The 243515-nt window shown below is 40.0% G+C and overlaps 5 protein-coding genes and 1 long non-coding RNA gene across 16 annotated transcripts; 3 read left to right on the top strand and 3 right to left on the bottom strand.

Annotated features, from left to right (window-relative positions):
- Positions 1-29832: 29832 nt before the first annotated feature.
- On the bottom strand, positions 29833-135526 carry SPAG9 (sperm associated antigen 9). Of its 4 annotated transcripts, none has more exons than XM_084647198.1 (30): positions 135082-135526; positions 125263-125383; positions 101570-101640; positions 88772-88866; positions 82942-83095; positions 71988-72198; positions 71098-71197; positions 69918-70039; positions 65682-65739; positions 63994-64146; positions 63860-63911; positions 63270-63400; positions 60461-60517; positions 59154-59327; positions 56106-56235; positions 55517-55609; positions 54899-55066; positions 53833-54004; positions 52199-52426; positions 51443-51638; positions 50432-50554; positions 49847-49927; positions 49244-49311; positions 46214-46362; positions 44430-44601; positions 43341-43454; positions 41264-41302; positions 40196-40372; positions 33768-33905; positions 29833-31861 (listed from the first exon to the last, which is right to left on the bottom strand). In XM_084647198.1, exons 1-30 carry the CDS (start codon positions 135385-135387, stop codon positions 31746-31748), a joined length of 3969 nt encoding a protein of 1322 aa, XP_084503324.1. In that variant the 5' UTR covers positions 135388-135526; the 3' UTR covers positions 29833-31745. The 4 variants fall into 4 exon arrangements, with proteins under 4 accessions (XP_084503324.1, XP_084503325.1, XP_084503326.1 ...); XM_084647199.1 differs by having other exon boundaries at positions 50432-50551; XM_084647200.1 differs by lacking the exon at positions 41264-41302.
- A 2434-nt stretch (positions 135527-137960) lies between these two features.
- Positions 137961-142562, bottom strand: LOC311531320. Its single transcript, XR_014714191.1, has 3 exons — positions 142427-142562; positions 139642-139864; positions 137961-139261 (listed from the first exon to the last, which is right to left on the bottom strand). It is a non-coding gene; the product is annotated as an uncharacterized lncRNA (long non-coding RNA).
- Positions 142440-146588, top strand: LOC311531319 (nucleoside diphosphate kinase A-like). The gene is given in 7 exon segments (XM_084648585.1): positions 142440-142582; positions 142584-142757; positions 142760-142785; positions 143672-143804; positions 144346-144447; positions 145157-145269; positions 146024-146588. Coding segments are annotated over 7 exon segments (798 nt in total). The 5' UTR covers positions 142440-142444; the 3' UTR covers positions 146136-146588.
- A 7187-nt stretch (positions 146589-153775) lies between these two features.
- On the top strand, positions 153776-158279 carry LOC311531318 (nucleoside diphosphate kinase). Of its 2 annotated transcripts, none has more exons than XM_084648583.1 (5): positions 153776-153914; positions 154596-154728; positions 155935-156036; positions 157253-157365; positions 158031-158279. In XM_084648583.1, exons 2-5 carry the CDS (start codon positions 154600-154602, stop codon positions 158146-158148), a joined length of 462 nt encoding a protein of 153 aa, XP_084504709.1. In that variant the 5' UTR covers positions 153776-153914; positions 154596-154599; the 3' UTR covers positions 158149-158279. The 2 variants fall into 2 exon arrangements, with proteins under 2 accessions (XP_084504709.1, XP_084504710.1); XM_084648584.1 differs by lacking the exon at positions 153776-153914 and adding an exon at positions 154389-154409.
- Positions 158280-160718: 2439 nt separating this feature from the next.
- MBTD1 (mbt domain containing 1) lies at positions 160719-216675 on the bottom strand. 7 transcript variants are annotated; one of them, XM_084648202.1, is made up of 16 exons: positions 216470-216675; positions 205703-205904; positions 204321-204460; positions 202709-202823; positions 202526-202611; positions 195481-195598; positions 194162-194296; positions 193557-193645; positions 192029-192263; positions 190465-190520; positions 190051-190155; positions 189006-189153; positions 186009-186091; positions 185283-185517; positions 183699-183776; positions 160719-165031 (listed from the first exon to the last, which is right to left on the bottom strand). In XM_084648202.1, the coding sequence occupies exons 2-16, from the start codon at positions 205854-205856 to the stop codon at positions 164913-164915; spliced, it is 1896 nt and encodes a 631-aa protein (XP_084504328.1). In that variant the 5' UTR covers positions 205857-205904; positions 216470-216675; the 3' UTR covers positions 160719-164912. The 7 variants fall into 7 exon arrangements, with proteins under 7 accessions (XP_084504328.1, XP_084504327.1, XP_084504329.1 ...); XM_084648201.1 differs by lacking the exon at positions 216470-216675 and adding an exon at positions 216100-216159; XM_084648203.1 differs by lacking the exon at positions 216470-216675 and adding an exon at positions 215737-215793.
- Positions 216347-242678, top strand: UTP18 (UTP18 small subunit processome component). The gene is made up of 15 exons (XM_084648205.1): positions 216347-216509; positions 216714-217022; positions 223515-223645; positions 223828-223923; positions 224979-225055; positions 225312-225397; positions 226626-226751; positions 227241-227415; positions 227959-228059; positions 230126-230216; positions 231870-231993; positions 236123-236297; positions 239881-240023; positions 240865-240932; positions 242520-242678. Exons 2-14 carry the CDS (start codon positions 216753-216755, stop codon positions 240887-240889), a joined length of 1620 nt encoding a protein of 539 aa, XP_084504331.1. The 5' UTR covers positions 216347-216509; positions 216714-216752; the 3' UTR covers positions 240890-240932; positions 242520-242678.
- Positions 242679-243515: the final 837 nt, after the last annotated feature.

The following is a 243515-nucleotide window of genomic DNA, read 5'->3' as shown; positions in this document are numbered from 1 at the left end:
CTTTCTTTCTGCAAATAGTAACTGTGCTTTAAGAAAGCAGCACTCTGCATGGGTAGCAAAGATGGAAGAGCACTAGTAGATTTTCTAGTCCGTATCAAGTTTCTGTTGGGACCTATATAATGCAACTTATTTCTTCTACTTTCTTTGTGCAGTGGAATATTCCAGGGGTTCTCAACCTTCTTCTTTCTGTGGCTTCCCCAACATGCTATAAAAACTCCACCGCCCACCTGTGTCACAACTGATTTTCTGCATATAAAATCCAGGGCCAGTGTTAAGGGGTAGCAAGCTGGGCAATTGCCCAGGGCCCCATGCCACAGGAGCCCCCTCAAAGCTATATTGATCAGGCCTCAATATCAGGCCTCAGGTGGCAGGGCTCAGGGCCCCAGGCTTCAACCTCATACAGTGGGGCTTCAGCTTTCTGCCCTGGGCCCTAGCGAGTCTAATACTGGCCTGGCTTGGCGGCCCCCCTGAGACCTGCTCACAGCCCCCCAGGGGGACCTGAACCCCTGGTTAAGAACCACTGGAATAGTCTATCCAATAGGTCATGCATGCTATGCTGGGTTTTATATTTTATTCCTTGGCACATAAGAACAAAAAGATAAGCTTTTCAAAACTCCTTTTGACAACTTCAAATTTTGTTTTAGCAAATACGTTAGTAGTCCATTTTGACAGGGAGTTTTCCGATACATACTTTGTGAATGAAGGTAGATTGGGAGACCAAGGAAGGAACTATCTGTTTACTTTGTGTTGTAGAAGACCTAGGAGAATCCACTGAGCTAGAGTTCAGTACCTCTGGAAAAACATCTCACTCTTTGGGTCATAACTTTAGGTGCCTACCTTTGAACAGTTTTGGCCTAATCATATCTCTGAAAGCAGGTTTTGCTGACCAGGAACAAAACAGGTATTCTAATATTTACATAAAAAGAAAAGGAGTACTTGTGGCACCTTAGAGACTAACCAATTTATTTGAGCATGAGCTTTCGTGAGCTCACGAAAGCTCATGCTCAAATAAATTGGTTAGTCTCTAAGGTGCCACAAGTCCTCCTGTTCTTTTTGCGAATACAGACTAACACGGCTGTTACTCTGAAACCTGTCTAATATTTACGTACTGACTTTTGCCAAGTTACTGTCCAGATGTACTTTCAATTCCAGAAAATAAAAGGTCACCTCTGTACTTCAGCTGCTAATTTGAGAACTTTAGGTTTTTGCTTTTTATTGAAAGACTGTTGGTCTCAGCACTGTTTGTCCATAATACAGTGCTACGAGATGATGGCAGCTCTCTAGAAGCAATAGTAAACTAGGCTAAAAATTAATTTAGGCCAAGATTTTCAAGAGTGACTAGTGATTTTGGGTGCCAGCTTGACACCTTAGAGGACCTGTTTTTTCCCAAATGGGCAAGATCTCAGCACCTTCTAAGAGTCAGATCCCCTTTAAGATGTTTAAGATACCCCAAAATCATTCATTATTTTTGAAAAGCTTAGTTTTTAGCACATTCAGTCAGCTATGTTAATGCATATTTACCTCTTATAGAGTGATTAGGCTGGAATAACCTGCCCTATTTATGGCTATTCCCCTGATAAGTGAAGTAACACACCTCCTATCTCAGTAAATGCTCTTCATTAGCATTTTGGAGAAGAATAACTCCTCCATATGGCCTGTTAAGAAGCTTGACATGGCTCTAGTTGAACATGTGGTTGAGATTATGGAAGGTAGCATTGGTTATTCCATATGGCTTGCCTGTCACTGAACCACAGCACTTCACAATGAATAAATGTATAGGTCTCAGTATTTCTCCCTCTATAAGTCCCTTTGGGAAGGAATACTGCTTCACCACATTTCACAACAGGTATACATGATTATATCTGCTCTAGGAATCAATCTGGGGAAGTCCTATCACCTGTAGGTGGTCAGACTAGATGATCACAAGGTCCCTTCTGGCCTTGGAGTCTGGGATTCCAGTTTCTAGTTTGAATGGCTTTATAAAAGTTCTCTATTCAGGTTTGTTGACTCTGCAGCCAGAATCATCTCACTATGGAACACATTCCAGGAAATGATTTTCTTTTTAGACAAATGTATCCTAAACATTGTCAACTAGACACTACAGATGTTCTGAACCAACCTAAACTGGACAGCCTTCTATTGTTATCAGGTTCAGCGGCAGAAGAGTTAGATCAATAGATTGGTATTCAGGATTCCTGTCTTTGCAACTGATTCACTGTTGCCTTGGGCAAGTTACTTCACCTTTCTCTTCCTCATATTCCCCATCTGGAAAATAATGGTGACTCTAATCTGCCTCCTATGGATGCTGTGAGAAGGTGTTCAGAGCTCTTTTTGTGAGAGCTCTGAACATATTATAGAAACAAAGTGTTAAAATAGGATATACATCATAGGCTCTGACTCTGTGAGTGCTCCAGGGCTGGAGCACCCATTTTTTCCCCTGTGGATGCTGAGTACTCATCAACAGCCCCCCCGCCCGATCAGCACCTCCCCCTCCCTCCCACCTGCTGCAATCTGCTGTTCCGCGGCATGCAGGAGGTGCAGGAGCGAGGGGAAGGAGGAGGTGCGCTTGGTGGAGGGGGTGGGGCAAGGGCAGGAAGAAGTGCCTGGTGCAGAGCCAGGGTCAAGCATCCCCCAGCACATTGGAAAGTTGGCACCTCTGATATACGTTTAATAATACTTTCTCAGTACAGGAAACAGGCACTGCACAGTAGATTGATAACATCCTTGTACTTGCTGTCACTCTCCTTACACACTGTGCATCTACTCGTATGTGGTCTACTTCATTTGGGTATCACTACCTGCTTGATGCACGCTTACAAGTTACAACCTGCAGTGCCTTATGTTCGTCAGCGCATGCAATGAGAGATTGGCGCAGGACATGCAGCGCCGTCCAGAACTCTAACGGTCAGTTCCTGTTCTACAGCAAATTGTCTCCTAGTATCAAGACTGGTATTCTAAATAAAGAATACAGGAGAAAATTGTAGAGTAGATGAAAGCAGACTCATCTGCTGTGAAATGAGAAAGCCATCAGTTGTAAATAAATGTCAAACTGAAAAAAGCAGATAGATAAGAGTGATTAGAAAAAACAAGACACCCCCCCCCCAAAAAAAAGTTTTTAGGTTTAAAATTGCCATTGCTGTACTCATCCTCCTGTCCTGGATGAAAGAGAAATCCCCACTTCCAAGATTGATGCCCATGCTACTCTGAATCAGCCAACAAATTGTATTCTTAGATCAAACCTTACCTCCCCTTTTCTCTCATGTGTCCCTGTGCTGAAGCTTGATGAATTAAGCCTGGTTCTGCAAACACTTAAAGCGCACACTTAACTTTAACCACAAAGAGTCCCACTGAAGTCAAGTGCTTAAACTTTAAGTGTGTCCTCAAGTGTTTTCAGGATTGAGGCTGAAAAGTCCAGAGAGGTCTACTGACCTTGGGTCACTTTCGTGGGAGCGCATCTGCTGCCCTTCAGCACAAGGTTGAAAAGCTTCTATCTAGAAGTTACACGTGTGTTGGAACCCCCTGTGGGATACTTTGAGAACTGCAATGTTGGTGGTCTCAACTGGAAGCAACCATCCTGGGTTTCTAGTCAGATCTCCCACTCCCCCTCACCCAAAACCAACAGATTTCACTGTTCAAATTTTGACTAATTTTCACTTGACTCCTGTAACAGCAAAAGCCATTGTTTATAACATATACCTCTTCACTGTTTACCTTCTTTGCTTCCAATCCTTTGCTATTGGTATCTCTCAGTTTACAGGAAGTGCCTGCTTATAGGGAAAATCCATTATACATATTTATATGTTAGCAGTTTGGGTGGACAACAGAGGTTTTTATAGAATGGAATTTGTATCTATAAACAAGAGTACAGACTTTGAGGCTTATTCCAGTCACGTAGTATCTTTTTTTAACAGAAGCTATAAAATCCAGGAAATAAATGTGGATTTATGGCCCATAAAAGGCTTAGTTAGAGCTATGACCTACTAGGTTATGTAACTTTATTTATTATTGGCCTTGGATGAAGTTCCTTTTCAAGTAACCCCACTAAGCCTATTTTATAGCATTCTTTTTATATAGGCTATGTTAAAAATGCAACAGTGTTAATCATTCAGTTATTTCAAAGACCTTGTTGTGGGAGGGAATATAGACTTGCTTTCCAAGAGGCAGTTACAGCCAGAGAGATTCAAAGCTTTGAGCTTCGGGGGGGGGGGGGGGAGAGGAATAAATCCTTCTCCACTCAGTTTATTGTAAATATAGACTTGTTAAAGTTAGAGATGGGATGAACTATTTATCTCAATATTCCTGCAAGCCTTCAACGTGAACTTATTCATAGATTCATAGATTCATAGATATTTAGGTCAGAAGGGACCATTATGATCATCTAGTCTGACCTCCTGCACAATGCAGGCCACAGAATTTCACCCACCACTCCTAAAACAGAAAACTTGAAACAGATTTTCCTGAAGGGTTCAATAGGGGGATGGTTGGGTTCGAACCTCCACTGGTGCCCCTTCTCTGGCTCTTTAAGAGCTCACATACACTTTGAGACTCTGCGTAAGAGCACTCCAGGGAATTAGCTTCCTTGATCAGATCCTTCCTAAGAGATTAGGAGAACTGATGGACACTACACATGCACATCTTGGTTTATATAGGGCAGATCAATCCAGCATTGCTCAGTTGCCTACTCATCTATTCTCTGTTGGTAGCACATCACCTCACCCCCTAGGACAATCAGTTATGATGTGATTCTCTTTCACTCACAAGTGTTTGTAGTTGCATGTGAATGCTCTGAAAGTGTAATTGTCCCATCCATTTCAGGGCAGTCCCACAGAATCTGGGACTGGAGACAACCCTGTCCTAACCACATACAGGAGAGGGGTAGACTGGTCCTTAATTCATTACTGCTTTGGGTAGGATTTTTCAAAGAAGCTTAGGGGAGCTAGGGAGACTTCAAACAGCAAACTTTAGATTAGATCAAGATAAATTTGATACACAAGGTAGAGTGCCATCATGATGGATATATGATCAGTAGGTGAGGGATCTGCACCTTTGTGTTCTGTGAGCCAGATATAGCACAAAGGCCCGAAGTAGAGAACTTGAGAAAGTTAGTGGTGCAGAAAGCTTAAAGTGATCCTCCTGAAGGAAGGAGGACAACTAATTCCTTTAGCAGAAAGAAAGACAGCAATTTCTACAACCTCCCTCTGGGGTGGTGCATTTTGAATGCAAGTGCCCAACAACAGACTGTCCTAGACTTTGCAGTTTTGTCTTTGACCATGAAACATGGAGACCAATCTTAGCTGACTCCGCCTCCATATGCTGGAGTGCCTCACGAAACCTGTCGGGGCTCTGTACTAAAAGAACAACACCATCAGCATAGTCAAGGTCTGTGAGCGAGAGATCATCGATCTCAGTGCCTACAGACCTGACAGAATGCTGCATACTGGGTCAGACCAATGATCTATTTAGCCCAGTATCCTGTCTTCCAACAGAAGCTAGTGCTAGCTGCTTCAGAGGGAATGAACAGAACAGGGCAATGATCCATCCCCTGTTGTCCTCTCCCAGCTCTGGCAGTCAGAGGTTTAGTAACACCTGGAGCAGGGGGTTGCATCCCTGACCATCTTAGCTAACAGCCATTGATGAACCTATTCTTCATGAACTTCTGATTCTTTTTTTGAACCCAGTTATATTTTGCCTTCACAACATCCCCTGGCAATATGCTCCACAGGGTGACTTATGTTTGTTTTAAACCTCCTCCTATTAATTTCATCAGGTGACCTCTGGTTCTTGTGTTATGTGAAGGGGTAAACAACAACAACGTTTCCTTATTCACTGTCTCCACACCATTCGTGATTTTATAGACTATCCTCTTCCCCCTTTGTCGTCTCTTTTCTAAGCAAAAGAATTCCAGTCTTTTTGATCTCTCCTTTGCAGCTCTTAAGTAACATTCTGAAATCCTGGGCTACATGGTGCTAAGGTGATAGCCATACTTGCCAAAGAATGGAACACAAGGTGTAAAGTCAACACTATATATATTTTAAAAAACAAAACAAAAAAAAACCTTTCAGCTTTGAGCCTCATTGTCACTCCCTTCCCCTATCTATGGGTAATACTTGCCTACCTTTGTAAAGTGCTTTGAAGTCCTCTAGAAGGCTCTATACAACTGCAAAGCATTAGTTAGAGGTATATGACTATTGCAAAGAACAAAACACCCCCCCCAAAAAAAACCCCACCACCAAAAACCCCACCAACCCATGAATATGGAAATAGCAAATATTGTGGGTGAAATACATATCTGTGTAGGACTGGTGCCTGCTTAGTACCACTTGGTCCCATAGCAGGACTTGAGCTGGTTTTTGGCATGTAATGAAGATTGCAGAATTTTTGCAGAAAGTAGATATTGAATGGGTACCCGTAAGCATTTGCACTGAAGCCCTGATTCTAATACATACACTCATCCAGCTGGGGAACAGAAGAAATAAGACATGTGAGCTCTGTACCTCAGACAAAATAGACTTTGAATAATCAGAAACTGCTTCTTGAATGAGCAGCTGACCAAGATCTATTTACACAAAATTACGTGGCAAATAACTTCAAGCCAATGAATTTGAGAAAGTTGCCATCTTCTCAGATGATTCATGGCTGGGGAAAAAAGTTAAAATTCATTGGATAGATAATTTGTTAACCAACTTTATTTATTTGGATTTAAAAGTACAGCAAAGAGATGCCTCTCTCATGTGCATGTGGCACCCCTGAGAGTTATTTTAAAAATACAATCACTATAAAGAGAAAGGAACCTGCAGCAACCACAAAGTCTCACAATCAAAATCTCCTCCCTAAGCACTGGGGCATCTCCCGTAGAAAGGCAAACCCATAGAAAGGCAGGGCAGTGCCCTGAAGGTAAATAAACTTAGCATTCATAGAGGCAGAAATTATGGAACAGCTGAAAAGCTTAGGCTGAAGAACAGCATCTTTAAAAAAAACCCAAAATAGTTGATTTATGCACAGTGTGTGTAGTAATTATTTTGATTAGCTTTTTATCTCTGAATTTTCCTTTTTGAGCTCAGCCTGACTGTAGACCTATAATTTAGGACACCTACATACCAGCCTAAAGCAACGTTCTGTGCAAGCAGTAAAAAGTTCGTTCCTGCTTCTCATCTGAAAGCCCAGCCACTTTGGCACAGAGACCAAGCAAGTCTGTTTTAATCATGAGTAGCTGCTTGGAAGTGAAATACTGTTACATCAGCAATATAAGCTAAGCAATACCATTGGAATTCTTCTCAGGGCTGGAGATATTTTTTTATGAGCTATTCAGATTTAATTCCCTTTTTCCTTTATCTCATTTGAGATCACACCTTGCAGTGCTTAAAAAAAAAAAGTCACAAAACTAGAACGCTTTCTACATGGAAGTGTCACTGTGAGGCTGAAATATTACTCCCAGCTCAGGCTGAGGCTTATTAAAATCTCTTCCTTCCCCATAAATTTCTTCCTTGCTGCCTGTTTCAACATTTTAAAATCCTTTGTGTCATTTTTGAGCTGGATAACTAGCAAGGACATGCCCTGATCTCCTCTTTAAAGGAAATACTGCAAAGGCAGCCATGACAAGTTGTTTCTGGATTCTTTTATTGGCTAGAGCTGTGTGAACTCAGTATTTGCTGCTTATGGGTTTAGGACCTTCACGCTAAGACTTTAGGGTTGGAGACTTTGGAAGTTTGCAAAGGTGTAGCTACACCCATGTGTTTGTACTGGTGCAAATACCTAATGTAAACCTACTGCAGCAGAGTGTCTTAGCACTGTAAATTACCAGGTAACTTAGTAGTGCAAGGTAATGCAAAGACACTCAGTGTGGACAGGACCTTTCTGGGGGTGAGAGAGTTGGGTGAGAACATGTGCCAGCTAGGTAGGGTGAAGGCACACGGTCACCCTCCTGCAATGTTGTAGCAATTTGTGCACTTCCACAGCTGTGTTTGATCAGTCCCAATCTGGAAGTGGGACCCCATTGTGGTAGGCACTATACACAGATAATGAAAGGACAGTCCTTGGCCCAGGAGATCACGATCTGGGTAACGTTTACTTCTGCTTAAAACTGGGGAAAACTCTACTGGTGCAAATCATGGCTTTCCTTGACTATAGTTGAGGGCTGTTCTCGTGTAGGTACATTGAAGTCTGGTCATTGGTTACTGAACAAATTCCTAAAAGAGATGAGGCCTTTGTCTGGGACCTGAGCAGTGTTGAAAAGCTGATAGAAAGTGGTTTCTGGGGCCTGGTTACAACTCCTTACCACCACCAATGGATGTAGTCTTGTTAATGAAAGTAAAGCACTCTGCTAAGAATATTCTCGTGAGCACTTTGTGGACTCTTCACTACATAAGTCATTTGTCTCAGGAACAAAATGGGTGAGCGTATTACAAAGCAACAGGGCTGACTGGCTGTGCCTCCCTTCCATATCTGCATAACAGCAGGTGTCTAGCTTCCTCCTGAAAAAAGTTACAGTTTCTTTGAAGGAGTTCAATATGGGACTTCCGTTACCAGGCATTTGAACCAAAACTCATATGGATAGCAGATGAAATGGCAGACTCTTTATTCCCAGCCAGCACACTGCAGAGGTTAAACCATGACTTTAGCCAAAGTCAATGTATGTTTCTGGCTTTGTTACAGATCAAAGTTGCCATGGTGAACTGACCTTTTAAGCACCTTGAAAAGTTCAGAGATTTGGCTGAGAAGCAGCTAGCCTTCAATGCTGCTTGCAAAAGCCAGTCATCTGACTTGTTATTCTAGCAGAGAGCAGGGCACTTTGACAGAGTGTATTCACCCTGGAGGTAGCAAAACTATTTCCCTGCCCCCATTCCCAACTACAGAGTTTTTACTCTCTGCCCTAGTGTTTTATAGCGAAGTTATTGCTGATGGTCAGTGCAGGAGGCAAAGCTCATTGTTCTGATATCAACCACAGAGGCTACTAATTCCGTCTGATTCGAGCGTAATACAGCAACAGAAGAAGTGGAGTTGCAGCCATTTTATTTTTTTTATGGGGTTATGATTAACTTCAATCCGAATGCAAATCGTCCTTAATCCCCTTCATCCCCTACTGAGCTGTGTTTGTGTTAGGAAACAAAGAACAAAAACCCTTATGTTGTCTTTGAGGCATAACACATGGAGGCAACATGTCTAAAATTAGCTGCTTACTGCTCACCACTTAGACACCCACTTGTGTAATATTGCTGACCGCACAGCGGACACTTGGCTTTTTTCCTTAAAATCAGGAGTGTGGGGCCCACACAACAACATTAAGCTTTGGGGATCCAGACTTATCCAGAGTCCAGTGGTGGCCAGATATGGGGTTTGGGTGAGACCCATCTGTGTTATTTATATGAACAAAGGTTTATTTTTTCACCTCTTGATCAAAATCCTTTAGCAGTGTTACACTATATACTCATGAGCGGTGGCTTGTAGACCAGGCATCAGATGTATTTAGAAGATATTGAGGGAATCCTGTATGGGGGAGCAATTGCCCCCCTCTTTTCCAGATGGCTCCTGCCATCTTCATCCCTTCCATCACCTTCCTCCTGAGGGTAAACTCTGTTGCTGCCACTCCCAGTCCTAGCATGTAACATGTGGAGGGGCATCCAGGGCAAAAAGACACCACGTGACTGCATTGTGTGCACAGGCCTAGGACTAATTCTCCTTTCTGGCAGCAGCAAAACTGTGCAAAAGAGAAGTCCTAGGTAATTGTAATTCCCATACTTGGAGCAGTTGGGCTGCAGCCCCACTGGCTCACTCTGAGAGTCACGCTATTTTGCCCAGAAATCTAATAACCAAGATGTAAAAGGGATGGATGAGATGGGTCAGGGGACTAGTACTGGGTTATAGTCTGTCTCCAGATGAAATCCTGCCCAAGTCAATACATGATCCATGGCTACTACTGTCTGATGACTGGTGGTCTATGTGATTTTGGGAGATCTCAACCTAGTTCCACCACTACATTTGACAGTAACTGTCAGCTCTGTTGGCAAACTGAGAGGCCAAGAATGTGACATGGCATGTAGGAGCTTGGTCTCCAGGGCCATCAGTTCGGAGTTCTGTGTCCCCCCGCCCTTACCTGAAGGGACAGACCTTTGGTTGCATTGGTGGGCTCTGCCCACCAATCCTAGTTATCAGCTAGGCTGACACCTCCCTAGGGTGACCAGGTGTCCCGATTTTATAGGGACAGTCCTGATTTTTGGGTCTTTTTCTTATATAGGCTCCTATTACCCCTCACCCCCGTCCCATTTTTCACATTTGCGGTCTGGTCACCCGACCTCTGCCCAGTATTAATGCACTTTGATAGTCACCACTTACCGATGGAGCTGGTAGAATCTGATGCTTTAGAAGTTTGCATGGAAAATTACCCAATAAATGTGTATTTGGTTCTTTTGTAAAGTGGTGCTGGACTCTTCATTTTTGGCTTGTGCCGTTCTTGCCATCAGAAACAGAGCTGAAATCACCAGCAAATAGCCCCCTGCTTGCCACTTTGCAAATCAGCAAATAGTTCGGAGAGATGACATGTGCGAAGTTCACAAAAATAGGGGCCGGTAGGACAGAATAAGTGGGAGGAGTTGGAATTCTATGGGCCTGGTTCTCCTTGCATAAGTTTTACACTGGAGTAACCCCAGTGACTGCTACTGGGCTACTCCCGATTTATATCTAAATGACAGGATGATCTAGCCCTGGACCTCTACCGCAAAACCATATTGTAGTGTAGACTATTTTCAGTGTCTCCACCTAGATCAGAAGTTCAATTTTAAATTCTTAGCTTCACCATTCATTATTATGTTTCCACCAACATGCATAGTATAGTCATACTATGGTTGTGCTCCTTATTGCTCCAATTATTTGCATAGTGGCAGAACTGGGCAAGGTGTTCAAACTGCAAGTGACAGGTCACTGTCCCAAGGAACTTTAATTTAAACTAAGCGTTTACAACCTAAATCCTGAAAGTCTCCTGATTGGATGGAATCCTTAATGGGGAGTTAGTTGTGGGTCCCTTTTCATGAGCCTAGAGCAGAAGTTCACCCAACCACCGTTCACAGTACCCGTCTGCACTTTCACAGCCAGAGGTTTATGCCGATTCTGCGTGCCGCACAATTGCGTAGTAGTTCACCAGCTTTACAGCACGGATGGCACCTACACCATCCTGACAGAAATAGTAAGAATAGAAGTACAGCCACTGACACAAGAATTTAAAAAACAAAACAAAAAACAACCACCCCATGAACTGTGGATTTGTGCTACAGTTGAAATGAAATCTCTTTAAAACCAAAATCTTTCTTCATGGAGCAGGGGTGCGGAGAGCCATTGAACCAAACTATAAACCCCGTATATGATGGAAACCACTTCCAACCAGGGGGTGCAGCAGCACCCCCTGCACCCCTAGTCCCAGCACCTGTGTCATGAAGGATACCATAGTGTGTGTGTGTGCTTGTTCTCTCTCTCTCACACCCCCCCATCATGCTGACCAATATTGTCTCATTGTTCACTTGTACTCCGCCATCCGTTTACATCCCTCTGTTGTCTCTTACTTAGATTGTAAGCCCCTTGGGGCAGGGACCATCTAGTTGGTCTGTTTGTACAGCACCTAGCACAATGGGGGCATGGGCCACGACTTTAGGACTCTGAGGCCGTATGAACTTACAGGTTTCCGGTCAAAGTTCTCTAGTGCCTAGAACTGTAGCATTCCCCTTTTAATTGGGAAATTCAAGATTGACATCTCTTCAAAATGCACAAGAGATTTTTGCTGGTTGGCACCCACACAGGCCAAGTATTATTTGCCAGCTGAGTCATCCCTACTCTAACGGTTTTGTATGTGATGTTCAAGTCTCCTCTTCTATGTCTCAGGGGTTTTCGTTATTTATTGGGCAATTTTGACAAGAATTCTATTTTCCCTGCCCACACAGGCATGCTGCCATTCTCTCCCTGAACAATTCAATTTGAAGCCAAGAAAGCCCTTGCATCCTCTCTCCTCTGTATATTCAGTCCTCTTCAGATCAGTCTCTAAGAACATTTCCCCAGGCGGTTATCCGAGGGATCTACTAACATGCAACTGCTAATGGATTTGATTCCTTCCTCTCCCACTCCAAATGTAGCATCACAATCTCCAGGGCCATGACCTGGTAAGTCTGTAATAAACTGCTGCCCCTGAAGACTGGCTCAGCTTTGTATCTTCAGTAGCAACTGTCTCTCTGCAGGTTTTAGATTATTTGTTTCCCTTCCCACCCCCACAGGGAGTTTGTCTATCAGAACTAGAGCTCTTGCTACCAGCCAAAAGTGCCACTGAAGATTGTTGGGAGAGAAAGTAAATGGTGGTTTAAATAAAGCTCAGGGCCAGGGAGGCTGCAGAGTAACCCCGTCAGCAGCTTGGGCATTTCTGGCACCACATAGTCCCATTCCCAGGGCAAATCCTGCCCCCACTTTACTCCACAGGCATGGACGGACCTGCCTGCTGCAGAGGGTCTGCTGCACAGGGCAAAAAGAAAAGGAGTACTTGTGGCACCTTAGAGATGAACAAATTCGAAAGCTTATGCTCCAATAAATTTGTTAGTCTCTAAGGTGCCACGAGTACTCCTTTTCTTTTTACGGATACAGACTAACACGGCTGCTACTCTGAAACCCGTCATTATGCACAGGGCAAGAGGCTAGTAACTTGCATTCCAATAGGCCAGGGTACAGCTCCCAGTACAGGGGGAGAGATCTAGGGATGGTAGTGGAAGAGGAGCAGGGATAAGAGTAGATCCTCATCTATATATCTATTGGTCAACCCTCTCCCATTTTGGAGAATTGGGTGAAACAGACTGCTTAGGAATTCAGCAGGGTTAGAACTCGGGGCCTCTCGCACCAGAAACCACTGGTCCCTGCCACATGAACTGTAGCAATGTGGGGGCCCTTTGATACACTTAAGCAGGTGTGACGTTCCACTTGGAGGGTAGTGGCAATACTGTTGTAAATACAGCCCCTCTGTCTCTCTCAGGCGCACATGCTCTAGTAGAGACTAGCGTTCTCATGATTAACTCTGACCATTTGAGTTTTCATCCTGATTTGTACACTCTTTAGTGCCTAGTTTTTCCTCCCAACCCTCCCCCCTCAGTGTTTGTCATGCAGATGCCTCTTAGAGCTCTATGCAAACCTGTACTTCTGTTACTGCACCTAACTGCGGGCTGCCAGGGTTTGCTGCAAAGCTACCTCTTGCATTTTGCAGTCTGGGTGATGCAATGTATGGAATAGGCTTGTTTGAAAGGGGATTAGTAAATAAAAGCAGAGAAATAAAAGTGGTACAATTCAGGCCCTGGATGTGAGTGTACCCCAACATTCATTCTCCATCCCAAAATGCAAAGCATGCTGTAGAAATAGACTCAGTGCACACACCCTGACATTCCCCAGCCATTGGATTATCCTCAGCATGACAATGTCAGCAAAAGCTGTGAGATAGCTGGGAGGACGATTCCGGGCAACAACACAGAAATCCGCACACTAAGTACTCACCTGCCCCATGTTATGGGACCTGCTTACAGCATGGGTCAGTTCTGGCTACAGTAAATCATGAACCATGACAGAATTAAAAGCCATGTTGTAACCGACTCCCTCAAGAGTTGTTGGGTTTGTTTTTAAACCCAGCTGTGTTTGAGTTCCTGTAGTGAGTACTGCTACAAGAAGTAGCTTTCTGAAGTGCAGCAGGGTTTGTATGCCCACATGTGCAGTTATGTGTCTTATACAAAGATGTAGTTGCGAAAAAAGCTAATTTCATTCTGGGGTATATTAACAGGAGTGTCATATGTAAGACAAGGGAGGTACAGCATTAGGCAAAACTCTCACTGTAAGGGTGGTTAAGTACTGGCTTCTGAAGGAGGTTGTGGAATCCCCATTTACAAAAAAAAATTTTTTTTTTAAGAAGCAGGTCGGACAAACATCTGTCAGGGATGGTCTAGGTTCACTTGGTCCTGCCACAGCTCTGGGGGCTAGACTTGACCTCTGGAGAGCCCTTCCAGCCCTCCAGTTCTACGATTCTAAGGTTGTCAGTCATTTTTAAAAAGCTGTAGTAACAGTTTTAGTTCTGTTTAAAACCTAAACAGCAACTGTGCATGATCATCTCTGTCAGAGTCTAATTGTGTTACCTCATGGTAGATCACCCCACCTTTTGTTAATACAATTATCACAGCCTTGGTGCCTAGCAATGATTCAGAGGCATTAAATAGCATGCTGTGGAGATGGGCGGATACTGGGCTGCCAGCTGCAAACCCTGATTTTCCTATTAAAAACACCTTTACTGGGCTAGTGACAGACTTGCCACCCTGGTTGCACCCAATCTCATCTGATCTAAGAAGATAAGCAGGGATGGGCCTGGTTAATGCTTGGGTATGAGACCATGTGGGAAGACTGTGTGCTGTAGGTTAGGCACTTAGATACCAGGATATTGGAAAAAAATCTTCATAAAACCGAGAGAGGATGATTTTTCTCTTTCAAAGCAAAAAAACCAATCACAGTGGCAAGATCAGGAGTACTTCTGGCACCTTAGAGACTAACCAATTTATTTGAGCATAAACTTTCGTGAGCTACAGCTTGTGAGCTGTAGCTCACGAAAGTTTATGCTCAAATAAATTGGTTAGTCTCTAAGGTGCCAGAAGTACTCCTTTTCTTTTTGCGAATACAGACTAACACGGCTGTTACTCTGAAAAGTGGCAAGATCTTTATTCTCTTAAGCCTCTTCCTACCTACTTAGATAAACTAGGGCCCAAACCCTGCACCTCAAACTCAAAGGAAGCTTTTCCATTGACATAGCGGTTCAGAGCACAGTTCTGCATTGCTCTACCACACCAGAATTCCCACTGAAGTAAATGGATGCGAAGGAGCACGGCTCTTGCTGAGCATGCATCACCAGAGAGATTCTGTGTGGAAAGGGATTCTATAATTGTAAAAGCCACAAACCCAGACTGTAGCAGCAACTTACCTAGTCAGATGACAGGAGACTGGTGCCTCATCCGCTCCTCAGGTACTTGGCGAGTTAGTGCTTTGAGCCTGCTGCTGAGCCAAAAAGTGCCCCCTTTCTTGGGTAATTGGCTCAGAGTCCAACCAAAGTGGAGGGGCGGGGAGAAGACACCAACTCTTCCTCCAATCTCTGCTGGGTCTGCCCTACAGCCAGAGCCTCCCCACCTTCTCCTTTTTGCAGGGTGCAATAGCATTTGCCCTCCCTGGACCACAGCTTCCTTCCCCTAGTTTGTAGAAGTTCCCACGCCACCTGCAGATATCACTGCGGGGGGCCCAAGTGCAGGCCCTGCAAATTGTATACCACGATGGGTTGCTGCCCCCAAACTCCCAACCCTATCACACTTCTCACAAGGCCACTTTCTACATTATCTGTCTGTAGGCTTTCTCGCTGGCCTCATTCCCTGGGCCTCTGATACTTGGCTACTCTTCTCCCAGGTATCTCTGGACCCAAGTGAGATACCTTAAACACCGCTCTTACCTCAATTTTCATCTCACCTGGAATGAGTAAAAGAACTTACTTTATGTAGTCCTGCCCCCATTTTCCAGCAGGGATGCCAGCTTGGTCCCAAAATGCCTGTCCTTAAAGGGATATAGCCTTGGAACAGGGTTGGCTGGCCTCAGGTCTGCCCCGTCAAAAGGACCAATGGCATAGCTAAGACCCTTCTGCTCCTAATGAACTCTCCCTCTTCACCCAGCTGCACAGAAGATAGAAAAGGGAGCCTGACAGGAAGGATTTGTGAGCTCTGAAAATGGCTGTAGACTGAATATCCTTAGAGAGAGAGAGAGCATGCTCCAAAAAGGGGGCCTGACCAAGAAGACCCAGCTCTTTTGTTTCCAGTGGCCTTTGTCTTCACTGTGCTTTGATATGATAATCACTTTGTTTCCATATGGCATCACCAGATGCACATCTGTGACTCCGTCTCCCGAGTGTTTTGCCAAATCAACTACCCACTCCTTTCTGCAGACTAGCTCCTGTTACATTGCATCACCCAAGCTGTATTTAGGGTCAGCCAGATCCATTGGTAAGTGCTTTTGGGATTCTCCCTTCCAGGCCTCTTCAGAGATCTGCTTCAGTACTGCCAAATTAGGCGAGTTTTTTTTTTTCTAATAGCTCAACTATAATGTCAGTTACTCAGCCCAAGGTGTGTTTCTGTATTCCTCACCCCATCAGCAAGAAGGAGGCAGTTCAGTCAGCCTGCCCAGTGCTACCACAAGCAAGTTGTGTACTTGTTACCCATGAGAAATTGCCCAAAAAAGGGGGGGGGGGGAATCCAAATTCTGCACTGTTACACCAGTGAGTTGTGAACAATCCCATTGGAAATTGAGAACAGAACTTGGCTCTGAGTTGCTGGGATGTGCACTAAATTTTTTGTCCCTTCAGTGCTTAGTTCCCCTGCATAGAGATGGGGGGAAGAGACACAGACACCCAAAGGAGAGCACCTGTATACTGTGCTCTCTCTTCCTCTGCATCCTTCATCCCTTAGCTAACTCAGCCTAAGTGAAATGGAATATGGGCTATACTGCAGATGGCGTGACCGTATGTATCTATCTCGCATACAGGTGACTATGTCCTGGCCAAGTAGGTAGGGCGGGAGGCACAAATTGTTCCACAGAAATTGAGAGAGAGAAAGGGACCTCAGGACTGTTGTAAAAATTCCTTATTCTTCCCCCTGTACCTTCTTGTGCAGCCTTGTGCTGACAGGTGGAAGTGAAAAGCAGGTGTGGAATCTGGGAAGCTTTCTAAATTAATCTTTATTATAAAATAAATAAGTAATAATCCTCTGGGAGATAGTCTATCATCAGTAGAACAGGATGGGCAACTTGAGCAACGAAATGCAAGGCTTGCTAATGCCAGCCACCTGGCCTGGATCCCCGCCCGAGTCTTTCAACATGGAAAATACGGGTACGTTCGTAAGTTCTTGTCATGTATTAGTTCTTGCACCAGGCCCTGGAGTTTATTTTATGGTGGGGGAGGAATTGGAAAGGAGGATGGGGCCTGTGCTACTGCTGCTTGATAGCTTGACAGCCCTTTCCGTAGTCCTGGCTTCCTCAGCATCTCAACCAGAGTGGTCATTGTGCAGCCCTTCCTCCAGAGACATCCTTTACATGGCTGCTCTGAGTACAGTACTGAAGCCAAGCTGCCATGCGGTGCTCTTAGCGATCGTGGGAAAGCAAAAGAGCATGGCCATAGCATGTGCGGCTAGTTGACAGGATAAGGATGTTAGGGCAGGTCAAAAAATGTTCTGTCAAAACTGTGCTTCAAATTGAAAAATGAGGTTTCTGACTAAACAGATTTTTTTGGTGAGAATTATCAGCTTTTTCTGTGGAATACTTCAGCTTCTTGTTAGAAAAGTGAATGCCTAAACAGCGAAAAACATTGGCCAAAAAATTTTCTATGGTGCTGCAGTGCCTTCTGGGAGTTGTAGTTTGCCTGTTTCATGTCCCCATTCTCCTGTAGGGGCCAGGCTCACCAGACAGATTACATCTTCCTCATGCGCCAGGGCCAGGGACTCCCGTCTTGAAGAGGGGAGACAGTGCATCATGGCAGATGTAGGGCAACCAGAGAGCCCAGCGTATAAAGGAGAACGTTAACAGATGGTGCCCAAACAAACTCCCATGAGACACTGGGGCAGCATTTCTGAATTGAAAATTTTGGGTTTAGGATTAAATTTTTTGGCATTCAAACTTTTAACAAAAATAACAAATTTCCACAGGAATCCACTCCTCCCATTTTGTAGCTAGCTCTAGGTGGGCCACATTTTTCTCTTATATATGAATATAGGTTCAGTTCCTGCCAGGGAAAAAGATTTTTTTTCTTAAATTATCGTTTCCCACTTTTTTAAAAAGACACTATATTTTAGAGTGAGAACATACTGGGTGAGCCAGTTTGTAGTAAGGGTGGGTGTCATGCCATCCAGAGAACGGGAGACCCAGTAGGGGGATTTGCAGCATACAGCATGTTCAAGAGAGGCCTGGATGGAAGTTCCCCCTCTCCCCAACCCCAATGCCGGCACCGCTGTTATAGTCACTATTCTGCTTATATTCAGCTTCTTTGTGTGTTGGTCTGCAGAAGAAAGCTGTCATGGGGACCAGGGGAAGTTCACAGTGGAGAGGAAATTCCAAGCTAGCTTTGGCAGGCTTAACTAACATGTCCGTTTCTGAGAAAAGTGATAGTCTGGCCAATTATCCCACCCTCTCTAAGTAATCCAACCTCCACTCCTTTGAGGAGGCAGCGGCTCTAGACTTACACATGGTTTCCACAATACAAGAATCCAGGCGTATGATGCTTTAGACCAGAGATAATTTAAGTGCCCGCCTTGTGCAAACTACTGTGTAAACCTCCCTAAAAGGCCCTTGGCGTGGCACATGCAACCATTGGATGAAATGCTGCACTCCTCCCACTTGGCATAGTGTGTTGCTAACCTCCAGCCTTCCCAGCTGCAGTGCGGGTGTACCCACTAGGAAGGCAGCCAGGAGATGGGAGGAAGATACATTTTTCAAAGGGTGAAATTCATCTCTATGCATAAAGCCAGCCTGAGTATTACACCTCAATTTAAATCCCACTTAGGCCCTATTTCAGGAACTGAAGTGTTGCCAAGCCCTTTGGGTGGCCCTCTGCACGGGGGTGAATTCCTTTAATGGGAAAATATTAATCCTCAGAAAAGAGAGAGAGAACATAATCAAACCCTATTCATAGTTAGCCTAGTAAGAGATGGCATGGCAGCGTGACCTTTCTGGATACCTTCAATGTCCCGTTTCTCAGCAGCCAGTGCTCTAGGCCCAGTGAGATCTTGGCACAGAACTGTATCGACTCTGCATCTCTGATACTGCTCAGTAACTGCTAGACTGGATCAGATCACTGGTCCATGGAGTTTGGTGCCATGCCTGAAGTAGTGCTTTTGAAGCAGACAAACACCTATAATGTATCTAGCAAACTGCACGCTGCTGTATAGAGGGAGAATTCCTTCCTGACCCCCTGTGGCAAACAACAAAGACCCTGATGATGAGAGAGGATTCCCCTTCTCTTATGTAAAAAGAAAAGGAATACTTGTGGCACCTTAGAGACTAACACGAGTACACCTTTTCTTTTTGCAGATACAGACTAACACAGCTGCTACTCTGAAACCTTCTCTTATGTGTGATTAGTGAGCACAGGTTAGTTACAACTGTCTCACCTGGACCAGTACTTAGGAGAGGAAATCTGTAACCTGAGACGTTACAGAAGTAAATAGGAAGGTAGGGAGGGGAAACATGCAGCCCCATGATATATATTTTCCCCTTTATATCTTCATGTTGTCTCTGAAATTGTAATGGTGCCATCTTGTGTTCAAAATGCAAGTCAGCTCTTCGAACTGCACACTGTGGATTTTGTTTGATTTTTCCATTATGAATCTGGAACAGTCACCGAATATCATGATCAATAATTCACATGATCTGTTCCCTTTCTCATTGCTTCACTATAAATATTGCAAAAAACAGGAAGCCATGCCTTCCCAAATCTTAGTTTATTGGCTGAAAATAAAAGGTTTTTTTAATTAAAAATAATTATGTCCCCACATGGTTACAACAGGCCCAGACAGGCTGTCGAGTAAAGCTTCTGCATGTGCCAGGAATATGCTAAAATGCCATGAATTTCATGGGAATGCTTAGAAGAATTACGGTCACACCTAGAGGCCACAACCACAATCAGGGACCCACCCTAAGGTATTGTATATACTGTGGTAAGTATTGTATACATAAACCTTAGGAGAGACCTGCTGCCCCAAATCACTTACAATCCAAATAGATGAGCCAGACAAAGGTTAGGAGACAAAACAGAGGCACAGAGAGGTGAAGTGAGTTGCCCAAGGTCACACGAGAGATCAGTGGCAGAGCCAAGAATAGACCCCCCCCACACACTCTCTCCTGACTCTCTGGCCAGTATCCTGTCTGCACTGCCTCTCTCTCTACTAGCCCAACACTTAATTTCAATAATATCTATTTTAGCAATGTATTTTTTTAAAGTTATAAAGCTGCCACCATCAGCAAGGCAGCCAAGCTGCTCTATAACGTAATAAAATAAACAAATAGCCGCCACCCCCCCCCTTTAACACTCAATCAGATAAAACGGGGGATGATCTGGGCCCATGATGATGGCACCACTGTAAGTAGTACAGGGTGTGGAGGCCGCTACAAAAAGGCATGGGAGAAAATGAAGGCTCAAGGTAAGAAGTGACTTTTCCAACGTCCATACAGTAAGTTGGGGGGTGGCACTAGTTGTTTCTGGCTCCCATCCCATACTGAGGCCTTTCAAGTGTAGTAGGAGGGATCTTTACCATCAGCTCAGATGCTACAGTTATAGTCACCGTAGAAATGCCTATGAAAAGTATAATCTGTGGAGCCTCTCATGTTTTCCAAGTAAAGAAGATAATGTGCTTAGCTCCATCTGCTGCTAAGGGGAGTCCATTCTAGCAGTTAGTCCTAACTCGCATTCATTTTAAAATTGACCTAACCCCATAGTATAGACCAGGGCTCTGTCGCTTGCTCTCATAGGTTCTATTCCCAATTCTTCTCCTCACTGGAAAGGGAACACAGTAAGAAAATATAAACTATAAATAAAACCCAGTGAATTTATCCTAATGGTCACTTGCCTTGCAAGCAAAATTTATAATAAAATCATATGTACAGTGTATGGTAGCCACAGTCTAGAGACGTGCACAGGAATAAAAATTTGGCCACCTGGGAAGAGGCACGTTCTGTGTCCACCATGACCAGAGGAGCTGCCTTTCCCCCAACCCCCATGGCCAGAGGAGCTACCTCTCCCAGCCCCAGCCCTGGTGGAGTTGGCTTGCTCTCCCTCCTTCCCCGCGTGGCCCTGGGGCCAATGGAGCTCACTCTTCCCCAGCATCCAGAGGAGCTGACTCTCCCTCTGCAGCTCCGATGAAGTGAGCTGTAGCTCACAAAAGCTCATGCTCAAATAAATTGGTTAGTCTCTAAGGTGCCACGAGTACTCCTTTTCTTTTTGCGAATACAGACTAACACGGCTGTTACTCTAAAACACCTCAAATTTACTATCTCCAAAGAGACAGCATACACACCATCTTGTTTGATTTTCTAAGAATTCACACTTTACTTAATAGTACAGCTCTGAGGTCTACTTATGTTAAAACAAAGAGAAGTTCATTAACAAAGATAGACCTTTAAGTGGTATAAAACAAGGATAAGGGAAACAGAATTGGTTACAAAGGAAGCAAAGATGTAACACGCTTCCAAGAGACTACACATAACTTTAGCAGGCTACGCTCCTTTGGCTAAAGCAGTTTTCTTACCCTCTACTTTTTCTGTAGAGCTTGTTGATTTTCAGTCAAATCAGGATCCAGATTTTCATGATTCCCCATGCCCTGGCAGGGGGTCTCCTCAGTAAATAGATAACCAAGTGTCCTTTTCCTTCACTCTATGCTTCCAAGAGTTCATTGTCTTTGTTTCTAGAGTCAGGATGGGACTCCAGTGTCTTCCCATGCTGACTTCATATCTCCCTGTCCATTTGGTTTTTCCTGTTGAATTCTATGCAAATACAGCTCCCATTATACTTGGTTCCACATTAGCTCAATTTGCATTGGAGACATGGAAATAATTCCCTTCCTTCCCCCTGTCTGAAAGAAAACCTGTTTGTTCCTTTGGTTACAAACTTTAAAGCATAATATCAATCAGTAGCGATATTCCTCATTCTGTGTTAATACGTAAGTTTCACAATTATCTATCACCACTGGTACCAGCTTTCATTCAATACCTTACAAGACAATATAGATAAAGATAACAGCAATGCATTGGGAGTAGTGAGTTTGTCAGGCCTGGTAAGTGTTGTTGTCACAGGATAGTGAATCCTTTGCCAGTTGGCATCGAGGGGGGTCAGACTGTTAGATAGGTCGTATAAACAGGTTTCAGAGTAGCAGCCATGTTAGTCTGTATTCGCAAAAAGAAAAGGAGGACTTGTGGCACCTTAGAGACTAACTTCGTAGCTCACGAAAGCTCATGCTCAAATAAATTGGTTAGTCTCTAAGGTGCCACAAGTCCTCCTAGGTCCAATAAAGTCTACCTAATATATGAATATAGCCCAACATACACAGTGCAGTGGCTTCTGTGGGTCTAGGATTCTACTGTGTGGTTTGATTTGAAATGACGTACATTGTTTTATAAGACTATCGCAGCTAAAGAGCCTCTTTTGCGGGGTTTGACAGTCATTGCTGGCGATCGCTGCATCTCAGACTGTCATTATTGCCATCCTAGTCTTTCCCTTTTACAATATTCTTAATGGTTTAACAGCCCTGACGACAGTAGGTAATTATCCCCATTTTATCACTGTGGAAACTGAAAGATGAAGTGACTTGCCTAAAGTGATTCGTCACTGCCAGAGCTGGGAGAACTCATGCTCCTAGCGTCAAAGTCCAAGGTGGAACCTGGCATGCATTTGTGTACAGTGGACACCTGTGATTGTGCTTGCAGAGGGGTAAGTGCTCCAGGAAAAGGGAACTTTGGCAGCAAATCACAGTTTCAGAGATGAAAAGCTGAAAAATCTTTGTAAAACAAGCTGCAGGGAATGTTTCAACGCTGTAGCTCCAAAACTGTGATTTGCCCCAGATATTATGGGGGGAAATACATCAGTCTACCCTGCATTGAACGTGGCATGTGGAAGTTGCAGGGAGGAAGTAAAAATTAGGCTTGTAATGGGGAGGCTTCCTCTTAACCAGCATCTATTACAGCAAGAGTGGGCAAACTTTTTGGGTCAAGGGTCACATCTGGGTATGGAAATTGTATGGCGGGGCATGAATGCTCACAAAATTGGGGGTTGGGGTGAGGACTCTGGGGTGGGGCCAGAAATTAGGAGTTCAAGGTGCGGGAGGGTGCTCCAGGCTGGGCCAGGGTGTTGGGGTGTGTGCGTGGGGGGGGGGGTGAGGACTCTGGGGTGGGGCTGGGGATGAGGGGTTGGGGGTGCAGGAGGGGGCTTTGGATTGGGACCGAGGGGTTCAGAGGGGGGATCAGGGCTGGGACAGGGGTGCAGGCTCCAGGTGGCACTTACCTCAAGCAGCTCCCAGAAGCAGCAGCTTATCCCCTCTCCGGCTCCTATGTGGAGGCACAGCCAGGCAGCTCTGCCCTAGCCACAGATGCCACCCCTGCAGCTCCCATTGGCTGCGGTTCCTGGCCAATGGGAGCTGCAGGGGGCGGTGGCAGCATGTGGGAGCCTTTTGGCTCCCTCTAGACGTAGGAGCCAGAGAGGGGACATGCCCCTGCTTCTGGGGGCTGTGCGGAGTGGGGCAAGCCCCAGACCCAGATTAAAACATCTGGAGGACTGGATGTGGCCCCCAGGTCATAGTCTGCTCACCCCTGCTTTACATTGTGAAAGTGCTGTAATGAAAGATGACCAAGGGACCAGTTCTGAAAAAGCCACTCACAGCTTCAGCACTTGTTGCCCTCCTGTTATTTCCACATAGAGGCACTGCAGGAGGGAGTCTGAGTCCATGTAGCAAGTAACTCCACCTCGTAAGGGAGATTGCTATGACCCTCCATTGAATGCCTGGCAAAAAACCCAAACCAAACCAACTCTCCTCCCCGCCCCTCCCCAAAAAACAACAAAAACTAACCCTCCTCCCCCCAAAAAACAGGTAAGACAAAAGTTTAGAAACAAGAAGAGACGTGGCAGACCTACACATTGGCCGTTTTTGTTTGATCCCAATCCTCCCTTCCTGCTTTTTAACTATCCCTCTTTTAATCCTCTCTTTTGTCACAAAAGAATGTGTAAAAATTTATTAATAGTCTGCACTTCAGTAATCTTCCCTTGTAACTTGATCGATAAGATTTTTCTTTTCTTTGAGAACCCATTCTCGCTCCATCTATTTCTTTCTCGTTTCAAATACTCAGCACTGTCCTAAGGAGGCCAATTCTAAATGGATGTTCATTGGCAAGAGGCTGTTCCAAGAAACTTCCCAGTTTTTAAAAAGCTGGTGACTAAAGCCACACTGTGGAAATTTTCCAAGGCATGGACTGTTTTACGCCAGAACACACACTTCAGTTTAGGCATGGTGGTGTAGTCCTAACAATCCTTAGCACCTCGCTGCACTTCTCAGCTGTAGCTCAGTGTTATCCCAGATGGGGAAATGAGGCACAGATTACTTGCTTGTGCTCTAGCTGCTTTAGCATAGGCTCATTTATCTACCAGAGACAGGTAACAGTTGATAGAGGGGAGGGGGGAAGGCGGTGCACAATTTAAAGCTTCTGGGGGGGCACCTGACCACCCCATATGTCACCTCTGCTGCCCACCCATCAGTCGTTTGCATGCTTCCCTGGCCAGCACCCCAGGAAAGCCCAAGACCCTCCCGCACGGGGCACTGCCCAGGAGGAGCCAAGCCCTGTGCGTGCAAAAGCTGCCCAGAGCACCGCCAGCTTGGGGGAAGCCTCTCCCTCCCTCAGACAAGTGCTAGAGTGGGGTGAAGGAAGTGATTTCCAGCCTATTCCCACCCCAACCTTGCAGGCTCTACAGAAGCCCCCTGGGCAAGAACGTAGAGCCCTCTTCACCCCTCCACGCTCAGTATTGGGCTGCTCCGTTCCCTAGGCTTTGTGAGTGAGGCAGCAGCCACATGGTGGTGCTGCTCCTCCTGCTGGGGGTGCCCTCCCTTGCTGAGCCACCTCTGCCCGGGCTCCAGAGCCCAACATCTGCAGCTAGTTCACGGAAAGTGGGGATGGGATCTGCTAGTTCCCCGCACCAGCTCAGCTCCCCACTGCTGGGCACCAGCAGTAGCCCTGCCCTGCCTGCTCCAATGGCCCTCCTGGCCCCAGCATGCTGCCCAGCTAGATGGTCCCTCAATGGAGCACCCTGGGACTCAGCTGCTCCTCCTGAGCCCCAAGACTGCGATGGCTCTGACCCGCAAGCCCCCCCAAGTGCTGGTGGATGCTTGGCTAGAAATGGGAGGCAGAAAGCTTGGGGGGCACATGACCCCACGTCCCCCCACCTGTTATCTGCCATAAAATGTTTACAGGACCAGTGTATCTTTTAAATATGTATAGTCACTTTACGTAGGTTCTACAATGGATTGTGCTGAACTGCACTGTCCTTAGCTGTAGCCTTCATTGGCAGGGAAATGGACTAGATGATGTAACTAGTGTTAGAACTATAGCCACGTTGCCTTGTGTCCCATAATGCTTTGGGGTGTGTATTTTCACCTTTCTAGCAGGCCATAAAAAATATTAAATAGTTTTAAAAGACTTACAGAAAAGTAAACTGAGGTGACCATTTGCTAAAAAACAAACTAAGCCACACATCTAACAGACGGCTAAACAGGAGCAGGTAAGCTAGCAAAAGTTGGAAGCTGACTCTAGCTGAACATTGTGTCCACGCATGAAGAATGAATCTCTTGGCACTGTCTCTCTTCTCTTTCCTCCTACCTTTATAATTCACTAAGTATTTCCTTTGTGTCTGGGCTCAAATAGCTCCACTTGTGTTTTGGCTTGAACGAGTCAAGTCAGATACTTTGGCAAGGTGAAAAGGAAAATACAGTCCAGTGCCAGAAACTATTTCATCTGAGCTGCAATCATAAGTGGAAATCCTCTAGATTCTTAACATGAATTATAGGTTGATTTTTGCCTGTGACTAGAGCCAGCTTTTAAAAAACAAAACAAAAAACTATGATTAGGAAGTGAATAAGGCAGTAAAAAAGTCTCTTAAAAAGGAGGAAGAGTTAACCAGGGAAGTCAAACAATAAAGAACAAGAACTGGCTACAGCTAACAAAGTGAGCTAGTTTTCATCTGTGTTCCCAAGACCAGAAGGAAAATGCCAGGGAAAAAAAAAAGCAAGACTAAAAAAGTCTTTAAGCCACTCCATCTGAACAAGCTGTGGGTAAAAAAGTTCAATGAAAGAAACAGCCCTAGCATGGAGCAGCTACAATTTAAAATCCACCAAAACCAGCCAGACTACATTAACAGGCTCCCTGAAGAACTGAGTGGAAGGCGAGACCATACCTGTGTTATGTCATGTGCAACTTGCTCTACTTGAAAGTCACTTAGAACTTGTCTTCACTGCAGTTAACTTGTGTGTTGTCCCTAACTGTCCACACACAAAAACCCTTCATTTGAGCATGGTGATTGTCATAAATATAAAGGGAAGGGTAAACCCCTTTGAAATCCCTCCTGGCCAGGGGAAAGCTCCTCTCACCTGTAAAGGGTTAAGAAGCTAAAGGTAACCTCGCTGGCACCTGACCAAAATGACCAATGAGGAGACAAGATACTTTCAAAAGCTGGGAGGAGGGAGAGAAACAAAGGGTCTGGGTCTGTCTGTAGTCTTCTTGGCCGGGGACAGAACAGGAATGGAGTCTTAGAACTTTTAGTAAGTAATCTAGCTAGGTATGTGTTAGATTATGATTTCTTTAAATGGCTGAGAAAAGAATTGTGCTGAATAGAATAACTATTTCTGTCTGTGTATCTTTTTTGTAACTTAAGGTTTTGCCTAGAGGGGTTCTCTATGTTTTTGAATCTAATTACCCTGTAAGATATCTACCATCCTGATTTTACAGGGGGGATTTCTTTATTTCTATTTACTTCTATTTTTTATTAAAAGTCTTCTTGTAAAACACTGAATGCTTTTTCATTTTTCTCAGATCCAAGGGTTTGGGTCTGTGGTCACCTATGCAAATTGGTGAGGCTTTTTATCCAACATTTCCCAGGAAAGGGGGGGTGCAAGTGTTGGGAGGATTGTTCATTGTTCTTAAGATCCAAGGGTCTGGGTCTGTAGTCACCTAGGCAAATTGGTGAGGCTTTTTACCAAACCTTGTCCAGGAAGTGGGGTGCAAGGTTTTGGGAAGTATTTTGGGGGGAAGGACGCGTCCAAACAGCTCTTCCCCAGTAACCAGTATTAGTTTGGTGGTGGTAGCGGCCAGTCCAAGGTGTAATATTTTGTACCTTGGGGAAGTTTTGACCTAAGCTGGTAAAGATAAGCTTAGGAGGTTTTTCATGCAGGTCCCCACATCTGTACCCTAGAGTTCAGAGTGGGGGAGGAACCGTGACAGTGATGTTTTAAACTAGAGTTGACTGGCCTATCAGGTACTGCACTACAATCGGAGTCTGGGAGGGGGAGGTACTGAGACTTAGCGTAGGGGTGGGGAGAGATGGCTTCAGGCTGAAAAGGAAAGTCCTGGGGGTTCCTACCTGCTGTGCCCAGGCCCAGGCCCGATCCTGGACCTCACTGTGACAGGTCCAGCCTTGCTAGGGCTCACTCTTCCTCCCCTCCCCGCCCCTGGACATGAACAAGTTTAAATATTTCTATTGCAGGGGCACTAGCCCCCTTGGGTAGAATTGTAGTACAATGCTAAGTTAGCTGGTCATCCAGTCACCACTGCACCTGGAATTCTGTATTCCACTGTGGCTGCTCTCTTGAGCTAAGCTAATACCAGAGGAGTTGACTTGAATTAACTCTCCCGTGAAGACAACCTTAGAAGCTTAAACTACTGTAGAATAGGGATGGCTCTGTCAAATACAGCAGGGCAGTCATTACACTTGTGCTTGATACTCTGTACTAAATCTTTCTAGATGAAAATCAAGATCCTGGCTACTATCTACAAAACCCCAAAGGTCTAGTGCTCCGTAGGGACCAGTAGCCCCGTGAGAGTGGGGGGCAAGGCCACAAGGTTGCAATCTCCCAGCCAACCCAGAGAGATGCTTTTTGGAAAAGTGAATGATCAAGCCAAATTCTGAACCCCTTCCCAACACCCACCCTGAAGTGAAGAACTCCACATTTACGGAGCTGCTGAATATCTGTGGTCAGGAGAGGTACAGGGGCCATCAGGAAGCCAGAGCTGGTGTTGAAAGACCATGGCACTTGCAGTGTCATGAGGTTTGTGAATGGATTCAATTATTTTCACTGAGAGGTAAATGCGGTCTGTCTACCCACCATGCAGCAATCAATGAGAAACTCCATGAAGAGTTTCATTAGCCCCCTCTTGCTGGTTTTACCATGGGAGAATGCAGCCTGGCTCTTGGTTACAAATATTACACATTTACATCAATTACTTAAGATGAAGTTATTTGGCTGTTAAAACTATTTGACAATTGTCTTCTGGTACCAATTGTTACACACGTTTAGCATGAGTCTACAAAGAAAACACCAAATCCATTGCATGTTTCATATACATATTTATATATATTTCATGTACAAAGTTACATTCTGAACCCCAAGGATTCAATAGAAATAAATACTGAAATAACTACACTGCTATATGAGCTTTCTTGCTCACAGAAAAGCCTTGAGTTTTAACAGACAGCAAGTTGAACGCTGTAGTATCCATCTCAGATTACAGAGGCAAGTAAAATTCAGCGTAAAGTGTCTAACAGACAAAACTGTCAAATTACAGACCATAAAATGTTTAAAATAGGTTTAAAAGGTTGAGAAATGTGCAACAAAATTAATAAAGGAAACTTAATTTTTGTTAGAGGCTGGGAAAGACATTTAGTGTATAGAAAAATGCTCTGAGGTGCAACATATGTTGTTAGAATATGGCATAACCCTGTTAGAAAAAATATTTAACTTCCACATAGAGCTGTATTTTATTATTATTATTTTTTTTTTAACTGTGTCTCATTTTACAGACAAGGGTCACTTACAAGACCCCAGGTCAACAGGGTCACTTACAAGAGTGCTAAATCAAGTTTAATCCTTTGGTAACTTTTATAATACTCACATGGAAATAAATATTCAGTTACACACCATTTTAAAGACATATGTTCTTTAGAACAGTTAGTATAATAAAACAGTTTTAACATTTGTTTGTTACGAAGGCAGCCTATGATAAAGTGTCTACACTCTGCCAGCTCTATCTGATCCAACGCAGGAAGACCTTTACAAGAAATGAACAATACAGCAGCTTATATAAGTCATTTTACCTTTACCATGCAAACACACTTATCCAGACAAGTAATGTGCTGCATATTTTGTGCTCGAAATGTTTTCAAACTATTAACAAGCTGTAGCTATCAAGAAATTGATTCCTTTTTATAGGACGTTTAAACCACAAAGTCTGTGATGCATAAACACATTCTTGAGATTTAGGATTTTTAGGAGTTTGTCATCTTGATGCATGGGGTTTTACGTGCTTTACCCACCCTTCAAAGTGATCTGGAATTTATAAATCCCAGTGCATTGTGAGGAGAAGTATGCCCTTAACCTACTGTTCCTTAGAACAGGGGATAAATTTTAAAATGAATAATGCAGAGTAGTGTGCAACCCCCTCCTCTACACCCACAGTTGTACTGTAGTGACAGGCCATGTTTCCTTTAAAACCCCTCCACTATTGGACACAAACACTTCTGTCTCTGCAGCCATTTTTGCAAGAGCTGGTCCACTGAAGTGACTAGAATGGCACAGTGTACCAGACACATTTGATTTGGCAAAAAAGACTAGGGATGCACTTGCCAGACACATCTGCTCTATTTGACAGCAGTGAAGCAGTTCAGAGAAACTGTTAATAATTACAAATAAAATGCTATACAAGACTTAAGGAACAGAATTGTGCGTTCTTTCTGAGAATACATGAAAGTGAAAATCCACTGGCGCATAAAGCTCATAGAATGTTTTCCTAATAGCCAATAAGTTAAACTTAAAAGGAAAGATGGCAGGAGGAGCAATAAAACTAGTTGTAGTGATGGTTGCATTACTGTTAAAGTTTAGTCAGCATTTTTCTCAGACACCAGTTTCATGAGATATAACTCAAATGTGCTTGAAGTTCAGCATACAAATCCAAATATATATATATATATATTTATTTTTAAATAGGTCTTTCTTATAACAATGTTTAAGACCGTCTGATTTTATGTACTTGTATTTTTTTTTAAAGTTCCCAGATTTCATATTTAAGCCAAAGCAATTCAAGATTGATTGTAAAAATGAAAATTTGGAAAGTGATTTGTGAATAACACTCATCACATTTGGCATTCTGGAGAGAAAATACACTACCAAGATATTAGGCATTTTAATAAGGATTTTTACTACATAGCCTATGTCCTAAATACATATTTACGAGAGTGGAACAGTTGTGTACAAAATATGCTGTTTAAAAAGTATTTATACATATAAATCTAACCAATAGACCTGAATGGAGTTTTTCTGGTTTATCAGATATGATATGCCTTTGAAAAAAGCTGCCTAAATATATATTTACACAATAGACCTCAGCTAAATGTGTTTTTAAAAAATTAAGAAAAATATATAAACACGTTTGCCTGATACACCAGAACTGCTCCTATTGCATAAAAATGTTTAGGCAGTTTTAAAAAACGTTTGTCTATATTTATTCCTTTGAAACTGTTCCATTCTGTCACTTAAACAGATTGCTCAGACAGTCCCAGTCTTTTCGGGATACGTGCTGAATGTTCAGATTTTTAAAAATGTCTATTGTTCAGAGACTAAATTAAGGAACAAACTGGCTAAGTGTTATACATTTTACAGAAACTATATAGAAAGTGTTCAACTCAGTTTTGATACCAACTCAGGAAATTCAAAGCAAAAGGAAGACACTCAATCCTGAACTCACTCTATTGTGGTTAAAAAAATATATGGTGAGTAGACAGAATGTCCGCCTTGATATTGGACTCTCCTGGCTTCTGTCAGTTAACTCGATCTTAATGTTACTTAATCTGTTAATGTGTTTTTCTTTTCTCTAAATAACATAGTATTTCACTACCTAAAGAGGGGTATGAAACAATTATGTGTTTTTTGCCTAATTATAGAACTGAAAGTTCCTTTGCAATTTCATTTGGGCAGAATGTATTTTCTTTTTTGTCAGTCAGTTCTTTTGCTCTGTTTGAGGTCTTTAACCTCCATAACAGTTACTCATGAGTTTGACTAGCTAGGCAGAGAAGATTGCTCTAGGGTCTAAGAAAAGATATATGGATTTAAGTCATGAAGAAAATAAATGTATCCCCTGCTCAAGGATTTTACAACTTTTCAGTTTTATAATCATCCCAATGTCTAAGTGTCCTTTGGAAATTACTGAGACATTGCCAATTGACAAGGAAAAAGCGAGAAGACTGTTCTCCAAACTGTTCGTTATTGAGGGTAGCAGTTCTCAAACTTTAGAGTTCTTCAGCAGTCAAACATGAAATTTTATTTAAATATTTTATTTAAGTTCTTCTATACAATCCCCTCTTCCCCCAGAAGTTTTGATGAAAACCACAAACAAAACTGTATACACTATATAAACACGATTTGTCAGGTTTGAAAATAAAAGTTAAAATTTACAATTCACTTTAGCCCTCACTGAATGTATACATGAATCTTGATAATTCATCTGATATTAGTTTGTCAATGTTATAATACACTGGGAATAACTTTGCTGTTTCACTCAATATGTCGTGCAGATAAATTAATCTCAGCTGTAATGAAGTTTAACTCAATTAGTGATAGAGAGTGACACTAGCAAAAGAAGTGAACTACATAAGATTGTTGTGGTACAGTAAGCTCTCTGGATTGCTTACCAGTGGTCACCAGTCTTGAGAAAGGAAACACTTTGATTTCTTCATTATACTGATCTTACCTATGTAACACTGGTGCAGTAAAACAGCACAAGCTAATTCCTGTATTGTTAAGGTCTGACAGATTTGCGATATAAAGTTAAACAGCAAACAAATGCTTCAACACCATGTAGTGAAACAGATTCTGCAAAAATAAAAAACCAAAAAACATGCAGAAGCCTTTTCTCAGCCTCCAGCTGCTTTAGTGGGTTCACTCATTGCCATACATTACTTGCCACACTATTAGGTGACTCCTCTCAGCTTTGGCTACAGAAGGTTCAAGTTGCAGAGCTTCTCCAGGAAGTTCAGATTCCTCACCTTCATCACCTGAGAAACGACAACTTAGATTCAGCTGAACATACCAATGAAAATACATTGGTATTAGCACTATACACCAGGAAGGGTCAGTGTAGTAACGGGCAAGAATACGCAATAAAAGACAGCTGCCATCCGCCCCTAGAGCAGCAGCAGATTCAAAACCCTTAACAAAAAACTAAGTTAGCAAGCTGGAAACTTGCACTACAAATATTCCACAACATTGCATTTTAAAGACCATATTTATTAATACTAGCCCTAGCTTAAATTAATTGTAACTTATAAATGTTACATTTATTTTCTGAGAATCTAAGGTTTGATGCTAGGGTACATAAAGCAAAATAGAAAAGGGACACAATGTTTACCCTGCATATCATCCAAGTGGAAGTGTTGACATGAGTGGGATTGCAACAGGGAGGAAGAGCTTGCAGACATACTTTTATAATTTTGGCCGGAGGGGGCAAGGGATTGTACATTAACTGTTTTGTAATGGTTACACCTATTAACTCTTACGCTTCTCATTCATGTATTTCTTTCCTAAAGCAAAGGCTTTTTGATTAAGTAAACCCGTGTTTATATGGTCAGTTTGGATGAGCTATTACCAGCAGGAGAGTGAGTTTGTGTGTGTATGGGGGTGGGGGGGATGTGAGAAAACCTGGATTTGTGCAGGAAATAGCCCAACTTGATTGTCATGCACATTGTGTAAAGAGTTGTCACTTTGGATGGGCTATCACCAGCAGGAGAGTGAATTTGTGTGGGGGGGTGGAGGGTGAGAAAACCTGGATTTGTGCTGGAAATGGCCCACCTGATGATCACTTTAGATAAGCTATTACCAGCAGGACAGTGGGGTGGGAATAGGTATTGTTTCATATTCTCTGTGTATATATAAAGCCTGCTGCAGTTTCCACGATATGCATCTGAGGAAGTGAGCTGTAGCTCACGAAAGCTTATGCTCTAATAAATTGGTTAGTCTCTAAGTTGCCACAAGTACTCCTTTTCTATATGGTAAATGTATACCAAGTCCATACAGGTGGGATCAATGCAAGAGTGTTACCAGAACAGAAACCGTTACAAGCTTCTATATGAAAAAAGGGCAAGCATAGATCTGAACTGATTTTTTTTTTCTTATAAAAGGAAAATTTTAAGATTTCTGGACAAAGACTCATGTAATCTTTAAAAATCAGGTTTATTAAAAGGTAAATTAAGCCAAGGGCACATGCTCCAGCAATGTAAGATATTAACACAAAAGCACTTAATGCCTTCTTGTCAAAGTAGTCCAAGAAATACAGGAACATGGACTAGGGCTTGAAAAATGGGGATTGAATGAATATTTGTATGCAGATTGCATTAGTCTTGACAAAGATTTGACTAAAATCTTTTCACTTTATCTATCTCTTCTCCACAGCCCGATTTCAAATGTATCACTGACTTACTTGCCCATTAATGAAAATGAGAAGACTTCTGCCACTCCCCAAATAAAGTCCTGTTTGTCCTATCTTCGGTAGTGTAGATGTTAAACAGCTGTTGGGTTTTATCCCAAAGGTGGCTGCATTTCAGAAGTGGGTGAGTGAAGAGATTCCTGGATAGTTAATATATGAGCTACAGTGTATCTAAATGTATGAAAGCATTCTGAAATCCTTCTGGATGAAAGGCACTAAGACTAATATAACTCATTTTCAGAAAGAACATGGTTACAGTTACAGTTCAGTCTTCTATTAAATCCATACAGGGCTAATATTTATCCAAACATATTCAGATAACAGAAACTTTCCTAAATTACTGTCCCCTTCCTTAGAAGCATCATAACAGATTTAGCTTTTAAACAGAAAAACAGATCAAGCCATTAACTATCATAAAGCACCTTTACTGCATTATACAAAGGTAATGAAAACACATTTTGCAAGATCCAACTTCTTACCCATCCTGAAGTCAATATATCCCTCTCCTCCACTTATCACCAACATAGATTTTAAGGGAGTTTGGCTGAAGAATTCTTGGGCAGATTTATCACCTGATAGTTCTGCTCCACCACTGTTGGCTGGGCAAACAACTTGACCTGTATTTCAGAAAAAGACATGGTTTTTATTCAGCACCTTGAATATGAAATATCTTCAAAGTAACTGATTAGGGATGAATAGCGCTGTGGCTTTGCTAGACATATATTTTATGGCCAACCATACATTCAGCTACTCTAGGCCTTGATGCTAGACCCCATTAGCAAGAGACAGAATGCTGGCCATGCTAAGATTATCCCCTAACTCTTTAAAGAGATGTGAGATATACAGGTTACTTACCTGTAACTGGAGGCTCTTTGAGAGGAGTGGCCCCTATCTGTATTTCACATGTAGGTATGTGTGTGTACCATGTGCCTGAGATTGGAAAATCTTGCAAGTAGTGTCTTTTGATCCACACCTGTGCCCTGGAGCTCCTCATACTCAGCACTCAGGGTATAAAGGGAGGAGCGGATGGACCGCTTCTCCGGTAATTTCTCTACCATGAATCCTGTCATGATCTAAAGCAGAGAAGGAGGAGGGCAAGTAGTAGAATACAGATAGGGACCATACATCTCAAAGAACCTCCAGTTACAAATAAGTAACCCTCCATTTCTTCGAGTGCTGGTCTCTGTGTATTTCACACGTGCGACAGGTAAGAGGTAGTCAAATAGGAGGGGGATGCAAGGATGCACACAGTACAGATGTCTGTAATACTGCCATTCCAAAGGCTGCATCTTCAGAAGAGGCTTGGACTAAAGTGTAACGAAGGTGTCGCTGGAACTCCTAGTTGTTGCCTTACAAGTGTCCAGCATTGGCACTGCCTGAAGAGATACCACTGAGGTTGCCTGTGCTCTAAGGGAACGGGCCCTCACCTCATCCCAAGAAGGGAGATGCGCTGATATCAACGGAGTATAAACCAAAACCCACGTAGTCTCTGAGCAGATACCACTTGTTTGCATTCTTGCTCTGTTACAGCAAGTGTCTTGCCATTTTTCTAACTGGTTTCGTACTTTGAGGTAGAACGCTTTGCAAAGAATACTGGTAAGTGAATTGACTGATTTATACGTAACTCTGAAATTACCTTACCGATTAATTTTGAGTGGAGGCAAAGGAATAGCTTTTCTTTATGAAAAGTAGCGTATAGTGGGTCAGCCAGAAGTGCCCACAGTTTGCTCACCCTTTTGGCTGACATGATGGAGAGAAGGAGGACGACCTTCATGGACAGGTGGGACATCTACTACGTGTCCAGTGATTTGGTGAACTGGTCCCGGGATGGCATTCCCCATTGAGTGATGATTTCATTTAGCATTGAATTGTGTATCTCCCACTCATGGTCAGTGGAGAAGTGCTTGCTGAGATTGTCCACCTCTGAGTTTTGTGCACCCGGGACGCATGTGATTCCAGATACACCAGTTCCCTAAGAGGATTGACTCTACGCACAGAAGAGGAGATTTCATCCCTCCTTATTTGTTTATACAGAAGACAGTCATCAAGTTGTCCAACATTATCCGGTCAGGTTAGGATTGTATAAGTGGGAGGAATGCATTGCAGGCTTGTCTGGCTGCTCTTAGTTCCAAAAGACTGATGAGCATTCTGGCCTCTGAAGGTGTCAACGTACCTTGTGTTGTGTGGTCACCCGTGTGGGCTCCCTAGCCTATGAGGGATGCCTCTGTGATTATGATTGTGTCAGATGTGGGAGGAAGGAAAGGGACTTTAGCACACACTTGCCCTGGACTCATCCACCAGGCGAGGAAAGCCCCGACATTGGTGGGGACTGTTACTTCGGTATTCATACTGTCTGTCTAGTAAAAATACCAAAGCCAGGCCATTAGGCAATGGAGATGAAGCCTGCCAAACTGCATTATGCAAGTATAAGAGACCATGTTGCCTAGTAGGGAAAGACAGACCTTGACAGTAGTTGGAGGTCTGTGAGTGATGGCTTATCAGGCTGCTCATGGCCTCGAATCTGTCCATAAGGAGACATGCCCTTGCTGAGGTCAAGGCTAGGATCGCTCCTATTAAGTCTTTGAGAGGAGTCTTATGGTCTGAGAGTCAGTAAACTTCTCCATGTTCATGCAGATTCCCAAAGATGCCAGGAGGCAAAGCAAAGATGAACTTTGCAGCTGGATCTTCCTGTTTGGAGCAAGTCCACGTCTCGGAAGATGGTGTAGCAGTTTTGTCTCATCTGTGCCACCTCCACTGAGAAGACCTTTGTGAAGACCCTGAGTGCTGTTGCCAAACAGGAGTACCTGGAACTGGTTGTGTTCCTGTTCTCCTAGGAATCTAAGAAACCTTCTGTGCCATGGGTGAACATTCACATGAAATTAATCATCTTTCATGCTGAAAGCAACAAACCATCTGTCTTCTTCCAGAGATGAAATTATCAGTGCCAGCATAACTACGCCGAATTTGCAAATAAAAATATTTAGCTGATGCAAGTCAAGAATGGGCCTCCATCTTTTCTTGGGAACTACGAAATATGAAGAGAACTCTTTCCCTTGATGTTGAGGTGGCACTTGCTCTATAGCCCCTCACTCAAGAAAAAAGTGTCCACCTCTTGTCAGAGAATCTCCTCATGAGACTGATCCCTAAGAAAGGGCTGGGAAGGTGTTTTCTGGGGAGGCGGAGAAAGAATCTTGACAGTGTAACCAAAGTGGATCATATCTAGTATCCATTTGTCCATGATTATAGCCCTCCAGTTGTGGGTGGTGGGTGAATAATGCTGAGCAGGGGATAGCATCTGTGATGGTTCGCAACTCCTGAGTGTTCCATCAAAAGTAACCTTTACCGGGTGGCTGACGCTGAGGTGGATGGGGTTGCATATCTTGGTCTTTGCAACTTCTGCCACTTCATATGGGTCAATGACAGAAAGGCTGTGGAAGAAACCTTGGTTTATATACCTGTTTAGGGTAGGTCTTCTTCCAAGCCAGGGTATAAATGCACAGGAAGCACAGGCTTGTCCTGGAGTCTTAAGACATGTAGCAAGACTAGTCTGTCAGAGATTAGTTCGGTCAAACGACACCTTGATGGTGTTCTGGGCAACCCCAAAGAGGGAAGTCACAAATTTATGCCTCATTACTATTGCAGTGGCTATAGCTATAGATGCCACATCAACTGTGGCTTGAAGTGAAGTTTTTGCCATGAGTCTACCCGCATCGACAAAGGTTTGTAATTGGGCCCTTTTCTCCTGAGAAATTTATCTCTAAGCTCCAAGAACTTTATATAGTTCATAAAAAAAATCATACTTTAGAATCACTGTTTACCAGGCGCAGTTAGTAAGCTGGAGGCTGGTGGATCTGAACACCTTCCTCCTAAGGAGGTCAAGATGTTTAGTGCCTTTGTCCACAGGAGGCATCCTGTTGTTTGGATCTTTCCATAGCTGTTTGTACTACTGGGGAGTTTTGGGTGGTGGTGGTGGGGGGGTGAACACAAATTCTGCCCCTTTTGGAGGGACATATCTCTCAGCTACTTTGGGAGTAGGGGTGTATGATGCAGGTGTGCGCCATATCACCATGGCTCGTTCCACAACAGCCTCATTTACTAGGAAAGCTATGTGGTTTATAATATGTCCAAAAACTTATGCTCTGTGTCATGAGCTTCCTCAAGTGGGATCTAAAGTTCAGTTGCCACCCACTGTGAGAGATTTTGGTATTGCCTGTGGGCATTAGGTGGGGATGGGGTGATTGCTTCATCAGGGGAGGAGGAGGATATGCTTGTCAGTACCCTGGTACCAGTAGATCCAGCTCAATGTCCTCCTCCTCCTCCATATATGCTGGTGGAGTCAGTTGCTGTTGCCTAGGAGAAGAGGGCTGGTGAAACTCTTGCATGGATCCAGGGTGCTGTGTGTAGTGATCCATGGATGCCAACAGGGCCAGTATGATGGTTTGAAGGCTAGTTGAGGGAAGGTGGGGGGTGGCAAGACATCAGGTACCAGCAGTTCCTGGGAGGGTAATCATCTGGTCAAAGAATGGATTCAGGACAGTCTAGAAGCCCTGTCTGGTCCTTTGTGGAGGTAATGGTTTGTCCTGAATATCAGATTCAACTGATGAAATGGTGAGATCCAAGTTCCATCTGTGGTACTGTTGATGCTGGTGGATGGAGACACCAGCTTGTGGACAGAGCAGGAGTGCAGCTCTTGTTCCTCAAGGTGGATTCCTTTTCTGGTGTTGAAATGTCTCTCGGAAGGACCGGACCTGAAAGCAGAGCAAAATTTGGCTATGGGAGGGCGAAGATATCCTCCAGGGAGGTTAACTCTCAGTCCATTCCTGAGCATGAGGGGTCCCAGTAGTCGGTACTGTCGGAACAGGCACATCCGCAGGCTTAGTAGTTGGTGGGTCCTTATGAGATTGGGCTGGTACTGTTGGAGGAAAAGAATCCCATCTGGAGCTCTTGGCTAGTGCTGGTGATTTTTTGGCTTACTAGCTGGTACTGAATTGGTAATATTGGATCTTTGCGGTCAGGAGGATTTAGTGGATCTAAAGTCTTTAGGACCTGAGTACAAGGACTCACCCAATTTGGAAGGAGTCAGGCGGGATCCTTTCTCTTGGGAGCAGATCTGAAAGGGATCTGTTTCTGTGTCAGTATCCATTACTCTCATAAGACGACTGGTCTTTGGTTTTATCAGATCTGGTCTCTGCTTCGGAACTCATGCTTAGAGCAAAGATGCTTGAGGGCTGAGGCTCTCCCCAGCCTGTATCTGACTCAGGTCTCATGGCTTTCTACATAAGTTACTTGCTCTCATCTTACGTGGGCCTGGGGAGAGAAGGAGCAGCAGATACTGCACCTGGAGGAGACGTGGGCCTCCCCCAAGGCAGCAAAGACAGCACTGGTGGTCATCACTGGCAGAGAAGGAGCAAGGCACAGAAAACAATTCTTGAACCCCAGAACTCTGGGCATAGTCCTTCCCGGAAGGAGGGAAATGGAAAGGGTCCCTGAAGTGAGGAAAACTAATTTACACTAATTATAAAGAGATGACCAAAACCACTAAACTCTATAAGCCATTATGTTTACAAATAAAGACCCTGCAAAGTTAGCTTCAGACAGAGAATTCCGACTCAGGCTATGTGGCAATAAAAAGGAACTGGAGAGGCGGTCAGTCTGCACCTCCCTTTATACCCTCAGTACTGAGCCTGGGGAGCTCCAGGGTGCAGGTGTGGACCAAGAGACACTACTTGCAAGATTTTCTGGTCTTGGGTGCACGTGTACCCATCTGTGGAAAACACACAGGAACCAGTGCTCGTAGAATTTTAGCTTCCACCTGAACAGTTTGATTGGACAGACAGAAAAAGATCTCTTTTTAACCGCTCACTTGTCAAACCATGTCTGCTGCTTCCTGACTGGTAGAGCTAAAATGCTGATAGTAAACTTGTTGCTGAACAGGAAAAGAAACGGTTTAAGGCAAACTGGAATACCAGTGAACAAATAGTCTCTTTCTAAGGAACATCTAATCCAAACAGGTTCAGTTTCTCATGAAAGGCTTGAAGCAAAACATGGGTAAAGTATATTTGCATATATCTTGTGTTTTACTCCCCTCATGTTTTAGGGAGAGGAAAAATTGATGCAGGTTACTTGAATTTAGGTATGAATAATTTGTTCAATGTAAATTAAAGAATGCAACAAGTCTAGTTTGGTTACTTGATACTGAAATGTAAAGCTAATTCCTTTTCAGTACAACAGTTAAATCCACTTTCAACAGTGACTTTAGAAAAAGAGCAGAGCAATTGGAATTATTTACGTATCATTAAAGCACTGTCACCTTTTTAAGCAAATAATCTAACTCCTGCCTTCCTGGGGCCAACTCGTCTATGTATGCACATTCAATATGGGCATGCATCTGGCATTCTAGTTTCTAAAAAAAGCGTGCTTGGCTTTTTGAACCAATATTTTTACAATAGGGGCATTCTCTATCAATTGTGCTTCATTCATACAGAATGTCCCTTGAGGACAGGAACTGGGCTGGCTAGTGCCAAATTCTTACATCACAGCTGTAACCACCTACCAATTCATTTCACTACCTTTTTAATAGCCAACTGCTCAACTCCTCCCTTCTTCACCCCTGCATGGCATCTCCTCCCAGATGAAAGCAAAGCATTTTCTCCACTACCACGCAGACCATTCTCATACCATTAAACAGGATGGGGCTTTCTGAACTGAAATGCTGACCCACTATCTCAGAAGCAAGGTGGTCTCTCTCCAAATGCACTATGGTTTGAAGCCTAGAATCCTAACTCCATTTCTGAATATGGGGTTTTCCCCCTCACATTGGCTCTGCCTATCTCAACACTGCATCCACAGAGCAAAGATCTAAAAAAGGCAAAACCCCGCATTTTAAAAACAGGAATACAAAGCTTACCAGGTACTGCAACAAAAAACTTAACAGCATCACGGTGCCCATGAAAGCAAAGCTGTGCGTGTGCCATTGAACAATATGGTATGAATGTTCCAGGAGTCACTTTATCACTGTTTTCATCCCCATATACACGTATAACGCTCCCAGGACGGTTTCCAGAGCCTGCTGTTGTTTTATTAGCTGTAAAAGAAAAGAACAAAAATGTTTTCCACTTGAAAATTCAGTCTGTAGAAGTGGTTATTTGTTAAGTAACCTTATGGTACTATCTAAAAGCTAAAGCCAATTCAGATAAAATGGAACAGAAGGGCAGAAATGCCAATTCAGGACAGAGCTGGAAAGAAAAAATAAGACTGCATGCTTGGTTATTTGAAGTACATCACAAAATGGAGTAGGATTCTTATTCGTCTAGCATAATTGTCTTAAGATTTACTTTTTAAAAAACCCTAAATTCGTGAGAGAAAAATATCTTTAATATACAATACATCTAATTGATGTCTCAATGAACACAAATCCTAAATCATTCAAATATATAACTAAATTAAAATGTTAAAGGAAGATTTCCTTAGCATCTGTGATGATAGGGTATCCTATTGCCAGCACAAACCCCACTAAAAATAGTCAGCTGTGGGCATAAAGCAGCTACACCATTATAAACACTGTTTAGTTTTTGCTGGGATGATTTAAAATCTACTGACAGAAAAGTGCTTCTTATTCATGCTAGACAGACAAGCCATCTCCATTCCAAAGACTATCAAAGGGGTGAAAGAAATGTGATTTGTAATGAGACAGTCAACGATGTGGATTAATGACGAAGTTATGAGATATGGTATCAAATTATTTGCTGGAAGAAAAACAAAGTCTGTATGAAAGTTCAGCTGCAACACAGGATGATACACTAAACTGCTGAGCAGATTGGTGGCCATTTAAGCAAACATAAAACTGCTGCAATGCAGTAACTGAGTGGGAAAACATTGAGGAACATACAAAGGGTCAATCTATAGAAGTGGGAAACAGCCTCAAAGTGGCTATTAGAAGCCTGAAAATAGATTTTTGTTCAGGATCTGCACTTACCCCTCAGCCCCAGTAAACGTCCCTGGTGGAGGATTACAGCTAAAGTGAGAAAGGAGGAAAGGGGAAATGGATAGGTATGACAGTAGAGGAGAAGGATTAATGAGAACCTGACACTTTCATATTTGAGTATTTGATAAGACAGCGTTTTAGATTTTAGCTCCTAACATAAGTTAAAAACCTATTTAAAGAAGATTCAATAAAAGTAATCAAGAACAATATCTTGTTATATGGTTTCAGGATAAATGGTCAATGAAGTCCATGTCACTTTAATGTGATATTTTTATTATTGTTAAGTTACATCATTAAATAGTAAAGTTTCCCCTTTCTCTCTTTTCTTAAATGGACACGATCAAAACTGATGGGCAAAACAATGTATAATTAAACATTGTTTTAATATTTCTTCCTCACCCTGAAAAATCCATCAGCTCTAAAAAGTGACTACTATACGTGCGAGATAAGATGTCCAGCTCATCAACTCACCAACAAGACCAATGGGACTGAGTTTGTTTGTAGTTGTGTATGCACGCAAGCTATGTGGTCTGTTCTTGTAATCAGGAACATTTACAATGGCAGGGTACTGAAATTTACAAAATCCTGCCTACTCATAAGTACAAAGCATGGAGAGAAGCATCATTGTGATCATGAACCAGAACATTATTTAAGCCTAAAATTAAGCCTACCAGCGTTGACAGGATCCTTTTTTAGGTTCACAGTATTGAAAAAGGAAAATCTCCACCAAACTTTTAAAAAACTGACTTTGCTACAAGCTAAGTGCAACTATTTAGTTTTTGGAAGCCTGATTTAACTATTTCAAAACTCGTTATGATTTTAAGTGTTTATGTCTTTGCTCAATACACCCGTGCAATGCATAAAAACCCCAAACAATTACTTAATGGATGATCAATGTAATGGAACAGTATGAGAAACATAATGCATGTGCTCTCAACAAAGGAATTAAAACATGAAGATTTACCACCAGCAAATTTAAAAGAAAGGTCGTCCTCAGGATTATTTACAGTCAAACCTTAAAAACCTTACACAGTAGGATGTTTATCACCACAATTGATACTATATTTAAAGTTGCCAGCTTTTCCTTTCAGAAACCTTTCTTCAAGCATTTTCTGTTATTAAAAGCTTTGATCCAAATTGAATCAATGAAGTCTCTAGCAGGGAGCTTTTTTTTGTCAAAATTTTAGGGAATGAATTTAAATAGATGTTTGGGTTTCAAGACAATATTGTCATTCATAGCACTTGAATTAACAGTGGTTTATCTCTTGAGGGAGGGAGGGGAAGGGGGAAAAGGAGAGGAGGTTGGTAGTTCTATTAGCCTTTATAAAGGCTAACTGCTTTTCCTAGAATGCAAGTATTTCATTTTTAAATGTCCCACCAGCATATGGCAAAAGCTCAACTTTTTTTTTTTTTTTAAACGTACAGACTTTTTGAATAACCAGTGGCTGAATTTTACCCACCAACTATTTGAAGAATGTGGTTACAACTCATATACCTTTGTGCAACACCTTTAAAAGCAGCTCAGTTTCACCCTGTCTAGTCACAGACACCAAGGAGACATTATCCATTATGTGATGGATTCTGAGAAAACAAGGATATTTGACTTGTGCTCACTATACCCTTACTGCCAAAATAAGCTTTAAAATGTGAATTTAGAGCTCAAGGGATGTGCCAAATTGTCATGACTGAAGTTGAAATCCTCTTTTCGCAAGCGGTGCATCATAGGTAGCGCTGTCAAACTTACACAGATCACTGCCCACATTCTTTAAGGGTACAAGTCCCAGTGTCCATCCAATCCCTGGCATTCCAAGAGGGCCTTTGGGATGAAGTGTTTTATACGGAGAGATGTCTGCTAGGAGATGGACCAGATGGTACCAATCCATTTTATGCAAGCTAAAAAGCTCTCGGATATTTACTAACCTGGAGCAGATTCAAACCTGGAGATAAGTGTAGCTATATCCTTTACCAAACCCGTGGATAACACTTCCTATTTTAGTCTTATTTCTACAGTACTTTCACCGACTGTTTTTGGTATTCAGATACAGACATTCATTCACATTTTACTTACTTTCTGTTAATGGAATGGAGATGATGACACCATTTCCTGTCCCCACCCACAAACGATTACAAGACACCATAAGAGCTGTGATTCTCACAAATGAGAACCCTAGTTTTCCAGTACCTAAAAACAAACAAACGCTTTAGTAAAAATTCTGGGCACCAATAATAATCACCTGGATTTCTAGGGAGCTCAGAGCATTTCATAACTTCAACATCCATGTGAGATGAGGGGAATGTCCCCATTTTACACAGAACCAAGCATAATGGTTGTGTCCAAAGTCACACTGAATCTAGAGAGGGAACTCATGTGGGCCAATTTCCAGGCCTGTGCTCTAGTCTAATCTTGATTCTGTAAGGAATAAAATACTATACTGATAAACAGTTAATTTTAAAGAATGTTATGATTTTTTAATGCTGCACGTTACAGTAAAATGCTTCTGGGCTTACGAGGCAAATGCAATGACCTACCCAAAACAAGGGATTTAACTTAAAGACAAGTTCAAAGACCTCTGACACCGTATTTTTCCTGGCTAGCTAAAAAACAATACTGTTTTTTGAGGGGAGGGAGCGAAGGGGATGATAAAACAGAAGTAAATCTCAAAGACTAATATTAAGGGTACAAGTCCCAGTATCTGGGGAAAAAATGGTAGCAAAATCAGAAAACAGGTATTCAGTTTTATGAGACGCAAATATATATCTGAAGTTTTGTCTCAGTATTCTCCCCCATAAGTGCATGGCAACTTTTCTCCCACATTTACAGGCTGCAAAATCTCAGGGGCTTCATACACTTCTTCCCACTACCATCCTGTCTTCCTAAACAGTTCTAAATTCCCAATGGTTGTCCGCAGTGTCCTTAAGATCAGGAGATTGAACCAAAAGGACCACGATTCTCTATAGTCAGTATTAGACTGTTTGACTAGTGACAGCAGAATCAGATATGTTGGGGAAGTTAAATTCCATGCCACCATAGGCTTTTGATGTCCTGTTTTAAGTTTCTTCTTTGGTTGAGACAAGCTCCATGGTAGATAAAAAGAGATTCAAGTAGCAACAGGAATGAAAAAAACACTATGGTTAATTTTATTAGTCAGCAACTTACCTAGCATTTTGCTTACATAGGGTTCAATGTCCACATCTTGTAGGTGCTGATATGTGTGCGCGTGATAAAGTCGGAGCGTGGAATCCAAACGAATAGAGACCCACACCCCATCACCCACCCAGGCCAGCTGTCTCACTTGGCTCTCTTTCCTTGGGTGTGCATCAAATGATTTCTATGGAAGATTATACTTTGAATTAGATTGATCATGAAAAAGACAAGATAATTTCTTCTCAGCCAGATGTTATAAATATTGGTAACTTTTCCGATAAGCTACTAACCTTGCCTTGAGTGTGTTTTGTTAAGGCTTGGCATAGTGTTGCCTCACAACATACATCTCTACAGTCATTTGCTATTACATCCCTATTTATGAGCCACTATGATCTACCAACCCTTCTCGCTAGAGAGAGAGAGCGAGCACGCAAGACAGAGAGAGATCATATATATATTTATATTTTTGTAATTAGGTTCGCTAGTACAGTTTGAGACATTTGCCTAAAAATTATCTGGCTCTTTCCACTGCAATCCTGTCCTCTTGTGTACAATTAAATCAGGGGTAGGCAACCTATGGCACGCGAGCTGATTTTCAGTGGCACTCATACTGCCCGGGTCTGGGGGGACTCTGCATTTTAATTTAATTTTAAATGAAGCTTCTTAAACATTTTAAAAACCTGATTTACTTTACATACAACAATAGTTTAGTTATAGATTACAGACTTATAGAAAGAGACCTTCTAAAAACGCTCATGTATTACTGGCATACGAAACCTTAAATTAGAGTGAATAAATGAAGACTCGGCACACCACTTCTGAAAGGCTGCCGACCCCTGAATTAAATAAATATAACATCCCAAACAATCCTGGAACTACAAGATGCATGCCAAACCGCAACAATAAGCATTCAGATGAGGCTGCATCAATTCCTTCTGTCTTCACTTCCTTTTCCCATATATTGCCTAATAGATCGCAAGATGCTCTGAGCAAGGATCTTGGCCAAGATTTCCAGAGTGATTAGTGATTTTCGGAGCCCAACTTGAGACACTTTAAAGAAACCTGGTTTTCCAGAGGCGCTGAGCGCTCAGCCTCTAAAAATCAAGATCCTTTAGTGTGGTCTCAAGTTAGGCACCCAAAAACTAAAGCACCTAAAATCCCTAGTCACTTATGCTGGCTATTTCCTGTATAAGAAACATGCCATGTACATGTAGGGCACTGCAGAAACAGCAGCTTAGACCTCTAGATAAATTTTAACTTTGCTTGATCTGGATGCCAAACGCTCTCCTAACAACAACAAGTTAAAAAAAATCCATCCCCCAGAAATAAAGGTATGGAAAGCCAAATCCTAGAAGAGGCTGCTGATGGATGGGGGAAGACCACAAAACGCAGTGTATTGTGCACTCCCCCTCTAGGCACTGCAGAAGCTGGTTGGTTACCAGGTTTTATTTCATAGGATCTGTTCAGGAAGAGGAGGGGTTGATGCACAGATTCCACAAAAATTGATGTATTAATTTCAAATCACTTTTAAAAACAGATGTGGGGTAAGTTTGATACTCAAAGCAAAAAAGCTGCTTTTTAAAAACCACAATGTGAAATATTAACATTGAATTTTAGAAGATATTTGATTAATTTCTCTCCAAAAAGATAATTTGTTAATGATAGCTTGTTTCTGTGCTGATGAACAATGTCTTCTCAGGGTTCATGAATAAAACTGGAGGTGGGAGGAGGGTGTTTAGACAAAAAGACAATGGCAAAAATTAATTGTACTTTAACTAAAGACTGTTTTAACTTGCCTCTATTTTCATGGCCTTTGGTTGAACAACATAGATTTTGTTCCTGTAGCCACACCAGACTTTATCATGTACAACAGTCATGCATCGGATGGAGTGATGAGGTCGGCCAAGGTCTAAGAGGTGATAGTTTGTCAAGTCCCACTGACCATCTTTAAAACAAACAGGAATAATTCATAGAGGTTAATTTGCATGCATATTTGCTTTTAAAATGGTACATCTCTACTTTTAGAAGAGTAAAAACGAGGAGTCCTTGTGGGGTCTTAGAGACTAACAAATTTGTGCATAAGCTTTTGTGGGCTAAAACCTACTTCATCTGAAACCTTTTAGAAGAGTGTTATTCACATTAAGTTATGATAGACATGTATTTAAAAAGTCAATTCAAATTCAGAGTTATAATTTCCATTAAACTGAAACAATTAAGTGTGGGACTGTTATTGTCTAAGGAAATAAGTGCAATTTTTGTTCTTACAGAATGTGATTGTAGATAGTGACTCAGTCAAAGTATGCCAAAGCATTTTAAAAAGCAGTTAGATACTACTAAATGCATTGCTTGGATAGGCATACAACAGCTACAATGAGCACTGAAGTACACACAGCACTGAATATTAGCTGTTTGAGTATGGAAATGCTGGCCAGTACACTAAGGTTATCCCCTATGTTGTCTAAAGTGTGTTATGACTTCTTTAAATGCTGCCTACTATCTGTATGCCGCTTTTTTTTTTTTTTTTTAAATAGCACACACGACATCACTCACCATTAACTGGAGTTCTCCTCTAGGTTAATCTCCTCCAAAGATCATCATTCTTTGACATATACCTGAGATCCTTCAAGGACTCTGTAGCCATTGGAATTTTAGGTATCTAAAGTAAGAGTATCAGTATCAAGCCAGTTGAGCCTTTCCCTGTATTTGCGTCAGTGCTGCATGCCTGCTTAATTCTGTTAGAAGCTGATCACAAGGATCCAAAGCACCACAAAGAAGATAGCAAATAAGCAAGGAACCTGTGGTGATGATCCAACAGGAGAATTCCAATTACTGGTAAGTAACAACCCCCATCTCTCCTATTTGAGATCTCCCATACAGAACCTTACTCAGAAGATGGAGAAACAGTGCCTGTTGAGGAATGGTAGGGCTGAAAATATTGAATACAGATTTTCAGAATCAATATTATTAGAAAGAGGTTAATGCTGGCAGCCATGACCAACCACAAATGCTCACAAAGAGGCAGGGGTATATTGTGTATCTTGTAGACATGACTAGTTCTGCTTTGATAATTAAGTAGCTTGTGCTACACAGCTTGCATATAGAGACTTCCCCAGCTCTCCCATCTTCTGCCCAAAATATGAATGAGTTTTTAAGAACAACCAACCAGAAGGACAGTGGATTGGTTTCTGTAGAATTCAGAATAAGCCCTCACTTTCCTCAAATGCCAATAATAAGAACAATGTTATTTTTATGGAAAAATAATTGATGGGACAAGACTTTTCTGGCCAACATAATGGCCAGAAAAAAGAAAAAAAAAGGCTATCCTGCTAGAAGTAAGTCTCACAAATACGCAAAGAGCCTGGAAGACTATACTAAAGTTGTATGGAGGATATAAATCAATGCGAATGTTTTAAGGAAAAGAGTGGAGAACAAGAGGAAAAACCTGATCCCACCAAGGGCCTGCAACTAAAAATAGACCTCTATGACAGACAGACCAGTTATGAATTGTTATGGAGATTACTTACAGCTCTGGATTATGTATTTGAAACATTTGCAGCAATGTTAAACCTAGAGAGGAAGATACAAGCTTGATGAAATGAGACTGGATAATAAAAAGCCTCCAGAAATTCATGAGACAAGGACAACTTCCAGTTAGAAGACTTCTGATTTCTTTGATTTCAAAGGGAAATATATTAACTCCCAGAGTGTTTTTTTTTAGTGCTGATATGGTGCAAAAGTCTTCTGAACTGATGGATGGTTTCTACCATTTGAAGTTAACAGAAAAGGTATTGCAGAACAAGTCAGAATGCTGGCCTTTACATGGCTAAGGATTCAAGGCAGAAAATATATAACAACCTTCAAAAAGTCTTAACTTTGGACACAAGTGACAGTAAAAAACTATCCTATATTTATGACCTGATATATCAGCACTGACACAAGACAGAAATAAGCAACAATCTCACTGCTCAGAGGTGGGAAGAAGAGTGACAACATAAAATATGGATTATTGACAAGAACTAGATACAGCTACACAGTGTGGCCAGGATCAATAGATAAGCAAGATTTAATATATACAGTTCTCCAAAGTATAGTGGGGGCCTAAATATGACAAACCCTGTTTTCAAGAAAGGGCATTAAGCATTCTATGACAAACAAGTCTCCGAAGGCCAGCCTCAACACCACAATACCCAACTAAGGGAAAGCAAACCAAGCTAATGTTAAGTTTATCTTTTAAAAGCAAGCAGAACTTGAAGTAGAGACAGGCATGAGTGAAACTAACATGGAGTTCAGACGACCCAGCTGACTGAAAAAATCTGTACTGAAGGGGTGCGTAACAATGATGGAGATACAGGCAGAGGATCGACTGGCTTAATGCATGCACTTTACTTACTGTACCTATAATTCAAAATTTCAATTACTCCACAGTCCTGGAGGCAGCTCAAAAGAACTTCAGAGTGAGGATCCATGGTGGTGATTCCAAGTAGGAGAACTTCTTAGCTATCTACTAGAAAGAAAGGGAGAACAGGGAAATTCCTAATTACTGTAAAATAAGTTTGCCTGAACATATCTAATGCTACACTTCATCAACCAAAATGCTAACAGATTAGTTACACAAAACATTAAAGAGACTGGAAATGCTTGTTGTATTAACACTGTTTGCAAAAATCAGATAATTCAGTGCATTCATTTTCAAAGAAAAATATTTACTAATGATACATTTTATTTACTCAGTTTCTATCATGAGCTATTTCTGTATGGTCACTGATTCTGTTCAGTTCAGCAGATCGTTCAGCAGAATGTTCAAGATCGTTCAGCAGAATGCTTACCAACTCCTCTGTGAAATATGGCTAATGTTCCATCAGCTAGTGCAACTAACACTATTCCTTTTACATGTCTGGGAAAAGAAAGGAGGTAAAGGTATCTCATTAGCATTTAATTCATATTATCAATATAAAAATCTAAATAGGATATTTTACAGTAAATATAATTTCTTACAGTTCAGCATAATTTTATAAATGAAATTCACATTTGCTCCTAAATATATAGTTTTCTGATTTTTAGAAAATGGTTGATTGAACAAAAGGGGCTGTAATACACACAGGCTGAAAACTGAAAATTGATAGTAACAATACATTAGCTAAAAAATACGTAGGACACATCTCTAGGAAAATTATAGTTTCCTCTTTATACGAGTCCCCAAAACCTGGAAATACCCTTGATATTTCAGTATCCATAAAATCCCCTTTACTTCCCCTGCTCCCCACTATGCTGACTTAACCCACCTCTCCATCATCTTCCCCAAAAGAATAAATAAATTTAGTTTTTTTAACTACTGTCTCAATGAACTCAGAGTGGAAATTTAAGTAATCTATAATTACGGTTTACTTTAAATTAGCAAAATTTACAAAACATTATTTCAGGCAACTTACACAATACTGAGAATAGAATCTTTAAGTTTAATGGCATGAACACATTTCCTCCACTGGGCCACTGAAGAATGAACATACAAGCTGCAAGGACATAATCGGGATGAATTAAACATGAATACTTCAAGACCACGTTAATATCTCAGAGACAATACAATAGTTTTAATCAATTTTGGCCAGGGTAAAGCTTTAACTAGGGAAAAAAACCTCACTGATAACTGCAGCATTGCTAGGCTGCCCAAAACATTACTAAACATCTATCCACAGAGCCTGTAACTGGGATAGTAAATGATCCTAGTGATCTGACATTCAGCACTACAGAACCCTCAGATAGTACCATATTTCTTTCAATAAAAAAAGGCTTTTCTAGAGAGACATGTCAGAGATAACGGTTTAATTTTGTTCTGAAAAAGATATATTTGTTAAACTCCTACAATATATAGTACAGTATATTACACTGCAGAACAATACATTCCCTATGTTCTATAATGCCAAGGCACACTGAAAGGTACTACTGCAGCTTTGGTTCAGAATATTCTTCCTTGCTTTCTTCTTAATTTAGTAGTTTTATAATTAGCATTTTCTTACCATCCATTCTGTGCTCCAAGCCACATTGTAGGTAAAAGGCTGCTCATTTTCTGTGCTTCTTCTCTCACTAGATCTTGCTCATTTGGCAATTCTACCACATCTTTACACAAGTCTGACTCACTACTGAGAAAAATGGTAAAATGATAAAAAATACTCTGAACAAATGCACAGACTGCTCAGACTATAACCCAGATACCAAATTCAAATCTGTTAAATGTTTAAATATCCAGTGTATTAGAAGTATATCTAAAGCAGAGTAAGAATCCCATTAAGTATACCAATCGTACGAATGAAATGAACACCTTTTTAGAGTCAATTATTTCATGAGGATATCTACTTTTTACAAGGAATGAGAAATTGCATTCAGCCCCATTATTCTGCTCCCATACATACACACACCAGGCGGAAGCTCATGTGAATAGCTGAAGGCCTTGAAAAATCTCAGAAATGTTCCAACTTTTTTTTATTACATTTATAAACGACTCCTACAAACCTCATTCAAGTTTTCCCTCAACTGTCACAGCTACTGCACAGCAGTTGGCTGGACTGGGAAAGAGGCAAGTTACATTTGTTCCCATACAAATGTAAGAGCCAAGTGACAGACATGAATAATAGAGCAAGTGTGATACCAATGAGTACACCAGGTGCTGAACAACACCAGCAGTTTGCTGAAAGGGTGGGTTGAAAGGAACAAATTAAAACACAGATTAACACACTCCCTTTTGGAAGTAACTGCGTAGAAAAGCGTAGAAAACATAATGAAGTTACATTGAAACTACTCTTCATTCTCACTCGAGATCACTTTAGAGAAACTAGTGCAAGACATTCTGCATAACTATTGTGTAAAGCTTAATCTACACGCACACCTTGAAACCCTTCAGTTATATAGTGCCTTCCAAATGAGGGCCTCAAGTGCTTTACAAATATCTGAACCTTTGTCTCAATAGTACTCTAAAATGGTATATTTATGAATTTTAATAAATTTTAATGGTGTGGATATTGGCCATGTACCTAGACTGGTATACTGGAGAACCCTCTGTGGTATTCTGCACCCCCAAAGGATCTGTGAAGACATGCTCTGTATACACTCCAGTTTGGGCTGGATCAGCTAAATCGTCTCCTGACCCAGCACTGACTTCTGTCGCCTCCGTTGCTTCCTCTGCTGTTGGAACATTTTCATCTACCACATGACTTTCAGCTGCAGTTTCTATGAAACAAATATTTCAGTTAAAAATTAACTTGATACCAGTCTGTATAGACACCGACCGGGGCAAGTGCACGGGCAAATTACTATTAATTCTTTGCCTTCTGTTTCCCTATGTGATAGGCTATTCCTTCGGCTTCCACTGAATAGCCCACATTAAATGGGAAAGGATATGTAATTGAAGGACATGAAAAGACAGCTTTTGACTGAATGCACGCTCTCTCCAGGTTTCTCTCAACCCATCTCTCCTCTGTTATTTTATTTCTCTATCTGAGGTACTTAACGTTATCCCTATTGCCATCTGAACACCTCACAGCCTTTGGGACATTTAGTCTGACATCCCTGTGAGGTAGAGAACTAATACTATTACCATTTTACAGATGGGGAACTGAGGCAAAGACAGACTACTTGACTTCCCATGGCAGAGCACATCTCCAGAGGCTGAAGTTAGCATCCTCCTCTTCCTTCAGTGCAGGTCTATTCAATTTGTGTTGATGCTCTTGATAACTTACCCTGTATTCCCACTTAAAACTCTAAACATACATGGATGAATATTTTCATACCTGGCTGTTTATCTGTCACAGATGAGGCACCATTAGCATTGTGCGTTATGAGAGATCCTGTAATACCCTCTGCAGTACAACCAACCACTGTGATTCCTCCTAATAGGCTATCAGTTTCTGCTGAGCTGTTGCTGGTCATACTTCCACACAAAGAGGTCCTGTCCACCTGATTGGAGTCTGCTTCTTGTGACCCTTCCTCTCCTACAGGATAATCTGTTTCTCTAGCCCCTGAAAGGCAGATTAAGCTTCATATAATTTCTTGGCTACAGTAAAACAGTGCATAATCTATCAAGCAATAAGATCCAAGTTAGATAATAAAAGATATTTACAGTCTACAGTGCCTGAGAGTCACATGAGTAGAACATCCTATAAAACCTGCTTAAATGACATAACATGAAAAGGCATCTTAAACCATCCTTTAAATTAAAAGTGGACAAAGTGATTTAAAGAAGTGCTGCATGCTTGTACCTTGTACATCAGGTTTCTGTTTGATCAAAACTTTGCAGCCAGGTTAAAAGTAGAAACAGATGCTGATAATACGGGGAAAATGTTAACAGACCCTCCTCTAATTCTGTTTGTTCTGATTTAAATTTATGCATATAATAGCTCATTTCCAGAGATAAGAATGTTGCTTTTGTTTTGTATGATACATTGTTTGAAATACGTATCATTCAAGACAATCCCAATAGTAAGAATCATCATACGCAGGCTAATTCAAGAAGCAGTTCCAACAGAGCAAGTTCATCTTCCTGTGACTTTCAAGGTCTACACAACTCCATTCCTCTAACTTGCCTTTCTACAGTCTCCTGCACATTCTGTTCTTCCCAGAATCTCATGTCTAAACACACCCTCCCTTCATCTCACATATGCACCTTCATATCTTGCTTCCAGGCTACCACTTGATTTTACTGTGCTACATTGGCACTCTCACTCAAACCTCCACTCAAAGGAACTTGCTTTTTCAAAGCCTACTAGCACAAACCCTCCACTGGTGGCTAATTTTTAACAGATTTTTATCAAATGAGTTAACAGGATGCACACAAAGCAACCAACCTCACCTCCTGAAGTATAGCATCCACCTAGTTTTCTATACCCTCCTTACACACCTATTGTCTCCTAATTGGACCTTTGGTTAAATGCTAAAAGATAAAGCTCCTTGGGGAGGGATCTCATTGTCTCCTATAAAAAGTATCATACATCTCTATCTCAATAATGATTATAAAATTAGAACCATACTTTAAACGTGGAGATTATGGAATACTCCTACTACTGAAAAGACTATTTACCTCTAAACTGGAGTATTGGAAGATAGCGGGCCAGATTATTGGTCCTATTAAGTCACATTCCTGCATTGGTGTTTTAAGGGCTCTCTAACTTATGATAATGGCCAATTCCAGGATCAGAGGTGGTAGAAAATTGGCACAGGACTGATGTAAGATTAAACCCAGTTTCCCCTCAGCTATGTTGTTTGCTATGCTGTCAGCTACCGTGTATTTTTATCAAGATGATTAATCACATAACTTGTATCCTTTTAGCTTGTTGTGTCTAAAACATTCTGGCTCTAATTTTCTGAGATGAACACTCACCACTCTAAGGGAAGTCAACTGGCACCAAGGACAGGCTGATTCTCTTACCTGGAATGCTAGCAATACAAAGAACGTGAGAATTGCAAACAATAAAATTGTCTAGGATGTTTCCTGGCTTGTTAGCATCCACAATGATCACTTTTGTAGCAGAGTGTGTGCTAGTACAGATCCAGACTAGACTGGATAATTCTTCCTGATGTTTCAGCTGCTTCTGCTGCTCCTGCAAGAGCAAAAACAAACCAACCAACAGCGGATGTACTAATATACTAGAAGGGAGCAGGTGGCATCAGTTTTAAAGTTATATACCCATACAGTATGTAAAACTCATACTGGACAGCTAGGCATATGCTTAATACGATTATAAAACAAAAGGAAAGCGAACTTGGACTTTGTTTCCTGGATGCACAAGGAAGGTATAAAACTTACGTTCCATACATGAGTAAATGAAAAGTAATGGAACTACACAGAGAACTGTAATTTTTATCTAGTGACTAATCTAAGACAGGTGGTGTCAGAAGAAGAGTTATATTTACATGTCTGCAAGCTCTCAGTATTGCCAACTTCCAGTGTTTAATAATCGTGAGTCAGGCCCCAAAGCGTCATGAGATTCAGTTGAAAAATCATGAGAATTTTAAAAAAGTAAGTTGACTTTTCTTTGCTTTCTAGTTTCTGAGGAAGTCTTCATGTTTTACTTGCAATCATTCAGGATAGAAACCTTTTTTTAAAATGAAAACATTCTTGTGCAATCTCTTGATTTCAGAAGCTGGAACTTTAAGAAATACACAAAAAATGTGGACTCGTGATAGAATTGTGAAAGTTGGCAATGCTGGTATCTCTCTCAAGTAACTACACAGATTGTGTAAAAATACTTAGCTATTTATTTAGATTTACCTCAGAGCCTGTAAACCTCAGACAAAACGTGAATATTTATTTCAGTAGGTGGATTCAATACAAAGCACCAGGTTTTTTGTCTCGATCATCATTTCAATTCTACCTGAGAAAACTTGCTTATCCTTTGCTGAATAGCAGAACTGATTACCAATTAAGTATTATTTAAGGTAATGTTTAAATATGCTCTTAAATATTCAACATTATATAACAGAACTGATCTTACCTTGAGTTCCTGGTCCAGTCTATCTAAGCTACTCTGAGATCCTGTTCGGTGCTTGTTCCCATCTGCATCCGAACCTGCTACATCATTGTAGAATACACTGGCACCCACTACAGAGCCTCCATCTCTTGTCTTCCCTCCTGATAAGTTCACCCCTACAGCACACCAAAGCTTGAAAGAGAAGAATTTGAGCCTTTTACTTGCAAAACACTTGGCTTTTTTGGCTTATAAAAATAAGAAAAGAACTAACTATGTAGGATACAACACTGCAAGAAAATAACAGCACATTGTTAAGAATGCAAATTGATTTTGGGGGAGTCAAGTACAATTTTTTTTACAGTACAATTTATGGAAGACATAGCAGCAGAGAAAATGAATCCATTATTCTTAAGAAGGCAATTTTTAGAAAGAGCATGAGTGTAACGTTGCGTAAGTATGATTCCGCTGCAGTGTGCATTCTGTATCACACATTTGCTTTAGACACCCACCTTAATTACCTAAAAGGGTAAGAAAAGTCATTCAATATTTTAGGTTTCAGATCAAGAAAGTTACCAGTTCAATGTCTCACTGTCCTCCATCAAGGGCTATACCCTCTAATTCTCATAATTCTGGAAGTCCTACCTTCATAGATGTATCCTTTTCATCTAAGGGTCTCAGATAGACAGGCACGGGCAAATTCTTCATCTTGTTATCACCCTGACCACCATTTGCTACCTAAAAAGAAAAAAAATGACACTTTTCCCTAAAAAAAAATCATTGTTTGTGAACCTTGTCCAGCACGCAGAACAATATTTTGCCATGGCTGAGGGCTGGTTTGGTTCATGGCCCATAGTTTGGTCAGCACCACTCAAAGGAAACAAAGATAACAAAAACATTTCAATGCCTTTTTAAATAATGTTGAAATCATATTCTCTTTTAAAGGACTGAGCCTGGAGGTCCCAGCCTTCCTGAAAATTAATGCTCTAGTCTTACTAAAGTTTTAAAAAAAAGTTTCTTCTACAGAGAGTTGCCCTTGTCCTTCAGTTGGATGACTAACACTGCTTTCTCAAGGTACTAATTCAGAAAGCAGACTTCTTAAAAAGCTATCTGACAACTAGCTATAATATACTAACATCAAACACCACGGTTTTATGGAGCTTTATTACTTGAACAATAATCATAAATAATAGTTACTGGATAAATGCCCTAGAAGAAGTCATAACCACAATACCTGTTTGTATTTTTGAGGCAGACTCCAGCCAAAAGCTTGCACTCTACCATCTTCCTTTTGAACGTGTGCTTTCACTTGGCGGTATTGTTCTCGTTTCTGTTCTCTGCGTGAGGCTAAATTGGCTTCAGATCTAGAGTGAAAATGGATTTTTTTTTTCAAATACAATTCATCCCCCTTCTCCTAATAAGTTCTTTTAATGTGTAGGTATGCCATAGCAGAAGCTGACCCCTAAACTACTGAGGGTAAACATAATCCAAACTATTTTCAGAGCTATTTATTACAGTAAAAGAAAAATGCTACATTCGTTAGTCTGAGCCAAGGATGGTATACTTCGATTTAAACCTGCCTCAGTGCAGTGCAGTGAACTAAATGATCTCTTGAGCTTCCTTCCAGCCATACAGTTCTCATTACCACTACAAAACTGATTTTTCCTCCCTTGGTATTACTGTTTACTACTGTTAATTGAATTGTCTCGTTAGACTGACCTCCCACTTGGTAAGGCAACTTCCATCTTTTCATGTGCTGTGTATTTATACCTGCTATTGTATTTTCCACTCCATGCATCTGATGAAGTGGGTTCTAGCCCACAAAAGCTTATGGCCAAATAAATTTGTTAGTCTCTAAGGTGCCACAAGGACTCTTCGTTGTTTTTGCTGAGATAGACTAACATGGCTACCTCTCTGAACCCTACAGTTCTATGATTCTGTGACAACTAAATCTATTTCTGCTTTCTCCCAATGAGCTTAAAAAGGAATATATTCAAAGACTACTGTGAACTTTAAATTGCCAATTGGAGGAGGAGGAGAGGGGATTCAGTTATCTGGTAGAGACCACAGAAACAGTACATCACTATTGTTTAAAGTTCTTTAAAATGTATAGGGTTTTTTTGTTTCCTGTTCACATTTGGAAGGGTTTTGTTGGCAGCTGAGAGCATCATTAATCATCATCTGGTCAGGCCCACTCTTCTTCCTCTTCCCATTTTCCCACTCTGTGACCGATCCCTGCCTCCTGCCTCTTCAGCTTTAGCTTTCCCACTGCTTTTACTGGTAAACACCCTTTTGCAGAGCATGAGGAAAGGCAAATGAAAGTGACTGCACACAAAATGCTGTCAAATACACCAAGTACACAGATTTTTTAAAAACGTTTGAATTACAGTAACCTTTGTGGTTACTTTTAACAATAGTAGATACAACATTTTCATCCGGAAATGTTATTTTTAACTTAAGTGTTCTTTTACCATGTAGCTTTGGAGAAGGAAGCTAAAGAGTTTTTACTAAAAATGAAAGCAGAAGAAGAGAAGCAACAGGCCAACACAACAGTGTCCCTTGTGGGCATGCAAGATGCATCCAGCTAGGGCAAGGGTGAACATAAGAATGGCCATACTTGGTCAGACCAAAGGTCCATCTAGCCCAGTATCCTGTGTTCCGACAGTGGCCAGTACCAGGTACCCCAGAGGGAATAAACAGGTAATCATCAGGTGATCCATCCTGTCACTCATTCCCCGCTTCTGGCACAAAACTGTTCTACACAAAATTCATACCAACCCTTAAATCATTTAATCTGATGAAAAATGAAAGAACTTTACTGGCATAAATTACATAAGCACCAATATATGTTTTTGTTCTGGCTGGTCTCTAATTTTGTCTCTGTTTTATTACTGTGCTAGTTATGATCACTATATATACTGTGATGGGTGCTCAAATTGGATTTTTATAAACAATGCAGAGATTCCTTTTTTAATTTCCTAGATTTATCAAATATTTTACATGCTTTGTTTACCTTAAAACCTCCTTGTGCATGGATATTACCAGAACAAATCAGCTATATAAACAAGTCTCTAAAACAGTACTATATTTAACTGCTTTGTTTATATTTTGTTATCCAAGACATTTTCTACTGTAAATTTACAAACTGTGAAATACATTGATCTTATTAGCACTAACATGTATTTTTCCCTTTAATCATATAATCCTTAATTATAAAAGGTTTCAGAGTAACAGCTGTGTTAGTCTGTATTCGCAAAAAGAAAAGGAGTACTTGTGGCACCTTAGAGACTAACCAATTTATTTGAGCATAAGCTTTCATGAGCTACAGCTCACTTCATTGGTACTTCATGAATATGCATCCGATTAAGTGAGTGTAGCTCACGAAAGCTTATGCTCAAATAAATTGGTTAGTCTCTAAGGTGCCACAAGTACTCCTTTTCTTTTTGCTTAATTATAAAATATTTCTTGTGTAGAGATATATTATTAATTATAAAGACACTGCTGGAACAGTATTTTGTTGAAAGTCATATGATGCTCATACAGTAGAACCTTAAAATTTCACAATGGAGGTTGTTCATAACTCTGAAATGTTCATAACTGGATAAAACGTTATAGATCTTTCAAATGTTTACAACTTAACATTGACTTAAAATAGCTTTGAAACATCACTATTCAGAAGATAAATGCTGCTTTTAACCATCTTAATTTAAATGAAAGGAGCACAGAAACAGTTTCCTTATCTTGTCAATTTTTTTTTTTAAACTTTCCTTTGAGTAGTTTATGATTAATGGTACTGTACTCTATTTGCTTTTTTTCCATCTCTGCTGCTGCCTGACTGCATACCTCCAGTTTCAAATGAGATATGTGGTTGATTGGTCCGTTTGTAACTCTGGGGTTCATAAATGGGAGGTTCTACTGTACTTAAAACATTCTTCTGAGAGCTAAATATTTCTCCATTGCCTAGAGGTAATTTTTTTTGAGGGAGCAACACTTGAAAATAGCAATGTCACCCATGCCATCTCTTACATGTAGCCATCACTCTACACATTGCAATTTTCATAATGCTGATTTCATGAGTATCTTCTTTGACATGTTCACGCCAAGAAATAATTGGATATACTTGCAGCTGACTGTTCACATTAATGCTATTGATTTTTTTTTTATCCTGTCTGCCTTTCTGGTGACTTGATATAATCATTACTTGTATATTTATTATAGATTATTAATGAACAAATTAGTTTATTAATAAAAGTTACAATGGGAAAATAAAAATGTATCTTACTCTTCACTGAGGAAGTCAAAGGCTTTAGATTTGTCACTAGGTAGTTGAGATAAGGTGCTGCTTCTTTTCTTGACTGATGGAGTAATATGTGAAGTTGGAGCATTATACTTAAGATTAACAGGTGGTTCTGGTTTCTTAGCAGTATTGCTTGATGAACTGAACAGTCTGCTGAAACTGAAAGACAAAAGACGTGACAAGTCTGTATGCATCCAACAAAAAACTGACCTCCTTTTGTACTAGGGTGACCAGATAAGTGTGAAAAATCAGGACTAGGAGGGGAGAAGGGGTAATAGGTCACCTATATAAGACAAAGCCCCTAATATCAGGACAGTGCCGATAATAGTTGGACATCTGGTCACCCTATTTTGTACTCAAAGCATTGTGCACACTACACTGCTCAAATCAATGTATTACAATGGTTGGAAGGGAGTGGAACCAAACAGAGCAGCTATTATGTGTTTAGCAATAGCTTACACAGCCATAATGTGAACCTGTGTTAATAAGAGAAGGCATGTTAATTCAAACAGTGGTATTATCCCAGCCTCTTCCTTTAAAGGAAGACAGGATCTTAAGTTTCACTTGAGCATCCACCACAAAATGGGCAAAAGGTAGCTTATGTTCTTAGCTGAAGAAAAGTCTTAAAGAGTACATTAGCTGAGTGGTGAGGAACTGCAGGTAAGCCCAAATCCTGGTGAATCTACAACCTTCTATTCATGTAAACCCTCTAGCCCAGTGAACCTACAAATCTTCCAGACCAGAGATGAACTATTACCAGTTAAGCCATTAACACTTAAAGAAAAAAAAAGATTTACAGGGATTTCAACATTTATCTCCCTTTTTTAGTTTATGTTTATTCTTTAAATAAATTAAATGTCAAAACAATCAGTAAACATTATTTCAGGTGGAAAGAAAAAAGTGTTGAAATTATATGCAAACCACAAACATTCAAATTATCATTAAATTTTAAATCATTATCATATATTATCATTAAAGTAAGTTACAAAAATGTTCAGAATCACTGTATTTAGAACCTGGTTCATCTTCTGATAAAAAAATATTGTACCCTTACTTTGAAGCACATTAGTATCTAACTACAGTAAGTGCACAACTGTTCATTATGGGATACAGCTTATGACACATTTTGTCTTTGAGAACAGCCTTACCGAGCTGGCATGCTAGGTATCAAAAAGAGAAGCACTTTAAACATATTTATCCCCAAAACAAAACAATTAAACTGACATACAAAAAGCATTAATACCAAATGCGTGGAGATTTTTGGCAGTATCTGCCTGTATTTCAGTACTTACAACTGCCAAATGCTTGATCTCTTCTTTTCTTGCATGGCTGGATTTTCTCTTGATGCTCTAAAGAAAAAGGAATACTGAGTTTATTAAATAAGCAATAATACAAAAGGTAAGGTGTATGGGAATACACACAACTCTGGTATTTAAGCATAAGGCTCTGCCTTGAGTCATGGAGATAGAAGTTGAAGGTGTTAACACCTGCATAGATGCAGAAAAATCTCTCAAGTTAGAGACTAGTGTTCCCATTTAAACTCAGCTGCAATTGAAAAGTGCTCTCCTTTCAGTAAGTAAGTTAATAAGCACCCTCCATTCTTACTTCTAGTCTTAGATACCAGTTTTATTTATAGTGTTATTCTGTAAGGCACAGTAACAGCAGTGAATACTGCTCCAAGCAACCTTTTGAAAAGAGAAACTTTCAGGTTTGGGGTGGGTTTTATTTTTTTATTTTTTTTTTTAAACACTAGTTTTAAAGAATTTGGGATGATAATTCTCAAATCTTTAGAGAAGACAAACAACTAATGTTCACTTTCAGCACCAGAAATCAAAGAACATTGTACTTCATCAATTCGAGTACAACCCCATGTATCTGAACCTCTATTATCCATCTTTCTGTATTAATCAAACCACCAGCACACATACAGGAATGTGGGAAACTGACCCTTCAGCCCTGCTGCCCGGAACTGATAGCCCGTGCCCTGCCGGGGGGAGCTGAAACATGTAACTTAGCATTGTGGGGCCACTGTGGTGTGCGGCCCAAGGCAATTGCTACAAAAAGGTTAAGAAACACTATAATGTTCAGGATTAAAAAGAGTAAAAATGATCAATACGTGTACAGATGGTTAAAAAACTCATCTGTTTTCTTGTTAATACATGAACAAAAACATTGTTTGCAAGAACTAGGGGTCTGTATGATCTGTTAAGTAGATAAACAGATAAGAAGGGGGGTATGTTTTAATGCTTTTCCAGGAGGGGCCAGCTAGTTTAAAAGCAACTCCGCATCTTAAAATAATGGATAGAAAGCTCTTTGCCCATTCTCCTGATTGTCCAAATTTTTGATTATCCAATCTGGCCCCATTCCCAACCAGATCAGATAAACAGGGTTCCACTGTAACTTGTAAAAGAGACTCCTTAACAGTAAATTGAGAGAAAGGTGCTTAAATCTATTTTGTACAGATGTCAGTGGGTCTGAGGAAGCAAAGGGAGGGAAGGGAAGTGATGGCGAGAGAACATAAGGAGAGCTCAAAAGAGCAGTGGGTGCTCTTCACATATTTGAGACACGAGACTTTGGGGGTAAAGAGCTTACAATGTATATAAAGAAACCACCCAGGTGAAATGCAACAACTTGTTTTTGGGTTTTGTTTTTTTTTACTGCAATGATTTTTCTTGGGTTTCCTTTTTAAATTTTAGATTTCCACTTTTAAACAAAACCTTGCAGTTTGTTTTTAACTTACCTGTCAGTGTCTAATTTACTCCTTAGGATTTAGCTGGTGACAAAATGACTTTTTCCTGAAGCAAGCCAACTACTGGTGTGGGAAGGAAGAAGAAAGAGGGAGCAGAATTCCATTACAGAGAGTAGCCATGGAAAAATGAGCCATCTCTACCTGAGGAAATGCTGTTTCCCACCAAGTTTTGGAGTCAAAATGGCTCACATACCTAATATGTTATAATTAAAGCCCTACTTAAATTACAGGAGGATTGTCAAAAAATTGAAGCTGACTTGCAATCAAGTCTTGCAATCTGCATGGAAAATTGCAGAAAAGTAATAATGGACCTTATTATTTGCGGGAATAAAGTCTATTGTTTTCCTGCAAATTTTCTGCTGTCGACTGCCAGAGACTGAGAGTGCGGGCCTGGGTGTGACAGCAGGGGCTCCAGCTCTCAGCTCCAGGGCAGCTGCCACTGTCAGCCCCACAACGGGGCTCCTGCTCTCAAAACTGCAGTGGAAACCTAATACTGTGGAATCCGCAATATTGTAAGTTAAATAGAGTCTTAGGCCTGGTCTATACTGCACAGTTAGGTCAATGTGAGGCAGCTTACACCGACCTAATTATGTCAGTGTACACACTGCAGCAGTGTCCCACCAATGTAAGTCCCCTACTACACCGACATAACTCCACCTCCATGAAAGGCATAGGGCTTATGTCCCTGTAGATAGGGTGACACAGTGTCTGTCTAGACACTGCATTACTTACATCAGCTGTTGGCTGTCTTGTCAATTTCAGGACTCCATGCTGGTATTGATATTGACCAGAAAGCCTGGCAGCTTCTATTTCCCAGTCTTTATTTCTTAAATTTGACAATTCTTGCACCCTTTCAAAAAGTTATAGTAATTACCTTTTACTTGAGCTGACCAACCAATTCTGATTTAATGATCACATCTGGGCCACAGACCAGACCAATCTTATTTTATTGTTTGTATGCCTGTCTTAGAAGACCGGAGTACAAACACACAGTAAGAGAATTATTCCTGCCCCAAAAACCTTTACAGTCTAAGGCTGAAAAGACTTATGATGCACTTAACATTGCAAGGACTCAGAGTCCCCCCCTTTGGCTTCAATGGTATGTGTTTCATACTTGCTTAAATCTTTACAGGATCAGAGTCTAATTTGATAAGAAACAGCAAAAGGGTAAACAGAGGCCCAGAGAGGGGAAGTGACTTGCCCATGTTAACCATAGGTCAGTGGCAAATCTGGCAACAGAATCCAGGTCTCCTGGTTACCACCTAGTGTCCTATCCACCACACCACACCGCTCCCCAGAAATCAATCTGCTAACAATACGAAAGGAATATCAAAGGATCTTAGGTCACTTACCTTATCATTTCAGTCCATCGCACAGCTTCCTGAAGCTCCATCAGCCTCTCTTTATATTGATTTCTTTCCATCAGGACACGGGCCATTTCAACACGGGTAAAACGTTTCCTCTGAGCAGTGGGAACATCACTCTGCACATACAGAAAAACAAGCTTATAGTACTACAAAGGAATATCAGGGGCATGAGGTCAACCACCACTTTCTGCTTAGAAAACAGGGGAATTAGCTCAAGTGTCTTGGATGACTGCAAATGCCACTGAACTGCACAAGGCAAGAGCTGGGTAGCCAGGATTCAAACAGTTTTGGGCTCTGTAGGCCTAAGACAACACCATGAACTCCAACCAGAAATCAATAAATAGCCAGTGGAAACTAAGTCAAAACCAGTTCACTAAAGGGAACAGGAGGCAGGAAAGGATTCAAGCAGGTTAGTCTAAATAAACTGACATTTTGTTTCCCTTGACTTTTCTTCTTTCCCACATGGAAAACAGTTTATATCTTGATTAAGCCACGTAAGTTCCATAGAATTAAACCAATAAGATGGAATATTAGAAAAGGACATGACACAAACTTAGTGTTAAATATACACCTACATCATCCTCCTCTTTCGCTTTTTGTCTTGCTTCCTCTGCTTCTGCACGAGCTCTAAAGAAAAAAAGATGAGATAACTAAAAGAATCTTTAGCAGATGTTGCTAAACTTTCATGAGGACAGTACTAAACACTCACTTTCTAAGCTCTTCTTCTAATTCCTTGTTCTTCTCTTCAAGCTTCTGCTTGGCTTGTTTTACAGCTTCTAGTTCTCCATGCAGTACATCCTTCTCACAGGTCAATTCATCCACTTTTGCTATCAAATCATTCTTTACCACATTCAGCGCATTTCTATGCGACAAACATTTGGAATGCATTTTTATAACAACTCCACTGAAACCTAACAGCACATAGCTTTGTAACACTAGCATAATTTAGTTCCTATACTTGGGAAACCTCCAAATAGATAATGTTGTATGCAGCAACTAGAAGTTTCTAAACTTTCTAAAACAAGCTTAAAAAGTACATGACATGCAACACCACCACTGTGTTGTAAACAGATGACTTCACGTGTTACCATCTTCTCTCTAAAGCTGCTAAAAACCTGGAAATAAAAGCATCCAAATGAAATTAAAGTTCAAATTCAAGTAATCTACATAGCGAATAAATTCCTATAGCTGGTTTCAATTCCAAATTGGAACACATTTTCAGCAGCTTGTCAAAACAGGCAGAAAAATAAAAATATTTGACAACAGTCATGCTTGTAATGGAAGTTACAGTGGCCAAGTGGCACAACTGTATTAGAGAACAGACTGGTCAGGTTCCTAGGGCTAAAAAAAATTTTTTTTTTAAATCTTTATTTACACTGGACCTCTTCACCCTGAAAATTCCTAAAAGAAAGAATATCAGCAAAGCCACACATACTCTGCCAATAAAACCTACAAAGTAGGGTTGCCAGATGTTCGGTTTTCAACTGGAACGTCCAGTCGAAAAGGGAAACTGGCAGTAACTGGCCTCTGCCACCGCGGGGCAGGAAAAGCAGCAGCTCCTGGAGAGCACCTCTGCTTAGCAGCTGCTGCTGCTCTTCCCACCCCGCAGCCTGACAGACCTGACTCCAAAGTAGGTACCAGTGCTGTGCATGGAGGGCAAGGGTGACCTATCTGTCCCCCCTGCCCTGCTGTGCCCCAATTTCCCCTTCCCAGCACCTCGCTCTGCGGACCCCCTCCACCCCACTGTGTCCCAATTTCCCCTTCCCAGTGCCTCACTCCCCAGCCTCACTCTATGCCCCTGCCATGCCCTGATTGGACATGCAGGCAGGCTCCATGTCAGCTCCTCCCAGCCCAGCTCTGCAGGCAACAGGTGAATCCCAGGGGATGGGGGGCAAGCGACAGAGGCAGGTATAGAGAGCAAGTGACCAGGGGAGGAGGGCCACAGGGCAGGGGTGTTCGGTTTTCAGGGATTAGAAAGTTGGCACTGCACACTGTTCTTGTTTTGCTCTTGGAAGCTAGTAGATTACTGAAAAGGACAAGATTTCTTGCTCTCTCATTAAAGTTTTTGTATTTTAAATACTCTGCATACTAACAGGAATGGAGGACGCTGGCAGAGTGCAATACAAGTCTACCAAGCAAAAGTATAATTAGTAGATTGAAGTGACATTCTAGACAAAATCAAATACATTGTGATTCACAAAAAGAGCCAGACATAGTACACATAATTGCGGGTTGCTCTGAATACTAATATATACCATTTAATGCTAAAGTAAAAGTGTCACCATTTGTCAGTGATCCCATATGGCACGGTCCATTTTGGAAAATGATAAAAAGAGTGAGAGCAGAGGGAGGAGGCAGGAAGTGCTCCCCAATTAAAAGCTACAGTTTGACACTTACTTAGTCTCCAATAGCTGGGTGTTCTCCAGAATAAGATTTTCAACTTCACGGCCCATTCCTTTCCAAGGGAGAGTAAGTGAATGAATTTCAGAAAAAAGAATGGATATTTTTACAACAGAGAAATCAAATTCAAATATTTTATTTAAATATGGTTAATCTACATTTTGTCTTTATCTACCTAACGAGATGAATATATAAGCACCTCACAGAAGCAACATAAATACTCCCACTGAGCAACTATCTAAAGCTTTTTGTCCCTTCCATCTCTACTTAGCTTTGCTTTCATCCTTTCCCAGGTGATGCCCAAAGATAGCCCTGGCTAATGACCAACAAAGTGTCTGCTGGTTTTTTCCCCAAATGAATTGCAGGCTTTATGGAAAGGTTAAAGTACTACTAGGTCAAATAGAACATCTATGTCATTCATGGACAATTTTTTTTTTTAACCATTTACAACGCGCACATTCAATGAAGCGTTCTACAAAAGAGGTTATAGAGTATATTTTATGTTCAAAATATGCATTTTTAATACACACAGGACATGCTGAACAAGAAAGCTCAGAGATAGTGTGAAAGCCTTGAAGATCTCCCCAAAGCAGATGGTACCTTACCAAAGAAATTACGGTCTTTATAGCCCATGCATTCCATGTACAGCAAAAACAAGAACAAGAAACATTTAATGTAAGGAGTAGTATGAGCAAAAAGCAATAACAAATCAAGAGATTTGTAAGCTGTAAGAGTGAATTTAAAAAAGCCAGCACCGAAAATATGAAATGAAATGTTCTATCATTTGAAGCAGATTGATATGTAAGACAGACAGTAAAATAAATGAGTATCACCAAATGAGTTAGCCAGGTATAAACAAAGCTTTAAATGAACCAAAAGGTAATCTTCACTTCTGTGACACGCTTTAGAAGCATGGTATTTGGAACAAGTGCTAAACCGATCAATGCAAAATTTAGATGAAATAGTCGATTCTGAAAAAAATTCCAAGTTTTGAGTTTAAATGCTTTCAATTGTTTTATGCATCCATAAGGTTCATTCTTATTTCTAGGAAGTTCCTATACATCACTGTCTGCATGCTTATTATATTTTAAGTAGAATCTACTGTAGAATTTTAAGTATTGTTTTAATTTTTAAAATGAAACAGCAATAATAGTTGTAAGTCTTGTTCATCAAATTATTTTCAAGACAACCAAGCCCAGCATTATGTACACACTGATAATAGGAGCAATTATGGCAATTAGAGGTTAGCATTACACAGCAAAATAAAAAAATCTTAAGGAATTACCCTCATTGAAAGAACAGTGTGCACGTCTGGGTTTAACAAGTTCCCTAAACACAGTAATATCTTCCAAAACATTTGATAAAGCAAAAAGAAAAAAATTAAAAATGAACAAATCTTAATAGTAAAAAGTAACGTTTAAAATAGGCAAATTGAAGTTTATTTAATCTTGTGAGTGATTAGTGTATCATATTCCCCTAAAAGGGGAACACCAGGTCTCTTATAGGGCTCACTGGACTTTAGATTGAAAGTAGTAAGTTACCTTTATAATATACAGGTTATTTCATCACAGCTATTTTCACTTTGCCAACAGTTGTAGAAAACCAAGGATTGCAATCAGGAGGTTTTGCTTGTTTGAAGAACAGCTTTGCCTTTTTTTATTATTAAAAACTGAATTATATATGAAGAACTATTTTAAAAGGGTACCTAGGATGATTTGCACTAAATGCAAATAACTGTTGGGATCCCTACATTGTCAAGAATGTGGATAAATCACAGCTGGAAAGCAAGGGCAAAAAAATGTTTCCAAGCAGAAAAAATGCAGATAATGTATTATATGAAAGCAGCAGCCAGGAATGCCTAACTGTAGAAGCAATAGTTTTCAAAGTATTTAAAAGCATACACACCAGAATATTCCCCTGGGTATGCAGCCCAAGAGAAAACAGATTATAGAATCCCGATTAACTAGGTTTTACAGAACTAGAAACTCAATGCTAACATTAATTTAGAATGGAATAATCCACTAAAAACACACTCAATACACTGTAAATAGATGTGACTTGTGTGTGATGCAACAGTTATGAAAATGTATGCTTCTGAGACAAAAATATCCATGTGCTGTAATGCTACATAAATGAAACTACCAATATGATCATATCAAGTTCGTAGGTCAACACATATTTCCACATAACACATGAGAAGCCTAATTGCACATATTATAGGAATAGACTTAGTAAAAGAATTGTTCTCTAAACATAAGTAACAAAATAAACGTTGCCTAAATAATGAGAAGACTAAAAAGGGTTTTAATTTTTGCTCAAGGAAAATGGGGTGCCCAATACGGGGACAAGTCTGACAGATTTAAATAACTATTTTGTAAGATCTACTACTAGGAGCAGGCACTAAAAATTGCTGCTAATGGGCTATGAAACTTGATCTCAAGGACCCATTTTTGAATGCAGAATGTTAGTAGCAACTAAAAATGACCACTGTATGAGGACATGTGAAGTGAGTTATGGATGCCTACCAAAACTAGGAAGAGATGACCACAGAAAACCACCACAACAGTTACCACCATTGCTTGTGGTCTCAGCAAGGAAGTCCCAAGTATGAGGAAAACAACAGAACTATTTTTCCCCTTAGTGGTGGTCTTTCCAGACTAGGGACAATGGCAGCTAACAATAGGTACAACCTGCATCGCTGCTGCCTATTCAAAATAAAATCTGTTCCAGTGCAACTCTGTATCCAGTTTTCCCCACTAAACAAGGAATACTCAGGGAAGTGCACAATGTGAATCACCAGAAATTCAGACTATACAAAAATACGTTTGGTTCTTGCAAATTCTACACCATGCCTCCTTAGATAAGAAGTCTGAGAGTCAGACTGCTCTTAATGCTTTCTACACAGCTCATTTTCAGACTCAAAAATCAGCTGCTTCTAAGGGCTTGTCTACACTACTGCTTAAGTTGATGTAATTTACATTGCTCAGGGAAATGAAAAAACCACCCCTGAGCAACAATTTACATCTACTTAAAATGGTCTCTACACTGCGCTATGTTGGCAGGAGACATTCTCCTGCTGACATAGCTTCTGCCTCTCGTTGACAGTGAATAATTATGTTGACAACAGAGTGCTCTCCCATCGCCATAGTGTGTCTTCACCAGACACGCTGCAGCGGCACCGATTTAGCTCGGTAGTGAAGACAAGCCCTAAGATATGTTCTATAATATCTACTGCCATCTATTCAAAAAAATAAAGTGTGGATGCTGAAAAATGGCTCAGTTGTTTTGCCACAGCAAAAGTTTCATGGCACAGATGTCATTACTGAGTTGTTGCTTTTTGTTAAACACTGGGGGATGCTAAAGTGATTCTAAATGGTTTGGTTCTCAATCACCACCAACTTGTTTCACAAACTCTTTCATAGGCAAAATTCCAAATATGAATATAAAAAGCACAGTGAGGCCCAATTTGTTACCCAAAAGGTTTTAAGCAATGTTAATTTGATTGTTCAAAACTGAGAAAGAATTGCTTTGTAAGAAACATATCCTAAATATATGAGGCAGTAGACACATTCTTGTGTCATACCATATACAGAGCAATTCAAATACCAAGCACTTGAAAGAATTTATGAAAGGCTGAATTTTAAAATGTGTGCTTTTAAAAAGTGTGCTATACCACAGGAAATTCACATTGAACTAAGAGATGGTTTCATTTATCAGTACAGGAAAACGGAGCCTTATTCAGCTTCAGGCAGCAGAGACTAGAAGAATTATCCTAAGTGAAGTGAATCAGGGTTTGAACAGTCACCAAGTTTACTATTACATTTGTAATCTTGACTCAGGACCTCAATGAAAATAGAATCTGTCTCCACTGAGTAATATCCAAATTAATCCACAAAAAATTTAGGCATCACAACAGAAGCTGAATAGGGCGGTAGAGGTTTAGCAAAACGTGGACAGACTGATTCCAATGTTCTTGTTCCTTTCTTGACACTGACAGAAGTCACTTGAACAAGAAAAAACTTTCACACTTAAAGAAGCCTAACCATGAAATAGCACACACATTTATTCTACTAACTTAACTGAACTTTAATACCCTTTCAAGGCCACTGAAATCGGAGCTTAATCCAATGAATCAGTGTATATTTCAGGAAATATATTTAAAGGGAGCTGCAATTACCAGAAATATGCTATAAAAACACTAGCATCATAATTTCTTCAACTAACTTGTCTTACCCAATAAATCTGCTCCTTCATCCACATCTCCAATTAGGCCAGAGCCAGCAGAGGACAGCTCTTCGAAGAGAGATTCTGTATTACGATCAAATGCTTTGTTCTCTATACCTTTGGTAGGAGTGCTAAGCAGCAGAATTGAAATTTTTAGAAGTCAGAAAACTGAACCAACTATCAGTCAAACATTTCACACAGTTGCACAGCAAAGGAAAAATGTGATTTTAGATGGCTGCTCTATGGTTTGGCTTATAGCTCATTCATTAACACAGAAATGAACTGAAAACCTTGCTGGACGTTTCTTAAGTACCAGTGTTGGAAGAGTGTACCCCATATGGGCCCTGAAGGGGATAATGTGAGCCAGAGAGACCTATTAACATACATGGCAGCACCTGGGAGAGACAAAGCCAGGAAGTTTGTAGCAGAAAGTGGGCTGCAGGGACAGAGTCTGCAGTCACTCCCTGCCTTTTCTATCCCCCAGAAAGCGGCCCAGGGAGGCAGCAAGGTGTCTGAGGGAACAGACCTTGGCTGCCAGCTACAGGGTCCCTGGACTACAACTAAAGTAAAGAGGGGGCCTGCATTCCCCTACCAACCACAAAGGAAGGTAGTGTGAAACCCCCAGAGATAAGGGATGTAAGGACCATGGAACCCAGGGACAGACAGAAGACCTGCTGTAAGGTCACTAGACCATAGCTGGGCTGGAGACAGTTACCCTGGAAGTGGTGGACTAAAGCATGACCTGGCCAGAGGGCCAAGTTGCAAGAAGAGAGACAACAGCACCAACAGAGCAACCTCAGCAGGTGATACCATAGGGGGAAAACAGCTGCTACACTACACTTGACCACAAGGAAGTGCTCATGCAGTGAGAAAACCCCTTTACAGTGCCTAAGTGGCTTACGAGACTAAGAGCTTGTCCACAAAAACTTAGTACTCTCTGAAGTAAGCATACTATGGAACTTTTAGTGCATGATTGCAGGGGGGCTCAGGGCTCTGGACTGGGGGTGCAAGCAATAAAAACAAAACTTGCTGTTATAAGAATTCTTCAGGGAAGAAAAAAAGAGGTCATGGGAACTGATTGTGCAACATGTGCTCTCAATCTGTTAAAACTCCAAAAAGTTCAAAATGAGTAACTGTGGTAACTTCTGAAACCCTAATCTGTGTACTCAAGTCACAGTATACAATTTACCTTGAACCTTTATATCCACTGAGGTCTTTATCCATATCGAGCTCTGGAGTGGACTCGATGATTGCCTGAACTTCAGATTTTTCTTCATTTTCATTAGCGCCTGGGGGTGGAGGTGGGGAAGTAATATTAGTCACATACAAGAAAAGCTCTGTACATTATTGGCTTAAAGAGAGTCACATGCAGGGGTCCTCCTGACAAATTTCATATATTGTGGCAAAGCCTCTAAATTGTATAGAACTTGAGTTCATATACTGGTCATTCTATACTGGCCTCACATGTTTAAAAAGTGATGTCATTCATCAAAACAGAGGGACTAATGAACTAATTCTATTTCACTTTAATTTAAAATTCAATTTTACAATGCCTGGATTTCAGGTTCTTTCTGAAATGGTGCTGAACACACATTACTTGGCTCTGCTTGCTGCTAAATCAGGTTGAGCACTGCTTCAGCTACAACTCATTAGCAATAGGTAAAAAATTCATATTGTAAAGACAAAGCCTTAGACCATGCAATAGTCTCCCAAAGAAAGTGGTGGAAAAACCATTACCTCAAATATTTAAAACCAGACAGAACAAAGCAGTCAAAATATATTGTAAGGGAAACTCATGAAGGGAGATGGAATTAGCTCATTTAGTCTTTCTAGTTTTTTTAAATAACCCTGGAATGTAATTAATACATAGATATACTTCACATTCCATGGAAAATAAGGCGTGAACAGCCCAAGGAAGTAAGTAGTGATCCTCATTTCAACTTCACCAGTACTCTGCACTCCCAAAAGTATGAACACAAATACTTCTTTCCCTCCAGGCACCGTGGACTGACTTTGTACTGCATTGCATTGAATTGCATATCAAGCACATCACATGCCTGAACTGTTACAGCAGCTTACCGATGGACACAGTTCTTGTTTCTTGAGCTACCTGCACTTCAATGTGCTTGCTTACATCTGATTTCTTGTTCAGTGCATCTGCACTCTTTGCAAGCTCTTCATTATCCTCTTTCAGGGGAGTTTCAGCAGATAACACAGGCACATCTGAAGCAGCTGTTGATGCTGGGGTAGTCGATTTTGAGCCTGCTTGACTAACATCAGAAAGTTCATCCTAAAATGGAAAGTTTTATTGTTTACACAATTGTCACAGGCATTAGTTTACACAAGGAGGATTCCAAATGAAGAAAAAGCATTAGTGCATGAACTTATTTCCCGTGCTCACTATGTTAATTTCATTCAAGTTAAAGCGCTAATTTAGATGTGGCAGAATATGCAGACTCTCATATGAATTTGAGCGATTAGATACATCTCGGTGATCTTAATATTTAGGGTTATGGTTTATATGTTTTAATAAGCAGAACGCTAAAAACGACTTGGCTTGCATGGTCAAGAAATAGTCTCCAAAAGGTACTGAAGATGATCAACAGTATGAATGGAACTTTATTTGAGCCTCCTTAGGCAACAAACTGCGTGTACCACTTCAAGAAAAAGCACTGAAAATGGATAATACCCTAATTTACAACGGTGATTGCTGAACATTAAGACAGACAAAAAATTAATATTAATATGTCTAAGGAAAGGAAATCAGTTTGATATGAAAACTAATCTGGTCAAGCTGGTTGCATGGAATCAATCATTTCTATTATTGCGTTTTCATTTACCAATGAAGTCCCCACACAGTAGTGTACTAAGGTGGCTAAATCCTACCTGGCAGAGTAAAAAGGACTACTTTGTTATAGGACTTCCCCTAATGAAAAGGCATGTTGAAGCCTTGTCTACATTGAGAACTTCAGGGAAACCTCCCACTGTTACAACTCCAGTGCAGCTCTACCAGTGCTAAGAATAACTAGCACTTTTGGACCCTGTCCAGCACAGCTCTACACAACAATGGTAAGGTTATCCATCACTAGTATACGCTACCATTCCTCTGCTAATTTCCCCACAATTCTCAGGGCAGACACTCTTCGGAGATTGCCTGCTAGACATACAGATTCTGAACAGATAGAAAGGCACCCAGATTTGAGTCGAGTCACTAAACAGACTAAGTATTCAGTTTTCTACAACGATATCCTGTAGGATTTGGAGCCGGAGATGAGATACTTTATATCATGCTTTATTTTCTTTACTAGGCCAAGAATATTTGCTTTTATTCAAGTTATGGGGAACTTTATGTGACAATTTGAATTGGGAATATTTGCTAGGTTTTTGTCTAAGCCATAAACCAACTTCTAACCTGAGAGAGGCAAGAATGAGGACTTAGTCAAAGAGGGTTGCAATTAACTTCTCCAAACAGTGCCAAAAGGGACCTTGGGGCAGTCTAGCGCTGATATAGCAAGAGCCAAACATGACAGTTCTAAGGCTTTTTACACTGAGTCTAAAGATAAAACATCCTGAGATTGATACATACAAAAAGTACATTGATTTAGAGATTACAGTTTAACCTTTCCAAGGCCTTCTGAAACAAAACTGGAAGAATCAAATAGCTGCAAGCAAGCTATTTAAAACATAGGAAATATGCCTAAAAGCAAAACACAGATTTGACCCTGGAAATTATTTTAGATCAAGACACCAAAACCAAAGTCAAGGTTGAAACAAAGTTTACATTTTATGAAGCACAAATTCACTGGCCTAAATCTGTATCTCTAGTGTCCCTTTTTAAAAAAAACCACATTACGGAGAAATGGAATTAGATTATATTAAATGATCATTCAATTAAGAAGCAAATAAAAATGGGCATATATAAATGGACATGCAGCACTATCAAAAAATTTTCACCCATTCTTAACACACAAAGGAAGTTTAATTAGGATTTCAGTTTTAATATTCATATCTGTAATTTTTTGCAAGATGAGATTTTTAAATGATTATTAAAATAGGGAGAAGCCAAACAATGTGACTATTGCTGCTTACATGGGAATTTTACTGCTGAGGGAATTGAGGGAGAGGAAGACAGTCAAACAAAGCACCACTTTTGAAAAACAAAATATTACACACTTAGGGTACAGTGTTTTTCAATGATACAAGAATCTCGGCAGTGCTCAGTATGTCACTTACCCAGTTTACATACTTAAGGGAAATTACAAAAACAGAGGAAAATGTTACCAGTTTTTGAACATTAAATTATACAGACTGCACAGGATCCTCAAAAAAAAAATCTGTATAGCTTCTAAAAAGTAGTAGATGGGCACTGTACATATATAGGAAATTTAAACTAGTGTTTTTTTTTTTGTTTGATCTCTTACTCACTAGTTACAAATTGGAAAGCCAAATATGATAGCAAGCAGAACATGTAGCTGCATTTTGAAGAAAGACCTTGGGAGGGATGGAGGAGAGATGGTGAGGAGGCTTCAATGCAAACCAACAATAAACAGTGCTGTACTTGCAAAAAACCTGAGCATTCTTCCCATCGCCATTTAATTTTCTGTACCAATACTTCATGTAACATCATCCATTGTTTGGCATGCCAATCCAATTCACTTTCTATTCAGAGTAACTGACTGCATGTGAATTTACTGCTGAAATACATTCCTGCTAGAGTGTTCAGACATTTATTCTGAATTTTATTCTGTTGTCACTACAATATATGAAATAAACTGAAGAGGAAAACTGATTTAATATACCAACTGTATTTATACGCAGAATTATTCAAAATGAAAAAAGTTATGTAAATAGAAATAAGGTCACTGCACAAAAACACGTAAAATATACAAATAAGGTGATACTTCAAATGTAGCTGAAAACCCTTTGTGTATTCACACTGCTGAAATGTCTGATTTTCCTTCAGACAGGGACTCCACTGTAATTCTTTGTAGTCTCCAAGAGGTTAACTAGGTGATCAACAACCTCCCCTTTCTTTTAAAGCACATTTTGGATCACAGCTAATAGTTAAACTATGAATCCAGATCTTATTACTATTACAGATTTTTATTACAGCTGAACCAAAAAACCCTGCTCGGGATTGTGGCTCCATTTTGCTAAGCACTGTAAAAATACATGACAGTCTCCGAGATGACAATCTAAGAAAAGTGGCCTACGAATGTGTGAGGGGGATTCCACTGAATACGTTTAAAATATATACTTTAATACCTATGTGCACATGGTCCCCGAGAATTATAATATAAAGTACCTACTATCCCCATCACCCCTGAAGACATCACCTAAAGGTAAACCCTAGTGATATTTCTGAAGTTGAACCACACAATTTTGATATAAAAATGGAGCTGGCTCTGAAAAAAGCAATTAACACTGAATTTAAAACACCACCACAAGGCTGCCATCTTCCACGTCAGGAGTGCCTCTCTATCACAACTGATCTTCCCATTTTATGAAACAGTCACTGTGATCCAGGAAGATAAGAATTGCCACTTTGTAGCAAATTTGACAAATGGTCAAATCTATTCTAGTATTCCATCTCGCACTGTTGCCAGTACCAGATACTTCAGAAAAAGACAAGTTCTCCATGATGGGCAATTAATGCAGTATCACGCACTGGGAAAATATTTCCTCTTAACTCCAGGCAGTCAGTGACTGGCTTATGTCCTGAAGCAAGAGGATCAATATCCCTATAATATTTAAGTAATGTAACTGCAGATAGTTTCATTAACCATACGTTTAATTGTTCTTTGCCTCCATTTCTTGTGACAATGAGTTCCAAAGACTGTATTGTGTTAAAAGTTTCCTTTTTAAATTTGTCATTTTAACTTTGTTACGGCTGAGTTGGAACAAAGTGGCATAGCTGGAGGTCTACTGTGTCACAATACCCACAAGTCATTTACATGTATATATCGACTAGCCCCAAATGGGTTCAAATTAATAGTTTATCTGTCCATTGTGGACAAACTCTACCCCAGTGTCTCCAACCTTTGTGGGAAGAGCATATTGCTATTCCCAGAAGACTGTGGCGGGTGCCAGACACCTGGCCGCTGAGAAACGGCAACACGTCTCGGTGGCATTTCAGTGGGCGGTTCTCCGGCGGCCACACTCGGCAGCACTGTGTCCTGTGGGCGCACAAAAATGCCCCGGCGGGTGCCATGGTGTCCGCGGGTATCGTGTTGGGGATCACTGCTCTACCCTAACTATGTTTAAAAATGTTCTTTCGAGATCCCTAACTAGTCTAGCAAATAGTTTTAACACTATCTTGTTTGTTCCTGCCACAAATTTGCTTGCTTGAGCAGGTTCAGGAAACAGTTTTAGCCTCAGTTTAGACTGGACCATTGTATACAGGACTTTTCATACTGAGGACCCTTGGGCTCACAGGTATTTGGGCTTAGGGTCTCCACCTGGATGCTGCTCATTCAATCTTTTTAGTCTTTCAAACACAAATGATGGGTGCTGTATAATAAATATACTTTCAGGTGTGCATCTAGATTTGTCTAACTCAATGCATCTCAAACATGAAGGCAACACACCTCTCCCCCACACCCCACATCTCACTTATGAAATGTACATATTTTATTTGGAAACTACTGTGCAATCACTACTCTGGGCTCCCTCTCATCCTTTTGACTTGACACTTTAGAAAAACATTCAATAACCAGAATGGCTGCACAGCCTTCAGAACAGCAGACCTCCAAATACAGAGTTTTTCACATGAGTAACAAGGCTTAAGAAAATGATCCAGAATTTATTAGCCTGGGGACCAAAACCGGTATTCAAGGTGAAATATACCTGTACTGCCATGTTCTGAAACCAATCTCCCACCCCCCTGCATTCAAAGGAATAAACAATTGTGTATTCGATAAGATGTTCTGCATTTATCTGTAGTATACATCGAATAGGAACATAACATTCTGTATGTAACTTACTATGCCTCTTGATTTTGTTTTATCTTATTTCCTTCACTCCCACTTCCTTAGTTTCTTACTACAGACTAAAGCTGCTCCTGCATTTGCCACATGTTATTTCTACTTCTCTCCCGCATATATCCTTTTTGCTTCCCTAACACTGCTTTCTGCTATGTCACCTGTATTTTCCATCCCATTTCCACCCCCTGCTCCTCCAAAAATGCTGACTTTGGCTCTTAATTTATTTCTCCGCTCTCTCTGGCACCAACCCTCACCTGCAGAAACACACCACACCCAGCCTTGCCCATCATCCATCCCTTCAGACATAAGGCTTGAAAAGTTTATTCCACCCAATAACCAGAAGTCTAAACTAGATCATTTAATTAGATGAAGGGCCTCATTGTCTAGGGGCAACATCCCGCGACGAAGCCAACCTCTGCACCAGTTTGTGCTTTGTATTCCTACTAGGGTGCTCTCCTTGAATCCTGCTCAGAGGTTCCATCCTTTATGGCCTCCACTTAGTAAGTGTGAAATCTGAAGCCTTCCCACCTTCCAGCAGCCAGGGGTTTAAGAGGGAGTTCTCTTTCCCCAATCCTAATCCAGAACCTCTAGACTATTGCAAGGGGAGGACATTCCCTACTGAGCTGACCCTATAACAACCTTTTTATAAAGCTCTCCTTTAACCTGCCTCTGCTGCTGCTTACAGCTGTCCCCCAGCCAGCAGCAGGAATCCAACCTGATCCACAGGGTCCTTAACAGCAGCAGTAAAATTGACTAGAGGCTTGTTAATTTCACTCTGCAGTTGAGCTCTACCAGCAGCAAAGATGCTGGTGCTGTCTGAGGATTTAGACAGGCAACAGTGCATGAGTTTGTACTCTATTGTTTGGAAGGGGTTCTCTGCAATCATAAGTGAAAAGCAAATCTTACCGTAAATGCATAAATTAATGGTATTTACCCCAGATCAAGTTCCTAGTCATATGAATTTTTCAAGCCCTAATGATTAATTTAGTACTTTTAGGTCCTGCCCCATCAATGATATCAAGCCTCATCTTACCATATTCTTTACTAAATACAGAGTTCACTGTACTGAGTTACATATGTAATACCAAATTTAGATTAGCTGTAAAGTGTCAGATTTTGAACATCTGAAACAACCTGCTGGAAAAGTCTCCAACTGTTTGGAAGTGTCAGAATTGCTTGCATTGTCTCCATATACCAATATCCTTAATCACAAATTTAAAAGTGACCAAGATGGGAAGAGTGAATATTTGTTAATCTCACAGTGAGTCAACTGGAGACTATAACACAGCATGTGTAACACCTGACTATTGGACATCTCTGACCGATTCCAAGAATATGTACGTTCCCTCCAAAGATACTCAGGAAGTCATGAAGCCCAAAATTAAGGAATTATGGCAAACAATTGAAGTCCATTTTCTAAAAAGGCTATGTGATTAAATATTATAAGTTGTTTTTTAATGTTAAAAAACACCTGCCCCAAGTTAAGGTTAAAGTTCAACTGGATAATGATTCATATTTTAGTAAACAAGTAATGAAGGGAGGAAATTGTACTCTAAGCGAATCCAGAGCTCACCCACACAGGGAATGAAACCTCAACATGAATGTTGGCTCTGTTCAAACATTTCTCCAACTCTGTATTCCGAATGCATACACTGAAGAATGCAGCACACACTGACCATTGACTTTACCACACAAAAAGCTCCAAATAAATGGCGTGGTTGCCCAACAGAAAGTGGCTGTGAAGAAAAAGGGTCTCAACTGAGTTTGAATCAATTGTTTCCAAAAATTATAAGGGACTAACCAAGGATTTCCGTATAATTCCATTGTTTTGCTGTAACTACTTAATTTCTTCCCTTGCATTTGGACACTGGATTTATCTATAGATTTAACTGATAGCAATATATGCTCCAGAAATCAGTGTGTGTTAAATGTAATTCCATTAAGCAGGAGTGAGTCTAAATATCTTCCCCAAATATTTTAAGAATTTGAAATAACCAAGTTGTATTTTGTAAGCAATGCCCCTCTGCCATGTACATTGGCCAAACCGGACAGTCTCTACGTAAAAGAATAAATGGACACAAATCACACGTCAAGAATTGTAACATTCAAAAACCAGTCGGAGAACACTTCAATCGCCCTGGTCACTCGATTCCAGGCCTAAAAGTCACAATATTACCAAAAAACCCTTCAAAAACAGACTCCAATGAGAGACTGATGAATTGGAATTAATTTTCAAACTGGACACCATTATATTAGGCTTGAATAAAGACTAGGAGTGTCATTACACAAAGTAAAACTATTTCCCCATGTTTATTAACCAACTGTTCCTCACACATTCTTGTCGACTGCTGGAAATGGCCCATCTTGATTATCACTACAAAAGGTTCCCCTCCCACCCCCCCTGAAAATAGCTCACCTTAACTGATCACTCTCATTATAGTGTGAAATACACCCATTGTTTCATGTTTTGTGTGTGTGTATAGATTAGATAGATCTTCCTACTATATTTTCCACTGCATGCATCCGATGGAGAGGGTTTTAGCCCACGAAAGCTTTTGCTCAAATAAATTTGTTAGTCTCAAAGGTGCCACAAGTACTCCCATTCTTTTTGTAAGCAACGTTTCCTAAAGCCTTTTTTCATGGAACTAAGTTGTGTATTTAAAATTAGGTCACTAAGTTTGTAGAGAACTAAATAGTGGTTTGTAAGCAATGCAATCAGAATAGGGATAGAAGAAAGCAATACACAACTACATCTCGTCTTCCAATGGCACCCAATATTGTCCTTACTGTACAAAGTTCCAAACTATCTAGATAAACCCTGGTCTGTGCTGCTCCTGGGCACCAATATGGAAGTGTTTTTAGGTGTACCATTGTGTATCCTTCAAATACTACAGCATGAATAAAAATGCAGGTATTTGAAAGCAATAGTACAAGACACTGGCAAGATACAAGTTAAAAACTATAATAGAAATTAATATTCCTCTTAGTAGTGACTGCAGTGCATCATGCCATTCCACAGGATCATTTATTAAATATAGGCACTGTGCTTGGCACTGTGTAAGATAAATACTATCTAACTTACAGAAATGATCCCTGCCCTAAGGCACTTAGTCTTATAACTAAACTGAGATATGTATATAGAGAGCATCAAAAATTGTGCATGCAAGGTAGCCATTTTTAAGTGTGTACAAGTTAATATTTTTAGAAGGACTAATGCCAAAAAATATAATCTGACAATATGAAATGACAGGTATTTTCTGGAGGGGACTGAAGGAGATCAGAAAACCCCCTTTATAACAACTCCATCCATTCAAGTCACGCGAGTCTAACCTGTATTTCAGCAAAGCAACTCCTCCTAAAGCCTGTCAATTTCTGAATAACTGAAATTGCTATGGGGAAATATGAATATAGAGGATTACTTGGGGGTACACAAGACAAATCTGACTCCTGAAAAGGGTACAGTAGCCTGGAAAGGTTGAAAACCACTGTACTATAGTATTTCTGTTCATGGATTGCTAAAGGACAAAGTTTTCAACAGGGTCTTCAGATCCTTTTTCTTTTTCAGTTTTTGTATCTATCAGGATCATGAAGTATGCTATAGTTTAGACAATGTTTTATCTCCTGAGTTGGGGTACTTATCCACCTGTGAAGAGGCATCTGTTTTTGTACCTCCAAAACTAGATGGGTTCATTAGTGGTAAGGCCCTTGTGACACCCTGACACCCCAATATCCTAATTAGATGACAGTGGTGAATATGTTTTGTACAAAATATATTTTGAGGTATCGTTCTAAAAGTCTTGATCTGCTAGACATTAATACCTTGTTGGATTGTGTGCGTTACCGTTGTATGTGAAGTTATGAAGTTTGGCTCTGTATGTGTTACTGAAACACGTTGTGAGGTTGAAAGCACCCACAGCCTTTCAAGTACAACAGTAAATAGGCCAAACAATGTTAATAGCTTATTGAGGAAATGCACAGAAGCAAAAGGATTACCTCAGGAACTGTATAAAATAGAAACCTCTGGTAGATAGCACTACACAATGGGAACTGTTTGACCTAGGTCATAGCAAGAGAGCTTTCCAGCAAATGGGAAGAAGAGGAACAATGACATCCTGGAGGGCAGGGGCTCACTCTCTCTGCAACAAGACACCTGAAAACACCTGAGGGGCAAGGACTGAACTGTGGTCAGTGATGGTCCCAGGCTAGAAGGATCTTTAGCCTGTATATGAAAACCTGGGAAAGCCAAGGAAACTAGTGTCTTAAGAATCTGCCAGCCTGTTTATCACTCAGGGTGAGAATTTGCTAATTTATATCCTACCTATCCAGTGTCTTAAGGTCAGTTGAGTTTATTTACTAAGGTAATCTACTTTGATCTGTTTGTTATCTCTTATAATATCCTTTGTAATTAATAAACTTGTTTTTGTTTGTCTAAACCAGTTCGAAATTCATAAATGGGGACAAAAAGCTGTGAATATCTTCCTCCACATTGAGGGAAGGAGCGAATTTCATAAGCTTATGCTGTACCGTTCTCTGTGCAGTGCAAGACAATACAATTTTGTGTTTGCATCCCAGAGGGGGAGCAGACTTGAGTGCCGGGCAATCCCCTAGCTGAGTTTTCCCATGCAGCGCTGATTTCAGTATCTGTGTCTTTCTGCAGCTGGGCGTGTCCCTATGTGTGTGCACGCGCTAGAGACAGTTTGAGGGCCTGGCTCAGCAGGACAGGGTGAGGGAGCCCTGGCTGGTGGAATGGGAGGGCTCAGTGGTACCCCAGTACATCCAGTGGCACCCCGAAGGGGGAGCAACCTGTCACAGCCCTTTCTAATAGGAGAGGGGAAAAGATTAGCCATGTGGTGTAGTCTCAGTCTTGCTCTCACGTCCGGGACTGACAGTGATGGAGGTAGCACACTTAGTCCACCACAGAAGGAGAATCTCACAAATCCAGCAGTTTAGGCACCTGCTTTTTAGGCCAATTTAAATTCTCTTGGTTCAAGAATCAAGCATCTAGGGAGCCTTACTCTTTCAAGAAACTGTTGGTGAACTGGAATTAGAGGACAAACATGGCAAACCCCACAGGATTAATGATCCTCATCTTCAGGCACTAACAATTAAGGTCTGCAGCCATTTCAATAAAAAAGAGCCCAAAGTAAAATACTGAATAACGGAGTTAAAAAAAAAGAGGACATTCTTCCTTCTGAAATGCTGTAATCAGCGGACCTCTTCACAGAGAGCAGCTGTCAGATCAGACTATCTGAACTAGAACTGCACAGGTTTTTCCAAATTGTATGTGAGGCAGAAAGCTTATTAGTTCTATAGAGCTTTGATATCAAAGTCCTTTAGAATGCTCAAAAAAATTATACAGTTTTAGTTTTCCCAAAACACATCTAAAGAGGGAAGGGCCATTCAGATGTTCCTTCATCTTTTTATGGCATCCAGTGTGGGATTATGTTTAAAAATAGTTCAAGTGGAGAACATCTCAAATTCATTTGGGATTTTTAAATATATAAAAAACGGTTTCAGGAATCTCATTAAAATTAGAACTATTTTCCTCCGAGTCACACCACTGAATTTTACTGATTTAATATTTTAATTTTAAACTATGAGCACTAGAATTACACAAACTTTATATACAAATATACACATATGTACGTCACAGTACTTGAATACTCGAAGTTTTTCATGCCATAGAACATTAAATTCCCAAAACTGTATACACTGTCTATCCAGCCTGTAAGTACAAGAATTGCAGGCCTTAAAAAACTGTACCTATTTAGAAAAGGAAAATCTCTCTGAAATACCAGGAGATGGATCTTGCATTCCCATCCCATGTTGAAAGTGCAGCCAAAATCCCCTTTCACTGGGCACCCAAAGTTCCTTTAAAATACAAGACTCAAAAATCACATGCAATAACTGATGTGTTGAGGAGTTTATATAACTGGAGGACGACAGTTCAGCCCTTCCAGTAATATAGTTATCACCAACAATGTACTGAATCCATGGTTTATGATGGCTTCTCATAAGATGCAAAACAAACCTGAAAACCAATAGCTCACCTTTAGGCTGGTGTTGGAGCGTGGCTGGCTTAGCTCATGGAATTTCCAGTGCTCTGACCCAGGTGTTTCCCCTCCTTCTCTCTGAGTCTCAGGTGTAAGCAGTGCATCTCCTGGAGGTAATGGGAAGATGCCCAGTGATATAGGACGCTCTTTTCTGTTGGGGGGGAGAGGGAGGGGTTTAAAACAAAAATACCCAACATTTAATGAGGTTCAATTTTACACACTCACTGCCTATGCTATACCTGCTTTTGAATATGGCAAGGAAACAGAATTTAGATTCAATCATGCATACTATATTTCCCATTATATACACATGCAAGCATACAGAGTTTACATTATTTTATTTAGTAATTCCTCAGATTCTGCTTATGTATTTCAAAAGTTTGAGTATTTTAGACCCATTTAACGGATTCCAGTTTTGAACAACTTTGTGCAGCATTTACATCTGATATCCATTCCAGGTGGAGAAGACTAAAAATTTTAGTATGAAATAATTGTTGGACCATGAACATCAGAATCAATGTTTTAAAAGCAAGTTGAATTTTTTTCTTTAATTCAGATGAAGCACTAACAATCCAATTGCATTCAGAAGCCACTTTTGAAAATGCATTTCTCATTTGCTCAACTCTTGTACAGGACCACAATTTCTGTAATGATCAACTACTAAATCCAGACAAATCTTTTCAACTTTCCCATCCACGTCAAGCAACAAACCCTTACCTTGAAGTCTAACTCATATCTACTCTTAAAAGCATTTCACATTTACAAGTACTGTTTGTATATCACAGTTTGTAGTCTGCCTAGCTGTATGTTTGGGTGTGAACAGAAAGACCCGTTATGAGAACCCGAGACTCTGAAAATTAGGGGACTATTTTTGGAATGGACTAAATTTAAGATTACAGCTTAGTTTGTATGAGAGAAACTATACAAAACTGCTTTCCCAGTTAAACACTCAGATCTTATGGTGATACCACTGAAGAGTTTTCAATGTTGGTGCACTCAGTTCCCAAAATAACAGATATGAGACGGCAGGAAACCTAAGTTGAGATATGAATTTAGATAGCCTTTTTAGTACATAGACACAAATTACAGAAGTTACAGAACTGGCTTTTTTATCAACAGTACCAATACCGTATAGGACATTGAGAAAGCTGGTAGCAGAGAGGTGTGGCGCGGGAGCAAGTTCATGGAAGGTTTTAATCCTCATATTACTGGTCATATTACCACAGCTGGCTATTCTATATTCAGCTGTTAAACCAGATAAAACAATCAAAAGTAACCTAAAATACCCCAGAAAGCATACAGAATTCCACAGACTGGCATGAAGCAGGTCCTATCTCTCCCAAGATCCTTGGGTTATTTGGATAACGGTCCCTTGAAGTATTTTGAAGTGTTGGCACCTCTGCATGGGAACACAGCACCAAAAACTAAATATCACTTTACAGCAGAGAAGACTAGTGAAAGCCAAACGATTTCACCCTCCTCTTCATAAAGAGACAATTTGGGAGACCCCAAAGGCTCATCTCAAAGAGCCATCCCAAAATCCCAGGACTGATACCCCATGTCCAGTGGTGTGATCACAATGAATAAAACCAGATTACATTTGGGGAGAGACAAAAATGTTGTTTAGAAAGTCATCTGCAGAATGCTGTGTCTAGCTCTGTAAAGGAATGTCAGTACTGGACACTTAACTGAAGAAAGTTAAGATGAAGCAAAACATTTGCTTGGTCAAAACAGCATGATTCCAAAAGAAATACGTGCAGTTAAGTACCACTGCCAAAAGTAAAGCTGTGGTTAGATATAAGTTTACCAAAGGTAAGAGGTAGAGAAAGTACACAACGACTGCAGAAAATTGAGCTTTGTGATACAAAGCAAACAGAAAGTATAGTCCATAAACCAGTGGGCACCTCTCAGTGAGAAAACCAGGGTAAGTATTTTCACAATGATTATGGAGACTCAAGTCTATAGTATTGACTTGTAAAATGATTCAGGCCCTATCTATATTAGCCAGGACAACTTCATAGTCTGCTAACAAGACCTGTGTAGCCAAGGGAAGGTCCATGCTCCTATGCAAAGAGGATGACAAAAACTATAGTAAAGATAGTGAAGAAGTGCTTGTACTTGGGGCCCAAGAAGCAATAGGCCCTTTTGAGAACATTCACTATGTCTGGATAAAAATTTTCAAGAGATTAAAAACTTTTAGGGAGTTAAGGAAAAATGTCTGAACAGCACCTTGTGAGTACTGATATATGAAAGACCACAACGTACAAGATAACATCTGTATGACTAAATATGCTGTACCAAAATTGATACCAAAGATTTTGCAATAGGAAACTAGTACAATCAGGAGTGGTAGGCTCTTAACCAATACAGAAAGACAGCTGGACATTCAATCAGCATTAATACAGTTAAGCACAGATAATGTGAAGCAAATGAAAAAAGCAAAAGCAATCAAGGCCACATAGATAAAAAGTATTGGAAGGGTTGGGTTATGCTGGAACAGTAACAACTCTGAAGAAAAAACCTTACTAAATAGTTGCAAAACTAAACAGAAGTTTTTTTCTACAACAGCAGGAGTCCTTGGAATCTATTCAAGTACTTCCTTTGTTTAGCATTCCCACATTTCTAATACATTGGGGCGGGAGGGAGGAGAAGAGACACACACACACACTTACTTAGTTTTCAAGTATTGATTTTCTGGAAAAAAAATCCAGTGCCAAAAATCCAGCTGGCCCCTTTCAGTTTAAAAGGGGGCTCGCCTTTAAGCATGCTCTGAGAGGCCCTTAGCTTTGGAAACCATCTTCTGGACAAATAGTCCAAAGAAGCCCAGATCTGTTTCTCTTCAGGGCATGCTGCAAAATCTATCTTTTATATAGGCTTTTAAGGAGAGGAGTTTAATGGGGAGGAGGATTATGGACTAAGAAGGGAAAGGGGGAATCCTCAAAGAAAAATTCTTTCTTCAGTTGGGCTCACTTTGGGGAGGAGGGGGAGAATTAGCTGGATTGTCATTTTAAAAATAATTAGTCACCTAGAGTAAATAGATAGATGTCTTATATGTATGACCTCAAAATCAAAATGCATGCAAGGAATAGGTCATTAAGGTGTAAGGGGGTCTGTCTTCCCTTCTGACAAGCAAGATCTTCTCCCACTAAGAATATCAATTTGTTTGCTTGCATGTGGGATGGGGAAGAGTCCCCCTTTCAGTTTCCAAGAAATATTTGGAAAGATGTCATTTTGCTGAATTGAAGTCAGATATTACAGTTTACTCCCTAAACAAATAATAAAAGTATCTGTTTAGTCTTTATTTCTTTTAACAGTGGCCTACTGAAATATTAGAGCTTTAAGTATTTTTGCAGCCACTCTACATTATATCTTTTTGATGACAAATACTCAAGTTAATATAATATTACATATTCAGACCATAATGCTTTTTCAATAGCAATTTTCTACAATTTTTTTTTCTAAGCTAAGAAAATCAACAGCACAACCTTTAAAAATGCTGGTTTATTTACACACTAAAATCATTTTAAAATTTAACCAAAAGGCTCTACTGAAAAGACAGCACAGTTTCTAAGACTTGAAATTTAAATATTCACTTGAAAAGTGATGACATGCTACTAAAAGACTTCTTTATCAAGCTGATAGCATTAGTGTAAAGTGTTAGAGTTCAGACTTTTTAAACCTAAAAAAGTAAAATATTTTGCTTTACTTTTAAAGTAAAAGGCCTTAGTAATTAATTATTCTACAAAAAGGAAAGGAGTACTTGTGGCACCTTAGAGGCTAACAAATTTATTTGAGCATAAGCTTTTGATGAAGTGAGCTGTAGCTCATGAAAGCTTATGCTCAAATAAATTTGTTAGTCTCTAAGGTGTTACAAGTACTCCTTTTCTTTTTGCGAATACAGACTAACACGGCTGCTACTCTGAAACCTGATTGTTCTACAGTAATATATTACCCTATTAAACTTACCAAAATGCCTTAAGTCTACCAAACACTTAAGTCAACTACGCACTACATTTACATATTTGTCACAAAAGATTAAAAAACACACTGAAGGCTAGAGACCAAACCTAGGCTATGTGCTACATTGATTCTTTTAAAATCATCTTCCATTAGAACTAATTTTCTGACAATCACATATTTTTAACAAGTATATACATTTATTTAAGCCAGAGTGATAGTGATTAAAGAATGCCAAGTTCACTAGTTTGAAAGATGCAATTTTAAAATGTGGCCCATTGTATTTCATTTAAAACAAACATTAAAATGTCAAAAAAAATAAATTTTTTTTCCCACTAATGCAGATCTGCTACTACTCTAGGCAACCAGGACAAACAGCACATAACTCAAGGGAGGAAAGAGTTGGTTGACTGCCATACAAGTATAAAGAGAACGATGAGAGAGGATAACATTTGACTCAACAATAGTGAATAGGCTCTTACAGCTCTAATACCCAAATACAAGATTTTTCTTTCAAAAGTATCTTAAATGATCAAACAGTATTTTTTTTAAATACGTAAAAAAATATTGAAATTATATATTTGAACAGAGCTCCCATTACCTGTACATAAACTGCATAAAGAAAAGGCCTGCGGCATCACAAATTTAGGACTATATAATATTCGCTAAATACCTTACAACACGAGTGCAAGCTCTGTCCACAATGTTTAACAAAGCACCTCTATTCTGTTGGCAAGTTAGTGTCAAAGATTTATTTAACAGCTTTCTAAAGCAAAAACTCACCGACTGACCTTGTAATTACTTAAAAAAACACCAATGCAAATTTCCTTTAACAATTTACAAAACAGTGCCTTGCCTTACTTAGTGTATGAATACTAAATATACAGGACTTCAAATCAGCACTTGATATCCCGTTGCCTCCTTTTATAGATCGAAAGATGAGCAAGAATGAGGAAACTAACAACAAAGAATACAATAAGCAGAGGTTCAGTAGGTCAGAGTACCTGAGTATCCTTGATAGATTCTGCGTCAGAGCTGGCACACCAGTAGAAATAGAAAAGTGCACAAGCAGCAAAACAGAAAGAGATACTAAGATAGCTGAATTAATGACCACCGCCCCGCCAACGAAGCCAAACACAAATAGCAGCATGCATCCAGGACTCATGGTGCTGCGCTGGCATGGTGAAACGCCGGAACCAAGGCTACACAGACAACGAGGGTGTATCTTTGTAGTGAAAGTCTGTCATTCAGCTGCTGCCACAAAAACAATGCCATCAGCAGCAGCTTTCCACTCTCTCCTGCAGCAGCTCCAAACCAATGACATCACTTCTCTCCTCCCCCATCTCAATGAACCATAGAGCTGCTGCTCTTAGCATCTATGCAGCAAGCGACACAGCCAGCTTATTACCTATTCTCTCCCCCTTCCAGAGTTCATTGGCAGAAAGCTTTGAGATCTACATAATATATTCACATAGAGCTCTCAGCACAAGCAGACATTTAGACATGTTCCTTTGTAAACCTGTGTATAAAGCAGCAGAAGCAATGCAATATTTAAGTATTTTTAGACTCTGGTATGTCTGTTATTTTGAAATTATCCATATCCTAAAAGAAACCCTGTCTACATTTATAAAAATGTATGCCAAAATTATTGCCCAAGACCAATGTACAGACTATATATCAACATTTAGTGTTACAAAAGCAAGTGTTTTTTCCCATGGATTTCTACAGTATTCTCCTACTGCATTCCAATCATCCGACAAATCTTTCTGATTCAGCCAAACTGTTGTTGTAGGATTAAAGAACAGACAGTCTTGCAAACATACATGAATGAATTCTTTTTATTTCAGGGTGAGAGCATAATAATGCTTACCTAATTCTACCGTGTGTGGTGGATTCTAGCAGATCACCCCCCGTTAGTTGATGAAGTTTGGTTCTTTCCAAGTGTTCCATATAATTGTGAATCATCTGTTTAAAACAAAAGATACTGTAAGACATATTAAGTATCATTTAAATGTATTGCAATAGTGTATTTTACAGCCAATATTTTGCACCACTTTGCAATCCTCCTCTGCATATCTGAAAAAAAAAAAGATACCAGGAGCCCACTCCATTTTACAGTTTAGAGTTAATTTCTTTCAAAGTAGTAAACAAATGTTAGCAAAATATTTGACATTTATGGCCACAAGTCTGATCTGAGACCCTTTCCTTAAAATTTGAGCATTTGAGAAAGAACCTTAAGTTATTTTTCAAAAATAAAAATTCAGTTTCACTTTAACCCCTTAGACATATTCCTATATTCATGCACAGGAAATATCTGAATAGCAACATAAGTGTCCATGGCATTTCAGACAGAGTTCTGCAACTAAGTGCCAATAAATGGAAATAACGAAACCCCAATGACTGTAACCTGCTGAAGTTTAAACACATCCATGAAGTAAAGGCAATGTGTGTGATATTTCTTTGAATGACTGGCAACTAAATCTTCTATATGCAGAGATTTTATTTATAAAAACACAGAGAAAATAGTATTATATGTTGAAACATTTTATTGCATTGTGTTAATACAGTATAGAAAAAAACAGCATCTATCTAGAATATAGTCACCAAAACAAAAAGATAATATTTTTAAAAGTATATTATGTTTACATTTTGAGCAGTTAGTTCCTTTATCAAAACGTGGCCTAATTTACTAGTTAATACATTAACGAAGAACATGGTAAGTGTTTGGAATTTAGAAAAGTGAAGTGAGATCTGATGCGTGTTTCAGGCTTTCCTTTGACTTTTCATGTATTCTGGTCAGATAATTCTTGGTAAAATAATGGTTAAACTTCCCCATCTACACCAAACTGCTCCATAATGAAGATAAATATCAGACACCAGAAGACTGAAAACAGACACTGCAAAAAAGTCCCTGTGTAAAAGCAGAACTTTCTTTTTTTTAATTTATTCAATAGAGTCAAAGGAATACCCAAAATCACAGATAGATACTACAACTGCTCACTGTCTTGGTTTTTTGTTACCTTATGTATGGTCTTGCAAATGTATATAGCTTTCTGAAAATAAAATCTGTGTTGAATTTTATGTTCTTTAAATGTGTATTTATGGTAGAATGTAAAACAGGAATAGATATATATGCTGTACATGGTAATCTGTATATATTTCACGTTTTTATTCAGTGAGGGTTCTATAAAATTGCAATCATAGGGATTTATTACTAAAAACAAAGTATTTGTCAACAAAAACAGTTAAAGAAACAGCCAAGCTATTTGAGCTATGGATGTACTATTAACCCATTTTATTTGTTTTTATTGCGTAAGTAGCCCTCTGTAAAAAGACAGTTGCATTATTTGTAATAATTATGTCACACCTTGGATAAAATAAGCCACTAACCAGAACCCTTACTAGTTCATTAAAGTCTGATCATATCTAGGGTATCCTTTGTCTAGATTTTGACCTGAAAATAAATAAAAAATAAAGGAGCATTGGCTGGTCGGTATCTTAGGTAGTACCCACCATAAACTGATGGGCATATTATCAATACCAAATTTTAGCCAAATTAGATTAACCCCTTCCTTTTGTAACCATTTTCTCATAATTGTGTACATACTTTCCCTTCCCTCCTCCACTCCACAGGAACAAGTTTTGTACCTACAAAATGAGGAAGAAATAAGACACCACAAAAGACAGTACATTTCAGTTTTAAGCTAGTGAGTAGTTAGAATTTTTTTCTGATCCTTTTAAGATTTATCTTATTTCATCCTTAAGGTTTTCATTATTAAGTCATGCTGTTCTAGCTAGCATTTCACAGTCATGCTATTGAAGATTAAGCATTGTTCTAAATGGGTGCTGTTACACTGGAGCACAATAGGGTTTTATAAATCTATCAAGCCAATCAGGAGCATGAGGCATAAGGCTGAGTGCGATTAGAGTGGTAATGATAGAGCCGTCAATTTTATGAAATTGTTTAAATGACAATGGTCATAACTGAAAACAGGCATTAAAACTACAACAATACGTAATAGCAGATTTTATAACGTTAATGCTTCATCACAATCATAATTGTGCAAAGCACCAGAGTCATATCAAAATCAACAGTAAATACAACACACGAGTCACTGACCAGCAATCTTCCTCCACATTTTTCATGCACATCTGAGAAGTGTGCCATACTACATCCTGTCCAGTCAGCAAGCCACATCATCAAGCCACCCTTGTAGCAGGTGCACCCTGCCCCTGGTCCCTGCAAAACTTGCTTTGGCTATCTTCCTCCATTTATAATCCTTGACTATTTTAAAGTACTAAGAGACCATAAACATTAAGGACTTCTGTACAATATGGTTCTGACTGCATTTATAATATAGCCATAGTCTATTTACCAAGTCAGGCCCAAGACCATGGGATGCTGTTGAGAAAAGGTGGTCCGCTGGGAAGACCAGAGGTGCACCTCACCAAGAAGGGGAAGAGCATCTTCATGCATCAACTTGTCAACCCAGCGAGGAGGGCTTTAAACTAAGCTCAAAGGGGGCAGATGACAAAAGCCAGAAGGTATAAAAATATGACCTTAAAAGGCTAGATGGGGGCGGGGGTCACATGGAAAATTACATTAGGGTCATTAGAGCAACAAGAGGGAAATCAGTGAGGGAATCTGATTAACATCTTGGATGTCTATACAAATATATACGGAGTATGGGGAACAAACAGGAAGAACTGGAAGTATTAGTACATAAGCTAAATTTTGAGTTCATTGGCGTTAGACTTGGTGGGATAAATCCCATGACCGGAATATTGGTATAGAGGGGTATAGCTTGTTCAGGAAAGACAGGCAGCCTAAAAATGGAGGAGGTGTTGCATTATACGTCAAGAATGTGCACACTCGTTCTGACGTCCAAAAGGAGGTCAGAAGCAGACCAGTTAAGAGTCTCTATGTAGAGATAAAAGGGGTAAAAAACAGGGGTGAGATCATGGTATGGCTACTGTAGTCTACCAAATCAAGGAGATGAAGTGGATGAGACATTTCTAGAACAAACAGAAGTAAACAAAACACAAGACCTGGGAGTAATGGTGGACTTTAGTTACCCAGACTTCTGTTGGAAAAGCAATACAGCAAAACAACCTTTCCAACATGTTCTTGGAATGTACTGGGGACAACTTCTTTCCTCCCAGAAAGTGGAGGAAACAACAAGGAGAGTCATTTTAGCCTTGATTTTGACCCACAGGGAGGAATTAGTAGTGAATCACTCCATTCCCACCTGCCCCACCACCCCCTCCAGCACTCACTCTCCCCGAGCCTTGCTCACTTTCACTGGGTTGGGGCAGGAGGTTGGGGTTCAGGGGGGTGGAGGCAGCACTTCCCTGGGTGGCTCCCAGTCAGGGGCGCAGCGGGGCTAAGGGAGGCTCCCTACGCCGCTCCCGGAAGCGGCCAACACACCCCTGTGGGGGGGCACGTGGCTACGCGTGCTACTCCTGTCTGCAAGCGCCTCCCCTGCAGCTCCCATTGGCCGCAGTTCCCTGTTCCCAGCCAATGGGAGCTACGGGGGTGGTGCTTGCAGGCAGGAGCAGCATGCAGAGACCCCGCTCCCCCAGGGGCTGTGGGGGCATGCTGGCTGCTTCCAGGAGCAGAGTGGGGCTGGGGCAGGCAGGGAGACTGCCTTAGCTCCACTGCACTTCCTGACTTTTAGCAGCTGGAGATAGTGATCAACTGGAGAAACTCCAGAATCCACCAGTCAATTGTGATATACGGTTTGATGACCCCCGATCTACATATATAGGGCAGGAGGAAGGTTATATTTACAGGGCTAAATGATTCAATATATCCTGTCACACTGACATTCTGGTTTCAGAGTAACAGCCGTGTTAGTCTGTATTCGCAAAAAGAAAAGGAGTACTTGTGGCACCTTAGGTGCCACAAGTACTCCTTTTCTTTTTACTGACATTCTGATCTTTTATTCACCATTACCATTTTTAAATCAAATATTGTTAAGTTATCCATTAGCATCTCATTAGGAAATTAACACATTACAGAAATGCTCCTATGCTGCAAAAGTTTGAAAAAGAATCCTTCAAAATCACTGGAATAATCCAAGATTAGTCATCCTGACCAAAGGTTGCCTGTCTCCTTATCACTAATAGGTTTGTTTCCTCAGTTTCTTTGTATGCTGGAGACTAGCAGGAAAGTCATTCACTTAAAAAAAACAAGCACCCTACAAGTTTATTGAAAAATAAGCAAGCCAACGTACACTATCAAGATAGATGTACAGATTAAGCCATTAAATAAACTAGTCTCGCAGGTCAGAGAACCCCTCCTGTGCTTCTCCAGGAAATCCAGCATTAACCCAGCCCACTGCTATCAACCTCTTGTGTTTTCTCCAGGAATTTTTATATTCTGAGATTACTCTTCCCCCCTCATCTTAAAAAAAAAAGTTCTAACTCCTCAAGTTTTCTACACTTCCTGTATTTATTTTAAGAGTGGATCTGACTCTAGGCAACAACTCCCTCCTCAGTGTTATGTTTGAGATTAACAGATTACTCTTTTCAAGTGTTACAGAAGTCTTGCATTAGACATTTGACCTTTAATACATCAATAGAAACTTTTGCCTTCCTTCTCCTCTCGGTTACCCCTTCTTTTTGTAAGAGTTGCACTTCAGATTCTATTCAATTCCTCATGACTTCCTAGTATTGTTAGCTCAGCATCCTGTCTCCAGATCCCATGAACATTTTTGACCAGGTCCAGTTGTCCATATGAAGCCAGCCATACGGTTTTAATAGATAACAGGCTGCTCATTCTTGTCCTGATTTTGTGGTCAGGTGCACCATTTGAGTAGATCTTCAAGATGGGTTTAAGCCTTCAAGTTTTCCAGTAATAGCACTGACCAGAATCATCCCCTGATAATCCAGGCAGGGCTAACTTCTTCAGACTTCCCCAGCAGATGTGTCAGTCAGCTCCCTGTCCCAACAGTTCCCCAATAGGTGCCTCTCCTCTCTTGAGAGAGTCCCTCTTAACACAGCCAAGTCTCTTTATGCTTGCCAGTTCCCAGGCTTTGGCCCTTCTGGACAAAACCAGTCCTGCAGGCTCAGCCCAAGGTTGAGCCAGACTCTTCAGAGCCAGTGACTGTCATTGTCCCATCATACAACCATGAAGTGTTTGCTGAGGTGTCTTATCTTGAGCTAACTCTTCTCTTCCTGCTTGCTTTCCTTAAAATCCCTAACCAACATAGTTGTGCAATAAACATCCCAGTAAGCTGGTTAACATATAGTACACAGTATTTATATATTACAGAGCAGCTCCATTTCCATCATATGCTGCATGTACTCCTTCCAGTTTGCAATATTCCCATGTCCCAGATAATCCACTTTAATCTGGCATTTCTATTTTAGCAGAAATGTAAGGGATTTCTGCATCCTGTCACAGGATATTCTTCTAAGCATAGTTTGCACTCTCAACCTACTTTGAAAAAAGTTACACACCCACTGGGCAGAAATTATCTGAATGTAAATTGAAAGCATTCTTCCCATTAACAATGGCTAATGCACTGATGTACACCAATTAAATAAGATGATGGGGATGGCAGATATGGTAACTTTGAGTCATTAAGCCCATTAAATATATATTAATTTTTAACACAAGGTCATTTAAATCTTACTTGGGAACACTTTTTGGGAAATAAGTATAGAGTTTTACCTCAATTAAATACATACGATTGGTATAACTCTGCTTTGTCAAATTTGTAATGAAAAAGTTTTCTGCATTTCTTCTATATTAGCCATCCTCCTGGCACGAGGACCTACTCAGGATATTTCTTTGTCTGAATCAGCTTGACAAAGTATATTCCAAATGCTAGAGAAATGCTCACTGTTGTGTCACATTGTATCAGACCAAAACAGTGACAAACTTACAGGGCCCAATTATGCTTCATTAAACTAAGCAAATAGTCACGGGGGGGGAGGGGGACGACGACACTATATCCTGTACAGTACCTCTGTTTTCCAAAGAAAAAAAGAAATGTTTCCTTCTACTTAAACAGGGAAGGTGTTTGGGAATTGCTATCAAACCATCTCTACTATACATCATTTAGAGCACGCCACTTTTCTCCAAGCTAATTACAAATTTTGAGAAGTTTCTTCAGCTGTTTGTTCACACAAGTTCTTCCTTCCCAGCTTCCTACACAAGAGGTAAGGAGAAAGCGGTCTTTATGGCTTGGCTTTTTAGTACAGGAATACCTTTTCTGAGTACAGCTATTAGTGTCATCAGACCTCACTTCCAAATGCTACTGCAAGCTTGAAAAAGGTTAAATTTCCTATTTAAATATAAATGCAGGTAAATGAAGTAGTACAGGGGTTCTCACACTCTGGGTCGTGACCCCATTTTAATGAGATCACCAGGGCTGGTGTTAAGACTTGCTGGAGTTCGGGGCTGAAGCCCGAGCCCTACAACCTGGGACCGAAGCTGAAGCCCAAGTCCCACCACCTGGGATGGAAGCACAAGGGCTTCTGCCCTGGGCACCAGGGCTCAGGTTACAGGCCCCCCTTGGGCTTTACCCTCCCTGCCCCTTGAGGTGGGCGGGGCTTGGGTGGACACAGGCTTCAGTCCCCTTTCCTGGGATCATGTAGTAATTTTTGTTGTCAGAAGAGGGGCGCAGTGCAGTGAAGTTTGAGAACCCAAAAGTAGTAGATTGTGTAGTCATGGCCATTAAAAATATTTAAATCTATCATCCCTCTTTTCTCTGCTCTGGTTCATGCATTGCACTGACAAGTCTACTGTACTCTATATGTAGTAGCAGCAGAGAGAAATTTAATAGAATATTGACAGTATATTTCAGTCAGTTTGCAGAAAAGGGCAAAGGAAAGCAGACGACTGGAATGAGAGAAAAATAGGAAAAGGAAATGAGCCATAATGTCAAAAAGAGGAAAGGATAAGAGAACACACCAATGAATGAAAGATGGAGAAAAAAGCTAGACAAGCCTGACACACTAAAAAGTGGGATGAGGAGAGAAAGAAAAGGATAAGGGGAATCAACAAATAGTAAATAAAGGCAGAGGACAGTCACATGGTTTAGATCAGCGGTTCTCAAACTGAGTCAGGACCCCAATGCGGGTCATGACCCTGTTTTAACGGGGTCGCCAGGGCTGGCTTGGACTTGCTGGGACAGGGGACGAAGCCAAACCCGAGCCGCACTGTCTGGGGCCAAAGCCTGAGGGTGTCAGCCTTGGGTGATGGGACTGAGATTACAGGCCCCCTGCCTGGCGCTAAAGCCCTTGGGCTTTGGCTCCAGCCCTGCCACCCAGGGCATTGGGGCTTTGCCCTCCCAACCCAGGGCGGCAGGTATCTGGCATGCTCGGGCTTCGGTCCCCACTCCTGGGGCCATGTAGTAATTTTTTTTTGTTTGGTCAGAAGGGGTTCGCGGTGCAATGAAGTTTGAGAACCCCAGGTTTAGACAGCTGTCAGAGCTAATACTGCAAGCTTCAAACACTCCTTTCATTATTTGATCAACTGACAGGAAAAATGAATTGTTATTTCAGTAAGCATCAAGGATTATTACTTCCAAAGACAAAAGTGAAGTTGATTAAAGAAAGAAGAAAAATATTCCTATTTAGAGAGATGAGAGTAGAAGATAAGTTCTTGAAGCAAATACTGTGGTGAAATCACTCAGCTGAATCAGAGGTTTGATTTCATGCAAGAGACCCTTGAAGGTAACTTCAAAACTACATTAAGCAATCTGTAGAGTGATGTCATCCAAATAATCTTATACTAAATAAACAGTGAGGTTACCAGCGCAGAACTGAAACACTAGGAAGGGTAGTGAAGGGGTTAGACAATAAGAAAACTGAGAAAATTCAAGGGAGAAAATCTGATATCACTGTCTTTTAATTCTACCTGGTTTCTCAGTTTGAATCCACTCCATCATGAATCATTAAACAAAATAAAGAGACATGTGCATAGGACAGGTGAAGATGGACTCAGTCTTGTACTGACATGGCAAGATCATCTATGAGCTGCAATATAAAGAAGCAAGTGAGGTCTGAGAAGAAGTTCACGTTTTCTAGGATTCCCTAGTGACCCTGTAACGGTGCTAGAAAACCCTACAAATTAAGAGGAGACTATGAATTAGTACCCTGTTATTTCCTCCACTATTATGTGTATTGCAGTAATGCCTAGAGGTCCCAGCCAAGCCCATTATGCCAAGCAAGGTAAACACAGTATGAGAGAGTTCCTGTTCCAAACAGCTTACAGTCTAAACACACACGACAGGCATGGGGTGGAGAGAAACACACACAACACAGACTGAATAATGTGACGTTTGGCAAATGTCACATACGATTTTTAGTAAGGGTTTGGGGAGTATTAGGTTGTAAGAGTTACTAAAGGGAGAAAACCAAGGAAAAGAAAGGAGGGGAACATGGAGTGACACCTAAGTGAAAGTGACTGAAAAGGAGTAGGGTAGAGCAATCAGTCAAAAAGCACAGCACAGGAAACGGAATGCCCAGAGTAAAAACTGAAAAAGAACTGTGACTTGAAGGGGATGAGACAAGAGCGAGCTGCATTAAATCCTTCTCGTTTGTGGTAGAAGATAGTCACCTCAGTGATGATAAAATCTAAGGAAACAACTTTTCCCACCCAAAAGAGTGCATTTTAAATTGTATAAATGTTTGGTAAATTATTTGAATAAACCAAACCTGCATAGCTTGTTGTCCGTTTTGGAAGAAAGTCTATATAAAAAACAAGACATTCCAAACATTCTATTAGTGTTCATTAAATCAAGTTAAATTGATTACATACATTTGTTGATCATTTTTGTAAATGGAGTATTGGGGAACGGGGAAGAAAAGTTTAAACATTTATATTAATTTCTATTATGGTAATGCCTGGAGGCCCCCAGTCAGGATCAGGGCCCATTGTGCTAAGTATTGTATAAATATAAAGAGACAGGGTCTCTGCTCCAGCGAGTTTACAATTTAAACAAGCAACACAAAAGGGTGCAAGAAAGTGCTTCAAAGTCTGAACAGTTTTTTAAATATACCACGTATCTTACAGGCAGGACTGGTTGCACCTCCTATTATTAAGCTTGCTTGTCACTTCCCATTACAAAACCCTGTTTTCAATTGCTTATAACTTTACCAAACTAATCATTTGGGCTGAATTTTTCTAGACCATGAGCCTGCCTCAGTCTTAAATTTTTTAGAAAGTTTCAGACAAAACAGTTGAGCTGTTTCCAAGAATAAAACGAAGGAAAAAAATTGCAGTGTTAAAAATAATCCTGATAACCTTTACTTTGAGACTGCAGCACTCCTATGCTTTGGATCAGAGGTGGTGTCTGTGTAAGGGCTGAACCTTTTACTGTTCCTGTGAGAATCCATCTAACTTTGGCCTTTGGAAAAAAAATCTCAGTTCACATATGCTCAAGTAGAGAAGTGCTAGAGCTGAACAGCTGAAATGTCTGAAGAATCTATGCTCAATGAGCATGCTTCAGCTCCTAGTGCTGGTTAACCTAAGCACGCACCATCCCCACACAGCACCTGAGTATACTCCATTCCCAGAGTGGGGGCCAGGCACTGGAACTGAGACCAGGGAGCCCATATCTCCTGCCTTTATGCTCTCAATGACACCCTGTGGCACCCAGGCAGCCACCTGACTCAAATGCAAAGGAAACAAGTGCTGAACTGGGGGTGGGATGGGGAAGGCGGCAGGATACTGGGACTGGAAGGGGATGGAAGAGAAACTGACTACAAGTTGATGAGGACTGGAGCTGGCTGGGCAAAAAGACTAGACCAAGAGGCAGGAGAGGGGGGGGCTGGTATTGGTTGGATATCAGACCAGAAGCTTAGGGAAGAGGGGACAAGGACTGGGCAAAGCAGGCCAGGAATCAGTGTGGGAGAAACAGGAAACAGATCTGACAAGGAGCAAGGAGGCGAACTGGGACTGGCTGGGCTAAGACACTGGGACAAGGAGCTGGGTGAGGGACAGGGGAAGACAGACTGCTTGAGGAGCCTGGAGACGAAGACTGAGAGCCAGTGTGGGGAGGGGAATGACTGGAGGGCAAGGGAAGATATGACAGGAATAGGTTAGAAGGGACAGAGCAGAAAAGTGGGCCAAGTTTTGATGGGGAGCAGGGGAAAAGACAAGCAGAAGGATCTGTGGCCAGTACAATCCACTACAGAGCTTGGAATGGCCTTGGAATATTCACAGATGGGTAGTAACGTGACAAAACTCTTGTGGACAGCAAAAGGCAAGAGCCAAAATTTGAATTTTAACTGGCTTTGATGTGAAGTTCATTTCCAACGATTTGTTCAGAAATTTACAACTCAAATTCAACAGCTGGAAAGATATCAAAGTTCTGGTTCTGTCTGGGGGACAACTCTATTCAGAACCAGAAGAACAGGCAATGATGTCTACACAATCTGTTCAGAAGGATAGTGTGGCCGACTTGTAACAATATGAAAGGAGGAATTAAGACTTGTGGGTACTAGTCTTGTACCACTGACTATCCTCTGGGTATAATTCCACATTCCTCACATACCCTTAACTTTAGAAGCTACAAAAACTTCCCACAACCCACATCATGGGATCCCACAGTGCTCTGTCTTAAGTCACCTCTCCTATTCCCCCCCGCCCCCGGTTAGGCCTCTTATTTCCTTTACTTTCTCATCCCCACAAATAAGCCATTCAGTCCTGTCTTGATTTTTGCTCTGTACAGCTCTTTCCCTCCTCTTTGTTTTTTTCTGGTTCTCTTCCCACCCCCCCAGGCTTTTTTTTTGTGGGGGCGGTGAGAGGGGGTCAGCTTCATGACTTTACTAAGAGGTTTTGAATGTATAATAAAAGACTGGGTACTCACTCTATGTTTTCCTGTCTACTAAATGTATGTCAAGTCTACCTCAGTATTGTGAGGCTGATTCTTAAAGCAGAGATCCTTACGTTAAATATAAATTCAAACTACTATTATAGTTTAGGGTCTCAAGCCATTATGCTCTAAGCTTTGCTAAACTAAAACTAGTGGAAGAAGCAGTTACCTACCCCTTAGTGTGGCTTCAGTTTCTCCTGTTTTACAGTTTTAACTAAATCTACTTTAGGAGCGTTATTTTTCAGCATTAAACAAAATATTTTTCTTTGGGAAAAATTTTATGGAAGTCTATATACATATATAGCCTACTATAACAAGAGCAATATAAAATTAACATTTATACACAATAGTGTAAACATATTTAGAATAAACATGGATTTCTGAAAATACAGTTTCAAGGATACTGTGTTTCATCATACATACTTCAAAACTTTGTGCACAACCGGTAGGCTCAAATTTCCAAGTTAAAAAACAGGTTAATTAACTGCTACAGAACATAACAGACTAAGGGTAAATTTTCAAAAGTGACTAGCATTTCGGAGCTTAATTCTAAATGAAAATCAATGGAACTTGGGCTGCTAAGTGACTTTTTTTAAACATACAGTTGACATCTTGTTTTGTACTGTTTGAAAGCTCCATAAACATTATGGTTCCAGTCCCTGTGAGGCTTCCTTTCCCTTTCTGCTACTCATTGTGAGGATTGTGATGCCTCACACTCCTAACTCACATTCATATTGATGAAAACTAAGCTAATGTTACAGGTAATCAAATGTCATGTTTCAAGGCACAATATTTTTAGTTGAAGAGGCCAGAACAGAATTGCTCTCACTTTGAAAGACCAAGTATTACCTACTGCTGGAGAGCTAAGAAAGAACAGGAGCAGTAAAGGGCTGGAATCAGAAAATAAGAGGACCAACAAGAAAGATCCTCTCAATACCAGAACATAGCAAGTTTAGTTAATTAAAAGGTACTCAAATTAAAGTTTTATTAGACTGAAATATTCTCACATACATATGAACACTAGGCCAGCTAGGATCCCTGCCTGTACTAGGAAGATGACCCTTTCCACTGAACCCATCCGATGAAGTGAGCTGTAGCTCACAAGAGCTTATGCTTAAATAAATTTGTTAGTCTCTAAGGTGCCACAAGTACTCCTTTCCCTTTGCTAATAGTTATTCAGTAACAGGCCCATTTCACATGGTTTATTACTCTTCAATTGCAAGAACAGACCAGGCTGAGAACAATTGTTTGGTTTGATCTCAACTAGCAGTTACTGTTAACAGTTGAAAGAAAGAATGAAGGAAAACTCTTTCCTGACAATGGTTGTCAGCACCAAGTTGATTTCCTAGGGTAAATGAACTCAAGGAAGAAAGTAGAACCACTGGCATTGTGGAAAAAGCAGTCAGAACACCAGAAATAAGGGGATTAAGTTACCTTTTTTTCATCTGTTTGCATTTTTCTACATTTGCTTTGAAAAACTGTATTGGGGGTATGGGAACTACGAGGATGCTCATGTTTCAACAAGGCCTGAATATGAGAGAATTGTCTATATAATTGACAGTTTTGTACAAGGAAAGTAACTTGGAAAACATATGTACACTAAAACATATATGGCAAATAAAAACTACTAAATGCCAAACAGAGCCTGGGTACAATGGATGTTGGCAACAAAAATGTCAAAATTCATTAACAGAATTTTGTGTACATGGTTTAGCAAGCTAGAATGGCTAAACATTTTCCACTTTGACATTAACTGCTATACATAGGAAGCTTAAGTTTGCACATGGTGTAAGTATTTTTACATCAAAATGAATTAAGAGTACTTAGACACCTACCTCTGTATGTCTTGAATGAAGTGCATTGTATTCTTTCTTCAGTTCTGCCTCCCTCTCCTCAAGTCTGCTAACTAAAAAAAAAAATTAAGGTTAACCCAAGGAGACTCCATACCAGCTACTGAAAGTCCAGAATTTCATGTCCTGAAGTCTGATTTTCACAGACCACAACTGTCACTCCAGAGGTCAGGGTATTCCAACTGATGGGTATCAAGCAGCAAGACTCACTTAATGGAGTTGAGGAAATTGAGCTCTATTATTGTCTTTGTTAAATCTTTCTCACTCCCCCTTCTATTGATAAAGAAAACACACTCCTTCCCCTAAAGGTTGCAAATAGCCATATGGAGCTGAATCACGTTTTTCACAGACAAGTTAATAGACTATTAAATCATCAGATTTCCAGTTAAAGTTGTTTAAATTTGTCCAGGAAAATTTTTTCACACATGCATAACAAGAGAAAGTAGGAAGCGACAGAGACCCTATCACATGCTATACTGTTAATCTTGCATTCAGAGGTCATGTCTATGAAGAGAACTGCAACCTAGATCTGTTGGCATTACCAATAGCAAGTCACACAAGATTATCACAATGGTAACTTCTAGCCCCGGAATCTAGAAAGCTTTTCTTCTGCATAAATAGGCAGCCAACTCACAGGTCTAAATCAAACCTATATTTCTCAGCTGAAGAGTTTTAAATGGTTTTAATCAGAGCAAATATTAACCAGATATTTTAGATCACTGTAACATAGCATATTAATAATTTGGCAATAACTTACTGTATTCCACAAGCCATAACAGACGTTCTTTATCTTTAAGAGGTCACCCTTGCACGCCATTGTATATTAAAGTAATGATCCTGCAGATGCAAAACTACTCTTTTCATTTTCTTTGAGTGCTTACATTTGAAGAAAAATATGTACTGTAATTAATCTCAAGTTTATTAAAATACAACTTAGAAAACTTTTAGCCATCAGTGAAGTCTTAATTCACAAGATTAAAGTTAATAGGGTTTTTGGTTACGGCTTGTCTTCACATACACTACAGCTGTAGCACTGTAGTGAAGACACTACAGTGAGCTAGACTACAGCATAATTACCACTGGGACCCAGCTCTACCGATATAGCACTGCTAGTGTAGATGCATTATGCTGATCAGAGAGCGCTCTCCCCTTGGCATAATTATTCCACCTCCCCGAGCAGCGGTAGCTAGGTCTCTTCCCCACTGACATAGTGCTGTCCACATTGGCACTTAAATTGGTAAAACTTACATCGCTCGGGGATAGGTTTTTCAAACCCCTGAGCGACTTAAGTTACACTGATGTAAGTCTGTAGTGCAGACCTGGCCTTAGACCAAGTTATCTCCAATGCTATAGTATTCCCTATACCACACTTTGCTTCCAAATAGTTTAACAACTCAGTGTTCTCTTTACACAACATTTTTAGTATAAGTAGAATTCTGAACAGCCAGACCCACGTTAGAATTAGCTCTCAATTAAAATGTTGGTTGGTTGGTTTTTTTGTTTGTTTGTTTTTTGTTTGTTTTTTTATTTAAAAACCTTCTGGCTACCTTTCAAAGTGCAAATTACTTTTTTTTTTTTTTTTTTAAATAAAGGAGTACTTTAAATCTGCATACTATTGGTATGTCAAAGATATACCAAATTGATCAGCTGCTCCCCTCAATTTAGAAATGGGCTAGAAGTAAAACAAGTATGTTTTCTGTCCCATTCTGAAAAGGAACAAAGTACCAGTACAGGATCTTCTGCAGCTCTCAGTAGAGAAAGCCACGGTTACCCTTGGTTTTAACACTTTCAGCTCCTAACTCAACTGTAATTGGAATTCTCACACTAACTCATAACAAAAAATGTAATTCTCATATTCAGTAGAGTGTTAGGAAGGTTCTTATAAATTCTTTTTTTCCAACCAAAATGGTCAGTCATGGCCTTCTGCAGTGCTCATCATGTCATTTCAATATAAGCTATTAGTGACAACACTTCTGTTTATTTTTGTGTCTACTTTGCCCTATTTTGCAATTAGTTTATTGAAGGCCTTACCTAAAAGTCTTGTTTTTCCCTTCCCCCCCCGCCATTACAAGTTTGTCAACTCTAACTTTCAGTTTGTGGAATGTGAGAGAGTAATACACTTATGTATTCTTTTGATTTAGCCAAGTGCTCCACATTTTCTAGCTGAGGTTTTCTTCTTTCACTTGCCCCGTTTAAACCCCTCAAGATGATTTATAATATAGTTACCAGTCTGTCTGCAGCTGTAGACTCAGTGCCAAACACCACAGTATCACAAGACCTAAGCCAATATTTTCTCCGCAATTTGTGCATTTCTACTATTGCCAGCATGCTCCTATCATCAATATTTCTCAATGCACCTTTTTAGTGCCCCACATTTTCTACATTTGCACATAGGATATACTTTATATAGGTACTTTATATAGATACTATTCAATCTGAACATTTTAAAACTAGATTCAAAAGGTGTAACCATAACCTGTAATTGTCTGTGCACTTAGATCAACATTACTCTCTAATCTCATCTTGCTCTTCTAAGAGCATTAAAGTATTTGACAAGACCCTTTGCACTCTAGCTATAAATATCAAACTGCTCAAAAGTATACACATATACCCCTATGAACCAATCTTACAATACAGTAAAAAAATCTAATGCACATAATGGCATATAATAGCAATAAATACATGAACATTAATTTTGAAAGGCTTGATATAGGATGCAAGATACTTTGTGCGTTACTAAAGAAATTATCAGTGCACTGTAGAATAAAGCAGATGAGAAGAATCTAATTGGTCAGTCAGAGGCAATGTCCATTCTGAACACTCAGGGAGAGAAGATAAGTGCATGGAAGCTTTGGGTAAGTATCCAGAGAAACAGATTTTATTTGAAAAGCCAACTTTTGCCTACTCTATCAGACTGTCTGGACTATTATCTTCTAGTATAGCTGGACCACAGCATATCAATTTACAATCTAAGTTAACTAAGCCTTGGTCAGACAGAAAGATACTGTAGAAATACTTAAAACAAGCAAGACTGGCTCACCTTAGTTTTTCCTGTCACTAATACGTAGGACACATTTGTCAAATCATCAGCTTTAGGACTTTTAAGAGGAAAGGTCTTATGGTCCTTCCCTTTTGCCCTCATAGCCAATAACATTTTTCAGGTGCTCAAAAACTGCCTCAGTTCAAGCAAGCAGTTTGGAAATCAGGAAGTGCAAATAGCATTGCTAATTGGCTTCATATTTTGGGAGACCTGTTCCCTTCCTTAGAAACAGTTTCCAAGTATACTGAAATAGCATCAGGACCTAGATAATGTTAATCATGTTAACCTAATCATGGCTTGGGTTTGAAATTTTGCTTCTCAGTGCTGGTGAGTAGAAGATTATATTTACTGCAGTGACACATGGCGATTAGCACAAAAACACACACTGATACAAGTTTAAGTCCTCTGACTAATGTCTTAACTAGTACTGGCTCATAATGATCTTCCAGAATTCACCAGAGGTGACCTAAACACACACCATATTTAAATAACTATAGACTATCACTTTACAGTAAACCATGAGAGACTAATTCCCAACACTTCATTTTGATCACAGCAGTCTACAGCCAACCTAAATGCAATCAGCAGTAAAATCTGCTTTCTACAATTTACTATGGTTAATAGTTTAAGATCACTGATGGTATCCTAGCTCTATCCCAAATTAGGCTATTTCCCTCCTTCACTGGGCCTATTTTAACAAGAATGGCAGCTCCATAATTCAAGCTATGGGTGACAGATTCACTAGATGCAGGCACTGAAGACCCAGGATGCCCACCCACACAGATTTATTTCATAACCATTCTATTTGTGAACATTTTATTAGAAGAAGGACCTGCAATGTGACTGAAATGTCTAATTCTGGTTTAGTCTAATCTCTGGAGTTCTTTCCTCAGTAAGATGCCTTCAACTGAATGCCTAGTCTCTTGCTCATGCATTTCATCCTGGGCTTTGCTGGTCAAGCTTGTTACAGCCTGACACTCAACTTGATGGCATTTTTCTGTCTGTCTGTAATGTAATAACTTTTGAATGCCACATCTGATCAATTACAGAATTTCATGGAAAGTTCTACTCATCAGTGGCCAAAGCCTTATTGATTGTTGGGGAAAACTGGAAACCAGAAGAGGAAAAAATGAGACACCTGAAGCCCCTGCCAGCTTTTCATCATAGCCTCAAGCACCTCTGCAGTTTTCTATAGATCAAAAAAACTGCACAACATTCTAGCATAATACTCCCACCTCATTTCAGTCCATCCTCCCAATAAAGTTTAACATGTTGATGTCCTGAATGACTAATCACCCAAACAGAAAAAGAGGGGAGGGGAGAGGGGACAAATTAGGGTATGCACACAGCCCCTGGCAGGTGGGAGAATGGGAGCACACAGGCCCTGCCATGGGGAGAAAATGGGCAAACCCTGGAATGGGGAAAGGAGCCTGTCGATCTTTAGCCAACACTGCAACATCTTCTGAATGACACTCAAAACGAACAATCCCTTCTACTCAGACATGACTCACTCTCTAGAAACCAACAACCCCATAAAAAGCCAATGAAGCAAAACAAAACCCAAAACACTCCCAACCCCAAGATATTTTACTTAAAAAGAGAGAATCAGGCAGTCCATGCAACCCATTAGGAACTTCACTCTTACTATCAAATTTTACACAGACGATGCTCAGATACAACACTGATAAGCAACAGTATAAAACTCTAAGATACTGAGTAAGGGTATCAGAATCTGGTCCAAAAAAGAAACATAAAAGGTTAGCAATTAATATGGGTTTACAAATGGGTCTCCTAATCCTAAGAGAAACAGGACATTACCACAGCAACAGGCTAGATGGCAGTACACAAAGCCCTTTAGACTGGCAAGAATACCACCAGGGCAATAAATTTAAGTCTGAAGGTTGCCTCATTTTGCTCAGCTTGCACATGGAGCAGAGAAGTAGTCTGAAATCATCCAGGTAACATCCATTTTAGTCTACGCTACTTCACAGCCACTGTAAGTGGAGCAAAGCACTGTTGGGGTAGGCTAACTATAATGCCATTTGGGACAACCTGGAGCCTCACATGGAAGGGGTTTAAAACAAAAGTGAAGACATTTGAGATTATATTAAAGAAATGATCATAAAGCAACTGAAAAAGTTCCTTTTGCACTCCAATGTCTCAGACCCCTATTTCTGGCTAGAAAAATATTTTAAAAAGATACCACCACAAGGATGGTGGGGTCAAAGAAGCCTACAGAAAAGTTCAAGCAGAGATTAAAAACAACTTGTTTTGGTCCTTTCATTGAAATAAATACTTAAATTGCTGAAAACAAATCCATTCTCAATTTTCCTACTAGCCAAATGTAACTATTCAGATGAATGGAGAGGTTTAACAGTTAGCCTTATATATAATTACATTCACATGTATTTTAAAAAGTTGAGTTGGCAAGATCATTATCTGCTGCCATTTAAGACAGCCAAGAGCATCAAGAATTGAGCAACTTTCATCAGACTTAATCTGTACTAAACTTGGTGTCAGCTATCAAGAGTATCTAACCAAAAAGAAATAGTTGTTTACTTCAATTACTTCTATTGTTTAATGTTCTGCACAGATTGAAGTCTAGTTTGGTGATATGCAAGATCTGAGAATCTCAATTTCAGAAAAAATTAGAATTAGTGAAGTGAATTGAATGCCCTCCAAATTCATTGTAGCCCAATTTATCATAGCACATTACAAGTTCAATATTGATTTTGCAATACTGCAGAGTAGAGATTCTAAAAGGTCCATCTTCCCAGGTATAATACACACCTACTAAATAACACTGTATCTAGCTCATTTAAACAGTGTTTTACACATTGAAAAATACTATCCTGAACAGTAGAAGAATCTGCATCCATCAATTTAAGGAAGTAATTTTTAAAATTTTTTTTGGACATTTCAATTTTATACAGAGCTCTAAATCCTCAATGAAGTTCTGCATCTATACCAATATTAGTCAGCTTTGACTATAGTATGTAAACCAAATTGTAAATATTCTAAAAATCAGAACACTAGACTGAAAAGAAAACAGATTCCATTGGAAAAACAAAGCTTCCATAAACAAAAATGTTCACTTTAATATATGATCAAGGCCCATCTGCAATCTGATATACAGCACACAGTGAAACAGTATCCAAATATCTGAAATACTAGTACTCCATATGAAAACCTATGCCTCCTTGATTTAACTTATCCAGTTCATCTCAAACTGAACCAAGCAAGCCTCAAAACAGGAAATTAAGTATTAAGGGAAAATGAGGTGAAGCATTTGGAACTTCCGCCTCCATCCTGAGAACAAGTATGAACAATTAGGCAATGAAAGCTGCCTGCCCTGCCTGTTCAAAAATCAGAGCTTACCTCCCAAGTTTGATGGCTTTTGCCAAGTTTGGAACACCCTCCATCTGTTTGTTGTCCTCTGCCTCAAACTGCTGATTAGCCTAAGGGGGAGAAAGAGAAACAAACCTGCTAGAAAGCCAAATCCAACTGATCAGATGCCTCCTCAAGAGGAATTTTCAGTTCCTGCTGTGCAGGCAGGGCAAAGAGATCCCATTTATTGGTCGGCCTTACTTGCATGCCACTTAAGCCCATTCTGAAAGGTTCTCCTTGGACAATCTTCCTTCAACTGATTCCCTAACAGCATGTCTCACACCAACTTTAAAAGATACAGAACACACATGTTCTTTAGTGACTACCTGATAGGCTGACCACCCCAACCTTGGCAGGGAAAAACTAAATTGATTCAACACAAGCGTTTAACTACGAAGCAGTAAGAAAGCTAGACAGAATCTGGGGGTAAAACATACTGTTTAAGACAAGTAGTAACCTCAGTTCCTTGGCAAGAGTTTAAACACCTTCAAATAGTTCACATTTAATACTTGCTCTACACTGTAGTTAAAGTTTTTACATTGACAACAATTCTTGTTCCCAAGTAAATAGCAATGTGCATATATTCAGTTTCTTGCTTGCAGAATTCCATAAAATGAACTGACATCCATTACCTTTGGACTTCAATGTGTCCATTACTGTTGCTTTAAGTCCCACTAACTTCCGAATTTGATCGAGTACAAACTATCACTGAAAATCCTTAAATTTGACAGTGACATTTTTTAAATAAGCGGTCATCTAAAATCCATGTTATTTTCATTTAATGTTTATATAACAGTGGCACTCTAGGATCCCCCCCACGCCCAAGAAGTGACGCCCTGCTGAGCTACACTATAAAGACACATGCGAAGACAATTTCTGCCAGAACAGCTTGAATCTACCACACTGTTTAGCCAACCTACCTCCAAAAGTAATGGAGCATCCTGACAGTGACTACAGGGTGAAAAAAGGACAAGGTAGTGCTGCAGAAGCAGGGATATAACTAATGCGGGGGTGGGGGAGAGAAGAGGGGAGAAACAGAGTGAAGAACAGAATCAGGATACAAAATTTTGCTGTTTCTAAAAGAGCTCAATACCAGGAGAACAGTGATGCTAAAACTTCAGCGGATTAACTTTATAAAAGAAGCAAAGTTACCACCAATGACAAGCCAGAACATAAAATCCAGAAAGACATTTAAAATCTTACACACCCTTTGCTGTAAGTAACTCAGCTACAGCAACTGAAGTTTATTTGATAAATTTTAGACTGCCTTCTAAATTTTGCTTAACAAATGAGAGATCCTTAACAAATCTGTACCTTATCAGGCCTTGGCGGTAGCTAAACCTTTTATTGTTAACTTTCCCCTGAGAAATACGTCAGTGCTGATGTTGGTCAAGTAATGTTTATGACTAATACTGGTTAACTTTAAACCTTTTCCCGCCACTCTTAGTCATTTTCATTAATAGGCTTCACATGAGTAGAGTTTAAAGCACACTGATCCTTTATGTTGTTGTGATTTTCTATTACATTTTTTTCTCCAGTTCTGTAATGTGACTGACTCCTATGACGAGTTCTCTAACTGTAGTTCTGCTCCATCTAGTGGGCTCTCGATTTTCACAGAATACAGAGGAACAATCAATGGAGTGCAGTAAGTCAAATAAAGGATTGATACTGAAACCAATAACAAGGTTTTTCTAGAAAACATTTTAAGTTGATAAAGAAGTTATGCTATTAGACAGTGTCAGCTGGATCCTCATCCTTTTCTGGTGCTATATAAATAATTTTTAATAGAGGCTGAATGCCTTGCTCAACTTCAAGTGAGTAATACCCAGAGTTTGACCATCTGATGTCCAGTTTAGCAATTTATGTGAAATTAGTAGGTGGTTTTCATTCATTCCTAGGAGACGGGGGGGGGGGGGGTGTCGTCAAACCACAAAGCCATTCCAGCTAGGTCCACCAGTACCAGACTTGCAAGAGTTGAATGGCATTGCACCAAATACCTCACCGCACTACGGGTTGATTCCTCCAGGGGAGGTTACACAGTCAAACCAATGGATATGACAGGCAGGGAGAAAACTGCCCTGTAACTGTCTGTGCCCCAATATATTGCAAATAAGACTTCAGCTTCTATTGCTGCAATTCTAGACCGCAACTTAGTTACACTTTTTTTTTTTTTAAAGTTAGTGCTCAACAAGAATGTTCTGAAGACCCAAGTGTTTTGTAGTTATTTTGTTGCACAATGGGGTTTAATCAATTTTCTACAAAACTAAGCAATGTGATATTTGCTTCATGAGGTTAGTGTTCTGAAGCAGCAGCACTTAGGGTTTATGTAAGAATACTTACATTCTAATAGGATATTGTACCCCACAAAATCTAGGCTCTTAAATTCAAATTAAGTGTTAGCTGTAGAAAGTCTTCCAGTACAAAAAGCAAGAGCTTTTAATTCCACGATATACTTATATGCAGTCCTATTAATTTAAGTGTTATGAGCAATTAGGGAACAGTGTTATTGCCTAACAGTCCAGTATTTAGTCATTTATTGGAGATCCAGGAAGCCTCAAAATTAGAGTTTAAATATGAAAATTTATCACTGGAAATATCACTTAAGCAAGTATGATTTGTAGTTTTTCTGAGAGTAAGCCTCTAAGATCAGGAAAAGATCTTATGCACAAGAGCTAAACTGCAGAATTATAGTTAAAACAATGGATAAAATGAATTAATTCTACAAAATGTGCTTCTAGTATGATGAAAGCGTACAAGACAGTTAATGGTGGATAACTTAGATTAGACAGAATCTACCATCTCAAAACAGTAACAGATATCTAGTGTGGCTCAATTGTCAAAGAAAACATAACATGATTTGGGCTTTACAGAGAATTTCAGAGACAGTGAATTTCTGCAGTAGACATAATTATTAGGGCCAGATTTACATTCAGTCCCATGAGAACATTCCCATAATAGGGAAGAGGTTTCAGAAACAAGAATGAATGAATGATTAAGGAGGCATTCTGATATTCAAAACCATGAAGTACAAAGAAAAGGCAAGGACGTTTGAAAAAAGCAATTTTGAATGTGTTAATGGTCTTATCTAACTCAAAAAAAAATCTGCAGTCAAACATTACTAAAGAGGGGGATTATATTATTTCTGCACTGTGCAACACTCCTATCCCAAAGCTTAAGTTGACACTGGGGATACACGTCAGAGTAAAGTTTAGCATAGAAGAGGTACTTGATCTCACAGAAAGTCATAACGTCGTCTTCAAAGAGTTACCACTAATTGAATGAAACCGTATCACATCCAAGAAAACTGCTATGCAATGAAGAGTGTGAAGGCAATTCCAGGCTAAAACACTTAAAGTTTCAAGTTGACATCTTGAATCTAAAGAATCTTCCCAAATGCTGCAAGATCTAGTAACAATTATGGTGCACCTTTATCTAAATATAACCTTCCTAAATAAATCAGAAATACAGTAGTCAGGGGCTAAATGGCTTCTTGAATTATATTCCTGTGCTCACACTAACATATACATGAATCCCTCAAAGATCAGTAAATGAAACCTTGGGCAAAGTTTTGAGAAGAACCAGAGACTTTCAAATGAGAGCATGTGAATACAGAGCAGCTGAGTTGAGATACGAGCAATAAGTACCAAGCATCAGTATTTTTGACAGTAGAAAACTTGCTAACACAGACTGCTCTGTTCCTTTTAAATTGGAAGTAGCAAAACAGTTTTAGGCTATTGCCACCTTCATCAGTTTTGAAAATTAACAACGATGAAGATACATAAACCATAAGATTTCTTCCCCCCAGTGAACAATCATGAATTTGTACATTATTTTGTTTGGAATGATTTTCTTGTATTTAGAACATTATTGTACTTAGGCCTGGTGTACACACAAAGCTGTACCACTATGTGTTAGGATATGCCTATACTATGGAGACTATACCAGCATAGCTATGTTGCTTGGTTATAATAGCATAACCTCATAGTGTAGACAGCCTACACTAAGGTGTTTTTCCGTCAGTACTGGAACATGACCTCCCCAAATGATGGTAGCTACATCAACAGAAGCATTCTTCTGTCAATACAGCTGTGTCTACATTGGGAGTTAGGTTGGCATGTACTAGTCAAGCATGTGTTTTTTTTCCCCCTCACACCCCTGACCAATGTAGCTGTATTGACCTAACCCTTAAGTGCAGACCAAACATAATGATCTGATTTTATACTGATTTAATTAAACTAGTGCAACTGTGTATGGTCACTGAGGGATTGTCTTCACTTACCAGGGTAAGTCAACATAAGTTACGCTACTCCAGCTATGTGAAACAACATAGCTGGAGTTGACGTAGCTTAGGTCGACTTACCCCAGTGTCTTCACTGCACTGCACTGACAGGAGATGCTCTCTGGTCAACTTCCCTTACTCTTCTCCAAGACCCGGAGTATCGGGGTTGACTGGAGAACACTCTGCTATCGAGCTAGTGGGTCTTCACTAGACCCACTAAATCGATCCCTGCTGCATCCATTGCAGCAGCATTGATCTCCCCGAGTGAAGACCAGCCCTGAGGTATGTCTAAACTACAAGTGCTACCGCTATGCCACTGCAGAGCTGTAGTACACATTTACTACAGTGATAGAAGGGGCGTTTCTGTCACTGTAGTAAATCCACCCTCGAGAGGCAGTAGCTAGGTTGACAGAAGAATTCTTCCATCAACCTACCTGCATCTCCAGTGTGGTTTAGGTCAACCTAGCTATGTCATACACGGTCTCAAATATTTCAAATCCCTGAGCGATGCAGCAAGGTCAATCTAAGTTTAGGTGTAGACTAGGCCTTATACTCATTTAGGGCTTGGCTACACTTACATTTTATAGCACACTAACTTGGTGGCTCAGGGGGGTGAAAAATCCCCTTGTGGAGGTGGATTACCAGGAGCGCTGGGAGAGCTCTCCTCCAGCACCCGCACGTGACTACACTCGCACTTTAAAGCACTCCCGCGACAGTGCTTTGAAGTTTCCAGTGTAGCCATGCCCTACGCTTGTGCTTGTAAATTTACAGGTGTAAGCTAAATGGATATAACCATTTTTAAGTGATGATAGTCCACACACACAAACTGTACTAGTTTAATTTAACAGATTTAGGCTAAATGGGTACAATTTCTGTATGTACACTAGCTTTTAGAGTAAAGGGGACCAGATGTTTTCAGCAGCCTCTCTGTCAACAGGAATAGATATCTAGGTATTTATACCACAATAACTAGAAGATCTAACAAGTTAAGCTAATATGGGTTCTCTTTGGTACCTTTTCTTTCATTCTCTTCAGCAAAACAGCTTATATTACTATCATCACTGTGAGAAAACTATGGCAGAAAGATAAGTCTTTCTGTCTTAAAGCCACGAAGATTTGTACTTATGTTGGGCTCTGGTGGCAAGAAGTTCCATAGGTGGAGGCAACTGCCAGAAAGTAGGTCCAATATCCCATCAAGATCACTATTGTCATAGAATGTTCCACTGTTTCCAAGAAACATAGCTGCTTTTCCCACCTACTCAGTGAGTTCAAAGATCAACCACACCACAAATTGATTCCTCCTTATTCCAAAAACCTCCATAACTCCATAATCCATAACTGAGCATGGGAGAGCCCATGTGCCCAAAGGAAAAACCAAAGATTTCTAGCCTCCACAAAATCCAATGACATGCAAGGGGAGCTCTGAGTAAAGCTTCTCCCACATTCAGTAATTAAGGATGTCAATATAGCATCTGAAGCCCAGTCTCATCTGACCTTATGGACCTGTGTTGGCCAATAAGTGGACTGCTTCATGTTTCAATTGAAAAATCTTTATTGGTGATGCAAGAGCTAGAAATAACAGTTTTGGGCTTTCCAATTGAAAGGCGAGTTTGCAGGCTGACCAGACAAATATTTTACTTGCAAACTAGACACAATATAGGCAAAGCTGGCAGAAAGTCCTATAGTTGAGGTTGTCTAAAACTTTCCATTATATAATAGTTTTAAGTCATTTATAACTATGCCAAACTAACTGTTCAGACTAAAATTTTCCATGCATGTGTCTGCCTCAACCTAAAATCCCTTGAAAATTTCAGCAAAAACAACTCAGCCACTTCTGAGAATGAGGCTAGGGAAAAAATACATTTTGCCAGTGAAATTCTTACAACCATTTTGTTAAGAAAAACTAGCACCTTTGTGATTGAAATTCAGAAAGGTGTGTTTCGCTGTCCATTTGAAAAATCCACCTACATTTCACCAAGTTATAAACCTCTGAAAACAGTCATTTGCCCATGCTCAGTGCATATATGCCTCAGTCTTTAATAAGGCTAAAGAGGATTTTAGGGATAATGGTAGCATGACAAATGGGAATGAGGATACAGAGGTAGATATTACCATATCTGAGGTAGAAGTGAAACTCAAACAGCTTAATGGGACTAAATCGGGGGGCCCAGATAATCTTCATCCAAGAATATTAAAGGAATTGGCACCCGAAATTGCAAGCCCATTAGCAAGAATTTTTAACAAGTCTGTAAACTCAGGGGTTGTACCGTATGATTGGAGAATTGCTAACACAGTTCCAATTTTTGAGAAAGGGAAAAAAAGTGATCCAGATAACTATAGGCCTGTTAGTTTGACATCTGTAGTATGCAAGGTCTTGGAAAAAATTCTGAAGGAGAAAGTAGTTAAGGACATTGAGGTCAATGGTAAATGGGACAAAATACAACATGGTTTTACAAAAGGTAGATCGTGCCAAACCAACCTGATCTCCTTCTTTGAAAAAGTAACCGATTTTTTAGACGCAGTGGACCTAATTTACCTACATTTCAGTAAGGCGTTTGATACCGTGCCACATGGGGAATTATTAGTTAAATTGGAAAAGATGGGGATCAATATGAAAACTGAAAGGTGGATAAGGAATTGGTTAAAGGGGAGACTACAGCAGGTCATACTGAAAGGTGAACTGCCAGGCTGGAGGGAGGTTACCAGTGGAGTTCCTCAAGGATCGGTTTTGGGATCAATCTTTTTATTACTGACCTCGGCAGAAAAAGTGGGAGTGTGCTAATAAAGTTTGCAGATGATACAAAGCTGGGAGGTATTGCCAATATAGAGAAGGACAGGGATATCATACAAGAAGATCTGGATGACCTCGTAAACTGGAGTAATAGTAATAGGATGAAATTTAATAATGAGAAGTGTAAGGTCATGCATTTAGGGATTAATAAAAAGAATTTTAGTTATAAGCTGGGGACACATCAATTAGAATTAACAGAGGAGGAGAAGGACCTTGGAGTATTGGTTGATCATAGGATGACTATGAGCCACCAATGTGATATGACTGTGAAAAAAGCTAATGCGGTCTTGGGATGCATCTGGAGAGGTACTTCCAGTAGGGATAAGGAGGTGAGAGGCACTGGTGAGACCTCACCTGGAATACTGTGTGCAGTTCTGGTCTCCCATGTTTAAAAAGGATGAATTCAAACTAGAACAGGTACAGAGAAGGGCTACTAGGATGATCCGAGGAATGGAAAACTTGTCTTATGAAAGGAGACTTAAGGAGCTTGGCTTGTTTAGCCTAACTAAAAGAAGGTTGAGGGGAGAAATGATTGCTCTCTATAAATATCTCAGAGGGATTAATACCGGAGAGGGAGAGGAATTATTTAAGCTCAGTACCAATGGGGACACAAGAACAAATGGATATAAATTGGCCACCAGGAAGTTTAGACTTGAAATTAGACAAAGGTTTCTAACCATCAGAGGAGTGAAGTTTTGGAATAGCTTTCCAAGGGAAGCAGTGGGGGCAAAAGATCTATCTGGCTTGAAGATTAAACTCGGTAAGTTTCATGGAGGAGATGGTATGATGGGATAACATGGTTTTGGTAATTAAATATTCATGGTAAATAGGCCTAATGGCCTGTGATGGGATGTTAGATGGGGTGGGATCTGAGCCACCCAGGAAAAAATTTTCTGTAGTATCTGGCTGGTGAATCTTGCCCATGTGCTCAGGGTTTAGCTGATTGCCATATTTGGGGTCAGGAAGGAATTTTCCTCCAGGGCAGATTGGAAGAGGCCCCGGAGGTTTTTCGCCTTCCTCTGTAGCATAGGGCATGGATCACTTGCTGGAGGATTCTCTGCTTCTTGAAGTCTTTAAACCACGATTTGAGGACTTCAATAGCTCAGACACAGGTGAGAGGTTTTTCGCAGGAGTGGGTGGGTGAAATTCTGTGGCCTGCATTGTGCAGGAGGTCAGACTAGATGATCGTAATGGTCCCTTCTGACCTTAGTATCTATGAATCTATATTTGCTAGAGGCTAAATGTAAAAATCTCAGAAGATTCCATCTGCACTGAACATGCTCCAGAGCAGTCCTGAAAGGGCTGAGCACTATTTTACTTGTCATTTCTTTCTACAGCCACAAGGTACTGTGGACCCAGAACTGAGAGACCGTCTCTTATGCTCCCAATGCTCCCTGGTGGTGTCCAGAAAGTAGAAAGAAGTAGGAATACATAGCAGTGAGAAGCAGAGGGATGGAAAGGCTAAAGGGAACAGGTGCAGGGATGGAAAGGAGCAGGGAGAATGGAACATAAGAAGGTAGGGACACAAGAGTCTTTAAACACTAGAGTGGACTCACCCATATAATACAAGAGAACCAAGAATTCCCAAGTCTCAACATTCCTCTGCTGTCAAGCAAACTGTGAAACCCACTGGCAAAAGATGTGTCGCAGCCTCCTCTAGTGGCTGGTCTACATAGATAGTGACTGAGGGCTTGTCTACACTTCCCCCCAGGATTGGCTGGCAGCAATCAATCCAGCGGGGGCTGATTTATTGGATCTAGTAGAGACGCAATAAATCGACCACCGAGCGCTCTCCCGTCGACTCCGGTACTCCACCAGAATGAGAAGCGTAAGCAGAGTCGACAGGAGAGCATCAGCTGCCAACTTACTGCAGTGAAGACACCACGGTAAGTAGATTTAAGTAAGACTACTTCAGCTATGGCTATTCACGTAGCTGAAGTTGCTTATCTTAGATTGACCCCATGCAGTAGCGTAGACAAGCCCTTAGTATTGCTACCAGTTACTCCACTGGATGAAATTGTAGTCATCTGTGCTGTGGTCCCTCTTCCAATCCACGAGGAAGTCAATATGGTTCTGCAAGGTATTTTTTTTATGTTAAGAGCATTAAGACTACAAATTCAAGTGTTCAGAAGTTATGTGCTAAAATTCAGATTCCTTTTGAAACTTTAACAAGGCCCCCTAGTGCATGTGTGTTATGATACAGTCTTTAATTATATGATCACATTCTATTGTCTCCAGGACTAGGGTGATCAGATAGCAACTGTGAAAAAACAGGACAGGGCGTCCAGGGTAATAGGCACCTATATAAGAAAAAGTCCGAAAAACTGGGACTGTCCCTTTAAAAACAGGACATCTGGTCACCTTATCCAGGACTCCGCTTCATTTAGTGCACAGGAAGGATGGTGCTCAGGAAAATGAATCAGTTGTGGAGTAAATAAGTTGGTTGCCTATATATCCTCTGCCTTATTTGCAGCAGAAGGCGTATCGTAAATAAGGCTGATAACTACAGGAAGGGAAAAGATATTGTTGTGGTTAAGGCAATTAAATGAATCCTAGAGAATTGAATTCTATCCCTGCTCTTCCACAGAGTTGCTACGTGATGGTGGGCATATTAAATCAAACCAAATGATGTTTCTCAATTTCCATATATACAACTTGATGGACCCGATTTGAAGAAGAGCTGAGGATCACAACGTAGCCAAAGTTGATGGGAGCTGCATCTTCAACATGTGAAGTGCTGACAAAATGCTAAGTACTCTTAAAAAAAAATTAAGTTCCAAGTTTCTCAAGCTGGGCATCCAAAATTAGTGGTCTCTTGTGCCAGTTTACCTTGGTTTCTTTGTTTCTCAATTCCTCCGCTGCAGAATGGGAATATCACCACAACCATACATCTCGCAGGAGTGTTGTGAAAATAATTTACTTAAGATCTCTAAAGCACTCAGATACTATAGTGATGAGCTCAGTAGAAAAAGCCCATGAGGAACCTAAAGAAACCCCTGTATTCATTGCAGTATTTGGATGGTATGTGGTAAATAAAACATGGGGCCACCCAGGATAATTATATGACTAACCATTTGAAGTATGCACTGGATGAGGCAGGGATCCTGCGGAAAGCATACTATATGACCATTTAATTAAATACACAAGCACAAGTGAACAACCTTAATTCCGGCATTTCCTATTTTTTGACGCTTGACTTTGCAACCTTAATGCTTTTAATGTACATTTTTTATGTAATTTGATTGTAGAAGTCACAGAAATAAGTACAGAATCCATGATTCCCTTTTATACGGTTACTCTGTAGATCTTATTCAAACCTGAAGTAACTTGCCCAAACTATAGAAGGAATTAAATGCTGGAATAGAAACTAAAAAGAGTCCATGTTTTCAGACCTGTTCTCAGCCACCATTAAGATTTGCAGCTAAAATTTCAACCCTCATTTAACCTTTTAAAAATTATTATACATACACACTACAGGGAGACTTCACGAATCAAGCTTCCAAAATCAGCCAACGCCCACTGATATTAAGGGTCAATAACAGTAAAAATATTATATCTTAAGTATACTCAGGTCAAATAGCGTTGCCACCTTGGGCTCTTTGTGAAGATGAACAAGTCAGGTCTCATCAGTTTCCTTCCTGTCTCAAATGTTCACTCCATGTCCTTTAGCAATGCTATCACAACAACATCCAGTAAGTAATGAAGTGTTACCAAATCTTGCCACACAATAAGCCCCTTTAAATGCACAGAAAGTTGAGGGAAGCAGGAGAAGAGAGAAAAGGAATGTAGCCAAAAAAGAAGCAGGTAGCAGTATCCAGGGAATTGAAAGGGGACATTGTGCCCCATACTTTGGTACCATAGGACAGACATCTAAATAGGTGTCTCAGCTAAAATGGGAGAGATGACACTAACACAGTATAATTAGACTACCTTATGAAATGAGAAGAGTTCAGAATGATGTGTATACCAGTACGATTTTCACAATGCCAACCTCTCAAATCATTTTTTGCAATCCACCTGTCATGTTTTATTTGTCAGGCATCAACTGAATTTTTTGTCCCATTCCTCTTTTACACTCACTTTCGATTAATCGTCTGTGGAATGTTTGCAGTCTTGTTTTCAAATTCTCTGTGCCAAGTTGGCCATTGATGTAGCAGATGAAAAACTCATTAAAGTTTGATTGGTGCTCTATTTAAGTACTCAAAAACCCAGTACTTCTAGCAAGATGTATACTTCAAAAATTTTAGAAAGGTTTGCTAGTCAAGTTTCTAATCCTTGAATTCTATGTTTCTGATGACTGCTGTTCTAAAAGCAAAATGCAATTCTCTCTCAAAAAACACTTACCAGTACTAAATTCTGCTTCTAGAACAAGCCTGTTTCCAAGCAATTAACATGAATTAACTTCCAAATAGAAAACTAATAACTGTTTTAGATAGCAACTATTCTGATCAGAAATGGCACTGAAACAGAATGCCAAGCCTGCACTGCCTCCAATAGCCTTAATGTGCCTACCGCATTAGAGATGCCAAATCCGAACAATCAGAAGTCTTCACATTAAATGTAGTAAAGCAACCATACATAAACTGATTATAGCAGAGACTAAACAGTATAAAAATGTGGCATTCTATGGTGTTATGTACTGTGAACACGTAACAAATGCATCTTGATTTAAAAAGACATTCTATAGTAAATGTAAGCAAGTCCATTTTTTAAAAATATATTAATGTTTGAGGGCTTTTTAGAAATCCAGGTACTCAGACTGAAGTTAGATATTCAGTCTTTAATTCAATTTTTGTAGGTTATTTTAAGGTTAAAAATTTTAAACACACATTAATAGTATTAGTTTGTCAGATCACTTCCAAACCCCTCATATTTCTTGCCTTAAAGGTGAAACATGGAGCACTCGATTTAGACAACAAAAACTGAATCAGCGCTATAAGAGAGGCAAAAGTAGAACTAAATTTAAACCACCATTCCTGAGTGTGCCACAACTACTGGCTAAAGAAATCCAATATTGTATAAAGATTAGTGAAGTGGCCTGATTTTAAAAGGTGCTGTGGACCTGCAACACAACTTTAACAGGAACTGCAGAGTCAGGCTGTAATTTAGCATTAAGAAGAGGCCAGACATGAAGCTAGCTTTCTCCATTAAGGCAACAATTTCCTCATGTAACTGCACAAAAAGGAATAAATGGAGTGATCTACCAGTCTAAATGCTAGACTACCACATTTTTTAGACAGATGGTAACAGGGGAGGAGTTAGAGTCCTGAGGTGAGCCTCTTCAGCTATACACAGCTGCAGCTTCTGACAGAGGATATCAGAAAAAAAATGCTCTGGCAGGCTAATACATACACCCTGTGCTGCTACAGTTACACTGCTTTAATATTCAAGCTAGCTAGATCAAAGCTACCTCAAGTATGCCTACACATGTGACAGTCAGACCTCTTACTGCAGTGCAGACATACCTAAAAGGAGACCTAACCCCCCCAAAGAAACTAGAAAAGGAAGATGGGTTTTGAATGAGCTAAGAGAGGCTGACCAGAATGTGTCAGACATTTGGAGACAGGAGGAGAAGGTTAAAAGCCATGAATGCTCTTTCTCCCAATTAAGAGATGGAGAATAAGCCAGACTCACCCCAGCTTTGGACAGAAAGGTTAAACCTAGGTAAGGAAATACGACTGTAGGTCTGCTATTTTAAATTCACTCCTCTGTTGCAAACCTTTTGGGCAAAATAAACCCTACTTTCTTTTCAAAAAGCTGTTTCTGTCTCCCTAAAAATATATGCTGTCACAGGTTCCCAAGAGGAAACCCTTGCCGAGACAAACCCTCATCAGACCTGCTGTATTAGTCAAGGTTGTTTCCAAATGGGTCTCCAGATTACAGCCACTGGGTGAGTGGCTGGATTGCAGGATCTCACTGCAGAGAAGTGGAAGCATGGGCTTAGCTTTTTAAAGAGATCCACTCAGGGGACTGGAAGAGGGTCTCAGTGGGGGCAGCCTACCCAGGGTCCGTGACACTGCGTTTACTTCGATAATTCTTATAGAAGTCTCTGTTTGAACATATCATATATCTGAGGCATGTACTCCTGCAAAACGTACTCTGCAAAGATCCGCCCATAATATTCTAATCCACCGAGGAGCAGGGTCTTTGTCTAATCAAAGTTTACACTATAGCAAAACTGGAAACACCACATAACTGTTTTTCTTAAATTGAATACTGGAGTTAAGATGATCTGTATCGCCCTCCTTTTACATACTTCAGAGCACAACACAACCTAGCTCTTCAATCTCTACCCTTGCTGTAGATGCATGCATGTCACTAAAAAAAGCAACATTCTTCCTGTGAGTAAAATTTTTTATGTGAGAGAGGAGGAAAAGAGAGCTACACATTACTCATGAAGAGAAGACAGCTACACATTACTCATTAGTATTACAGAGAAATCATCCACCATGAAAGAAGGAAAGCTGGCTGAGGAGAAGGAACAAAAGGAGACAGGAAGGAGATGGCGCAAAAAGTGTGTTTTAATAAGTAGCATCCTGCTTAAAAGGGTGGAAATTGAGAACCAGTGCCAAGTAACATAGCATCTCGACTGGCAAGGTTGCGTTGTAGCCCAGCATTAGGAACTATATCTATCACTACCCTTTTTAAGTCTTTAATGTAACATTTTTCATCAGTTTAAGCAAATTTTAAAGCACCGCACATCTTGATTTTGATAAGTTAACATGAAAAGAATATTCACATTAACGAGTTTGTAGAGCATTTCTATACCTATGCTATGAACACCACTAGATTAAAACAATCTTGGGACATTTAACGGTAGTCTAGACAAAACACAAATCAATTAAAATCAATCTAGTACCAAATATTGTAGATCCTTCATCTTCAACTTATGATTTGTAGGGAGTGTTTTGTTTTTTTTAAAACCTTCTGCACTTCAGTTAGCTAAAACAATCAAAGTGAAATTAATTTATTTTCATTTTCATGTAGTCCACAATCTTTGTGTTGGAAATAATGCAGCAAAAACATAAGCCAAAATATATTTAAATTAATTTTTTCAAGTTTTCAGGAAGACATTTCTATTAGTAGGTTGTGAAAAATGTGTATAAGTGTATTTTGGGGCTAAATTACCAGAAAGTATCCCTCTAAAGTGAAAGAGTTCTATTTAAAAACTAGTTTTCTGTAAATACTAGATCCCCCACTTAGGACAGAAAAGTAATTGAGCAATTCCTCTTTTCTCATTATAAAACAGGCTAATCAGGATTAGAGGTGAAGATGCTCTCACTTCTAAAGCCTCAGTTTACATTTCACTTAGAAGTAAACTTATTCCCACATTACTGACTTTAGCACAACAAACAGCTATTCTCCTACTCCAACAATATGCCACAATCAAGTTACATCAGTGTTTTAAGGTAATTGTACATAATAGAGTAAACTAGCGTAGAACAAAACATCTCTGCCTCCAGCAGAATAAACTAGACTAAGGAGGATGCTTCATTAGTGGACCTGTATTGGAAGAATGTATATCTGAAAGTTAGTCAAATGACTAAATAAAGTCTGCATTCAGTACTTCAGCAACTACTCGCAAATGCCATACAATTTTAAAAAGTATATTTCAATTTGTTTATCTTCATGCAATTGAGGCTTCTTTAAAATAACCCAAAATATTACATTTTAAGAAAAACAATAGGTTGAAATAGCTGTTTCCTGGAAAGACAATGGTCTAAGCAGCTCCAAATGTTCCAGAGACCCTTTTTTATCAATGACTAACACATTTATGATACTGAATCTCGTAGAAGCCATGGACACACCACATTTGCCCTTCTGGATGCTGCAGAAATACAGAACACCCTCCCAAAAAGCATTACTTTGATTATCAGACTGGAAAAATACCAGAATTCAAGGTTTATAATGGTGGTAATAAAACTATTTTCTGTTCATGCCTGGTCCAGCAAACTGGACAAGAAGAAAAATAGATATCATTAGGGCATCTGCACTTATTGCCAATCTACTGAGGTCAGTTCTGGCTGATTTCCCAAACTCTAAAAGGTAGATGGACACACCTAAAATGCCATCAACTTCCAAAAAGCAGCCTGTCATTCCTTACAAGAGATTCCTGCTCAAGCCGAGACAAGAGGAGAAAAGTAAACTAGGGAGGATTAGGAGTAGTAATTGGAAATGGAAGTGAGGAACTACAGATGGCCATTTTATGATGAGCGTGAACAGGAAAGTGGTGTTAATAAGAGAGGTCCAATACTTCTCTAGGCTAAATGAAAGCCACCAAGACTGCCACATTAAGAAAAAATGAGACTTTGCTCTAGAAAAAATATGGAGTCTCATTCATCTCCTGTTTGGGATTTCAGTGAGTTTCTCTTACATTCCTAAGTTTCGGTCTTTTGTACTTAAGGTATTTTCTCCTCTAATGTAATCATCTTGGGTCCTGTTATCATACATAATCTTTTGCCCTGGGCTCTGAAGGAGGTCAGTCTAGAATTTATTCTAATCTTTCAGCAGGCCACAGGCTAGGGCCCAGCACCAAACACACCCTGAAAGGTCTTCATAGCTAGAGCCCGGGAGAGTGGAAATGATCTCTCAGCAGACAACTGACGTTCTCAAAGAAGCAAGGTTGAAGCAGGAGATTCCAATAAAGAGCAAAGATGGGGGAAAATTTTCAGATTAAACTTTTTTGCCAAAAATTGAAAATTTAGGTCAACCAATCCAACCAATTGTTTCAGTCCAAAAAAGTCAGCATGTTTGATTGATATTTTCTAAACAAAATGTTATGACTTCATTTCAAATCTTATTTCAAGTTTATTAAAAAATTATGAAAGGTATAAAAACTGAAAACAAAATCAAAATGTTTCATTTTAGGTCAAATGAAACATGAATTTGATTTGTGTCAAAAAATTCTGAAGTACTTCATTTCACTTCACATCAATACAAAACAAAAACCTTTATTTTTCAGTTCAGTCACCAACCCCCGCAAAAAAAAATTTTGGTTATTTACACATGTCTCACACACTAAGGGCTTGTCTACACTACCCACCAGATTGGCAGGCAGCGGGTCAATCGAGCAGGGGTCAATTTATCGCATCTATATGTTGATTTATCGCATCTACTCTATCGACTGATGAGCACTCTCCCATCGACTCCGGTACTCCACCAGAATGAGAAGCGCAAGCCAAGCCAACGGGAGAGTGTCAGCTATCGACTTACTGCAGTGAAGACACCACGGTAAGTAAGATCCAAGTACATAGCTGAAGTTGTGTATCTTAGGTAGGGCTCGTCTACACTACCGCGGGGGGTCTAAGAGTCCTCTTAAAAGCAGAAAAGTGGAAAGAGTCAGTAATCAACATCAATTTATAGACTGAATGCTTTTTGCGCAGTAAGGCTATGTCGACACTACCCCTTAGGTCGGTATAACTTACGTCGCAAAGGGTGTGAATAACCCACCACCAAATGACAAATTACACCAACCTAAGCGCTGGTGTGGACAGAGCTATGTCAGGGGGAGAGCTTCGCCCATCAGCTTAGCTGACCCCACTAACTGGGGATGGATTAAGTTGATGGGAGAGCACTCTCCCGTTAGCTTAGAGCTGCTACACCAGAGAGCTTACAGTGACACAGCTGCATCGATGCAGCTACATCACTGTAAGCTCTCTAGTATAGCAATAGCTTAAGACTTATACCCTGACCTGAAAAGAGTTATGTAAAATGAAGGTAGTGTTGTGTCAGAGAGGAGGAGGATAAAGGAATCATCAGAACAAAATGTGTTAGCATCTAAACTTCTGTCCTAGTTACAGGTGGAACAACATTTAAAGCTAGGTTTCAGAGTAGCAGCCGTGTTAGTCTGTATTCGCAAAAAGGAAAGGAGGACTTGTGGCACCTTAGAGACTAACCAATTTATTTGAGCATAAGCTTTCGTGAGCTACAGCTCACTTCTGAGCTGTAGCTCACGAAAACTTATGCTCAAATAAATTTGTTAGTCTCTAAGGTGCCACAAGTCCTCCTTTCCTTTTTATTTAAAGCCAGTTTAAGTGCGTGTGTCAAGAGTGGTAGACCAGGCATCAGAAAAAGATTTGTCATGTATCACTATTGTAGGCTAAATTAGAGTGAAAATTAACATTCTGAAGTCATAATGTAATCAGAGTGCAGTTACAGCACAATAAGCCATTTCTACTTACTTTGATCAGCATAATTTTTTGCTTTCAGTTCAAGCTGTCGTGTTTGTGATTCTAATGATTCCACTCGGGTCTGTAAGTCCTTTTTTTCTTGTTCTTGAGAATCTTCAAATTCAATGAATTTCTGACAAAAAACAAATAAAATATTCAATACTGTGGTTAGACACTGAGCAGCAAGGTTAGGATTTTCAAAGAAGTCAAAGTTAGTCCGCTAAAGCTCACAAATTCAAAGGAAGTGGGTAGCTAACTCCCTCAGGCCTTTTTGAAAATCCTAGCTTAACTTTTATTAAGAAGAATATATAGTAGTTTACTTTTCCTGAAACACTAAGCTGCAGAATTTCAAACATTTTAGCTACTGAACGGTAGTTCTAACTAGCGTGCCCATTTTTCAAAGTCTTAAGGTACCTAAATTAGGGTGACCAAATCTGCAAGTTGGGCTCCTCTACTTCCTCTTACTTTTTACATGTTGTCAAGGTTCCTCCCCCACTCTGAACTCTAGGGTACAGATGTGGGGACCTGCATGAAAAACCTCCTAAGCTTATCCTTACCAGCTTAGGTTAAAACTTCCCCAAGGTACAAAATATTACCCCCGTTATCCTTGGAATGGCCGCTACCACCACCAAACTAATACTGGTTACTGGGGAAGAGCTGTTTGGACGCGTCCTTCCCCCCAAAATACTTCCCAAAACCTTGCACCCCACTTCCTGGACAAGGTTTGGTAAAAAGCCTCACCAATTTGCCTAGGTGACTACAGACCCAGACCCTTGGATCTTAAGAACAATGAACAATCCTCCCAACACTTGCACTCCCCCTTTCCTGGGAAATGTTGGATAAAAAGCCTCACCAATTTGCATAGGTGACCACAGACCCAAACCCTTGGATCTGAGAACAATGAAAAAGCATTCAGTGTTTTACAAGAAGACTTTTAATAAAAAATAGAAGTAAATAGAAATAAAGAAATCCCCCCTGTAAAATCAGGATGGTATATATCTTACAGGGTAATTAGATTAAAAAACATAGAGAACCCCTCTAGGCAAAACCTTAAGTTACAAAAAAGATACACAGACAGAAATAGTTATTCTATTCAGCACAATTCTTTTCTCAGCCATTTAAAGAAATCATAATCTAACACATACCTAGCTAGATTACTTACTAAAAGTTCTAAGACTCCATTCCTGTTCTGTCCCCGGCCAAGACGACTACAGACAGACACACAAACCCTTTGTTTCTCTCCCTCCTCCCAGCTTTTGAAAGTATCTTGTCTCCTCATTGGTCATTTTGGTCAGGTGCCAGCGAGGTTACCTTTAGCTTCTTAACCCTTTACAGGTGAGAGGAGCTTTCCCCTGGCCAGGAGGGATTTCAAAGGGGTTTACCCTTCCCTTTATATTTATGACACATGTAATTATAGACTTTTTTCTTACTCCAACAAAGAGGCTTTTTTGCTTTTAAAGATGTAAACCTTACCACCTTCCTGCCTCTAAATCTGTTCAGTCCTGTCCATATACTGGAAGAAGTGTGAGGAGCTCCACGGGACTTCTAATGTAAGTTTTTCCTTCCCAGCTCCTACTGTAGTACAACAAGCAACAATGCTCTGACAACATGATAATGCACTGCCCTCTAACTATTAAGTATTGTGTGTCACTTTCAGATCAATACTGAGTCAACACCCATTCTGGATTTACATGAAGTGTAGAAAATTAATCCTATTCTCTTAAGTAGAATAAATTCTTCATAAGCCAACCTGTCTTACAAAGAGTAAAATATGAAGTATTGGAAACAGTACCTATTTGTTATATAGGCTATAGAAGAGCTAACATGAAACAAGTCTTGAAGACCTGATAAAGAAAGGTGAGTAATTCAACTATCAACATCTTAATCATCAGCCAGACTACTAGTCCTCATGTTGTAACAACTAGGATCATGACCATAGCTTTATAGGATCATAAATAGAACAGTTTCATTTCCATAAACTATTCTCAGACTGATTTCCACTCCTGAAGGTAGAAAGCAAACCGTGGGAACTTGAATAACATTTACAGTTTAAGTTTATAGTGAGCACACAGCATGCCATTTACCTTATGTAGCATTCCAGTGTTCATTTTTGGAGCATTCTGTCCAAATTAACTTCCCTTGATCACTTGGCCAATAAGGTGTAATCGAAAAAACTTTAGAGCAGTGCCAAGCAGACTAAGTTAACTTATTTTAGAGTAGCAGCTGTGTTAGTCTGTGTTCGCAAAAAGAAAAGGAGTACTTGTGGCGCCTTAGAGACTAAAATTTATTTGAGCATCCGATGAAGTGAGCTGTAGCTCACGAAAGCTTATGCTCAAATAAATTTATTAGTCTCTAAGGTGCCACAAGTACTCCTTTTCTTTTTAAGATAACTTAGTCCTCTACAACCACTCTGGCCCTTCCTAACCATAGATACTTACCTTCCAGCACAAAGTATGATCACACGCAGCTACCGAGCATCCTAAAATCCTTTGTAAGAGGGACTGAACACAAGTGGGAGTGGGAAAGAGGAAAAACAGGAAGTGTGTGTTAAGGAACAAATGCCAGCAGTACTGCTGCCATCCAGTTAGAATTACATCCAGGAATCAATTTTTTAATACTAACCTTTCCATCTAATAGTTATTACTATTCAATAGCCTGGGAGTAAAGTTTATGATCTGAGTCCAATTCCTATATAGGCATTTATGCAAAATTAATTTCTACTAGCAGCTAAAATCCCATGTTGTCATACAGATGTGGCGGCTAGGCCAAGTAATCCACTATCTGTGTTGTCTCCCTCATACAATGATTAAAAATGGCCAAGTGTACATTATGCTTAATCAACTCTCACATACAACTCTTATTAACTTTAATACTGAGTGGGGGGGGGGGACGATGACACAGCAGTCTTAACATGCATAGCAAAGTTTTAAATTGGGAGTTAAAGACACGCAAGCTAAAAGTGTTTAATGAAAGTTAAAGTTCTAGTTCAGTTGTTTCAGGTAACGTTAGTCTTCATTGTTCACACAAATGGATGCATGAGTAATTTAAGTATAACAGTACAGTAATGGTATTATATGCAAACTGTGGGAGTACTGTGATGAACCAAGTTGTTGTAGTTCCAATATCACAAGTGTCCAACAAGCAATGCTTTATTGTAGCTACACTGTACATAACACTTAAAGTTCTAGCTAACTTGTTTTGATTCTTTCAGGGATGGCTGGAAAGTAATAATAAAATAGTCCAGTTACTAGCTTCATTTCATAGTAACTAATACAATGTGTGGTTACATATTCTAGTATTCAGCATATATAATAATGAAGATAACAGAAAATAACCTAAAGCCAGAAAGCTAAAACGGTTACAGAAAGGGTGCGGTCTTATCTTCTGAAAATGTTTTTCCCCCCATCTCCTGACTGTGATGTGTGGAAGTGAGATCAGCATGAGGAAGTAAATCAGATGCAGAAATATGCATAAGAAACTAAACTCAAAGCTATGCATAGAGTGAGCACAAGACCTGTAGGTCTTTGGCAGTGCATAGGTCTTGTGCTTACCCTCTGCACAGGGTGAAATTCACTCAGCATATTTTGTAGGTAATGGACTTCTAAAGTTGATGACAAAAAAAATGAAAGTGATAGGTGAAGTTCTAACGACTCAAAAGTACTTTTCCAGTTCAAATGATTATACTTGAACTGATCCAACGGTCTAAAAAAGGGTGGACTTTAAAAACCACAGAAGTTACATCTGTAGGGAAAGCATACCACCTCAGAAAACAGACCAAAAAAAGCACTCTCCTTCGCATAGGAGAAAGCTGAGCTTTCTCTATATTTCTGATCTAATGACAATAGGAAACAGGGGTCTTTATACGTATGGAGGCTCCTTTCGGTGACAGACTCCTTGACCTCACTGCAAGTTCACTTAAATCATCAATCCTCACGCTGTCACACATGGAGCACTGGTGGCCCAGGGAGCTCATTCTTATGGACCTAAGAGCTGGCAGGTCTTATGGCACTCCTTGTTTCCAATCGCAAAGAGCGGCCTATTCTTTACCAATATTACTCATCCACACAAGCAATTGCTGTAGTTGTAACAGGGATGATATACGATTATGAATAAGATTAATGAGAAGTTGGGAAGACAAGTGGTCCACATGATGATCTATTAAGATGACGTTGATATAGGACTCCTGTGTGAACAAGTAGCTTTTCAAAAATATCATGTCAAAGTTGATTGTCACTCTTGAGACTATTCCCCACAAATATTGCATTGAAATAGCTTGTTCACAATTGTTTATATCTAACTTTTATGATCTATCATCAAATTTTAGATTATCCATAAAGGGAAATAGAGAGAGAATTCATAACACTTTATGAAAGCACTTTATTTCTACAGACCAATGCAGCAAGAAATTTAATACAGACCAACCAGCAAGAAATTCTGATTAAGCCAAATTACCTAAATGCACTGTTTTCTATTCATACTATAAACTTGAAGAAAAGTGCCTTCATATAAGCTGTTACATGGCTATCATAGGACTCAATGCTGTTCATATGACAGCGCTTGGAGCAAAATGCGAAGAGAAGCAAGAACAGCTGATGCTGAAAGACAAGTAAATGGTTTTGTGGTTCTCTGCTTTAATGAAGGGAGTTCATATTTAAATTTATTAGTTTATACCAGTATTCCGATGAACTGCTGGAAGAAGGAGTGAACAGTTTAACTATTTCCCTTTGTTTTAGTAATATTCACTAGTGAAATATATGGTGTAAAAATACGACCGGAAACCAGAAACATACAACTTGCACTTTTGTAACTGCTTCTACCGCACCACATTAAAGTAAGCAAAAGAAAATGGGCAAGAATAGGTATAAACACAACTGCAACAGCATTGTCAAATGGAAGCAAATTAACAATTTCCTGAAGTCACGTGTCACATGAGTGCAAAAGATTAGCAACAATTTTACTTCTGAATCAGCTGTTTTTATTTCCATTTTAATGTCATCACCGCACATAAAACCAAATATAGATTTAGTTTTTCATCCTTTTACACAATTTCTTCTGGAGCTGCTCAGGACTTAGCTAAAAAACACACCAGTTTTCAAATTAAGGTTGTTGTGGTTTTGCTTGCTTGTTTGGTTGGTTTTTTAACTAGTTAAAGGTAATTCTCTTGCTCATTCCACTGCTATTTTAAAGATTTACACTGGACAATCTAAAGAGATGCTAAGGACCTAAGTTCTATTCAAGGGGAATTATGTTCTATCCAAAACAAAAGAATATTCACCTACGAAACAAAAGAATATTCAAAATAGGTGAAGTTATTCAAAGGGACAGTACCAACTTATTTCTATTTTTGCCCATATTGTTACAAGTAACACCTAACATGAACGTAACTGGGAGATTAGAGAAAAACAGACATTTCTCTCAAGTTTACTTTTTGCATCCGACAGCACTATGCAGAGTTCGAGTTGCTATTTCCCTGTGTAGTCAGTTTTCCCTGTTTATGTAGATCTTCCACACAGCAAAAGCGGTGGGAATAAAAAACATTTTCAAAAATAGGGAATTTATTGCAAAGCCATAGAAATTGGCAAGGCAGCTCAGCTTAAACTACTTTTAACTTTTAAAAGTGACTAGATTTCAAGGTAACATTCCTTTAGAAGTGAACTGACGTTGAGGACCAACTTCAACAATTCTATCAAATGACATTTTACAAAATATCAATTTGTAGCAAGCATTCCCCAAAATTTAGATGAACATAACAGCAATTCAACATGCCATGTAAAGCCACTCCTTGGTTTTAGTAGTTAAATTACACTAACACTTAATACTTCTTCAAAGCACTTTCTAGGTATTAATCTTCACAACACTCATGAAAGGCAGCTATATTTCCCATTTTGCACACTGCAAAATAAAGAAGGTATTTAAGTGACTTGCCCAACACCTCAGTACATAAACAGCAAAACTAGGGGTGGACCATAAGTTCCTGGCACTCAGATTCATGCTCCATCCACTTGATTACTACTTACCATAGATCAAAAACTACACATTGAAAGTATGTGACATTCAAAATGTCAAATCTGGATAAGAGTTCTACTCTTGTAAAAGTTAGAGTATTTGAGTTTGCTCACTGCTGAATAAGAGTAATTTTAAATATTTAACACTGTTAACCTGAAATCCTAAGCAGAAAAACTTTAGCCATGGTCTTCCTCACTATTTCTAATTAGTCTACAATACTTAAACCCATTTAATGGGAAGCTGGAAACTAATTTCCTTTTCATGCTTACAAAAAAAAAATGTATGTATTAAAGACGTCAGGTTTCAATAATAGGTTAATTTAATAAGTTATGGGGCAAGTCTATAAACCCAAACCCCAGATAAACGTTTCTTTGCTGAAAGAAACTGCTTGTGGCTGTTGTGCTGTTTTTAAGCCCAGGAGTAACATTAAGCAATTATGTGACTCAAAGCTCCCGTAAAACTTTTCTGCCACCTCCCCATAGCGAAACATAGACCTGTGTGCTCCTCCAGGAACTACAATCAGAAGTATATTTATAAGACACAGCAACATAAAAGTTCTTTTCTTCCTCTTCCTCATTTCTTTGTTGCTTGTTACTTAGACTATACTGGAACCTTTATTAACAAATTTTCCTAATTCTCATTTTGTAAATATAAATGGTCACACAGCAGTCACATGCAAAACACTGGCAAAATATCCAGATATCCCATCTTCTCAATTTTCATTTAAACCAGGAAACTGAACAAACATCACATGAATAAAGTTTCAGAGTAACAGCGTGTTAGTCTGTATTCACAAAAAGAAAAGGAGTACTTGTGACACCTTAGAGACTAACCAATTTATTTGATGCATCCGATGAAGTGAGCTGTAGCTCACGAAAGCTTATGCTCAAATAAATTGGTTAGTCTCTAAGGTGCCACAAGTACTCCTTTTCTTTTTATGAATAAAGTTATGCAGGCAGCTTCTTACTGATTATGAAAACTGATCACATGCATCAGTCATTGAAGAAATGACTGGCACCCAAAGAATAGCTAAAAGAAGCAGATTTTAACTTTTCATTTTTGGAGATCATTACCAAAAGAAACCCACAATCACAACTTGCATCATGTCACACAATGCTAATGAGGAAGAAATACAACAAAAATGGGAGCTTACTGATTAAAGAACAGTGAAGCAAAAAAGGTTCTGAGTTAAGAAACAACATAAATATTCATCATCAAGCTACGCCAAAGAAAAAAATTCCTATAATGATAGCGAGAAAGGGGGAGAGAATTATTCAGAATAGTCAAAAGTTGGGAAGCCAAGCAATACCAGGTTTTTAGTAGACAATATGGAAAAATATCGTAAGCATTAGGTCAATCAAGCAACAGAAGAGTTCACCCAAATAAGTCAAAGGACTATCAAAGCCAACCATTTGTTAAAAAATTGCCCCTTAAAAGAAAGCAATAGTATGAATCTGCAACTCATGTACCTTCCCCCTCATTTTATTTCTGCTGGTTACCCTTTTGTAGAAGCATCTTTGCATTAGTACCAAATATTAAAAAATGGGTGCTATGACTGTATTTGGAAAATGCATATACATCTTTGACTGTATCATGCATTTTTTAATTTATCATACATATGTTAATGGAGTAATTGAAAATGGCCTGTGAGTACTACAGGTGTGCCTTCATGTTGAAAGGACAATCAGTGTGTTCACATTTGAAAACATTGCCTTAAAGTTAGTTGCAGTTTCAGCGACTATCAATAAGGACTTTTGCTGTAATTGAGTAACTATTTTAGTCTACATTATATTGGTCACCTCAATTGTCTTATAGAAATAGAACACTACTATACTGCCATAGATATACCTACAGGTGCGCACTTCTGAAAAGTCCATAAGAGCTGGAACAACATCACATTTTGTTCCTGAGCTTTGTTATAGTTTCTGTTCCATGTTGCCGAGACCCTTTTTTTCATATTTCACCTTAGTATGAACCATCTTTGCAATATAGTCATGAAACTTTACCAGTCCATGAAAATAAGTCAAATACCCCCTCTTCCTTTTCACCTTGATAATAAAGTGAAATTCAATCACCTATCAATAAACTGATTCCCTTGGGAGTTAATGAGCAATTAATTTTGCAAATCTGGTATAGAAATTTATCATATTCTTTTTATTGGTTTAGACAAAAACTAGACGCAAGTCTTTAGAGCAAAGATGTGTGTATTCATACTGTATTTCTTTATAATTTTATAATAAACATCCTTTGTTTTGTAGTCTTCTTGCCTGTTCAAGTGTGACCTGTAGCAATTTGTACCTTAACCTTTTTTCACATGATTTTAGAATTATTTGCATTGCACTACAGAGTTAATTTTACTAGGCTTGTAAAACAACTCTTTCTAAGTTAAAAGAAGACAACACTAGTACGGAAAAAGACTACTTTCAGAAACAATGCTTTTCAGTTTTCAAAACAACAGAAAGTAAAGAACATGAAGATGAGTGCAGGAGAAGAAGCCTATGTCTGGACATGGCAGTTGGCTAAATTAAGGATAATGGTTTCACTCCAATTTTGGAGAGATAGCGTGTTGGAGGAAATAATTAAAGCAACAGTGCGGGACAGTATTGTTTGACACTTTTACACAAGGGATGCTTTACAAATTTTTACTCTCTGAAATAAGAAACTGGATGATCTACCTTGACACACCCAACCGTGGAGCTTATTATGTGGTATCATCACTGAAGGACTATGCTACTGAACTATCTCTAGCCACCTGCTGCTCATCTAAAGCTTCCATCCACCAGCCCAGGGAGTTACAGCCTGAACAGCACTGCCGATTTCTACACACCACATAATGTATCATTTTTCAGTCACACCCACACAAGATATTTATAAGGAAGGACAATAAAAATAACTACTGAGCGTCTTAACTTTAGAAAATTCACAGTGGGGAAGTTTGAGATACTGATTCATTTAATGTTTGGTTCCTTGACTACTCTAGCAAATAGTATTGTTCTTCTGTCTGACCCATGTGAATAAAAGAAAAACAAAATCTTCTCGCACTGTTCTAGTCAGTTATTTTAAGAGTCCCAAATAAAGAAGAGCCACATAAAAGAGTGGAAGCTGTGCACTGAGATAAACAGCTTGCTGTAATTAACTCTGTATTGCCATTTTCTAACTCTGCATTGTCTATTCCTAAAAAAGGAATATGATGTACAATACATTCCTCTGACCAGGATGCTATGCGTCAGTACAGTCTGAAGAAAGGGGGAAATATCTGTTTCCTTACCCCTACAAATAAGCCACTTGTTTAGCCATGATATGGCCATCTCTACACCTCAGATGAGTTGGTACAAAGTTGGGTGTCTGTGTGTGACCTACCTTGTATGGGAACCAGGTGAAGCCAGCCTACTACAGCCTAATACTCTGGCACGCTGGGAAGTGGGGTAGCTCCACCGTCCCACCAGCATGGGAAGAGGATGTTAAAGCACCCTGCACTTCGCCCTACGAGGTGGAAGCGAGTCCCGGGAGAAGGAGCTCGAAGCCTCCATCCCACTCCCAGGAAAGGAAACTAGGCTTAGGAAACATACAGCCGGCCCCGGACCTCGTCGGCCCGGCCCCTACTCTCACCCTACCGCGACCCTTATATTGCTGTATCCCAGGAGCATCCGAGCCCGGCTCCCCCGCCCTCCTCGGCTTGCTCTAGCGGCCCCACCTCCCAGGTCCTGCCGAGCCAGTAGGGCGGCCCGGCCCCCTCTGCTGTGCCACGGGCCAGTCCCGCATCCTCGCCCAGCGCCGCCGCTAGCTCGTCCCTGTGAGCAGCCCCCGACCCCGCGGCCCCCTCACCTCCTCGGCCTGCTTGCGCAGCGCCTTCTCGCGCTCGTACTGGGTGAGCAGCTGCTCGTTGTCGTCCCGCAGCAGCTCCAGCTCCACGCTGGCCTCCTGGCTGTGCGCGCACACCGAGTCCAGGTTCTCCAGCACCGCCACCACCAGCGGCATCAGCTCGGCCACCACCTCCTCGTCGTAGCGCCCGATCAGCCGCTCGAACTCGCGGTAGATGGAGCCCGCCAGCCCCGACACCCGCTCCGACATCATGGCGGGGCCCGGGCCGCCCGGGTCTTCCTGGTACACCACGCCGTCCGCCAGCTCCATGGCCTCGGTGCGGCCGGCCCGCCTGGCTCCTTCCCTGACAGGCCCCGGCCGGGCGGCGGCTCTCAGCGCCTCCTCCCCACTCTGCGGCGGGGCCTGGCCGAGGGCGCGGGCGCACCGCACTGACCTCACCCACAGCGCCGGGGCGGGGCGCGGGGCAGCGGCGTCACCTGGACAGGGCGGGGCCGCATGCGGTGTACGGGGGAGGGGGAGGGGGAATGACGCGCCTGCGTCGCCGGACTCACCGCGGCACAGGGGCGGAAGCGCGGGCCACGCTAGAACGTGTGAGGCGGGGCTTGCGTGGGGGGGGAGGGGCGAGGAGTCGCCGGAGGCGTGTGGGCGGGGGACTGAGGTCCCTGGGGCAAGGGGCAGGGTCTCTGCGAGGAAGGTCCTAGCAGGGGAGGGGAGCAGCCCAGTGGTGCTGGGGAGACAGCCTGGGGGAGGGGCTTAATGAGGACGGGAACGGAGTGGGCGGGGCCTGTTGGCTGAGGGAGAAAAGGTGAGGGGCATGTGGGGAGGGGACTGTCAGGGTAGGAATGACGTGACCTGCAGGGGGAGGCTGCGCTAAGGGAAGAGGCACCTGTATCAGAGGCTTTAGCCTTTTGGGGGCTAAGGGGTGGGGAAGGGTGTCTGACCTCACTGAAAGGAGAGAGTGGGGCGGGGAGAAGGGATAGGTGGGTCCACACTTAAGTCTTGTGATGTTTTGTAGGGGATCCAGGCCAAGAGCCTTGAGTCAGCCTTTGTGTCATATGGGTGGGGCAAGGCATGGGGAGATAATACATGTGGCAGTATTCCACTGTAGCCAGCTCCTGCTTCCTGAACATCTCAGTCAACAAGAAAATACATTCCAGAAAAATGACATCAACAAGTCTTGAGGAAACTTGAGGCATTTATACTGCTGAATGCTGCATAAATGGTCTGAAGTAAATAGGCTGAACTTCAAAAAGGACAAATGCAAAGTACTCCATTTAGGATGGAACAATCAGTTGCACACATACAAAATCGGAAGTGACTACCTAGCAAGGAGTACTGCAGAAAGGTATCTGGAGGTCACAAGCTAAATATGAGTCAACAGTGTTACACTGTTGCAAAAAAAGCAAGCATTTTCCTGGGATGTACTAGCAGGAGTGTTGTAAACCAGACACAACAAGTAATTCTTCCACTCTACTCCACACTGATTAGGCCTCAGCTGGAGTACTGTGGACAAATTGGAGAAAGTCCAGAAAAGAGTAACAAAAATGATTAAAGGTCTAGGAAACATGACCTATCAGGGAAGATTAAAAAAAACTGAGTTTGTTTAGTCTGGATTAAAAAAAAATTGAGGGGGGAACATGATAATAGTTTTCAAGAACATAAAAGGTTGTTACAAGAAGGAGGGAGAGAAATTGTTACCTTTAACCTCTGAGGACAGGACAAGAAGCAACGGGCTTAGTTTGCAGCAAGGGCAGTTTAGTTTGGGCATTAGGAAAAACTTCTTAACTCTCAGGGTAATTAAGCACTGGAATAAATTTCCTACGGAGGTTGTGGAATCTTAATAATTGGAGATTTTTAAGCGCAGGTGTAGACAAATACCTGTAAGGGATGGTCTAGATAATACTTAGTCCTGACTTGAGTGCAGGGTACTACACTAGAAGACCTCTCAAGGTCCCTTCCAGTCCTATGATTCCATAAAGCACTTGAAACAGTTGTAGGAAACACAGCAGCCTGGCTGGTGGAGCCCAGGTGAATATGCATTTTCTGTAATATGTTTTATTAGCATATTTCACAAATTATTAGATGATGAAAAAAATCTCACAATCCCACTCACTGTACAGTCTCTAACTCAGAGACTTCAAGAGTTTTGACTGACGAGATCATCTGTATGTTTCTTTCTAGTATGTGCCCCACCAGCATCAATGGTGTTAATTGTTTATACTTTGAGGGCCCTCTGCTGGCTATGCAGCAGTAGATCTTAACACTGTTTCAGTCTAAATCAGTGGTTCTCAAACTTTTGTACTGGTGACCCCTTTCACATAGTAAGCCTCTGAGTGCGACCCCCCCCTTATAAATTAAAAACTCTTTTTATTATATTTAACACCATTATAAATGCTGGAGGCAAAGCGGGGTTTGGGTGGAGACTGACAGCTCGTGACCCCCCACGTAATAACCACATGATCCTCTGAGGGGTCCCGACACCCAGTTTGAGAACCCCTGGTCTAAATCATAGAATTTTAGGATTACAAGGGACCCCAAGGGTCATCTAGTTTAGTGTTTCTCAATGATTGGTCTGTGGACTGGTGCCTCTCCATGAGATCTCCCTGATATAATTTAGGAAGGCAGCAAGCTGGTCCCTGGTATCAAAAAGGTTGAGAAACACTGATATATAGTCTAACGCCATACCATGAAAATCCTACATTAGCAGAAGCTCTTGGAATTTTGAGGATATTTTTTCCTCATTTCTTGGTGCCAACTGGTGGATTTAAAAAAAATTTAAACCTGGAATAAATGTATCTCCAGATTATAACTATTTGAAGGCAGGTCAGATTTTGGGATTAAGCAGGCTGAACAATTGCTCTTTAATTGTGATAATACTTTATTATAAATACATGAATGAGCGAAACCTCACAATATGCTGGAGAAGCAAGCAAACATTATTATCCACTAATTATATATGAAGAAGTTGAGGCACAAAGAGGTTAAGTGAATTGCTTAAGGTCACATTTTGAGTCAGTGACAGAGCTGGAATTAGAATTCAGTAGCTCGTGGTTCCCAGCCCAGTGCTAAGTTCAAGGACTTTGCTCATCTCTCATCATGTAGTTTTCTGAAGTATTTCAAGGAATTAATATTAGGTATACATTTCAATACTGGTAAAAACTTTTGGAAAAAAATGTACACTGGCTGATAACAAATGGTTTATAATGAAAGATCCCTAAAATACGGAATGATGAGCTCCAATCTGGATATATTATATTCATATATGAATAATATGGGCTAATTTCTATACTATTTTAACATTAGAACCGAAAAAGAGAAACTTAGATTTGAAAAAGTGTTAGATACTCCATATTCCACAATTTTCATCAGCTATTTCAAGATTGTTTTGGAGAATACCACCATAGAAATTTTCTGTGGATTGCTATGAACTACTGGCTTTCTCTGAGTTTTAATGCTATAATGAACTGTATTGCCTGAACTAATATTACTGTTTATATTGCTAAGGTTACAAAGTCTATCAAATTAGCAAAAAATGCTATTTCAAAAAATGCAAGAGCTAATCAGGTAGTGAAGATCTAACTAATAGCTAGTCCATTAATTTCCACTGGAGAGCAAAGGAGGCTCATACTGTATTTTCATTTGGCCTGGTCCTGAACAATTACTGTACTTAAGACTTGTGTGTTGCACTGCGTATTTAGATACATCAGATCAGCGGGGTTGTATAGATGTAGGTCTAGTTATGACAAGAAGTAGATCCAAGCTACAAGGTGTGTACTCAGACTGGACCTTTCCCAATATTTAGAGTTGTACAGATGTAGGTTTTTAGCTCAGACCACTGTAAAGTAGGGGTCAGAGTCACAAACTTAGGATCCAGACCTGAATTCTCCAAAAAATTGAGGGAAGGTGTTCATTTCAAGGTCTTTGGGTCAGGCCTGTCTCATAAAATATCAGCCATTTCTAGGTGTCAGTGGTTCCCAAACTTGTTCCGCCGCTTGTGCAGGGAAAGCCCCTGGTGGGCCGGGCTGCTTTGTTTACCTGCCACGTCCGCAGGTTCGGCCGATCGCGGCTCCCAGTGACCGCGGTTCGCTGCTCCAGGCCAATGGGAGCTGCTGGAAATGGCGCGGGCCGAGGGACGTACTGGCCGCTGCTTATATTAGAGATGGTAATTTTCCCGGCATCCCCACTGCAAATAAATTGTGGAAAATCAGAGGTTGTGGGCATAAAAATACTTCACTGGATTTACATATTATGTAAAAGGAAATAAGAGAGCATATATCAGGAAACGAGATGCGGATTAAAAGGTCAGATGAAAGAAGGATCAAGGGCATCCACAGGAAAATAAAAATCCAATTAGTGGATTAAAGGTAAAAGGCCAAGGTATAAATAAAACGGTTTTAAGAAAGGATAGTGAAAGGATCAGAGCAGGACGAGGTCAGGAGCTAATACTATGTAATTGGGAAGGGAGGTTACAAAAGGAGTATATAAAAGAATGAAGTGAAATGAGAGATAAATATACAAGTGAGGAAGGCCTAAATATGAAGGGATAGAAGTGCAGAACCGTACCACTTTATTTCACCATTTCCAGAGAGTAGTTTTCAGTGGTTCACAGTCAAGCTAGAAGGGATCAATTCTGGGTCCAGTTCTGTTCAATATCTTCATTGATAATTTAGATAATGGCATAGAGTGTATACATAGTTTGCAGACAATGCCCAGATGGGAGGGAGTACAGGTGTTTTGGAGGATAGGATTAAAATTCAAAACGATCTGGACAAACTGGTGAAATGCTCTAAAATAAACAGAATGAAATTCAATAAGGACAAATGCAAAGTACTCCACTTAGGAAGGAACAATGAGTTGCACACATACAAAATTGGAAATGACTGCCTAGCAAGGAGTACTGCAGAAAGGGATCTGGGGGTAACAAGCTAAATATAGGTCACAAACTGACTATGAGTCAGCAGTGTAGCGCTGTTGCAAAAAAAAAAAAAAAAAAAAAAAGCAAGCATCATTCCCTGATGTATTAGCAGGAGTGTTGTAAGCAACACACAAGAAGTAATTCTTCCACTCTACTCTATGCTGATTAGGCCCCAACTGGAGTACTGTGGACAAACTGGAGAAAGTCCAGAAAAGAGTAACAAAAATTATTAAAGGTCTAGGAAACATGACCTATCAGGGAAGATTTAAAAAAACTGAGTTTGTTTAGTCTGGAGAAAACTGAGGGTGGGGACATGATAACAGTTTTCAAGTACATAAAAGGTTGTAACAAGGAAGAGGGAGAAAAATTGTTACCTTTAATCTCTGAGGTTAGGACAAGAAGCAATGGGCTTAAATTGCAGCAAGGACGGTTTAGGTTCGGCATTATGAGAAACTTCCTAACTCTCAGGGTAAACACTGGAATAAATTGACTAGGGAAGTTGTGGAATCTCAGTCACTGGAGATTTTTAAGAGAAAGTTAGACAAACAGCTGTGCAGGATGGTCTAGATAATACTTAGTCCTGTCATGAATGAAGGGAACTGGATGAGATGACCTCTCGAGGTCCCTTCCAGGCCTATGATTCTATGATTATTCCAACATTGGGAGCTACTACCATGAAAATTGTTATGCTCTATATTTGTATACTTAATAGCGTGCACAGAATCACAGAAATGCTTAATGTGGCATCATTAATGGACTAAAGAAAAATGTTATGATGTGAGCTTAAAAAGAAGGGGAAGAGATATAAAGACAGGTGGGGCAACAATGAAGAAAAAGTTAATCCCTTTCATGTCAGAATCATGAAGAGGAGGCTTGGGATGGAGAAGACAGAATGGCTATGAGGTCAGGGGTGCTAGTTGCTGGAAATGCAAAGAAACTTGAAAACCTATTTTGAACTGGATTTGGAGATAGGTAGAAAGCTAAAGAATGTAATGAGGTGGGATGGTCTCCGCCTGCTTCCTAGAATGGCACAACAATGGCTTGGCCAAAGCACTGTGGACCCTTGAAGTTAAAAAATTAGGGCAGAAGACTGTGAAAAAGGGAGCGTGTATATTTAGGATTTGCTGTTCAGATTTCCTATATACTAATTCTAATTAACTGGGGGGAGCCCCCCCCACAACCCAATTGTCACATAGGCATGTCCAGGCATGTGTTGGCAGGGCTGTGATATCTGTGTCCTACCATTTTCTCCACATTTATACATTTTATTAAAGCTAATGTTAAAAAAATTATATAATATATAGGTTAAGAAAAGAGTGTCTGTACATCTGGGTATACTACTTAGATTATCCACAACTACAAAGTTTGTTTTTAAAGTCATAAGATACATATAGTGCATAATCAGCAAGAACCCAAATTTAGGTGAATGAATTTAAGAATTCAGTTCAGATATTTAGCATCCATGCATTCAGGTACATTACTCATGAAAAAGTTATACAGCGAGTTGGTGGCAAAAAGCAAAATATATCAACGAGTGAAGATTGTCCCTCAGTAATTGAGAATTTAGGATAGGCAGGACACTTTCATTGTGGCTTTTTGCTGTTGTTTTAATGCTGCCAAAGTGACATAAAGGGAGTGGAAAGGACACCCTTGCTCTGGAGTAGGAGCGCTCACATGGGAGTGGCGGGGGGTCACTACACCAGTATTTGTGCTGGAAATGGCCCAACTTGATGATCACTTTAGATAAGCTATTACCAGCAGGACAGTGGGGTGGGAGGAGGTATTGTTTCATATTCTCTGTGTGTATATAAAGTCTGCTGCAGTTTCCACAGTATGCATCCGATGAAGTGAGCTGTAGCTCACGAAAGCTCACGCTCAAATAAATTGGTTAGTCTCTAAGGTGCCACAAGTACTCCTTTTCTTTTTGCGAATACAGACTAACAGGGCTGTTACTCTGAAACCTGTCTATAATCTGTAACACTTCCCCCTGTAGACACAAAACTGCGTGTGTATGACTGGCGGAGCACAGGGCGGTCTAGGCTGACTAGACAAGAAGTGTGAAAAATCGGGACGGGGATGGGGAGCAACAGGCGCCTCTATAAGAAAAAGCCCCATTTGGGACTGTCCCTATAAAATCCGGACCTCTGAGATCACCCTAGGGCGGTGACCGCACCCGCTTTGCACCCACTGCGCTCGCTTACAGGGGCGAAGTCTCCTTGGAAACCGTACCCAGGGCTACACGTTTACAGCCCGACCCGTGTCTCCCGTGCTGGGAATGCCTGGGGCTGCCCTGCGGCCCCTGCCGGGAAAGCGCCCGGAGCCGCCCCTGGCCGCGCGGCGGGCAGAGCCCCCAGCCCCGCCGGCCTCCCTTCCCCGTCCCGCTCCCCCCTGCCATAGAGCTGGAGATGCGCAGCAAGAGCGCCGCCCACTTGCCGGCGCAGTTAGGACTCGATGGGCCGGGAGTTGCTCTGCTCCCTCCTTAATCTTGCGTCCCCCCGTGTCGGGCCAGAGCGTCGCCTCAGCCCCCCGCCCCCGCCCCCGATGGCGTATCCGCGCCCCGGGACAAGCGTCCCCGTGGGGGTGTGGGGAGGAACACGGGTCCCTCGCGGCTGCCAGGCCGGCTCCGGCCCGCTCGGCGCTGGGGCAGCGGGGGGCGTGTCTAGAGCTGGGTGGTCGCGAGGCTGGGGGCGGCGGCGGCGTTACGGCAGCTACCACGCGACTCGCCGCAGGGGCCGGGACTGCAGGAAGGCGGGTGAGAGGGGGCGCGCGCGCTGCGAGGGATGGTTGAAGGGGCATGGGAGAGGGGCGCGCAGAGGGGGCTGCATGGGTCCAGGGCAGCTGCGGTTATGAATGATCCAAGTGACGCAAGCAGGGTCAATAGCAGGGGACGGGAGTTGTAATTAGATGTCTGCCTGTTGGTCTGAGGGCTGCCGTCCGTCCAGGGCTACTGGCAGCGGGAGCATTATTATTAGGTGTTGAATTGCTTTTTTTTTAATTTGAAGCCCTCTTAGCTCGTTCACAACTGCTCTGGAATAACTAGCTTGTTGTTTCTCAGATGGTTCAGTCTGTGGTATACTTACAGAAAGCACCATACTTTTAATGTGTCTATTCTTAGAGATTAGTTTTTAATGTCTGAAAAATGCTTAATTTTGGTTTTTAAAATGTTGACTATTGTAAACTACAGTGACTGTGTAGCTACTGTAGAAGTCAGCTTGTGCCTCTAAAAATGACACATCGGCTACTCCAGTATGACTTTCGTTCCTTCCATTCACCACGCACATTCTTAGCATACTTCATTACAACACTGACTGGCTGTAGATAACTATAGATCAAAGTGATACACCTGCTCTTAGGTTAGCCTGTTTTGTCTTAAATTGAAGGTAGCATCCTATCAGTGTGCACGTTGGAATACACCGACCTGCAATACAATCTGTATTTATCGCTTAATATAAAATCTTTTCATTCTTGGTATGGACTAATTGCTCTCCTCAATATTTATAGGGCTACTATGTTACATTTATTTTTGTAGCACTTTTTGGATATTCTTTGACTTACTAGTTCAGTGCACATAAGCACAATAAGGTTGTGGAAGATTGTGGGTACCCCTTCTAGATTTCTGTTGTGGCTGCATTTGCCTTCTGGTCCTGGAATACGGAGTCCCTTTTTCTCCTCTTGTAGGATGATGGCATCTATTTGTGAGCGCACTTTCATTGCCATCAAGCCTGATGGAGTCCAGCGGGGACTAGTGGGAGAAATCATCAAGAGATTTGAACAGAAGGGTTTCAAACTGGTGGCCATGAAATTCATGCAAGTGAGTTTCCTTCATTTCTATATTTCTCCTTTATGTTTGAAATGAGATCTTATAGCAGGCTAGTGTACTCCACTCGGTGAAAAATCTTTTGTAATTTTTTAAAATGAAATCTTAGCAGAAATATCAAATGTCAAATTTTGTGGCTGGATATTTTTGGAGACTTTCCAGCATCCAGCTGTAGCTAAATGCTTTTGACAGTTTGAGCAACCTAATTTTAGTAAACTGATGTCCTTAGTCCAAAGGGAATATTCTTATAGATGCCACTTACACTTAATAGGCATCTAGGGATTATCTACAGCAAAAAGAGGTTTCTTCTCAAAAGTAGTTAGATATTGATGAAACAATCTTGCTGAGTTAAACTGTGTACTGAAATAATTTTAAATTCATATAAACCAAGCAACACATCTAGCCAGTTGCTGTAATCACTTATTTTTAAAGAGCATGTCTGTTTAAGGATTAATAGTGCTCTGTGGTTAATCTCTTGTGATTTAAAGATACTCTTAAGTTCTTACAGTAAACTGCTCTTTTTGTGTGTGTGCAGGCCTCTGAAGACCTTCTGAAAGAACACTACATTGATCTGGAAGATCGGCCATTCTACGCTGGTTTGGTTAAATATATGCACTCTGGACCTGTTGTAGCTATGGTAAGCTTTTAAAAATAAAACCTGCTTAAGAAGAACTAAGCAGTTGATGTATCTTTTGTTCATAACTTCATTTGTGTTACATATTGAAAATGACACTAAGAACTTGAAATTAAATACTTAAAAAATTGATTAAATGTAGTTACAGGTACAACATGTTTCCCTTTAATTTGTGGTTTTACAAGTAAATCTTTCTTTTTTAAAAAAACCCTCTCTTTTCCCCTTTGCAATGTGCTGGGATGTAAACAACGGGAAACTGACTGCACAAAGTGCTGTCAAATACACAAAATAAGCAAACTGGAAAAAAGAACAGTGAAACATTTAATCTTTCAAGTAATGATATGTGTTAGATGTTGATTGTAACCTACAAGTGTGACTTTTTTTTTTTTTTGGAAAAGAGAGTGTATACCTCTAAAGTATTTGAGATCCCTATGAAGCTTTATGTGTTTAGGAAATTCTGTAATGGATTGCTTACCTGTTTGTTACACTTAAAGCTATTCAGTACCCTCTCGCTTTGGCTAACAGTCAGTGAATGACCACAGCTTGTCGGAGACAGTTTCACTCTAATCCTTCTATGCCTTGCCCATAGATTCTTTGAAAAAGGGGACTTAGCAACTGTACCATGATGGGATCAAGTTTGGATAACATTGCCAACTCTTACTGTGTTAGTTACAGTTTGGATTCCGTAATCTTAATGGATTTTATTTTTAAGGTGTGGGAAGGTCTTAATGTGATTAAGACTGGCAGAGTAATGCTGGGGGAAACTAACCCAGCAGATTCCAAACCTGGCACCATACGTGGTGACTTCTGTGTTCAAGTTGGCAGGTATGTTCTGAAACTGTCTTATCAAAACTAAAGCAGTTTTTAATCATACGCATACTGACCTACTTAGTTAATTGATTTATGATGAAGTTTGGTAATGTGAACACTATATCCAGTTGAAACTGTTGGAAGAATTCAAGCAGCAGAATGTAAATGTTGGAATTTGATCAACCTTATAGTAAGGACATATAGACAAGGTCTGAAATACTTTCTACAGAACCTCCATTTTTTCTTGGAGGTCTCCCATTTGAGTACTGACACAATCCTACTGATTTTATGAAAACTAATAAGCTCTCTGCATGATGACTTGCCTCCTGGTCCCTTTCTATAAGACTGTCCTGGTAAACAAGAATATGCCATTTTGTAACAACATGTATTTTTTAATGTTAAATTAGAATGAATGTTAGGAAATAACAGTTGGTACCAAAAACTTGCTAACTGCTGAAAAACCTGTAAGGACATTCAGGCCCTGATTCTACAAACTGATTATACATGGAAAGACCTCCATTAACTTCATCCAGATGCAGGGGTCCACTAGACAATGTAGGACTGGAGTCAAAGGATGTAAATGGAGACGTGGCTTTCCTTCTCCTTCCCCCATGATCAAAACTGATGAGAGAAGAAGCTTCTGTTGCATATTTACGTGTACATTTTATTAATACTTGTAGTCATAGTAACCAGAGAGGTTTTTCTAAAAAGCAAATTCTTGTGCTTTTAATTCTATAATTATTAATGACCTTCCTTTATCTTCTCTTAGGAACATCATTCATGGCAGTGATTCTGCAGGAAGTGCTGAGACAGAGATCAACCTGTGGTTCACTCCTGAGGAGTTGGTTGAATACACAAGCTGTGCTCATCAGTGGATTTAAGGGCTAGTCTGCTGTGGCAGCGCTTTAATGTGGCCAGTGTAGTCGGGGCAGGGCGCTGGGAGAGAGCTCCCAGCACTCTAAAAAAAAAAAAATACTTCCACAAGAGGCGTAGCTACCAGCTCTGGGGCAGTCTACAGTGGTGCTTTACAGCACTGAAACTTGCTGCGCTCAGGGGGGTGTTTTTTCACACCCCTGAGTGAGAAAGTTGCAGTGCTGCAAAGTGCCAGTGTAGACAAGCCCTAAGAGTAAAATCTGGTCTGTGACTTTTAACATCCACTCATTCCAATGATTAGGAATCCAGAAACAGTTCCTATTGCCATTATTCTTTAGTTATTTCAAGGCACTTCTGTATAAACTGGTGGAAATCTCTCTCTCTCTAATCTGTGTTGTGAATATTACATGTAACCAGTGTTAACAACTGTTGCTCTAATTAAAAAGCTATTGAATTATTAATTGGGAAGCTTTCTAACTCTCTGTGTGTAGACAAGAGAAGAGGATTACAATAGGGGAAAGGATCTTTAATTAACGACTAAACACAAAGCATAAACTTTCATGAAATGCCCTGTAACCCCCAGAGGATAACTTGGTATATAGTAACTCTGTAAATAGATCCATAATATCCTTAAAATACAGGAATTAAAGAATGATATAGAAGTAAGGTTAGCAAAAAGTAATTTAAAAAACTGTGATAAACAGCTATGGGAAAAATTCAATTTTTTTTCTCTCCAGAAAAGCAGTGCAGTTATACATAGGCAACAGCTTCACTTTGAAAATAAGGGTTTTAACTAGATTGCTACTTTAAACTCATTGTTTTCCACCTTAGGATCAGTCATTTATGTAGCATTTTAAGGCAGGATTAGCACGGCAGCTTTTTAAAATGGCCTTTTATGAGAAAAGAAGATTAATGTGCAAGGGCTGCTCAGTAAGCTTTACCTCTTGTCACTTCAGTGTAGCATTCTGTTTGACATTAGTAAGCATATCAGCATTGCATTATATCTCTGTGCAAACAACTGACGACAGCTCAGATATATTCTTTCCTTAATTGTTTGAATGGCAAAGTAAACTGTGCTTGGATAAGCTTTTTCAAAAGTGACTTTGGAACTCAGGAGCCTAAGTTTCAGTAGTAGTCAACGTGCTTTTTAAAACTTTACCCATTGTATTTAAACTTATTCATATGACAGTTTTTCTGTAATATTAAACAGGTCCCAGTAGTGCAGTTTAGTTCTAGCCACAAACCTTTCAGCGTCCTGCAGAGTTGCTATGGCTGTATTCAATGTCCAACTGTTGTATTCAGCTCAGGAGCCAGAAGTGGTATTTGGCTGAATAGTGGATACAGCAATAAATGAGTAGCATATTTATTCAGTTGTAATAGGATGTTAGTTAAAAAGCAAAACACAACACAACAATAATTATCTGAACACCCTAACATTGCAAATCATCATTAGAAACAAAATTTCCTCTTGTGTTTTGCTACTAACTTGTTGATATCACTCATTCCTAAAACAAAACCTGCACATAAACATTTGCCTTTGATTAAGCAATAGAAATTTAGTAGAATTTCATGTCCAATACCCAAGCATGATGAAAGCATTAAACCCATTTTTTAAAATGACGCTGGCAATTTAAATCTATTCAGAAAATCAGTATTTTTAGAAAAAAAACTTAATTTTTCTTTAAAAAGTGGACCAATGTACTTCAGCACAGTCTCTGTTCAGAATGCTCCTTTGACTGTAATAGATGCTTCTACATCACGCTATTTAGATCTGCCTTTTAAAATATTTGATAGCAGTAAAGTGAGTGTTGGAAAAAACTCAGAGGAATGAGTAGTAGTCTTGCTATAGCCTTATCTCCAAAACTGTACTCTTCCAGAGTCTGTGGCTGTGGGGTGCCAGAGGGAAGGGTAGTGGGAGAGTCTGTCTCCTAGTTTTGAGGAGGAAGAGATAAATGGTTATTTTCACTGGGAGGAACCAGAAGAAAGTAGAGCCTTGCTCCAATTTGCTAGTGCATTATCATAAATGACCAATAGGAAGAAGTGGCTGAATTAAATATGCTGCACATACTGCAACGGAGAAGCAGTTCTTTGTAATTTGGCTACATCTGTATATTTGGAAAATCATTGCGAAAATCAACTGAATGTATTAATGGTGAATGTATTAGATGGACCATTTCGTGATCTGTTAGCTACATCTTTCAGTTCACATTACTGTTTCTTTCGCTCACGATAGCATGTACAATGTTAAAAAAATGTGAAAAGCATCACATCTTGTTTCTTTCCTTTGTTACCTACTAATCTCTTCATGATCATGGGCATAGTCATCTTCACTAAGCACAGTGGATATGAGACTATGTAAAAGACTCATTTTCTAAAAATGGCTTAACAAACACTTTGTCCTTTCTGTTTAAATAGATAAACTTAGGCCAGGGATTTTTACGCAATTTTTATTCAAGTATCCCAAGCCTCGCAAGTCTAAGACAGCTGACCCAAGCCAGCCATGCCGTCACTTGCTGTGGGTCTTTTATTGCTGTGTAGATGTACCCTAAGAGTACCTTCTCCCAGCCCTGAAGAAGAGCTCTGTGTGTCTCAAAAGCTTGTCTCTTTCACCAACAGAAGTTGGTCTCAATAAAAGATATTGCCACACGTACCTTACACTCTTCCTGACAGCTAACACTTCTCACCACTTTTACCTTAATACTATCTAAGTTAATATCCATTTCCAAATCTGTCTGTGACTATGGTTGAGGTTCTTTGTACCATTAATTGTGGTTCATGTTTAGAAGTAATCCAATTATGTGATCTAGAGGAAACTCATTTCAAACCCTGTTGTACGTCCACCAGATTAGGAGACAAAATCATTGTGGTAATCACTGAAGTGTATGTGAAATACTTATTAAAGAGGTAATCCTGAAGGAACTGAGTGTTGCTAGTAGTGATTAATGGCTACCTTGTCATTTACGCATCATATTAAACTGAGACTAGCTCGTGCACCTGCAAACCAACAAACTTTTTTGATGTTTCTGGTGCATTATTACACTAAAAAATTAACTAGAAACAAATAGTTAAATTGCATTTTCAGATCAAGATTTGTATTTTATCATTAGGGTGTAGGTCAAACATAATTTTGTTCAAAAAGGACAAATTCCATTCAGAAATTTCCATGGAAGATGGGAAATTCAGTGTCATATTTAACAAAATGTATAATTGTAAATAATCCATAATTTATTTACCAGGATGAACAATATCAGAAAGACAAAGTTAAGTGGGTCTTGAACCACCTCCCTGAACCCACGATGCTCCCAAAATAATTGTTTTTTGGTAGGGGGAAGAGATCATATCCAAACTTTCAGATTAGTCCTTATCTTAATAATGAGTTAAACCAAAATCCCACATCCAAATATTTTTGAAAAGTTCAGTTCCAGGTTTGGATCCAAACTTTGCAGCTCAGGTCCATCTCTAAAACATGACATGCTCAAACAGGACCCAGTCCATTGCCTCCCCTACCCCAGTGAGAGAGTATTTCTATTAACTTGAATAGGAGTTGACTCAGGCGCATAAAGAACAGCCCCAAACACAGCACTCTGCCTGCATATCTGCTTTGCTCAAGATTTAACTCCTTGTACTCTTATATTTGATATAGTTTTTCCTTATCAACTTAAGCAGCAAGATCAACAGAAGTCTGCAATAACATTTAGTGAAATCAGAGTGGATATTTCTTTAAATTCAGCAAAGACTTTCCTATTATCTTCCTTACGGCCATAACAAGTGATTGTGTACTCAAAATAAATGTAAAAGAAAAATAGTGTTACACTGATGCCACAATGTGAATAAAAAAGGAAAATGAAGAGACAGAAAAACCAAGATAAGCCAATTTGCTATTCAAATTTGTAAAGGAGCACAACAGGGAAAACAAATCAGCAGACACTGCAAAACAAATGGGTGAATAATGAGTAATAAAATGTTTTGCACTTTGTATGCATCATATGACTTCAGAGTGCTTTACAAACAACAAATAAATAAATAATCAAACAACACTCTACTTAACAGCACTTTTCATTCAAAGATCTCAAAGCAATTTTCAAAATGTGGGAACGTATCCTTATCTCCATTTTATCAATGAGGAAAATGAGGCAGAGAGAAGTGACTTGCACAAAGTCACACAGTAAATCAGAGGCAAATGATGAAGGAAACCATGGAGTCTTGATCCTCACTAGACCACACTCCTAAACTATGTAATCTATGCCAATGTAGCTCAATGTACTATATTAAGACACAGAAATATGCATATTATAGAATACGGTAATCTCTGTGGAGGGATACAAATGCTCAGATTATACAGGTAAACTGAGACAGGAAGGGTTCCCAGAATTTAGTTGAGAATTCAAGGAGAGATCGGATACATCCAGAGAAGAGAAGGTTGTCAAAGGGTTTTGAATTGCCTTCCAGTGTCTATAGACAGAAATGAACGAGAAAGGGAGATCAGTGAAGACCAGGTTCTTCTGGAGCAATGCAATACTTTCCACATCTGAGGTGACTGAATCAGCAGTTCCAAATTCATAATTTAGTAACTGGATTAATCACATATTTAGATTAGATAGAAATCTGGATTAATCTTGAAAGCAACTAAATATAAACTGATTAAATACTGTAAGTTTATGCAGTATTACAACTGTAATTGGTTAGAGTAAATCTAGGGGTAGAAACTGTGTTTTCTATGTGTTGTAATTATTAAAAATATTTGAAATTATTAATATTAATGAGGGAAACCACAAAACACTAATTTAACTATAAATTCCTTTATTAAATGCAAAGGCCAAATTATACAATTGCTCTAAACATGCCTAAAAAGGCCTAAACAATAAGCAATTTACTACAGCCACAGAGAAACAAAACATTTATAAACATTTGATCAAGATACTTACAAACTGGCTAAACCCAGAGATGCTTAGACCTATATTGGTCAGCTCCAAAGTGGTCAGGCAGTTATTAAAAATGAACTTTTAAGAATTTACCTATTTTCTTCCCACGGCCTTTCCTTCCTGTCTTCTTGCTAGTCACCAGTTTTCCCATTGCCTCTGGCTTTAACACCCAGAGTGTGGGTTGGGGAAGGGCCATGGTGGCTCAATTTAAGCAGTTACCCGCTGAATGTCAGGGGCCTTCTTTTTAGAAACTTCCGCTTCTCTCATTAGTTATTCTTTGAACCAGACATCTTCCCTACTTTATTCCTTCTAACCTTATCACTTATTTTCAAGGCTTTCCTTCTACTGGCTAGTTAGGGCCTTTCTTGACTTTACAACACATACATTGCTCCTTAACCAAACTTAACTTACTTTAATTCTTTAATTTTATACTTATTCTACACTATCTGTACAGAGCCCAGCAAGAATAACAGTAATTAATAAACTGCAACCGACTGCTAGGTCTATTGGTCTAATCACAGCTGTACGAGGTAGGACCTGCTGAGTTCTAGTCCTAGTTCTTATACTTTTCACTATTCTTACTTTTAAACTGCAACCACAGCTTCATTCTCCTACGTGACAACAAAAGAATCTGGACCAGTCCTACCCCTGGCCTCCGGGCACTTGACATTACCTCTTTGTGGATGATGTAATTTCGAGCACATCTTCTGGCTCTGTCAATCTGTTTCTTCACTTCAGCAGGTGGGGACTGTAGTTGTAAGAATGCTTGATAGAGATCTTGTAGGTGTTTGTCTCTGTCTGAGGGGTTGGAGCAAATGTGGTTGTATCGCAGAGCTTGGCTGTAGACAATGGATCGTGTGGCATGGTCTGGATGGAAGCTGAAGACATGTAGGTAAGCATAGCAGTCAGTAGGTTTCCAGTATAGAGTGGTATTGATGTGACCATCGCTTATTAGCACCGTAGTGTCCAGGAAGTGGATCTCTTGTGTGGACTGGTCCAGGCTGAGGTTGATGGTGGGATGGAAATTGTTGAAATCATGGTAGAATTCCTCAAAGGCTTCTTTTCCATGGGTCCAGATGATGAAGATGTCATCAATGTAGTGCAAGTAGAGTAGGGGCATTAGGGGACGAGAGCTGAGGAAGCGTTGTTCTAAGTCAGCCATAAAAATGTTGGCATACTGTGGGGCCATGCGGGTACCCATAGCAGTGCTACTGATTTGAAGGTATACATTGTCCCCAAATGTGAAATAGTTATGGGTGAGGACAAAGTCACAAAGTTCAGCCACCAGGTTTGCCGTGATATTATCGGGGATATTGTTCCTGATGGCTTGTAGTCCATCTTTGTGTGGAATGTTGGTGTAGAGAGCTTCTACATCCACAGTGGCTAGGATGGCATTTTCAGGAAGATCACCAATGGACTGTAGTTTCCTCAGGAAGTCAGTAGTGTCTCAAAGATAGCTGGGAGTGCTGGTAGCGTAGGGCCTGAGGAGGGAGTCTACATAGCCAGACAATCCTGCTGTCAGGGTGCCAATGCCTGAGATGATGGGGCATCCAGGTTTACAGATCTTGGGTAGCAGACAGAATACCCCTGCTCGGAGTTCTAGGGGTGTGTCTGTGCGGATTTGTTCTTGTGCTTTTTCAGGGAGTTTCTTTTGGTAACCCTCAGTGGGATCAGAGGGTAATCGTTTGTAGAATGTGGTGTTGGAGAGCTGCCTAGCAGCCTCTTGTTCATATTCCGACCTATTCATGATGACGACAGCACCTCCTTTGTCAGCCTTTTTGATTATGATGTCAGAATTGTTTCTGAGGCTGTGGATGGCATTGTGTTCTGCACGGCTGAGGTTATGGGGCAAGTGATGCTGCTTTTCCACAACTTCAGCCCGTGCACATCGGCGGAAGCAATCTATGTAGAAGTCCAGTCTGTTTTTTTGACCTTCAGAAGGAGTCCACCCAGAATCCTTCTTTTTGTAGTGCTGGTAGGAAGATCTCTGTGGGTTAGTATGCTGTTCAGAGGTGTGTTGGAAATATTCCTTAAGTCAGAGACGTCAAAAGTAGGATTCTAGGTCACCACAGAACTGTATCATATTCATGGGGGTGGCGGGGCAGAAGAACATAGAAGATAAGACAGATTCTTCTGCTGGGCTAAGAGTATAGCTGAATAGATTAACAATATTGTTGGGTGGGTTAAGGGAACCACTGTTGTGGCCCCTTGTGGCATGTAGTAGTTTAGTATCCTTTTTCTTTTGTAGAGAAGCAGTGTGTGTTGTAAATGGCTTGTCTAGTTTTTGTAAAGTCTACAATCTCTATGTCTAGAGTTTCTAGCCAGGCTTTTAGGGTAATGGGGCTATCCCATGACTGCCTTGTTTCTAGTTCCCCTTTACCCTGTTCCTAGCACCCTTCGCCCTGAGTCTGGCCTCTATCCATCACCCCCTTTGTTTGCTACTTGTCCCCTCCGGCCAAAGCCACGGCCCCACGGCCCCACACCCTTGAGCAGCTGCCAGCTCCCCCAACGCCCCTAGTTTAGCCATGGCCTTACCCCCTTCGGCTTGGGTCTCTCTCATCCCCGGTAGCCAGGCCTTTTGGGAGCAGCAGGGCTTGTGCTCCGCCGCCAGGCGGGGGGCGGCCCCCACAGCGGCTTGGGGAGGGGCGGCGAGGGGACAGGTTTCTGTGAAGCCCCAGACCAGCAGGCCTCGCTCGGCATGAGGGCGGGCTCTAAAGGCGCCATGTTCCGCAGGGAGGAAGGCCAGCCCCTCTCCGCCGAGGGTGGGTTCCGGCTCCGGCTCCGGCTCGCCCCTCCTCTTTCCCGGTGGCCGCTGAGGTGAAGGCGGGGGACCAGCTCAGCAGCGGCATTAGCAGCTCCTGGGAGGTGAGGCCGGCGTGGGGGCTGGGCTGGGCAGGTCTGCGGGGGAAGGAGGCTAAGCCCAGACCTGGAGGAGGGTGCGGGGGGGGGCGGGGGGCGACGCCCCTTGAGCCGGGGCGTGGGCTGCCCGCCAGACCCCGGGAGCGGGGCCACCGGCCGGGCCGGGTCTCCAGAGCCGGCCGGGGGCGGCGGAGCAGGGAGCCCGGCTGGGGCCTGAGCGGCAGCCCTTGGGCCGGGTTCTGCCGGCTCGCCGGGCCCGCGATGCGGTGAAGAGGAACTGAGCGGCCGACACGTGGGAAGAAGAGCCGGGGCAGCCCAGCTGCCACGTGCCTGGGCGGGGCGGGCACGTCAATGGAGGTCTCGAGTGGAGAGAATCGGGGGGGCGGGGGGGCACTGCAGGAAGGATTAAGGGGGGCATGGGCGGGAGTGAACGGGGGCCAGGCAGAAGGGGCCAGCAGGGGCTAGGGGCGGATCCTGCACGTGTCTGGAATCGGAATCCCTGTAAGTGGCCTCCCTGGGTGGCACCCCTCGCCCCTTGAGGCCCTGCTGACCTTGAGGCCGCTCCCTGGGTGATGGAAGCCCCCTTCTCGGGCATGTCTGTTAATCGGGACAGGATAGCGGCAAAACTGGCTCTACCTGGGGTGTTGTCGCCGCCCTACTCTTACCGCTCCCCGTTTCCTTTCACAGGATAATGGCTTCTAATAGCGAACGCACTTTCATCGCCATCAAGCCTGATGGAGTCCAGAGGGGCCTGGTGGGAGAAATCATCAAACGGTTTGAACAGAAGGGTTTCCGCCTGGTGGCCATGAAATTCATGCATGTAAGTTTCCCCCCCCCCCCCCTCACTTTGAGGCAGGGCTGTTGTGAGGCTTAATTAATGTTCCCACATCTCCCTGCAATTCTTTGTGCTAGAAGTCAGTTTGTTATTACGATATGTGGTGTTTTCTCTCTCATTTTTACTTGCAAATCCTAGCCATCAAGATGAACTATACAGAAGCTTCATTCTCCCGTATTGTTTTTCTCACATCAAGGAGTTGGCAAAGTGAAAACCTGTAGGCCAGACTTCACAAGAGTTGATCTGCTTATTGTAACTTTTTTTCAGATATAAATACACATACCAGGCCAAATTTTCCCACACATCCATGAACTGGATGAAGCTGCATGAATGTAACTGAACAGAACAGAAAACGTGAAAGAATTGTATTAATTTAGGAAAAAGAAAAGGAGTACTTGGGGCACCTTAGAGACTAACCAATTTATTTGAGCATAAGCTTTCATGAGCTACAGCTCACTTCATCGGATACATCAAATAAATTGGTTAGTCTCTAAGGTGCCCCAAATACTCGTTTTCTTTTTGTGAATACAGACTAACACGGCTGCTAGTCTGAAATCTATTAATTTAGGCTAAGTCTGGTGTAGCTTCCTTTCAGTTGTCTCTACTCATATCAAACCATGACTACAACCTTCTGTTTCACAAGAAATAGAAGAGACCCAGTGTAGTTGTCTTGTCATATCAAACCATAACTACACTGGGTCTCTTCTATTTCTTGTGAAACAGAAGGTTGTAGTCATGGTTTGATATGAGTAGAGACAACTGAAAGGAAGCTACACCAGACTTACTTAACATTAGGTTGTATTAATTTAGGCTAAGCAAAAGTGACCATGACTGGAAGGTTACATCAGGAAATGCAATCTTCCAGATGTCTTGTATTCATAATAATCCACAGCCATAAACTAATATAAAGAAGAAATCATAGTTTAACAAAGAGCTCATGGTATTGAACCTGCCTCAATGTAAATTCTTTGTTAAAGTTAATAAAGAAAATTGTTCTGCATGTAAAATACGGAACGAACATAATTAGCTTGCAGAAGCAAACTTCTTGCTGTTGATATTTATTTCATGATTGATATGAAGCCATCTCATCATTGATTACATTGATGTTGTAATGGGGTGCTGCTTCTTTTTAAATTTTATTTGTTTGTAAAACATTGCTCTCAAAATCTCACATTCAACTTTTCTTTAAAGGCTTCCGAAAACCTTCTAAAACAACATTACATTGACCTGAAAGATCGGCCATTCTACCCTGGTTTAGTTAAATACATGAATTCTGGACCTGTTGTGGCCATGGTGAGTAGCATTTTATTTACTTAAATATATATTGTGCAGGACATGGCTAGGTATCTTTCATCTAATTACATAAACTATTTTGTTTAATTGTTAGCATCTGTGGACACTTTATAGCTTTAAAAACAATTTTTTTTAAAAAAAAATTACTCTCCCAATATATAAAATAAAGTGGTAAAAGAAAACAAGACAATTTCCACATGATCCAGTGCTGCCCAGAGCACTTCTGAATGGCGGTCTGCGCTAGTCCTGCATTAGTAGAGCTGCACTGGAAGTGGTGCAGGAGTAAGAAATTTGAAGAAAACTGCTAGTTTATATGTCAACAATAGCTGTATAGCAGATGAAACAACTGAAGAATACCCCTGGTGGGGTTTATAAAATAGCTATGAAATAATTTTTATATAACAGTCTGTTTACAAAACTTGACTTGAAAAGCCTTCCCCACTTCCCATGAATAGAACATGATGACTTCATTAGGATTCCCTGCCATTCATAGTTGTTTCTGAATTATAGGGAAACAGGAGGGCTGTACAGAGTCCTGAAAGTTGCCTAGCAGGTGAAGTAGTAACTGGTTGAGATTTCCAAGGCAGCCCAGGGGATTTAAGCACTTCAGATAACTTTACAGTTAGACTACTATGAAAGTCTCTACCTTAATTCTTAAACAGTTATGTGAGCCAATATAATGGTGTGTGTGTTTGAGTTTTCACTGTTTTGTGCCTAATTGGCTCCATGGAGTCTGAACTATTTAAAGATGCTAATTGCAGGCCACTTCATTAGAGGTTTTCAAGTGGCATCTATGTGAGAGCCACTCAGGAGTGGCAATAAAGTATCTTCTCTCCATAAGCTTTTGTTTACTTGATTGGTGTTAACAAGAAGTGTGTCCATTGTTCTTCAGGCCAGATGTTCTTCTCTTTAAAATCTCACTTCCTTCAGATATGTTCTGGTAACCAGGAGCCATTCTGATGCTATCTACTCTCATGCCTTTTCACAGTGAAAGATAACCAGTGAAACAAATGTAATTTACAAAGAATTGTAACCATTTATTTTATAATTTTCTCTTGTTCCTAGTCTTCCTTTAGCAATTTAATTGATACAGATTCTGAAATAGATTTAGATCTTTGTGGGGAAGGCCTTTGTCTCCTTGCAAAGTGCCGAAGGTGAGTTTTCTGTGATGCCTTGAATGGATACGGAATAATGTATTTTTTTATTTTATTTTTAGGTTTGGGAAGGTCTCAATGTGGTTAAAACTGGCAGAGTTATGCTGGGAGAGACTAATCCTGCAGATTCTAAACCAGGTACAATCCGTGGTGACTTCTGCATTCAAGTGGGAAGGTTGGTGCTGAAATTATTATAAAATTAACTTTTCTAAATATTTTTCCACAGTTACAAGATAAGTATATTTACTGCTTTCATTGTAAGCATCATTTGAATAAAAAACTAAAAAACGCTTAAGAACAGAAATTGTGCAAAGTCACCAGATACCTATGTCTTTCCTTGAAAGGTATGTTCTTACCTATGCATATACATTATGTATAGAGAAAATAAGTCTGTGATACATCAAGCTATTTTAATGTGGCTGTACTGTTTCCTTTTTAGTGATCCAGTTTGGCATAGGATGAACTTTATGTTGCCTTCTGGAAAGCTTAGGTAGTTAGTCATAAGAATCCTAGTCTGAAGCTGAATTTAATTTGTAGGACACAATCCAATAAGGTTGCTTATACAAAGCATTTTGGGTTTAATTATACATCAGAACTGGATGAAAAATGATAATCATGTCATGGTGGTGCTGTTAATAGTTTGGGTTATGTTTAGAACTTTGTTAGGCCCTAGTTTTATTTGTGAAGTGTGTGTGTGTGTGTATATTTAAGAGTTGTACCAAAAGCTCTAGCTTTTCAGCAGTAGATGAATCTCCAGACCTCCTGTCCATATAGACAAGTTAAGAACAGTTTCTAAAGCTACTGCCACCTTTGAAATTTTGTGGTTGGCTTTCTTCACAGGAACATCATTCATGGCAGTGACTCTGTAGAAAGTGCTCAGAAGGAGATCAAGCTATGGTTTCAGCCCACAGAGCTTGTGGATTTCAAATCTTGTGCTCATGACTGGATCTATGAGTAAAATGAAATCTCTCTAATGAAGTGTGCCTTCTGAACACAGCATCTCATTCCAGCAGCTATTGACCGGGGAGCAACCATTATGATTACCTTTACATAGTGCTGCAAAGTTGAATAAATAGATCATGGAAACTATTTCTGTGTAGTCTGTATTCACTGGAAAAACATACTTAAGTTTGCATGGAGTAGAACTGGTCATTTGTACAGATGTATACAACTTTGCTTGTGGGGACAAAATGAAATCCACATTCAGGAAACTTCTCTGAAAACATGATCAAAACGAAACCAACTAACTGTTACTGTACATCTGTTAGGTGCTGAAAACAGGTATGTATTAGCTACCCACATAAATTTGTTTTCTCATCACAACCTGAGATGATTCTTTGAGTCTTTCTTCAGCTTGCCCCTTTGCTCTACAGCTTTTGCAGTTTGTTGGCTACAGTGAAAGCAGAGGAAGCACATTAAGTATCAGTAGATACCATGAGAAAGAACTAAAGAAAAGCACATCTCCTTGCTTATTAATTTTACACAAGTTGACTCACCCGTCAGAAAAATCATTACACTTCTGCCCTGTTTGTCAGTCTCTGTGTAAACAGTAGTAGTATTATGGTCTGTACTCCACATTATAGGACTACCACTTCATGAGTTCTTTACAACTATTTTAAATGAGACCTCCGAAGACTAACAAATAATTCAGTTCACAAACTGATGCTCTACTAAACAGGACGTAAAGTGAAAATGTAGCATGTGGTAACCAGATTCAGAGCTGTCTGAAAGATCTTAATGAATAGTACTAGCAGACAGGATCAGATACCCTTATCAGAATGGCTAAGACATGAAACCCCTGCAGTGAGAAGCTGAACCATTACACCACTATGCTGGCAAAATTACATGTAAGATACTGATTTGAAAAGCTCCCAAACTCAGGTATAGAGTGGGTGATAGAAAATTTGCTTGGAGTATCTCCTATGGATTGAATAGTTTCTACAGTGGTGATAATACTTACGAGAAAATGTTGAAAGGAACAGGTCCATCCACTATACTATGAAGCTGTAGATGTCACAGCACATTGAGTGAAATAAGAATTTCCATTTTATGAGGCACAGGGATAACTGACCTCTAAAGTGACAGCATATGACCCAAGTCTCTTGACTGCCATTTCAGTGCTCCTGTTCATAGGACCAAACTGTCTCCTGTAGGCTATAGTTATAGCAGAATAGTATGAAATTTGATAAACTTGCTCTGTTCTTATGCTATGATAAAGCCTTATGGCACCCTTAGTAATGAAGGCCAACAGGGAACATAGTGTACTAGCCAACTACCCTACATCACTTAAACCATACAGTTAAGGCACTTGGTGATTTAGCTCTAATGGATTTTAGAGATATATGTAAACTGAACTGGGCTCAAACAATATTACACATAATTTGATGTGACAGCCAATGTCCCATGTATTCTGCAACTATGTACTTACATTTAGTGGTACTCCAGCAGAAATTCTTAATTTTCTAGCACTTTCTAATAAGTGAGGTCTGATGGACTTTAATATTTATAATCCAGTCAGTATAGTAACTTGTTTACTTTTATAGTGAATTCAGTTTTTTAGATTGTCCCCATATTTTCAGTTTCATGGACTGGTGGACTACCAGGTGTAGCTTTTAAAGGAAATAGCTCTCTAGCTGCATAGGGCAGGTTACATTGCCCAGTTGTTTCAGGGTGCCTGCCTAGCTCAGAAGACAATGCTGCACTAAGTTTGTGCTCCCTTCTCCTTTATCTGTTTATCTTCACAACTGAGGATACAAACAGCTTTTTTCCTCCAGCGAAAGCTGGAATTTTTTTTGAAAACAGTTCTGTAGAAACAAGTAAATTCCACTGATTTGCACTTAAGCCATTACTCACAGTCTACACTGCTATTTGTTCCTGTGCTAGTTGTTGGTGCAGTGTCTCTATTCTACATCCACCGCAAATGCAGATGTACCCTACTACATCATGATTAGCACCAGCACAGTCTTACTGCTCCAATGCGCCCCACTAGGCTAAGCAGCACTGAGTGCAAATCACACTGCACTAATGTCAGTTGTGCTGGCAGGGGTGCAGCTACACTGGTGGCTAAATCACAGTTTAGACAAAACTGGCAAGGACTGCTTAATAGTGTAGAGTTGTGAAAGGTCTGGGATATGACTTGTGGCAGCTTTCAAAAGCTTCCCTCTCAAAGATAAAATTCCCCCCTCCCCCACAAGTTCCAGCAATGAAACCTGCACTGTGTATATGGTATCTTAAAGGAAAAGTGATAAGTTTTCATTTCCATTGAAAAGCAAAGTTTTCAAAAATAACTGAGGTGTAACGTAAAAATTAAAGCATTTCCCATAAGTATATTTAAAAATAGATTTGATTAACTGATTTCTATACTTCAGTTCTGTTATTTGTTATTTGGCCAAATGAAGACACCACAATGTATCTGAATATATCTCAATTAAAAAATACAAAGAAATTACCATCCACGTGGTCTTATTTTAACATTTTTATTTTGTGTAAAAAAGGCAAATTTAGTGAATTATTTTCATCTTGTACACAAAGTTATAATTTTAATGCTTTTCACATCCATGCTGAAAATCTGCAGTCTGGTAAAAATGAAAGTAACATTAATTTCTCCAAAAGCATTTTTCACTTATATACATTTCATGAGAAAGTTTTAAAAACTCTCTCTCATTGACCACACAAATTACCAAGAAAATAAAAGATTAAATTTGTACAGATATTGATCTATATATCAAATACATACAGAAATGATGTAAAAACCCTATTCATTTCATCTTGATTCCCACCCCAATATATTTTCCCAAGGGCAAAAGCTGATGCTTTTTGTTGTATAAATGGCTGTGACTTTTTTTTAAATATGAAAATTAAAAGGAAGAAAAATTCAGCTTAATCACAGTTTTTTAATCCCTTCCCAATAAAGGATTGTTACCAAATATATATTAGCACCATAGTACAAATATTGGTGGGAGAGGGTATTCACATCACATAAAAACAATAATAATAAAAACAAACAAACACTGAAACCCGTGTTAGTATCCGTAAAACAAGAAATTGATAAATGCTTTAGCTTTCCTTATACATAGCAAGGAAAAGGTTAAGAAGTTGCATTTAAAACAACAAAATCAAGGTCAGCAGTAAAATTCTGAGCCATAAAGGAAGGGGGGCAGTTACAAGGTAAATTTAGTTATTTGCACTACCCCTTGGTTATAAAAACTTGCTATGCCAAATATTGAAATGACTGTTTGATCCCCAACTTAGACATCAATAGAGATTTAAGACCTCTAACACCTCACCTTTCTTTTAGCCGAGTAACATGGTTCACAGGAGAACGAAGGAAGAAAATTCTTTGAACCATGTTATTAATTAATACTAGTACATATACAGTGAAGCCTGTACTAAAAAGACACCACTGCCAACAGGAAACCCCACTGTTTTAAGAGACCACTTTAAAGACCACTGCAAGTATGAATCTGGTACGATTTAGCTCAACTTTTACGTAAACAGACCTCTCCCAAGCATGTGATTTTAGGTGATTCCTTATATGCTTTGCTTAGGACAGGTTTCATTGTACTTGACAGGTAGGTGAAGGATTTAAGTATTCTTTGGATTCAGAAACCAGACTGAAATTCCATCCTCAAATACACATGAAATTCCCACCAAAGTCAGCATGTGTATCTGAGGGTGGAATTTGGCTTGCAGATAGCCATGTTTAGTTTTTAAATAACCATTTTCAAGGAATATTATAAAGGTTGACAGACCCCCCAAATTCTCCACCCCTCCCCCTACAAGGGCATTTTACTATAAAAAAAATCCAAAGATTCCCCTTAAAATCTAGCCCAAATCAGGGTTATAATAGTCTGGATAATCCAAGCTCTGAAGATGGGCAACAAACACGAGCCCAGGAATCTGGATATTTTGCCCTCATGATTTGACTTGCTAACTATGGGCCCAATTCCACAACTCCTTTTCACATTAACCCATATTCAAACAACAGTGGTTCTCCTGAAGTCAACTGGGCTACTTGTGTCACTAGGACTAGTCTACACTAACGCTGTAAATCGATCTAAGTTACGCTACTTCAGTTGTAAGTCAGGTCAACTTAGAGTGGTGTCTACACTGCGCTACGTCAATGGGAGATGCTCTCCCACCGACTTAACTTCTGCCTCTCGGGGAGGTGGCATACAGACGTCTGATGGGAGAGCACTTTGCCATCGACGTAGCTTGTCCTCACCAGACCGGCTAAATTGACACTGCTGCATCGATCGCAGCAGTGCCAACTTAGCCAGAAGTATAGACATGGCTTAAATGTTATTCTATGGAAGTAGAGGCTTTATGAAAGCAGATGCATCTCATGCATCCCTTGTGCTCTGTGGGCCTAATTCTGCCAGCCTTGCTCACATTGAGTAGTTCTTTATATGACATGCGACTAGTCCCAGTGAAATCAATGCATTCAAGTACTAACCAACCTGAGGAAGTACCAGCAGAATCTGACTTTTTGATAGGTGACAGATACCGTACTTGGTGTGACCGAGGCTCACCAAAATGCCTTTGTTTCAAGCTTATGTAATCCAAAATCCTGGACTTGCCTTTACATCTCTCTGACCAAGAGCTGGGATTGTAAAACTACACTGCAGCCCTTGTTTTGGAAGGCTCTGATTTTTTTTTTTTTTTGCGTTTTAAATAAATTAAATGAATCAAAGGGCCTGGGAACTGAAGAGAGTAAATTTGAAGCTGGTCAACCTTGACAGAGTCCTTTTAATATGGATACTTTAAAGCTAAAATAGCTTTTCCACCTGAACTCACTGATATTTCACACCTGATAACCAGCTTTTGCTGATATGAGAAAACAGTTGTCAAAAAGGGATCAATATTACAAAAAATTGACTGGGGGAGAGGAGAAAAGGTTTCCATACATTCCTACACTATACAGGACAAGTTTTACTTTCAGTAGTAACTACAAAACTTTACATCATCATCATCCCCTCTTGCATAGAATGAGGTAAACCTGTGCATATTAACAATGCTTCTACCCAAAGTTAGAGCAATATTTTAGAAAATAATCAAATTGCTGGTTTTCAACTTTCTATGCATTTTTTTTTTTTTTTAAGTTCAAACAATACCAAAAAATGGTCTCCTGGGGCTCTGTGGGCAGATATTGTTAAAGCATTTCTTCGGCTGAAGGACCATAGAAGTTAATAATTTTGATTAATTTCTTCTAAGCCCTACTGTATGGGTCAAGAGTCAGACGATCATTGTACTGCTCTGAAGGGGACCTCCAAAAACCCAGAAGCACTTATAGAACATATTCAGTTTATTCCTGAGAGTTTAGTGAATGAACCTTACTGGTAAAAGCTAAAGCTCTTGATGCCCATTCTTCCCATCACAACTCTGCAGGGTGGGGGGAAAAAGATAAATAAATCAGGCTGCTAATCAACTCCAAGAATTAGGCCACCTGCCAAAATCCACACAGATGTAAAAATGGGAAGGGGGATTAAATTATTCAGCACTTATTAAAAATCCTCATATTTTGATGTTAGTCACTATAATCTTCTGCGAATATGTCTAAAGAGATCTGTTCAGCTAAAGAGTCAAAAATAATGGGATGATTAAAGTGAGACTGGCGTCTAGAACTAAATGAGTCCAATTTGCCAAGAAGCAAAATATTTTTTTTTAGATCCCAATTCCATTGTTATATTCTTGGACAGCAGAATATTAAAACCTCTGCAGAACTGAGAGTAGATTTTTTTTGCCTTCATAGTAAGTATTTTTCTAGTTCATCTGGTACATCTCTTGAGGATGCCAACATACCCAGGTATTTGAAGATATGGAAAGCAGGAGTCTAGATTTTTCTGGGGAATAAAAACCAGAGAAAAGGCCCTCAGATTCCTTCCTCCCTCAAATATGTTTTCCATCCAAACATAAAAAACAGGAAAAGGTCCTGAATTTCTAGTTTAAACACTTAGTTTCATGTAATTTTCCACGAGAGAATCTGCTGAAGTTCCAGTTTAACATGGGGCTCAGTAAACATTTACTTGAGCATCCCAAGATTAAGCGCCCAATCCAAAACCTACTGAAGTCAATGGGTGTTGAATCAGGCCCTAAATGAGTAACCATCTTGAAAAGTTAATACCACACCTCATGAAAGCACCCCCATTGAAATTGGGCTACTCACACAAGTAAGGCTTGGCAGGGCTGGTCCCCTTAAATCATGTATATGTTTTTATGCCCCAAAGTCAGGACTTCAGTTCAGTATTTTCACAATGAAAAACCAGAGGTGTGACTCATACAGCTCACAAAAGTCCCAAATCTCCCAACTTGTACCAACAAGGTTCATTTGTAATGACAGTTCATTTGTATTTGCAACAATATCCTCCTCAAACAGTTTTCTGCAATCCTGCTAATTAAACTTTAATTTTACCAAAAAATTAGAATTTCAGTTTAAGAATGCACAATAAATCTGAATTTGAAAATATTACAAAATTCTTTCAAAAGCTTCAAATACAACACAAAAATGTCATTTTTTGTTTAATAAATTGTAAAAATTTTTCACTAAAATAGTTTCCCTGCCCCTCCAAAAATTTTTCAACAGAAGTTTCATCTACAGTTAGCAAAGTGCCCCAAGTACAGCTCTGCAACTGTACTATTGAAATGGGAACAAAATCAGTCAGTCTTGGAGAAAGGCTCTTTTCTCTATCACCACCACCCTGCCCCTCACATTTCTGAGCTGCCTTATGGTTCTTGTTTGATGTAGTAGCTGGCAGACCCATTGCTTTCCTGATCAGATGCTCCTTGAAGAAAGTTATACTCCTCTCCATCTAGCAACTCCTCCTTCAGCTGCAGTGAAGTCACTAAAAATAAAAGATAAAGACCCATAAAGAATTAAAAATAATTAAGATTTCCCTTCAGTTTAACTAAAACCTAACATTTTTCTTCCCATTAATAATTTTAAACTGAGCATTAAAAAGGCTAAAGTTTAGATAAATTATTTTTAAGAAACAATATATATAGTAAATAAAATAGCTTCAGACTTGCAGATTTAAAGTGCAGTTATAATCAGAAAAAGGACTGTAAAATGTATAAATTAGGAGGGGAAGAGGGAGGAAAGGGGTGTTCCACAGTAACTGCTTCTCAGTAAGTTTAAATTCAGCTTGTATCTAAATATGATTTTCATTTACTCCCAGGCCTACAAATTTAACTTGGGATCACGGCCAGGGGAAAAGAACCACCAACCTAACCCAAGATGTACCTTTTACATTATCTCCAGGCTGCATAGTCAGAACTTAGCTGACAAGCTACATGAGGCAAAATAAATTCTGTTCACACCTCTACAGCTGGGTTGTCTCCACAGTTCTAATAGTGAAGTGGGCAGATATATTAATCACTAATACACATTACATTACTATAGCACCTTCCAGTCAAAACCCTAAAGGCACCTTTCTCATCAATGAATCATGAGCTCCCTGGTGAGGCAGGCAGATATTAAACCCATTTCACAGATGGGAAGACTGAGGCAGAGAAAGAGATTAAGAGGTCAAGTATGCCCAAGATCCCATTGGAAGCATGTGGTAGAGCTACAGTAGAACCCAGATCTCATGTCTAGTTCTTTGACCAGCCTTCTTCTCTTGGGACTCAGATACCTCACAGGAAGCAGATGCTTTGACTTTTCTGACAATAACTGCACTTTAAGTTACACCCTTAACATCACTTCAAATGATAGAATAACTTTGCTTTAACAAATGCCCCTGAGGTTTAATTTTAGCCTCAGTGACCCCATATTAATGCCTCTGGTTAAGCTAGTGACAAACTGAAAACCGATTACCCACTGTTTAGAAGAACAAATACTGGACAGTGATGGAAAACATAGTAAATCCATCTATGTATAGGGCTACACTGCAAAAAAAACACCAAAAAAACCCAAAATAGAATTGTAGCAAGTCTCAGAGCCTGGGTTGACAGACTCAGGCTTGTGCTACAGCACTAAAAATAGCAGTGTAGATTTTCCCCACTCCGGCTCCGACACCTGGTGAAGGGGATGAGTTTTAGAGTCCGAGCAGGAACTTCTACACTATTATTTTTAATGTCATAGTGCAAACCCCATGATTCTGAGTCTCTAGATCCGGGCTCTGAGACTTGATGCTGTGGGTGTTTTTCTTTTTTGCAGTGTAGACATACCCTCAAAGGGTCAACCAGTAAGATGTGCAAAAGTGATTTCTTAAAATACAAATATCCATGTTGCATAGCAAAATAATCTAAGTTCAAAGAGGATTTTTTTTTCTTCTTTACAAAGTCTGCCCTTCTGAGCCATCTGCCTACAGCAACCATCTTAGCATAAAAGGTCATTTTAAGAAATGGTAAATTAAGCTTCATCTTGTTGCAATGCTGCTTCCACATAGAAGACTAGTAACTGAATTAAGCAGCTCATGTCACTGGAATTCCACATTGTATTCTGATGAGTAAGTGGCAAGTTTTGTCCAACCAAGAAAAACAGATGTTATTTCAAGCGTGTCACTACTGTGATTATTTCTGACAAAGTGACAGATTGAAATCTGTATGCAATGTTGGTGTAGCTGTGTCAGTCCCAGGATATCAGAGACATAAGGAGGGTGATGTGATATTTTTTATTGGACCAACTTATGCTGATGAGAGGGACAAGTTTTCACAGAGCTCTTCTTCAGATTGAAATATAACAATTTTCTCAGGTGGGTGCTGGGCTTCAAGAGTGAGAGTGGCCTGCTGTACCTTTAGAACTGGTGCACTTTGACTAGATTAGAGAATAGACTGTATCAGCCAGTTATACACCGACTGCTTATCTGGGACAGTAATTCAGCTTAACTGGGAAAAGTGTAGATAAGCAAGTAATACTTACATAGGGCTGTCTGGGTTTTTGATGCTCTCAGGCTGATGTGCTTTATCTCCCCCTATAAGTCTTCTGCTTATAAAAGAGAGCTGTTTTTAAACATCACTCAAAGCTAAAATCTCTTCTAGCTAGCAGTATATTACAAGTTTCTCAGAAACTTGGTGGCTATGGATTTAGAATAATAGAATATCAGGGCTGGAAGGGACCTCAGGAGGTCATCTAGTCCAACCCCCTGCTCAAAGCAGAGTCAATCCCCAACTAAATCATCCCAGACAGGGCTTTGTCAAGCCTGACCTTAAAAACCTCAAAAGGAACGAGATTCCACCACCTCCCTAGGTAACGCATTCCAGTGTTTCACCACCCTCCTAGTGAAAAAGTTTTTCCTAATATCCAACCTAAACCTCCCCCACTGCAACTTGAGACCATTACTCCTTGTTCTGTCATCTGCCACCACTGAGAACAGTCTAGAACCATCCTCTTTGGAACCCCCTTTCAGGTGGTTGAAAGCAGCTATCAAATCCCCCCTCATTCTTCTCTTCCGCAGACTAAATAATCCCAGTTCCCTCAGCCTCTCCTCATAAATCATGCGTTCCAGACCCCTAATCATTTTTGTTGCCCTCTGCTGGACACTTTCCAATTTTTCCACATCCTTCTTGTAGTGTGGGGCCCAAAACTGGACACAGTACTCCAGATGAGGCCTCGCCAATATCGAATAGAGGGGAACGATCATGTCCCTCGATCTGCTGGCAATGCCCCTACTTATACAGCCCAAAATGCCATTAGCCTTCTTGGCAACAAGGGCACAATGTTGATTCATATCCAGCTTCTTGTCCACTGTAACCCCTAGGTCCTTTTCTGCAGAACCGCTGCCTAGCCATTCAGTCCCTAGTCTGTAGCGGTGCATGGGATTCTTCCATCCTAAGTGCAGGACTCTGCACTTGTCCTTGTTGAACCTCATCAGATTTCTTTTGGCCCAATCCTCCAATTTGTCTAGGTCCCTCTGTATCCTATCCCTGCCCTCCAGCGTATCTACCTCTCCTCCCAGTTTAGTGTCATCTGCAGACTTGCTGAGGGTGCAGTCCACGCCATCCTCCAGATCATTAATGAAGATATTGAACAAATCCGGCCCCAGGACCGACCCTTGGGGCACTCTGCTTGATGCCAGCTGCCAACTAGACATGGAGCCATTCATCACTACCTGTTGAGCCCGACGATCTACCCAGCTTTCTATCCACCTTATAGTCCATTCATCCTGCCCATACTTCTTTAACTTGCTGGCAAGAATATTGTGGGAGACCGTATCAAAAGCTTTGCTAAAGTCAAGGAACAACATGTCCACTGCTTTCCCCTCATCCACAGAACCAGTTATCTCATCATAGAAGGCAATTAGATTATTCAGGCATGACATGCCCTTGGTGAATCCATGCTGACCGTTCCTGATCACTTTCCTCTCCTCTAAGTGCTTCAGAATTGATTCCTTGAGGACCTGCTCCATGATTTTTCCAGGGACTGAGGTGAGGCTGACTGGCCTGTAGTTCCCAGGATCCTCCTTCTTCCCTTTTTTAAAGACGGACACTACATTAGCCTTTTTCCAGTCGTCTGGGACCTTCCCCGATCGCCATGAGTTTTCAAAGATAATGGCCAATGGCTCTGCAATCACATCCGCCAACTCCTTTAGCACTCTCGGATGCAGCGCATCCGGCCCCATGGACTTGTGCTCGTCCACCTTTTCTAAATAGTCCCGAACCACTTCTTTCTCCACAGAGGGCTGATCACCTCTTCCCCATGCTGTGCTGCCCAGTGCAGCAGTCTGCGAGCTGACCTTGTTCGTGACGACAGAGGCAAAAAAAAGCATTGAGTACATTAGCTTTTTCCACATCCTCAGTGACTAGGTTGCCTCCCTCATTCAGTAAGGGGCCCGTACTTTCCTTGACTTTCTTCTTGTTGCTAACATACCTGAAGAAACCCTTCTTGTTACTCTTAACATCTCTTGCTAGCTGCAACTCCAGGTGTGATTTGGCCTTCCTGATTTCACTCCTGATTTCTCTAGTTCAATTTCATTTCAGCTCATTTTAGAAGGGGTGAAATGTCACTGAGCATTTTTCCTTTAACTTTTCAGTGGACCAGCACATTTCGTAGCAATCTGAAGGACAATTACAGGTACAAAAAGTGAATATTTGTGTTTATTACTCTTATTTAATATCTACTACTGTAGTAGCTATCAGAAGCCAACCAGATTGGAGCCCATCATCCTAGGTGCTATACAAATATATAGTAAGTGACAGACCCTATCCCAAAGAGCTTGCAGTCTGGAAAATTCTGTTTACTCAGGATGAAAGGCTGATAAGGCATCCTACACAAACAGGTTGTATAACATTAAGGCTTTGGTCCTACAATTAGATCCACTAGCACAGCCCCTTGGACATTAGTGGGTCTGATCGCAGGATTGGGGGGGTCTTAATTTTTAAATAAAATGTGAAGAGTCAAATTCTGCCCTGGGATACACGCATAAGTCTCCAATGGACTATAATGGAACGAACAGCTCCAGAAACAGAATTTGTTCCTTAATGTATATATAGCAAGGGAGTTTTGGCTGTTAAACCAGTTTAAAAGGAGAACAGTAATCCACTTTCTCTCATATGCTCAGCTCCTATGATATTGGCATAATCAATTCTGTCACTCTTCAGTAAGATGGTTGCCATCAGGAACAGGCTGAGAAATGCAGACTTCAATTAAAACCAGCATTTTAAGTTATCATTCACAGTTCGCATTGAAGGAGAACAGCTTATCTTGTGAACATTAAGATGGATATTGTTTCTCCTTCATCTTCCGAAACAGATGGCTGAATTTAAAAACTTCCTTTACTACAGATGTGTATGTACAGCATTCAGAACCAAGTTACATTATTTTCGTTACTAACTGAAACACTCAAACCCATAATTTCACTGTTTAATTTCATGCTTTAATTTTTGCTAAGGAGAATTAAGCATGATTAAAAAACATGTACTATCTTCAGATCACAGATGCCTCATAATTCATTTTCTTTCATGGTCATTTTTGTAAGTGACAGGCAGGAAAAACTGTTTATAATAGAGGGTTTGCAGCATATTTGCAATTAATTTTTAAGACCCAGGATATGTTTTTAAATCTTCTATCTTCCTATTTTAAAAAAAAAATCTGAAACACAAAGAAGAATGATATTATGGATAGCAGTAGCAAATAGGTTGTAATTAACCCCGCAATCTGATTGAGTAAGAAAAGTGATACTTATCAATATATGAGCATATATGAAAAGCAGGAACACTGAAAAGAAAATATGGCAAAGTTTTCATTAAAGGTGCAGTACCCACATTAAAAGGTTGATTAATATACAAAAACTGATGGCTATCTGATGACCAAATGAATGAGAGAAGCATTAAAGAGTTTCAGTTACTGAATACCAAGTTAACACCACCAATGTCTTTTCAAATGCAAAAATTTGATGTAGTGAAATCTGAAAATAAATCCCAAAACCTGTTGCTATTTGTAATCCTGCTACAATTTTACAAGCCATTTAATTATTCTTTTATTATGGTCCTATATCTTCCATGGTGATACACACTCCTGTGCTAAATAAAAATAAAATTTAAAAACATTAAAATATTTTAAAAATCGCTAAGAAAGCGGCAGAGGACGATGTAAAACCTATAAAAAAATCAAGCAACCTCACTACCTTGCGTCATGAAAACCTCTTCCCTCCCTACCCTGCCCCAAAAACCTTGGTTATTTTTGCCTGTCCCTATGTCACATCTAATGTACAGCAGGGACCTTTTCTTTTATTAGTCTGTGGAGGACCACACACACCTAAGGCATGGTATCTTTACATAATAAGCAACAACAATCATTAATAGAGAGATTACTCTAGGAAAACGCTAATACACAGAGGTATAAACTGCTTTCCTACAACTTGAAATGCTTTGGTCAAGTTCCCATCCTCCCCAGTATTTAAATAATGCTTGTGGGTTTGCCCAATATTTCAAGTACACCTGGTGAGTTAGTAGGCTTCACATTTTGTCCTAGATCTGTTCAATTAGCATGAAGATCCTGACAGTTACATATTTAAACAACACTATTTTTCCCCGCTAACAAATCTCCTGAAGAAAAGTTTATCAACACCATGGGTTCAAGCTACACCTATATAATACACCACTTGAATGATAAGCAAAGAGATAATTATTTAGCTATAGTGCCTTAAATCATGAAGCCACTTGGTTGAACATCCAGCTGATGAAAGGTTCTGAGTAGAAGGAAAGACACACAAGGTGCTCCCTCATGAGCTATCTGCAGAGTGCTCTCAGTACCTTGCTACCCAAGGAAGCCACATACTGATCTCCCTTGTACCAGTGTGATGAGATGTCACTAACCTGCCCCACCAGGAAACATCAGACCCTGACTTTAGGGGATAACACACGTCAAGAAAGTGGGACTGGTTTTGGAAAGCAACTTCTTTCCTTGACAGCCCAGAGATCATGTCTTTCTCAACAGAGAGCTGTCTGAAGGCTACATTTCAATGCTGAGAAGTTATTTCACATACAACTCTTAAAGGTTCAAAATACAGATGAAAATAAAAGAAAAGCAGCATGACTGTGCCAGAGAACAAAAGCAATTCTTAAAGAAGCAAGATGAAGTATTATTGAATTCTATAGCCATACAGATGTTGGGATGAGAGGGCAATGGGATTTTTTAAATGACCCTGATGTAGCTTTTCTGATAGAATATGAACATTCAGAGCAGACTGGATATCAGTCAGCAATACACTGTTTGGAAAACGAGGGCCTAATCTTGAGAGTGGCTGAGCACTTCTATGGGGTACTGAGTGCCTTCAGTTCCTTGTATGATCAAACCCCGAACATAGCAATGGCCACAACAACCCAGGGAGAGAACTGCCAGTCAGAACATGATCTTAGCTCAGCATCCAAAGCCACATTATGGTGTTCACAGCATCTCATCTAAGGTGCTTAAAGAACATTACCACTAACTGGTGATAGATAGCATAACTACACCCTAACAGGTGTCAAGGATATTTTGAGTATCTGATACATCTGATTATCTTATGTTTGAAGGGAGACAGTCATGAGGATCTCAGAGCTTTTTTCATCTCTAACTTCTACAGTCCAGGATTACCTTATACAAACCACAAGACTTGCATAAGACTCAGATGTTTTAATCTGCCAGACCAATATTATTAATAAATGAATTCTTAAAGGGTTTTCCCTATTCACTGATTAAGATGGATAAAACTTCATTTTGTCAATGTTCAAATAAAACCAGTCTTTGGTTTTGGAGCAAGCATGGGGGGGAAAACAAACAAACAAACCAGGTTTGTTTTAAAAGGGTAAATCTTTCAAATTTATTTCTTATCATACCCAACCATCGTCTGTAGAACACTGAATATAAGAGACTCAATTATGCTTAAATTCAAAAGACCTCTTTTTCCAAACAGCTGTTCTCTTATGCACGGGCTGTATGCAAACACAAATTTCTCTCCAGTTACACAGGGTGTCCAAGCCTTTAAGGAATAATGTGCAGTGTTCTAACAATGATGTTGTGTTGCATATTACAATTCAGTAAGTTAAATTAAAGTATCTGCACACGTAAAAAAAAAATCTGCTGAAGTGCAGTATGGTAGTTAAATCACAGTGTCCATAAGCCTCAGTGACCTAGAATCCTTATATTTGCCCTGGGAACCATTGCTCCCTTATGATGAATTCAGTGAAGTGGACTGATATGGACCAGTGGAAGTGACTATTCCTCCTACTTTACAGACAGAAACAAGTAAACAAGGCAGCATATTTCATGCCAGACCATGCTTTGTTCCCCACCCTGTTCAGCATTTCCCTCTGCAGTAACCAAGAGACTTTGATGGTGCTCATTACCTGTTTTGAGGCTGGGACTGAACTCTTGGCTAGTCCTGGGAGGCTGGAAGGCCTCCGGGGCTGTCTGTGCTGGAAGGGTTCGATATGGAGGAGGAGTCAACTCTTCATCACCAGAGAAGCTCCTCCGCACCCCACCTGCCATGGGTAGGCTCGACAAACTGACAGGCTTCTTCACAACTGGTATCTTCCTCTCTAAACATCAAGTCAAACTAAAGTAAACGCTTGGGTCAAAGTGAATTAGGTAACTCAGACTGGTCACTGAGAAATGTCTGCCTCATTCTGCTTTGGAGTCTGGAAAATAAGGGTCTTGATGTGAAATGGCAAAGTTAATTCATTTCGGGGATGTTAAAAATCCCAACTCTCAACAACTCCACCCACCCCTTTTATTCTCTGAATTCTAGTGATTACTTGGACGGGCTATGAAGCAATCATTAAAGAAAAAAAGTGTCCCAACCCTAATCCCTTTTACCAATAAAATAGGAGCACTTCAAAGCGTTACTGCAGCAGCTGCATTTCACAGCCAACACCTGATCTCCTGATCACATACTGAAACAACTTTTGTCTCTAGATCAGAAGTGCAGTTATTAGATTTACACAGTGTGACAGGAATTTTTTTTGTTTGTGAACCAATCCCACTTAAAAAGGAGGAGTTGGGTTTTTTTTTTGCTAGTTCACTACATATATCTTAAATATATATACCACCATCACTTACTAAGCACTTCTATAGTGCCTTACAAATGTTTATTAGTATTCTAATTTGGAAAAACAAACAAACCTGTTTTTTCTAAAAAAAATCTTCAAGTTACCGGATACCACATCTTCATTCCAGAAGTTGATTTTCCCTCCAAACACTCAATTTATTCCTGCCTCATCATATAAGAAAACCCTACTTTGTTTTCACTTCCAAACAGAGGCCCTGGTCCTGAAATTAACTCTTGGGGGCAAGCCCCTGTGCCTAGGGGAACCTCACTGCAGAATCAGGGCCTTAAACACTATGACAGCATTTCAGCATCACCATTGCTTACACTTGTTCTCAAAGCTACGCTGATGAATGCTAAGAGATTGCCAGTCTAATCAAGTAAATGTACTTTGGGCTAACACAAGAGAACAGCCCTCAAGAAAGCTTTGAAGTCAATGGGACTATTCGTGGTAAGAGTTACACATATGATTAAGTTTCTTGTCTAATCAGGGCATAGGCGACTAAGGGTTGGCAGGTCTGGGGCCTCAGTTTGTTCTTCTAGGAAGGAAGTGACACAATCAAGCAGCAAGTTGTCTGTATAACCAGAGCTTTAAAAAACAGATAGGTCACATCATCTATTAAGTAGCCTTAGAACAAAACCGATTACTAGGAAGCAGTCAGTCCTGGTGGATACTGTAAGCTACCATACTATTCATTATCTGTCAAAGCAAATTGATAACTTGTCATCACTGCGGTCTTTAGCAGCACAATATTTGGTCACAAGAAACCAGTACGATATTCCATCCATTTCAAGTTGACACTGAAATCAGAATGGTCTCCAAAACATTACAGGAGCATGCATAAAGTTTTAAAGATGGCAGCATTTTCCTTATTTGGGAATTATTGCAACCTACATCAAAACACACTGGCAAGACCAGAGACAATTAGGAGAAATCCACTGTCTCATAATTACAGGGTCCTGTCCCTTCAAAAATCCTGAGAAATTCTGATGTGCTATAGTTCCATTTTAGAACAGAATAACCATCTACCCAAGGTATGTGCACAACAAATCCAACCTGATCTTTCCTACTGTGAATAAAAAGCAAGTATCAGTGATGGCTATATTGATAGATGAGAATCTAGTGACTGACCTGAAGATGCCAAACACAATGTAACTGTCACACGTTATTCCACATGCACACAATTACACATAAAACACATTGGATGTTATCACCGTAAAGTGGTGTCACCACAAAATATGAATGCTGGATGTTAGCCTACAGTAGCAGCAGAAAGTTCTGAGGAGTTAGAACTATATGACCTGATAAATGGATCTTGCAATGAGCTATACCAATCCTAGAAAGAATAAGAGTCATTTCTTTGCAATCCAGATGTTAGTGAAAGAGCCACTGTTCTCCATTGTACGCGGTTTGCATAGCAACATACAATTACCTGTAGGATTATTGAAGGTAAGGCCAAGCAGGATGCTGGCTGATTTCTGTTCCCCTTTCGATTATCTCCTTTTTCGGATATATTTTTAAAGCCACTTACAGGACTAACTCAGGCTGTATTAATTTACACATCAGTTAAAAAACCCTATAAAAAGCTTAGATTACAACAACTGAAGTCAAACAGACTCTGAAATCCAGTGTCAATGTAGATGTTAAATAATAAATATTAGACGTTACCATTTTTCCTATGTGCTTCCTTTATATGAAATGGGCAACAAACATAATAAAAATATAAAAATTTATTGCTACTAAATTTGTGCTTATTAACTCCTTGTAAGTCACATTAAAAAAAAACTACAAGAAGCATTTGAGCATTTATTTTCCCCAACCTAACATTTAAATGTTTTGGAATAAAAGCAAGATTAATCTCAGCACCAATGTACTTGCTTTTAGAAGCTTAAAACAAATATCAGACTTTATGTAATATTCTTCTGGGGAGTGGAAGGGGAGAAGTATTACACTGTGGGACCCATTTCCAGTTAAACTGCTCCCACCGTTCAACACTAAATCAGGGATTCACTAGTACATGTACTACTGTTTGCATTATTAAGGTACTTCGGAACAATTTGGGACTTTTACTATTAACAGAGCTTCATTATCTCAGGAGTTCATTATATGCATGTTCAATGGAACCAATACATTCGCGTACTCCTTCCAACCGCATGGACCCATTAAGAATTTGAAATATTGCATCAGAAATGTTTCCAATACACATTCAAAACATTCCGCAGAATGACTCAAGCCATTCTGGAGTGCAACATGAGTAAGTGCGAGTACCATGCATGTAAATAACAACTCATTGTAGTAAAAAAGTTACTCAGGATGTGTGGTAGTTTCTTGTTAAACCCCAGTATCTTGGCTGTTTTTGCACAGTGTGGGGAAAAACACACTAATATCACATAGATTTGTATGCTTCAAAAATGTTCTTTCCAAAACAAAATCCACCCCTTTCCCCAAAAAATTACAACCAAAAACTATGGAAAGAACAGTTTCTCCTTACCATTGATTATTATTTGCTGAGATGCAGCACTTGTGCCACTGTAACTTATCTGGCACAAACAAAAAACAGGAGGCAGCCAATAACAAGAAGATTTTTTCATGCCCTTGTCCTCTCCTCCCCTTTTGGCCTATTAAATAGGTTTCTTAGCTAAACAGCCCATCAGACTCTTCTCCCCACTCCACATCACAAATCCACTTCAGGTTAGTAAGAACAGAAGAATCTCAAACCCCATAGCGCAAGAATCTGCCCTGGTGGCCTTAGGTGAAGGAAGTTTCCTTTTCTGCGACTCAGTCTATCATCAGTGTTGTGTGAAGTAATGGTTTCCAAATAGCTTTAGGGAGACTTATGGTGGAGAGAGGGACAAAGCAAAAAGGAGAAAGACTGAGCAAACTCTGCCTACCAAGCTCCCTTCAGCCAGTTCTGGAGTTCTCCAAACAGAAGTACATCAAAATGCAGCACAGAACTTTTAGTGCACAGTAGCCAGGGTCCACACAGCCATTTAGGGCACGGTAAGCTAGTGCGCTGTAGATACACATGCTGCCATGCTGTGCACTAAGTCTCCACATTGACCACCACCTAGAGCTTTTTCCAGACAATAGGAGTCTTTGAAAGCTCCTTGGAGTGTACTGCATCCTCCTGTTCCCAGGCTGGACATTTAAAACAAGGCTATGCAAAGATCTTATGGTTGAAGTACGATTTATAAACTAAGTTAATCTAAAAAAACCAAAAACAACCCACCATACTGAAGCAGATCTTCAGAACAGTTATGTCACCATGTAACACAAAATATGGGGGGACAGAAGTAATAATCACCACCAAGACTACTTGAGAGTAGCAAGTTTTAGCAAGTGGATAGAGGAAGATGACGACAAAATAGCATTGGGGAGTGGGGCTGTACCAGTTGTTTGCTATTCCTATTGCTGCCTTGCTGCACTCTGTCCTTTTGGAAGACAAGAGCAGTGAGCTCAGACCTTTAGGGGTTGCCTAGAGAGACCTGCCAGCATCAGCTGCGGATAGAAACCAACAAGACTTGGTCCTCCATTAGAAGGGCCAGGAGCAAGCAGAGGTCAATCAGGGCCCAGCAGCCCAGATAAAGAGGGCTGGCTACCTCTTTCAAAGGCCAGTTCTGGATGAGGCTGTGACAAGAAAGGAAGGCTTCTCTGTCTTGACCAGGCCCAGGTTTCTTGGGTTAAGGACCTAACTGACAGTATTTTGGTGGATCAGTGAAGGACTATTGTCTTATGTTATGAACTTCAACGCTGACATGAACTTTTAGCATTGTCAATTTATTTTCTGTAAAATTAAAATGAGTCCTCTCTGTGGGACATTCAGCTCAGGCGAGCCAATGATAATTGGTACCAACAATGAGATGTCCAAATCCCCTTTCATCACAAAGGGGATGATGAAAGACTTACAACAACAGCAGGTCCAGACTGAACAAGAAGCTCAGTGGACTGCCAGCAGCTAATCCTGGGAAACTTCTCTAGTGAGAAGTCAAGGTCTGAACTTGTTGCTCTGCCCTTCCAAAAAGGGCAGGGTGCACCAAAGCAGCAGGGCCTCCAGTAAGGAGTGACCAAGTTTTGTGCACCCTGTCACAGGTATCAGCACCACCAGGTTAAGGTCTCAGGGAGAAAAACAATGCAGATTTATGAAACATGCACGTGATGTTAAGGAGGTTATGAAATCTTTTAAGAACTTTCCTCTCTGGCTAAGTACACACAATGGGGAAACTGGAAGTCGGATCACTCTTCTGTTCATCCCAGGAATGAGGAGACAGTGGATTGTAATGATGCAGGTTTCCTATGAAGAACTTGTTTGTTCTTGCACTAATTGTACAAGATCATCCAGGTCTTTTAGAAGGCTTTGCATGTCCTAAATGGTAAAGAAATTTGGCCAAAACTTCCTGCAATCTCAGCACCTGTCTGTCACAAGCCAGGCCGTGCACTTGAGAAAATTCTTGGCATCAGAGACTCAGATATTGTTTCAAGAGATCTGGCACTGATGGGAAATGTAACTAATCTTTGAGCACCAAATACTATGAGTTCAGCAGGCCTTATTGGGTGAGAAGATGAATACTCCTCTATTTAGTGCCTTTGTATACATGGTGATTTATATGTGTACATAAATTCCTGTTGGCAGGCAACTTAAGAGGCATTAATATGAATAAAAAGATCATTGTTATGTCTTCGGCTGCCACCTTCAAGGCCTTGAAAACTTGTTTAGATTCTTCAGAGAGACACTTGATCTGACAATTCCATAGGAAGGTAACTGAAGGAAGAATATATGTAGAGGATCATTCCACCTGATGTAAAAGGCATTTGGTTGTTATATCCCCGTTCACATATCTGATGCAAAAACCACTGTACTTCCAAGGCAGGCAAAGACACCTACCTGTAAAATAACCTTAACAACTTAAACAGAGACCAAAGAGATAGCCTCTTTAGGATCCTCTTGTACCAAATGTGTGGATTTCTTAGAGTGAACCAAACTGCACTATTATTGAGCTAGACAAACACATGCAAGGCTCTAATATAGTCAATGAATTCCTGTGCTCAGTTAGAAAAGCAAACCTTCTTTCAGAAACATCCTGGATCTTAGGCTGTTAATTTCAAAAATGCTCCCCCTCTCATGCAGACTCATATTTGGGGTACAGATTTTTTCTTTTGTTTCCTGGTGTGTTAGGAAGGAGAAACTATAAAAGACTTGAGTCACTTATCAAAGGATAGGGGTACATCCTGCACGTATGCTCTAGTCAGGTTAATTCTGTGTCCGTGATAAGACCAAGTTCGCAAGGGTTGCCGTCTCCATTCATTGGTAGAGAGGATCTGTTATGTCTTCCTAATAATGCCTCTGCTATTGGCAAAGCTCAGAAAAGCTAATAGACCCAGTAGGCCCAGCCAAATATGGTTGTCAATCCTGCTGCAGAAGACTAAACCAGTACCACTAATTTGAGAGCCAAGTCTCAGATTATCACTCGGAATCAGGCTATCTTGCCCTATCTACACCTATGAGTCCTAACAGTTTAGTTTGTGACAGCATAGTAATCAGCAAGCTTGATGTCTATGAGCAGAACGAGATACAGTTCAAAGCTGAAGAGGTCTGTGGTGAGATGTAGTTATGCCGATGTGATCTCTTGCTTGACAACCTTCTTTGTATGATAGTCAAGTTGGGCCATTTCCAGCACAAATCCAGGTTCTCTCACACACACACACCCCAACACACACTGAAGGAGAGTGGGTTTGTGTGTGTGGGGGGGGGGGTGAGAAAACCTGGATTTGTGCTGGAAATGGCCCAACTTGACTATCATACACATTGTAAGGAGAGTGATCACTTTAGATAAGCTATTACCAGCAGGAGAGTGGGGTGGGAGGAGGTATTTTTTCATGCTTTGTGTGTATATAAAAAGATCTTCTACACTTTCCACAGTATGCATCCGATGAAGTGAGCTGTAGCTCACGAAAGCTTATGCTCAAATAAATTGGTTAGTCTCTAAGTTGCCACAAGTACTCCTTTAATCCAAGATAGACTGGTGTCTCTCTATAGACCCTTATTGTCCATTTTGAGTGAAGACGTTCTTGGCGGCAGTGACTTCAGCTTGTACAGCAAGTTAAGTCCTGGTCCTAGCAACTGAAGTACCTTACATCAGATTTCACAAGGTACAAGATTCCTCGCCACAATGGTGCCAAAGCTTGCTAACATTCTTCCCATACCATTTTCAAGGCAGCATTCTTCTCCATATGCTCAATGGCAGAGTCCTTTGGGTTCTACCTAGCCCTTAGAAAGCCCACCTACTTTTTGTTTTTAACACTCTTACACGATGACTGGCCCTTTAAAGGGAGATGGATTCAGCCGCACCTGTGACTTACTCAGCTCATCTCTCCAGGTGCAGAAAAGGAACAATGTCACATGACATAGATCACATGTGGCTAAACGAGGTCTTTGGGGTGGAAATAAAACAGAAGCCTGTGGAGAGAAGGAAAGAATCCAGATAGGAAGTCCTGGGAGTTGCTGCTTGATAGAGAGCAAGGAGAGACTCAAAACAGGCAAGAGAGCTGCATGAGCTCTCTTCACAGAGACTCTCCTTAGCTCCCGGGCACAGGGCCTCAGGAGCACAGAGAACAGGTACCAGCTGGGAAAGGTGGAGTATGGACAGCAAGTCTCCTAGAGGAAATCCTCAGCTCGAACAGGACTATGAACCCTGCACTAAGGTTGTGAGCCTGCTAGGAAGGCTGGATGGGAGTTCTTGTGAACTTAGTTAATAAACCCAGACACCAAGAAGGGGTGTTACTTGACACATGGAAGCTTACGCTGAAGTTACTGGGGAGCCCAAGAGGGGGAAACTGTGGCAGTGGCTAGTCTGAAGATAGGTGAAGTAGGCAACATTGCTACAGACTCCAAATAATTGAGCAGAGCTGATGCCAAGAGAACTACATCTAAATGGATGTCTGATTGTATTTCACACTGTTGTAATATGGCTGGCGTGAAACTAGGGAGGCCATGACAAGGCTCACTTGTTCTGAAGTGCATTTCCACTGCAGATACCTACAATGCAGCTGGATGGCCTTCTCACCACACATTTACAAAACAGTATTGCTTTCATTTGAGAACTCTCCATGCTACAAAGCTTGTTTTCAAGATAGATAAGAGAATTTGGCTTCCCCCTTCAAAAGACGTTTATTTCAGGGTGCTCCTCATTTTAAGTTAATTAATCACTGCATGAAGCGTTGGTTATTCATCACCTTGTGCATACTTGAACTTTGTTGTCCACTTGAATATTTAAAGAGGTATCTTAGTCCTCTTTATAGATTAAAAGATCCTTGGCATTGACCTTGTTATAGTTGCCTATTGCGGCCTCACCAACTTTTTCTTTTGGGAGATTCCTCTTCCATGACTCAAGTATTTTTGATACCAAGAATCTACAATAGTGAAATACAAGGTTTGGTGTTTAACTGAGATAAACAGGGATTGAAAATCATCTAATTTGTAAACAAGTACAGTCAAAACATTGTTTTCTAGTTATTTATTGAAGAGAATTTCTGATAAACTCAAAAGCTGCTCTGCAAATGCAAGCTATGTAAAGGGTCAAATTCAGTAGGTAGGTCTTCTTAACACTGTCCCTTCTCCCATCCCCGCAGACTTGATTTTTCTGCTGAATGAATTTTAAAGGAATATCAGAGCCTCAAGGAGGCTAGAAAAGTTTAAAGTAGGAGGTTACAATCCTCGTTAGGAAGCGTTCAGTAAAGTTTTCAAAAAACTTTCTTTGTGGAGCTTGCAGATCATGCCTACCTCACAAAAGGTATGAGGATTAATGTTTGTAAAATTTGCTACAGATGGCACACCCTATCAGCAAGAAATTAATTGTTGTATATGCTCTTATGTAGAAATATTTTGAAATCCAGGTTTTTCCCAGTAAAATCCTAACAATTTCACTTCAGAGTGAAAATGTAGAACCCGACAACCTAAATGGATTGAACTGTAAATTAGAAATGTCTTGTGTCTTTAAGCTACACGTTGTGGCTGCAATAACAGCAGTTAATTTGATTAATGTAAAGAAAAAATGTTCAAGCTTATTAGGAACTTGCAAGTAGTAATAAGGGCCTTTAAAGCATATTTTAAAAAAAAAAAAAAGTAAAAAACCCAAACACTTCCTTTTCCTCCAAAATGGAGGTGCCAAAGGCTAGAGAGCTTTCTTAACTCTAGAAGTATTCAATGCTTCACACTTGAACGAACTCAAGATTACAAAACAATGAACTGGTAACTCCGCAGGAAGACATTTGAATAGACCAGAGTCAGAGAAGACAGAGCTTAATGGTAGTAAAGGTGTGATGATCAAACTTGGAATTTAAGCCCGGTGATAAACCCTAGAATCAGGGCTCTACACCCTGGATCTCTTCCAGCACTATGTTAAGGACCGTCATGCAGCTCTTAACCACCTAGGTCTGCCAACTTGTGGGCAAGTCATGTCCTGTGTCAGCAGAATTGCCCACTTCCTAATACAAGGGCCTCGCTGGCAGCCAACACGAAGGCAACTGGACTGCAAAAGAGATGGTTTGCAATCCACAAGGATTAAAAATTGATAGGTTTGCATTCTGCCTATTCTTGCAGTTAATTTTGTCCACTATATCTTCAGCACAAAGTATCAGCTGCTATTACAAAACACGTTTCTCCTACACCAAGGAAATACCACCTCTTGCCAAGGAAATATCAAGAATGTGAATAGTAGCAATGGCTTAGTGCTCCAGGAATAAGTAGGCTGTCTTCTAACTAGCGTCTCTTATTATGACACTATAGAATTGGCTCTTCATTCTTATTAGGCAGATAAATGAACTCCTCTCACTGTACGTGGGTTCTTCTCAAATGTTTTAAAAATTAAGTGTCAGCTCTGCTTAGATATTGAAGATGTTGTGGCACTTATTTATTTTTTTAAATAAGGAGCTTGCCCTGAGTTCTTGTATAAAATTTACCATCTTGCATAAAAATTTGCCATGCACCATGGGTTGGTGCTATCCTCCACTGCTCTCTTTCAGAAGCATCCAATCTTTTGAAAAATGCTTTGGCATCCTTTGGAATAAAAGGGGCAATGTGAATTTAAGATAAATATAGATGGATCTGATCTCCAACAAGAAAGGGTAGAAGAAAGCACAAAGTGCTCTTGTGATTGGCTGTCTCTACTCCCTTTGTTAGGGACAGAAAATAGCTTTGGTTTGAAATAGAGTCACAGAAATAGGAATAGAGGGGGAAGGGAAAGTGCATTATTGGAACTTAAAAATTAAACAGATTTGTTTGAATTTTTGAAGAAAACAAACAATTTGCTCCCAGGGAGACACTACAAATGTGGAAAGGATTTGGACAGTTGTTAAATCCCTAGTATTTTGAAAAAAAATGCAATACTATATACTCATTGACAAGAGTAGTCAACTATAGCAATATTACTAAGTACCTTTGTAAGTAACATTATTACTAAGAGCTTTCTACTGTTGCCCCACATCCTAAAAATTGATAAACTTGTCAATTTAAAGATTAGTATTGTTTTGCAAGAGGAGACAAATTTTAGTTTTATGAAGTAACTGAGGACGATAGATTGCCCTCGGTTTTCTACATCTCATTTACCATCTGGTTCAAAACAACCTTGATCTTATTTCTACAGCTTTGCTACAAAAAAAGAGTTAAAAAGCGAACAGCCATACATATATGAGCAGTTTGCTCAAGACTGCTTTACTATATCTTCATGCTTATACAGAATTCCTTACCTAAAACTGGTTTTAGGAGTATCAAAAATAATTTAACTTATTTGTCCATGAACAATATACACAGAAGTTATGAACAATATCAATCCTCTCAAAACCACTTACTTTCCATTTGATTATTTTGCTGCAAGTTATAAAAAATAATGTTTCTCAATTAATAAAAGGCCTCTTTTTATGGCATACTGCACCTTTAAGCATAACACTTATTCACACACAAGCAACGTTTCCAACCAGAATAGTTTGAGACAAATTGCACAACTTTGTAACAGCTGCGAAAGGGCATATAAGCACCACTTTGTCACCCACTTTTCTTGTGTCCTTTGTACTGTTGTGACTTAGCCTTTTTCTTTTGCTTTGATGAACTTGACTGGCTATCTCTTGATGCTGAAAAACATTAAGAATTAAAATTCTGAATTAATGCTTTGGGAAAATACTGCACAGTCTTTCATGCTAAGGAAAATTCACAAAAAAATGTTTTCCTCAATGAATGAATGAACGAACGAAGACAGAGCCTCTGTTAAACAGAACACATTCACAGAAGAAAAATCCTCTACTTGAACAGCACCCATTCCAGTAGCCCCTGGAACACAATTACCCATATCACGTTTCCTGACCTAACAGGCTACAAATAGTCATCTCATCCGTCATTATGGGACAACACACACTTGCTGCAAGAGCCATAGCTCTGCTCCTTTGAGCAATTAGTTATTCATAGCAATCATTTTCCTGACTAGAGAAGTACAGCTGATAAATCATAAAACCGAGTCTTGCTGCCACTCTGATTTCACATAAGACAAGAAGAAAGTTGGGAGGAAGGGGAGGAAAAAAAAAGATGGAAACAGAAAAAGATTAGAAAACCAGACACACAAAGAAGATTTACATATGAAAAATGGACACAAACACACAAATTAAGTCAGAAATAAATAGAGAGAGAGAGAGAGAGATCAAAAAATTCAGACTACAAAGAGAGAAATTATTAAAAGAATGGGAAAAGGCAAGATCAAAGAATGAAATAAAAGAAATGGAGCAAAAATAAGCAATGGTAAGGCAGACTAATAGGAAAAACACTTAAAGAATAAACTAAAGTAAAACATTCCAAATCAGCCATAACCTGTAATATGTATTTTTATATTACAGTTAGTTTATACTCCTCCAGTATGTTTGTCTAAACAAAGAAGAAGAAAAAAAACCAAACCTGTCAGTTGACAGAACTGATTTCATGTATTCCTGAAAGCCTGCCAACATTTAAAGTATTCAAATCATAAGCTGCCAGCTACACTAAGACAGCATCTGGTGTTTACATATTCACTCTCCAGGCTCTGGACAGGTTTATGGGACTGAAAAGCCAGGTATAGACACACAAGCAGGCTGTCTGGGTTCTTTAAATTCAATCAGTGCATACTACAAGATCCCATATTGCAAACACTTGTGCATGTGAACAACTTTATGCATATGCACAGTACCACTGATTTCAATGCATGAAGTTACTAACACATGTTTGCAAAATCAGGGCCTCTTAATGTAAAGTGCCATGCAAACTGATTGTGCTATAAATGATGAATAATGTTGTTATCTAGGCCTGATGCTTAAGCAGTCTGCTTCTTCTCTGGCCCAAACAAACATCTGTTAGCCCCAGGATTTAAAATAAACAGAGCACAGCCATGCAAATGCTCTGAAGTGCTTTATTCGTTATACAGTGAAACAGATTAGAATGGTGTGCCTCTGAGAATTAGCAAGGGTCTAGTCCATTTTTTGTTGCAGCTGGCTACCCAACCCAAAAGGGTAAAGTTACGAGAATGACCACACATGTATAAACACTGGAAGGCAACTGGTAAATTTTAGATTTAAAAAGATGCAAGAGGAATCATTTACAAATGCATAGCAACTTACTTTGTGGTGCTGGAGGCTGTAGTTGATATCCAGTTAATTGGCACCACCCTACAGGATAGAGGTCAGGGGACTCACAATCCACCCACTGATCATATTCTTCTTCCCAGCCATCAAAATGTATCCTCAGTAGACGATGGATGATGCGGGTTACTGTGGCCACACATACAAGGCGTGGTTCCATAAGATCTACAGCCTCCAGTTTCATTCGAATGTGAAACCCATGGTTTGGAACTTCCTGAAAAGGAGAATGAAGCAAGACAGCCAAATATCAGGAAACCAAGTCTAACATCTTACTCTACATGAAGTTTAAATACTTCATGGGGGCTGCTGTTTCAGTCAAGTTTAATTTCAAATGGCATTATTCGGATGGTGAAAGCGAACATGGTGAAATACCAAGGTATCATCTATATAATTTAATGTGCTCCTATTTTTTCCATAGTAAGATTTTTTTCAGAGTCTGAAATATACAAGCTGAATGCACACAAATTCTAAGAAACAATTTCCCTCCTCTTCTACTAGACATTTTTCAAAGCATACTCACATGGACTTTGAAAATCACTGTCTTTGGTTTCACGAACAATTAGCACGTAAGTGAAGAAACATATTTAAGACAGTTGAGGAGACTGATTAACCTTATGGGACCAAGCAGGCAGGAATTTACAGCACAAAATCCACTGTAAATAGCACACATGCCGTACAGTTGGCTTTACCAATGATTTATCTTACCTTATTGAAGAGTTTTACAGGTGCTGCTATAGAGTCAGTTTCCCTGAGGTAGTCAAACCATTTGAAAGGGAGTTTTGCATAACCTGTGAATTTTAAATAGTACCTTCGTACATCAACTGCAAACTTTGTTCATTTAAAAACAACACTGACAGGCTACATGGTCACTAAAAACACAAAGAAGCTAGACACGAATATCAAAATATTTTTCTCAATTTGAGTTTTTGCTCCATTTTGGGTTCCACACAAATCAAACGAGAAGAAAACCTCTTTAAATGCTATAACAGCCTTTTTATAATGATATGAGTGACTAAAGACAAATCTGCAAAATCATCTACTCTTTTCTGAGGGAGAAAAATAATTTTATCCTTGAAAAGTTGGATTTGTTTGGAGAAGACTGGCCAAAACACAATCAATGAAATAATGTTTTTAAAACATAGATCATAGGGTTAAAAAACGTAGCAGCAGAGGTAATGAAGGGCTTCTCTCCACCTTGTAAACTACAGGAGAGAACTGTTTCTCAATAATGTATTTAACGTTTGTTTAGTCTATTGAACTTTCACGGGATAGAGGACTGTTTTGGGGCAACTTTTCCCTTCCGACAGCTTCTTAGACCAGAAAGTCTCAACTTTTGTCCTGTGGACCAACAATAGTTTGCAGATTTCTTTGTGGTGGTCTGTGGAATTAAACATTCTGAACACAAAGAGGTGATGGGGGCTTGGAGTGATGGGATGGAAGATAGTCCCCATAAGACTTCACTTAAAAAGTGGTGTGCAGAATAACAATAATAATAACTAAAAAAAAAAAAAAAAGAGAGAGAGAGAGAGAGAAAGCCACTGTTTTAGTCCAAGCTGCCACTTTGGGTCACAGCTCAATATTACAGGGCTACATTCCTCAGACATATAATTAAACTTCAACACCAAACTCCAGTCCCAATCCTGAGAGGTTCCAAGTGTCCTCGACTTCCACTGACTTCACTGGGAGCCAAGAGTGCTCTTCGCCTTACAGGATTGAATCCTATGTTTTAAGGCCCCTTTTCTCATACTGTAAAATTTCAAGCTAACAAGATGAATACGGAAAGGGTGGCAGCAAACCAAGTTCACACCACCCTCATAAACAGACGTGTCTGACTGGCTGCAGATTCAAGAAAACAAGGCAAGAGGTGCACATAAGAATTTTTTTTTTTTGTTAACATACAGAGATCTTCAAACACAAGTTCAATTTTTTTTTTTTATTTTAAACAAACGTTATCTAATTAATCCTCACAACAAGCCTATGGGAAAGATGGGAGCAAAGGAAGTCCATCCCAGAGCTAAGATTAGAACTCAGGACTTCCAATTCCCAGCTCCATAATTTAGCCACTAGAACACACCTCTCACAGGTATTAAAGGGGCTCTGATCATTATAATAATGCACTGGCTTCAGAAATAATGTAACCTACTAAGAAGGTTAAAGTTCTATAACATTCTTACTGCTGTTTGTTAGTCATACACAAAACGAAATTTTACAAAACTGAATATGATTTATAATAATAACAATCCTGTATCATCCATTGATAGACTATCAAGAATTCTAAAGAGAGAAAGTGAAGAAATGCAGACAAAAGCAGAAAAGGAGGAGAGCTGCCACGATATAAGAAACAAGGCAGTATATTAAATGATAACAGAAGTTCACCTTCTCTTGTAGGTTCAGTGACCAAAGAACAACATTTACTCACGATTCTTCAAAGACAGGCATCTATCATTTATAGTGTATTGTCCATTTAAAAGTCTGGTTTTACCAGAGTGTGTGCAGACATACATTTTGTCATTATTAAATTTTCATTCTGTAAATGACTCCGAAATCTCTTATTTTTTGGAGGGGATAGAAAGCTTTTTTTTTTTTTTTTTTTAAAAAAAAAGCACAGGATGGACTATGTTTTTGGCAGGTCAGATTATCCCCAGGATTTTCTCTGCAGTAATTCCACTGAATGTTACAGCTCCAGTAAGCAAGGGTAAATCTGCTCAGCTACCGATTCGCCAAATGCTAAAAGCCAATAGATTCTTGTCAGCTAATGGGAACGCTATGAAATGTTTTTCATTTTGTTGCAGGTACAACTGTCAGTACACTCAATATTCAGAAAATCTCTGCACTCAGTGCAATAGAAACTTGCACTTACCAGTAATATAGGCTCTTCCCCCCCCTTCTCCTTCCAATAATTTAGAGATTTTGAATGAATAGGGACAGACACAAAATTCTTACAAAAAAATAAACAAACAATGAGCACTTATCATCTACTATGATGCAATTACCGATGCCGCCCTTTATATGTTGCTAAAGCAACATAATAAAGTTTAGAGATGAAGCCAACAGAAAACCATCTGCAGACATGTATGATGGTGTTCAGGCAGTTTTGCTCACAAAAATCATTCCTTAGGCCTTGTTCAAAAAATGAACCCCTCCCACTCTGATGGATACTGGTATGAAGGATAAATTTATGTGCATTTTAACAAGAGAGAGAATAATTCATCATGCCCAATGAATAATCCTGCAACACTTCGCAAAGCTTTTAATATGGACAATTGCTCTGTCACAATTCCAGTCCTCTGCTGGCCCAAGACTTCCTAGCATTGATATTCTTGACATAGCTCTAGAAGTGCTCTGCATATCTCTCCCCCCAACCCCCACATTGATTGATGCTGAATATAACTAATTTTACTCAATAAAAGTTTAGTTACATAATGGCCATATTATACCTTTAATGTTTTTGTAGTCAAAACAAACCTCATTTTATTTGCCCATGAATTAAAGAAACATTCAATTTGGGCTCTTCTATACATTGAGTTTGACACCCCTGTTTCAGACCATTTTAAAGTAGTGCTGAAGTTTGTTTCTGAAAATCAAGATGGTTCTGAATATGAAATGAATGCTTCAAAATGATTGAAGAAACAAAGAATCTGATTATATACAATACCACTGAAAAATTATCAAAATAGAAGTTGGTCGGAATAGTGTAAGTACCTCTGGGTGGAGTTAGCTCAATCGCATTAATTTCACAGAAACCAACAGGAAAAATAGAAGGGGAGGTGGCATGGTAACAAAACCAGTCAGATCCGTCTGCTGCTTCTGAGCCATCAATACCGATCATTAGATAGCCATCTGCTAACACCTTTGTAAATAAAAACAATATTGTATATTAAGCACCTTTATACTCTGTGAAGGCCAGGCTAAAAATTAAGTAGGTCATGTTTCAAAGCAGAGTAAGAAATGAAACAAATGATACACAAATATGTATAAGGAACACTGTCAACTTAAGAAAAAAGTCACTTCTCTCCAACATTTTTTGTTGTATATGCTATTGTGATCATCAACTGGCAACATTAATAGAAGAGCGAGATTAGAGACTATTTTAGTTTTCAGATTTTTTCCTTTGTGTATTTGACAGTGCTTTGTGTAGTATCTTTGTAAAGTTTGTTTCCTTTCTAGCTTGTGAGGATCTTCCAAACAGCAAAAAATAAATAAATAAATAAATCAAAAACAAAAACTATAAAACCAAAAACACTGGAAAAAATATTTTGGGGCAGATGTATTATCCAAATCTTTTGTGAGGGATTAGATTGTCTGCAAAATAGCCAGATGAGAATTAACAAGAGGTTCCACTGCACATTAACTTTCACAGACATACTGTTTGTCAATCAAAGATCAGGCTGGAATTTTGAATGTTCATGAATGCCACATACAGGTACTTTTCATCTGCCACTATATCAATCATTCATTCTTAATACCCCAGTAACAGGAAAGTAGCTAATTAATGGAAGCCACTGGTAAGCATTCACAAATTGCACACATTATCCTTTTATTGAAAGAGGTGGATGTGGAAGAAGCAGACAGGAGTACATGCTGATGACCAACACATTGGTTGCTTTTTTAAAATCTTGTTTTAAATAAAATATCAGCCTTTATTAAAAAACATTTTTAGCAGCAGTATTGAATACAGAAGACTGGAAATCGGATTAACAGGCTTCATGTCCCGATCTCCCACAAAAATATAAATTAATTCTCTTACCTTCCTAATGGTTGCAACACATATTGCAGACAGGTTTAAGGGATCGATAGCCTCCAATTTCATTCCCTCCTTGAACCATTCTCCACTTGGATCTACTTCTTTTACCTAAAGATTCATACAACAGCATTACACAGCTAGCTGAGGTGACAAGAATAACTGATGTGTAAAACAACATAACCACACCCATGAAACAAAGTTTGCAGCAAAAAGACCAAAATACGTCTCAAACTCAGTCAGTTTTACTTACATCAAAATAAAATTAAAAAAAAAAAAAGTAATTTCCAATAGCGACAGACCTTTGTACGGTAATTTGGTATAATTTCTAATTTATGCTTTGCCTTCAAATGATGAAAAATTCCTCTTCCAACTCTGAGTAAATGTAAATGATCTTAGAGTTCTCGTTGGCAAGCTTACCTTTGCAAATAAATGTGGGGGTGCATCATAATGTCCATCCTGTTTCTTTGTAATATCTAAAAGGGACAGTTACATTATTAATCAGTAAATATTTACGAAGAGACTAAGAATGCCCCAAAAAACAAACACTTTTTCCTGACACTGTACCATTTAAGGTAGTCAGAACTTTACAAACATGTGGGCCCGAAGTGTATAAGCAGGCCTTCACAGTATGCCAGCTAGACAATTTGGGAATGGAGCTCAAATCGTGCAATTTATGGATTTTGAGGACACTGGTGGACAAGAGATATGACTGCATTCAGAGAACACTAATACCCAGAAGGCTTGACTATAGCACAAAAGTGTCAGTGAAATATATAAGCTTTTGCAGAAGTTTGACAAGTCAAACTGGTTTGCATTCACAGTAGAGTTAAAGCAGAGAACTGACAAATTGAGGACTTATACACATATGTGACTTCAAGGCTTAATGTAATTAAACTTTGATTTAAAACACCTTGGTATTCTAGTCATGCTGTTTGTTACCTCATTTGTGTACTAGAAATTCTTATTTTTGAGATACATTTTTCTAGTGTGGTGGGATCCATAGCTCTGATAGGATCCTATAGCAGAGGAGCTGCCTGATCTTTGCAGCAGTTTGCAGCTACTGGTTGGATCCTCTTCTCGGAAATAAATTCCAGCAGCTTTGTGAAAAGCTCTTTTCAGGAAGCAGTCGTGAGTATGATTTCTTTTAACTGCTTCCCTTTTATTTTTAATATTGATTTCAATGAAGGTTTCCAACCATAAAAAATACTGATATTTTAGTGTCCCAAGCTGATGCAACATGGAGCTTTTTTATTCCTTTTCTATGTTACAGATGAGTGGCTTATGTGCAAAAGATCAAAAAGATTCTTAGCAACAGACAATGTTCATTTATCATTAAGAAAATCACAAAACATTTAAAAAATAGAAATGTTTTGATTTTAGGTGATGAAAACTCCACTACACATCTGTCAGCCTCTACTTTTCTGTCCCTCTTCTGACAGCCTCTACAATTCAGTTACATGTTGCCATACAAAAATATGAAGCACACCCAAAGGATGACGTCACAGCAAAATAAACTGAATTACATCAACACCACAAGTGATACTTGTGCTGACTTTACTGTACCATGTAGGTGGTGGCAGCTGGTGAGGCAGTGCTGTGTAATTCCAGGGTGCCAGCAGCAAGACATACTAAATACATAGAACATTGGGCTTTGTGCACAGAAGCCATTGTTTACTCTAGCCTATATTGTGAACATTCCTCGATACGGTCTCATGGATGGTGCCTCATTAAAGTTTACTTGAGCTCTTCCAAACCCTGAAGGAAACACTGATGATAGTTCTTAACTAAACCATATGGAATGGAGACCTAGTGGCTGAAAAGTCTTGATTAGCATCAATGCATACGTTTTTGAAGATATAATTACTCGAATTAAAAGCTTTTTCAGCCAGATTACTCCTTTTACCCAAATCATTGCATGAAGTATCTTTCAAGTAAGCCTCTACCCAGCCACTAAGGTGTCTTTGCAACACAACTTGCTTACCAGATCTTTTGAAGCGATGTCCTATACTTCGGGACCAACCAATGTGATGAATGAGTGGGCTGTACATATGGCACCAGAAATCATCATTTTTGTCTTCACTTTCTTCATATACCAATCTTAGTCGTCCTCCAATTACACTGTCTACAACTGCTACCCGTGTTCGACAGAGATGCGTTTTGTCAACAACTTCTACTCTCATGGAAGGTTTGAAAGGATACTGCATACCTTCTGACACCTTAAAATAATAGGGAAAATGTTTAGTCCCTGTCATCTGCTATTAAAGAATCTTCCACTAAATTCAGTCTCCAGTTTCTTGGCTGCAAAAACCACCATGAAAATTTTCTCCTGTCTATATCAGGATGATGTAATAATGGTAAAATCCATAAAGTGAACTTCTCACAAAAAATATCCTGGAATGGTACAGCTATATTATGTAAGGAAGCCCCTTATCCAACTCCCACTGAAATTAATGGAGTGTTTCCATTGACTTTACGGGGAATTGGCTAGGTCATCAGTGATTGATAACAGTACCTTGCAGAGCAACAGTTAATTTGTAATGTGAGATGAAGATAAACCAGTTTTTGTTTATTTTTCCTATATACACAAAGTGCAAGATTTTTTAAAAATTATGAGGAGTCTGGTGACACCTTAAAGACTAAACAGATTTATTTGGGCATAAGCTTTCGTGGGTAAAAAACCCACTTCTTCAGATGCATGGAGTGAAAATTACAGACGCAGGCATAAATATATTGGCACGTAAGGTAACTCCTTTCTCTTCACGTGCCAGTATATTTATGCCTACATCTGCAAATTTTCACTCCATGCATCTAAAGAAGTGGTTTTTTTACCCATGAAAGCTTATGCCCAATAGATCTGTGAGATTTTACGGTGCCATCAGACTCCTTGTTGCCTTTGTGGACACAGACTAACATGGCTATCCCTCTGATTATTAAAAATTATACATCACAAGCTTGGACACAGATGTTCTAGCCCAGTGGTTCTTAACCTATTTATCATTGTGGGCTGAATATGTGGCCCACAAAGGGTTACCTGGGTCACAGGTTGAGAAGCACAGTGACCCCCACCTCACCCCCTCCCACAAACCCCTATGCTCATCGCCCTCTGCCCAGAGACCTCCCCACAGAGTGGGACCAGGAGTGGAGAGCAGGGCATGGGGCAAGGACCCCAACCCAGGACCCTGCTGCACGGGGACCCTGACTCCCACCATGCAGGCTTGGGGGGCAGCCAGGACCTGAACCCCACCGGGCGGGGCCGGATGGCTGGGAGCCCGGAGCCCCACTGGGCGGCAGGGAGCCCGCAGCCTTTAGCGCAAAGCTAAGCAGGGCCACAGCTGTGTGCTGATTGGGCTGCACCACTGACCTAGCCACTGAAGAGGTAAGGCAAAGGGAGTAGCTGCAGTTCTATCTTCCTCCACAAGAGGGGCAAAGTGCCATTGCAAAACAGTTCAATTCCCCACACAGTAATGAGGCTGTGTTTATATTACATCATTAAAATCACATTACCTTACCTTCTGAGAAAAGTCAGGAGGAAGAGTTTTGGCACCAGTAAGTCGCTTCACTAGAAAAGCTTTCCAGTTTGTGTATTTGTGTTGGATTGCTGTTGCAAATGAAGGGGGGGAAAAAGTCAATGATTACTAATTAAGTTAATCTATTAGTGATACAAAGTTAAAGTCAGTATTTAACAATATACGATTGTTAATATACTGAATGAAAATATCAGAATAATTAAAACGTATCAAAACCTTAAAGGCTGAATTCTGCTCCAGTTTCACAACTGTATGTGTGTATATCTTGGGGCAGAAGTCGACCTCAGATTTTAATAAAGAATAGATTAAATAAAATAGAGTATGCTTTAGCAACTGATTAATTTAATTACTTAAGATCTGATCTTAATCACCCTTATTCACACGAGTAAGGGGTATTTCCTGAGAAGGTTGGCAGGATCAGGTCCTCGTTGACCCATAGGCAACAAGTTTTATTCACAACTTTAGACATGATTCATAAATGAGAACCAGATCAATTTGATATCTGAATCACTATTAAGTCAGTTAAATACAAAGTGTAGAAGATTACAATCTCTACTACTGAATCAAGAGTGCTAATATTTACATACTTCTAGGTGGGACTAGAGGCTTCCCACTAGTTGCACACCAACCAACTGGATGGATGTCAGACCCACACACGTTGCACCAGAAGTCAATGCTTGAATCGTTTTCAAACCCTTCATATCTCAGCAAAGCATTGTAGCCTGAAAGAGAGCAATCCCATGTTTAAAAGCTATAGCTGAGTGAAGTTATAAAAGATTAGACTTACATTATGCTGGGTGGAATACTATTAAAAAATTCAGTGGACCACATGATTCAGAAGCTGTCTTGCTTGACTTTAAGGTAATTTAGTATCAATGCAAAAGAATAAAAACATTATGAGGCACTATACATGTGTATCTGATATGGTAGGAAAATCTGTATATCACATTTGAGATATAATATATGACCTTATAATTGAAGACTGTTGCATTGCAAAAGTAGTTCAATCATAATTTTCGCAGTCCTTGACTTTTGAGTGTTTAGCTATGTAACTTTTAACTTTGTATTAACCTGTCTTTTTACTAAGAAAGAAGATCAGTAATGGAGTTTATGAGTTCACTGATCTGGAGCTATTTGATTTCATATTTCCTGATCCTGAATCATCCATGATATGCGGAAGCTGTTCCCTCAAAACTGGGCCAACGCAAAAAAGGCCCAACCAGCAGAGTTTAACACTTGAACAAGAGAAAAACTGAAGAGTTTGGAAGCTCGTCAGGTGGGATTTTCTCTCCCTTATTACCTCTGCAAGGATAAAGATTCATACATAATCTGTATGTGGTGAAAAGCATCTTCAAAGAAAACTGTTGATACTAGAAGCTTTTATATAGACATTTGCTAAATGATTAGTTTAGGATCCAGTGCAGTGAAGTAATAAGCACCTTCAATTCCCACTGAAGCCAACTGGAGTTGAAGGCCCACAGCACATCAAAGGAGACAGTTGCAACATCTTACAACATTTATCTTAGTGTTATAGCTCTGAGGGGCAGCCCACTATTGCTCTCAAAGACAACAACAAAGTTCTCACTGACTTCAACTGGAGGAGTAGCAGGCTTTGGGTTAGTTATTACTTCATATGCATGGCTAAACTTTCAGCTAAATCTGTTTCTCTTTTAAAACAACCCTTCCCTCCCAAACACAAGTAGATTATAGTACTCACAGAGAACACTGAATTACTTTCCAGATACTACTATGATAGCTTCTTAAAGCCCATATTTATCTCTACACATCCTATTTTCTTTTAAAAGAAATTGCTCAGTTCCCTGAATTGTGAATTCTCCAATACAATTATAATTGCAATCATTTTGATACAAATGATCTGAAAAAAAAAAAAAAAAAAAAGGTTAACCTGCTAATTTCACAATTCCAGCTATCCAGAAGACTTTGGTAGGTAGGCTGCAGTCTGTGTTCGGAACTTCCACTCGCACTCCTTCTGAGATATCACCCCAGCACGTCCCCATGGGTGCCTGTCATTTAAGTTGGTTGGGGGGGGGGGGGAAGAAATCACATCTCTTTATTCCATTTGAAAGTGAAATATTCATTTTTGTTTTATTAAATCTTTATCAATGACCTTCAAAAACTCAATACAAATGATACACACAAACACATATTTAGAGAATTAGAAGTCTCTCTGAAAAATCAAGTTTGGTTTTCTTCTCACCATTTATAAGGAATTTTGTTATATAATTACTACTGCTAGAATAATTCAGCAGTTCTGTGACTCTCAATTTAATAGTTGCAAAACACAAGCACTAGTAAGTTATACATACTTTCAACCCAGCATCATTCCACAACATGTTTCAATCCAAAGCTAGGATCTGATCTCAGGGACACTGTTGTAAATCTTTGGATTTATACATGTGCCACAGATAACACAATCTGGCCAATAGTCTCTACAGCAGTAATTTCTTTTCAGAACATTCCTTGAATCTTTTCTGCAGATTTAACAGGATGGGTATTATCTCTCACTGCTTAATGCAGTTCACATGCCTTTCTAGGAATGGGCTTTCACATGGCCTTCAAGTGATCGTCTCATCAGTTAACAACGAGAGATGCAGTCTAATTCATGTGAGTCGTGCAGCTGACTATCCATAGGAACTGCACAGCTGGATTCCTCACTGCTTTGAAAGTTTAGACTGACGTATTAGCAACAACAACAACGAAAGTCTGAATGGACTTTAAGGGTTTTTGGAAAATTGTAGATAGAAGCCAAATGTCCTTTTACATTCAGTTCATGAAGGAAAGTTTTATTAGGTTGGACATGAGGAAAAGATACTTGATCGATAATGGACTAGTCAAAGGAGGTGTTGTGGGAACAGTGAAAGTGTGTGATGCTGAACAGTCACTAGAACTTATAGTTCACTAAGCCAAGGGTTATTAGCAGCAGAATCAGAATCTTCCATGTAAAAAGTTACAGCTTGCAACTATCACATAATGCAACTAGTAGCTATGTAGTTATTGAGAATAGTGTTATCACATCACATGAAAATAGAATTGTCTTAAGTTTCTTCTTTAAAGGACAGCGAGTCCATGTTAAACTAGAGACTACCCAGAAACAGGTATTCAGATTTTTGAAAATTCAGAATAGTGGCCAAATCCACACCAAAAGATGTACTGAGAAGAACAGACCCTGATCAGTGCAGACAGTATCTAAGCAGATTTTGTGTGGGCAAATGACGGAATTTACTTGTTTTGTATCACATCAGGCAGCAAACATCTTTCATTTAAGGCTCTATGCCTTTTTACTAGTCTCCTTGCAAACACAAAGGACTTGAACACAATTCACTGGAAAGACCACAGTATTCAGTCCCCAGCCTCTCAGAAGCCAAGCTGTGAAGGAGAGGGGAAGAAGAGTTGCCCTAGTTCTGAACACTTAGAATGTGCAAGTCTGGAAGACTGCTAGAGATCAGCAATGGCCACGTATTAGCAGTGAACATCACATTTTTCACTATGGAGAACACAGGATACCCTTACTACTCAGAATATTGGAGGACAGACATGCATGACCTGTTTTCCCCAGTAAGGGAAGACATGTCCATTACAAATATGACAAATTTATTTTTCTTGAAGCCTGATCTGTATGTTCTACTCTATCTCCTACACCATTCTAGACTGTAGGGCTCTCCCTTTGGCCATTTGACACAGAGAAATAACTTGAAGGAAGACAGTTTATTATTTATGTATAAACAAAGCAATTTTCTACAGTTAGATTTCTCCATCTAGGAGAATAACCCAATCCAGCTACTGTTTAGTCAGCTCTGAGATATTGTTCTTTCACTTGGACTTTTTAGAGAGCTCTTCTTCTATTTAGCTTTCAATGTGGTCCTACTACATATCCTCAAATTAGATCTAAATTTACACCTGTGGCTTTTTAGAAAAGGAAGGGAAAAAATAAGCTTTTTAAAACTTACATTTATGGATAGCTTGTATACAAGCCTTGTATACAAGGCTACAGAAGGGTCCAAACAGCTGAGAGTGTTAATACCTAAAATGATCTGACATGGTACACAGCCTTTTGTTTAAAAATAAGTTATATTTTTTAGTTGATCCAGAGAACCCAACTACTGAAACTGTCAGGGCTCTTTCTCCTCTCTGCAGGTCAACCGATATCTGAGTTGGCACAAAGATTTTATATTTCTAGATTGAGGATTGGTATAGGGGTAAATAGCAGAAAGTTAAATTTGTCCTTGTCTGTGAAAACAGTGGTTCTGCTAGTTTCTCCTACACCAATCCATATGGCTCACCCTTTAGAAGAGAGCCATCCTGGGTAATGATCACTTTATAAGAGCTAGGTATTATTGTATTTAATGATGGCATACAATATATCTAATATACTGTATATCTTTTTTTTCTCTCTCACCGAATGAATGTTCTTAATGGAGGAAGATTAGGTAATGCAGGGCTATGATAGCCATCTTCCTTCATGTCTTCTCTCTCCATCTGACTAATCAATGTTTGTACAGTGCTTTGAAAAGAAACTTAAAGCACTATGTAAGTTCTAAATCTTATTCATCTGCTTACTGGAAGGGGGGTAACTCTGAAGTCTGGATTGGCATAGTATGAACTAGCAGAACCATAAATTTACAGCTAAGAACAAATTTACCTTTCAGACTCATGATGAATAAATCCACCTCAGGTTCCTTCCCAATCAAGGAAGATCTGGTTCACAACTTCCTGATCCAGGGACCACTCGTGAAGGTTTATCTGTGAGTGACAGTCGCCTTCCCTGTAAGGTAAGTTGCAATCAGGAAGGTCCTGTTGGACACCATCCAAATTCACACCTCCAGGGCTTCCTAAGACAAAAAGGCTGACCTTGTGACTCCCTACATGATAAGCATCTCAGATTGGCTATGTAACTGTACAGAAACCTTTTGGGGAACACCTGATTTCTCCAGGCCCAGAATGCCTTCAGGATTGCCCTGCTTCTAATGTGAAACTTGAACTCAGAAGGTTAAATGCAAAGAAATGCTGCTGATTCCTGAAATATGTGAGGACAGTATTCTGATACCTTCTGTGTAGATACGAAGAGGAAGGATGGGAAAGGAAGATTAGAAGTACAGCAGTGCCACCTAGTGTAAAAACTGAGAATGCCCCTTTTTAAATCAGAGAACTAACAATTGGACTTCTTTTTAATAGGAAAATGAAAATATTGCATTCTAAAAGAATATTCATCTGAAAGAGGTTTTGAAACATATACCACCAGATAAACTTGTGAGCTTTATACTGGGAACAGGGTGGAAAAAATATGAATATTGATCCTGTTCATTAAGTTGCCTAATAGCAAGTATTGATTAGAGACTCAGTTATCCTTGCTCAGCTCACTAGGAACACTGAGGTACATTCTCCCTATCTTTTAAGGCTACTGGAGAAAAGTAAGCTTTTTTTAGAAATCAAGGAAAATAAAACAAGAATTTAGGTTAGTTACAAAAATCAAAAATGGGAAAAAAAACAAAACAAAAAAACCAAGCCTATCTAGTGATGATGGACTACACTAAATTACTATTGCTGTAGAGGTCCAATGGATTTAAATATCGGACTGGATTTTGCACACTATCACACACAAAACAGGTATGTGAGAGATTGTGATTCAGTGACTATAGGAAAGAGTCCAGATGCACAAATTCTATTCATGGCTCTGCCAACAACTCACTGTATCACATTAAATACATTTCTTTACATCTAAGTTTAGCCACCTGTAAAATGGGCATAATACAACGTGTCTGTGAGGCAGATAAGTGAAACATGGAAAAGCTTGGCTATAAAGCAATACAGAAATGCACAGCAGTATTATGAGCATCATCAAAATACACTAAAGATTACAGTTTCCTCTCAATGTGTAGGTAGAGCTTCCATTAAAGCAAACAGCATTAAATATTGAGCACTGAGAAAGGCAAATTCACACTTGAACTGCTGAAAACTACTGAATCATTAGACAAAAGCACTTCCATACAAAATCATCAACAAGACAAAATGGGATCTAATAACTGATTATCTGTTGTTTAACCCTGCCCCACCCAACCGGCTAGAGCCCGTGTAGCCAGATATTTTCACCTAATAGCAACTTTAAGGACAGATACAGCAAAATCTTACTCTACTGAGTACTCTTCACTCATGTGGTTAGACCTATTGACCTTAACTGGATCGGGATTAGGCCCTAGATGTATTTAGTTTGGTTTTGTGGATGTGGAATGTGCATTCAAATCCATAACACATAAGTGCTAAGTAAACACCAGCAGATTAGGGTTATGGAGCTGTGTTAATGTACTTTAGGCATAGGAGCTACAAGAACCTAAAGGTCAAAATGTTCAAACTTGATTGCCTAAAGTCAGTCACCTAAATAAAAGAGGCCTGATTTTCAGATTTCAACTCACATTAAGGAGAGCAGCAGGTGTTTCAAAACCTCTAAGAATCAGGCCTCTTATGTCTTGGGCAACACTAAGCACTTGTTAGAGCTTACATTTGCTTTTACAATTTAGTTTTTGGGTTAACAAACCTAGTCAAGTATTAAGATACATACTTATACAGAAGCCCTACTAAAAAAGATGAAATACAAAGAAAAAACAGTGCTCTATAACTATTCAGATAAACAAAAACAAAAAAGTTTTATGTTTTTTGTTACAAATTCTTATTACTGATTAAAAGACTTCCTGATATCAGGGAGTATATATTAGACTTGGTAAAAATAACTGCAGCAGCGTTGATCTCCTCATACTGAAGACTAGCCCTATGAAAGACACATGATTATTTTGTTTCTGTGTTTATGGAAAGAAAAATAATTTTAAAGACCAAACAAAAACAAAAACCAAGCAAACAAAAAACCCCCACAAATCATAAAAGGACAATACTCCAAAAAGGGAAGAGGACCGATATGCCTACAGATTCTTTGATGAATAGTTTATACTATGTTCTTTGAAGAACGGTGTAGAGCAAAACTGAATACCAAATCAGACTTATAGTATGCTGAACAATGCCCAAGAACTCCACTGAGGAAGTGAGAACCTACAAGAGACCTTTCTAGAATGCTGTTAGACTTAAGGAGCAGTGTACAAAAAACACTACAGGGCAGGAAGAAGAAATAGGTTTCAGGTACACGTACATATGTAGTAGTATGCTGATTGTTTTTCAGCACTGCCACCACACTACATATTGTAAATGTGTAAAATTCAGCACAAAGTAGAAGTATGAATATAGTATGTATTTTAAGTTACTGATGTACTATTCTGATTCATCGATGCAGCAGTATGATACCAATTTTTAAAGATTTAATTACATTTTAAGTAGCATAATACTGTGAACAGACCAGGCAATTATTTCAGATTTTTCCTAAATGTTACATTATCCCTGAGCTGTTCCAGAGTATGGAATGAAGCAGTCAACAACAACAACAACAGTGCACAGCTTACACCGTTTTACTTACACACACACACACGAGATTTTTCCAATGGAAATGTTCTTCAGTTATATTTGAAAGCACAATTAGATTGCCTGTCATTTAGTATTTGCTGTTAAAATAGCACAGTCTCGTCTTAAAACTACCTTTCACTATGCACTAACTAAATTACTTTTTATAGCACATACAGTATTGTGATACCAGAATGAAGAAATGCTTGTTCAAGCATGTGAATTTTGGCACTCAATCAATCACAAAGCTACACTACTCCAGGGCTTTGTTCTGTGCAACAATAAGGCCCTTACACGTGAAGGGATCAGTTCAGCAAGGTGTGAGTGCCCTCAGCTCCCACTGACTTAAGAGCTGCACCTTGCAACTTCCAGCATGAATTTTAGATGTGGGTGGAAAAATGTTTAGTTGAAATTTTCCACAGGAGAAAACTAACAATAACCTCGCCTTTTCTACCCTTAGCCCAGAGCCCACCAAAATAAAGCCATTTTCATTGAAAATTTTGACAGAAAATTTTGACTTTTCATGAAAGAAATTAAAAAAGTTTTAGCTTTCAGCTAAAATGTTTCAGTTTTCCAATATACAAGTAAAATAAACCAGAAACTATCTGGGAAAGCGGATGCTTTCCGTGAAAATTTTCACTCTCTCAAAAACCCAATTTCCATTAAAAACCTCATTTTGACTGAAAATTTGTGACCAGTCCTAATGAATTTATTTTGCAGATATGAAGCAACAAAGAATTTTTAAAAATATGGATTTAACTTGCACATAGAGCTCTTAAAGAATATCTTCTAAAATGTTTCTGAAACATACAGATGTGCTATCTAAAATATGAATTGAATATTGTCTGTTATAGCCAAAAAACCCACATACTGCTGACAGAAGCTTATATCCAAGTTGTTTAATGCATAATTAAGCAATTTTTGTACTTCCATAATGCTACGTACAAAGAAAAAGGAAGTGAAGAATAGCTTTATCTTCATAACTACGAAAATTATCTCCCCCCCCCCAAGTAACACAGCTAACAAGTAAGAATCCGATTAAGAGAAAAACTAACCTAGAGCCGAAAGACCAATTTTATACATGCTGCAAGAGGCATGACTTGGTCTAATAGGTAGTTTCCATTTTTATCTATTACTGTGTCTCCAACTGGTTTGGTTTAAATTCTATAAATTTTGACCAATCTGTGATTGTGCTTTGAATGTGGGATAAATAAGGTCCCAAGGGCTTAAGATACCAGCCTTCTATTTTGTAACTTTGAAACTGATTCATATATATAACAGGAGTGGCTGATGATAGTCAGAATAGTTTCAAGTAGAAGAAGGCGGCATGCATATTTCCTTCTATAATTTTTATGTAAAAAAAGTGTTTAAATATTAATGTAGTGCTAAATTAATTACATGATAAAATACTAAGTATCTGATTTGGTTGCTCTTTCTTGATTAAAATAAATTTAAAATGTCTCAGAGAAAAAATAATAGTGGAGGATACTTACATGTTTAAAACAGGTAACAGGAGCTGCTGTTAAATTATTGCTAGTAATGTAGTTACCCCAACTGAAACCTTCCACAGGGATAGCTGCTAAAAGAAAGTTATTTTGTTTAGGAAGCTGTACAAGGGGTGAATGGCATATCTTACATTTCCAAGAATTAGTTTCATTTCTATTATACACAGTTACCTGTTTTAGTCTTCACTTGGTTCTGCAATGTAGCCTGGTACTGAGCATATGCTGCTAGTTTAGCCACTAAAGGTTGTTTCTGGAGAACTTTAGCCTTTTTAGTTGGAGGTTTACCCTAGGACAATAAGAGTTAAGTAAATAAAGCCTTTCAAAACTCTCAACTGGACATTTTCAAAAATGTTCCTCTCACACTACTACACAAAATCACTTTTAAAAGGTTCAAGAACATTACACAATTAATTTTGTAAACAAAATGCATCTCTCATGAGGCTATCCTGGTAGGCAAAAATTTTAACAAATAAAACAGAATATGGAAGTTGTCCATTCAAGTACCACATGAGCTACACTTAGCATTAATATAGTTTCAACCCATAAAAGCAGACTCGAGGTAATGTCAGAAACATTATTTTTGCCTAGGTATGGAAACCTGCACAGAACACAGCATCAGCTGCTGTTCTATGGATAATGGGCAAAGGGCCTAGACATCTGTAACTATCAAAAAGATGACAAAGGCAGAATCTTAAATGTAATTCTGAGGGCCAGTCATTAGGCAATATTCCCACAGATGCTGGGGTTCCATGTGAGAGACAATGGTAGAACATAAAGTTGATCTCCTGCCAGCTGAGGTTGCAGTCTCTATTAGTGTTATTTTTATAACACATCTACGCTAACTAACCTTTTAAATAAACTAATTTAACAAAGGGGAAAAAAGAATGAGAATTAAAACAGTTTACAACATGCCAAAATTAATACAGCTCAATATGTCAATCTCTATATAGGGTCTTTTAAAAACTCTTATTTGTGAATGAAGTGACAGCAATGGTTTAGCCACTATGATCTGTGAAGCCAACAAGTACTTTGAGGCTAAATCTATGGATTATTCAGATGCCACACACTTACATTTAAAGAATTATCCAGCTCTTTCTACCGCAAGTGCAGTAGGCCCATGGCAGCAGAGTTTATTTAATTCCTCTGCACAAGAAAACTAAATACCCACAGGAAGTGCACCATAAGAGTTCCTTCAACAGCACCAGGTAAGGCAAAAGTGGACCAGAGCATCAGCCTCTGCACAAATCTTCCCTTTGTCTACCTGCCCTTGCCTATGGGCCACAGAAACTATTTTGGCTACTTAGTTGGTGGAGGGGCAGAAACTCGTTTTCCACAATCCCATTCAACATATCTGCACAACCCACTCAGGTTAGGTGTTGAGCACAAGATTTGCTCCTTGATCCTTACAGAAGTGTTGATCTCTATTTTTGTTAGGTGAACACATTTCTGAAATCAGCTCTGAGCATTTAAGATACCTAGCTTAGTTTAACTTTAGTCATGTTGCTAACATAACTTTTTAAACTTATTTTCCTGTAAGGGCTAAAAAGACCAGGTTTTAGGTTTAGAATTTACTCAACAGGAAATTTGCACTCAACAGCAGGTGAATAATCTGATAAATTTTGACTCACAAACACAGCTACGTTACTATGAGTTTACTAAAAAACAACCTAATTTAAAAAATAAAACAAAAACATGCATGAGCTCAGATAAACCAGACCAGACAGATAAATGCTTATTTGTAAAACATGCAAGGATAAATATGTAAACAAGATGGTTTCTGTACCGTTACCTGAAGTCTGGCCAGAATGCTGGCCTTCTTGGAGTTTGACGAGTAACTTCTGGAGCATGAAACACTACAGAAACGCTTTGTCTTAGAGTAAAAAGCATCTCGGACACCGACCATCCCACACATCTCACAGGTGGCTAATCAGAGAAGAGAAAAGGTTCAACTGTAAAGCGTGATAAAAATTTCAGATTAAAAGAGAAGTAAAACCCAAACATAAGGATTCCACCATGAAGGTCTTATTGGCTGCAGCCCCGCTTAGCTTCATTTTGACTGTTTAGACACCAAGCCATTTCTTAGTCCTTGATCTTACAAAGACTTACAGGTGCTTAACTTCACAAAATGACAAGTCCCACTGACTTCAGTGGAACTACTCAAATGCCAAGGTCTTTGTTGAGTGGAGGCTGAAATGGTTCCCCCCCCCAGGTTTCACTAACAGAAATTAATGACTCATCCAAAGCTGATCTTCACTCTGCATGCTACCCAGTTCTAGAGTTAAAAGAGACTTCAGGTGTACATCTGTGAATGCAGACTTCATCTGATGTTTACTACTCCCAACCCAAAAATAAGACTCGTGTCTCTATTTTCCTTTGAATTACACATAAGCCTCTCTCACATATCGTGGCCAGTCAACACCTGCATCCTGCTGGTATTACACACTTTATGTGTTGCACTACCCAGTCAGCTCTAAGACACCCAGAGAAACAGAGGTTGCAGGTGACTAGTGCCACTGTGATGCCCCAAGTGGGTTTTACCACAAAATAATTCCACTGCTGAGCAGTATATCTGTCCTATTGTTTTTCTGTGATGATGAAAGCAATGTTCCCTCTTTCTCACAATAATGTGATTCCAAACATGTGGGGGTTGAACACCGTATGCTGAAAGAGTGGACTTAATAGGAGTAAAGATTTTTTACAAGCACATAAAGAAAACCAATATAATAAAAGCATTAATGAATGCCCTACAAAGTTATACAGTATAACGCAACTCTGGATTCACCTCCTAAAAATGTTGATGTTAAAAAAGGGTTAACCCAAACTTTTGAGAGGGAAGACTGTCTTAGCACTTTAACAGAAGCCTAAGAACTAAAACGTATTTGAATACAAATTTACTTGATGTAAAAATAAAACTATATACATCACAAAATATTTGCATAGTGTCTTTCTTGATAGGCAAACAGAAATTATTGCTTGTTTCTGGTTGTTAGGAGTAAAAGTCTTCAACTGAACTGCTTTGTTCTCAGAAAGAAAGAGTCAACACGTATTCTCAGACCCACACAAATGACACCTCAGCTTGAAATAAAACACAGAATATGTTATATGAGAGCAATGGGATCCAGCTGAAAACCCACAAACTCAATTCCAGAAAATCTTTGTACTCACCCATGCCAGATTTACCATCTGGATAAGTATAGACCTGTCCATTATTCTTGATAATGGGGAGACTGGATGGTAAGGGAGCAACTTCTTCTTCACTCTCATCAGAGCTTGAGCTGCTACTAGTGTCCTCACTACAACTATCATAACCGTCAAACATCCCGAATGAGTCACGTCTCTTCCTTTCTGACCGTGAAGAATGCTCAGTCTAAAAAGCAAAACACAAAAACACAAGAAAAATTAGAATACTCTTAATGTAAAGATTTTGGAGATGCAGTAAATTGCAGGGTGAATTAAAGTATCTTCTCTTTATACAAAGAGATATCAGCCATGTACCTGCTAATAAAATTGTTCAGGATTGAGAACTTTAGAGGCAGAATTAGCCAGTATTTGATAGTTATATACAAGAAAAAAAAATCCTGTCTCATAACAGGCTGAAGAGTAATGTGACAAGTCAAATCTCTTCTTTTGTTGACATCTCTTCAGAGTTCAGTAATCCTGGTATCTAGAGTATTGATAGTCAGTCAGACCACATAAGCAAATGCGTGCATCCTAAATGGCTGCAGCCAAGTTCACTAAAAACTTTAATATGCTTGCGTTGAGCTAGTCATAGACCTTAGAAAGGTTTGTTTGATCAAAGAGAAAGGATAGTCTATTGGGTAGGGCACTAGTCTAGGATTTGAGAAACCTGTGTCCAAATCCCAGCTCCACCGTAGACTTTTTGTGTCACCTTCGACAAATCACTTCGCCGCTCTGTGGCTCAGTTCCTTCTGTGTAAAATGTGGTACTTAAGATTGTAAGATGCTCAGATACTATGGTAATGGGGTCCATATAAATAGCTTCAATAGAAAGGTGGCTAATTTGTTACTGTTACATACAAGAAGAAAATCCTGGCTAATGGTAGCTCTTTCCTTTAACCATGTTATGAGGAAACATACACAAGTGAAGTTCACTGCTAGAATGGAAGAGGTTTCACAAATTTGCAATGAAGACATTCGAAATGTATAAAACAATAAACGTATTGATGTCCTATTTTGCGGAGCATCTCGAACATGTATTTTACATGCCATCTTTCACCGCAAAGGATCCCCAAATGCTTCACAGAGAACCACTGAAATGTAACCACTGCCAGAATGGAGAGCAAGAAATTACTGGTTCGGCACAGTGCACAATAATTCAAACATGGAATTTTGGCCAAAGACACCAAGGCCCTATTCATAACCATTCCCCTTAAAGTTCACACAACAGAAGACAGTGGCCCTCATTCTCCTCTCAATTACCACCATTTTTAAATTGACGCAACTCCAACGAGCTGCATTTGTCTCAGTCTACGATGGTGAGAGAAGATTCAGGCCCAGTGTCTGTTTAGTTATTGTTCTGTACTGCTTTCCCTTTCTCTTTGTGTTAACTGCTGAGCGTGATCAGATACTTCTGTGCATCCACTACTCTGCCTGCATTTCCCTCCTACATACTTGCAATCAATCACCAAAGTGGGAGAATCCCAAAGACTAACCATTTGTCTTGTGATCCTTCCCTTGCACCTGCCAGAGACAGAATCACATTCACAGAAATCACGGACATCTGTGATTCCATGCATGAAGACAATATTTTATGGTAAATATGCATGTTAAAAATGTCATAACAAGAGGACATCCCTTGCAGACCACAAAACTGACATGTTACACAAAATAGGTAGAAATACGATGTAGGATTCACATAAGCTATTTCACTAAATGATCTCAAAGCATTTACAAACATTAATTATGTTTAACACCACCCAGGGAGGTAGATATCTGCATTTTATAAAGGGGAAATTGAAGCACAAGGAGATTACTCCAGTTGTCTAAAGTTGGACTGGAAGTATGTGGCCAAACCAGGAACAGAATCTAGTCCTCACCAAATTAACTGCTCTCCACCCACTGGATAGAAATTAATAGGAAGTGGTAAGGAGACAGATCAACAAAATAGGGTAAAGAAAGAAATTCAATTATTTAAGTGTGGGTGGGGGAAGGGAGTGTTGCAAGATAGCTGAAAAACTCAAAGCTAGGTTTTTGTCCCTGATATTTTTGATAAGCCAACCCTGCCTGAAAGTTAGCATATACACTAAGAGACTGGAAGTGATATTAAAAGACTGGATTTCACTTTCCTTTTTTACACTGGACCTGCTCCCTGTACTGCTAGTTTTAAGACTTCTCCAAAATAATCCTCCAAATCTTTTTTCCTGATCAGCATGCTAGGTGACTGTTCCATTGAGAACATACTTATTTTACATTTGCCACCTGCTGGTCCAATCATCTAATCTGGTTGGATCGTCCCTACTCTGCGTGTTTTAGGACATTTGTTTTCAATCTTTCCACTCTCTCGCTTTGTTTTTTTAAATGAAGATCCTCCACTCTTGCCTGGCAATATGCCTAAATCCTGGTATGGAGAGAACTTTTCTAATATTCAGAGAGGAATATAGTTTCCACACCCACCCAGTCCTAGCCTCCCCACCCCCTTACAACAAACCCACCAATACGTAATGGGGTGAATACACATTTACCTCACTAACAGCTCTCAAACGTCAAAAATGTCAATGCACTGTAAACTACACAGAGATTCCTCAGCTAGTAATTCAAAATTATATTTTAAAAAATGACAACCAGGTGAACCAAGGGAATTTCCCTCCAGTCAGCAACTGGCTGAGGAGTGGAGCGTTCTTGAACTAGACCCCAATTTGACCCAAACTGAAATCAATGGAAAAACTTGCATTGACTTCAAAAGACCAAGACCAGACCAGGTCCTCACTGTTAGGAAAAGCCTCACCTGCAGGCCATTATTTCTTACGATTATAAGCCTAAGAGATGCAAGCTCAGTTATTACCTCCTGTGTGTTAAAATTAAGTTAGCAATTGAACAACAGGTTGCCATGGATACAGTGTTCTAGTAACAATTCTGGTCAGTTACAGATCAGCACACTAACCAAGAGGAAAGCAAGTCTTCATCCTCAACATTTCATTAGATTTGTAACTTCTTACAGTTGATGTTTAACACTGTATTGACCATGGCATTCAGTCTAGGCCAACCCCTCTTTGTCAAATCATTCACAGATGAAAGAAAACACACTTAGCAAAAATGTTTTAAATTAATACGTTTCAAGAACACATGGAGTTATCAATCTAGCCATCTTCAAAATAACCATACACATCAAATGTGCCTACCAATACATACCTGCTCAAGGTGGCATAACATTCCTCCTCCATAAATCTTGTGCTTGGTCAAGCTGTTCCATTATCTTAACCCATTGGAATGTGGAAGTTTTGGTTTGGAGGGGAAGGGGCTGTCTGTGTAAGTTTAAAAAGAAGACTGTGGCTTCTATAAAGTATTTTTATTCAGACTTTTGCCAGAAGGTGAATGGCATCTGTGTTTAGGGGAGAATTTGCGTCTAACACTCTTGTAGTTGATTAATATTTGCATTGTATGTGTATGCTCAGGGATTTAGATCAAGTCTCAGGAAAAACTTCCTAACTGTAAGAACAGAAGGCCAATGGCACTGACTGCCTCGGGAGGTTGTGGAAGCTTCTTCACTGGAGGTTTTCAAATGGAGGCTGGATAGCCATCTGTCTTGGATGACACAACAAATCCTGCATCTGGGCAGGGGGTTAGACTGCTAGATGACCCTTACAGTCCTTCTAACCCTATGATTCTAGGATTTGTGCAGCGCACAGTTTATAAACTGACAAAACTACAGTTTTTCCAAAAGGAAAAATATATACACTTTCAAAATAGCAAATCTAATGAAGAGTCTTATAGACAAAAATATTTATGTCATGCATAGCCCCATAATATTTCATAAGCCCATTCTCACTTGGCCAAATAACTGCAATACATCAATGTAGTTACCATGCAGCAAGACCCAGATTTTCAGGGAAACATTTTCAGGATATCATCAGAGTGGGGAGGTGCATTTTAAAAGTATACCATGGACAGATATGTATAATGAAAAACAAACATCTGATCTATGCAGAGCTGCTGAACTACATAACAGATGCAGCCTATAAATAATGAGAAATGTGGCAACAAAGGAGTTAAGTCATGCCAGGGGAAACTATAACTTACTCCTGCTGTACAGGCAGGGCGATATTTCTGGACTATGTGGTCTGAAATCTGAAGACACGAAAGGCTATAGATAATAAAAACAATAATATCCCTATTTCAGTGATTCAAACAAGAGAGATTATTTAATTAATCTTATTCCAGGCCAAATTTAAAGGTTTGTTCATGTTGGCATCATATTTATTTTTTGTTAGAAGGAACTTACCCACATCTTTCTGTTGGGGGAGAAGAAACCAGACCCAGGATGAAGTGTGGCACCCTTCTCTTTCCTAATCTCTCCCTTTCTTTTTAGGTTTTGATCCTTTTACTTGAACCACTCCAAGATGCCTGCAGCTAAATAAGGAAGTGAACTTGCATCATGATTCCACTTCTGTGACTTTGATTCCCTCATGGCATTCATGATGACCGCTAGTCTATTTCATGCTGTCTGGGGGGAACCTGCTAAAATGCAGGAGCATAATCCTAATCAAGTCTATTGTTTTTTCCCATTCTATGAACTAGCACAAGTATATTTCTTCTGTTGCGTCTTCAAGCCAGTTACCACTACTAACAGTAAATTTGAATGGATACAGCCTTGGGGATTCCTTCCCAAACCTACAAGGTGTCTTAGTGTCCAAGAATATTTTCCTTTGCTTAAATTGTCATTTTGTATGCTGACTCCCAGCAATCTCAAAAGCTCTCAGAATTTGCAGGCTTTTGAAGAGCTATATACAACAGACATTTAATGCTGTATAGCCTTAATATTTAGTTATTGATCCTTAGATCACACTCTAGTAAGTACAGAAATAGGGGACAGCATATATATTCAGGAGAAATTTAGGGAGACAGTATGCAATTTACTGAAACTGGAATTTTGCCAGATCATGTCTAGCACCTCTACTTTTGCAGTGTGCGCCACAGAAGCCTCCTTTTAATACCTTGTTGAAAGCCAGAATCTGCTGCAGCATGAGAGAAGAGTACTAGTTCTAGAACCACTGATATTGCTTCCCACAGGACTTGGGTTTGCTTAGATTACAAGACCTGACATCACAAGCCTAGGTGGAATAACTATAAGCAGAATGGGACCAAGTATAATGTTCAGATTTGCAATCAAGTACCTTAGTAATAATCAATAAGTGGAAAGGACAGGTTGAAAGCACTGATGTTTGGATAACTACTCTTTTTAAAAGTCTGCCTGAAACTAACAGCAGTTTTAATTTTCTCAAATAGAATTGTATCATATTAAGTAATTGACCATTAGTATATAGATATACATGGTGTGAACTACACATACAAAAAGGAAGGAAAAACCCAAGCACTTTTTGATGTGGGATTTTACAGGAAGCAGGCTGTAGAAAGTTTGCATCAATGTCAAAATTAGGATAGGATAAAGGCCAGCTAGCTTCACCTACTGATAGCTTAATGGAGGGGAGCCCTGCCTATTGGTATCCTTTTGCAAAGCATGCTGGGAGTGGGAAGAATCTGGGACCGTAGAGAGTTTTTTTTAACTTCAGTCATTGGGAAGAGTGGTAGCACTGCAGAAAGGCATCTTACTAAAGTAGTGTTGGGGGAAACAGCACCAGAGACGGGTATGCTAGCATGGGGAAGTCACAGCTGCTAGAAAGAAGGTACCGGACCTGGAACTTTGGGCACATAGGCTGTGGCTTGCTTCCTTAAAGGGATTATGGACTCCTCAGCAGGAAAAAAGGCTTTTGGCATACTTGGGACATACAGAGCACTTCAAATTTATGTGGAAATAGGACTGAATGCAGCTGCTGGTGAAATAAATAAATACTTATGTGGCTTTTTAAAGAACAGTTTAATCTGTGCCTTCTACGACACAACCCTCCGACGAGTGAATGCCTAGTGACATACAGCCTATCTGTATCAAATATCTGAAAACATGTAACCATTCTAATCATTGAGAGCTCTCACACAAAAAGTTAACACCTTTTCCCCTCCCTAAAGCTGAGCACGCAAATGTGTCTAAATTGGTATGTGCCAATCAGATAAATGGAAATTATAGTCCCTACAATACGCAATTATCTGATCTGCATAATATTAATAACTGCATGTAGAAACTAAGCATATGACTGCATGTCTTCTCTGTACACAGTAATGTGCCTTTTTTTTTTTTTTTTTAAACTGGGACGATCTACAATGCTATTGATGAAGGTACCTTATACAAGCCAGAACTAAGCAAAATAAACAAATTACCACACCCAATACTTCATAAAAATACTTCCTAAATTGTGTCATTTTGGAGATTGAACACAAGCAGTGGCAGGCCATCATGGGCAGCAAATTCCAAAAGCTCGAAGTCTTCAATTGAGAATGTCCTACTACTGAGACTGCGTAGCTTCACAGCGAGAACATCGTGGCCGCACTTAACTGCCATGACAAGACAAGCTGCAAGTGGAGGTGTGGGGGAAGGTCTAGAGAATCCAGGTTCAAGACCATCCAGACTGTTCAAGAACTACTTACAGAAGAAAACAAGGAACCTGCGCAGAACTTTGAATACAGTTTATGAGCTAACAAAGGCCTATCCAACACAGAGGTTGGCAGCTGCATCCTACTTCAGGTTCAGTCTGCACGCGATGTTCAAACCTAACCCAAAGTACATTGCATATAGAGGAGGTGAATGTGGCATGGATCAACACTCTTGCATTAAAGGATCAGCATAACCTCTAGGTCTGAGGCACATAAGGTCATCACTGCTACCCAGTATCCAGGAGCAGTGACTATTTAAGCAAATATTCTCAACTATCAGACATTATCACTACGCAACATTTCTCTTCATGTTAGAAGAATACTGCAATGTACCCATTCCTTCTAATCAAGAGACCGTTGACATTATATGCAGTTATCCCAGTCCTAGCTCTGAGCTTGATCAAACTCTAAACCAGTGGTTCTCAACCAGGGGTACGGTACAGGGGGCATGTCAACTCATCTCAACAGTTTCCCAGTTTTACAACAGATTACATAAAAAGCATTAGCGAAGTCAGCATAAACTCAAATTTCATACAGACAAGGACTTGTTTATACTGCTCTATACATTGAAATAGTAAGTACAATATTTATATTCCAACTGATTTATTTTATAATTATATGGTAAAAATGAGAAAATAAGCCATTTTTCAGTAAGGTGCGATGTCATTTTTGTATTTTTATGTTTGATTTTGTAAGCAAGTAGTTTTTAACTGAAATGAAATTTGAGGGTACACAAGACAAATCAGACTCCTGAAATGGGTACAGTTCTCTGGAAAGGTTGAGAGCCACTGCTCTAAACCACAAAAAAATTAAATTAGTTATATTACAACAGTTTTAAAATCAAATCTTGTCAAAACAATTTTCCCTACAGCAACTTATTAAAAATGTAAAGCTTTAGCATAATTGTATCCCCCGTTGCACTGTGAATTTAATACCTTCTCATAACATTACAACAGTAGGAAAAACAAACAATTAAGCAGCAATCTAAAGGTAATGTGACCAGCTTTTAAAAAAGATAAAATAAAAATCTTTATTTCTGATTCCCTGGAATCCTATAACTTACCTACAAGTTTTGGACAGCGGGTTTTGAGACATTTACAAATATAAATTCTATCTGAATGTTTTACAAAAGTAACATGTAGAATGACTCGCTGAACAGCTGTAGAAATGCACTTCTGTCTTCAGTGTGTCTATTTGACATCATTCTTTATAGTCTGTTTCCCATGTCCGTTTGGCTTGCTGTTTGCAGCCTCCATTTTATGGGCCTTTTGCACAGCAACAAGGAGAGAAATTGACTTAGCTGCCAGCTGACAGTGCTTAGCACCTTGCAAAATCAGGCCGAATTTTACGGATTAAGAGAAAAAAAATGAAAGACCAGGAGCACGAACCCTTAAACACTTTAACCTATGTTCCCCCATCCAGCCATTAATTTTTATAAAGCAGAAACTAAGGAAATCTTGCCTCCATGCCCCAATCCTGTCCGACTGTGTAAAGTTATTCACATACTTAAGTGTTTTCAGGACCAAAGCCTAAATTATTTGTTCCTTTGTATGTTAAATAACTCCCCAGCTAGGAAACTTATCCTTCCTATGTTTTCCAGTAGTCTGTGTTATAACTTGCTCAAAAAAGCTAGTTAAAATAGACTTTATACCACTGAATTACAAAGCTGCTATTTTATAGACTAAGTGACCCCCCCTCCCCCATTTGTAAGGCAAGTTTAGCATACAGATTTAATTTTCTTCTAGATTGGTTACTTAATACAATAAAAAAAAATCTAAAATATAATTGTTATTTACCTCATTTTGAAGCTTTGAGACCCGTGTGTGACTCCCTGACACTAAAAACATCAAATCACTAGGCTGCCTCTCAAGCTTTAAATGACAACTTCCCTATAAAAAGAATAGAAACTTTTAAAGGGACACTACCAATTTAAATATGGCCCAACATGTACATTTTGTAAGAATAAGGTTTTATAAAAGATGACAAACAGAACTGGTTTGTCAATTTTTTAAAAAAAGTCTACTATAACCAGTAGCTCTTTAAAACCAAGAATTTTCATGCAATACCTGGAAATCCAACTACTACAAATCTGAAAGTGAAACTAGCTTCATAGTCATATTGCTCAAAGGGAGAAAAATGCCAAAAGTAAACCAAACCATAAACCAGGGGTAGGCAACCTATGGTAAGCGTGCCAAAGGCAGCACGTGAGCGGATTTTTAGTGGCACTCACACTGCCCGAGTCCTGGCCACTACTCCGGGGGGCTCTGCATTTTAATTTAATTTTAAATGAAGCTTCTTAAACATCTTTAAAACCTTATACAACTAAGCTATTGTTGTATGTAAAGTAAATATTATAGACTTAGAAAGAGACCTTCTAAAAACGCTAAAATGTATTACTGGCACGCGAAACCTTAAATTAGAGAGTGAATAAATGAAGACTTGGCACACCACTTCTGAAAAGTTGCCGACCCGTGCAAACTATCACACTGGATTTTTTAAAAGTAAAAGCATTTTAAAAATCCCAAATTGTCATTAATAACATAGGTAAAGTGACTGCAACATTTGAAAAAAATCTAGTGTCTCATTAAACCCTCATTGCAAAAGCTTTAATTGTGAAAGGGATAATACTATAATAAAAAAGTATTATCCCCAACCCAGCTCCCCCATCAGTGAATGACAATCAGGGCAGGCCTGAATTGTCCAGGTAAAAACAAAAACAACCCATTGCTATTGTTTCTGGTTGTCAGGAGATCCTGCAGAGACAGTAAGGCTGCCTGCAGAGATCTGAAACCTACTACAACCTTCTGAAGGAAGAAGGGATCACAACAAAAGGTAACCTGTCTGAGCAGGGTTGTGCTGTCCTCCCGCACATTACCAGTTTCTCTCCTGGTGATGACAGATATTGCCATGTATTTCAGCGAGGTATTAGAGGCTCTCTCATAACACTGCGGAACACTATGCTCATTCACTGTCCCAGCATGAGTACCTTCTGGTAATTATATATCAACTATATGCAACCTTTACTCCGCATTTGCTGCAACCTACTCTGGTTGCACAGTCCGTTCCAGAGCTGCCATGCAGATTAAAGTTGCACGAATAAAACTCCTAGCGCGAGCTCTCACAGGAACTAAGGGAAGCCTGAAAATTACCGCAGGAGGAATCGCAACAAAAGAAAGCAGCGGAGCAGCCCCGGGATCGGAGCTGCAGCCCTCCCTCCCCGCAGGCACACACACGAGGGGGCCGGGAGGGGCGGAGAATCCAGAAAAGAGGAGAGCAAAGTAGCCTAAAGCACCAGGGCTTGTGACTGCTGCTGCTGTTTTCTTTCCTTCCCGCACAAAGCCCCGGTGCTGTCTCCGGGCTCCTTCCCCACGTACCCGCGTGCGGCGGCGGCTCCTTCCCCTCCCACACGCACCCGGGGGAACCTAGGAAAGGCTGCAGCCGCGGGTCCCCGCCAGTTTGCCCCCTGCAAATACATACAAGCGAAACAACAACAACAACAGAAGCCCGAGGGTGCTCCTGGCTGCTCCCCTCCCACACAAGTGCTGCGACCAGCACAGCTGCTCTGCTCCCGCCCCCAGCCACAAGGAAAGCTCCGTCTCCCCCCGCCCCCTCCCACACTGTTCCCACGCCTGCTGGCTGCCCGCCCCCCCGAGCAAGCTCCCAACCCCCCCCCCCCGCACTGCCCCTGCACCGCCTCCCCGCAGCCCCAGGGCTGCTCCCCACAACCACTGCAGCCCCCCTCCACCTCCCGCCCGCGCTCAGCCCCCCCCCCCCGCAGCAAGCCAGGCGAGCCCACCGCAGCGGCGGCTGCCCTGCCTCCCCCGGGGTTGTGCTACTCACCAGGTCCTTTGTGTTTTCCATCAGGCCCTCATGGGCAGGGGATGCCTGCTGCTCTTCCCCCCTCCCCTCCGCCCCCTCCCTCTCTCCCCCCTCCCCTCCGAGGGGCAGGGCCCGGCTGGGACAGGAGGTGGCCTGGAAAGTTCAGCCTCTCACTTAGGCAGAGAAAGAAATTCAACTCCCTGCCCAGAATATCAACAACATTAGCATAACGGCAGCGCGCACGCGCAGCGCCCAGCCCGCCGCGCGCTCTCATTGGGTCCCCGAGTCTTCGGAACCTCCTCGCTCGCCGTATCCCTCTGGACGAAACCATTTTGTGGAGAGGGGGTGCGAAGCGGCGTGCTAAAAACAGCCTGGCAATGGACCGGTTCACCTGATTCGCTGCTTCTGAGCCCCGTATTACCGTCCAGAAGGTTAGTCGTTATAAGTGGTCCCGTCTGTAGGGGCAATAGAATAGTCCGGCCTGGGAGCCTATCACGTGGAAGAGAAGGATGGGTCATGTGAGAATGTCTTGAGTGAAGGGAACCGGAGTGAATCACGTGAAAGAGGCGGGGGGCTGGTGAGGTAAGTACTTGGTCACGTGGGAGACAGACCTTTCTGTTTCCGCTTCCGGTTAGCGAGCGACGCCGCCTGCTTCAGCGCTCGGTCCGGTCGGCATGGAGCGGGAGCCAGCGGGCGCTGCGGCGGCTAGTCGGAGCCCCGCGCGGAAGCGTGGCTGGGTCCGGGCGGCGAAGAAGCGGCGGCAGCCGTTGCCGCGGACGGGAGACGCCGGCGATGGGGGCGAGGAGGCCCGGCGCGCCCGGCACCTGGGGGTGCTGGCCGGGAGGCCGGCGGTGGAGCGGTGCCTGGAGGAGCTGGTGTTCGGCGACAGCCAGGGCGCCGAGGAGGAGGAGCTGCTGCAGCGGTTGCGGGGCCCGGGCAAGCAGGTGAGGCGGCGAGGGGGAGGGGAGGTAGGTGCCCGTCGGGGAGGGCGCTTGAGAGAGGAGGCGGCGATGATGGAAAAGGGGGGGGCTGGTTTGCGGCGGAGGGAGGAGCTACGCTCCCTGTATCCCCCTTGCCTGCCCTCCCAGACCTGGGGCCCGAACAGTGATTTCCCTCCCCCACCCCCCGAATTTTCCCCAGCACCTCCCCCACCCCCCCAAGTTTTTGTGAACTAGTTACATGACAATTGAGTGACTGTTTTGGAAATTTGAATTGAAATTGAAACCTTAATACACATTTTAAAAGCACGTACAGTATATGATAAAATGTGTATCTTAAAAAGTATAATAGATTTGAAAAGTATGAGCATAGACTAGCTTCCTTATACAGCTGTTATTTTTTTATGATAAGGTCAGTCCATTCATTTCGGTGATGTTGGCCAACCTAATAATTTCAAATTATGGTTTGTAAGCAAAGTCTAAATGAGCTCTCTCTGACAGCTAGTGATGAGCTGGGGGTGAAAGGCTTCAGGACCAGATTGTATTTACATTCACACCTAATATCTAACTAGGTATCCAGCAAACAGAGCTGTGTTGCCCAAGTGATAGATTTTGGCTGGGGTTAGGTTACGAATCACTTGAATGGCGGGGGTTGGGGGGATGAAATGTTGTTGTTGTTTATGTATGAGTAAAGGGAAGTAGAACTGTACTTAGCCTGTGCTGATTGAGGGCATCAAGGGAGAGGGTGGGGACAGGTGTTTCGCTTGATGGTCTGCCTGAGTCACAAGTACAATTTGACCTGCTCCTCTCCACTGTTTAAAGACAAAGCTCCATAGATAGTCTTTTGTTTTGTTAAGCAACCACTACAGCTGAAATCACTGATAATCAGGTCTAAGTGTTTAGACCTGCTGTGGGACAGTATTTCTGTGGAAGACATAGCCCAGTCTGCACTAGCAGTGAGGTTCCTCCACTGAGAGCTCAGCTGAAATCACCCAGAGCTGGGTGGATCCTCAAGAGACCAACTTGGAGAGGTTGCAGTGGCAAGTGGCCACAGAAGGTGATGGCGCAGGGCCATTGGCAACAGAGTGATGGAGTGAACAGTGGCACAATGAACAACAGTGGCCAGAGCGAACAGTGAGCAGCTGGAGGAACGAGCAAGGTGCCTTCTTGCCCCCCACCTTGGAGGTGAACTCACGTGAAAGCACCTCTGAACTCTGAGTCTCCACTGACCAAGGACAACAGTGGTGAGTGGGGTGCAGTGGAGGGAAAAGTGAGGGGCATGTTAAATAAACGTTTGTTAGACTATATTTTAGTGACTTTGCTCCAGAATGTTAGATTTGTGACTGGGAATGGAAACTTTTATACATGTGTTTCCTAGTAGGCCAAGACTTTTAAAATGCATTATTTGCCAAGGTTGTTATCTCACATCATTGCTATAGTGGTCATTATGTTGGGGAGTTTCTGTACTAAACTTTTATTATTATTATTATAATTAATTTTTACATAAGAGTGGCCAGACTGGGTCAGACTAATGGTCCATATAGCCCAGTATCCTGTCTTCCAACAGTGGTTAAGGCCAGGTGCTTCAGAGGGAATGAGCAGAACAGATAATCATCAAGTGATCCATCCCCTGTTGCCCATTCCCAGCTTCTGGCAAACAGGCTAGGGACACTCCAAACATGGTGTTGCATCCCTACCCATCTTGGCTAATAGCCACTGATGGACCTATTCTCCAGGAATTTATCTAGTTCTTTTTTTAATCCTGTTATAGTTTCGGTCTTCACAGCATTCCCTGGCAAAGAGTTCCACGGGTTGACTTTGTTGTGTGAAGAAGTACTTCTTTTTGTTTTTTAAAAACCTGCTGCCTATTAATTTTATTGGGTGACTGCTAGTTCTTGTGTTATGTGAAGGATTAAATAGCATTTCCTTATTCACTTTCTTCACACAAGTCAAGATTTAAAAGACCTTTATCATATCCCCCCTTTGTCTCTTTTCTAAACTGAAAATTCCCAGTCATTTTAATCTCCTCCTGTTTCATACCTCTAATCATTTTAGTTGCCCATCTCTGTACCTTTTCTAGTTCCAATATACCTTTTTTGGGATGGGGTGACCAGATCTACACACAGTATTCAAGGTGTGCATGTACCATGGATTTATATAGAGGCAATATTATATTTTCTGTCTTATCTATCCCTTTCTTAATGATTCCCAACATTCTGTTTGCTTTGTTGACTGCCACTGCACATTGAGTGGATATTTTTAGAGAACCATCCCCAATGACTCCGAGATCTTTCTTGAGTGTTAACAGCTAATTTAGACCCCATCATTTTGTATGTATAGTTGAGATTGTTTTCCAATGTGCATTACTTTTCATTATATCAACATTGAATTTCATCTGCCATTTTGTTTCCCAGTCATCCAGTTTTGTGAGATCCCTTTGTAACTCTTAGCAGTTTGCTTTGGACTTAATGATCTTGAATAGTTTTGTATCATCTGCAAATTTTGCCATCTCACCGTTTACCCATTTTTCCAGATCATTTATGAATATGTTGAACAGTAATGGTCCCAATACTGACCCTTCAGGGATACCACTATTTATCTCTCTCCATTCTGAAAACTGATAATTTATTCCTACCCTTTGTTTCCCATCTTTTTAACCAGTTACTGATCCATGAGAGGACTTCCCTCTTATCCCATGATGGCTTACTTTTGAAAAGTCAATTTTAAATTAAATACATTTTTTTTAAGAAATTATATTTTTAAAGAAATCTAGACCTGTTGTGTTTTGGTGTATTTTGCATTATCCTCATGTTAAATTTGCATTATCCTAACAAAACATTTATTTTATTCATATCTTTTATATGTTGCAGGTCAAAGTAAAAATGAATAGATAAAAAACAATACAACAATTTTTCCACTCAAAGGCCTCAAACTAACCAAGCTGAAGAACACATCAAGAATATATTAACATGTCATCTGAAGGTTCAAGTGGTGTATTTACATCCAACCAGCCCAAAGCACAAGTACAACTACCTACTGAAAAAAACAGTGTCTCCAAAACCTAAAGGCAGTTCCCGATGTTTGTCGGTCAAAGTGTTCCCATTTGTTGAAGTTACAAAAGATGGCTACTGGTGCACCTCTTGCAAAAAAGCTTACAAAGAAGGAAAGCTTTCCAATGCTATAATTGGTAAAAGTGGAGGAGCTTGGTTTGTCAGACCAATCAGCAAAGCCAATGCTGACAAACTACGTGAAAAGGCAGCAGAACACCAGGCCTCTGGACTGCATCAACATGCAGAAAGCCTTATAAGCCTACTTTGAAAGCCAATTTTAGAAGTACTTAATGAGGCTGTTAAGAATGCTGGAGACACAACATAGTTCATGCAAACAAACATGGCCGTGGCATCATACTTTCTATTTAAGCAAGAGATACCACACACTACAAACTGGAGGCCAGTGTTAAGTGCACTGTCACTTGTTCATCTTGAAGCTGAACGCTTGTTCTGAACAAGACCAGCAAATGCTCTATCTTTCTGCAAGAAACTCAACTGCCTGGCTAGATGCATATTGTGCAACAGTGAAAGACTCAACAGTTGAAAAAGTAAAGAACTCTCTCACCACATTCCAAAAATTTGCATACATGGCTGATGAATGCACCGATGCAAATGGGCATCAAGTATTAAGTCACTGTGTACGTTAACTTCATGTCAGTGGTAGGCCGTAGATGCATTTCTAGAAGTTATAGAAGACACATTGACTGCAGCTGTGACAACCCACATCTTAGAGTTAAATGCTTGTCAATTGGACCCCAAACAGATGGCTGATTGTGCATTTGATGGAGCCGCGAACTTCTCTGGAAGACATGGTGGAGCACAAGCTTTGCTCAGAGAAAAGTGTAACCCTAATCTCTCCTATACACACTGCAGAGGCCATCTACTCCAACTAGCACTAGTATGAGCTGCAGGATCTTCAAAAGACATTAAAAAGGCTATAAATGTAGTGTCTTCATTATATTCTTTTTTCAGCAAAAGTCCAAAAAGACTAAATATCTTGGAAAATATAGAAGATGCACTGGGACTGACGTTTAAATTAGCCCAATCTGGGAAAACCCGCTGGCTTTCTCATGAGCGATCCTTGGCTGTTGTCTTAATTACTCCAGCCATTATCACTGGCTTTGGAAAGCATCTACGAAGATGAGATGGATCTAAGTAGTGAGACTGATGAATTACTTTTGCTACTACGTTCAGAGAAGACTTTTGCCATTCTTTCTCTTGTAAGTCTACTGTTGAAACCACTTGGGTCATTAAACAATGCCATCCAGGCATCTGCTACAACAGTAGTAGATCCTTGTCTAGCAATAGAAGCTACATTTGGATCAATCAGAAAGCTGTCCATTGAAAAAGTACTGGAAGAAGCAAAGACTTCAGTCCAGAAGTTGACTAATGAAGGCATTTATATCGAATCCTTAAGTGAAGAGGACAAGAAGTTTAAGACAACTGAAAAAGTACACAGACTTGATTCTTAAACTACAGCAGCGACTTCTAGATTCTACTCAACCTCTACGTAGCTTTTACAGATGCCTGTCGTATAAAACACTGACAGTTGAGTGGAGTGAGGCACTACCAGCAATGAGGCTGCCTTGTGATCAGGACAGAATAGAGAATTTGAACACAGGATGGAATACCATGCAATGAATGAATGAAGATTTGACTTTGACTTTTTTTTATCATCACTAGTGGCTCGACCCAATCTTTGAGCTATGTTTCCTGGGCTGAAAGAAGTAGGAATTCATCTCTTGCTACTCCCAGTCACAACAGCTACAGCTGAGTGTTCTTTTTCATCATTGAATAGAATTTTGTGTTCTGAAAGAAGTCGCCTTCTGCCTGATCATGTGAATGAACTAATGAGCATTCCAACTGAAGGAATGGAAGTACCGGACACATGAGAAGCCACCAAAGATGAACGCATTGCATTCAAGAAGCTCATTAACAGAGTTGTGCAAAATTATAACGAAACCAAGAAGGATGTAGATGTAGTGCTTCATAGAAGGCTTTTGTAGCCAACTTCAATTTGTGTGATAGATTTAACTCATGTTTTAAAATCAATAAAATGGTCATGCAGGCTCTGGCAGGGCATCTCTGTTCCCAAGGCTGGCTACGTTTTCCGCATGCATGGAGTAAGTGCGTTGCAGTCCCTGTCCCCAGCACGGGCACAAATAGCAATGTGTATGGCGAGGCACTGCTTAGGAGAGCAAAGACACAGCAGAACCCTGTGAGCATGCACCCTAGGTGCCCACTCAGCAACCCCCTCCACTACACTGCTATTGGTAGTGGTGTAGTGTCCTGCTGCCTCCCCCTGCTAGAACCTTTCACTGCCATGCTACACACTGCACTGTGGACACAGCCAACTTTTCACTGCAATGCATATCCATATGTGCTGCTGTCAACCTAGACCAGGCGTGAGCTTTCAACTGAAGTATGGAGGGGAGGGGACAGGGGAGCCCTTACTAGAATGGCATAGGGAACTGTCTAAATCTCTCTAAATTTATATGATTTATTTTCCTGATCAGTTTTAAATATAGCGTAAAACTGCTTCAGGTTGTAGTGGCTATTGCTGCAGGCATTTGGATGTAGTGAACATGTGTTTAGAGGCAGAAACAGTTCCCAGATCTAGTGGGGAGTTGCCCTTTATTCCCATGGTGCACAGGGCATTAAGAGTAAAAGAATATAGGAATAGCTTGTTTAAAGGTGCATCTTATTACATTTCTGGAACCTGTTGATTTAGGCCAGTGGTTCTTAACCTGGGGTGCACGTAGCCCCTGTGGGTGCGAGATACTTTCTGGGCATGCGAGACATGCCAGATTTTTTAGAAGGTAAATAATTGAAAACACAAATTAAGCACAGGCACCTAAGTACGACTTTGTTTCATTGAACCTATGTATTAACATTATACATTTTTTAATGATTACTGTAATATACAAACAAAAAATATATCTAGGTTTAAAGAACTGACCTACTTCCACAATTTTTGATAAGGGGTCCAAGAACATATTTTGAGAACCAAAGGGGGTGCAGGCTGCAGTAAAGGTTAAGAACCCCTGGTTTAGGCTAATCTATCAATAGCAAAAGGCAGGTGGCTTTTATTTTATTATGTATTTTCTAGTATAAATAAACTGTTTTCTAAACTTTCACCTTTAATGAGAAATAGTGGGGAATGGACTGTGGGAGGGGTGGTAGGTGCCCGTCCCGTTCCCATCAGGGAGGGCACTTGTGGGAGGTGATAGATAAATATCAGGGAGAGGGGGCTAGTTTGCTGTGGAGGAAGGAACTACGCTCTCCATATCCACCTTGGCTACCCACGCAGCCTTCCAACACTGGAAGAGTGGTGGTTTTACTGTTCTTGATTTTTCTCCTCATGTGGAGAACTGTATTAAAACTTCTACTGTTTAAAGTTGTTATATTTGACCAATGTTTTTGACCAAATGATATTGTTTTTTTTAAGCTTGATGTAGTCACGGGAAATCTTCTAAGAGAGGACTCCAGTGACTCAGAAGTGGAGAATGAAGCAAAAAATAATTTTCCTCCATCTAAAAAACCAGCATGGGTGGATGATGAAGATGAAGCCGAGGAAATGTGAGTTAAGCTCCTAAGGTTGTAATCCTAGAAACGGGGAAATAGAGGTATTGACTTTAAGACTTGGTAGAAATACAGAGTTTGCTATTTTAAATGGCTGCTTCTTGAAGATTTAAAGAAAATAAGGACTGTTAATACACTTTCTTCAAAGCTTTAACATATAGAATATGTCTGTTTCCTAGAGTTGACATGACCCATCGTTATCGGAAAGACATGATGAAAAGTGATGCAGAGAAGAAGCTTACCAAAAAAAATCTTCAAAAGAGACTTCAAGAACAGTACGAATTGTTAATTGATTGTTAACATAATTTTGCTGCTAATTTTAGTAACATGAGATTAGATGTGTTGTGGTCAAGTCAGTTTCCCCCTATTACGAGCAATTAAGATGCCCTTTTCTCCTTTTGACCAAGGAATTCAGGCAAATAACTTCAATTCATTAAAGCTAGGGTGCCCAACAGCATCAACCATGTTGTTTGGACTTAACAAATAACCAGTAAAATGAAAAAAACTACGTTCTTAGCTCGTAATTGTGTTGTTTGTGTCCTTGGAGCAGACAGTCTCGTTTCTGTTTCCTTACAATTATTTAACATGGTAGAGCAGATAATATACAAATTTAGGCTTCGTAAAATCTGTCATATGTAAGTAGATATGTTGCTTCATCAATCCAATGCATCCAGTCCTACAGGGGGAACGTTAGCTGTCTTTGTGTGCAACAGAGCAATTAGGAATAAGAAAGAGAGACTAATAAATCAATTCAGATTGCAATTTAGGCAGGAAAAAGTGCATTGTTTAATAAAGACTTGAATTGTGAACCAAACAGAGGTATTATGCAAATAGCATAATATTTATGTGCCTTTATTATTGCACATTTGTGTATATTACCTTACATTTAAGGACCCTTTTTGTACACGTGAACTTAGCTATATAGGCAAGTCTTTGTATAAATTGAATTTTACATAAATGGCTAAGTATTTTGCTCAGATTGAAAATCATCACTGCCCTACTCAAGCATTAGAAAACCTTATTAAGAAAACTAGATTTCCCTCATTTTTTTTGAGGGAGAGAACATTTTATATATGTATGTCATATGGTTTAGGTTGTTCACAGATTTTTATGTAGTGAATTCAGTTAACGGAAGCTGGAGTAGAAAAGATCTGTTAAAAACAGCAAAGGAAGATTGTGGCTGCTGTATCTAAGTGAGGTGATGAGATTGTTGGGAGGGTGTTTTAATGTCTCCCTATTACTGTGTTAAAAATTGCTGAAAATTTTTGGCAGCATGATATACAGGTTATTAAGAAAGAATGGGCATATGAAAGTTCTCTTTTTCTTTTAGATTTCAGCGAACTATGGGAGGAGTGCCTTTCTGGGCCCAGAAAGACAAGAAGAAAGCCAGAAAAAGTGAAAATGATGGTAAATTTATTTAAATACATTAGGAAAGTGTTCAGTTCTTTCAACATGTTCCTTTATTTTGTGTGACCTCTTAGAGATTCATTCATTGCCTGGCATTTTTCCTGTTCTAATTGTATACTGGATACCTGCTGCTTTGTGCTCTCTCTGTGCTTTTGCTTATGCAGAGAACACACAAGATAATTTTAAAGAACATCTATGTGGGGATTCAGGAACAAATTGTACATTCAATAAGCCGTTTTAAATCTGTTTTAATTAGAGGACAGTGACGAAGATGATGAGCTGCTCTGCAAGACGGGCAATTTTGTGTCTGCATCAGAGACTTTACCGAGAGGCATTTTACAGGTAAAACTACCCTCTCATTTCCTTCAAAGTGTTTCAATATAGTTACTGTTGATATGTGTACATATTTTATAACACAAGAAGTGCTATTCTGCTGCTTGGGCAGCAGTGTTTGCCAGTGGTTCTGTGGATGGCTTACTGCAGGGTTTCTCAAACTCTTGAAAGCTGAAATCCTCCCACTCCCTCTCCAAGAAATATGAAGCCAGTTAGTCAGGGTTGCAAGTCTGTCATGTGGTGTTAAAGACCTACTTATCTCAATTATTACATCTATACCCCCTGGCTCATCCTCAGTAGTCTTCTCTTCCCTCCCACTACCTTGGGAGACACTGGTATAGGTCTTCATAATATTTCTCCTCCTTTCTTACATGCTTTGAGCAGTGGAGTACCCTAAAGTCAACATTAATTATTATTGGCGTCTTATTTTTTTACACATTGAAATAAATGAGGCATTCCACCCCTCAGAGGTGTTTCAGAGTCTCTGCAAGCTCTTCAGTCAGTACTCTTGTTTCACACTTTGAATGTTTTCTTTGTAATTATAATAGCTAGAAACTTATTTTTTTAATTGAAATTGAGCCTCTGCAGAAAAATTTAGATTTCTATACCCCCAGTCCTCTGAGGCCCCCTGTGTGATCCACTCCATGTTGGGAAACACCCTCTTACTGAAACAAGTAGTCTGCTTCAGATTATTATATTATTCCAGATTAGCAGACTGCCAATTTTTAAATCGTAGTAAACTGGGTAAACTATTTTCTGATTATTTTTTTTTAAAAAAAGTGTGATGCATTTTGCTATTGTATTAATAGAAGAACTTATCTCTACCACTGGGGCTATTGTTCACTGTTGTGCTATGTTTAAGTTTGACATTCCTTTGTGGCTTTCAAAAGTTGAGGTGGAGGAAAAGCAAAATTAGACTTAAAATGGAAGGTCAGTTGAAACCTTATTTACAGCTACTCCATATTGTGCTATGGATGACACTCTTTAATGCACAAAAATATGAAAAGTAACTTCAGAATACCTTTTACTCTAATGTCTGAAGTAGGTGATATTCTAAAGTTTATGCAGAATGTTTACAAGGTTAACCCAAGGTCCCTCCTGCACGTCTACTCTACAAGATCAGTGAAGCTGAAATCCCTTTAAGCCCTGTTTCCATGAGTGGAGTGGAGGAGGGACATGCAGTTGGATAGGGAACTAATGACTGCATTTAAATCACATTGGTCTGGTCTTTTTCTAGATGAAAAATTGCTTGGACGCTAATAATGAACGTCCTTCTGATGCTAAACTGAGAACTGTGCAGTTCCATCCTTCTGCACAAGTAGTTATGACTGCTGGACTAGATCGGTCTATATCACTGTTTCAGGTGAGCAGCTTGTGTTGAATTTGTAAAATGAACAATGAGGTTGTGGATCACTTTTTTCATGTGCTTCTAAAGTGTTGGCTATATTAAATATAAAAAGTTTTATTATGCCAAAAATAGCTTTAGATAGGATTGTTGCTGGGATCACCTCTCCATGTGTCGCCATAGGAATTATGGTTGGCTGAGTTGTTTGGCTGGAGTTGGGGTGGGATATTCTTAATTGAGGGCCTCTATCTGTAAACTGTTCTCACCTGTGATCTGTTGTACTTTGGCCACATCCGAAATATGTGAAATTTGTTTTCATCAGGCTGCATAATTTGAAGGTTTCTTTTGGATTGAATGGAGTGATCTGTGTTTTTTTTTTTTTTTTTTCAGCTGGTATTGACTACACATTCTTGATTCTTGTACTTGCCTACAGAAATATATCTGAAAGGCACATTACAAATGAATGTATGAAGAGCAAAAACAACTTTTTTTTCTGTCTTCTTGAAGGTGGATGGTAAAACTAATCCAAAGATACAGAGCATACATCTGGAAAGCTTTCCAGTCTATAAGGCTCATTTCAGTGCTGATGGAGAACAAGTTATAGCTACTGGTACACACAGTAAACTGTTCTATGTGTATGACATGATGAGTGGAAATATTATTCCTGTTCAACAAATAAGAGGTGAGGTTTTATTGCGATGTTCAATGCTTTTTAAGGTCTACAATTACAAACCTTTTGAAAGAAAAAGTAAAATGCTTAATGGTACCAGTCCAGATTTACTATAGATCTCAGTCACTTCTGAATGTAGTAAGTATATACACATGTTGCAATACTTGAAAAAAATCTCATTGACTCTCTGATATGTCAATATTCTAAGGAGGCTCTCTGCCAAAATCTTATTTTTAAGCCTGAACTCTTTTAGAGAATATTCTGTTAAAATAAAACTTGAACACAAATCTCTCTAGAATCTGAACTCTTAAAAGGTTGGCTATCAGTTGTGTTATGCTTAGGCCAGATAGAATATGAAACTTGACAAAATATTTAAAGCTTATCAGCCAGCCCGATCTTGTTAATTGAAGAGACGGCTCATCCATATAAGAGAAGAGTGTTAAACAGGTGCCTTTATGAGATACACACTTTTCACAGTGAAGCTGTACGATACACAAAGTGATAAACTCATTGGTGTAAATTAAAATTCTGAAAGTTTTACTTTTTTTCTTCAAGGAATGCAAGAGAAATTTATCAGAAGGTTTGAAGTATCTCCAGATGGATCGTTCCTGCTGCTTACTGGGACCTCAGGTTATCTTCATTTGTTGGCAATGAAGGTAGCTGTTTTGTTTGTCATTAACTGGGGCTCTCAACCCCTGGGGTATGTTGTCATGGAATGAAGGAGTTGTGATTATCCAGTTCATATTGCTAAGTGGGTATGCTAGGGGGAGCAAGGGGTTGTCCACCACAGAAAAGGCTAAGAACAGCTAATCTAAAATATCTGTAGCTCTTTGGAAGCCGTTAACTCTTGCATCTGCTTAATTTTGAAAATACTTCTGTACTTTAAATGAAGGGGCTTTACCACACTAAATAAGGAGCACCATTTTTATGATGATATAACTGTTGCTTTAAAAAAAGGGTTATGTGGCAGCGTTTTTTCTTAAAACAGTTTTGTTAATGGTTGGTAGTGGAACTGTATAACTCATGACACTGGTGATGGATATGAAATTTTTCAACTCTGTTTGAAGTCCCATCCATCTGGTAGTGATAGACTGATTTGCAATTTCTTAGTGGGAAAACGGTATTCATGCCAAAAATCACTACCTCAATGGCCCTAATTTTGGCAGAGGTACCTAAAAGTGAGCAGGTAATGAAGACTGAACTATACTGTCCATTGCAGTAACCTGTACTATATGAGGCACATTAGTGGGGCTATGGATAAATTTACACTGCTGTTTTGCTCTGAAGATTTCTAGACATTTTCATTCACATTCACGTTTCATCCAGCTCTTGTATTCACATTAAAACACCAATGCACTTTTTTGAGGAGAAGCACAAAAAATACCCACGTAAAACATTGTAAATAACAATGTTTGTGTCAGAAAAATGGGAGTATCGAGCTATTTCAGGTGTTCATGGATTTTAATGTCTTCCTGTTGTGTTCATAATTGTCCTGACACATTTTCACTTCACTTGAATCTTGCATAGAATACTATATGTTAAACAACAAACTTCAAGAGAAAACCTGGATTTGTGCTGGAAATGGCCCAACTTGATTATCATACACATTGTAAGGAGAGTGATCACTTTAGATAAGCTATTACCAGCAGGAGAGTGGGGTGGGGGGAGGTATTTTTTCATGCTTTGTGTGTATAAAAAGACCTTTTACACTTTCCACAGTATGTATCCAATGAAGTGAGCTGTAGCTCACGAAAGCTTATGCTCAAATTGGTTAGTCTCTAAGGTGCCACAAGTACTCGTTTTCTTTTTGCGAATACAGACTAACACGGCTGTTACTCTGAAACTTCATATTGTATTTGGAGCAAGCTAAAAACACACAAAGGAGATGAAATAGCCTGTCAAAAATGAGTAGGCTGTGCTTAGGTTTAAATACTTAATATAAGTTAATGTGTTCATGTTTTAAGCAATATTAACACTTTTTTATGGTATCACAAAACAGAAGAAAAGAGATTGTCCTTTTCCTCTTTATAGGTGTCCTCCCTGCCCTTGAATACCTGACAGTCAAGAGTGATTACTTTGCCCTTTTGTAGGAGCAAGTTTTGGGAGAGACAGCAGCAGAGAACAATAGTCTTGAACTTATCTGAAAGCATTTAAAGTTACCTGTTTCAGGAGGGAATGTTTTCTAATGGATTTGGAAGCTACCTTTTTAAAATCAGCTTACTTTTAATTCACAAAATGCAGTAGACCCAGTTGTATTCTCCAGTTGAATACTTACAAACAGTTCTGTTGTATTCTTGTATAATTGTGTGTAGTGCATTATGATGGGAATCAGAAAAGGTCCTCAATATCATTCATATATTGCCTCTGAGGAAAATATTTATGGAGAGAAATTTGCCTCAAATTAAATCTGGAATCATTGGTTAGATGCAATTGCACAAAATAAACTACTTTTATTAATGTTCCCTGTGGCCCTGATCTGCAACTGTTTCTATGCAGAGGGACCCATGTTCCTGTGAAGAGCAAGAGCAGGATTGGAGCCTGAGTTTGTAAAACCCAAGTCCTGCTAGATGCAGCAGGAATCAGATATTCTTTGATATACTTATTCTGATAATTAAATACTAGGGTTGGTGGGTGGGAATTCAGGCAATATTTGACTTCCACAAGTGACAAAGATCTGATTTCTCTTGGTCTTCTGAATAATTGTTACTCTTTGTTCTCCTAGACAAAGGAGCTGATTGGCAGTATGAAAATAAATGGAAAGGCTGTTGCATCAGCATTCTCTCCAGATAGCAGCAAAATTTACACAAATTCTAGTAAGTCATTTGTGTTTTCTTAACATTAATTTCAGATTCAATCACTTTGAAAACTAAAGTTTATGGATTTTATTTGTAGTTGATTAGGCTCTTAAAGTAGCATTTGGAAATGATACCCTTAAGCTTCAGACTCCATGTACCTCTCTAAATATGTATATAAACTCTAATTTACTTTTGGGCATATACTGTCATCCGTCACTGACGTCCAAAAAAGATTAAGGGATTGTTGAATACAGGGTAAAATAGCAAGAAGGCAAATGAAAGGAAATTAGTTTGATGGTGAGCAGAATAGAAGGATGAACAAGGATTATGTCCAAAATGCTTGATAGTCATTACTACTTATAGTTTAGCAAAACTAGGTTTTTCGTATCCTGTTGAAGTTGCTTTTAAAGAAAAATCATTATAGGTGAATGCTTGCATTATACTCTGTAATATTTAATGGGAATACTTTACTGGCCTGAATTGACACACTTGCTAATACAAATTTGACCACCATGAAAATTCTTTACTATTCCTACTTTGGAAGTTATGGCACTTAAGAGGGAAAGAGAGATACTAGTGAAATTTACAATATTCAGCAGTGTTTACCCTTTTTGAAACCCTCTAACAAGAAGTTGGTATATTCAGCTTTCTCCTCTCCTGCTTTGAATCAAAAAGCTGCTCATTATTTCTGGTTGAGGATTTTATATCTTCCCTCTTTACTTATCTGCTGTCTGATGTTATGTTGCTGTTGGCTGTGTCGATTAGAACACAAAACCAAGTGCACTGTACACTACATATCGAAGACTGAATTCTGGTCAAAACGCTGACATTCCTCAATTGTGGACAAACTGAGAAGCTGAAAGCAAGGTGACACACATAGGAAAAAAAATTAGCAACAATTTAGAAGAAAACCATGCATGTTAACTTATACATCCTAGCTGTACCAACAGCCTTTCTGTACTGGTATGGCATGTTGAAGCATCTGACTATCCTTGCTTTTTGTACTCTTATCCCTTCAAGGTGATCTTGCCTTTCCCTCAGAAGGAGGATTTCTGTTAGTTTAATTTAAAAGCTTATTCAGGCCCCTGAAGTTGCCCTGTGGCAGGGTCTTCTGCTGTGTTTTGACTGTTATGTAACACTTGGGTGGAGAATACAGACTCACATGGCTTAATGTTGTGGGGACTTGCATTTAAAACAATACTTTAATATTAGGTAAATCTAGTACATACCAAATGGGAATGACAGTGGCCTGTAATTCTGACTAGATATGTTTTTACTGGTATCTATGTAGACGCATGCCTTTTTTTGTACCAAAAATAGCATAAATAGAAGTGAATTGCCATATTAGGCTAAGTTAGTTTCACATGTTAACTCCTTTATCTTTATTCAAGAATGTACAAACAATTGATTTGCAAGTATGAAATTTGAAAGTCAGCCTGTCTGTTAGTTTGTTTCCCAAGTGTGGGGGCACCCCTCCCCCTTGGCTTTTCCTACTATTCTGACGAACTTGGAGACCATAGATATTTCTAGACATGCATGGTTCAGATTTCTCTAAAGTAGATCTTAAAAGTAAATTTTGATCGTGCCCAATTTTTTCATGGTTATATAATTGCTACTAGGTTTTATACAGTAGAATTCATTAACAGTTACTTTTCCTTTGCTCATAATTAGACGAGGGTGAAGTTTTCATTTGGGATGTGAAAAGTAGGCGCTGTCTAAACAGGTTCACTGATGAAGGCTGCTTGCATGGAACATGTCTTGCTGTATCAAAAAATGGCCAGTACGTGGCATGTGGGTAAGTGATGATAAACCAAGGATTTTAAAGTTTTTCAATGTCCTGTTTTTTCCTCAGTCATTTTGGTGCTCTTGGATAAACTGTTCACAATGTGGTAAGTAAAGGAACAGGAGGTGAGACTAGATTTAGACTGTCTACACTGCAGACGCTGCTGTAAGGTCTCCCATGTAGCCACTCTATGCTGGCGGGAGAAAGCTCTTCCGCTGGCGTAATTAAACCACCCTTAACAAGCGGTGGTAACTATCTTGGGGGGAAGAGCATCTCTCACTGACCAAGCACTGTCTCTATATTAGTGCTTTTTTCTGTGAAACTTTTGTCAGTCAGAGGTGTGTTTGTTTGTTTTTTTCCATACCCATGACTGACGAAAGGGCCAGGGTAGACATAGCCTGAGTTTTAGGTGGGGAGCTGCATGGACTTAGTTCTTTCTCATGAACACCTAACAATTGTGTTCCATAGGTGTCCATAGTACTGTAATATTACCAAATCTCTCCATTTTCCTTCCATTCAAGTCATGTAGCTGTAGGTGAATTGTGATCTGTTAACAAAGATTCTAGTATAGGGATTTTTTCTAAATGCCAGTAACGTTTCACTCTTTCCTGCATATTTTTACTAGTGCAGCCACTGTTAACGTGGTCCAACTACAGAGCTGTTAAAATGCAAACTGGATTCCTGTGACCACTTCATGTTGATAAATGTCAGCTCAAGGTTTTTTCCTCCTCAATCTCGTCCCAATTCTCTCCTTTCTCTAACAGTTAACTCCTTGTTTGGACTTCTTTTTTTTTTTTTAAATATAGCACGGATTTGTAAGGAGGCACATCGATTTGAAAACTGCACTAATAAAAATTGAGTATTTGCTAAGATGTTTTGAAAAACAAGATGGGGAAAAATGTTTGCTGGTACTTCTTGTGTGGTCAGGTTCACTGCTTCCATAATCAGTCTACCCTTGCTTTAAAAAGATCCTTAGGTAAAATTTTAACAGGGGAGCAGAAAAAACATTATAAAATATTTTTAAAGGAATTTGAAAAAGACATACTATTTAAAGCCTGGTACATCAAACTGGAATCTGATTGAAATAATGATTTCAGAGTTTAAAATTTTTTTTTTTAAATACAGACTTTCCTGTAGTCTCTTAATTCCCCAGTCCAGCAACTGGGGTCGGTCTTTGTTGCTGAGAACCTACTTTTCGTTGGTTTTTAAAGAAGTTGAAAGATTCTAGATCCCTATACTTAGTAAGGTGAAAATATTCTGTATCTTGTCTGCATAAGTTTCTAAAACTGCAGGTTATTCAGTTTGTCTCCTTTTTGTATACTATTTGAAATACTGAGTTTTTTAATAGACGTAATTTGGGTTTTAATCATTGTTCCTTACTATATCCATTTTAGTGGAGTGCACTCTTCAGCACAGAACTTCTGAGTTTTTCTTGCATCTTTTTATAACTGTTCAGAGGGCTTAATTCTAAGACCATACCGAATACAAAAATGGAATTCATTCTGTCTTTTTAATTGATGTAACCTTCAGACTGTTTGCGGCTTTGTTACATACAGCTGCAGTGTTAAAGACTCAGGATTAGAACTGCATTTGTTTAACTTGAACAAACATAATATGTGACACTTACCAAAGCATCTGGAGTAGGATATGATTCTTTGCCGAAAACCCTTTTTTTAAACTAGATTATACGTAGAGGTAATGACCAGTTGATATTATTTGACCATGGTTTGATTCATCTTGAAGAGAATCACTGGCTTGGTGATAAGATTATTTCAATAAATGTAGGTTGAACAAGGTGACTTTCCATGAGGAGGAAATCAATGGGTTTCAGTACCTAGAATACTAGTAACAGTTTTGTATTCTGTATGGAACTGTTGTGGGTCAGACCTGAATACTGTAGTCACAGAAAGGGACCATTAGAATTGCAAGATTCAAAAAAGAACTAGATAAGTTCATGGAGGATAGGTCCATCAATGGTTATTAGCCAGGATGGGCATGGATGGTGTCCCTAGCCTTTGTTTGCCACAAGCTGGGAATGAGCAACGGGATCAATCACTTGATGATTACCTGTTCTCTTCACTCTCTCTGGGGTACCTGGCATTGGCCACTTTCAGAAAACAGGATACTGAGCTAGATGGACCTTTGGTCTGACCCCGTATGGACATTCTTAATTCTCCAGATGTGATCTAAACCTGAACACACACCCTTTAAATCAGTAACTAGAAAATAATTTATAATATTTGTCAGTTGTATGTGTGACAGGTTGGGTCACAGAGACCCCCTTAAGACTGCCACCTGATGTGCTGAGACTACCTCTGAACCCGTTTTCCCTGGCAGCTTGGGACTTCAGTACCCTGTCTTGTTGAACCAGACATGCTAGCCTGCTGCGAACACAGACCCAGGTCTGAAGCAGATCCCCCAAAAGCAGCAGACTTAACTGAAAACAGCTAGAGAAGTGCTCCTGTTTCCAGCACCCAGATACCCAGTTCCTAATGGGGTCTAAACCCAAATAAATTGTTTTTACTCTGTATAAAGCTTATACAGGGTAAACTCATATATTGTTCACCCTCTGTAACACTAATAGAGAGAAGTATAGCTGTTTGGTCCCCCAGGTATTAATTACTTGCTCTGGGTTAATTAATAAGTAAAAAGTGATTTTTATTAAATATAAAAAGTAGGATTTATGTGGTTCCAAGCAATAACAGACAGAATACAGTAAATTGCCAAGTAAAATAAAACAAACACGTAAGTGTAAGCTTAATACAGTAGGAAACTAAATGCAGGTAAATTTCACCCTCAGAGATGTTCCAATAAGCTTCTTTCACAGGCTAGACTCCTTCCTAGTCTGGGTCCAGCAATCACTCAACCCCCATAGTTACTGTCCTTTGTTCCAGTTTCTTTCGGGCATCTCTTTGGGGTGGAGAGGTTATCTTTTGAGCCAGCTGAAGACAAAACGGAGGGGTTTCCAGGGCCTTTTATATTCTCTCACTTGTGGGCGGAAACTCCTTTGTTCTTCTGTGAGCAAAATCACAGCAACAAGATGGAGTCCGTAGCCACCTGGTCAAGTCACATGTCTATGGATGATTGAGCTTTTTGCAGACCAATGCCATTGTTTACATTTTTGTTTGAAAGTTCCCAGGAAAGCTCAGATGTGGATTGGCATCTCCCAAAATCCATTGTCAGTTAAGTGTTTCTTGATGGGGCACTTACTGAGAATAGTCCTTTCTCAAGAAGCTGACCAAATGCTTCACTAAGGATACTTAGAATCAAACAAGAACATTGCCAATATTCATAACTTCAAATACAAAAATGATACATACAGACAGCATAATCATAACCAGCAAACTACAACCTTTCCATAGACACCCCACTTGGCCGCCTCTGTACAACACCTGGTGCAACCATAGGACCCTGGTTGAAACAATGATCTGTATGGTCACAATTCCTGTCAATAACATCACACCCTCCTCCTGAGCTTAGTGTCAGAGACATGAACACTGTCCATGGCGGAGGCAGTACATGTAAAATCACTGTTTGTCTCCGGTCACACACCTTCTTCCCAGTTCCTGTCGATGTCACAGTATGACACATCTTTGTTAGCCTGCTCCAGATGAGAGTTTCTAAACAGAATAAGTGTCTAGAATTGTGACATGTAAAGTGAGTAACCATTTCGAAACTAGTAGTTCAGAATGTTCATTTAATTGTGTATAGCTTATAGCCTTGAATTCAGATTACTTCATTATTACTGCTGTTACTTCTAGGTTACAATACATAACCTCTTTTATAAAAAGGTATTACACAGTGTCTATCATAGATAACCAGGCCAGAAGGGACCATTATTATCCTGTAGTCTGACCTCAGAACTTAGAATTGAACTAGGGACCTCCACAGCTTGAACTAAGGACCCAGGCTCACATTTGAGAGTTAATGCTTTGTTTAGCTATTACTGTGGATATTAGTAAATATTCAGTTGGGGCGGGGGGAAAGGTTTAGGTTTACTTGAATGGTATATGTAGATATGAAACTGCTTCTGATATAATCTAAAATTTAATGTCACAAACTGAGAAAATGTTTCTTTTCCACCTGGTCTTTTTGAGTAGACTATCAGTTATTTTCCCCCCCTCTCTCTTTCTTTCTCCAGCTCCTGTTCAGGAGTTGTGAATGTGTATACCCATGATGTTTGCCTCAGAGAAACCAATCCTAAACCAGTTAAAGCCATAATGAACTTGGTTACAGCTGCTACGTCTCTGACCTTCAATCCCACCACAGAAATTTTGGCAGTGGCCTCCAGTGCAGCGGATGATGCAGTCAAGCTGGTAAGTCAAGCCTTTGTTCTTTTCAGTGAAGGTTTGCTGTGATGCAAATACCCAAATTGAACAGGATAATGGCACAGGGAAGTGCTTTTATTAACAGTGGTATACCCCTGTGCCAGCCGCCTTCTGCTATCTGATACTAGGTCTATGGAACAAACACCCTAAACTTTTCATTTTTCTTTGTACAGTTGTTGTGCCATGGGGCCTTACTCCCAGTTTCCTTTGCACTGTGCAAATACATAACTTAAAGATGGTCTCTTCCTTGAAGAGCCTAACCTAACCTTGATATCTGGTTCACTCCAGTGCCTTCAGGAAACTTTCTTTCCTTTTTGATCAGCTGTACTTGGTTGACAATCTGAACACCAAGGGTAACTGTCTGCTAAGTACATTATAGTTATTCAGACTTCTTTACTGGCATTTCAATGCAGCCTTTAGTTGTAGCAGTCTCTTCATTATGGATTTTCTTCTCTAGCTCTTTGAGGTTTTTGGTTCTTCCTTTGTCCTCTTTCTCTGTAGCCAGTGATAGAGCTGTCCGTTGATTAAAAATTGCTTTTTAAAATAGGATTTACCACACTTAGAAAAAATAAAATGGAATTGAATTAAGCAGTATCCAATGATTAATTGGAAGATACAATAACACACCCCTACATACAGTCCTCATGTTCTCGTAATTCCTCAGCAGCTGGGAGGGTTGAACTGAATTCTTGAGAACTTAGTGCAGCTTCTGACTGGCATGAAGATAAGGCTGGTAAAGTAAAGCTCAGCTACCTTCCTTTCTCCATGCTGCTATTATCTGTTTTAGGCAAATAGGGTGGTACTAATGTACATGTTCTTAACTGTAGTAGTTTGAGATGCTACTGAAATCAGCATAAATTCAAATTGAAAGATGTAGTTTGGTCTGTTGGTTTTGGTTCTGCATATCAGAGATCCTCCATAGTAAATCTGAGGCAAGACTACATGATTTGTATTCATTAGACTAGTACTGTGGTAGCAGTCAAATCACATTAATGCTTAATGGAGCTAAACCTGTTATTTCTAATGAAAAGAAACCAGACATAGTGTCATTAAAATGCTTGACTGGAAGAAAATTAGAGGTTAGCTGACTGGTCTCAGTGTATAAAATGACTTAAAACTGTTCTATTATCACATAACAAAGCTATGAAAGATAATCCCAAGATAATGACATGCACTACACTGATGAGAGAAGAATCAGTATAATTTAAATGCATGTATCTAGTGATGTTGAGGTGAAAATACTGTAGAAGTATTGGCCCATTAAATCTATGAAGAAGTGTATTAGGGATAAGTGAGCACCCAAAATACCTTTTTTAATCTGTTTCAAATACAGAAAACGTTTGCTGTTGTGACAAGATGATACCTTGAATTAGTACCTGAGCTGTCAGGGCCTGTTTAGGATTAGTTCTAGACTAGATATATGTTAATCCTCAAAACAAGGAGAAGCTTCTGAAGTCAAGACAAATTGAAAACGATTCTATCAATTAAAAAATATGAACTCAGATTGGGTGGGGTAAAAAGTGGGAGAAGATCTTCAGAAATAGATGCTAATGCTTTATTAACCAGGCTTTCTGTTTGGTACAATAGGCCTTAAAGATGGAAAGAAAGAGGAAATAATATATTGTCTCATTTTCTGTCCAGTTTATAAAGACTTCAGCTGAGGTAAATTTTTGAGGCATTCCTGAGGCATGCCTGTCCTTATTTTGGTACCAGACCACCTTGCCACAGACTACATCCACAGAAAGGGCTATTTTTCTATGGTTATGCAAATGCTGGTGGATCACCAGGGATGCTTCACTGATGTGTTGAGTAGTCAGGAAGGGTGCATGATACTCACTTCTTTAAGAACACAGGACTATTCAGAAAGGTACAAGCAGGGGCTTCCTTTCCCGACTAGCTGATTCAAGGGTGCTGGAACAATTTGTACAGTGGGAGGTAGAGAGAGCCATTGAACCAAACTGTAAACCCTGTATATTGTAGAAACCTCTTTAAGCCAGGGAGAACCAATACCCCTAGTTCCAGCACCTGTGAGCAGATTACCTTTGGCAATGTTGAAATGCCAGTAGGGGTTCTCGGGGTATTGTCTACCCCTTACACTCCAGGCTCATTAAGCCGTACGCTGGCCACAACAGCCCAGAGGAAAGATTTAACTTCCAGCTCAGCAGGTGCACAATGATGATTGAATGTGCTTTCGGTAGATTGAAGAGGCACTGGCATTTGTTCACTCACAAGATTGAATCTCTGAGAAAATATCCCAATTTTTATAACTGCTTGATGTGTCCTTTGTGATACCTGTGAAGCAGAGGGGTAGTGTGAGAGGGGAAATGGCTGCTGGTAGCCTCCAGGTTGAGTAACCATCCTATGTAGTCCTAAGACATCTGATTGATTAAATTTGAAGCCTTTCATTCAGTTACTGGAAGGCAGGCAGAAGGATCACTTTTTTTTTTTTTTCATCTTCCTAATCCACAGCCTTGGAGTTGATGTTGGATCCTTGTTAATCTAACTTTTCCCAAGCCTCTTAAATCCTCAAATGACTGCCTGTATTGTATCTCCTCAATTTCCCAAGCTACAGCAGAATGAAATTGAGCTAATTTCTTGTTTGTTTTACTGCTGCCTCCTTGTTCCCATCAGCCGGCAGACTTGGGAGGACAATAGCATAGAATATCACTTAACCTTCAACATGTGATTCTCTTTCTCTTCCTGAGCATACAAGCTAGAATAATATTGTAACTTCAATAATAAAAGCTTAGGTTCTGTACAGGCTGATGGCACTTGCTAAGTAATACTTCTTGTCTACCACATGGAAATGGATTTTTCCCAGCCCTATTGTGTACTTTTTAGTATTTAGCGTTACGGAACAGTAACAATTATTTGGCTTTCATTTCAACAGTGCTAAGGTTTCAACATTTTAGTGAATCAGCTTTTAGCAAAGAAATACCTCTATATGAAACTCTTTTTTAAAGGGCTACTTTCTTAAGGTTGAGTCAACTGAATATTGATGCTTTATTATGGGCTTTAAATGTACCTTAAGTGTTAAATCATTTGAGTTGCTGAATAATGTTAAATTAGTTAATAGTAACAAACTCTACAGTCATCTCCAAAATATTAGTCCTTTGTCCTGGTGCTAGGAATCATTTTGAAGTAAGCATTATTCATTTTTCTCAAAATAAACTCAATGTGCAAAAAAGGATGCCCTGGAAATGTAATGCTGGTATTAAAATGAAATATACCCCTCTGAAAATAGTTGTTTAAAGTGGATACATTGAGGTATCCTGTTCACTTCTTAAACTTTTATAATTTTTTTTTTACTGCATGGCTTCTGGAAACTTACAATCATTTTTCAGAGTAGTAGCCGTGTTAGTCTGTATTCGCAAAAAGAAAAGGAGTACTAGTGGCACCTTAGAGACTAACCAATTTCATGAAGTTGATAGATTTCCACTCCATACGGCTAAATGCAGTGACTTGCATAATGACAGGTTAGTCTCTAAGGTGCCACTCATACTCCTTTTTAGTCATTTTTGGTTTTGTTTTTTACCCAGTTATAATTGATAACTTATCTTTCTCTTAATAGGTACACATTCCTTCACTTACTGTATTCTCAAACTTCCCAGTGTTTAGAAGAAAGCTCATTTATCTTGCTCAGTCGATGGACTTCTCTCCCAGAAGTGGGTTTTTTTCCATAGGAAACAACAAAGGCAAAGCTTTGTTGTATAGGTGTGTATTAAATTAACTTCAATTTTTTTGTTTTAAGGACACTTTACTGTATTTAAGGAGGGGAATAGATGGCTACGGAGACTGGTATGGTAAGGATAGTCTTTGATCTCTAGGGCACTACCTCAAATTGGAGACTCAAGTTAATTAGCTTTTATGCAATGTATGAAGTATATACTGTGCTTGACAAAACATAAGACACATTGCAAGTTCTAAAGAGCAAATCTTGTCACTTCAATTGACGATGAAATGGGGTTTAGTCCACATATTAGTCAAATGTCCATACCAAAAATAGTCCTAGTTGTTTCAGCAGAGGCCAAGGATTGAACAAGGCATAGATTGAATTGTTCTAACCTTTATTTGAGATACAAGTTTAAAAACCCCTGTCTATTTAAAGCTTACTAACTAGAGATTAAAAATCTCACAATATAAATTAGCCTTGATGCAGGTTGACAAGTGTTGTGTTGGGGGCGGTTATGAGGATAAGGCTTACAACAGTAAGACTGCAAAAAAAGATAGTTAATGTGTGCATCTTGTCACTTCCTCCTTTAATATGAATTTGGGAACAGCATATCTGTATTGATTCTTCATGTGCATATCTTCCCTGAGCTGTTAACATTTGAAGAATATACTTTGTACAGTCCCACAAACTAGCCTGATATATGATCTTGTAACAAGGCTCTCTGTAGTAAAATATACTCTAGGGGAAATGTTTGGGATTATACATGAGAATACCGAGTGTTTCCAGACACCGTAATAATGAAAGTTGTCTGTCTCCTACAATGAGGAGGAGACAGACAGCTTGTAAGGTGGTTTAGTTTAAGTGCTTAACTTTTTGTTTCAGGTTGAAACATTATTCGGATTTCTAAGAAGAGAGACGGTATGAGGCAAGTTTCTTTGAATCACAAAAATGTAAGTCATTTTGGGTCAGCTATTAATAGCATAATTCTGGGGAAACATAAGTTTTGATCTTGCTCCTCTTCCCTTGATTAAAACTTCACTTTGGTGTGTTTGGGGGGAAAATTTGGGAGGCATTTCATATTTCTTACCTTTTTTAAAAAAAAAAAAAAAATCTTCAGGTTGTGTGTAGTACAAGTTACCATGATTTGCATGTACTTGAGGCAGAATTTAATGACTGTTCAAGGAACAAACTGTTGCCAAGCAGGCTCCAATCTCTGCTGCTCTGCTAATGAATCTCTCTAGTCAACATACTACCCCTTCAGTCATTAATTTTTGTCACCTTTCTTACAAATAAGACCCTGCTCTATATACTGTAAATACACCTCTACCTCGATATAACGCAGTCCTCGAGAGACACAAAAAATCTCACCGCGTTATAGGTGAGGCTGCGTTATATCAAACTTGTTTTGGCCCCCCTCCAGTTGTTCCCTGACTGCCCCCTCTAGGGACTCCAGCCCCCTGACAGGCACTCACCGGCAGCGGCAGAAAGCAGAGCAAGGTGGCCCCAGCCCGCTCCGCTCTGCCATCTCACAGTCGCGGCGCTCTGCTTCCCGCTGCTGCTGGTGAGTGCAGAGTGGTTGGGGAAAGGACACTCTCTGCACTAACCAGCAGCAGGAAGTGGAGCGATGCAGCCCCAGCCTGCTCTGCTTTCCTTGCCCCAGCCCCAGTTGTGTCGCTGGGTGCGGGGGGTTGGGGAAAGGTCCCACACTCACCTGTTGCGGGAAGTGGAGCGCCACAGCTGGAAGCGGGCTGGGGCCAGGCTGCTCCGCTTCAGCTGCTGCCAGTGAGTGTGGGGAGATCCTTCCTCCAAGCCCCCTCTCCCAAGCGACACGGCAGGGGCCAGGGCGAGGGAAGCGGAGAGGGCTGCTCCCGGCCCCCCGCTAATCCCTCGGGCCACTCTGGGACTGCGAGGCCCCCAAAAGTGCCCCCCCACAGCTCCTGCCTCCCAGACCCTCTGGGGGGGGAGCCCCTGACTGCCCCCAAGACTCTCTGCCCCTTATCCAACCCCCCAGCCCGGCACCCTTAACATGTTGCTCAGAGCAGGGTATCGGAGCTTTACCGTGTTGTATGCAAACCCGTGTTATATCGGGTCGCGTTCTGTCTGGGTAGAGGTGTATTGTAAATATTCTGGCCTCAATATTATCAAACAATAGAATAGTTACACTGCAGGCTTCAGTGTGGAGATGCATAAATCGGTTTACAGTTGCCATATATTGATTTAGCATGATTTGATAACTGACTGATTTAGGTGTCCAAAAAAAGGTTTAATTTAGACAGTGTCTGTGTGGTATTTATGCCATTTAACCTGTGTATCTAAAAGAGGTACAATACAATCTCATCACATTTCGTTACACGTCGGCTGGGTGGCTTCCACCAGTAACCCAGTACTGTAGATCACTTAACCCAAATGCCTGGAACAGTGCAAACTGGGAACAATGGCACTGACTTTATATGTAAACGTCAAACAAATATTCACTTTCTCTGGTGTCTAACGTTTTCCAGATACTAATGTATTCCTCTGTACTGTTTTCTCCCCAGATGCTGTAATCTTCAGTTACAAGTATACGGATTTCAAAAAACAGCACAAACTGCTGATCTTTAAAATACTTTTGTATTTTTTATGAAAGTGCCAATGTTGTGCTTGTTTGGTGGCTTTTGTGAGTATTGTGTTGCTTAATAAAAGCACCTGATAACATGTTTCCGGACAAGTCTTTCGACCTCTAATTTACGCCAAAAAAAGAAAAGTGTTCTTGGAAGCAAGTAGGATTTGAATGGCTGGTGTGCTAATCCCACTCTGTGATCTATCCCTCTTCAGCAAACTCTTGAATTCTTTTTTAGTTATTCTAGGAGTATCAAGTATTGCAGTGCCAGAGATGAGCTAAACACGTTGAATTTTAACCAGCTTAATATATTAAGCATTTAAGATGTTTTCCAAGCCATTGAAACCCAAGTTGGCCTTAAGGTCCTAAAAATACATCTTATAAGAAACTAATGGTACATCTGAATTTTTTTTATTTTTTTTTTTTTAAATTCTTGGCAGAAACCACTGGCTAATCATAAGATACTTTGCTTTCCCGAGGTGCCACCTATCAGTTTGTTTGACTCTTAAACTTTCTAATTCTGAAACTTTTCAGACATGAGTCAACCGGCAGGGATAATTTTATAGATGCTGATGCTTCATCATTGGAGATAAAATATACAGCATCTCTAATTTCACTCCTTGCTTGGTCTGAACTGGTTTCCTAGCTCCTTCCTTTAGTCTATGACTCTATGGACAAAAGTTAATAGAAGTCTATTACTGCATAATTGTAGTGATTTGTGATCACTAAGTATTAGCTAACAATTTTAAGTGGAGCAAGGAGGTCTTTTAAATACAATTGTCCACTTTACAGAAGGAAAAATTAACACCTAACCTTTTTTGAGCCAGTGCACTTTAGAGATCAAGAACTCTACTTTACTTCGGTAACAAATCAGTTAGCCCTAGAATAGCTATAGTTACTAAAGTAATTGGTAAGTATGGAATCACTGTTAAGC

Source organism: Lepidochelys olivacea (genome assembly GCF_965140295.1).
Source record: "Lepidochelys olivacea isolate rLepOli2 genome assembly, chromosome: 14".
NCBI classification, from domain to species: domain Eukaryota; kingdom Metazoa; phylum Chordata; order Testudines; family Cheloniidae; genus Lepidochelys; species Lepidochelys olivacea.
Note: the sequence above shows the minus strand (reverse complement) of the source record. Positions and strands in the feature narration are given on the sequence as shown.

What these genes read in the sequence shown, in the direction of transcription:
- SPAG9 (XM_084647198.1), bottom strand. Translation starts at nt 135,387, where the DNA reads ATGGAGCTGGCGGACGGCGTGGTGTACCAGGAAGACCCGGGCGGCCCG. An exon ending in TGAAGGAGCAGATTTATTGG is followed by an intron (nt 65,740 to 69,917) that starts GTAAGACAAGTT and finishes TCCCTTGGAAAG; the next exon opens with GAATGGGCCGTGAAGTTGAA. An exon ending in CTCCATTCCATTAACAGAAA is followed by an intron (nt 41,303 to 43,340) that starts GTAAGTAAAATG and finishes TTCTCACTTTAG; the next exon opens with CTGTAATCCTCCACCAGGGA.
- LOC311531318 (XM_084648583.1), top strand. Translation starts at nt 154,600, where the DNA reads ATGGCTTCTAATAGCGAACGCACTTTCATCGCCATCAAGCCTGATGGA. An exon ending in TGGCCATGAAATTCATGCAT is followed by an intron (nt 154,729 to 155,934) that starts GTAAGTTTCCCC and finishes TTTTCTTTAAAG; the next exon opens with GCTTCCGAAAACCTTCTAAA. An exon ending in TTCTGCATTCAAGTGGGAAG is followed by an intron (nt 157,366 to 158,030) that starts GTTGGTGCTGAA and finishes CTTTCTTCACAG; the next exon opens with GAACATCATTCATGGCAGTG.
- MBTD1 (XM_084648197.1), bottom strand. Translation starts at nt 214,106, where the DNA reads ATGTTTTTAGTGTCAGGGAGTCACACACGGGTCTCAAAGCTTCAAAAT. An exon ending in CTGTTACCTGTTTTAAACAT is followed by an intron (nt 195,599 to 202,525) that starts GTAAGTATCCTC and finishes CTTAAATGACAG; the next exon opens with GCACCCATGGGGACGTGCTG. An exon ending in GCCTCTAGTCCCACCTAGAA is followed by an intron (nt 193,646 to 194,161) that starts GTATGTAAATAT and finishes CATTTGCAACAG; the next exon opens with CAATCCAACACAAATACACA.
- UTP18 (XM_084648205.1), top strand. Translation starts at nt 216,753, where the DNA reads ATGGAGCGGGAGCCAGCGGGCGCTGCGGCGGCTAGTCGGAGCCCCGCG. An exon ending in CAAAAGAGACTTCAAGAACA is followed by an intron (nt 223,924 to 224,978) that starts GTACGAATTGTT and finishes TTTTTCTTTTAG; the next exon opens with ATTTCAGCGAACTATGGGAG. An exon ending in GGTCTATATCACTGTTTCAG is followed by an intron (nt 226,752 to 227,240) that starts GTGAGCAGCTTG and finishes GTCTTCTTGAAG; the next exon opens with GTGGATGGTAAAACTAATCC.